Genomic DNA, 288,358 nt, shown 5'->3' on the forward strand with positions numbered 1-288,358 from the left:
AACACACAGAGGTTGTGACTTGTTGCTATGTAAATCAGTATTGGAGCCAAGATTAGAACACTGAATTCTTGGATCCTAGTGTTATGCTTTAGCCACTGGACCATATCTCTTGGTATTTATAATGCATTTTGAAGATGAAAGGCACTAAATGTTATCATAACTTTTTATAACAAATTTGCGGACGATACTAAACTGGGAGGAGTGGTAGATACGCTGGAGGGGAGGGATAGGATACAGAAGGACCTAGACAAATTGGAGGATTGGGCCAAAAGAAATCTGATGAGGTTCAATAAGGATAAGTGCAGGGTCCTGCACTTAGGACGGAAGAATCCAATGCACCGCTACAGACTAGGGACCGAATGGCTAGGCAGCAGTTCTGCGGAAAAGGACCTAGGGGTGACAGTGGACGAGAAGCTGGATATGAGTCGGCAGTGTGCCCTTGTTGCCAAGAAGGCCAATGGCATTTTGGGATGTATACGTAGGGGCATAGCGAGCAGATCGAGGGACGTGATCGTCCCCCTCTATTCGACATTGGTGAGGCCTCATCTGGAGTACTGTGTCCAGTTTTGGGCCCCACACTACAGGAAGGATGTGGATAAATTGGAGAGAGTCCAGCGAAGGGCAACAAAAATGATTAGGGGTCTAGAACACATGACTTATGAGGAGAGGCTGAGGGAGCTGGGATTGTTTAGCCTGCAGAAGAGAAGAATGAGGGGGGATTTGATAGCTGCTTTCAACTACCTGAAAGGGGGTTCCAAAGAGGATGGCTCTAGACTGTTCTCAATGGTAGCAGATGACAGAACGAGGAGTAATGGCTTCAAGTTGCAGTGGGGGAGGTTTAGATTGGATATTAGGAAAAACTTTTTCACTAAGAGGGTGGTGAAACACTGGAATGCGTTGCCTAGGGAGGTGGTGGAATCTCCTTCCTTGGAAGTTTTTAAGGTCAGGCTTGACAAAGCCCTGGCTGGGATGATTTAACTGGGAATTGGTCCTGCTTCGAGCAGGGGGTTGGACTAGATGACCTTCAGGGGTCCCTTCCAACCCTGATATTCTATGATTCTATGATAACTGATTGCCAAAAACTATGTTAAATTTGAGAATTTATTAACCCAAGTTTAAATTATTGTCACAGTACTTATAATTCAGCAGTTGTAATTCTGGTCTCAGATATACAATATCAAGCTCTTACAGCGCTTTTTCATTTGAAGATCTCAAAACAATTTACAAAGGAAGTCCATATCATTATCCCCATTTGATGGGGATGCTGAGGCACAGGGAGTATGTTGTATTACGGTGTCTGGGATTAGTTTTAATGCCTTACTATATATGCACGATATCTGACACAATGACAAAAAACTGTGGGAACCTTAACTAGATTTCCTGACTTGTTTGCTTAAGATTTCAACTTTACTACATTAATGTAATTTTTTTGGATTTAATGACTTTTTGGTATTGCATATTCAAATAAATTCTTACAGTAAAATTGCACATTATTTGAATTTTTAAAAAAATCTGTTGGGTGCATACCCAGATATACACCTGCCTATATCTGACGTTTCATAGTTCAGAGCATGGTTACTGTTAAGGGAAATAATATAGTGTCACAACATATCACCATGCAGTAATGACCACACAGAGCTGGAGACTCTGCAAAGTTCCCTTCAGTTTCTATTTTGTTCTTCCATCCCGGGTGAGGATTGAGAGAAGGTGAGGAGAGTGGAAATGGAAGCATGGTTCATCAGTGGTACACTCCCTGGTATCAGAAATGACCCCATGTATTTTCATTAAACTTTTCTGAAACTACGATTTGCACAGAGAACAAGCATGAGAAATTTAGCCTGAAGAGCTACTTTTTCAGGAAGTTTTAGACATGCTTAACAAGCTTCTGATGCTTTCTCTGTTGAAATTGATGTAGTGGTAACATGGCACTATAATAGAAATTCTTCTGACAATGAGAGTCTGACTGCTGCCTGCACTGAATCTTTCTGGGCTGTGGAACTTGTAAACTAATGTGGTGTTAACCTAGTCAGTTACTTGCTCCACAGCCCATGTGTAGGAAAGGCAGTAAAAATGTGTACCCCTCCAGTGAGTCTACATAAACTCTTAATGGCAGTAAATTGGTGCCATGATGTGTAGCAACCACTAATGTGAAATCACCTGCTGTGTAGTTCAATCAAAAATGTTAAGAACCACCATGATGTTGCAGGTTTAACCCCTTACCAGTGAATGCTGGGGACAGGATGTGTGCCAAGAACTCTTGACTTCCCTTTGTTAAGGGATTAATATGCTTTCGGCTTATTTGACCAAATAGAAAATTTTGGCTACAAGAGTTAGTTATTTTAAAATACAGTGGTTAAGGCACTAACTAATCGGCTTACCCTATTTATGTATGGTAACATTCCATTTTAGCTGGGCCTGAATGCAAATAGAAATATTCCCTAAGGATTATATGTGAGCTGCAGCAACCTTTTTCCCCTCCAGTGCACTCATTTATCGTAATAGCACCGGGACAAAACAGTTTCTGTTTATCTGCTTGTTCCTTATTCATTTCAGAGAACAATTCTTTAAAAATAGAGAATAGCAAAAATTCCTCAAGGTGCGTTCACGTACATTTTTCTTAAGAGGATAAAATACAGTGGAAATTATTAAATAATAAAAATAGTTAGTTGGCAAAGCAAGATAACTGAATTAATTACTGCTGTACAGTGACTCATTAGCTTGGCAAGAAATCCCATTTCCTGTACCCACTTTTTTGCTGGGTGAGCAAAGTTGCACGTAATTTAAACAAAATCTTACAGACCTCATTGGAATTGAAGTGGCTTGCCAGCCCAGAAGGATCCCAATAATTGAAAAGACCTATGCTGCACCTAACTGGGGCACTCTGTGGTAACAGAGCCTGAGAAAAGGAGTTGAGTCTGACTTATCTTGTTGCCATTGCTTCGCTAAGTCCTGAAATATATTAGAACGTTCTCGAACGAATGAAAACGAAAGATCTAAATCAGCTGGCTCTGTGTTTGCCCAATGCTTATTTTTCATAAATCACAAACGACAATGGTATGAGTCCTGAGGAACTGAAAAATCGGAGGGAAGTGCCAGAAAAAACATCTTGGCTCTTTTGAAGGCCTGTATGAAATAGATGTTGATGCACTGGGTGCTGATGGTGATGAAGCGCGTAAAGTCTCTGGTCACTAGATGACATACTATGGCTAAAATCTTAGAAACATCTGTAATGGTAAAATAAATGTTGCAAAAGCAAACCCCTGGGGTAGGGTGATCAACAGTAAAGTAAACATCCCAAAAGACTGCTGATTCTTTCTTTATCCCTATGAGAGAAGGCAAAAGCCCTGTACAGTGTTTTGGGGGTTTTGTGCCAGCCCTTTTACAGATATTTAATACCCGTTCTTATCAGCTTCTGTAAAGCTTTACTGTATCTAAAGGATGGTAACAATTCCTGGTCTCTCTTATCTAATCTTTACTTAGCCTGTTTTTTATACTGCAATGTTTAAATTCTACTGTGATTGTCAATACAATCCTGGACCCTTAAAATTCCAACTCACTTGCAGGGAGTTGTCATTTGTTTAATACATAAACTCAGTACTGTTCAGTAGAATTCACTCTGGAGAGTTCCTGCAGGACAAATGGAATTTTATAAGCTCTAGGATAGTAAACCCAGAAGTCCTGAAGCCTAACAGAGGTGCCAGGTAGAACACTTGAGGCTAAATTGCATATTACAATAAATTGCAAATTGCACATAAATTGCATCCAGTCACATAGTTTGGGAGGGTGAACACACAGTACTGTGAAGTGTGGCCAAAGAATATGCTATGAGGTTGGTGGTTTTCTGAAATTTGGCTACCTAGAATTGATTGGCATGTTTGTTCCTTCTGTCGGTATGGGACTTACTCTAAAAATAAGTCAATTATCCAAAAAATCAGGTTTTCAGAATCTGTATAAAACGTATTGTCTGTTTTTATATCTTTTTAGTTTTTTATCTATCCATATATGGGTAGATTAAAAAGCTATCTTATGGTGAAAAAGAGACACACTGGCTCTGGGACACTTTCAGGGTTTGTTCTCCCTTGCCCTCAGATGGCCACAGTTACTGGAGAAATAAAGTGCTCCTTCTTTCTAAGAAGGGGATAAAATTTATACCTATTAACACTGGCCTGGAGTGTGCTGGTTTTTGAAGACAGGGAAGAGAGTACTTAAAATCAGCTTCCTATCTAAGGGGTTTGTGCTATGAAGGTGATGTCCCCTTGGGGTGAGTGGAGAGACGAAAAGGAGATAGGGATGCTCAGAGCATGATGTAATTGCAGAAAAGAATGCCACTAGAGTAGCCACACAAAAAGGGGGTAAAGTAGGTAATAGAAAAATGGCAACTGAGCAGGAAGAGGAGGGTGAAAACACCAATTCTATCCTTTCAGTAGTCAATATCACCCCTTTATTCAAGGGTTCCCAGGATGCATCTGTTGTAGAGAGTTTGATTTCCATACATTAGGTACCCTGGTTAGTTTTGGAGAAATTTGGATTCTTATTCTAAATGGAATTCTGCTGTCACCTTCACTGTTAAGGGGAACCTGCCCCCCACCTCCAAACCATGTTAATCTGTGAAGAGCACTAAGAGACCCTTCTTTCCAGTCCCCAGGAAATCCCCATACGGCTGAATTGGGCATGGCCAAGAGGGGAAAACAACAGCAAGATGTTTATTTTTGCTAAATGGAAAATTTGGAAGAAAGAGTTCCCATTGGTAATTGTTGATCACTTGTTGATTTCAAGGTGGTACAGAAAGTTCTACTTGGACCAAATTCAAGGACTAAGAAAAATGCTGCTCAAGGGTGGAGTCATAAAGCACAGTGCCACCTTAAAACACTTAAGGTTTTGGAAATAAACAGTTTCTCAGCAGGAAACATTAAGCAACATTCAGTATAAAAGGACAATGTGGATTAAAAAAACCCAGACAATCTTTCCCTTGATTTCAGGCTGGGCTCCAGTCCTCGACAAATGTTTAGGTTCTATAATTGTCTTTCATAATTTGGCAGTAGAAGAAGTGAGACATCAAATACAGCAGCTGGATTAATGTCCCAAAATGCCTTTTACTCAACCATACACAACTGCATATAGTTTTTTGGCTCCCGCAGAGAGCAAGGAATATAAGCTTCCCTATCGCTGGTGTCATGTGGGCGAAAACCAGAACTTCCTAAACTAGAATGAGGCCAGAATTAGATCTGAATTAAATGGTTGTAAGGGTGAAATGTTTAATTACAATATTTTTATTATTTTTACACCCTTTTCATGGATAGAGAGGTAAGCATTTTTTAAAATTGCTAAACAGTCCTTCAGTGAGCTTATCCAGATGCACAAAACATTTAACTGGTCTTAATTTTTATTATAGACCAGACTAACTAGGGACTTAACTCTAGGTTGGACTTTAAAGGTCTGGAATGTATTGCCTCTATTCACAGGCTACATTCTATCAAAGTGTAATAGCTCTTTGATCTGGGATGACTTTGGAAATCAAATGATAAAACTCCCAAACCATGACTAGCTGTCTAAAATATTTGCCTTAAAGCAGAATTTTTCATTTGAAGCAAATTTGAAAAGAGGATGTTCACATAAAAGATATGTGCCTGGCCGGAATTTCCCTGTTTCTTTTTGCTATTGATTATATTTTTCTGTGTGAAAGCTTTCTTCTCTCACAACCAGCTACACTTGCATGATCCTGCACAGGAGTTATACTTCTGTATTTATGCAATCAAACTTCTGTGAAGGCATCTTAATATTTTTGAGAACTAGCGCAAACAACAATCTGGAAAAAAGTCTGAAGGTGTGCGGGGAAGTGGATTTATTTTGGGGACATTCAATTTATCCTGTACTGACGTTTGCAGGGTTAAGATCATATGGTTGCTGCAACCAACACGAGACCTGTATCTCTGTGTGTGTCAAATTGGAGACCAAGAAAATCTTTCAGGCCCCAATCCAGCAGAGGACTTTACCATGTGCTTAACTTTAAGCGTGTGATTTAGGCCCATTTTTGCTGGTTCAAGACCTACATTTTTCCTATATGAAGGTCCTTTAAGACCTAAGGTCCAAATTCTGTGTTCCTCAATGGTTGAAGTCAATGGGTGTTTAACCTGATTAAGAACTGCAGAATGTTGCCCTGAGTGTTTAATGGTGTAAGCTAAGTAGTCCATTTTAAATATAATCTTCTAGACTTTTATTTTCTATTATAACTAGTTTTTATTTAGGTGATACTCCTATTCAACTTTATATGTGCTGCACATTTTTTTTTAAATAAAGCTAGGCAGAAACTCATTTAGAATCTTCCCTTCTAGCTGGCACAGCTTGTGTGTTTTCACAGTTCCCATGGTGTTTAAGTTGGTGGAATTTACTTTCATTTAATCAGCCATTCGCAGCATGTCAATGGAAAATCGGAGACACCTGCCATTAGGTTGGAAAGAATTCATAGGGACATTCGGCTTCTGGTATGTTTTTCATTTGCTGAAAAAGTCACCAAAGGGCTGCAGAAATAATTATGCCACTGAAAGTTATCTCCCGTTTGCTCTGAGAATCTAGACAGAACACTGGCATTTAAAGGGGATGACAAAGGGAACAAAATAACTTTTATTTAAATGTTTTTGTGATTATCCTAGTATTTAAATAGTGTTCAAATGGAACCAATAATTAGATTGCAAAATAGTCGCTTCTCATGCCTTCATGTGACAGTCGTTTGCAGCTTGGCGATTTGCCTGAAGATTTAAAATTTGTAGCTGTTTTCTGAAGGAGCATTTGTGCTGCATACATGGGTAGCTGGGATGAACAAATGAGTCCTTGCTCCAAAGAACAGACAGTTTATAAGCTTGATACAAAACAAACACAAAGGGGAAGATGGGTGCATAACTGCCTCTTGTGCCTTTGAAATTCTCCCTTTGGATGTGTTACAGCTTTATAGCGGAGTCCTTTGTGAACCTGGGGATCCTCAGGGTTTTTTGTTTTGAAAGAGGTCGATATCAAACATTTAGGGGTTGTTCCATTCATAAGTATATTTGAGATACCTGGGTTTTATGTTTTCAAAGCCATTAAATCCATGAAGTTTACTAATCACAGGTTGATTTTTTTTATTGAGCTAGTGTTTTGCCACAGAATGTTTTCCTGCTTCAGAGATAAATAGCAATAGTTCTGCTTCACAAGAGAATGTTAGAGCAAGCACCGGTGATTTTTAAAATACTGATGCACTGTACCTACCATTACAGCTGTTGTCAGAAAAAGAGGGCACTCAGAAGGACTGCTGGGCTAGCTTGTAGGACAACTGCCCAATGAGGACAGAAAAGGTCCTTCAAGTATGTATCAGTGTGGATCCCAGTGGAGGGGCACACGCACCTCCTGTGTGAGAGATTGGATTTTCTTTACATAACTGTGTCATTTGGGGCCATGCATTGCCCCTTGCGCTCCCATGTGAAGGCACAAAGGGTGAAGCAGCTGTGATCCTCCCTCAGCTCCCTCTTACCGCTCATGGCAGTAAGTGATTTGACCCACTACTCTCTTCAGACACCTTTAACCGGTTCTTTCAAATGATTTGGTGAAGGAATTCTACCCTCACATTTTTTCTCTAAAGAGGGTTTCTTTCTTTTTTTTTTTAAAAAAAAAAGGGGGTGGAGGAGTAGGACCATCGATTTCTCTGTGCACTCACTCCTCACTCTTTCCCCTCCACTACAGTAGTGAGGCAATTCATGCTAACTGCCATGCCTCATGGTGGACTTCAGATCCTCAGGTTCAAATCCTGCCCATCCTGTGATGGAGGGACTCATCACTGATCCCAATACTGATGACTGTGATGGAGCCTAGTGAGGACCTCAGATATGCTTTAGAGGCATCTCTATCACACTCAGAGACATTCCCGGTACCAAACAGGATTGCCGTTACTGGCCCTGTACTATCCCCTGGCATCAGCATTCAATGAAGAAAGAAATTCCTTCTCTCCATTGCCAATGTATTCATTCTCAACAGCATCCAACAGTTAATAATGCAAAATGACTAGCCTTTAAAGTACATTTACTCTTAAGGAAAACATTTTGTATCTACTGCCTCACAAATACTAAAATACTAAAACTCCATTGCTGTTTTTATTTTGTTTATTAAATCCAAGTTAAATCATTTTAATAAATCTGCATTCCATATGGGTACCTTAAATTCCGGAAGAGTTACAGATCTGCCTTAAAAAAAACCGAGTGAAAAGAGTTTTGCACAGAATAATTTAAATCAGACCTGCATTTTGCTGCATACATGGGTGTATTAAGCAATTTTACACTCCTTTAAGTGAGGCTTTGTGTGTTTCATATAAAATAATGCTGAGAAACAAGTATGAATGTGTGTGTGGAAGGAGGGGGACTTATCTATAAAATAATATAAAACTTGTTTATTTGTATTCTTAAGGTGGTTTATCTATAGAATAGCATACAATTTTCCTTGAATGAATACTTTATTGTTTTGGGAAGGAGGAGGTGGATGTGGTGCAGACGGGAGGGTAATGTACTCCCTTGCATGTTTACCCTTGCTGCCTGTCCTTCAGAAAGTGATGAATGTTTTTTCTCTCTATTTTACACAAATTATGTAAGTCTGTTGTCTAGAGCCACAGGTGCTGACGCTGCCCTGAGGATTTCAGGGGGAAATACCTTTTTCCTCTTGGCCCTTTTCTTAGGCGTTTGGGACAGTTTAAACAGGGTTTCTCTGCAATTCTGTTTTGATTTGTTAGCAGCCACAACTGAGCGCCTTTGCGTGGGTGAATGTATGCTTAATTGTTTTGGAAAGGAGGAGTGGGTGCTGGTGCTCTGTGTGTCTGGTGGTGTATGTTTTGCTGAGACATTTTTTAATTGCTGTACTTCAAACATGTTACTAAAATTAAGAGGCCTTTCATACAGTTTAAGCTAATAGGAGCTGGCTACCAGTAAATATAAAAGGTTATGAAGAAACACATTACTTTAAATCAATGGAATAAGGGAAATTGCAATACAGGTTTGGCATGTAATGCCATTAGGATGTGTCTACCACTTTTTAAAGACAAATAGTAAAGGAATTGCGTAGAAAGAGGAAATTTTATTCCTAGTCCAGAATTATAAAAAACAAACAAAAAAACAAATAATGCTATTTGCTAAACTAACATTTTGTAAAAAAAAAAAATCTAACATTCATGTTCTTTTTCTCTAAAAATGAGGGAAATATATGATTATATATTAACACTTCTCCTTTATTCCTCTGTCATTAAGATTTAGTACAATTCTAAATAAAATCTTAAATATTTATACAAACTGCATAAAATCATATTTCCCTCTTTAAAAAGGAACAGGCATAAAATCTATTAATTTATTGTTAATGCTTCCAGTAAATAGAGACATTTTTTGAAAAAATCTAATTTTTTAAATCGCAGATGGCACCAAAAATGCAAATGTCCAAAAAAGATTCTGACGGGTGCTGAAAAGGATGGGAAAGTAGGAAAGAATTCCAAAATGCTATGGCCAGCTCACTGGTCAGAAAGGGAGCGAGAAAAAAGGAAGGGCATGTGGAAACCTGTCAAAAGACACTAAGAAAGGTATACAGTTATTACTAACAGAGCTTCCTCTCCCCAGTCATTGGAGAAGGATGCCAAAGAGGATATCAGGGATCCCTCTGTTCAGAGCACAGGCATGAGTGGCACTTGGCCAGCCAGCCCCAACTTGGTCAATACCTGTGCAAAATGCCACCTTGGTTCTCAGTAAGGTCAGTGTGGCCATCCTCCCATATGTTAAGGAGCAGGTTACCCTCAAATGCATTTTTAAAAAGGAGGATATCGCACTTCGAGATGGCTTTGCTGTCTAGGCCACCCTCAGCGGAACTGGATGTGGGCCCATAGGAACAAGAGGTGACAGAGGGACATCAGCAAACCTTGGTATCCCTCTAATAAATACTACCCATTACTGGACAAGGCAGTAACAGTAGCATCCACCCCAGCAACAGATGACTTTAAAACCTTCCAGGACTTCCTGTCCCAAATTACGGAGACCCTGGTCAACAGAGACTACGTTTGTACAAGTAAAGTCTCATAAGCTCTTTGATGTCCTGAGTGTGATGACACAAGTCAGAATCTCTCTCCCTATTAATGAAGGGATCCTAGATCCAGCCAATGGGCTATGACAGACCCATCCTCTCTTCCTCCCACCTCCAAGTGTGTGGAGATAAGGTATCAAAGTGCCGACAAAAAGTTTTGAGCACTTTTACGCCCAGACGAATCCAGGGTCCTTGCTCATTTCTGCTTGCTTGCGCTTATGCCTCTATACTCCATGTGGAAAATAAGACCTTCACCACTGCCTTCCATCTTTGACAGTCACTTGCTGCAGTTTTAACTTCTTGCCATGTAATTTTAATAAGTTTCTTGCTTCTCTTGTGTGTTTCCATGTTGTCCTTGGTCTAACTCATTGCTTCTTGCAACACGAGAAATTGAAGTCTAATGAAGGCACTCCTAAGGACAAGGACCCTCAGAAGTTAGACCTGCTTGGGCAAAAGGCATATTCATCAGCCTCATTGCCGCTCTGGGTGGTGAACTACCAAGCCCTGTTCACCAAATACAATTACCTAATGTGATAGGGAGTCATCCTCTTCCTTTAAAAAAAAAAATCCTGTGGGATGGCAGAGAGGAAATGAAATACATCTTCAAGGAGGGGCAGATAGTCATGAGAACACTGTGGCCATGGATGCCTGTGATAGGCATATACATACATTGCCTCAGATGCAGGATGGCAACATTTGCCCTCCATTATTCCATCTCTCGAAGCTTAAGACTGGTTCATGGATCTCAACCAACAGGATGTGAACTTCCATATGTCCATCCATGTGGCCCACAGGAAGTACCAATGAGTCACAGTGGGACTCAACTAATCTTAATTGTGGGGGATAAACCTCAACATGCGTGCAAAAAATGGACCTCAACATGCGTGCAAAAAATGGATTATGCAAATTGTAATAATTTATCAATGTTAGGTTTGTAAAAACTTTTTCTGCATGTTGGTAAATTTTAAGAAATATTTACAATTATTTTCGTATACATTATGCTTGGTGACTATAATATACATACTTGTGCTCTAATTGTTTGTTTAATTATATGAAAGATTTAAGGTAGCTAAGGTAATTTCTAGGAGGAATTCTGTTTTCTTCAACATGAGAAGCCTCAAGAGTTAATGGAGATAACACCCACTCATTACACAGGCTCCACATGCATTTATAATTTCTATTTTGCTTTAACATTTTATAGTATTTTCTTTTTATATTATGTTTTGAAAGATGGATATAAGTGTTATAATTGTGCTATTAATAGAATATTTGATGGAAGTCTTTTATTGCAAGTTGTGAATGTAATGCAAATGGCAGGTTGCAAATCCAACAATTTGGGCAAAAGGCAAATAAGCCACAAGATTTGTCTCATCAAAGAACAGGACACATCTTGTATAAGATACCAGCTGGTATCGATATGGTCTTAGGAGTTTTTCTAAACCAGATCTTACAAAGTTTGTTTCTGAGCTAACTTCAAAAGAATGGAAGAATGCTCTCTAGTCAGGATACTTCAAAGAGGAGTGGTCCATAAGAGACGTTATCAGAGCTTAGGGCTTCTTCACCCTCTTGAAAGAGGGAGAGAGCTTGATTTCAATTAAACACACACACACACACAGAGAATTATAAAAATATTGACACTCTAAAGTCATCATTTAATTTTAAGGAAAACATGTATAGTAGGACTCTCAAGTGATTAAAAAAAAATAATCACGATTAATTGCGCAATAAAAAAATTGATTGTGATTAATCATGCGATTAATTGCACTGTTAAACAATAATGGAATACCATTTATTTAAATATTTGTGGATGTTTTCTTCATTTTCAAATATACTGATTTAATTACAACACAGAATACCAAATGTACACTGCTCACTTTATATTTATTTTTGATTACAAATATTTGCACTGTAGAAAAACAAAAGAAATAGTATTTTTCCATTCACTCATTACAAGTACTGTATTGCAATCTCTTTATCATGAAAGTTGAATTTACAAATATAGAATTATGTACAAAAAACCTGCATTCAAAGATAGAAGTATTTAAAACTTTAGAGCCTACAATTCCACACAGTCCTACTTCTTGTTCAGCCAATTGCTCAGACAAACAAGTTTGTTTACATTTGCAGGAGATAATGCTGCCCACTTCTTGTGTACAATGTTACCTCAATGTGAGAACAGGTGTTCGCATGGCACTTTTGTAACCGGCATTACAAGGTATTTACGTGCCAGATATGCTAAACATTCATATGCCCCTTCATGCTTTGGCCGCCATTCCAGAAAACATGCTTCCATGCTGATGACACTCGTTAAAAAAAATAATGCAAAAATCAAATTTGAGACTGAACTCCTTAGGGGAGAATTGTATGCCTCCTGCTCTGTTATACCTGCATTCTGCCATATATTTTATGTTATGGCAGTCTTGGATGATGACCCAACACATGTTTATTTTAAGAACACTTTCACTGCAGATTTGACAAAATGCAAAGAAGGTACCAATCTGAGATTTCTAAAGATAGATACAGCACTCGACCCAAGAATCTGAAGTGCCTTCCAAAATCTCAGAGGGACGAGGTGTGGAGCGTGCTTTCAGAAGCCTTAAAAGAGCAACACTCCAGTGCGGAAATTACAGAACCCAAACCACCAAAAAAGAAAATTAATCTTCTGCTGGTGGCATCTGACTCAGATGATGAAAATGAACATGCTTTGGATCATTATTGAGCAGAACCCATCATCAGCATGGACACATGTCCTCTGGAATGGTGGTTGAAGCATGAAGGGACATATGAACCTTTAGCGCATCTGTCACGTAAATATCTTGCGATGACGGCTACGACAGTGCCATGCAAATGCCTGTTCTCACTTTCAGATGACACTGTAAACAAGAAGTGGGCAGCATTATCTCCTGCAAATGTAAACAAACTTGTTTGTCTGAGCGATTGGGTGAACAAGAAGTAGGACTGCGTGGACTTGTAAGCTCTAAAGTTTTACATCTTTTTGAGTGCATTTATGTAACAAAAAAAAATCTAAAATTGATAGTTGCACTTTCACGATAAAGAGATTGCACTACAGTACTTGTATGAGGTGAACTGAAAAATACTATTTCTTTTGTTTATCATTTTTACAGTGCAAATACTTGTAATAAAAAAATAAAGTGAGCACTGTACACTTTATATTCGGTGTTATAACTGAAATCCATATTTTTGAAAATGTAGAAAAACATCCAAAAATATTTAATAAACTTCAATTAGGATTCTATTGTTTAACAGTGCAATTAAAACTGCGATTAATTGCAAGTAATTTTTTTGAGTTAATAGCGTGAGTTAACTATGATTAATCAACAGCCCTAATGTATAGCTGGGAAATGTTTTTGGGTTATGTCTAATTCATGTTTCCTCTCAGTTGTGAAAACCTAGCTATTCCTTATTAAAGATGCCATAAGCTTTTTTTGAGAAGCATATTTGCAAATATTTTGCATGTAAATGCAAGCCTTTATGCTACCACTGTATATGTAGATCGCATATTCATGAGCTAAAGCTGTTACTAAAGACCTGCCCATGAAGGCACTGAACCACTGAAAGGATAACAGCTAATTTTTGAATCTAGCTAAGCCTTGAAATAGGTGTGCCTTCCTCCTCCAGTGAAACTAGGGAAGAAGCATATGAAATCTCCCTAAGAAACCAACAGTGCACACCGCTCCCATTCCTCAACTTTACAGCACTCATCAGTGCTCACTCTGTTCATCTAACCTATACAAGAAAACGGCAGCAACAACCAGACAGTGGAGGAGGAGGAAGAAAAAACCATCAGAACAAAAATAAGCCATAACATAGCATCATAGAGTAGCAACCTTCCAGTTCAGCACTGTTTCTGCAGCATCACTGGTGAGCTGACGTTTGCAAAAGCACTGCCAAAGAATTAGATTTAAATTTTTCTTGTGATAATTTTAATGGAATAGGAAAATGCTACTATTTAGAGTGTGTGTTCCTGGAAAGGTTTCAGAGTAACAGCCGTGTTAGTCTGTATTCACAAAAAGAAAAGGAGGACTTGTGGCACCTTAGAGACTAACCAATTTATTTGAGCATAAGCTTTTGTGAGCTACAGTTCACTTCATCGGATGAAGTGAGCTGTAGCTCACGAAAGCTTATGCTCAAATAAATTGGTTAGTCTCTAAGGTGCCACAAGTCCTCCTTTTCTTTTTGTTCCTGGAAAGGAGACACAAGTTAACCTGGGCAAATAGAGAGAAAGGGTAGGATTTAGTTTGGATTTACGATTCTTAGTAGTTATTAATTGGTTGTCTCAAGACTGCTGCTTGAATGGCTTCTTTTAAGTAATTGATTTTATTATTTTCTTAGGTTTCATGGCACCTAGTTAAGATTGCTCACCTTGTTATTTATAAAATGTTTAACCGTGATAAACTGAACGGGACTCACTACCCTTCAAGGACAAGTCCTTTGCCCATCTATATACTGTTTATTTATGATACACTGAGACAGGACTCATTACTGACTTGGGGAATAATGTACTTTGGTCGAAAACCCTTTTGAGCCCCACACGATACAAGGTTCTGTCATTTGGTCTCTCAGCAATACTGACAATCTTTATGAGATGCATAGTGGTGGTAGCAGTGCATTTCAGAAGAAAAGGCATTCACATCTACCCTCATCTGGACCATTGGCTGATGGGGCAGATCCCAGCAGGAACCTGCAGCATACCTAAAGTACACCCTCTTCCCTGTTCTCTCAGCTGAGTCTCTTATCTCATCACAGATAACTGAGTTCATAGAGGCCCTGTTTATCTGCTTTGCAAATGTAGTGGATGTCTCTGCCAGTCAGTTTGTCCCATTCTGTGACCAGCACTATTATATTGATTATAATGTATACTTTAGTGTAAGGAAAATAGTAGTGTTATTTCAACAAGTTTTTCCCTGTGAACTCTCTGTTTAAGTGGATTACCTTGTATTAGCATTAAGTGTAGAGTAGCTGGGACAATACTTTAATAAACAGAGGGCAGAGGGCATCCTCATTATAAGGTTCTTCCTGCTAAAGCTACTTAATCCTGACTCTCAATCCTGCTGGCTTCTATTCTTAGTGGCCCTTTAGCAAACTCACTAAGCATAGCATGCACAGTGTAAGAAAAGTTTTCAAGCTGTTGGACACACAGCTGGAAAGAGAACCTGAAAAGGACTGAAAATGACAAGGTGAAATACAAAAATAGAAAATGAAAGCACTAACAGGAAAAAAGAGAATGAGTAACAACAGAGCGTGAGTGATCAATCTGGTTTGGTTTTCTGGGCTCAGGAAGACGGTATCTTGGAATCTGTGTTTGAGGGCACCTCCTGGGCGGTCACCAAAGCTCTTTTCAGTGTGTGAAATGAAATGGAAAACAATAGTTCTGCAGCAATTGCTTTTATCTCTTCTGATCAAGTGTTTCCTGAATTTGTCAGCAAGATGCCTGGCTCTAGCAGCGTAAACAGTCTGGCATTTCCTGAAATGACAGCACTATGTGGCATTATTCAAAAGGCAAAGTGAAAGGTTCCACTATGAATAAGGGAGGAAAGGAAAGAGATGGAACTATGTTCCACTTCATGGCCTCCACAAGGAAAGAGAGAACACAAATTTTAATGCAGCTGTAGAGTATTCCTAACCCTGGTGATCCAGTTCCTGGTGATCATCTACTTATTTAAAAGGCAGTGATTATGGGAATTCTGTCTTCAGTCATTTGCATCAACAGCAAAGAGATGAGTATTTGGTTCTAAAAACCCTAGCATAGAAAGACATGAAAATCAGGAACTTATGTACTCAAATGAATACCATGAACAGGTAGATCTTTTCCATTCCATGCTGCACTGTGTCCTTCATAGTCACTACATTTCTGGGTAAAAGACAAAGCCAACATTTTTTCTTCATCTTTTTTCTTCCCTCATTATATTAGCAAAATAGTTAAGGAATTGCTGAGCCATGCACTTCCTGATTAGTCCTTTTTTAGTCACTGAATTTTTTAAATCTCTCTTACTCCTGGCAGATTTTGTATGTTGACTGATCGTGTTTGTCTGATTACTCATCTTTTCCACCCTACCCTAATAACTAGTCTGCTGTTCCTTATTAGCAAGAGTGCCTTGTAGAAATCTCTTGAAAGCTAGCAATGCTTATCTCCAAGAGCATAGCATTGATCTTCTCTCAGAAAACCTGTGTGTCTCATAGCTAAGGAGTGCTGCTCCTCCTTCTCCTCCTCCTCCTTTATTTCAGTGTTTAGGGGAAAAATGTGATGATCTACTCACTTTTTTGTTTTCCAGCACATTTTTGTGGTCCTTTTTTCATTAAATCTTAAACTGTTTTTATTTCCTCCTGCACTCATCATGACTCTTCTGCAGGGAGTATGTAAGGAAAAGCTCTGATTCAAAATGCCGGGCAGATCCATGGCACATTAGTGAATGTTGTGAATTAGCAAGTAGGTGAACAGACCATAAAAACCCAAACTAGAGCATCACAAAATGGACTTGGCTTATTTATTTTTGACAACTGTTTAGTTTTTAATTATATGATACTTATGCTACAGCATTATTAGTATATGTCTAGTAACAAAAATAGAAGTTAAACAATATGAAACTTTAATACAGCTCTGTTGATTTTTCTAATAAGAAGGGTGAGAACACCACTTTTTAATTCATAAAAATAAGAGCCCAGAGTTGTTAGATTCTACTGTATACGTGTATATTTATACAAACATACTGACTTCTGACACGCACATAAATAGGTTAATGTTTATTTCTTGGTTAGATTGAAAGATGTAATTCTTTGTTATGGTCTGTGGAGTTACTGCTATATTTTTTACGAACACTTTTAGGTTACATGTCCTGAACTGTCTTTGAGTTTTTGTCAAACTGCATCACTCTCTTTCCCCCTTTCAGTTTGGTTAACTAAATATCCAGAAAGTCCCTGCTTCACGCTTACGTGTTACTGTAGTTTCCACAGGAGAGTATCTAGCATGGTTTTATAACATAGCTATAAGAAAAAAAGAATTCCTCTCGTCACTGGATGGGAGAAGCTGCTGGATCTCTGCTAGCAACTAATAAGTTTAAACATGTAGCTATCACATTGCTGATCCCAGTGTGGACAGGACTTTACACTTTTAAGTCTTTTTTAGCATGTGAGCTTTTTCTTCTACAACTTTTTTTAAACCCTAAGAATGGAGGAACTGATGAAGTTTTAGGTTAGAGCAGGGGTAGGCAACCTATGGCACGCATGCCAAAGGCAGCACGCGAGCTGATTTTCAGTGGCGCTCACACTGCCCGGGTCCTGGCCACCGGTTTAATTTTAAATGAAGCTTCTTAAACATTTTAAAAACCTTATTTACTTTACATATGGCAATAGTTTAGTTATATATTATAGACTTATAGAAAAAGACCTTCTAAAAACGTTAAAATGTATTACTGGCACGCAAAACCTTATATTAGAGTGAATAAATGAAGACTCGGCACACCACTTCTTAGAGCATTTAGGCCACAATTCTCCAAGACATGTAAGTAGATATGTAATTCCATTGACCTGACTGGAACTTTTGGGGCTAAAAATCAGGCACATACTTAAGTACCTTGCTGAATTAGAACCTCATTATTCATGACAGTCATTGTGTCCTATCCTATTGTTACAGTTCCCAGACACCTCTGAACCCATATCCACACTCAATACTAATTCCAGTACACTGAGAATAGCATACTGTATTATCCTTTTGGGTCTGGAGGTCAAAATTAGGTCTTCAAAGCTGACAGTCCATTCCAGTGGTCCCCAACACGGTGCCCGCGGGCGCCATGGCGCCTGCCGGGGCATTTATGTGCGCCCATCGACTGACAAGGGAGCGCTTCCACCAGACAATCCGCCGCCAAGGAGCTCAGCTGCCGGACAACCCAAGAAGAATCGGTGGCATTTCGGCGGCAGCGATTCTTGGTGGCATTTCGGCAGCTGGTCGTCCGGCACCTGCCACACTCTTCTGGGAACATGAATATGCCTATTGCAACAGAAAGGTTGGGGACCACTGGTCCATTCAGACCACACCTCTGCTGAAGCATGTTCTCTCACTCCAGGAGATGGGCATACTGTTATTTTAATGAATATGCAAGAGAGGTGTGGAAATTTGTAAACTGAGCAATGTCTCTCCTTTCACTCGTGCCTCCAAGGCAAAAAGGGATTTCATCAGTAATTCATTGTTCCGGTATCTGTTTGGAGTTAGTCATAATGTGTGCAAGTACATGGAACAGTTGGCACAGTGAGAGAATATGTAAATATAGCCCTGTGACATTCATTAGTGCTCTAAGTACTGATGGGAGGAAAGGGCCTGCCCATCAGTAACATACTATGTTAGAGATGGATTATAATAGTAAGATGCTGAGTCACTCCCCTCTTGTGAAAATACCTGAGGAAAGGACCTAAGTGGAGGAAAGTCCATGAGAATGTTTTTGCAGAGTTCACTCTCCTGGAGTGATTTTAGGGAAGTTTGTCTCATGACCCCCTCTCTATGTACACAATGAGCTACAGGTATGTTCCTAAACCCAGCAGAACTGTGGGGATCTGCAGGAGTCAGAGACATCTCCACTGAGGCCCTGTGCTTCTATGCTAGTTCTGGGGTCCCCCTATCTCTGGCATTGCTTATGAAAAAGGTGGGAGCTCAGGTGGGAGGGATTAATGAGAGGAACTGGTCTCCTTACCACCTGGATAACGTCATAAAAACAGGACAAAGTTGTGCTGTTGGTAAATGATACTGGGGCTCAAAAATGGATTCCGGACTAGATGTTTAAATTTCACTATTGCATTTAAAAATTAAAAATAAATGTTGTAACAAACAAATGAAGTCATAAACAAACCCAGCAGCATGTACAAGAAAGTATTATGTTGCTTTGAATCTTGGCAGTAGCTTCCATAGAAATAATAGCAGGAAATTATGGAGGGAAAAAATGGTGAAATCACTCAGCATTGCTTATTCATTGTAGTCTTCTGTGCTGAGATAACGATTGGGTTTATTTGTATTATAAAATAAAAGATTGCTCTTATAATTGGAAACCGTTCTAGCTGTGTAGCTAAGGGTAAAGGTTATACTGGTTATTGCAACAGATATCCTAATTCTAACAAAAGATACTCAGCGAAGACAGAACATTTAACAACTGGACCACCTAGCCTAAAAGTATCCATGAAGCAAGAATTTTCAGTGTTGGGTATTTTGTTGGAGCTGACAAGAAATCTCAGATTTTTCCAGTGATTTTTCTTTTCATTCCTTCACATGGGGCAAGGTTATCCTGGGAAGCTGTGTGCAGACAGAGGTGCACCATTTTGAGGTTTCACGTGTGCTCCCACCACGGAGTACTTTATTTTTCTTTCTCAGATGGATTATTTTGTGCCCCAACCTGCACTCATTTGAGACCTATTCTCCCCCGATGTGCGCACACTAGAATGGCCATTAGTGTTAATGAGTTATGCGTGTACACATCAGGGGGAGAATAGGCCTTATTGTTGAGTTTGTTTGAAAGCCGGAGTAGAATCCACAGGTACCTACACAGAGGGAGATTAACTGACACGGTAGTTGGAAAGAGTTCAAGAGAAATACCAGTCAGCGCTCAATCAGCTAACCATTCTGAGTAATGTTGGTTGGCTGAAACTTAAGAAAAATACACTGTTAATACATAAGAACATAAAGAATAAGCAGAGCCCTGCAGGGATACAAAATTCATATCCACGGATGTAAATTGGTATCTGCAGAGCTGCAGGACTCTGCTGGGAACTGCAGTGGGGAAAGCAGCAGCATGTCAGGCCCGCGCCCCATGCCAGCAGCTCCTCTGGCCTGGCTGTTCTGCCCAGCCACACCCCCAGCCCTGCTAACTGCCGTGGCACCATGCCCGCCAGCAGCTGTCCCTGGTTGTGCTAATGTGTGCAAGTGGCTCACACACTTCCAGACAGGATTCCCTTCCACACAGCGGTCTGTGTCTCCTGTCCGGGAGCATGCGAGCCGTTTGCATACATTAGCACAGCCAGGGACAGCTACCGGTGAGCCTGGTGCCTGCCCCGGTGTGCGGGGCTGGGAGAAGTACAGACACGCCGGAGGAGCTGCCCGCGTGGGGCGCTGGCTCCTCAGAGTGGCGGCCCGACATGCTGCTGCTTTCCCTGTGGCAGTTCCCAGCAGAGCCCTGCAGCTTCGCAGATAGCAATTTATATCTGCGGATATAAATTTTGTATCCACCTAGCGCCCTAAGAATAAGGCTCCTGATGTAATCCTGGCACTTATAGGCTATTTAGCCTGATTTCAGTACCAGGCAAATTGATTGAAACTATAATAAAGAACAGAAAGGTCAAACACCTAGATGAACACACAGTGTTGTGGAAGAGTCAACACAACTTTTGTAAAGGGGAATCGTGCCTCATCAATCTATTCTTTGAAGGTGTCAGCAAATACATAGTCAAGGGTGATCTAGTTGATACAGTGTACTTGGACTTTCAGAAAGCCTTTGACCAGGTCCCTCACCAAAGGCTCTTAAGCAAACTAATCAGTCATAGGGAAAGAAGGAAGGTCCACTCATGGATCAGTAACTGGTTGAAAGATAGGAAACAAAGGGTAGGAATAAATGGTCATTTCACAGTGTAGAGAGGTAAATAGCAGGGTCCCCAGGGATCCGTACTGGGACCAGTGCTGTTCAACATATTCATAAATCATCTGGAAAAAGGGGTAAACAGTGAGGTGGCAAAGTCTGTAGACAATACAAAATTACTTAAGATAGTTAAGCACGCTACACAGAGTTACAAAGAGATCTCACAAAATTGGGTGACTGGGCAACAAAATGGCAGATGAAATTCAATATTGATAATTGCAAAGTAATGCACATTGGAAAACATAATCCCACCTACATGCACAAAATAATGGGAGTCTAAATTAGCTGTTACCACTCAAGGAAGAGCTCTTGGAGTCATCATGGATAGTTCTCTGAAAACATCTGCTCAATGTGCAGCAACAGTCAAAAAAGCGAACAGAATGCTGGGAACCATTAGGAGGGGGATAGATAATAAGACAGAAAATATCATAATGCCACTCTATAAATCCATGGAATACCTGCACCTTGAATACTCTGTGCAGTTCCAGTGCCCATCTCAAAAAAGATACGTTAGAATGGGTAAAAGTACAGTGAAGGGCAACGAAAATGAGAAGGGATTGGGAACAGCTTTCATATGAGGAGAGAGCTAGCACTGTTCCATTTAGAAAAGAGATGACTAAGGAGTGATATGAAAGAGGTCTATAAATCATGACTGGTGTGGAGAAAGTGAATAAGGAAGTGTTATTTACCCCTTCACATAACACAAGAACCAAGGGTCAACCAATGAAATTAGTAGGCAGCAAGTTTAAAACAAACATTAGGAAGTACTTCACGTAATGCACAGTCAACCTATGGAACTCATTGTCAGGGGATGTTGTGAAGGTTAAAAGGATAACTGTATTCAAAACAGAGTTAGATAAGTTCATAGAGGATAGGCCCACCAATGGCTATTAGCCAAGATGGTCAGAGATGCAATCCCATGCTCTGGGTTTCTCTATACCTCTGATACCTATACCTTCCCTATACCAGCCAGAAGCTGAGTCTGGATGATAGGAGATGAATCACTTGATAATTGCCCTGTTCTGTTCATTCCCTCTGAAGCACCTGGCACCAGCCACTATTTGAAGCCAGGATGCTGCACTAGATGGACTATTGGTCTGTTCTAGTATGGCCGTTCTTACGTTTTTATATCTAAAAATGCATTTAATGTTACAACCCATTTTTTTTACTGGGTAACATAATGGGGTCCATTTTCCTTGGCCTTTTTAACTGTACCTGCAATATTTATGTTGTCATAAATAGAAAGGGAAGGGTAACCACCTTTCTGTATACAGTGCTATAAAATCCTTCCTGGTCAGAGGCAAAACCCTTTCACCTGTAAAGGGTTAAGAAGCTAAGATAACCTCACTGGCACCTGACCCAAAATGACCAATGAGGGGACAAGATACTTTCAAATCTGGAGTGGGGGGGGAACAAAGGGTTCTATCTGTCTGTGTGATGCTTTTGCCGGGAATAGATCAGCAATGCAAGCCTTCCAACTCCTGTTAAGTTAGTAAGTAATCTACCTAGAAAATGCGTTAGATTTTCTTTTGTTTAATGGCTGGTAAAATAAGCTGTGCTGGAGGGAATGTATATTCCTGTTTTTGTGTCTTTTTGTAACTTAAGGTTTTGCCTAGAGGGATTCTCTATGTTTTGAATCTGATTACCCTGGAAAGTATTTACCATCCTGATTTTACAGAGGTGATTCTTTTACCTTTTCTTTAATTAAAATTCTTCTTTTAAGAGCCTGATTGATTTTTCACTGTTCTTAAGATCGAAGGGTTTGGGTCTGTGTTCACCTGTACCAATTGGTGAGGATTATTATCAAGCCTTCCCCAGGAAAGGGGGTGTAGGGCTTGGGGGATATTTTGAGGGAAGACGTCTCCAAGTGGGCTCTTTCCCTGTTCTTTGTTTGACATGGTTGGTGGTGGCAGCATACTGTTCAAGGACACGGCAAAGTTTGTACCTTGGGGAAGTTTTTAACCTAAATTGGTAAGCTTAAGCTTAGGGGGTCTTTCATGCGGGTCCCCACATCTGTACCCTAGAGTTCAGAGTGGGGAAGGAACCTTGACATATGTTCTTATGAGTTTTGCTCATATAAAAAAGAGACACCTGAAAATTAAGGAGCCCAGCTGAAAATTTGGCCTGTGTTGTTTAAAATCAGCATACATAATTTTATTTAACACAAGCATGCATTCCAAGCCTGATAGCAAACCTGAGAGTGACTGTTACAGTGTCTGCATTTTTTACATTGTATTTATTTTTCTGTAGTATGTTATTTTCACAAGACTCAACAGAGGCCAGATTTTTCATTGCATGTGCGTGGGCAGACCCTTGCACCCATGCAGAACCCCAGCAGAGTTCTTGGCAAGCAAGTTGGAGGATCAAGGCCAAATGCATAACATCCAATTAGGCTATGCAATAAGCAATGTGTGAAAAGTGGACTAGATGTGGTGCAGAACTCAGCAAAAACAAACCCAAAGCATACCTCTACACTATGTAGTATTATTTAGCTACTAACACGCTGCATTTAAATGCTTATAAATTATAGACATTCTTTCTAACGTTTTGTTTGCCCTCAACTACTCCAAGTACTGCGAATAGCAGTAAGAATGTGAAATATGAGCTTGCATTGGATATATTAGATTGCATTTAATATATTTGCAGTATTTTAAATGATACAATAGGGTTACAATTCTGCTTGCCTAAAACCGCAAGTGATTTTCCCATAGCTAAAGGTCCTGATCCTGCAAGGTGCTAAAAGCCTAAAATTCCCATTAATGTCACTTAGCACCTTGCAGGATTGGGCTCAAAATCAGCAATGTGCAGCAGTGTGATAACAGCTGGCACAGAATTCAAAGATTGCTGATGTGATCAAGGCTGGTTTTGAGAGGGTTAACCACTGTTTACATTTAAAAATCAACCATTTTAAACATTTACTTTTGTCCTACAGTGTGAATAAACAAACTGATTTCCATTTAAACGAAATGTATTGCTTTTTGTTGTTACCCACCAACTGAAAGGTGGCCATAAATGTGCATGATGTTTTATTGACCATATATGTAAATTGAGCATACTTGGAAACCCTAAAATCTTTTTCCCTCCCTGCACCTTAAAATCTGTTTAGATCAATATGATAAAGAAATTAATCAGATTATATTGTTCTGCCTTTTAATTATATTAGCCATTCACTAGCAGGTTTATAAATTAATCCTTTAGAAACTTGTCTCTGTTTCATTAAGGCCAGGGCAGCATCTGGCTGCTTCTTGTAATTTGGATCCATTTCATTTTGGACGGGGTCCCCCCATTCCATAAATGCCCTGTATCCACCAGTCTCCCAGCTGTCCAGAAGCAGTTAATGCAGGGTTGACAGGTCTTTGGGACAGTGAGAAATCAGAATTTTTTAGTTCTCTTGTCTTTGTTATTAGATCTTAATGATCTAAGCAAAAGTCTAAAAATACTTGAACACCCTGGACCCACAGGTTCAAATCCCATCAGATTTAGCTCCAGCCATCATCTTTCTGAGGTACGTACACTGAATTCTTGGCAGTTTAAGATAGATGGGTCTTTCAGATAAGACGTTAAACCCAGGTTTTTTCTGCTGTCTATGGACATTAAAGAATAGAGGTTTGCTCCAGTGTCTTTAGTCATTTCCTCTCCCTGAAGTGTTGTGCAGATGGCTGTTTGCTGATTTGCTACCATCCACATTCCCCATACAAGTACTAGCTGTGTTTCAGTAGTGATGTATGTAAATTGAGGCAACATCTGTGCCACACAACCCCTGAGGAAGCTGGTGATGCATGGGGGACACAGTAGGCATTAGAAGGGAGAGATCCTCCCTGACTCCGAACCGTAGGTTGGGTGGAGAATGGCTCCACAACCATTGCTACAGCCGACTGAGGTACTCAGAGCGGACTGTAGTGTTCTCTAAGTGCACACACCCTCACAAGATCCACATAGGCCTCGTCTAAAATAGGGAACCTATTCAAAAAATTCCTATGTTCCCAATACCAGTTCATAGGTAGTCCATACCAATAGTTCCATCAGTGTTCATAACTCTGGGAGCCTTGCTGTAGACAGCATGCCAGCGACTGCCACCATTTGAAGCACCATGTCCATTAGAACCACTCTGAAAAGGGTCCGAAGGCATGATGTATCTATGTCTGCCCAGTGGTCTAGTCAATCTAGATCACTTTATATATTCTGTCCTGGCTGGTGTTTACAACTCCTTTTAGGTTCCTCTACAAATGTTTTGAACATGCAGTTTGTTGTTCATGGTTCTATTACCCTGTAGCTGGTTTGTGGTTTTTTTCCCCTCTCTTCATAATTGTCCCATTATTTGACTGTGGTTTGAAATTAGAATTACTGGATAATTGCAAGGATCTTTCTTCTTTCAATTTATAAAAAGTACCACATTTGCTTTTCTCCAGCCTCTATATCTCTGTAGTTCTCTATCACTGAAAAAAAAAAAAAAATGTCAGTGATTCAGTTCATTTAATTAATTTTTAGACTCCATGTCATCCAGGCCTATGGACAGGGTGTGTGTGTGTGTGTGTGTGTATAATATAAATATTTTAAATATACCTGTAAGCCTGCCTTTTGTTAATAGCGATTTCCCCCCCAGGTCTTTGTGATGTCCTAAACCTAAGAAATGCTGAGGCCTGATTCTCCACTGTCTTGCACCTTGTGTAGTCATTTTACACCTGTGGATGTGAATGTAAAATGTGGCCAATTCAGTTATTTTGAAGAACTGTAAATAATGATACAAGGTGCATAGGAAAGGCAAATCTTTTTTTTATTTTATTTTATTTTTCTGAGATTTTAAAAAGGAATTCAGTATCCAACAACTCCCCCCCCCAAAAATAATCAGTGTATGTACAATATCTCCATTCTTTATGATAGATAGATTGTGTATCTATGTGTACAAGACCATGATACTGAAGCAGGAGAAGCCACGGGTCATATAACCAGATCTGTGGCAATTCCTTTGCAATTTCTAAATCACAAACAGCACACTTTCTTGGCCTGAACTGATGAAGGCAGTTTTGCAGCCTAAAATTTGAATTCAGCTGAGGATACTCTTCAGTGTGGCAAACACAACATCCCATAACAGCCTATGATGGGCTAAGGAAAAGTAGGAAACCCATGTAATGAGAAGATTGGTTAGGAGCCCTGGGTGGAATGCATCAGCATGCCTTTCACATAATATGTATGTTTTCAACCATTTAAGTTAATTCACATCACTTATGACCTTTTCCTGCCATAACTTTGGTTTGAAGCTCTGTAACATGCACGAAGGATTATGGGAGAGAAAAAAGCTCAATGTTGTAAACAAACTTCTAAAATGCCATAGACAAAGCAAGTTGTTAAAGTGATTCATGGCAGACTCTCTCAATCTGTTTAAGAAAAAGAAAAGGTAAAGCAAGGCTTGAGTAGCCAAGCAACCTCAAAGCCTGACCACTGTTGCCATGGGAAGCTTTATCAATGACGCAGTGGCTGAAATTGTCCTTTTCTTGTAATTGAGGGCTACAGTTAGAAGAAAAGGGAGTTTTCCAGACAGGCAGCCCCCTCCTGCAGAGAATCAGCAAGGAACAGATTGGAATTAAGTCTCATTCACACACACACAAAGGTCTGATCAAAATGGGATTGACAAAATCTAGTCACTTTCAAAACATAAATCTGAGTCCTTTTGAGGCTCTGTCTTCGAAAGGATTTGCCTTACCACAACCAGACTACAGGTAAGTTGAATGCAATTCTTGACCTGAAGACAGAATGTACTTGCTGTAGTGTTTCCTGATTTGTTTAATCTGGCAGAAGTATTTGCTACATTTGACCAAGCAGAGTTACAAAAGCAAACCCTGACACCCAAGAGATGTACCTATTAGTGATGATTTGCATACAAAGTTAAAGTAGAGGGCTCTTCATTTCACTTCAGTGATGCATTGTGGGTCCAATCTGAAACTGAATCTTGCATCTTTCAGCATTTCCCAAGTAAAGAGAACAGTCAGGAGACTGATTTCATGTTTAGGATGCTGTAACGGGTCTCAGCTTGTTTAGAGCAAGGTGGGTTTTAAAGACAAATTAGACTGGAGAATAAAGTAGGGTGCACTACTTACTTGCTCTTGGGACTTTAGAGATGGACAAAAAAAACCAAGGACAAACTATGTAACATTCAGTGGTCAGGTTTTAACATGAGAATAGCTGTATAAAGAAAACTGTGGGCATGAACTAATTCCTCCCTTGGAGTGTAAAAGGCTTCAGTACATCCCGAAGAACAGATGCATGACAAATATATCTTTGTGCAGGAAAGGGAAATATTTCTTAAACATCCTATAGCAAACGTGACTGACTGAGTTTCCCTTTCCTCCTGCCTGGTGCATTTCCCCTCTTTGCACAGATGGGTTCTAACTACATTTGCAGGGTATGAACTGTAGCTGACATTCAGATTCATAGCTCTAGTAGTTCATTTAGCACTGTGGTTCTCAAACTGTGGGTCGGGACCCCAAAATGGGTTGTGACACCATTTTAATGAGGTCACCAGGGCTGGCATTAGACTTGCTGGGGCCAAAGCCAAAACCTGGGCCCCATCCCCCAGGGTCAAAACTGGAGCCCCACTGTCCAGGGCTGAAGCCAAAGCCTGAGAGCTTCAGTGCTGGGTCGTGGGGCTCAGGTTACAGGCCCCCCACCTGGGGCTGAAGCCCTTGGGCTTTGGCCTCCCCTGCCTGGGGTAGTAGGGCTGGGCTTTGGCAGGACTTGGGTGGGCTCAGGCTTCGGTCTCCCCCTCCTGGGGTCGTGTAGTAATTTTTGTTGTCAGAAGGGGGCCGTGGTGCAATAAAGTTTGAGAACCCCTGATTTAGCAGACAAAGGCCAAGCAGGGAGACACCTTTTCTCCAGCCCAGCATGTGGAAGGCAATGAGAGGGTGGTGAGGAGTTTTTGTTAATCTCAACATAGCTAGCATGAATGCTGAAAAATGCAGTCTTTGAAGATGTTTTCTTTTGTAAGCAACAGCCTGTCCAAACAATGGGATTATTTGACGAAGTCTGTAAAGTATTGAATGAACTCCCTGACAAGGCTAGAACCTGGGCAAGGTCCCTGCTAGTCACAAGAATGTAGAGTTTAATTGAAAATTCATTTCTTTTGTATGTTTGTGTTGATAGCATTTGCGAAATGTCCTTTTTTCAGCTCAGATACACTTAGTAGAAACTGAGTGGCAAAGAGGATAGGTAATAGTGTCCCACTCTTAAGGTACCAGCTCATCCTGGGCCTGATCCAAAGCTCATGGAAGTCAATGGGAATGTTTCCATAGACTTCATAGGCTTTGGATCAGGTCCACTGAGCCTGGTTTCGAAGTTGTTACAGTGAGTTGAAGTTGTTACAACCTGATGGCTGTTCAGGGGCCTGTGTGAAATGACTTGGCGGCTCTTGATCCATTTCCTAAGGTGCTTCTGTCACAAAACCTACAACGACCACTACTCATTTTGTTAGCAGTTCCAGCAGCGAGGCTAAGAACTGAACAGTCCATAGAGAAGAAACTGCCCACTTTCCACTAGGAGTGATCCATCTGTAATCTGTCTCAGCCATGGAGGTGCAATTTAAACACATCTTGCATTGCTGCTGCCCGTGTCATGCCTGTTCTCTGAGGTCAAATAGCTGAGTGCTTGTCAGAAACACAAATTTAATCGGAATTTTTTTTTCAAAAACAAAGGCCCCAGCCCTAAACTTTGGGAGCTGGAAGTGCTCAGTCAGCCCTTGGCAGGATCAGGCCCAAACCTCATTCTGATTAAAGCAGGACTTTCTAATGTCTTCAGTTATTTCTCCAGTGCTCAGTTATGATTTTTATTTTGTTTGTGACTCTATGTAGAAATAAAAAGCATCCAAACCTCAGGCTTTTATCCTGATTCCAGCTCCAGTGATGTTACTGTTAGTGTTCTTCCAGGTTATTTTATAAAGGCTGGCATAGGAAAGCCCATCAAGGGACGTAGAGCCATGAGATTCAGAATAAAGAAACTTTCAGAAGAAGTGGGCCAATATTTTTTGTTAGTGTAAAAGGGCTCAGCTCCAGTCTTTCAGGAGAATTTTGTCCACTCACATAAGCAGAGCATGTGGCCCATTATTGGCAGAATGATGCTATTTTTAGTGAGAGACATGCACAGAAGTAACGCTTTTTTCATATAAGAGGTCTGGCTACAGTAATTGTTTCAGATGTTGCTTTAAAGTGGATGCAGCCCTATGGTGGTGTACAGCTAGCTATGCTTCTAGAAGGTTGCTCTTTTAAAGTAAGTTTCCCTATAAGGTGTTGATTTTTTATAGAATTGGTTCAAGGGGAAAACACAAGCCATTTGATACTTAACGCCAGTACCAAAAATGGTTGTTCAAAATATTGCTGGTCAGAGTGCAAATCTTGTTTTGTTTATTTAGGCCTCAAGTCCACAAACACTTTCACATGGACACAGCTTTACCCTCATTAGTGGGACTGCTCACATGATAAAGCTAGATACAGGCGTGTTTGCAGGATTGGGGCTTTATTCCTGGCTCAGGGAAAATTCCCATTGGAGTCAATGAGGTTTTGCCTGAGGAAAATGAGTAAGGACTGCAGGTCTGTTAACTCCTTTCGTTACCCACAGGGGATCAACCATAGTTAGATTAATTAGAGTGACAGAGCAGTGCGAGGGGAAATGATAACAACAGGCCCAGATATACCCTCATTGCCTTTTCTGGAGTTAGTATGAGGATTCGTATTCTCATTTTTTGTTTTTTATAAAGGACACAAATAAGACACCACACAAATTACAAGCCAGTGTTGGTAGATTTCTTGCAAAATGTACACATTTAAATACATTTACAGTTTATAAGGTTACAATGTTTACAAACAAAAGTTGCAAAGATGAAACACAGAATATTTCACTCTTGTACCAAAATCACATATTACGTCACAATAACAGTATTGTAGCTCTCATTTAAGACACTGACAGTTTAAGAACTGCACCTTTTTACTGAGGAAACAATTCTACACATATGGAGTTTGCTTAATGATCACATAGGCTCAGATCCTGCAAACATGCTTGTGTTTAAGCATGAAGTTTTATCTCCAGTGGGACTAATCATGTGCTTAACGTTAACCACATACGTAAGTGTTTGCAGGATCAAGGTCCTAGTTTCTCAAGCCTCTGTGTATTGACACCACTACTTTTTTATGTTTACTAAGCAAAGCAAGAACAATATGGATGAAGCCCTATTGCAAAACTACAGATCCAGTTAAATCACAAGTCTCAGCAACAGTGGCAAATATTCAGAGTTGACATACCCATGTATATTATACGTTTGTGATGGAACCATTAGGCTGTAATTAAGGTTTAGTGTTATACTGCAAGGGAGACTAATGTGTAGAGTGTTTCCTTATTAGTTGGAGGCAGAAAGTAGTTCCTTATGGAGTCCATCAGGGTCGGCAGAAGTGTGCTGAGTTGGTATAAGAGTACTGTTACATGGCCTCGAACTTTTGTCATTGTTTTTAGGGTTTGCATTAGGAACTGTCACACTTACTCAGTCCCTAATCCCTTGTTTCACATACATCTAAGTCAGGAAATCCCAAGTTGTGGAGCAAAAATTAGTCATCCTTCCTCCCCTGGTGATAAAAGTTATGGTGGCTATGGGAGCCATAACCTAGCATTTCTTGATTATTGCATGTAAAGTCTCAGCCATAATATCAGGTTAAGAATTTTTTGCATTTCTTTGTTTGCTTTTAAAATAAAGAATGGTGTTAGTAAATTTAACTGCTGTTGCAAAACCAAACAGATGCATTTTCACATTAAATTGTACCCCTGCTGAGCACACAAAATTTGATATTGGCAGCAAGACGGACTCAGTAAGATGGCAATCAAGACCTTGCTGAGTCCTTTACATTACTTGTAAAGTGACATTGGAAGAAGCCTACTTGGCCCAACCATATTCTATTCACCATTAATGCTTCCAATTTCAAATTGTGCATGCAAAGCATGGGCCAGAGCAAGTACACATTGTATGCTATAATGATTTCATATTCAAGTAAACATAGACTAGGAATGGATTAAGGAGGAGGGATGCTTGGCTGGCCTGAGAGTACAGAGCAATCAAGGTTAAAACTCATCTTACATTGTATTTGAATGCACAGTGCTTCAGGTGCAGATGGATCAGTGCCTATATCTGAAGGACTGTCCCAATTAGAGGAAAATCAAAGATCCCAGTCCATGATTGTTCTAAACCAATTTTCTTCAAACATAGCCGGGCAGAGGTTAATTGTCTAAACTGAGGAATTAAGACCAAGGTTAGTTTGAATCTTTAAAAAGAACTTAAATTTTATTTCAAACAAATTGAAAATTTTTTTTAAATAATGAAAAAACAAATAAACCCACCACTGTTACAATAAGCCAGATGCAGGTATTTTCTTTACAAGAAAATAAATAAATAAAAGACATTTCAACCCAAAGGGTCTGGTTTTTTTTAAGAAAATGTGAAAGGACTGAAAATGTTTTATGAGGAAAGTTAGTGTAATAGTGGCACAATTCATTATCATCACACAGATCAGTTGATAAGAGACATAAAAATGTGAAGTCTTGTAAAAGAATCCATTAAAAAAGCCAAATTGCACCCATGACGTTCAATTTGAAGGAGGTGATGACAAAGTCCTACTGGGGGAATGTTCAGGGCACCTGCCCCTAGGCAAAGATGTTTGATAGCACAAGCCATTTGATGCACTAACAGATGCAAACTCCTCTCTTATTTTTGCAGATACATTATACTATAAACTCCTATGCACTAAGGGTTGTTCTCGACCCAAAATGGGTGAACAATTTGTTAGCTGTGCATGATGCCCCAGCATACCCCTTCTCCTTCCAAAGTTTGTCTCAAACAACCAGACACTGGTTGTTAATTACCAAATTCCAGTACTGAGCTGTCACCTATTCCTGCCCCAAATAGTTTGGACATCTTTACAATAACAAAACATGCAGCCAGAATATAAAAATATACATATAAAATATAGACAATCTTGTTTGTTTTTATTTAAAAACCAGGGTTAACAAATAAGGAGTGTTGAGTTCTGAAATAGTTCTGTAAAATCCTGTACCAGAATCCTCCTAACTGCTTAGACTGATGGCCCGCAGAGTTTAGGTTAGTTAATTTCATTAGCCATGTGCTCACTCGGGTCTGTACAGCGGCAAGGCAGCACATTACAACAGCAGAATTAAGCTTTTTAAATTAAAAAAAAAAAAAATACAGGAAGGGAAGGATGATTCCTCCTGCTGCTATGGCTAGGGAGATGAAGTCGCTGCTTAAGAGGTTTTGTTTTAAGGGAGTTCTCATTTCTCCACCATCGGATGGAGACTTTATCTCATTCTCTAATGCTATCTAACCAATCCCGTAGGTCATTTTTGGGGCAGCAATAACAATCAAAATTAAATAAGCAGGTGCGGGTTTGTAACTAGCCACGAACTAGTTTTAAACCCCCCCGAGCCCCTGCTCTGTGGTCCACATTCCTGCAGTAACAGGTTAACTCGCGTTCAGGTTACACAGCATACACCTCAAAACAAACCAGCCACTGGATGACCGGCCGATTTACCGCTCATCCCGGAGGAGGCAGAAGAAGGGCCGGGAAGAGAGACGGAATTCATGCCGGTGGTCCTTTGTGTTTGACGCTTGTCAAAGGCTCAAACAGGGGCGAGCTCCTGGCGCGTTCAGGCGCGCAGCGGGGCTGGTCTTGTCCCAACGAGAGCGGGCCCTGCGCACAGTCCAGTTCGGAGCTCGCCTCCCCGGAGCCATTTCAAGCATCCCCGGGGAGGGAACCGGGCACAGGGCAGGGTCCAGCGGCTGCTCTGGGGCCGGCGGGGAGCTGCAGCCCGGCTCGCTCCCTGGCCCCTCAGACGTAGTTCTTCTTGTCGTACTCCCCGTTGGAGGCGGGCCGCCGGGTGGAGGCCGAGTACTTGACGGGGAAGGCGTTCTCGCCGTCCCCGGAGCAGGAGCAGGAGCAGCAAATCAGGCTGCCCCCGAGGAGCAGCAGAGCCGTGGCCGCCCAGCCGATGTAGAGGGCCGCCCCCATCTCCCGCTTCCTGGACTTGGGCACGTTGGGGTCGTAGAAGCCGCTGATGATGATGTTGGCGAACCAGCAGACGGGGATGAGGACCAGCACCCCGCAGAGGATGTACAGGACCCCGCCGGCCATGGCGATCCAGGACTTGGCCTTGCCGGCTCGGACGCAGGTGGTGCACTGGGCCCCCACCACGGTCACCATCAGCGCCACCAGCCCCAGCAGGGCCACCAGGACGGTGAGCGCCCGGCCCGCCTGCACCTCGGGGTCCAGCGCCAGGATGGAGTCGTAGACTTTGCACTGCATCTGCCCGGTGCTCTGCACCACGCAGTTCATCCACAGCCCTTCCCAGGTGGTCTGCGCCACCACGATGTGGCCGTCGGCGAAGGCGGACACCTGCCACATGGGCAAGCCGCAGGCCAGGATGACCCCCACCCAGCCCAGGATGCCCAGCCCCAGCCCCAGGATCTCCCGCGCTGCCGAGCTCATGCTGCTCCTCCGGGTTCCCCAGCGGCTCCGCGCTCACCGGCCAAGTGGCTTCGCGCTGCCTCGGGAGCGGGCTTGGGTGGCGATTGCCAGCCTGGGGCCGGCTATTTGAAGCCGCTGGGCGGGCCCCTCCCACCTCCGGCCAGTCCCAGGCAGCGAGGGGCTGCGTGGAAGGAAGCCGGAGCGCGTGTGAATGACAAATGCTTGGAAGGAGGTTTTTTTTTTTGGGGGTGGGGGGGTGGGGGCGGCAGGACAAGAGGCTGGAAAGGAGCCAGCTGCAGACGCTGCAGCTTCGTCTTCCCCTTCCAGGGGCTGATCCGCGGCATGGGGGGGTCCCCTGTGTGGTTAAGGGTGGGGCTCCATGGGTGGGTGGGAGCCTACGCCGGCTCTTGCATTGTGACAGTGAGGCAGGATGCGGACAGAATGGGCCCCACATGATGGAGAGGGAAGTGACCGTCACAATGGAAGATGAAGTCACTTCAGTTACCCCTTCCGTGCTTCACTTTTCTGGCACGGCGGGGAAGGGGAACCTGACGTCTCCTTTCCCTTGCCTGCGCGCCTGGACTTCACCCTCGGCTGTTATTAGTGAGTCGCTTTCCCGCACTACTGCAAGGGGTTTGTGTGGAAGAGGCTCCGCAGACATTGGATTAGTTTGGCTGGGCGTCAGCCGTGAACTGTTTGCAAATCGTCCCTTTCACAACTGACTCTTGCTGAAACCGCTGCTGTTATCTCGGCCTGGTCGTCCAGAAAGCACAGAGATGCTGTCGCAGCTGTTACTGATTATGGACAACATGTGGGGTGCTGTGTTGTAGCCCATTTGGTCCCAGGATAGTAGAGGGACAAGGTGGGTGAGGTAATGTCTTTTAATGGACCAACTTCTGTTGGTGAGAGAAGAGAGGAGCTTTCCACTGCACAGAGCTCTTCTTTGGGTCCTTGGACAAAAGGCCATTCTTGGTTGGATCATTCTAATCGCTCCTGAAAACCTTAGATCTTCCTAAATGACTAAAGGGTAGTATTCAGAGTAGCCGCCCAGTTAGTCTGTATTGGCAAAAAGAACAGGAGGACTTGTGGCACCTTAGAGACTAACCAATTTATTGGAGCATCAGCTTTCCTGAGCTACAGCTCACTTCATCCTTGCAAAGAAATTCTCTCATGCATCCCATGAAGCCAGCTGTAGCTCAGGAAAGCTGATGCTCCAATAAATTGGTTAGTCTCTAAGGTGCCACAAGTCCTCCTGTTCTTTTTGCGAAGGGTAGTAGTTGTTCAACACGATGATAACCTTAACAAGCAACAGGAAGGATTTCAAAGAAGGCTGAGAGAAATAATGAGGGGACGGGATGTTTTTTATTGACAAAGCCTATGGTGGCAAGTTCAAAGAGAGGCCGCTGAGCTCTCCCTGGGCAGAAGCACAACAGCCTGTGCTATGTGACTAATAGTGCAGAATTGTTCATTTCCTCAGTCGAAGAACTAAATGCATTTGCCAAAAAAGGCATAACATTGAATACACATTGCGTACAACACAAAAGTCTAAGCAAATTCCATGCCAACATGTAGTTATGAGAAACCTTCTCCAAGAACAATGCACTATACGTTATACATGGAATCTTCTCATCCTGTTTCTTTACCCAGTGATTACTTTAATATTCTAGCTAAAATACTGGTGAAGAGACTTCTGCATTCATGAAGATCAATCTGTTTTATACTGGGGAGGACAACAGGAAAGGAAAGATGCCCATTGTCCAGTGATGACCTACATGTTTGAAGGAGACACATTTGACTGATTACTCACTTGATCATTTTTGTTATGTGAGTGTCAACAGTGAGCTCAGTGCACAAAAAGAGTTTGACTGGGTTAAGTTGGGGGTATTCACAGGAGATTTCACCTGCAATGCAACCATTAATCCAATGGACAAGAACTTTGACGTTTTAGTTCTAATGCATTAATTAAAACCAATGATATGATTTCTGATTTATCCATAGAGCCTTTGGTTTATGTGTTAAGATAACTGATGTTAGCTGATTGGAAGGAAGCCATCTAGGTATATGATTTCATGATTTGCTGTTGCCATTTTGATTTATATGGCTTATTAGATGGAATTAGTGTCAAGACACCTAAATACTTGGGGAAATTTATCTTGTGAATATTCTGGTTTAAGAATTAATTGGGGAAAGCTTGTTGCAGCATAGGGCTCCTTGAATAAGCTTCCACTGACATGGAATATTGATGTGATCAAATTGTTAGGAATATAGAAGTGGAATCAAAGTGGCAGAGATACAGGTGAGAGGCAATGTCTTTAAAGAGTTGGGTTATGTGTTTTTTAACTAGCTGATTCATAAACTATGAGACAAAAATGGAGGTTGGACTCTTTGACTACCAGAACTATTATCCTTGCAAATAAATTCTCTTGTATAATCCCTGCAATCAGTGCGTTTATTGGCTCACACATTCTTTGTAAAGCTGCCTGCAAAATCCCTTGGCGAGGAACTCAGATGCAGTGAGTAGGATATGGCTCGATAGCATTCATCACCATATATTTTTTGACAAGAATCCATGCCCAATTTTGGGCTTATATACCGCCCTCTGTTCTTGTTTCTATTGGTGTCAAGGTTAGGCGCCGTCAGCCATTTTGAATTTTTTTTAAAATTATTTTTTATGTTTGAATACGGGGAATGTTGCATGCTTGTGCCTTGATACAGTTAGTTGATTGTTTAGAGAAAAAGGTTGAAAGAATAGAGTCAGATTTATTAGGCGCATAACTGTAAGTAGCAACAGCTGTCACGGCATTAATGATCATTTGTTAATGAATCATTGAACTGTAAGAACATCATGAGTTTTAACAAAAAGGAACTCAGATGCTTGTTTGCAAAGACATGGTTTATAAATAGTAATTTTATGACTTAACATCCCCCATGAAACATCAAACTGATCTGTGCTTCCTTTTAGGCAATCACAGCCCTTTTCTCCTCTGGTTGTTGAAATTAATTCCGTTCTGCGTGCAGCAGCTTTAGTAGGCGTTCCAAGGTATAGGACAGAGCACAAGAGATCCCCAAACTTTACAGCAACTATGTCCTTTTATTTGCCTAAATCTTCAACTAGACCGGCCAGTGCCCAGCAACTCCCACTCAACTGTATATGCTCAAACCTGCGAGAAAGCTTGTGCAGCTTCTCACAGCCTTGAGGCTGAGGACTGGAGGAACCAAAGATCTCTTGAGGGTTTGAGCACATGCAACATTTGGGAGGTAGGCCACAAGGATACATCAGGGCCCAGCACACAAACTCACCCAGGGACGGAGAGGAAGCCTAATCTGTACCCATCACAAAAGCCTGAAGTAATAGTACTCATATGAAATACCAATGGCTGGAACCAGTATGTAGCACAGCAGCTGTGCTAAACTTGCCACTGATTCTCATCAAATTGTAACCAGTTTGTTTTATACTGTGCTTGCTAAGACCATAAAATCATAGAATATCAGGGTGGGAAGGGACCTCAGGAGGTATCTAGTCAAACCCCCTGCTCAAAGCAGGACCAATCCCCAACTAAATCATCCCAGACAGGGCTTTGTCAAGCCTGACCTTAAAAATCTCTAAGGAAGGAGATTCCACCGCCTCCCTAGGTAACCCATTCCAGTGCTTCATCACCCTCCTAGTGAAAACGTTTTTCCTAATATCCAACCTAAATCTCCCCCACTGCAACTTGAGACCATTACTCCTTGTTCTGTCATCTGCTCCCACTGGGAACAGTCTAGATCCATCCTCTTTGGAACCCCCTTTCAGGTAGTTGAAAGCAGCTACCAAATCCTCCCTCATTCTTCTCTTCTGCAGACTAAATAATCCCAGTTCCCTCAGCCTCTCCTCGTAAGTCATTTACTCTAGTCCCCTAATAATTTTTGTTGCCCTCTGCTGGACTCTTTCCAATTTTTCCACATCCTTCTTGTAGTGTGGGGCCAAAACTGGACACAGTACTCCAGATGAGGCCTCACCAATGCTGAATAGAGGGGAATGATCATGTCCCTTGATCTGCTGGCAATGCTCCTACTTACACAGTCCAAAATGCTTTTAGCCTTTTTGGCAACAAGGGCACACTGTTGACTCATATCCAGCTTCTTGTCCACTGTAACCCCTAGGTCCTTTTCTGCAGAACTGCTGCCTAGCTACTCAGTCCCTAGTCTGTAGCAGTGCATGGGATTTTTCCATCCTAAGTGCAGGACTCTGCACTTGTCCTTGTTGAACCTCATCAGATTTCATTTGGTCCAATCCTCTAATTTGTCTAGATGCCTCTGTATCCTATCTCTACCCTCCAGCGTATTTACCTCTCCTCCCAGTTTAGTGTCATCTGGAAACTTGCTGAGGGTGCAATCCACGCCATCATCCAGATCATTAATAAAGATATTGAACAAAACCGGCCACAGGAGTGATCTTGGGGTACTCTGCTTGATACCGGCTGCCAAATAAGCATAGAGTCATTGACCCCTACCCTTTGAGCCCGATGATCTAGCCAGCTTTCTATCCACCTTATAATCCATTCATCCAGCCCATACTTCTTTAACTTGCTGGCAAGAATACTGTGGGAGACCGTATCAAAAGCTTTGCTAAAGTCAAGGAATAACACGTCCACTGCTTTCCCCTCATCCACAGAGCCAGTTATCTCATCATAGAAGGCAATTAGGTTAGTCAGGCATGACTTGCCCTTGGTGAATCCATGCTGACTGTTCCTGATCACTTTCCTCTCCTTGAAGTGCTTCAAAATTGATTCCTTGAGGACCTCCTCCATGATTTTTTCCAGGGACTGAGGTGAGGCTGACTGTCCTGTAGTTCCCCGGATCCTCCTCCTTCCCTTTTTTAAAAATGGGCACTACATTAGCTTTTTTCCCGTCATCTGGGACCTCCCCTGATCACCATGAGTTTTCAAAGTTTCTGCAAACATATCCACCAACTCCTTTAGCACCCTCAGATGCAGTGCATCCAACCCCATGGACTTGTGCTCATCCAGCTTTTCTAAACAGTCTTGAACCACTTCTTTCTCCACAGAGGGCTGGTCACCTCCTCCCCATACTGTGCTGCCCAGTGCAGTAGTCTGGGAGCTGACCTTGTTTGTGAATACAGAGGCAAAAAAAGCATCGAGTAAATTAGCTTTTTCCACATCCTCTATCACTAGGTTGCCTCCCCCATTCAGTAAGGGACCCACACTTTCCCTGACCTTCTTCTTGTTGCTAACATACCTGCAGAAACCCTTCTTGTTACTCTTAACATCCCTTGCTAGCTGCAACTCCAAGTGTGATTTGGCCTTCCTGATTTCACTCCTGCATGCCTGAGCAATATTTTTATATTCCTCCCTGGTCATTTGTCCAAGCTTCCACTTCTTGTAAGCTTCTTTTTTGTGTTTAAGATCAGCAAGGATTTCACTGTTAAGACAAGCTGGTCGCCTGCCATATTTTCTATTCTTTCTACACATTGGGATGGTTTGTTCCTGCAACCCCAATAAGGTTTCCTTAAAATACAGCCAGCTGTCCTGGACTCCTTTCCCTCTCATGTTATTCTCCCAGGGGATCCTGCCCATCAGTTCCCTGAGGGAGTCAAAATCTGCTTTTCTGAAGTCCAGGGTCCGTATTCTGCTGCTCTCCTTTCTTCCTTTTGTCAGGATCCTGAACTTGACCATCTCATGGTCACTGCTTCCCAGGTTCCCATCCACTTTTGCTTCCCCTACTAATTCTTCCTTGTTTGTGAGTAGCAGGTCAAGAAGAGCTCTGCCCCTAGTTGGTTCCTCCAGCACTTGCACCTGGAAATTGTCCCCTACATTTTCCACTGGATTGTCTGTGCACTGCTGTATTGTTCTCCCAGCAGATATCGGGGTGATTGAAGTCCCCCATGAGAACAAGGGCCTGTGATCTAGTAACTTCTGTTAGTTGCCTGAAGAAAGCCTCGTCCACCTCATCCCCCTGCTCTGGTGGTCTATAGCAGACTCCCACCACGACATCATCGTTGTTGCTCACACTCCTAAATTTAATCCAGAGACTCTCAGGTTTTTCTGCAGTTTCATACTGAAGCTCTGAGCAGTCATACTGCTCTCTTACATACAATACAACTCCCCCATCTTTTCTGCCCTGCCTGTCCTTCCTGAACAGCTTATATCCATCCGTGACAGTACTCCAGTCATGTGAGTTATCCCACCAAGTCTCTGTTATTCCAATCACATCCATAATTCCAAGAGCAGAGATAAGAAGTTTGTTTCTTTCCCCACTTTTTAACAAATACAAGTGAAATTATATTAAGTTTTGTAAAGGAATAAACACTTTAAAAGACAAGCCTATCTGAAGAAACATTCCTTCATTTCAGAGTAGCAGCCGTGTTAGTCTGTATCCGCAAAAAGAAAAGGAGTACTTGTGACACCTTAGAGACTAACAAACAAACAAACAAATAAATAAAATAAATTTGTTAGTCTCTAAGGTGCCACAAGTACTCCATTCCTTCATTTAGCACTTTTGCATATGCGTTTCCATAAAAAATTGGCATGCAGAATCATCCCAGGGTTAAAATCACGGACAAACTGTTTAAAAAAGTAATTTATAGTGATAAAAAAGTTTCCCCCCTATGTTTTAGATTAACATTGGTAATTTTTTAGTGAGGACAATCTGAAGCAGCATGCTTTTGCAGCAAAGCCACTGTTAGCAAAAACAGTGTCTGTGAGGTAGTGGATCAGAGATAAGAAGACTGCTTTCCCCCCCACTTTTTAACAAATTATTAAGTTTTGTCAAGGAATAAACACTTTAAAAGACAAATCTATATGAAGACAGAGCCCTTTATTTAACACTTTTACATGTGTGTTTCAATAATAATAAAAAATGAGTATGCAGAAACACCCCAGAGATCAAACCACAGAACCTTAGTAACCGTAGTAACTTTTTATTTCTGATCCACTGGCTCACAGATGCTGTTTTTGCTGCAGCTTCAAGTTGTCCTCACTAAAAGCATAGGGAAAAGCTTTTAAAAACTTTTTGTTACTAAGGGTTTGTGTGTTTAACCCTGGGGTGCTTCTGAATGCTCATTTTTTATTGGAACACACATGTAAAAGTGTTAAATGGAGGGATGTTTCTTCAGATAGGCATGTCTTTCAAAGTGGTCTTCTTCTTTTCTTATCCACTAACTTAAAAAGGCTGCTTCAAATTGTTATCACTAAAAAATAACCAATGTTAGCAAAAGCATAGGGGAAAACTTTTTTTATTACTATAAATTACTTTGATAAACTGGTTTTGTCTGTGGTTTTAATCCTGGGGTGTTTCTGCATGCTCACTTTTTGTTAAAACACCTGTAAATAAAAGGCTGTTTCTTCAAATAGGCTTGTCTTTTCAAGTAATTATAAAATAGAGCTTTATTCTTTTACAAAACTTAATATAACTTTTAATTGCTTTTGTTTAAAAAGAAACAAACTTCTTATCTCTATGTTCTGGACATCTAACAGCCTTCTTTAGCTCTAATTCACTGGCTAACAAAGCTGCTTTTGCAGCAGCTTCAAATTGTGCTCACCAAAAGCATAGGGAAAAACTTTTAAAAACGGTTTGTTACTAAGGGCTTATGGTTTTAACATTTATTAAAGCACATATATAAAAGTGCTACATGGCGAGAAAGATGCTTGGGGTCTGTTTTTTTAAACAAGAATAAGGCAGTTAAAGGGGAGGAGCGGGGAGGGTAGAAAGGGGAGGGGAGAGGAAGGGAAGGAGATGGCTCTTGTTTAAAAATCTTGGGACTATAGGATTGGTTCAGGAAAATGTATGCTGTGACACACCTGTAGAACAGCACCTGATTGGTCCGATCCAAGGGCATAGATAACTAGCCTGAGGGGTTGTGAGCCTTGGCAGCTCCCTCTTTCCCCAGGGACAGTCACAAGGGTAAGATCTCTCTCTCTGACTTGACCACGTGATGCCTATCTTTGCCCTTTGCAAAGGGGCTTTCTTTTCCCTTTTCCTGCCATGTTCTCTCTTTTAACCTAACTTTATATTTTTCTATTTTATTTAACTCTTTTTAAATGCTCTTTTCTTAACCTGCCTTTATATTTAATAAACTTTTTAAATTTATCTCAACATTTTTTATTCTTTAATAACTTGCCAAACTAGTCCTTTAAAAACACCCCTCCTTACCAAACACCTTTCTTTTCTTTAATAACTTGCCTCTATTCTTTCAAGGTAAGCCTTTAAAAACAAAAATCTTTAATTTCTCTCTTTCTATTCTTTAATAACATGCCAAACTAGGCCTCTAAAATCATCTCTCCTTACTAAACCTAACCAAACAATCTTTCTTCTTTTTAATAACCGTTCTTTCCTTTTTTCCTCTAAGCCTAATCAAAGCTTTCTTTTTTTGAAAAAAACCCTCCTTTCCTTTAAGCTCTCTCTCTATTCTTTCAACCTTTTTCTTTAAACAATCAACCAAATGTATCAAAGCCGAAGCATGCAACATTCCACCTATTCAAACATAAAAAATAATAAAATATTTTTCAAAATGGCTGACGGCACCAAAACTCAACACCAAAGGAAACGGGAATAGAGGGCGGGACATAAACCCAAAATGGGGCATGGAAACCTGTCAAAAAATACATGGTGATGAATGCTATTGAGCCATCTACTGTGAGTGAATGCCAGCAGCTGCTCTAAATACTTGAAGGCAGTTGTAGCGCAGCCAAGTTCCATTGCGCACATGGCAGTGGGCACAAGGCCGTGTGGAGACTTCTGTTTTCATTCAAACCAGGCTTGTTTTGGGTTTCATTTAAACCAATTACAAATTGGATTCAACTAAACCAAAATAAATGTTCACACTGGGGTTTGCACCAGTTTATCTCAGTTGGTTTAAAAATTAATTTAAGTTAAACAAATGCAACTTTCTTGTGTAGAGGAGACCATAGAATTCAGAGTCCCTGGCTATAGTCACTGCCTCTGATCCAGTCAGGTGTCAGCCTGCAACCCAGCATGGTCACTTAGGCCCAGATCCACAAACGTATTAAGGATAAATGCAAAGTAAAGCACACTGGAAAACATAATCCCAACTGTACGTATAAAATGATGGGGTCTATATTAGCTGTTACCACTCAAGAAAGAGATCTTAGAGTCACTGTGGATAGTTCTCTGAAAACATCCACTCAATGTACAGTGGCAGTCAAAAAAAGCAAATAGAATGCTGGGAATCATTAAGAAAGGGATAGATAATAAGACAGAAAATATCATATTGCCTCTATATAAATCCATGGTATGCCCACATCTTGAATACTGCGTGCAGATGTGGTTGCCCCATCTCAAAAAAGATACATTGGAATTGGAAAAGGTTCAGAAAAGGGCAAGAAAAATGATTAGAGGTATGGAGTGTCTGCCATATGAGGAGAGATTAATAAGGCTGGGACTTTTCAGCTTGGAAAAAAGATGACTAAGGGGGGATATGATAGAGGTCTATAAAATCATGACTGGAATGGAGAAAATAAATAAGGAAGTGTTATTTACTCCTTCTCATAACACAAGAACTAGGGGTCACCAAATGAAATTAATAGGCAGCAGGTTTAAAACAAACAAAATAAAGTATTTTTTCACACAATGCACAGTCAACCTGTGGAACTCCTTGCCAGAGGATGTGAAGGCCAAGACTATAACCGGGTTCAAAAAAGAACTAGATAAATTCATGGAGGATAGGTCCATCAATGGCTATTAGCCAGGATGGGCAGCGATGGTGTACCTAGTCTCTGTTTGCCAGAAGCTGGGAATGAATGACAGGAGATGGATCACTTGATGATTACCTGTTTTGTTCATTCCCTCTGGGGCACCTGGCATTGGGCTTGCCCCTTGCCCCCAGTGCAGCAGTACCTGCTGTGTGATTTACATCTTCCTGGTAATCAGCATCTCTGTCCTAACTACCTAGAGGGTACAAATAGATACTTAACAAGCAGGCATGCCAACAAATTATCCCATTACAATTCTAGCAGATGAAACAGTGGCCAGCACACATCTTCACGATATTCTTCCTCCCATCCCCATTGTTTGGAGACTGAGCACGTGGTCTCTGCTACTTTTCCAGGACCGATCCATCCCAGTTTGTAAAAGCCATTATTTCTGTGCCCATTTTCAACACATATAATATAGTTATGCTAACTCAGGGCAGCTGCAGCCTCAAATTGATTTTCTCTCTCTCTCTCAGCAGCCGTAAACATTTCCGGTGTGAGAAGTGTCTTCCTAACAGAGGCTGCCTGGGAGAGCCAGTTGAGAGGACCTATCACTTCTCCCCAGCCATTTTTGAAATATACACAGTTTACTTAAATTATTTTCAGGAGTAAATCCCATTATACAAGTAATGAAATTTGGCCCTGGATATTGCTCCAGACTGTCAAGCTGAGACCACTGTTGTTAAATCAGAAAGATCCCAGGTATCAGGGAGAGAAGTGAGAGAGAACCAAGCAGACAAAGGTAGCGAGCACAGGGTGAACAGGAAAAAAACCAGAACATAGGCTGAAATTGAATATTTGTATTGATTAAAAAATCCCATCACCAGAACAATAATATAAAGGGGGAAGGAAAGCCAGATACCTCCGACTGCAAGCACAGGAAGGCCACCACCCTTGCCACTTGACGGAAAGCACAGAACTCCTAATTTCCCCAGATATATAACTTGGAATGGAAACAGACACATGGGCAACACATGCAACCTCTGAGGTTTCCTTTGCTAAGAAAGCAAGGTCACTGTATGGCTAGAATACCACTGTGCCCTCCTCCCTATCCACCTGTCCCTTACCAACCTATTCTCACTAATTGCCCTATCCCAGACAATCAAAGCTACATAGGAATGTATGCTTAACAAGCACAGTATGAAACAAACTCTCTGGTTATAATTTGATGAGAATTAGTGGCAAGTTTAGCACAGCTGCTGTGCTACATACTGGTTCCCAGCCATTGGTATTTCATATGAGTACTGTTACTTCAGGCTTTTGTGATGGGTACAGATTAGGCTTCCTCTCCGTCCCTGGGTGAGTCTGTGTGCTGGGCCCTGATGTATCCTTGTGGCCTACCTCCCAAACGGTTGCATGTGCTCAAACCCTCAAGAGATCTTTGGTTCCTCCAGTCCTCAGCCTCAAGGCTGTGAGAAGCTGCACAAGCTTTCCCGCAGGTTTGAGCATATACAGTTGAGTGGGAGTTGCTGGGCGCTGGCTGGTCTAGTTGAAGTTTTAGGCAAATAAAAGGGCACAGTTGTTGTAAAGTTTGGGGATCTCTTGTGCTCTGTCCTATACCTTGGAATGCCTACTAAAGCCATTGCATACAGAACGGAATTAATTTCAACAGCCAGAGGAGAAAAGGGCTGTGATTGCCTAAAAGGAAGCACAGATCAATTTGATGTTTCATGGGGGATGTTAAGTCATAAAATTACTATTTATAAACCATGTCTTTGCAGGCAAGCATCTGAGTTCCTTTTTGTTAAAACTCATGATGTTCTTACAGTTCAACGATTCATTAACAAATGATCACTAATGCCGTGACAGCTGTTGCTACTACAGTTATGCACCTAATAAATCATCCTAAAGGGAATGCATAAGGGGCTTTGCAACCCGTGAACAGTGGGCGGATGTAGCATTCAAGCTGAAAACAATGACACAGAAGTCATGCTGGACTGAGAGGAGCTCAGGGATTAGAAATGATTGTGTTCTCACTCTTTTCTTGCAGCAAGCAGGAAGAGCACCTCACTGGCCAGGTTTAGAGGGACTTGCCTTTTTGACAGAGGAAATATGACCTGGGGCTCACACTGCATTTAAAATTTTCTGAGTTTCACGTACCTAACTACATCTGTTCCCTCCCACCCACTGAACTCTTGAGCATTTGAAGGCAGGAATGAAATATCAGAGTCAGTAAAAAGTTTATACTTGAAGCCCCTATAATTCCCTTGAATAACAGACACTGGAGACTAGAGGCCTGATGCAAAGGACATTGAACTCAATGGGAGTTCCTCTGACTTCAATGGGTTTTAGATCAGGTGCTAAAAAAAGCGAGGAGTGATAAGTGATAAGTGATCCAGTTTGGATGGATTGTGTGCAATTTTCTTCTTTTAATTAGCGCCTAAGTGGGAGTGCATTAGGAGCACTGATAAATTAGTGAAGAACGGCTCTTTATTTAAAGATCCTGATGCTTTCCAGTCAGAACCACTTTTTCTGATGCCGCTGTAAAGATGCCATTGTCTTTTCCAAGAGATGAATTTGAATGGGACCCTATTTTGGCTTCAATATAACAGTACAAATGGGATTTGCACCCTATACACAAACCACTGCCCTCGTGAGTCCTGTGTGTAACCAGTGCAGACGCTCGTGTGGTGGTGAAAAAAAGAAGTGGGTAAACTAATCTAAACTCTATATTCTCCACATGGAAGTGGATAAACTGTGTTTACCCTTAACACATGACTGAGTGCAGACATGTCCTCACTCAGTCCAGGGCGACCTTCAGGGAGATTAACGCAAGAGAATGAGCAGGTCATTGCAAAATGGACGGGAAGATATATTTAATCACAGGGTTCAGCCCAGGGTTATCTCTACTTGGAGCTGGGTTGAGTGAGTGTGCACCAAAAGCTTAGTGTCGTTTCCTCCGTCACGTCATCTTTCGGCTTCCCAAAACACATGAAATAGCGTCAAGATTTTGTAATGGTGCCTAACTGGGCCCTAATTACTTCATCTCTTCCCTTTTATAATGTCAGTAACTGACCGACTTCCAGGAGCAGGGAAGGGTCACCAGGTTTGCCTTTTCTGCTCTGTGCTGGTGCTTCCAGGGGGAGGGGATGTCAGAGCAGTTCAGGAGAGTGTGGGGAGGAAAGGGGTCAGAGCTGTGCCAGGGGGATGTAGTAGAGGGACTTCAGCTCTGACCCTCTGCCTTGTCCATATTCATCCTTCTCATTTTTGTCCTCCCCACCTTCAAAACATGTGCACACTGACTCCATGTCAGCCCCTGCACTGTTCTTGCATCCCCTGCTCAGTTCCTCACCTGGGGGCCCTCACCAATGCCTGCCCTTCGTTGGGGAGGAGGGCTGAGGATGGAAGATAGGGTTGTGCTGGATAGGCTGAGAGATGGGAGATAAGGAGATGATGTAGGGGCAGTGAAGGAACTAAGGTTGTCTTGTATGGCTGGTTTAATCATTGCCAAGGAGCCAGAGGCAGTGGAGGCAGAAAGCTGGGTTATGGAACATGTCCCAAAGAGCTTACAATCTGATTTCCATGGGGGCTAATCCTGAAGTGCTTAGTTATGGCCTGATCTCCCACACACCCAGGGTCACTCTGTGTGTGTATCTGGATCCTGCCACATGGCAGGTAGTTCAGCTGTCTCCTGGATGCTGTTTCCCCTTTCTATGAACCCTGAAGAGATCTCACAAAGAAGGTACTGGGTCTGCACACAGGGAGGGAGTGGGCCCTGGGGGATGCACATTGTCTCTCTCAAGCCCTGCAGGGAATATGGACAAAAGGATAATATAGCCCCCGGTTGTATTAGTTTTTGCATGTAGCCTACCATACACCTAGCGGCCAGTTGGTAGATCCCTTACAGTCCTCTTTTCGTTCTGTCCTGTATGAAAGTCAGTCTCCTGCTCCAGATTGCTGTGTATTATTATTATGATTCTCTTTGACTCCTTTCCTACCTCAGATTTGGAAAATCACCTCAAATATCATTTGTAATTAATACTCTTAATGAGAACACATGAGATAGCTTTGTAATGTCCATTGCAGAGGTTTGAACAACTAAGGAAAGAATCTGGCCAAAAAGTTAACTGCAGATCCTGTGGGGGCCAGGGAGGGAGGGACGAGTCACTTACACTAATCATGACTCCTAAAGATGAATTTCTTTACAAAAAACTAGAGGCTTGAAATTCCTGCACTGGCTGTGACACTGACTAATTCTCAGCAATGTTCTCTCTATTGTTAACAGGATCAACACAGTACAAAGAGGTTTATAAAGACTGACAGACATCATCTGTTTGGTTAGTCCTAATTCCACTCCCTAAAAGTGAGGTTGATTGAAAGAGTAGGGAGAGAAAATTTCCCTTTCTACTCAGAATAAAACCAGGGTGCCGCAATGGCTTCTCTTTTGGGTAATTATGAAGGGGAATCATCTCTGTGACTACAAAAAAATATAAATGGGCAAAGGTGAAATTATTTAGCAAGTAACCAATGCCAGTTCCTTAGTGATTTTTATTACAATGCAAAACATTGCTGTTCCTGGAAGAGGAGTGCAAAATAAATCCTATCTCTGAGACATTTTGTAGGTAGAAGGTAAAGGAAATCCGCTGATTCTTCTCCATTGTCATAATCAGTGCTTTCAAGAGATGAGTTTGTGTGTGCTGGTGTATGAAAAGTAACAATCTCATATATTCAAGATTCCTGTGATATACAGTACATCAAATCCATTCATCTGGGAGTTTTGGTGCATCACTGAAAAACATGCAAGTTTCTCCTCTTCTAGCCAGCCAGGGAATGTATTTATTACTTGTAGATTTTCCTATGGGTTGCTAAATAGATGTTGACATTGTAGCTTGTAGCAATAAATCCAAGTACATTCACCGGCGCTGACTTAATGCTCTTATATTAACAGACTTCCAGCAGTCTAAAGGCTTGTGCAATTGACCAACTTCCAGCAGTGCTGGGGTTCTTGGTTTACAATACAGTGGCCTGAGAGGAACGCATCATTACAGTTATTTACCTGTCTGAAACTTTGAGATCTTTGTGTGGCTTTCCTCCATAACAGATTTCACAAATAAATCTTTGCTTGGGAGAGGTACACATTTCACTGTGGTCAAATCATTAACTGTAAATGCTGGGAGAGAACGGATGGAAAGAGAAGTCCCCATGTGAAATATTTATCAATGAAGCACTGACTATCATTTCACTCAAATGTCTAGAAAATGCCCAGTGCATCTAATCTGGTTTGTATGCTTTTCATGTTGTTATTGTCCCATGTAGAGGATTTATCCCCAATCCCTTAATGTCCACAGGATGAAGCTTCTGTCTATTGACTGCTGAAGGACTTGTTCCTGCAGCCTAAGATTCTGATTCAGCAAAGCACTTAAGCACATTCTTAACTTTAAGCACATGTATAAGTCTCATTGAAGTGAATGGGATTCAAGCACATGCTCAAGAGTGGTTTGTTAAATCCAGTACATAGTACAGCCGTAGTGCTCTCCCCTCCCATTGACTTCAGTGGGACTTAATGATGCTCAGCATCTTGCAATATTGGTCCAATATCTCCAGGAGCAGTTCCTGTAACACAAAATAGCTGCGGCTAATTCAGCCATTACAAAAACAATACATTAATCTTTACTTCGTCTCATATCCCGTATATTTGCCCATATCAGGAACAGATTTACAGCCCAATGGGAAAGCAAGTTAAACAGGTTCCCACTAACTGAACAAAAAACAGCTTTATTTCATCTCAAGTGTTTGTCTAACGCAGCTGGTGTTCTGACCATATATTCTGTATTGTGCTAATTTAATGGAAAGGATGCTGTGCAGTGTGAGATTGATTTAGCTACATAATCTCAAATTATGGTTCCATGAATATAGTAGTATTTATTTAAAATCATATTAAATCATTTCTTTAAAATCAGTTTTAACATTGCTTCCCACAAAAAACAACAACAGATACAAAGTGTTTTTCTGGACACAAAAATTGCTTCCAACTTGACAAGATGTGACTCCAGACAGAATGCAAGATCAGAATGAAAGGAAGGGCTCTAATTGTATTGTCAACAATGAAAACTGAGGTCTGTCAGTGACCTTTATAAAAGGCATTAGGAGTACTTTGATGGAAGAACAGAATCAACATTCACTCAAAAATCAACATCATGGTAGTGTGTGGTTCAGAAGTAAGTAAGGCTGCCATTCACCATAGCAAGCTCTCGCTTACACTTGGGATGTCCTGAAATAGAGGACCCAGTTCAAGTCCCCATTCAGGGTGACATTTAAAATATGCTCAAGTCCCACAGGCATCAATGAAACTTAAGCATATGTGCTGAAGTTCTGTCCTGAATAGGTATGGACTTAAGGCCTTGCTTAACAGCATACGTTCCTGAATCAGTGCCTGTAAACAGAATTTGACCCACTCTGACGTTGCACTACAGATTATTCAGACATGTGCGTGATATGTACTGCAATAACTGCATTACATACCATAGACTGCTATAGTATGGCACGGTGGAGCACATTTAAGAGGATACAACAGACTTAACTCTGCATTCCCTTGCTTTTGTCAGTAAAAACTGAACGTGTAACTGAGTTGAATTTTATGTATAATCTTTTACAGTTGACAGTTGATTACCTTAACCAGAAGGCAGTTATAGTTATACGAGATAAATAGTTCACCACTGTTTGCTTCCAAACTGAACCACATAGTTTCCCCATCACCTCGCTCCAGGGCATATTGTGAACGAATGCCTGCTGCCCAAGAAAAAAAGATTATAGTTATGTCCTGAGGGGAAATTTTTTCTGCTTCAGAAGGATTTTCACTTCACAGATGAGAGGGGAAGACTTTATCCTAGACAAAACAAGTTATCTGCTTCAGACTGTTCATAATCTCATGTCAGCTGATTGAGTCATGGACATAATTGACAGACATGCAAATGTAATAAATTTTAGTATAAGGATAGTCTAAAGTACATGTCTGGGGCGGGGGGAAGAGTTTGCAAAAAGGGTCCTCTCCTGCACTCCTTACTCACCCAGGATTTCTATTGAAGTGATGTAAGTAAGACGACGTGGTCTGAGCAGGAGTGCATGATCACGGTAGGATCAGCCTGTTCTAGAAACAACCCTACTATTGCAAATTGCAAAGATACAAACAGACTAATACAGGGCCACTCAAAATTTGTCCTGCTGATTTATAGCTTGTTAGGAGTCCAAGGGCTCCCTTTATTTGCTTAAAATGAAGGAGAAAACTGCCACTGTTATCTTTAACAAGGTGGCGTGACCCATAGAGACTACAGGCTTGATCACCAGGCTTCTGTGGAACTTTTGGGTCCCCCGTCAGCATGACAGGGCTGATAACCCTGGACAGCTGGCAGATTCTTTGGGTAGTATGGAGGCTCCACATCCCACTGATGGTACCAACACATGAATGTGGCCAGGAGAAAATGGAAACTGGACACAGTGTTTCTTTGCAAAGGTTATTACTGGCTGCTGGAATGGCTCCTTGTCAGCAGTGTTGGAAATTATAGCTGTCCTAAGACGACTCTAACTTACACTGGAGGCTGAATTGGTCCCTGGCCCACCTCAGAATTGAGGAGCCACAAAGGTGGTATAAAGTTAATGGTCTCTGTCCAAATATGGTGAACAGACATCGCCATCCCTGTTTGTATTTATTGAAATCCTGGCTGACAGTCCAACACAGAGTCCAAGGAAATGAACTGGCCGTGAAGACTGACCTACCCTTTCATCCCTTCGAGGAAATATATCCATCTCAAATCTGATAACCTGGTGCAGGCACACTGGTAAACAAGGGTGGAGGTAGCTTGCATTACAACGTGCCTCTTGTGTTGCTCTCGCTATGTGGTGGCTAAATGGACTTCATTTTCCATTGCTGTTGATATGGAATCTTTATCATTATAACGGGGTAAATTCTGCCCTGATCTATGTTGATGTCAGGGGGTTGAGACGCATGTTGCCCAGGACTGTGAAAAATATAGCTCTGTGCTTGTTTAGAAATTTAGAAAAAGAAATATACTAAAAAATGAAAAAGCGTTGCTGATAAAAATGGAAACAGACTGTCTAGTGCTAACGGGACCAGTGAGAGCTGCTGCAGAGCATAGGGGTGGATCCCATGGGCAATCTGAAAGCTCAGAGGTATTTGGATGAGAAATATGACTCAGACAATCTGGTGAGGGGATATTTGAAGCAGAATGAGTTTAGCCTGCACTGCATTGTTCAAGATTAACTTGTGTGTGCAGATATACAGGCGACAGCTAGACTGTTTGCACAAGTGAGAACCAAAGTGCCAGGCCTGCAGAATATGAAGTCAGTGGAGCAAAAGAGATTTGCATATTTTCTGAAGAGTTACTTAAGACTGGCTGTCACTTCATTTCAACTGGACCTAGGCAGTGTAGCTCAAAAGCGTGTCTCTCTCAGCAGCAGAAGTTGGTCCAGTAAAGGATATTACCTCACCCACTTTGTCACTGTGAGGGGTGATGTTTTGGGACTTGGGCCCTGTGTGATAGGTGTTTCTTCAAGGTGCTGAGCACACTGTTTCCACTGAACTCAATGGGAGTTGAGGATGCTCTATGTCTCAGAGGGGGCCATTGGCGAAAAGGACCTACTTGTTCACCCATGATGACGATGGTTCAGGATGGAGTTTGAATCAGTTGTTTCAGCATTTTTCAGAATCACAGAATGTCAGGGTTGGAAGGGACCTGAGGAGGTCATCTAGTCCAATCCCCTGCTCAATGCAAGACCAATCCCCAATTTTTGCCCCAGATCCCTAAATGGCCCCCTCAAGGATTGAACTCACAGCCATGGGTTTAGCAGGCCAATGCTCAAACCACTGAGTTATCCCTCCCCCTTTGGAATCTTAGAGAAGGTTTCCCAAGAGTAAGGATTATAGTGCCAAGCCACAAAGACACTATCCCATCTTTGGCCAATGAAGAGTTAATAACATGGGCTCACACAGGTGCTGCATGAACTATAAAGGCAGCTGCCCTAGGAACTAGAGGACAGCCTGGGAGAAGGCAGGCCTCTGAATCAAGAGGTGAATCTGGGTTGGTTCCCCATATTTGGGTTTCTTATTTGTTCCATATCCGATCTTTTAACTGTTGTCCCATGGCTGAGCTATAAAGTTCTCCCACAGAAAACGACACAAGTTCTGTGTTTTGTGTGCTTAGTCACTTTGCCAGCCTGCAGTGTAGATAACAAAACTATGTTTCCTTTTGACAATGCCGTTTTGAAAATAGGCATCAATTCAGCCTTTTCCATAACCAAGATTATGATCCCCACAAAAAATTCTGACCACTCTGCATATAGGGAAAGTTTAAAACAAACAAACAATATAAGACATAGACACCAAAAATATAATGGGGAAAGTTCACATATTAACATGTAAACAAAGAGAAAGCTGTTCTTTGTACAGAAAAGGGGAGGCATGAAAATGGAATAAGAGTTCTATTAATCAGAGCCTGAAAACAGAATCAGCCAGTGGTGGCTCCAGCTATTACACAGTGTCCTGTAGTTGAACAATATTTTTCCTTTTGAATTATGGGGTTTTAGGTTTTTGGAAGTGCTAGAGTTATCCCGACCTTTTTAGCTCATAACACTTCCATTACACTGCAGGAGCACACCCAATTCTCCTCTTATTAGATATGAATAATGATAAAGTTACTGTGAGTTAGTCACATCCTGCTGGGGAGAACTGTGCCTTGGACCTGCAGTTCTGCAGAAAAGGACCTAGGGGTGACAGTGGACTAGAAGCTGGATATGAGTCAACAGTGTGCCCTTGTTGCCAAGAAAGCTAACAGCATTTTGGGCTGTTTAAGTAGGAGCATTGCCAGCAGATCGAGGGACATGATCATTCCCCTCTATTCGGCATTGGTGAGGCCTCATCTGGAATACTGTGTCCAGTTTTGGGCCCCACACTACAAGAAGGATGTGGAAAAATTGGAAGGAGTCCAGCGGAGGGCAACAAAAATGATTAGGGGGTTGGAGCACATGACTTATGAGGAGAGGCTGAGGGAGCTGGGATTGTTTAGTCTGCAGAAAACAAGAATGAGGGGGGATTTGATAGCTGCTTTCAACTACCTTAAAGGGGGTTCCAAAGAGGATGGATCTAGACTATTCTCAGTGGTAGCAGATGACAGAACAAGGAGTAATGGTCTCAAGTTGCAGTGGTGGAAGTTAGGCTGATATTAGGAAAAACTTTTTCACGAGAATGGTGGTGAAGCACTGGAATGGGTTACCTAGGGAGGTGGTGGAATCTCCTTCCTTAGAGATTTTTAAGGTCAGGCTTGACAAAGCCCTGGCTGGGATGATTTAATTGGGGATTGGTCCTGCTTTGAGCAGGGGGTTGGACTAGATGACCTCCTGAGGTCCCTTCCAACCCTGATATTTTATGATTCTATGATGTTGGAAATTACATTTTCCCCATCAAGTTATGGTTGGGAAAGTTGCAAAGTCAGGACAAAATCCTGCCTTTATTGCTTTAAGGTGTGCAAGGGAGGAGCTGATGGGTGCTGACTAGAGGGAGTGTCCCCCAGAGTCATTTTGGCAGCATAGCACATGATGGCACAGAGCAAGTGGGAACACATAACGTTACTGCTTCTCTGAAAAGGAGTAGTCTGTGCTCCAGCTACTCATGCGTATGTCTGTGCAGGATTGGGGAATAGAGAATAAAACTAACATTCCATAGCCACTGAATGTTTTTCTAGTACTAATTAGCAATATAGGACCAGACTGTTCCCATAAAATACACAGGAGAAGACTAAGAAGGAACGAAAATCCCAGGAAGATTTCCTCATGGCGGTCCCCCCACTTCCACTGGAGACGGGATTTACCTCTTCCTAGAACAGCTGTGATTCTGCCATCACGGCCCATGTGTCCACTGCACTGGCTCTATGGATGGGTCTCGGGAATCATCTGGCAAACATGGTTTTAAGATTGCAATATAATTATTTGGACTTTACATTGAGCCTGATCCTGTATAAGTTGTGACCCAAAGTAGGAACATTAAAGCACGTTGTAAGTATTGTATGGTGGAGTACTGGATTTACAAAAGCTCCATTGTAGCAACTCAGATAGGCATATGTATTAGCTGGTGACAACAAAAATCTGTCAGATACTCTTCTTCTGGTCAAAACTTGCGGGCTTATTTGTATTTTCTAATACATTGAATGTCAGCCATACAATATCAGCTCTGAATGTTAGTGTGTAACTGGTAAATTAAATTAGGCTGCAGAGTGAACAGTTCATGAATAGGAGACTTCCATACCTCTTTTAAGGCTATTGTTTCAGTAGTCTGGCCGCATGCAGACACCAAAGGACAATACTGCAGAAGTTTACATTTTGAAGGTTATCTCTGCAACCAGAAAGGCTGGAAACTTCATTGTAAAACATGAAAGCAGCATGTTTTACAATCCCATCTACACTACAAAATAGAGGTGGTAAAAAAAACCAGGAAAAAATCAGACATTTTTGCAGTAATTTTTGTTTCATGTTGCAATGTACTTTTTCAAATCAAAATCTGTAATTTAAATAGTTCATTGATCAATTATAGGTAAGGATATGATTCTGTCATGGAGGTCACAGATTCTGTGATTTTTCTGGGGCTTCTGTGACTTCTTCTGGGCCCCAGACAGCGGTCCCAGGGTGTAAGCAGCGGCAGAGGTTGGGTCAGCATCCCTGGGACTGGAGCAGCAGCAGTCAAACCCTGCTGCAACAGCAGCCGCAGGGCTGGAGCAGCTGCCAGCAGTCAGCCCCGGTGCTGCTGGAGCAACAGCCCCCACCCCAGGCCACCTGAACAGCGGCCGGCGGCCAGCACTGGTGCTGCCAGAGAAGCGGCTGGTGCCCAGCCCTGGAGCTGCTGGAACAGTTGACAGGTGGTAAGCTCCAGGGCTGAGAGAGGAATGGTCCCAGCGTCACAGGAACAGCGTCTGGCAGCCAGTGCTGGGGCTGCCAGAACAGCTGCCCAGCAGTAAGCTCTCGGGCTGCTGGAGCAGTGGCCCCTGGGCTGCTGGAACAGCAGCTGGCAACCAGCACTAGGACCACCAGACCAGTGGCCGGTGGCCAGTCCCGGGGTCACCAGAGCAGCATCCAGTTCTGGGTCCATCTGAACAGCTGACTAGCAGTCAGCCCCAGGGCTGCTGGAACAGCTGACCAGCGGTGAGCCTTGGGGCCAATGGAGCAGCAGTCCTGAGAACAGTGACCAGTGGCCAGCCCTGGGGCCGCCAGAGCAGTGGTCCTCTGGCCTGGCAGAGCAGCGGCTGGGGTTGGGTCAGCCCTCTGGGGCTGGAGCAGTTGTAAGCCCCCAGCATCACTCTATCAGCCCCAGCCCACGGGCATTTTTAGTAAAAGTCAGGGGCAGGTTGTGGGCTTTTGTGAATATTTGTTTATTACCCATGACCTGTTCCTGACTTTTACTTAAAATACCTGTGACAGAATATTAACCTTCATTATAGCTTTCCACTTCTGAAATAAGATTTTCTTTTTAATTAGTTTTTGGGTCAGCTTAATTATGTGAGGGGATTTTAAAAAATGTTTATAAATTAAAACAAAACAATTTTCAGACATTTCTTGTTTTGAAAATAGAAAATAATAAAAAGTTTCCATAGAAATAAAGACATTTTTCAAGAAAAAATATTTTCAATCTGAAAAATGTTGATCAGCTCTACTACAAAGTCAACTGTGCTGAGAGATCTAGTTACAAAGTGGTTAAAGCCTGTTTGCATTTTGTAGTGCAGACATACATGTTGATAATGTGCAACTCTCCTATCCTGATGGCAGTGGTGTAGGTGGCTTCTTCTTGCACACATACAAAATGGGAAATGACTGCCCAGGAAGGAGTACTGCAGAAAGGGATCTGGGGGTCATAGTGGATCACAAGCTAAATATGAGTCAACGGTGTAACGCTGTTCCAAAAAAAGCAAACATCATTCTGAGATGTATTAGCAGGAGTATTGTAAGCAAGACACGAGAAGTAATTCTTCCGCTCTACTCCACGCTGATTAGGCCTCAACTGGAGTATTGTGTCCAGTTCTGGGTGCCACATTTCAGGAAAGATTTGGACAAACTGGAGAAAGTACAGAGAAGAGCAACAAAAATGGTCTAGAAAACATGACCTATGAGGAAAGATTGAAAAAATTGGGTTTGTTTAATCTGGAGAAGAGAAGGGGCCACTGCTCCAGCAGCCCGAGAGCTTACTGCTGAGAGTGGACATGATAACAGTTTTCAAGTACATAAAAGGTTGTTACAAGGAGGAGGGAGAAAAATTGTTCTTCTTAACCTCTGAGGATAGGACAAGAAAGAATGGGCTTAAATTGCAGCAAGGGCGGTTTAGGTTGGAAATTAGGAAAAACTTCCTGTCAGAGTGGTTAAGCACTGGAATAAATTGCCTGTGGAGGTTGTGGAATCTCCATCATTGGGGATTTTTAAGAGAAGGTTGGACAAACACCTGTCAGAGATGGTCTAGATAATACTTAGTCCTGCCTTGAGTGCAGGGGACTGGACTAGATGACCTCTCGAGGTCCCTATGATTCTTCACTTGGGAGGGAAGACATCAAAATCTGTGATGGTGTTTTTCACATATATGATTAGGCCATATTTCAGATAGTAGTGGCAGCTAGTTGTGAGGTTGTAACCATGGATACGGTAGCGGCTAGCCTGTTGGTCATCAGAGATGTGATTTCTTCGAGCATAAGGATGTCATTGTCTTCAACGTGTTTGCAAGATACTTGTACTTTGCCTGGGAAAGTCCCTCAGTGGTTATGTTGGAGGATCCTTGTTCCAGAACCTATCTGGCCTGAAGAGGGCCATTATGGTGGCTTGAGTTGTTGCTCTGAAGACTGGAGATCACTGATTGATGTTTGATCACAGGGTTGAGGGTATTAGATGTGATTTCTCACTTAACAGAGTGGGCCACGTGAAGGCTGCCATCTTCCACTCATGGACAACCCTCAACTGCATCTGCACAAACCACGGCAGATACGGATACTTGCTGCAAAAATGGAAAATTAAGAACTCTCCAGTCTGTCACTGGTCACCCAGAAGACCATGCAACATATAACAACGCAATGTCCAATTCACAAATACGAAAAAGGCATCGGAGCAATACACTCTGCTACTCCAGATGCAATTATCCGGCTTTACCATCTGCACATAAAATTATAGCTGTTGCTCTACAGTTACATCGGCCACATGAAGAAATGCAGACATGAGCTGACTTGTTGCAATCAGGGCCTTAGGTTGTAAACTCTTTGGGGCAGGGATTATCTTTTTGTTCTGTGTTTGTACAGCGCCTAGCACAACGGGGGCCCTGCTCTGTGGCTCCAGCTCCTAGGTGCCAGGGTAACACAAATAACAGAAAAGCGCAATTTAAAAATCTTTTGCAGCAGCCCTAGCGATCGGCGCCCAGAGGGTATTCGTGGGCTCCAAAACCACCTGGGGCTTTGCAGCCCGCCTCCCACGAGGCCATCACAGTGGGGATGTCATGGGGCGACGTCACGTCGCTGCCCTCGCGCCGCAGGATGGTGTGTCACGCTGCCAGCCGTGCCCCCGAGCCCAGCGGCCTGGCCCACAGCTCGGCCCTGCCCCCGGCTGCCGGCTTTCCGGGCGGCAGGAGAGAGAGAGAGACACTCTAGCCTCCTTCTCCACTGTCCCTGACACCGCCCTCCCCTCCCCACCGCGTGAGCGGCACAACCATAGAGACGCGAGGCCTGAAGGAGCGCCACCGCGGTGCCGTGTGGGATGCCGGAGGAGCAGGGAGTGGGCGGTTCCGGTCCGGAGCGCGGCCTGGCAGCTGGGCGAGCGCGGAGGCGGCGAAGGCTCTCGGGGGGTTGGGCCCAGGTAAGCACCGGGCGGAGAGCGGGGCGCCGAGTGCAGCCCGCTGTCGGCGCGGGGGTGTCTCTGCAGCCGGAGCCTCCCCCCGCCGTGAGGGAAAGGGGGTGTCTGCGGCCGGAGCCCTGTGCGCCCGGGCCGGCCCTGCCCTCCCCTTCCCCCTTCGCGTGTAGCCGCTGGGCAGCCCCCCGTGGGGCGCTTGTTACTGGCGTGGGGCTGGCTCTGCATCGGGCCGCCTCTGTCCGCCCCCGCGCCGCTCTGCGCCCTGGCTCCGGCGCCTGGGCGGGGTGTCTGTAATGGGGGTACCTGCCCGGAGCGGGGTGTCCAGGGCTGCCCGAGAAGAGCCCGTGTCAGGCAGCCCGTCCCTCTTTCCCCCTCTGGCTCCCTGGCGGATGTGAGAGCCTGAAGCGCGTAAAAGCCCCTCTCCAGTAGCCATGCCTTTTCTTTCTCTTTCCCTCCCGCTCCCCGCAGCGCCCCTCCAGGCTTTCTGGGGTTTTGGGCCGTGTCTAGGTCGCTAATTGTGTGATTTTAATTAAAGATAACTGTGTGATTTAATAAGGTTTAATTTTTAAGTGTGCAGCACTGATGCCTTTTTAATGTCACAAGCCCAAAGCACGTTGGAGGCTCCAGGGGGAGGGAGTGTGTCTGACTGGAACTCAGAAAATGGCAGGGCTTCTTTTGTAGTCTGTTTATTGAAGACTGTTTTACAAGATATACAAAATACTTTAACAAACAAACAAACAAGGAACGGGTAGATCTTTTTAGAAGGGGACTAAGGCCTGGCTGTTGCTTGTTGGGCTCTGCACTGCATAGTTTAATCAGAAGTGCTGGGTGTGAATGGAGCCAAGAAGTTCCAGATCCATTTGGCATTCCTAAAATGCTTTCAAAATTGCAGTATCAAGCATAATCTGAGGTTAGAAGCAAGGGAAAATGGGGACGTGGAAGTTGAAATGTAGAGCCCACAGCTGGACAATAAGACTTAGTACTTGATTTGGTAGCTGATGACACATGCCTTTTAAAGTTATTTTATAGGTCTTAAATTATTTCTCAGCATGTAGGAGAGAATCTAAACAGCATCATGGCAGTTACATTAATATTTGCAATCCTTTTCAGAACATTTTTATTTTTGTGGATGCAGATTCTCTTGCATGGAACAACATAATGTAGTCTTTTGCCTTTTCCCCCAACCACTTTTAAAGCTGTCTTGCAGAATTGTCACTAACCTTTACCAGCCCATGCACAGTATCTGCTCACCTGCCCTGTATTATGATGACTTATGGTGAATAAAATATAATTAGTTTTTTTTCCATCAAAATTATTTTTCTTTGACAGTGGATGATCAAACTTCTACAAGACCATTTGAAGATATGTTTTCGCAATACAATAACTCTTTGAAAATGTTACCAGTAGTTGCTTGCTTAGGAAGGAAACACATTAATGACTTAATATACATTATGTCTTTGAGTTAGCTAACCAGCTCTATAAGACTTATTTCTCGGTGACCGTATGGTGAAATGATGGCAAGAAAGCGTCTAGAGTACTGTTGGTGCTGTACAAATAATATTAGGAGAAGATAAAGCTGGATTTAAAATGAGTAGGGTCAGAACTTTAGATTTGTTCATACATTATTTATACATGCTGTTCTAAAAATCAGAGCTTTACATTTTTAATATAACGGAATAATTTGTCTTAATACCACATGGAGAAAGTGTTGAATATTAACCGTATAAATAAATGGGTCCTGGCAGTGGAAATGCCTTCGATCAGGTGTAGTACTTATTACTGCAAGTGATATTGTTGGCTTCAGTGAAATGGCTACTTGTATAAGTGGTATGGCTAGTAAGTATTGGTAGGATCAGACCCATTCTGTTCTAGTGTAAGCCACTGTTTTCTGGTATTCATAATCAATGTAAATACTACAGTAACAATATACTCTCTGTTAAAATTTAAATTTTCTGCTAATTTTAAACTTTCTGCTTTTTGATTCAATGTGATTGTAATTTAGAATATTTTTTAGGTGAGTTTAGTGTTCTTAATTGAAATAAAATATTTTAAAAAAATAGCCCTTGGACATAAAACTGCTCAACTTTAATTTCACACTGTGAGTGTGGTATATTTCATTATGTGATACAATGGAATTCATACCTGCAGAAAGGAGAAGAGAGAACTAAGCACTTCTGTGGTACTGTGGAAAGATGCCAAACCCATGACAACTTTTCACCAGTGTTTTGTAATGTAACACCAGAATTGCATTGATGCTGGAGTGTGTGGTGTGATTTATGTGTAAGTAAAGTAAGGCAGATTGTGTGGGGGAGAAGGGAAACTTGTTTCCCAACTGAAAATAACTTGGTGAAAAATGTTGAGGGGTTCCTGAGCAAACATCCACTTTCTAAGATGTATCTATCAATTGAATAGTCAAAAAACATCAAACCTTTCTTCATTAACTTTTCCAAGTCACTAATATTTAAAGACAAAAAACCCTTGTAGTCAATAAATTTGTATTAAAGGTAAATAGAATTGTTGACATTACAAATTTCTTAAGTAATGAGGGTGATAAGTACAAAAGATAAGGGAATAGAGCAACAGTGAAGCATTATATATTGAATTACAGAATGTATACATTGTTTTTATAAGTTATATCAATGAGTATTTAAATCTATTCATCCTATTTGGCCCATCTTTTCTTATTTCCTTATGTTCCAGTAGTTCAAGATCTCAGAGGTACTGTAATTGATACTTTTATTTAAACTGATCTGCATCTAAAATGGGTGTATGTATGTACATAAGCCTTTTTTATAATACAGAAAGGTTTCAGAGTAGCAGCCCTGTTAGTCCGTTTTCGCAAAAAGAAAAGGAGTACTTGTGGCACCTTAGAGACTAACCAATTTATTTGAGCATAAGCTTTCCTGAGCTACAGCTCACTTCATCGGATGCATAAAACCGATGCATCCGATGAAGTGAGCTGTAGCTCAGGAAAGCTTATGCTCAAATAAATTGGTTAGTCTCTAAGGTGCCACAAGTACGCCTTTTCTTTTGATAATACAGAAAGTAAATTAAGGACATTGCATTTCCTCTGTTAAAGAATAGAAGCCATAAAATTATATCAAAAAGGTTGATAACACTGAATACAAGGTATTAAACTATTGGTTTATCTTGACTTGGCCTGTCTGCCAATGCTGTAGCAGTAGCAGGTTTGTTTTTGGAAACAACAGTTAAATCCCTGCATTCTAGGTTGGTGGAAGTGACTTGCTTAGTTTCCTACCAGAAGGAAGTCAGTGTACTTCTGCATTACTCTGAGCCATGGACGTGTAAAATAACATTCTTCAATCAGTGACAGCTATTTCCGTTCTAAATGAATCAGCAGCATAGCCAGCCTTTTGATATGGAGGCAGCTGTTGCCTCCCCTTACTAGGAATGGCCTAGAATTAAAATTTCTCTGTACTTTGATACTCCCCCACCCTACCCATCTTAAGAGTATGTCTGGAGAAGAATGTAATCCTCTTCTCCACCAAACTCCCATATTTCTTGGTATGCAAGAGGTATTCTAAACAGTTTTATGTTAGTCTTCCTTATGACATGCTTGAGTAGTTGCATTGTCACTTCATTTGTCACAGGCCATTATGATAACAAAGAAATCATTCTGCAGTATTTAGTTAAAATGTTCTTGTTGGCTTACTGGTGGTCCACACTCTTGAAGACTGGGAGCATATGTGATCACATAGTGCTGATAAGACCAAGTCCAGCATACACACCCCTACCACAGTTTTCACTTCTCCTGTGGTTCCTTCTTAACTTACCAAAGGATCACATATGCTGTTAAGTATTGATTTCAGAAAAGAGGAATCCTTGCACAGTCTCCTGGATCTGTTTAAAGAATTGGTTATTGCTGTCACTCAAGAATTGTTTAAAATAGTATTTATAATCCTGTATAGAAGACTTCCTTGTACATTTTCCATAGCATTTTTCTTCTTGTTACCATTAGGAAAATCCCATACTGCCTATTGCTAACAGTTTATGTCTTACATCCTGAAAGGAACAAAGGAAATGACCTGGTTTCCTTCCTCTCTGCCTCACTGGATGGTTTTTTTCATGGTAGAAGATGGTGGGGTGACATGCTTGTGGCGTCTGTGTTTGCAGAAGCACAGGCTGTAACTGAAATTGGTATTTGTCTAGTCCTTGGACTCTAGCACAGAGACCTGTTTAAGATGGGATTCCTGTGAGATCGGAAATAGGCATTAGTACAGAACATGCAGTTCAGAAAGCATACTTGCTGAGTGAAAATACACTTATTTATGTAATGTAGCTCAATATACCTATGCACAGAGGAAATTACTTTCAAAAGTCCATCTTGCTTTTGTAAAATGAAACCTTGTAAATAAAATTCAGTTGTATTCAATTTCTGTTGTGCTAGAAGGGTAAAAAATGTAAAAGCAGGAATTAGACTGCTTAATGTGTCTTATTAATTCAAGTGTACTTATCTTTATAATTTCCTTCATTTGTACGTGTTGCTTTGCTTGTCTTCTGACACTTGAGGTGGGTCTTTGAATGCCTTCTGCCATAATATGATATGTTTGCTTTGAATTAAAATTGTTTTCACTAATTTTATTACCAAGTGTTGGTGAAAGTTCATACTGTAGTGTTTCTATACATGGCACGGTTTCCCACCTGATCAAACTGATTTCTTTTAGTCATATTTTATTGTGCGACTCAGGTGAGTGCATGCAGATAATAGTAGTTTGTTAGTCATTATTATCTACTACAGTCTGTCCCATCTTTATTACTAATCTACTCTGACACAGTGCTTCAGTACTACTGTGATTTGGTGCTATAAAGAAACATGAAAGACTTTCTCCTAATCTATTCTTCTCTCTAGTTTTCGTTACTATTAACTTAATGTTCAAACAGTTTTAAACTGGTTTCTTTTTAGTTTTGCTTTGCAGTAATGGGGCAAAGGATCCAATAATATTTCTGAAAGCCTATTGATGTCCAGCTAATTGTCATTGGATTGAATTAATTTCTAGATGACCATACCATTCAGGCAATGTTATGATCCACAAGGTCAAAAGCTGAAATTACTTTAACCATCGTAGAGTAATAATTTCCTAGAAATATGTCTGGAGTGATTTTTTTTTAATATGGTAAAATAGTATTTTAAATGACAATACCTCAGTGGCAATGTGGATAGAATGTTAGGGACCTTTAAAGTTAATTTGTATCATGTGACTAATAAAGTTGTTTGCTTTTGGGTATTTTGTTGGCATATTAAGGGATTCTTTTAAATCACTTGGGTTTGTAAAGTCATTGATTCATTGGTTTATAACTGGAATCCAAATTCTTCCTGAAACATTCTTCATTGCAAAAGTGTTCATCTTATGTTGCATAATATAAACAATTATAAACTATTATTGAAGAATTGTGCATGTGATAAGGAATAGAACTTGTTTAATTATTCCTCCTTTCATATGCTAGGTATAGCAAAATACTAGACAAAGTAACTGACTAGATATTAGTGTTATCAAGACTGTTAAGCAAACTCTTAAGATGTGATCAGCAGTTATTCTTTCACAGACTCGGATATTATGAGCTTTTGATCAGAGTAGGGTGCAAGGCAAATATTAGTTGTATAATAGGATCTAATGGAAAGTACAAACGTATCAGTAATTTGAATAGCTAAGGTAGCTTTGCTTCAAAACTGCACCACTTTTTTTGGGAAATTGTGCTTACCGTGTATTACAAGAATTTTCTTCATTATAAATGGGAACAAAAATTGTAAGCTATAGGAATATTCACTCAGAAGTATACAATGTACTGTTTATGAACTGCAGTGACTGAAATGGGTATCTCCAGATTAAAACTTAAAAAGTAATTAAGGGAATTTTAGTGCGGGTAAAAGGGGCTTGCCTATTCAACAGCCCCAGAGATTGTTTTTAATGTGCAGTAGGTAGAGTATAGTAGGCCTCAGTGTCAGTCATTATCTGGAGAGATCATTTCAAAGAGTGAAGGGATAGAGGGTGTTCTATCTTCATTCCTATTCAACCCAGACTTCTCTACTTAGACTTCTACTTGGCTGGCTTTTGAGACATGCGTGTTTGGCTCCTAAGAAGTGAACTGAGACCACCAACTCAATTCCGATACAGTAGAACCTCAGAGTTATGAATGCCTTGGGAGTAGAGGTTGTTCCTAACTTTGAACAAAACGTTATGGTGGTTCCTTCAAAAGTTTACAACTGAACATTGACTTAATACAGCTTTAAAACTTTACTATGCAGAAGAAAAATGTTGCTTTTAATCATCTTAATTTAAATGAAACAAGTACAGAAACAGTATCCTTGCCTTGTCAAATCTTTTTTTTTAAACCTTCCCTTTTTTTAGTAGTTTACATTTAACTCAGCAGTGTACTGTATGTTGTTTATTTCTTGTCTCTGCTGCTGCCTGATTGTGTACTTCTGGTTCCAAATGAGGTGTGTGGTTGACTGGTCAGTTTGTAACTCTGAGGCTCTACTGTAGAGTCATTCTTCCTGAGCCTTTCAGTCACTATGAAGTTAGGTTGGGTTTGAACTGAAAATCAGGAGGTAATATGCTCACTGTCCTATTACCAATCCCTGGAGACATCCAGCTCCCTGTTGAGAGAGTTAAAATTTCAGAGGACTGGGGAAAGGCAGAAAAAGAAAAACACTGATGTGTTCCCTTTTTCAGGAAAATTATTATTTATTGTAAACCTTGTTCTGTGAGAAGCTAGTTTCTGTGAGCCAGATGTACACGTGCAGGGGAGCTTAATAATTTTAGCTCCTCTGTTTTCCAAACTAGTAATTTTGGCTTGTACTAAAATGTCACTTGTAACAGTGGCGGTGTTCTAGTGCACTTTAATTATGAAGTACGTTGTTAGTTTCAAGGCAAAGATGACAACAGACATTTCCAAATATAGAAACAAAACTTGGGCAAGCAGTTGCATCTGTAGATTAAGTTGTGACTAGGGAACGAAATCTTTATCAATGCCATCTTTGCGGATCCATAGTATTGGCTGGCTGGAAACCCAACTCCTAGTGTGTTGAGTCATAAAAACAAACTCCACTGCTACAAAATCATACTTAAAACAACTTGGGAATCACAATGTGGGGATGCCTAGTTAGAGACACTCAGAAGTGTCATAGAAACAAGACTAATATTTCTTAACCAATGGCTGTGCCAGACAAACAAACTGGATACATAAGGAGGTTGGTGGAGGAGGGAAGTCGCTGAGTTGACCTTGCTTACAGGTTGGCTGTAGTCTATACAGCCAGCAGGAAATTTGAAACTTTTGCTTCTGGGCAAACTAAAAACGACATCGGCTGTGACTACATTTTCCTCTAAACTCCAAGTTGCAATTACTGTTAACTTGTATTTGCAGAGCTAAGTGACCAAGTTTTTATATTAGGATTTGGCTGAGCAGTTGCATCTAAAGTTGTGCCATATCCTGCTGGCTAGAGTAGCTACTACTAAGCATTAGGGAAGCATCTGTTTTCTGAGCGCACAGGTGTCTGCATAGGTCACTTCCCCCCTTTCTCAGCCAAGAGCCGGGTTGTCAACAAGTCAAGCTGTGAAGTATTCCTTCCCCCCTCCATTTCCTTTCAGTGTTATGTAGCTGTTCTGAATAAAATGGACCGTTAGTCTGTATAACACAGCTAGTATTTTTCAAATGTGGAGATGTGTGAGGGCACTGAAAGAGAGGGCTCTTCCAGATAGCTAGCTGGTGTTGAAATGCAGATACTTTTGATATACACATTAACATTGTGGTGAATTTTCATTTCCAGTGGGTATTAACCAAATTCCAGGCTTCTCTCGCATTCAGTGTGGTGTTAGTGTTTAGAAATGACATTTACGTTTAGAATACTATTTTCAGTCACTTCTGTCACCCTCAAAGTCTGTGGGTATTTTGGTTTTCTGGAGAAACTTCTGTGCGCTTTCAGATGAGAAGTTTGGGAATTTTGTAATGAAAATTCACTAAAATCTATTTGGCTATATGTAAATTACTCCTGTGAGGTGAGGAAGGCATTTTTCAGCTGTGAGAAGAAAAAGGGGAGGAAATGATTCATGGCAGGGTAAGGAGGGAAAGTGTATGGGAGCGTCAGGGCATTATTAGAAAACTGGTGAACCAAAACAAACTAAAAATTACGTCTGTACTGTACTGGCACTGTACATCCTCAGATTCAGTAAGATGCATCTGTCCCCTACTTAAAGAAGCAAAAGTAATGTAAGAATACAGAGTTCTAATTAACTAGATTTAAAAAATTTTGTGTGTTTAAAATCTTAATTTACAATTGCTTATGCATAACATTTAAAGTGAAGGATTTTGTTTTGTGATGATTTTAACCCCGTTATTTGAATAGCTTCATTTGCTAAACTGTATTATCCTTATTGCAGCTACTAAGTGACTAAATCTACAGAATCATATACAGAATAATTCATTACTAGACTGCTCCCTATATGTTGAGGAAAACCATGTTAATTTTCCTTTGGCGTATTATAATAAATATGTGATAGGTATCCATTCTTGGTCATGTGCTTAAACTTGTGATGAATCTAATCTATAGTACCGCTAACAAAGGTCTTGTTTTCTAGGTTCTGAAACTTGCAGTGACGGAACATGTCTCAGTCAGGTGAAAAAGTAAAGGTAAACAGAAGCCTGCATAATACAAATGTGGTATATAATTCTTTTGAACCTTTGAAAATACTCATGTTTTCACTGAAGTAGTTAAACATTCCAACTAAATTTATTAGCTCAAATATATTTCTTAAATTTACTGAAAAACAAATTTGTATGTAATCCTAGTAATATAGTTTCAATAGGTTAGCCAGTCTTCCTTTATCTGGTATTCTTGTATTTATGTACAGGGATTGATGTCTGTACTTCATGCAAAATTCTTAATTGGGTATAAGTTACAATTTAAGATTTTTCCCATCTGGGTGAGTTGTAAAAAGCTTGTTTGCAAGTAAAATAACTGCCCTTTGGTGAGTGATTTTAGTTCAGGAGTATTTGCAGTACATCATTTTATTAAAAGTCTATCTTTCATGTTAAACTCCTGTGTCTGTCTTGAATAAATGTTTGTTGCTATCAATAAGCTCAGAGAGCCCAGAATTCAAGTGACTGCAATTCTTGTTTAGGCCTAAAATAGATATTGGGTCAGTTCATAACAGAATGAAGTGGACTGTTATTTTTATGGCCCAAATCTATCAGATACTTTTTCAGGTACATTTCTGTATCTTCCTTTTGTGTCAAAGATTTAGCACTGTGAACTTTGGAGCTTTATGTTCAGCTATATTACTAACTTGTTCACTTATGTGACTGTAGTTGCATCTTGGAAGGTGATGATAAACTCAATATTCTGTGCATTACTACCGAGTGTGCTTGTGTTTCTACATATATTTACAGAAATGTTTTTCCTCTGCATGTGTACACAGGCATTCTTAGGTGCTGAAATTCACTATGTTTAGCCTATATCAGGAGAGCCTATTTCTAATAACTTTTCAATTTGTAAATGTCAGTGATTTTAGGATTGCTTATGATTTAAATCTTTCATTAACTTTTTAACGTACCTCATTGAAAGAGTCACCTTTAACTCTGTCATTACCACATGGGGACTGCCCCTGCAAAAAAAAAAAAAAAAAAAAAAAGGAGCAGAGTCCAATGTACTTGGGCCGATTGCCTGCTGTGAAATTGGGCTTAAGGGCAGGCGCTTGAGCCTTATACAGGGCGAGACAGCTGCTGGTGGGTTTGGCAGACGCTTGTAGGCAATGTGGGGAATTAGAAGGCCCTTGAAGGGCCCTGAGTCCATAGGCCCTCCGCCTTCTGAGAAAACAAAAACCTCCAGGCAAGAGGTGCTGGGAAATCAGGAAGACAGATCCTCAGGTAGGAAGGGCTGTGCCCAGTTTGGGACTGAGGTGAAAGAAATTAACTTGAAAGGAGGACTGACCCTTCAGAAGAAGGGTCTGGGCCCAGCTCAAACTGGGATGAAGATTTTGTAGATTGGAGGTCTATTTTGATTGACTTTGTTCAGGACCTAATACACTGGACTCCAGAAAGGGAATGTTTTGAATATCTGGGTACTGTGGGTTTTTAAAGGGGTCTGAAGTGAAGGGGATAGTGAAGCAGGCCTTAGCAGAGCCATGCTTGGCCAGCAGGGGGTCCCTGAGGGCAGGCAAGCCCATTTACAGTCACAAACAGGGCTACCTGTTGCTTCTTATGGTCTCATGTTAATGGCAGTTTTTTCTTGCGGGCATACGGTCAATGTTGTCCAGGAAGAGCCTTTTGCTCAAGTATGTACCGCAGCACCTGTGGAATCTTTACTTCTCTCAAAGACTTCTTGGGGAAGGAAGGGTTGGGAGGGGTTGTTCCAAGGGCTGTCTTGCTACGCTGCCAGGTAACTGGTTGATTCTCTATCTTTCTTTGTGCAGTTTATTTGTATTTTTTTACTTGTATTCAATTTTGTTTTTCTTTCCAGTTTTCTGACTCAGCAGGCTATGTGGGATTTGCTAATCTGCCCAACCAGGTCCACAGGAAGTCTGTAAAGAAGGGCTTTGAATTCACTCTAATGGTGGTTGGTAGGTGGTTTTCTTTAATTGCTTGAGTGTTAAAATATATTGTCTTGCACATCAGGGGCTTGTCTACAGCAACATCTAGTTTGCTGCAAGCTGAGGTGTAAATCTACCTCACAATAAAGCTAGCCACTCACTCTAGGTAGCCATGTTGACCCTGCTGACATGTACTAACAGTTTCTTGGTGTGCTTTGATTTACTCCTGTTTCAAAGCGGGGTAGATCAAAGCATGCTAAGGAACTGCTAGAACCAGTCAGCAGGGTCCGCACTGACACTTAGCATCTGGCAAGGTAGTGTGGGGGGTAGATTTATACCCCAACTTGCTGCACACTAACTGTTCATTTAGACAAGCCCTAAGTATGCACCTGTTCTTAATTAACTACTGTATTTGGTGTACTGAAGAACAAAGACTTTAACTAGTGTATGCTGTCAAATTAAATTCTGCCTATTTTGTGAAGTTATTTGGGAGGGAGCATGCTGTAGTGGTTAGAGCATGGCTCAGCGCCAAGGATTCAGGTTTCTGTTCCTGCCTCTTCTAGTGTTTCTACCCCCAACTCATTGTTTGACGTTAGTGGTAGTCACTTAACCGGTCTTTGACCCGTTTCCCCATCTGAAAATGGGGATGTGCGTGCACAGTGATGTCTCGCCGTTGAAATGGGGATTCTATTCCTAGCTCTTCTCTTGCTTCCGCCCTGACTCACTGTGTGACGTTAAGGGTAATGTCTCTGATTAAATTTCCCCATATGAAATTGGTGTTGTCTAAGTGGAAGGAACTTTTAAGTGCAAAGTAGTTTAAAAGTGGCTTGTTGAGTTATATTGGTATTTTCAACTTTTAGTTAATAAAAACCCTACAATTGCTTTTATAAAACCCAAATTACTTTCCTTTCGTTAAGAAGCTTTTTGAGATACTTGCCTTAATATTACATATTATTGAGAAATTAGTAGGAGAAAGGAAATCGCATCTTTATCACGAAGTACCATATGTAACGTCTTAAAACAGCCTGTGTGCTGACAGCTGTAGCATTGACCAAAGATTATACAATAAATTAGTTTCAGCAGTTGTCTCCTACTTGTGGTTGTTGATCACTGTAGAACTTCTTATGCCTTGTAGTTCTTGATGACAAATACAAGATTTGCTCATCTAAAACTAGGTTAGCAACATCAACTGAAGCGTAGACAGCTTATGTTAGGGTTTTCTTTTTCTTAAATGTTAAATGTTTATTGGTATATAATATACATGACCATTACAGATCACTTTAGCTTCCTGAAACAATTTATGTAGCAAAGATGAACTTGCAAACTCCACATGCTAGTTTTAGGGAGTTTCAGGTAAATTAAAGTGATCGTAAACTTTTAGAATTATAAAACTTTCCAAGTGAAGATTAAAAGATTCTCAGTGGCTTTCTTTAGTTCTTGCTATGTAGAATAAATATAGTCTGAATGCAAGGATGCTAAACTTGGTTGCCAGTTGTGCTTAACCTGGGCCTGGTCTACACTAAAAAGTTAGGTTGACTTAGCTACATGGCTCAAGGGTTGAAAAATCCTGTTTCCTTCCCTGAGTGGTGTAGTTAAGCCAACCTAATCCTCAGTGTAGACAGTGCTAGGATGATGAAAGAATTCTTAGATCGACCAGCTACCACCTCTTTGGGAGACAGATTATCTATGCTGATGGGAGAACCACTACATTGAAGTGTTACAGCGGTTTTAAAAAATAAAGCTGACTTGCATCTCTAGCTTAAGAAAACCTCAAAACTTACAAAAACGTGAATTCGAATGTCATGGCTTCTGATTTCATAAGTAAAAGAGAAAAGGTTTGAAGACTTTGCCACTGTTTTGATTCAAGACTTGGAAGTGCTGTGGTGTAAAGGGGGTATTTTTATATGTGTGATCATTGCAGTTGTGACATTTTTGCTTGCACTGTTAAATCTAATAGAGTACATTTAGAATTTTCATGCATTCGTATATGTAAGCAAACACCAAAGATTTGTTTTTTCTTTTTTCTTTAGCATTGCTTAGCTGAGTCTCTGATCTTTTTATCTTAAAAGATAGGGTGGACCCTGGCTGAACAAATTATTTTTACTCCACTACATAGGCTTGTAGAGGTTACAGGGAGGCTGATAAGGAAGATGAAGGTATTTAATTACTTGAAATGATCTTGTTTGCAGGAGAATCTGGTTTGGGAAAATCCACCTTAATTAACAGTTTATTCCTGACTGATCTTTATCCAGAACGTTACATTCCTGGAGCTGCAGGTAAATTTGACTGTGTTCTTATTTAAGGCCCTACATCATTCAGTCCAAGCACACACCTCCAACCTTGTTTCCTTTCACATCCTCCCCACCATTATTCCTCCATTCTGACAATGACTTCAGCCATGAAGCCCACTTCGTTTTGCTTCCATGCCATTGATGCATGGAACAGCACTCCCAATCACTGTTGGTTAAGCCACTCTGTTCTCATAATTTAAGGTTTGATGTCTCCCTCCTACAAACTCACTTCTGCTGTTACTACGAGTATAAACAAACCCCCAAACTCCATAAGATGTCTATATGCCTAAACTGACCATGTGATTTTACTGTAATCCCCACTTCCTCCAGCTGATTGTTACCTTGCAGTGGTCATGTCTAAAATCTAGATTATAAACACCTTAGGACAAAGAACTCCCTGTCTATAAAGAACCTAGCACACTTTTTAAAGTTATAAAAATAAAACATTAAAAAATGATCATCACAGCATAATTACATGTGGCATACCACTGTTTCTCCACTCATTATGTTCTGGGTATTTCAGTTAATCATAGATTGTAGTTGCACTTCTATTAGTTTATTTGGCATGTTTTTCTGAAGGATTCTGCATTACATAGCGGTGGAGGTGTAACTGGTTACAGTACACTTTAAATAAATCTGGTACATGGGCATCTGTGGGGTTGAACAAGAGAAATACTAATGTTTAAAACATTATTTTATTATAGAGAAAATAGAGAGAACAGTCCAAATCGAAGCTTCTACAGTAGAGATTGAGGAGCGAGGGGTGAAACTCCGTTTAACAGTAGTTGATACACCAGGATATGGCGATGCCATTAACAGCCAGGACTGGTATGTCTGTTTTAGCCACCGGGATGAATCTTTAAATCCATCTCTGCTTATGGTGTTATATGTATATGTTAATCCTAGTGTTTTGTTCTCTCCTTTTTATATGTGTCTTGGTGATTCAGTGGATGGGAGTGGTCTTTGGAGAACAGTGTGTATTATTCCTGTATTTTGTGACATGCAAAGGGAAGCAACCACTTCATTGTTGTTTTTTTTAATAGCAATATATTGTTATCTAGGGATCACAGTAGAGATTGTCTTCCTACTCCGTCCATATTTATTTGGAAAGAAAACACTTATAAAAATAGTCCGTAAATTTCTCATACTTTGTTCTTTTTCATAGGAATCTTCTTCCAAATAGTTTCTCTGATGTTTGGCAAATACAGAATCTGAAGTGTGGGAATGGAGGGACAGGGGAAAGGTGACAAATGTGGGGGGGTTGTAGAAGGAGAGTCAAGGGCTCCCTACATTGAGAGAGGTGCTAGAAGGGAGCTGTAGCCATGTGGTTGAAACTGGTTTAGTTAATCAGCATTTAGCTTAGTTTTGGATTCTTATTTACCCAAATAACTTCAATAGCACCGGATTCAAGTATAAATCAAGTTTGAGTAGAATGTTTGTCCTTTATTTCCTGCCTCCCCACTGCAAAAACATCCCATAATAGATTAAAAAAAAATCTCTGAATTATGGACCAAATTCTTCCCTGATGTGACTCCAAATGAAGTTGGTTGGAATTATACAGTCAAATTATTCTCTAGGATATAAATACAGTCATTTTGTAGTGATGTAAGTCTTTCTGTACAGCTTGCTAATTTAGACTTATGCATAGGATCCTACAAAATTCACGGTCCATTTTGTTCAATTTCATGACCACAGGATTTTAAAAATTGTAAATTTCATGATTTCAGCTATTTAAATCTGAAATTTCGCTGTGTTGTAATTGTAGGGATCCTGACCCAAAAAGGAATTGTGGGAGGGGTCGCAAGGTTATTGTAGTGGGGGTTGCGGTACTGCTACCCTTACTTCTGCAGCTGCAGCAGCACAGAAGTAAGGGAGGCAATACCATACTATGCCATCCTTAATTCTGCAGCTGCAGCAGCACAGAAGTAAGGGAGGCAATACCATACTATGCCATCCTTACTTCTGCAGCTGCAGCAGCACAGAAGTAAGGGAGGCAATACCATACTATGCCATCCTTACTTCTGCAGCTGCAGGTGGTGGAAGTTCTGCCTTCATAGCTGGGCTTCAAGCCACCAGCCACCACTCTCCTGTGCTGCCTTCAGAGCTGGGCAGCTGAAGTAAGGGTGGCAATATTTCAACCCCCTAAAATACCCTTGTGACCCCCTCCTTCAACTCCCTTTTGGGTCGGGACCCCCAATTTGAGAAATGCTGGTCTCCCCCGTGAAATCTGTATAGTATAACGTAAAAGCACACACAAGACCAGATTTCATGTGGGGAGACCGGATTTCACATCCGTGATGCATTTTTCATGGCTGTGAATTTGGTAGGGCGCTACTTACGCATTTTGATTAAGAAAGGAAGGATAGCTCCATCCTATTTTTAAAGAAGGAAGACTACCCCTGTGGTAGCTGGGTTTTAAATGAAAATGCAATATACTGGCACTGGTGAGCGGCATGCCAACTGGGGACTCTCGATTATTTATACATCCTATACAACTGGAGGCTAAGAATCCCTGGTAAAATTCATTTCTCTGAGCTATTTGTTTTTATTGTAAGGAAGCAGCACTAAACAGAGAAAAGAAACCTTAAATAAGCAGATGACTTATTTACATATTATGCCACTGGAAATAAATAGTCATAAAATCAAGCTTTTGTGCAGGGGATAAACAGCTGATATAACTACAATTAACAAACACCACATTTCAAAATCTTGTGGTGTACATCGGACAAAATTTGAGATAATGGTGAAGAATATTGTTGGCAAACGGGTTTATTTTTTCCTGTCTATGGAGTGCTTTGCAAGAAGACCACTCTGAAATGGGAGTGATTAGCTTCTTTTACCATGTCTGTTACACGTGCTTGAAATTCACTGGATGAAGGGTCAAAAGTGTGGTGGTAACGGTAATTGTATCTTCAGCTTCCTTGTCCTCAGTCTATGTTGTTAAACTAATTAAAACAGAAACTTCTGAATAACTGTAAAATATCTTTTTGGACTGCAGTGCAGTCTTGCTCATTGTCAGTAATGTTGATTTGAGCTTCCTTTTGCTGGAATTAAGAGCTGTTAAGCCAGTGTATTGTGTTACAATGAGACCTTCCTGTTGATTGTGTTCTAATGCCCTTGTTTATTCTATTAAGATGTTTCTTGGAGACCTACATGTTCAGATTCTCCCCCGCCCCTCCTTTTCTCAGTGCAGGCTTTTTAAGCAAGCTAGTTCCATGGGGAGTCAGACACATCTGAATAACTTAGTATAAAATTCTGTACTAGGTTTCCAGTATAAATTCTCAGAACACAAGCAGTGACTTCAGAGTATATGATAGAAACAATTTTCCTGCAAAATAGCACTTGTGTATCTTTTGGAAGATGTACACAGTGAATTCTCATGTCTAATTTTTTTCCCTGTCCCCCATCCCTCCATAGTAAATTTTTAAAAATCTGTCTTGTCCTATCTAGGGAGCAAGTGGCAAGGCAGCAGTTCTGCAGAAAAGGACCTAGGGGTTACAGTGGATGAGAAGCTGGATATGTGTCAACAGTGTGCCCTTGTTGCCAAGAAGGCTAACGGCATTTTGGGCTGTTTAAGTAGGAGCATTGCCAGCAGATCAAGGGACGTGATCATTCCCCTCTATTCGGCATTGGTGAGGCCTCATCTGGAGTACTGTGTCCAGTTTTGGGTCCCACATGCAAGAAGGATGTGGAAAAATTGGAGAGTGTCCAGCAGAGGGCAACAAAAATGATTAGGGGGCTAGAGCACATGATTTATGAGGAGAGGCTGAGGGTACTGGGATTATTTAGACTGCAGAAGAGAAGAATGAGGGGGGATTTGATAACTGCTTTCAACTACCTGAAAGGGGGTTCCAAAGAGAATGGATCTAGACTGTTCTCAGTGGTAGCAGATAACAGAACAAGGAGTAATGGTTTCAAGTTGCAGTGGGGGAGGTTTAGGTTGGATATTAGGAAAACCTTTTCCACTAGGAGGGTGGTGAAGCACTGGAATCGGTTACCTAAGGAGGTGGTGGAATCTCCTTCCTTAGAGATTTTTAAGGTCAGGCTTGACAAAGCCCTGTCTGGGATGATTTAGTTGGGGATTGGTCCTGCTTTGAGTAGGGGGTTGGACTAGATGACCTCCTGAGGTCCCTTCCAACCCTGATATTCTATGATTCTATGATCTAAGTACAGAATCTTTATAAATGGTTGTGCACACACACAAGGAAACAGTATCCTTTGTAGAAATAGCTCACCAACCACTTTGGCCATTAAAACTTGTTTCATTGTGACAGAAGGAATGGTAGTCAGAGCACACAGGCTGTCCTTTGGCCTTTTCAGAAAGTCTTCACTAGGGCAGCTAGTATTGAATGGTTGTATGAGATGCAGTGAAAGTCAGCAAAGTAGCATGAGATTTCTGCCACATGGGTAATATTAACATTCTAGCAATAATACACTGTATCTTCTTGACTAGGTATCCCACCCAACTGCCTCTGCTTTCTGCCCTTGGATTCACTGAAGGGACAAATTCAAGAGTTTGTATTTCAAAGAGCAAGACTGGGACATGTTGTATGTGTTTCCCATCCTAGGAGGAACAATGACAATTAGTGGGAGTTGGGAGGAGGTAGTCAGTAGCAGCCTGTGGACAGGAAAGGGCAGCCCTAGGAGGTGGGGGAAATGAATAAGAAAATAGATATTCTCCCACTTCTATAAATTTATTTCTGAAATGTGCATGTTAGTGTTGTTTGCAAAGCATTTTTAAACAGCTGTAAGAGGAGATTGGATCTCATGTAGGGTGGCATTCTTTTAGTCTAATGTAACCCTGTAGTTGGATGTGAATGACCATTCTGGTTCTGGAGTGTGGCATTGTTGTGGCTGCTGCTGCTACCAGTGGCTTGATTGAGGCATATCTGGATGATAACATGGGTCTTAGCGATGGAAGGTCAGGAATGCACAGCAGATTTGCTATGCCAAAGTGCATGGGAGATGTGGAGGAAACATGTAGCATCCCTCATCATAGAGGACATATGGGATTTTTGTAAGGAATATGAAGAGGATTTGGTGACACTTTATACAAAGGCTACATTTATAAAACGTTAATGTTTTAATAAATGACTAATTGTTACAGATTTAGTCCAATTGGTGCTTATAAAGTTGATTTATAACCATGTGTAGCACCTTCGACTAAAGTCCTTTTAACATCTATAATGCATGCTATTCATGCTTATGACATCTACTGTCACTTTGTAAACTATTGTAGGCGAAGTTGGTAGCACCACCTATACTTAAGGTTGCCTGACACTTCCTATTGTAAGTCCCTGTTTTCAGTTGCTTATAACTTTGCCGAATTGTAACCTTTCAGGCTGAGATTTTTCATTCCAGGTGTATGACTTAGGTTGAAGGCTTTGGAAAGTTTCAGCAAAAAGGGTTCATCCCTTTCCGAGAGCCAGATTAGGAAAAAATACATTGTTTTGCCCATGTTAAAAAAAACAAAGAAACAGCTGTAATAATTATTTTTGTCGTGAATCCATAGTGTCCTCCATACTTTTGAGCAGGGGCTTGAAATTTAGCAAGGGGGGTTGCCTTTTGTTGTTTCTGTGGGGAAAATTGCCCAAATTAGAAGTTACAAGCCTTTGAAAAATCGCAATCTGGGGAGGGAGATGGGTGTTGTAAGACAGAGTCCGGGAGAAGACTGGGTCTTGGATTGGGAGCCAGATATTAAGTGTGTTGGGGAAGAGAAGGGAAATAATGTTGGGTTGAGGAGCTGGAGGAGGAGAAGAGACAAGACTGGGACTGGATTTGCACAGGTTGGAGAGGACAAGACAGAGGTGGTCAGGCTTGGGGGTTACAGAGTATAAGGGTTTGCAACTACTAGAGATCACTTTCCTCCAGAACCTGGGATGGAACCCAAGATTTCTGATTCTGGTGTCGTCAAATGTCTGTGAAGCCCTCTGGCAAAGCATATATCTCACCTTCATCTAGTTACTGGTCTACACAGAGGATGCCACTCTACTACTGCTGCTAGTTACTCCATTAGCTCAAGTGGCAGAGGTCTGTGCTGTGGATCTAAAAGCTCCAACTCTGGTGATGACCCCATGTGATCATATGATGGAGTGTATTTTCTTTAGTTTGCTATTTTAGAAACCTTGGGAGGTACATACAAAAAACTTTGTTGAAAGAACATTAAGATTGGAAAGTCAAGCTCTCAAAAGTTAGGAAGGGCCAGGATTAACACCTGTGGAACCTTAATCTAACTCTGTTGTACAAATTCATTGATAGTCTTTGATCACATTCTGGTTTAATTTATATGAACTTTAATGATATATGCACACACAAATGAGGATAAAACAAACTACTGAACAGCTGTGCATTCAGTGAGCACAATCCATCCTGTGCACTCAATGCAGTAGGCCCCTGGTGGGGAAAAAACTGTGATAATGCATATGCTCTAGGGGAGTGAATGAAGGTTGTAGACAGTCTTAATTCTGGCACTTCCTAACTTTTGAGTGCTTCACTTTGGAACCTTAAGACTCTTTTAACATTGTTTTTTGTGTGTAATTTATAAATATATCCTTAATCTGAAGTGTGACGGAGGATTCTTTATGGCAGTTTCAGAATCCTGACAAGACAAGGGTGCTCTAGTTCCTAAACATAACTAAATGCAGCCTTTGCAGCTTATTGCACTGCATGCAGTCTCCCTCAGTCCTGGCTTTGACTAGACAGTCATCAAAGGGGCTGCTGACAACAATACAGCAACCCAACTCACTTGTTAGATACAGGTATTCAGTATATTTTCTTTGTTTCATCTTTGTCCCAATGTGATAGGTCACTTTTCAGTAGAGCTTACTGGTTTGCTGATAGTTATCAGTTCTGTTGTTCCTGGCTTTTGTGAGGCTGAATTTGTGGTTTTTGGCAGCTCAGGTTTATTTTTCATTTTTCCCGAATGAACTCTTTAATGTAATAATTTCGTTGTTTGCGGTTATGGTACATAGTACAGGATATGCTGTCTTCTAAGTAAAATGATATCATAGTGGTGCAAAGCCAGGTGTTTCCCGGAAATCAGAAGGTGCCATACACTAATGCCACGTTTATAGGAAAAATTACAGCAGTTAGGACTATAAAACTGCACGTAAATGAATTACATTGCCAGAGACACTTGTAACCAGGGGTGTTTTCCCATTGTTTATACTGTACTTGGTTTCTGTTCTAATATTCATGTCTCTTCAATCTCATTATCTTTCACCAGCTAAAGGGAGTTTTGTTTAAAGATCAACAGCAACATAAAATGTATTGTCCTCTTTCAACATGTCTGGGTACTACAAATGCTAGAATTTAAAAATGAGTTTTAGCAAGAAAATACTGAAGTTTCACAAAAGTAATTTTTTAAGACACTCCTCTGCTCTTTTAAGGTCAGGCTTGACAAAGCCCTGGCTGGGATGATTTAGTTGGGGATTGGTCCTGCTTTGAGCAGGGGATTGGGCTAGATGACCTCCTGAGGTGCCTTCCAACCCTGATATTCTATGATTCTGTTCTTTCTTTCGTTCGTTCTTTTCCTACAACAAAATATATAACCAGTGAAGTACAAATGAGAGAGACAATAGAAATATGCATGTTAATTCTGTTACTAATATGACTGACCTAAAGAAGGTATCAGTTTACAGATGGGTTCTCCGTGGATTGTGCAAGAAAGGAGACGCCTACATCTTCCATGTATTTCCAGGTCACTGTAGTTTCAGTTTTGAAGGCGTACCACAGTATATTGGAGGCGTCTCTTCTGCTTGCATTTCAATACAAACCTGAAACTCCTATTGTAACCTAGGTTTTACAGTAACATAAATAATAAGACATTCAAGAAATGCCCATCAAATGCCAGGTAAACAGATATGTATGAGAGTTAACCAGTAAATCAAAAAGCTTAAAACTTGCTGCTAATTCTATTTCTGTGTGTATAAAAATGTGACTGAGCTGGTGTGGGGGAGAATGCTCTCAATGAGAAGTCTGTCTTGGCCCTGGTTACTTCCAGTCCCTCATATCATGTTTTAGGTTGTTATAATGATATTTTCAGGCTTAAGGTTAGATGTCATTCTCCAACAATTCAGTAAACTTTTTCTGTGGATGTTAGTTCTATCCTGGGACGTAAATACCGTTTAAAAATTTAACCATTTAAACAATTACAAATATATCATTTAAATGGTTAATTGATTAAGTGGTTGGGGTCGATCCCACTGGCCGGTGCGGCTGAGGCTGATGGGACTGGGACTGCTCCAGCTGGGCCCACTCCAGCCCGGAGTTAAGGGTTAAGGTGGGTTAATGGATAAGACTGTTGCTTACCAGTTACCCTTTTACATCCCTAATTATATCCCTTATGCTTGTTTGTTATAGCTAAGACATGTAGACAGAGATAATCTTTTCTGCTTCTGTGAGCAAAAGGGAATAAAAATGTTTGGGTGATAGTTGAGGACAGCACCATCTTGACAGTGTCATTCTGTCCCTCTTTCTCCTAAGTCAGAGTTGAAGCTCTATATGAGGGTAAGGCAGACAGTGAAAGAGGATATGCCCTGGGGCTATTCTTCTGGATGACCTGAATGAAGTTAGAATCCCTTTGTACCAACACTTGCACAGCTATAACAGATTTGCCAATGGTAGCAAAATGTCCTTCCAAGAGGTGGAACGGGCTAAGAGGGCTGTGTACAAGGGCTATACCTCACCATAGATTCTGTGCCTTCAGTCTGATCAGATGCTCAGGATCCTTAGGGTTGAAAGCAAGAAAACCTCCCTGTTACAGTCTACATTTGCAACAGGCAATGATTGTCTAACCCCCACTCTTTTGCCCTCCGCCAACTTGCTGTCCACCTTCATTCTCCTTATACTTAACTTCTCCCTCCCTTTGTCTCTCCCTGCTTTCTCACTGTTGTCTTCCTTTCTAACTCCTCGAACCCCACCTCCACTCCCCCTTCAACAACAGAAAAATCACATTTAAAGTTAATCTAAGTGGGGAAAAAGTGAATGGTAAATTGTACCCATGACACAAAGTATCTGCTTAATCTTATGTTTGTATCCTCTGGGCTCCCTTGCCTCTCTCCCCTCTCTTCATTGTTTGTTGCTGTCACACCAAACTTATTTAAATTGTTAACACTTAGGGGCAAGGAATGTGTCTTTTTTTTTTTTTTTTAAATTTTTTGTGGGGCATCTAGTACACATTGGGGTGTTCAAAAACAATAAATCTGCTTGGTAGTACATGCATTTTTTTTTTAAAAAAGCCGTAATTTTATTTTTCACCCACTGTTTGTGGTATCAGTTAACATATCAGACGTAGGTTGACATTCCATTACTTCCTTCCAATGCATATTTTAAATTGCCTTGAGATAAGTATGAATTTGCCAACATAAGGATGGTGGCAAAAATAGCTTAATAAATCACATGATGTTTGAGCACATGTCTTTCAAATATATTCAGACTGAATTCAAGCAGACTAAAATACCAGAATTTTTATAGGTAACTATAGAAACCTGATTCTAAGGTCAGGGTTGTCAAACTGCTAATCAAGAGGATATCCTGGCTATGCCATTTGTCAGCGGGCTTAAAACAAACAAACAAAAAAACCCACCCTATGTTCCTGTCTTTGTCTTGTCTCACCATTGAGTTTGTCTCTGAACTTGCCGTTAACCTTTTCACCCAACAGAAGTGAATTTAAAGTTGCTCCAGAGATAAGTAGTTAGGGGGCAGGCTGTTGTGTATCACACACACTGAACAGTTCTTAAAATTCATCGTCAAAGTGCTCCACAAGAGACAGTATTAGGAAACTTTTTTCAGAATAGCAGCCGTGTTAGTCTGTATTCGCAAAAAGAAAAGGAGTACTTGTGGCACCTTAGAGACTAACCAATTTATTTGAGCATAAGCTTTCGTGAGCTACATGCATCCGATGAAGTGAGCTGTAGCTCACGAAAGCTTATGCTCAAATAAATTGGTTAGTCTCTAAGGTGCCACAAGTCCTCCTTTTCTTATTAGGAAACTGAATCCTTCTATTCAGAAGGGTTAATCAGAGCACACATTCCTTCTTTGCTCCTCCCTTCGCTGTCACAAATTATTAAAAACCAAAAACATAGAGCCTGTATAAGAAGCCTCTGTTTCTTCCTACCACAGCTTCAAAACAATCATCCATTATATTGACAATCAGTTTGAAAGATACCTTCACGACGAGAGTGGTCTGAACAGGCGCCACATTATAGACAACAGAGTCCACTGCTGTTTTTACTTCATATCACCCTTTGGGCATGGGTAAGAAAATAAATACTTATATTTTAGGGTGTTTTATCCTTAGCATGCATTTGGTAACTTCCCTGTCTTGGAGACTAACCTTCATGTTAATGGAGTTACTTCCCAAGTTGTCAGTTAGCCAACTCAATTAAAACAGGCTTTGGGTTTAATGACCTCCTCCTGCTTTGTCTTATTCCGGTAGGAATTTAATACGGAGGAGTAAATATTCTCAGAAACACAAAAGCTGGTAATATGCATATTATTGAGATGGAAACTTAATTACAATTCAACCCTTACATGAGCAGCTCAATAGATAAGTGCGCCAAGTCATTTAAAGTTACAAGACAGATTGTTTACATAGATACCTTGAATTAAGGGCTACTTATATATTGTTAGTACAAGTGCAATAATCCTGATACTTGCCACTTAATATGTATGTTTAATAGTCCTTAGGTTTAATTTGTTTTTGTTGCATTTTTTTCCTTCTTGTAGGCTGAAGCCTTTAGATGTAGAGTTCATGAAAGCTCTTCATGGAAAAGTCAACATTGTCCCTGTGATTGCCAAGGCTGACACTCTGACACTGAAGGAGAGAGAGAGGCTGAAGAGAAGGGTAAATATGACACCCAAGTGTCAGAAAAATGTGGACCAGCACAGGGCTGGAGCCAGATAAAAATAAACCCAGGTTGAACACCATTAGCTGAATCACAGAACATTTCAGACATAGGACCGAACTGTCACCTAGTGTAAATCAGCTCCACTGAAGTCATTGGCACTACACTAAATTACCCCAGATGAGCATCTGGCCCACAGTGTAGAAATGATCAAGGGGAAGTGTGTGTCCCCCAAAAGATTATTGCAGCACTTCCCTGTGATTTTTAAGTGTGTTATCAAGATGTGTTCTCTAACCTCATTGCTATTAAAAGAAGCATGTCTCCCTGCATCAGTTTTTAATAGGACACTTATTTGTTTGCATGAATGTCAGGATGTACTTAGGGCTGTACTGGAGAAGGAAGTTTTCCAGACAGACCTGATAATGTAAATCTTTCAGTGTTCAAAGATTTACCTACCTTATTTAATACTGTTTGCCAAGACTTTCCAAGAGTTGATTTTCCAGCCAGTAGGCTGCTAGGGTCGGTTTTACAGTGCCATAGTTTGAGTAGAAAGCTCCTAAAAACATACAAAAAAATTCAGGAGAATTTTTGCTCCTTGTGTAGTTGGGAACACTGGCATTTTGAGCATCTATGTGAATGTTTTCCAGGACTCCTTCAGAATGGGTTCTGGATCTTTTTTTTCCAGGTGTTTTGGTTTGTCCAGGTGTTTTCTCTGTAAGATGGACCAAGGGTTTGTCTTGACTAGGAAAAGTGGTTAAGTTTAGGTCAGGCTTAACTAGCACATGTTAGCTAAATCCAACCACTATTCCTTGTCACTACAAACCCCAAACCGTTGATGGGGAGAGAGAGAGAGACTCACAAAATGGCCTGTCATAGCACTGTACTCTCCATAAATCTAGGTAGCCAGATTTGCTTTTAATTAAAGTAAAAAGGAAACTTGTGGGGAGAAGTCGTGTCTAAGCCTTTGGACTTTTAAATACTGTAGTTTTGTAGAAAAAAACAAACGAACCCTCTAAGACATATCTGGTTGTACAGCTTACACCAGCGTTAGCCCTGCTTGTGTGCACTAGGGGTGGCTGGTGAGTGAGAGGAGTTTATTATCTGTTTAGTATGTTCCTTTGGGAGCTACCTTTTTATGTAAATGATATTTGATCTTTAAACTAATTTGACTTTTCAGCATGTTTACCCTGGCCCATTAGATGAGCTCTGTGGAGACAATTTTCGGGCATTGTCACCTGAGTTAAAGTTTCCAGTTCTGCATTTGGCAGCAGGCTGAGTGCTTAAGGAGTTAAAATTTGGATGCCCAAATACAGATTTGGGTGTGTAATGTTAAAGTATTCCTTGAAATTACAAGGTAGATTCAATGCTAAAATGATTATTCTGCTCCCATTTATATTTCAACTGAAATTTAAACTGACATAAAAGCAGAGGTTCTGCATGCATGCCCCTTTCTCCAAAAGCAACAACTCTTTTTTTAAACATAGCTGGATGTATGCCAACCAAGTTTCAGTAGTTGCTAGGACTGTCATTCAGTCATTGCTGTCAGTATCCTGGATTGAACATCCTCTCTTTATAGCACTTCTTTCCTCTACTGTTTGGTGATCTCCCTTTAGTGTCGAGCATCACATAGCATGCATGTGATGTGGCATTCATTATGAGGTACTGGCAGAGAGGGTATTACCAGCAGCAGTTGCAGTGAAATACAGACAGCAAGCAAACTTATTTCCTGATCTTCCTTCAATTGGATTGCATGGCTTTCAGCATAACCCCTAAGTGACATTAGATTGAGGTTTCGCGGTAAATATATATTTTATTGCAATACTGGCAAATAGAGGCAAGTCCTAGCACAACTATCCTATAATGAATGGATGTAAATTGATGAAACCTCACTTCATCATATTCCTTTCACATCAATCTAAATTTTAATTCAACCTTCCCAGTTTGTAGCATAACATAGTTTTAATAAACAAATCTTATAAGATACCCTTGATTTATATTGAAGGGCATTGTTATTACAGCAATGTCTGGTCTTACCATAAAAACATAAGAGGCACCTAAACTGTTGCCAGTTATGGTGTGGTTAAGAAGATAAACAACTTTTAATTATTTTTAGTCTACTGGCAAAGGTCAGTACAAATGGTTTAACTAAGTAAAATGTGTAATGTGGTTCCAAAGCTTTGAAAGTCTAGCTAGTGTATATTGTTCTAACTAAAAGCATCTCAGTTACAAAATCTCTTATCAGGAATAAGAATCAAAATTTGCCTTTGCTGGAGCTTTGATATTGTTTTAGATGTCTCTGCCATTTGGCGATTAATCTAAGGTAGTGTTTTTGTTTTGCTTCTTTGAACCAAGCTAAAAGATCAGTTGTGGTCCTTGTGAAGGAAACCCAGCTTGGAGTAATTCCTGTTTTGTCTTGCTGGAATTCAAAGTTGTGTTTTTTTTTTTTTTTTTTTTTTTTTTTTTAAGAAACTCTTGAGTGGGAAGAACTGCAAGGCGGTTTCACAAGCTGTGCCATGCAAAGCCACTAAGGAAACCTGCTCAGAAGAATGATTTCATGAGAGGGGAACTAGTATTTTGACTTTTTAAATTTCCCATGGGAATGCTAATCTGTAGGAACACAGAACCCCCTGAGGCCAATAAAACTGAGATTTCAAGACGCAAAATGCTGTTTCATTGTTGAAACCATAAAATACAGTTTGTTTTTATTGCAATTCTTTTTCCTCCCAGGAAAGCACTAGGTTTAACAGCTGTAATATATTCTAGCACCCCTTGTTGCTGGCTTTCCCTCTATTGTTTCAGCTGCATTTTTATCTCTCAAATCTCACTCAGGCTAAATGTGCTTTCTTTTTCCATGCATCTACGTAGAAGCAACAAACTGCAGTACTGCTTCACCTATACCAGCTGTTCATGTCTCATCGTTAGGGGATACTGTAAACTCCAATAAATTGTTGGGTTGCATTCTGCAAAACAGTACTAACCTCTAGATTGATATGGCTCCAAGCTAGTATCCCTTGCTGTTATATATATATATATATATATATATATATATATATATATATATATTGTCTTCAGTTGAAATGGGGTTAACGTTTCCCCATCAAAATGTTTTTCCTCTTAACTAGTTGCTCTGTTGTTGTGGACTTGAGTTAGTTTTGATTCTTAAAATGAAATTTACTTAAAATCCCTCTTTCTAATAAAAAATTAATAAAATAATTGAAAGCTGTACTTCAATTTTTCTAAACTAACCTTACTTCCAAATTTGAAACCCAAGACAACCCTTTAGATATTCAGATTCTGTTATTAAAATGTGGCATATAGTTTATTTGGCATATTTTTCTCTTCTAAAAGTGTAGAAAGTTGCAGGTATGGGGACCTTCATGTAAGTACTGCAGAGCTGCTGTGACTTCAGGTTCATTATATTTTATATTGAGAATGATGGTTTACACTCTGCACAGGAAGAAAAGATCCTAGGAATAGGGATGGTACATACACAAGGGTCACGCTTGTACGTGTTCCCTTAGCCCCCACCCTGGATTAACAAAAGGCTTAAAAGTCATTTCAACTTGGATTATAAAAACTGTAGAATGGGAGAGTTTCTCCTATAACAGATTTATTGGGTACCATTATAACAGAAACTCATAGGAACAAATGATATTGATGCAGGCTCCATAGCAAGCTCTCTTGTGGACTCAGTAGCTGCATCTATACTAGCTAATTTTGTACCTATTTCAACACTGGTGCAGTTACATCAGTGCTAATTAAAGTGTAAGCACTTATGTGGACAGGACTTCAGTGGCTTTACTACTGTGTTGTGAAAACTTGCTTTCTTGACGTGGAGGCCTTAGCCTGGTCTACACTAGGGCTTTAACCATTGGAGTTGCACTGCTATTTTAAACAGACACTGACTTGCTAGTGTAGCTGCAGCCACTGGAATACCAGAGGGATGGTTTCTACAGTCACAGTTCCTGGGTTGTCTGGAGCATCCAAGATAACTTTGAAGATGGAATGCCGACTTTCCACCGAAGAGCTAAATGTTCTTTCCAGTGATGTTAAGAACAGCCACACTTCCTTTTATCTGAACAGAATCTCCTCAATGTTATAGAAGGAGGAAATTCTCATTTCAGGCTTTTTTTTTTTTTTTTTAATAGTTTATGGGATCACAGTGGAAGTGTTCTCCTCTGTTTTGAAGGGAAAATTAAATAATATCACCTTTTGACACTGCCAGAGGTCTAGAGTTAAACTAGCTGTTTACCCCTGCAGTGATTTCATTAGGAAAAGTATGTATACAGACGTACAGATTAGTGTTTGTTAATCCCAGACATTAGTTACAATAAGGAGAATTGTGTGAGGATATCTTTCACTGTTAAAATGGAGAAAGAAAGTAATTCAAAATCCTCTAAGTGGGACATGGACTTAATTACAGTTACAGATTAGGTGATATAAAACTTAATTTAGCATTTGTTCCATTTTTGAATATATAGCATATAAAATATATAATGGATGCGCACACATGATCTGTGCTTGCTATTTTTTGAAGCTGTAAGTAATGAATATCTCCTCAAAATCCACTTCTGGTCCTTGCTTTTTACCATTGACTGTTGTGTGTTGTCTGCTCCTGCTTCCCAGACAGAGTCAGGGCAGTATGTATACATTCCAACTGTGTTAATGATTTGCTTGTTCTATAGGTAATATTATTTTTAACTTCTTGCTGTCTCTTCAATACCCCTGTTCTTTGTTGGTGTTTAAGACCTATGTTTATCTTTGATTGTAAACTCTCTGGGGCAGGTGCCATGCCTCTCTTAATCTCGGTAAAGATGTGTGCAAGAATATAGTGCTATTTTTTGTTAATAAGGTTAATATCCATAGCAAGTGATGAGTTCCAACTTTAGTATGTTAATAAACTGAATTCTTTGAAGTTAAGTTCAAATCCATTGATTAATCGCCTGGTAACAGCAGGATTTTTTTTTTTTTAATTAAAACTTTGAATTCAGTGAACTGTCACCATATAAACTACTGAATTTAGAAGCTATTTGAATCAGCTTGTTTACATTTAAGCTTAATTATTTTATTTGGGTGCCAGCATGATATAAACATACAGTAAAATGAGTTTGAGAATATCTCACCATGCACTTTGATGTCCCAAATCTAGATCCCCTTGAGTAATAGGGACATAAGTGGCAGAGCTGTCATTCATATTTAACCATTTGTAATTTTGTAGCCCTTGGCTTTTTAAAATTGTAAATAAATCAGTGAAAGTTAATTTCAGAAACTCTTTCTTTCAGTTTATTTCTGACACTCTGCATCAGTGTGTGTTTCCTACCCTGCTCAAAAAGAGAACCTACATTAATTAACAAAGCCCTTCAGTGCTTTCAAGTATGGAGACATAATTTTGTCAGACTAAAATGAAATTTGTGTGAGAAAGTCCTACAAAGCCTAATTTGGATTTCCTCCATCCTTCTCAAGTTTGTGTAATTATTTCCCAATTGTTAGTTTCCTATACCTCAAGCTACTGCTCTCTAAATGGACACTTACCTATTTTTGTGCCGTCCTTCTTAAGCTATTTGTGGACTGAAAGTCCAGGTAGCCTCCATTTAGTGACGGGAGATAAAATGTGAATATATAGTTCTAAGGTAGAGACTAGGTGGGTGAGGATATTACCTCACCCCCCTTGTCTCTCTTAATATCCTGGGACCACGGCTGCAACAACACTGTATCACAATGGAAGTTTTAAGGTAGAAGCAGATTCCCAATGAAGCTAAAACAGTTTCAGGTAATAACCAGGTGGGTAAGTATACAAAACCAAAGACCAAATGTAAATTGTTTTAATGACTTACTTTGTTGCTTGGTCAAGCTATTTAAGAGTAGGAAACATACTCTGGATTTCCTATTCTGGGGATAAGAGAATTTGGATGGCAGACCTGTACATCAAAGATATCTACTTAAAACCTATAGTGGATCTCTATCTGGCTATATTTACCTTTCTCTTTCCAATTTGGGCACCTCCCGTGGGGGCTCCCCCCCTCCCCAATTCTTCAGGTTCTGGATGAGATTGCTGAGCATGGCATTAGGATTTACCAGTTGCCTGATGCAGATTCTGATGAAGATGAGGAGTTCAAAGAACAGACCAGGGTTCTGAAGGTGAGTTCTTCACTTGATATTTGAAAAGACTGATCATTTTATTTTAACTAGTTTTTATAAAGCTACAGGATTCTTACAGATATTCTATTCAGTTATAATGTATTTGTTGAAAATTTGTGACTTTATTCTCTCAGAACTGAATGATAGTCCTCCTTAGAACCAAATATTACATGAACTGCTTCCATGCAGCTGTAGTAAAGCACTTCAGTCTTGACCTTGCAAGTACTCCCTTTGATTCTAGTCTTGGATTCTCTGAAGTCCAATGGTGCTCGATTTTGACTTTTTAAAATGTAGACAGATGTCCACTAGATGCTAGAATGAGATGCCAATCCTCTGACTTAATCCAGAATTTGAAATAAGATCAGAGGAGAGCGAGGCAAAGATATCTGACTGACTGTCATACTTCACTTCTTGCCTCTCACAAAACTAAATCAGTAATGAAGATCTTAATTTATTTCAGTCACTCATGTTTGTGCTACAGGTATCATTGCATAAACACTTTACAGTGTGCCTTAAACTGTGAATGTCTCTAGCTATCTGTTATCCATCATCCTAACTCTCTATTCTGTTTTTCTACTGTAACTGGCAAGTTTCCATGGGCTATTTATGTCAGATGACAGGCCACACGTGACCTGTGCTTCAACAAAAGCAAAAAGCTCCTAAAACAATAAGAGTTCTAACTGAAAACAAAAAAAACAACCTGTAAATAATTTTCCTTTACACAGGTGTGAAGACAAAACTGATCACAACAAGGTTACAGTTATTAATACTGAGGAGTTATGTACAGCATAGGGTATAGGATTAGGCAATGTTCTGTTCTCTGATGCTAACGGGTTTAGTCACATTGGTTTGGTAACTTTTTTTTGCCTTTTCCCTTCAATACTGAAATGTATTTCTATGCTTCTCGAGAACTTACGTTGCTTTTGCTCGGTTGTCTCGTCTAGGCTAGCATTCCCTTTGCTGTTATTGGGTCCAACCAACTTATTGAGGTGAAAGGAAAAAAAATCCGAGGTCGCCTTTACCCTTGGGGAGTGGTTGAGGTTGAGAATCCAGAGCACAATGACTTCCTTAAATTGCGCACAATGCTGGTGTAAGTAAAGGCATGTGTTTAATCTTTGGCATTACGTATCTGTTGAATCAGGAGGTGCCTTTGATGGATTTTTTTTTCATTTATGTACACAGACTTCATTTCATTCTAGCCATATTGCTTTTGCTTTCTCTATTTTTGGATTCATTTGCCCATAGCAAGGAACAATGATGTACAAAATGCAGCCTGTACATTTAACTGTGTGATGATTACAAGTAAGTATATGTGATGACTTCTTTGCCGCTTACTTCCCTGTGATGGGTTTTTAACAAAATGCTGTTTGTATTAACTTTAAGAGTTGATTGGTTATCTGTAGCATCCTTGCTTGGCCTAATTAAGCTATTAGTAAAATTTGGAGCATAAAGAAAATTTTCCACAGGTCAAGACGGCTTATAGTATACCATGGAGTTTAAGTCTACTTAGACTGACGTTTCACTTTTTTTTGCTTCTTTCCATGCAGTGTAGTTTAAGGATGTTTTAAGATGTTCATTGGCATCTTTATAATACCTAAAGATTCCTGTAGCAGACGTAGACCATTGTCCTGCACATGGCTCCTTGGGTGTGCAAGTGTCCACCTGTGCAGAAGAGCTAGTGGGACTGAGGCCTAAGGGCCTCCAGGCTTTATCTCAGTACAAATTACAAATACTAATCATAGCCCATGACAGTGCGTTTGGATTTATCATTGTTAATATTGTCATTTTATAAAGGAATTGTTGCATCTGTTTAATTCAGATAGCATAATAATAGTATAACCACCCCCTCACCTCACTCCATGAATTATATGTCACCAAATGCTTTTTCACAAAGACTCTTGGTGTAAGAGATTCTCTTATTTGATCATATTGTCATCATCTTAGATGGGCACTTGTGGGGCTAAGGTCAATCCAAATTCATATTGGACATAACTAGCACTCTCTGCTCAGTGGAGGTCCAGTAATGGAATAGCGCAGGGCTATTGAAGGTATGGATTAAGTTGCTTTGGCATAGTTGCACATAAGGGGGAGCTTGCACATCACCTGCACTAGACAGGTCTGAAGCCAGTGTTGTTCTTCCCTTGCTTTCAGTGCTAAATTTGGTCAGAAAGCTTTTAAGTGTTTATTATCTTCAGTGAGAGAGTGGTCTACAGTTTGACTCACATTAGGCTGACAGCTATGCTGTTACATCTTTGTGATGAATGATGGCAGTGTGCTTTAAAATTAACCTGTTACAACTTCTTTCTTGTTTGGTAGCACTTACTTAGGAGTGTACTCATGGAGAATCATTCTCTCCTTTCTTCCCGTTCACTGATCTGTACTGCTGTGCTTAGTTTACTTCCACACTCTCAAAAACTCCACCCTTGTTTGCTGTGATTCACATTGTATAGTGTTCACTTGTACCACTCTGTCTTTTTATATCCCTCATGCGCTGATGGGTCAGAGTGTAACTTGTAAGTTTGAGGGTTTCTTTTAAGTAGAGTGTTGCAGCAGGAAGACGAAACTTTTCTCATTGATTTGTATTTTTAAAATATGCTAAAGATAGAGGTCAGCATAGACTAAGTCTTAAGCCCTTACAATCTAGAAAGTGCCACTTAAATACAGTAAACCCGATTTAGGACTATACCTTGTATGTATAATTTAGCTATGTAACTTTTTTAAATGAAAGTTTATTATGGTAACTTTTCTGTTACTGGAAATTCAGTGCAGAGTCTTAGTACAATAAGTAGAGCCTCTGCTGGTCAGAGATCGCCCTCTGGTGGTCAGCTTTGATGTATGTTCTTCTGAGAGCTGAAAGTTCTCGGAGGTTGCTAAGGAGCTCTACCTAGTCTGAAGTTATAAACTGTATTTTAGGACATAGTTTCTAAAATATCTTTTGAATACTAAACATAAGGCAAAAGCAAGGGTTACTACAATTTGGAGATTACTGCAAACAACTCCTCTGAAGTAGTGGACAATGATGGACAGCAGAATTTTTCTTGTTTTTGAAGGTAATTATCAGGAAGAGAGAAATTTAAGCCCCATTTAAAAAAAAAAAAAAACCAAACAAACCATGGTGTGGGTATTAATGTTCCAGTTACTCTGTGGGTGGAGGACTTTGGCCTTTGTTTCTATCTAGGATTTAGTCCCAAATAAATATAGTGATTTATGTAATAGAAACCGTGAATTGAAGAGGGTGATTAACGGTTTGGCAAAAAATGTAAAATATTATTCTTTTACCTGTTCCAGAACACACATGCAGGACCTGCAGGAAGTGACTCAAGATTTGCACTATGAGAACTTCCGATCGGAGAGATTAAAACGCACGGGCAAGTGAGTATGAGCTCCTTTGGGCTTTGCTTCCGTTGATTCTGTCATTTTTCACTTGTGCTATTGGACGGATTCTCTTTCCCTGCCATTCTCTCCCTTTAGATCACCATTCTTTTCTGAGATGCAGCACTGAAATGCACCATTAGAGAATTTCTGGAAATAACTTTAACAGGGATCATTTAATAAAGAATGACAGCTAGGTAAATACCACAGCTACAAATTACTGGCTTGGTTGGTTCCATTTGCATACCCTTTCTCCTTCCTCCTCCCCTCATTTTTAATCTAAAAATGCATAGAGAAATAGTGGATAGTAAATATGGTGGGGGTTTCCCCCCTTTAATAGTCCCTATAAAAATAATAAGCGTAAGGAACGGGGCTATTAAACAGAGACCCAGCCTGTGAAGCTCAGGATGGATGGTGTTTCACTTTTTAAGTGTAAGACTGATACATTGGCCAAGGGTTTGTGGAATATATTTTCTTTAAGCTTTCTATTTTACTTTGCCTTGTTCAGTAATAATTGGATATACAGCTAGATAGACATCCTTTCCACATTTCCTTATTTCAGTTTAGCATGTTTCATTACTGTTCTTTAATTAAATCCATTTGATGTCACTTTCCTTATTTGTCATAAATTTTTGTGCCCTTCACAAGCTTAGTTTCTTTCTAGTATGAGGAACATATCTGTTGGCGTCGCATCTTCCTGATGACAGACAACCTATTCCTCTCCCAGCTTTACTTTGAAATGCTTATTAATTACCAACCATTATTTTCAAAAAGAAAGAAAATTGACATCATTTTGTATCTATGCCATAGCTTTGTTTTATTACTGCAGTGGTACCATGGAGGGATGATAAAGAAAATGTCTCAATTGCAGTAAATGAAAGAACAAGGCATGAGAGTGCAGGAAATATCTTGTATGAAACAGTAGGAGAAAGAGAAGATGGGAGTGAGAAATCTAGTTGGGAAGAAATTTGAAGGAGCTAGACAATATAATGTGCTGCTTAGTATAGCTTCTTAAAGCAACAAGACTTTCTCATCCATTCCCTTGTAAGAAAGCATGCAGTCAATCTTGTTCTCTCTGTATAGCCCAAACTGTGAGCCTTGAATCTGTTCTCAGAGACTGTGTGTACTTTTTCTCTTCCATGTCTGTCTTATGCTTTCCTTTTCCATGCCTACACTGTATGATGTGTAAAAAGGAGAGGACGACTTGTGGCACCTTAGAGACTAACAAATTTATTTGAGCATAAGCCTTTGTGAGCTACAGCTCACTTCAGAATGCATCCGATGAAGTGAGCTGTAGCTCACGAAAGCTTATGCTCAAATAAATTTGTTAGTCTCTAAGGTGCCACAAGTTGTCCTCTCCTTTTTGCGGATACAGACTAACACGGCTGCTACTCTGAAACCTGTATGATGTATGTTTGTGTTTGGTAGGCCTGTTGAAGAAGAAGTTGTAGACAAGGATAGAATCCTCCAGCAGAAAGAGGCTGAGGTAAGGATGCGTTGTAACAAATTTCTCTTTTGATTCATTACAAAACCTGTAATTAAATGATACATATATCCATATCTGTATGATATATCAGTAGAGATCTCCTACTGTAGGAAAAAATAGTATTTGTGCAGTAAAACAGTGAAATTGAATATTTAGACTGGCTGCAGAATAGTTTTCTCTCCTGATTTCTGCACTTCAGGTCATCTAATGGTCATGGGCAAAAGACTTTAAGGGTTTAGTTTTGAAGAATGTGGGGGACCTAAATGCAAATTAATTGCATTTTGCGCATTTACTTGTATATTGTGTGTGCTGTGTACACAATTCCTTGCTTGCAGGTGCATATCTTGCATTTGCAACTGAAGTGTTTGTTTTCTTAAAATATGATCCCTGCTTTTTGGTTAAACAGTCACTCATTTACTTGTGATAGCTCTGTTTGTTTCTTTCAAATAAGACTTCAGGATAGATAGTTCACAGTTAAGATTGCTATTCTAAATGAGATGCATGTTATCGCAGAGTGTGTGGTCTGTACAAAATATTTAAAATAAATGCATCCCTTGTACCTTCTGTAATGCTGACTGCAATGACTTGAGAGCATGAGTACCAACCTCCGGGCAGAATGTTAGGTACCATGGCACAAATCCCAACTTGGCTATGAAATCTATGCGTAGATTTCACTAACCAATTATTAAGGGTAAGCTCCTCAGGCACTATAATAACCTAAACACGGAGTATGCAATGTTGTTGTAGCCATGTTAGTTCCAGGATATGAGAGACAAGGTGGGTGAAGTAATATCTTTTATTGGACCAATTTCTGTTAGTGAGAGAGACAAGCTTTAACAGAGCTCTTCTTCAAACTCGAAAGTTGGTCTCTCTCACCAAGAGAAGCTGGTCCAATAAAAGATATTACCTCATGCACTTCATCTCTCTAAACATGGAGTCTCACAGTCTCCTTGGGTCTGTCTTGCCACCCAGGTGAACATACCTTTGTGATAGTTGGTCCCTTACACCAAGGAACACAGCAATATTCTTGTTACTTTCAGGTTACTCCCAGTCCCAAAGGACTAGTCTCTTGTTCCAGGTCAGTTGCACCTTAGATCTCAGACCAAAGACCACTTCTGTGGCCAATCCTATAATAAACTATATAAAGATTTAATAAATAGGGAAAGGAAATTTGTTATTTGCAAGGGTAAAGCAGGTAAACATTAGTACACAAATGACTTACAATCTTAAATTTCATAAGGTGATATAGAGTTTATGGATAATAAAAGCTTCTATGACCTTTAGGGCTTACCCAAGTAAAGGAGCTGGGGATCTCTTGCTTATGCCTAGAAAAACCTTGCTCCCTGGAGCTCAGACAGCATAGAGATAGCAAATTCCTTTTGTTTGGGGTTTTTATCCCCCTCTTGCCATGTACTCTGACCTGCAAATTCAGCTGTTGGAAAGAATCCACTTTCATGACTTAGCTTCATGGGGGGCAGAGCAACAAATGTCTTTTGTCCCCTTTAACATCCTACAATAGCCTGTCTGGTGCCGATGAACCTTTCCTGCTGGGAAGGACGTAACATCTTCTGTTGAAGATCAGCCCTTCGTACTCATTAATGTCTTTCTCCTGTCTGGTGATTTACACAGTCACAGAGGCTTACAAGACAACCACTCAAATATTACCTTACAATATGGGCTACAGATGTTATAAATGAGATTAATGCATGCAGCAACTCACAAGCATTCAATAAAATCTAAATAGTAAACACAATAATTCTAATTCTAATGCCTATTTTAACAATATTAATGTGTAGGTGAGCCAGACTGATGCCAGCTATGTATTTGTCAGAGTTCAGTTGAGACACAGGGACCTTGGCATAAGCAGACACCTGGTCTGCCAATGTCAGACCTTGTTGCTTCACACAGAATAATTATTATTGATCTTAGATCTTACATTATAATATAAAAATCATTTCTAAAAGAGTGCGGGAGAAAAGACCATCGGTCAAGGCTTAGCAACTCTGAGGAAAGATGGAGATGCCTACTTTACCTGGACACATCTGGATGAGTCAGGGAAAGTGTCATATAGGCTGTACCCATCAGTTTCCATACTCCTACAGTTTGGTCTCTGATCCCTTACTTTTATGTCTTCCATTTTTACTCTTGTTAAGCTTGACCTTAAAAAAATCACATATGCAACTATATTGCTGGTTATTTTCTTTTGTTCCAGTCACTTCAGAGGATGAGAGTGTTGAATCAGTAATTGTTGTTTTGGTGTGAAATTGATGTTTATTTAGGTCTTAAAATTTTCAGCATATAGATGTAGCATTGAATCAGAACTCTTGACACCAGAGACTGTTGGCACAGTATTTCAGTTCAAGTACTACAGCCATATAATTGGTCATTTTATTGGGACATGGAGGTGTTTCACTGTCAATCTTTCATTGAGCAGCATTCATTTACTCAATGCAGTTTGGCCCCAGGTCACAGTGTGTGAATGGAAGAAAGTCGTGATTAAAAGGGAGCAGAGCTAATAGAGACTAGTTTCAGGCCAGATTAAAGATAGCAACTCTATAAATGGTTGGATGCATATTTCTTCGACCAGAGGCAGTCTCAGGACTTCTACATGCAGCCGGAAGTCCATGAAATGCTAATATTTCAGTCTCCATGTTTCCATCTTTATTTATAGCATGCCTGTTAAGACTGAATCCTGTTACCTGCCTTACTGTCTTCTCTGGCTGTTTAAAGACTTCCTTTCGGGGGAAATCTCCCATGGTTCCACTACCAATAGTGGTGGTGGTAGTGGGAACACTGCTGAAGATGGGACTCCAATGTTTTTTCCACAATGTTATTTCAGTATGGTGTTAAAAACATCATTATGAACCTGTGTTCTGTCAGTGCTAGCCCTTTCACTGGTGGAGCTGCACTGGTGATGGTAACATTTCTCCAAGAACAATGTACATAAATTAAATGCATCCTGTTTACTGATTACCAGACTAAGGAACAATAGGCTAACATGGTGACTGCTTTGAAAGTATCAAGAACATCATTTGACAGTGTTTTTCATATTACGTTTAGAGGTTTAGATTTAGAGAGAGGTTAAGTGACTAGTATTTCTACTTGTTTGCCTGTATGTATGTGGCCAAAGAGATGATGAAGACTTTGAAGTTCTTGGAGGACAATCTCTAAAAGTTCTCAGTGGGACTAATAACCTCTACATAACTACTGTTAAGGTTGTGAAGGATTAGGTTGAAACTTGAAAAAACAAATAGATTTAAACGTCTACTGTCTGCTGTCCCTTAAAACAGTGGTTTTCAAACTGTGGGTCGTGACCCAGTAGTGGGTCGCGGAATGTAAGGTGCTGGGTTGCGGCAACTTTGGTCAGTACTGCCGACCGGACTGTTAAAAGTCCTGTTGGTGGTGCTGCCCGGCTAAGGCAGACTAGTCCCTACCTGTTCTGACACTGTGCTGCGCCCTGGAAGCGTCCAGCAGCAAGTCCGGCTCTTAGGCGAGGGGGCCACGGGGCTCTGCGTGCTTCACCCGCCCCGAGCACTGGTTCCACACTCCCATTGTCTGGGGCGGTGCTTGTGGGTGAGAGCCTCGGGGAGCCTCTTGTTGTGCCTCCGCCTAGGAGCCGGACTTATTGCTGGCTGCTTCCGGGGCGCAGCGTGGTCCGCGGTGCAAGGGCAGGCAGGAAGCGTGCCTTAACACCCCTGCTGTGCCGCTGACTGGGAGCCCCTGGGGTAACCCTGCGCCCCAAATCCCCAGCTCTGAACCCCCCCAAACCCAGAGCCCCTTCCTGCATCCCAAATGCCTCATCCCTAGCCCCACCCCAGAGCTCTGACCCCTCCTGCACCCCTGCCCCAGCCCTGAGCCCCCACAAACCCGGAGCCCGCTCCTGTACCCCAAACCCCTCATACCTGGCCCCATCCCGCAGCCCTCACCCCCGGACCCCAACCCTCTGCCCCAGCTCTGAGCCCCTCCCACACCCCAAATCCCTCATCCCCAGCTCCACTGGGTGTGGGCATCAACAATTTTCTTCAACTGGGTCGCCAGAAAAAAAGTTTGAAAACCCCTGCCGTAAAAGATCAAGAGGCTTTGGTGAGTCTTCTGTAGATAAGCTGGTATGAAATCTCTTCATCGCCAAGGCAGTCTGAGATTCAGGTTGGGGAGGACTGTGCGGGGAAAGAGGTGCAGAGGAAATGGGCTTACATTCCTTGGCCTTTTCTGAGAAAACAAACAGTCATTTCCCCTTCTGTTTTGCATTCCGATCAGTAACTGTGCTTGAAGTTCTGTTTACAGTTCTGCAGGGTTTACATAACCCCAGAGGGAATGAAGGTTTGGGGATGTGCCAGGATCATCATTATCAAGGCATGATTTTTGCTAAATAATGATCCTTAATTATATCAGAAGACATGTTCCTCGGCCAATTTGAGTCATTAATCTCTAAAATAGATTCTTCAGCCAAATTACAAGACCATTTTTGACATGTATAGATTTAATTTTGCTTTTCTGCAGACAGTTGAGTTGTTTTTTCTGTCAGTCTCCAAGTGTTAATGAACTGGTTTTATGAGGGAAGGGAGTGGAGAGAAGAAAGTAACGGTGTTTGCTTTCCTTTCTGTAAATTTATTACAGTACAAATTATTTGTTGTGACTTTTTGCTATTAACAGCCCCAATAGCTTTTCCAATAAAAGTGTGGTGGAGACTACTTGGAGCAACTTATCCTGTTATGTCACATTCTGAAATGATTCCCTTGTTAATGAGAATGACAAGCATAAAGGGTAAAACTTTCAAAAATATCTGAGGCACTTTTGAAAATGACACTTAGGCCCTGTTCATTGAGGCATCAGGGGGCATGGATTCTATCTCTAATTCTGCAACTAACTCATCATAAGACTTTAGGCAGTTCACTTTGCTTCTCTCTGCCTTAGTTTTCCCACCTGTCAAATAACACACACTATTATTTCAAAGGCTTTTGAAATCCTTAGGTGAAAGATGGTATGCGAATGTAAATTACTTATTCAAAGTCATGCTGGCCTGCAGTAAATTGAACACCCTGTAATACTTAACACTCACAATTGTTCTTCTTTGTTTTCCCCTATTGGCCTCGCCTAGCTTTCTGATTTGTCTCTGTTCCTTGATCTCCCAGTGTGTCATCAGATAATAGGGGTACAGTGTGAGAAATATACCACAAAGGGGCAGTCTTCTCCATTGTCTTGGCCCCATTCTGACAGACATCCCAGTGCCTGATAACTCTATGTAAACTCATTTTACCATATTTATATATTCAGTAAGATGCAAGTATTTTGGGAAGTATTTAATGTTTGCATGAAAAGGCTAACATGACAGTTGATGAAGGTCTAAAGACCATAGATAAAAGTATCCTTAAAGTGTGATACCTTTTTCTTTGGTAAGCTATAGTCCTTCTGCAGTGGTAAGAGGAAGTAGTACTAAATTCAGTCTTACACTTTCCTCTGTGGAGTGAAATAGCTTTTATCCTTGGAGAACAGGATGAAAATAAAACCATCAGGGGAAAAAAAAAACCTTATTAGCAGTGCCAGTCCTGTGGAGAATAGAATGATGATGTTGACATAATCTTTGAACAATATATTTTGCCTTTTAAAAAGTTACTTGTTGAAACCAATTTAACAGTCATAGTTCCAAATAAGAAATGATACTCGCTGCCCGTAAAGTGCAGTGGCTGTGAACACAGTGACTTGTCTTATTTTATAAATGTAGTATTTATAATTCCAGAGAGTCCCATAAGCAAAACATTTCTCTTGATGGAAATCCTTTTTTGCAATATAAATTATTTGAGTGGAGCATATTTTTCTTGGCCTTACTTAACAGGATTAGTTGCACTCTTTGGTATTGAAGGTATTTTTAACAAACGCAGCGAATATCGTGGGAACATCTTGAAGCTACTGAAGGTCCACAGTCTTAAGTTCTATTTCTTCACATTATTTTCTTCCTACAGCCCCCTTCTCATCTGAATTTTATTGTTAAGAGGGACCTGGCTATTTGTTTGAAAAATGAACTGTCGTACTGGAAAGTGAATGTTGCTGAGTTCTTTCCATTTCTTTTTCTCTTCCATCTGTGGGGCTGTTGCCTAAGCATTACTCAAGCAAGAGTCTGCACTGTGCAAGGCTCTGGCTGGTTTTGTGTTCTAGCCAAAACATGCAGTAATGGGAATAATCAACCATGTAATACAAAGTTGTATCAATGTCTATACTCTCTTAACTCTCATGTGAAATGTCTGATTCCTCTCCATGTTGTTGTTGCACTGCCATCAAGAATAATGTGACACTTTGAGCTAATTTCAGCCATAGTGTGAGGAGCTCTTTCTCAAGTAAAGTAGATGGAGTTTACACAAAGGCTAAGTTTGGTCCTTTGACTTCTGCTTTTTGGGCATTGTCAGGAACTGTGTTTCTAGAGGATTTCCAAACATGTTCCTCCTTTTTGCCTTTTTTTGCCCTTGATTTGCCTCTCCTCTTTGGGGTTTGGTGTTACAGCATCCGTTCTTCTCTTGGGGGTGAATGTGTGCGCCCTGCATAGCATGTCAATGCTGCTTCTGCATCAGCAAGAGATTTGCTGCAACGTCAAATGAGATCAGAGTATGCTGCCTCTCACTCCATGCCAAGATAGGGAGCAACAGACTAGATATGAAGCTTGAACTGTGGTGTCTTGAGTGCTCTCACCTTGGAGCAACAGGAGGAAAAGTGTGTGTGTTATATACACAATACACTGGTTGCTCATTTACTTTCCCTCTCCTCATAAGAATGAAAAGAAGTCCACTTAAAACTGTACCATTCAGGAGTGGTTCTTTCATTCTCGCCTCACTCATAAAGATAAATGGCGTAAGAGACTGAGCATCACTTATTTGTGTATAATATAGGTCAGCTCATTTTCCCTGAATCTTATGTGCTGTGTTACTGCTAAATTAATGGATTGAAATGATCTTGTCAGCTTCCAGACAATGGTGCAAATGGACACCACTCTCTCCAGTGATTGCAACCTACTTGAAAGGGTGTATTAAATGTACCGTAATCCCCTGTCCATAACATAAAAACTGCCTTTATATAATCAATCATTTAAAAAAAATACATTATGCCTGGAAGAAATTATTTGCTACATCTCTGCAATCTTTTTTTCCCTAATGCAGCTATCCTAGAGATGACGAATAGTATGAATTGTTGGTAACCTGGAGTCATTATTGGATTTTGGAAAGTGATCAGTATATGTAAATATGATTCTGTTTTAGTTAATAGAAAAGTCTACTTGAGCTATATTTCCATACTGAAAAATATCCTTATATATGGAACTCCTCATCAGGAGTGTAATATTTAGCAGCATTTTAAGCAACAATTAACTGTTCCCCACACACTAATACCCTTGCTCCTGTCCTTCCACACACTCTCCTCCTTATCCACCCCCCAGTGTAGTTCAGCTATTAGATCTCTTTTCAGTGAGTATTTATACAGCCAGATTTCAGGTCTTGATAGCCATCAGTGCTCCATTAAAATATTGTATGTTCTTCATGTAGAAAGTGCTGTAGTACATCAGATACTTGTCATTTTGGTCAGAGTCTGTAACTTTTGCAGGGAGGAGGAATCTCTTATACCACAGTCTCAGAAAAGGAAGCTAGTCTACAGACCAAGAAGCAGCTCTCCAAGAAGAGCAGAGCTGTGCTTTCTAAATACAGTTGCACTGGCTGCATTTGGTGGTGTCTTACCCTTATTTTTGTGTTTGGCCAGTTTGTTTGAGCAAAAGGAAATTGCCCACTTATCTTCACACTATACTAACTGGTGTAGGACGCACAATTATATAGAATCATAGAATATCAGGGTTGGAAGGGACCTCAGGAGGTCATCTAGTCCAACCCCCTGCTCAAAGCAGGACCAATCCCCAGTTTTTGTCCCAGATCCCTAAATGGCCCCCTCAAGGATTGAACTCACAACCTTGGGTTTAGCAGGCCAATGCTCAAACCACTGAGCTATCCCTCCCCCCATATGGTTAACTTAATGGGCATTGAATGCCAAGGAAGCTCCTAATGTTAAATAACACTAATGTGGCTTTGCAACCTTGCCATTAGTTAATCTGTGCATCTATATAGTATGTGGGGTAGTACCTCATCTCTAGAAAATGCATTACTGTACTTAATCTCTAGATCTCAAAATACTTTATGAAAGTGCGTGAGGAAAATCCTTCTCTTAGGGAAACTGCGGCAAAAGAGGTTAAGCAAAGAGGTTAAGGTTTAAATCTTTGGAAGAACTTTAAAAAACAAAAATCCTTTTCTGTGCTGAGCCTTGGCATGCCAAATCTGTCACCATTGTTATACTGCCTTACTCATGCTGGCAAGGTTCTGGGGTGAATGAGAAGGAATTATCTGCTTTGTGAGGTTTATGAAGTAATATAGAAAGTGTGTCTTCAAAAGCTTTATTTTGAGGCCTTGGGCGGGATAGTTTGGTTCAATCAATCTTTAAGCATTTTGTCTTCCCTTTTCTACCAACTCTTTTGGGTTTTTATTTTGTTATAGTGGCTACTTCTCTCTCATCCATCAGGCTTATCCCAATTTTAATTATTGTCCTTCAGGTTCTATAGCACCCAGGTACCTAATGATAGATGTTATGTATAAAAAAAAACAAACAAACCCAAGCCTGCTGATGCTACTGTAAAGACAGCAGTAAAGATTTAGGACTATTTGTGCTAACTTGCACGTGCCTGTCTCTATTGGTGTTGATGGCTTCAAGCAAACAGCTGGCAAAAACAAAATAAAATTAACTTACTCAATTACATATTTGTTTATTCAAGAAAAAGGTAACTTTTTAAAAAAATCATGTTTTTCACGACAAGTTGGTGGTAACACTGTATTTTTAGCATTTTCTTGACTCATCTGTGTTGAGAATCTCTGATCAAAGGTGTATATACGTGTGAAGTATTATTACAGTTCTAAATGTTTGAGTAGGTAATGTAGGTAGATATGAGATATATTCATCTATTACAGAATTTCATCACTGACTTCACATTTCTTCTCATTTCACACCTGAATGTGCTTTAATGCTGTACAGTTCAGATGGGAAACGCCTTTTCTTAGGTTACCTCAGCTATATTCCTTCATTTTCTTTCCATAGTCCTCTGTCCCCTATCTAAGGTCAGACAAAATAAAGTAATATGTGTCTCTGGAACTGTAACTCTTTTCTGATCTGGTTACCTGCTTTGTGTAGACAAATAGAATCCATTATTGCTCAGCCCCAAATGCTGAGGATCAAGTGGGTATTTATAGAACCTCCCATGTATGATTCACTCATTCGTGTAAAATAACTGTTCTCTAGTTAATGTTTTGCTTTTGTATTCATGCTAGACATTTTTTAATGTTTCATTTTTTCAGACTGCATTACATTATTTTAAATTAAAATATGATTAATAACCAATGAAACTTTTTTTTTTACATTATCCCTTAATATTGTAACTATAACATTCCTACAAAGTAATCAGTAAAGAACAAAAGCATGACTACTTTTTGGGGAGGGAGAGATGGTTAGAACATAACTTTCTTTTCTTTCCCACAAAATAAATTAAACCCATATTCTCAGATTAGCGTTCTTAAATTAAAATAGTATCTGGCGACAGTGCATTATCATTGTTGCCGTTGTTTAATGGAACATTGGTGTTCTGCCTAACATAGCAAAAAAATAAAACTACTGCTCTAAAATCTAATTTGTTTGGTTTATAAGCACTCTGTGGCTTCAAGTTTACAATAAATCTAGGTATAACTTACATGCAAATTGTAAAAGGCCTGATTTTTTTCAAAATTATAAGAGCACAAAATGCATATACAATTGTATGCCCCATTTGTATATGCAATTTTCATGACTGCATATACAAATGTGCAACTGGCCATTTGTGAGTTCAGATGTAATTGTATGCAATTTTTGAAAATCGGGCTCATAAGGTCTGTTCCTTTGTATTAAAATTAATGTTAAAAAGAAAAATAAACAGGATTTAAAAAGAAATGATCTTACATAATAGATTGCCAACTTGCTTTTTCATGGGATAGAAACTACAAATCAGTGTCTCTAAAAAGATGAAAACATTCAAAACAAACTAGTTATTTCCAAGAAAATGTTGAATACATAAAATTAAAACATTGGTGGCTAATATGTCTAGGCTTTCCTTTTCTTTCTCTATAGATTTCATTGAGCATCTTTTTATTTTGCACTTGAAACAATTTTTTCAGCAGGGTTGGCTAATGCTCCTCAAATTTTGGGGCGTTATCCAATTAATCAAACCAAACAGCAACTTCAAAATCACCACTGCCTTTCTGGCATTATGGGCTAAGTACTTGTATTGGAACAAACAAAGCTGATTTACCAGAAATGCACCTCTATACACAAAAAGGAAAGGAGGGTGTTTTCCTCTATTTTGTTATATCTGTGTGCTAATTTGCAAGTCTGCGAATGTGCTTCTGAAAGATCTTGGTTTCCACGCTCTCATGGTCAAGATTCTCATGTAGCTTGCTGACCTGAAATGTGTCTCTGATATGATCTTGACTTCACACTCTGGGCCAAAAGGATCTTTGACTGGGATACATCAGTAAGAAATGGACCATGTAATTAAACACTAAATTGTAATATAGGGTGGGAAAGAAACTGGGTCCCTTTCTCCACCAAGGAAGGAAAGGATTCACAACTTTCTGTATATCTGGGTATTTTCCCCATTAGTTTCAGGGAAAGAATGAGCCTGAGCTGTCCAAAGTCCGCGAGTAAAAGGTGGTGTTTTCTTTTTTTTTTTTCTTCACAGCTGCGTCGCATGCAGGAAATGATTGCACAGATGCAGGCCCAGATGAGGATGAAGCCTGGGGATGAGTGAGATGCTGAACATGTGGCTAACAAGGTACATTTTTTGTTTTGTTTTATGTAGCTATTATTCTCTTCATTAAAATCCTGTGCCATGCTTCATTGATTTGCTAGAAAGTGAAATCTTTGGTAACTTCCTCAAATTGACTTTAGTAAACACGGGGCTTTGTATTTGCCTTTACAAGGAGTCTGTTTCTACAACTCCTGGCACATTGTGGATGTTGTCAGAAACAAATTAATAACCAGCAAAGAGCTTCAGTTACCGAACTGAAGAGGAGGTGTAATGAACGGTTTGGGCTGATATAACTGATTTGCATACTGGTTGTCCAGCTACTATAATGCGCCATCCTGATAATCACTACAAAAGGTTTTTTTTCTCCTGCTGATAATAGCCCACCTTAACTGATTACTCTCGTTATAGTGGGTATGGCAACACCCATTTTTCATGTTCTCTCTATGTGTGTGTGTGTGTATATATATATATCTCTTCCTACTGTATTTTCTACTGCATGCATCCGATGAAGTGGGTTTTAGCCCACGAAAGCTTATGCTCAAATAAATTTGTTAGTCTCTAAGCTGCCACAAATACTCCTCATTCTTTTTGCTGATACAGACTAACATGGCTACCCCTCTGAAACCTGCCTCTATAGTTAGTCTAGATCATTTAACTTCCTGTTTTGGGCTATTATCTATAAGAAACTAAATTGCATACAGCCCTTTTTTCATTTTCACTGTAAAGAGTGAATGGTGTCTGTCAGATTGGTCCACTGAACTGAGTAAGTCATTTAGTGGAATCCAGTCACGTGAATTTTTCTGGGATCTCCCTCCTCTCAGACGGTGGTTTCTGATTCTGATAATATCGCCTCTGAAACTCCAGGGCTCCTTTCAACAGTCTGTATATATATTGTGCTGTCTTTGCCTTCAAATCAAAACTAAATCTTTTCAAGGTGTGTCAGTAAATGAAGAAAAGTATGTATATCAATGTGAGATTCACTTCTAGATTTGCTAAATATTATACGGAAACCACCCATTAATCACAGCAGAGAATACACAAATTATCCAGCAGCTCATTTTATCTGAGACACTTTGCTGCTTGCTCTAGAAGGCTAGTCTGTGAATTAGATTTACCTCTTGGCTGACATGATCTCTTCACCCGTTACATCTCTTCACTGCAATGCCTGCTGGTGTGCACAATAGCCAGTAGGGAGGCTTTTTCCCACCATACAGCAGTAGCATGAAGTGTTTCAGTCCTGTTCTCTTCAAACGATAAAACCTCAGAGGGCCATAGCTTGTTTCCAGCCCTCTGCTCTATTCTGGTTGCATATATCCGTCTTCAGCAGGAGTAGCTGATTTGGCTTCAGTTTGCCCTCCGTTCAGGTGTCTGTAGTTTCCTGTGGCATTTCCCCCGCTTGTCTCTCTCAAATATTATAATTGTTTGAAGTGTTGTAGCCATGTTGGTCCCAGGATATGAGAGAGAGACAAGGTAGGTGAAGTAATATCTTTTATTGGACCAGAAGTTGGTTCAATAAAAGATATTACCTCACCTACCTTGTCTCTCAAGTATTATAATGCAAGACTTTACTGAGGTAAGTCAAGATTGCAGACACTTACCAGTATGAGTGCATATTTCCTTTCAAGAATGTTACTGGCTGATACTTTAACATCACTTTCAGGAGTAAGTAGAGTTAATAACTGTGGTAACTTGCTTATATGGAAAAGTAAGTATAGCCATCATCCTGTATAAGCAGTCTGCTTAATAAACTGACAGTGTTTGCAAAGTGTTAAAGGAAAAAGTAGTGGACAAATCAAACTTGTTTATTGGATGTGTACTTTCTTGATGTCAGAGTCTACATATGGTATATTAGTCCCTGGGGCCAGCATTCAAAACTTGCAAGCGCTCAAGGGGAATCACTTTTTATTGTAAATCCCTGTGTTTTCTTCAGGATGCAGAAGGCATAGTTCTTATATTTTCTTAAATACAAGAATAAAAAATAGAAACACATGAGGAGCCTTGTTCCTGTTGTTTGATACTTCAGTTTAATGCTCCAGTTTTGATTTGCTGGAATGTAAAGCCTGAATAAAATGGATTATATTATCCCTTCTGACCTTGTGACAGCTGCCAACATTCCAGGCCTAAAATAAGGAGATTTTTGTTGCCTTTACTTGAACCTTCACTTTTCCTGTTTACATTTAAAAAAACCCAACAACCCTAGAACTTTTTAAAGTTAAGCCTCGAAAAGGAGTAAACTTGTCCACTGGGCCCCTATTAAAGAAGACAAAGTTCTACTGGTATATACACCATGTTCCCTGATGAAAGCCATATTAAAAAAAAAAAAAGGTAAATTAAAAAAAAAAATCAAACTCAGGTCTTTTTCACCCTGTCACAATTCCAAATTCCCAGCAAATGGATAAGCCTTCACAACTGAGACCAGACTGACCGTGTCTCCTCACCTCTATAGTAAAATACATAGTCCCAGAATTGAAAGACCAAACACTAAGGACATTTCTTGTGGTTGACCATACTGTGTACACAGTAGCAATGACTCACTATTAGTCTTCTGCATACATAGACAGTAGCTGGTAACTTTATGGGGTTTTTTAAATGCTGTAGTTTGAATCAAAGGTGGTTCTGAGGTCCTGGGAAATTAATGGTAGCCCTTTTTTTGGTATGTCCAAACCCTTTGATTTTTTATTTTTTTAAATGAGACAGCTATTTTCATAGGAAATATTTTGAAAGTACTACTACTCACCTTGCCAAAGAACCCAATCCTTGTTGATAATTGCAGATTACATATTTACACAGTCACCTATAGAAATCACTATATAAAATCACACTCAGAATCTAGCAAAATTCTTTCCTAATTGTTGCCTGCAAAGCACACTTGAACACTGTGTGCACACAAGAATATCCAAACATTTTACTTTGATCCCAGTGCTCAGACACTGGCCCAGCTATGAAATTCAGTAGCTGAGAGCTGGCAGAATGCAATACTCTGAACACTGGTTGTCTAATAACGGGACTAAGTTCTCTCTGGTTCAGAAATCCCATATCCAGCTCTGCCGTAAGTAGCTTTTTAAAAATTGGAGCAGGGTTTATCCCAGGTCAAGTTTGCAACCATGGACACATGGGCAAACAAAGGTCTGGATATGATAGTATGTGTCTGGGTACAAAGTGTTTTTGTGGGTGCTTTGCATTACTCACTGAAATACAGCCTCCCCTAAGTATCTGAATTACTCACAGACCAAAGGACTAATGCTGTGAACTCTCATATCTCTCATCATTTTCATTTTGATGCAGAATAAAAACCTGAGAACTAGACCATTTCAGTTTCCTCCTATAAATGTCATCCCAGCAATACCTGTAAAATAGATTAGTTGTAGGAAAGGATAGTTTCTAATGAAATATTTGTATAAACATGCTAAATCTATCCTAAAATATTTGAAAACCACATGTAGGCTGGAAATACTGGGATTGAACACATTTTGAGAAATGGATTTGGCTGAGAAATGCTGTGGCTGTGAGGTGCATGTTATCTATAGGTCTCACCATTTCTTAAGCCTCTGTCTAGACAGGGGACTTGTCAAAACCAGATCAGCAGTCATACCATGTTCTGAATAGAATTTTGACGATTCCTCAGTTTTTCCCTTCAAGATGCTCATACTATTCTTCCATATGGAACAGATCCTCAGCTAGTGTAAATTGTCATAGCTCTGTTGACTAAACCAGACCACTGACATGGGATCCTGTTGTCACTTTGGAGAGGGCACAAGAGCTTGGGCCCGTCCCTCTCCTCAGAGGTTGAACATTCATTTACTCCTCAGGAGTACTTGCACCAATAACTCCCAGAACGGCCCCCAGTGTACCTTTAAATGGAACAAAGCATATTCAAAATTGATAGAGAATAATTGAAAACAAAGGTGGAGCTTCAAAGCTGTGTAACTAGGTCTAAGGTTTCTTATCAGTTGAACAGAATTTCTTGTATTATAGGTGAAGATCTTGCATCCTGAGCTTAGCCACGTGTTTTTCTTTGGTTTTGCTGAGGTAATGAATCTCTACAAAGCCAGGCTTTATTGCAGAGGTCGGGAGGGCACTTAACAAACACTAACTGGAAGACTTTTGAAAATATATGGAATGAAGGGGACACGGAATAGGTGGAGATTATAGACAGGAAGGAATGAACTGTGTAGAGCCTTGAAAGAGGATGGGTAGATCAAGTTTGATATGGAAGAGTGGAAATCTGTGAAGAGATTGGAAAGGAGGTGATGGTGGAGGAGACATAATCAGCAATGAAAGAGGAAGACGTTCTTGAAAGCAGTGATAACCAATACGTGCACATTTCATGATCTGTTCCAGATCTGTGGGAACTGTTGTTTTTTCTGCTCTCCTCTGATGATTAAAGGGTCTTAGAGAGAGCAGCCCACCAAATGTGCGTGGGCTGCTTTGTGCACATGCCGGGCTGCTGCCTTTTCACTCTCAGCTTTGCTGTTGCAGCTATAGTAAATGCCTTCTTGCAGGTTCAGGCGAAGTATGTGTATGTGAGCACCTTCCTACTCACAGAACTGTGCCTAAGTGGTGGTGACAGGCTAATGGATGAGTCCAGTGCAACTGGCCATGAACAAAACAGTTACCCTCATGAGTGTAGTCAAATATACAAAGTATATAAACTGGAAACGTATTTTCTCTTAATTTCTGTTACAGTTGGTGTTTGTATGTGAAGTACGTACAAAATTTTCAAGCAAAAATAATTTTCCTTCTAAAATACAGGAAAATATGGTGTCACTTTAAATACAAAAGCTGTCTTCATTCTTGTGTTTTGAGGATTTAAGCAAGAGATTTGGAGTGTGAGAATAATTAACCAAAAAACTAAACCAGACTTAGCTTTCTTTGGCAGGTTAGCAGGCACAATGTATGTATTTGCAAAGTTTCTTCTAACCTGTTAGATTAGAAGGTATACTATCAGAGTTAGTGCCAGGCTCTAAATCTGCCTTTCTCAGATGAATAACTTGTACAAGATGATGAGGTTTTTTTTTAGCTGAAAATGATTGCGGGTAGGTGGTGGAATTTTTTTCTCCTTAAAGCAGAGAACTCAGCTCTCTGTCTGTTTTCCCCCTTCTCATTCCTGCAGATCTGGATTGCCATTATCTTTCACTACATTGTCCTGGATAGCTTCAGGGTGGTGTTGGGACAAAGGCAGTATAAAATAAATATAGAGAGATGGAAATATATTCAGTAAGACCGACATCTTGTTCCTATAACATCTGTAGAAAATGTTGAAAAGTTTTTAACGTAGCTGGCCATTTCCATGATTGCATAGAGAGTTGTTAACAAAGTTGCATGTTTTGTGTTTACACTGTTCATGTTCCTGACAAGCGTAATACAAAAGAAAGGAAGTAAGTAGCTAGTTCCTAATGGATAACATGATGATTAAAAAAAAAAAAAAAAGCTCTGTACTGTCATAGCAACCAGCCTTATAAAGTGGTATTGTCAGATGCCAAATTGATGTGATGAGAAATGTCATCTGAGGAAGAATGTAGCATGCTGTAGTTTTTGGCAGATGAAATGTGAACCTCAGGGAATGTAAAGCTTAGGCAAATTTTTAGTTTTTGGAACAACCACCTGGCACAGCTTGTGGATGTGTTTTTTAGCTAGAATAGATAGGCTGCACCATTCTCCCATTTCTTTGGCTTTTCTAGATTCTGAGTGTCAAGTCAGTCTGTCAGCACCACAGCTTCTGTTCAGCGTGTTGCACTTTTTCTTGCAGAGGGGAGGCTGCAGCTTAAAACTTTCATTCTCCCCTTACCAGTGAGAGAAAAGCTGTCACTCTGAAACACTGAACTCTATGCTGGTGTTCATATTAGTCTCTAAGGTGCCACAAGTACTCGCTTTCCTTAGAGGCACTGTAGATGGTGGATGGACCTTGCCGCTAGCTTGCATAGAAAGGTCTTGTCAGTGATCTTAAAAACTTTAGCCAAGGGTATGGAGGCTGGTGTGCTTTCACTAGTTTATAATGCGCAGTAACTCACGGTGTTCAAATGAGACAGTGTGATCAAGTGATTAGAGCGGGGTTGGGGTAGGGGACTTCTGTCATTGCCTTACTCTGACGTTGGGCAAATCATTTACTCTCTCTGCCTTATTTTACCCACTGTGTTTACCTGGCCAAGGCTGTTAAGGCTAGTGTTTGTAAAATGGTAAACTTCTTGTATGAAAAGGCAGTCTATGCATGGAAAGTGCTATAATTCTTGAAATAGTGCTCTGTTCAGCCAAAATATGAATAGTGCCCCATAGCCCCTTATCCATCCAGAATGCCCTGGATTGATAGATTGTCTCTTGAATGTTGTTAGGAATATAGTCTAAGCACCACTTATCCTTTTTATTCTAATCCTGGTTCTTCCACAGTCTCCTTTATGGTATGTCAACCCAGCAAAGAAAAACCTGCAGCTGGCCTGTGCCAGCCTGCTTGGGGATGTTTTATTGCAGTGTAGACTTCTGGGACCTCCAGAGTGCGAGAGTCTGGTTCAGCCCAAGCCCAGAAATCTACACAGCAATAAAACAGCCCCACAGGCCAAGATCTGCAAGCCCAAGTTGGTTGGCACGGGCCAGCCATGGTCTTTTTTTGCTGTGTAGACATGCCCTTAGTGGCCTTGAGTGAATCACTTAGCTTCTGTCAGTTTTCCCCTGGGAGTAATGCAACACCTTGTAAAGGTGGTGGTTTTCAAAGCACTGTATATAAAAATTATTCTTCACTAAGTGCTAAGAAAGTCATTTTTGACTGGTGTCTTTCCTCTTGTTCTGTAGAACTTTATTTGGCTTTTAATCCACTCCTTCTGTATGCTGAGTTCCCAGGAATTCAGTGCTTCTTCAGGGCCTGCTTCTGTGGGGAATTCTGCAACAGCAAAGGGCATTCTACAGTTCCCTACGCTATATTGTGTACCAGGAGTTATACGACTCCAAGATCCCTCGCTCTTCAAAATTCCATTCCTGTCAAATCTTATCTGTCAGTGCTGTTATGGCTAAACAGTAGGGGTAGAAATGGAAAAACACAGTACGTGACAACTCTAAATGTTATCTGTCTAATGTAGTGTTTCATTTGTATTTTTTAAAAAGTAGAGGATTCAGTTAACCATTTGGAAAACTTCTGTAGGCTGACCGAAAAAGTTTCATACTGGTTGGTGGTATAAAACAAAATGCCTAAGACACAACTCTGCAAGACAGGAGGTTTTGAAGTGCTGGACTTATTTCTTTGAGTGAAAATAAGCTCAGCATGATGAGTGAAATGTCTGGAATGATGATGAAAAATGATGGGATAAATTCCCAACAGTGCAGATGCATTCCTATGTAATCATTTCATATGACACACCCTGTACCTAAGCATCAGCTGTTCTGTCAGTTAACACATAAATGAAAGTTGGCTTGGTTCGCTAAGTGATCCCACAGCAGAAAGACTATCCATTGTATCAGATAATTTTTGTGTGTTACAAAGGCAGATTATTTTATCTTAAACATTGGGTTGTGTTTTTCATTAGTTCCTTTTGAGAAATCTTGACAGATTTTGTGTATGTGCATGATATTATAAATTTGAATTAAAATAACTAGGGCTGTCAAGCGATTGGGGAAAAAAAATCGTGATCAATTGCACTGCTAAACAATAATAGAATACCATTTATTTAAATATTTTGGATGTTTTCTACATTTTCAGATATATTGATTTTCAGTTATAACACAGAATGCAAAGTGTACAGTGCTTACTTTATATTTATTTTTGATTACAAGTATTTGCACTGTAAAAAAACAAAAGTAATAGTATTTTTCAATTAATCTAATACAAGTACTGTAGTGCAATCTCTTTATCATGAAAGTTGAACTTACAAATGTAGAATTATGTAAAAAACAACAACCTGCATTCAGAAATAAAACAATGTAAAACTTTAGAGCCTACAAGTCCACTCAATCCTATTTCTTGTTGAGCCAGTCGCTTAGACAAACAAGTTTTTTTGCATTTGCAGGATTCTGCCTCCCGCTTCTTGTTTACAATGTCACCTGAAAGTGAGAACAGGTGTTCACATGGTACTATTTTAGCCGACGTTGCAAGATATTTACATGCCAGATGCGCTAAAGATTCATATGTCCCTTCATGCTTCAGCCACCATTCCAGAGGACAGCTGATGATGGGTTCTGCTCGATAACAGTCCAAAGCAGTGCGGACCAACGCATGTTTGTTTTCATCGTCTGAGTCAAATGCCACCAGCAGAAGGTTGATTTTCTTTTTTTGGTGGTTCGGGTTCTGTAGTTTCTGCATTGGAGTGTTGCTCTTTTAAGACTTCTGAAAGCATGCTCCACACCTCGTCCCTCTCAGATTTTGGAAGGCACTTCAGATTCTTAAACCTTGGGTTGAGTGCTGTATCTGTCTTTAGAAATCTCAGATTGGTACCTTCTTTGCGCTTTGTCAAATCTGCAGTGAAAGTGTTCTTAAAATGAACAACATGTGCTCAGTCATCATCTGAGACTACTATAGCATGAAATATATGGCAGCATGTGAGTAAAATAGAGCCGGAGACCTACAATTCTCTCCCAAGGAGTTCAGCCACAAATTTAATTGACTCATTATTTTTTTAACAAGCGTCATCAGCCTGGAAGCATGCCCTCTGGAATGGGTAACTGAAGCATGAAGGTGCATACGAATGTTTGGCATATCTGTCATGTAGATACCTTGCAATGCTGGCTACAGAAGTCCCACGTGAATGTCTGTTCCCACTTTCTGATGACGTAAATAAGAAGTTGGCAGCATTATCTCCCGTAAATGTAAACAAACTTGTTTGTCTTAGCAGTTGGCTGAAAGAGAAGTAGAACTGAGTGGACCTGTAGGCACTAAAGTTTTGCATTGTTTTGTTTGAGTGCAGTCCTGTAACAAAAAAAAATCTAAATTTGTAAATTGCACTTTCACAATAAAGAGATTGCACTACAGTACTTGTATGAGATGAATTGAAAAATACTGTTTTTTATCATTTTTACAGTGCAAATATTTGTAATAAAAATAATATAAAGTGAGCAGTGTACACTTTATATTATGTGTTGTAATTGAAATCAATATATTTGAAAATGTAGAAAAACATCCAAAATATTTAATAAATTCATTAACAGTGCGATTAAAACTGCGATTAATCGTGATTAATGTTTTTGAGTTAATCATGTGAGTTAACTGCGATTAATCAACAGCCCTAAAAAAACCCCTTATGACAATTATTAAGCTGTATCTAAATTGCGTGTTTTGAAATGTTAAGAGTTCCTAATAGCTGTCTGCAATACTCCCATTTAACAGGAATGATGTTAGGAGCATCGGGAAATACATTATTTGTATTTTTGTAACTTTCAGTGCCCTCCATTGTGATCAGAGTTCCATTGTCCTAGTCACTGTATGTACACCTAGAAAGAGCCCTCTAAAAGGAGTAGTCACATTCTTTCCTAAGTCAGGCAAGGGGAATGGTGCCTCCTGTTGACCCTATTTACTGCCTCTGAAATAAGAGGCTCAACTATCCTGTGATGAAACATTGTAAGCATCTTCCAGTATTACTTTTTCCTCCAGTAGACGGCGCTGCTTTTAATACAGCTGGTTAAATACATGGGGTGTGGCAGGATAGAGAGAGGACAATTACTACTTCAATTCCATGAGTATCAAGCAAGCCTATGGTGTAATTTGTGAAAGCCTGTCAAGTTTTTAAAATGACAACTAGGAGTTAGAGCAAAATTGTGGGTTGTTAAATGCTTTTAACTAGTTTTTTGTTAAATAAAACAAAAATCTTTTTTGGATTGTAGTTCCAGAGCTCATTGCTCTCCATACGTGACTTCAATGGGTAAACCAGCTATAAGCAAATGAACTGAAAAAACAAAAGAATTTCAAAGCTATCTGAACCGGCTTCGTAACTTGACGTACACCTGGCAAATGAAATTTTAAAAGGAGAAGGAAAAAAATGCTGCTGATCAACAGAAGGGAAGATGAAATGAAACTAATTTGAAGCAGAGAAGTCAACTATAAGAGTGTCTGAAATAACAGGAACGTCTCTAAAAATATTTGTGGGGGGGGGAGGAAGGAGGAGAGGAGCAGGAATGAGTCAAAACTGGCTAGTAAAATGCCAAGTATGGAAGAAAGTACTTTTTCAGAATTGCAGCAAAGTTTTCCTAATACAGTGCATCCTAATACGAGTCACTGTATGATTAAATTTGAATTCACAAGCTTTGCAAAAAAAGATGCATCTGTCTGTACCACTGCGAATGGCTCAATGATACGAATGCTGTATTTATACCATAAAATGTATGGCATTTGAAGAAAAGCCAGTTTGGGTGTTGAGAGGAAAGGGCTTTGATTATAAAAGCACACTTCTCACCTTTAGGAGTAAAAAGGGGGAAAAAAACTCCGCAAAAAACAGAAACTTGAACTGTATCTGGGGAAGAATGCCGTCTTAGCTGTCACACCCTCTGGTTGTCCCTGAACGGAATTGTGGGCGGAAATTCTTGATGAACCACATACTAGCTCCTTACTTTGCCATCAGTGAAATATTTCAGGTGAGGCTGCTCCCAATCCTGATACAGCGCAAGGACCGAGCCTGCCCCAGAAACACCCAGGACCCTGCCTCTCCATGTGGGCAGGCAGGCTCAGCAAGGCGGGATCCAGGTGTGGGTTGAGAGGGTTCTGTGCGGGGCAGTCTAGGTGCGAGGGGGATCTGAATGCTCAGTGGATTGTTGCGGGGGGTTCTGGGTGCAATGGTAATGGGACTCTTCGGGGGTCCAGGTGAAGGTGGTTGAGGTTCAGCGGGGGTGGGGTCTTGGTATGGGGGGAATAGAGCTGGCAGGGAAGTCTGAGTATAGGGTGCTCAGTGGGGGCTCCAGATGCTGGGAGAGTGGGGCTCAGTTGGGTGGGGATCCAGGTGCAGCTGGTTGGGGCTCAGTGGGGTGGGAATCCGGGTGTGGGTGGCTCGTCGTGGTGGTCCAGGTGAAGTGGGAGTGGGGCTCATTGGGGGGAGGGGTTCCGAGTGTGTGTGGGGGTGAGTCTCAGCGGGAGGTTATGAGTATGAGGGGGACTGAATCTACGGGGGTTGGGCGGATGGGGGAGCAGCTCCTTATACAAGGATCCCTCCCCCTGCAGCTGAGGAGCAATGGGTGCAGGAAGCAGGGGTGGGGTGGGGGGTGAGGGGGTGGAGTTTGCAGAGCTTCCTGCAGCTGGGGGAGAAATCTGGGGGTGGGTCTGACCTGGCCCTGGATGCGGTGCAGGGAAAGAGGAAGTCCCGTCATCCCCAGCCGGGACTAGCAGCTGAGCCTAGCTCAGGGTAGGAGCCACCAGCCGGGTCTTCCAAGTCCCACCGTGATTTACCTCTCTGCTGGTTGCTCTGTGGACCCAGAACATACTGCTGGGGCGGGGGTCGCATGACTCTTGTGACTTCCTTTTGCTTCCCTGTCAGAAAGTTATTTTTCTGCGGGGAAGCAAAGAAAATTTGGAGGGGACATAAATTCTGTGCATGTGCAGTGTTGCAGAATTCTCCCAGGAGTAAATGGATTAACTACCAAAAAAGATAAGCAGTTCTTTGCTGAATTCCCAAATGCCTTCTGCCTAAAGTGGCCTCTACACTCGAGAAGCATTTAGTCAGTGTCCCACTGTGGTGCTAGGAGGCATTGTGTTGCTGGGTGTGTGCTGTATTTCAGATCAAACTTAAAACCTGGTAATTACAAATTCCATGGAACTTTTATGAAAAATTTAGGGGTGTTAACTTGTGTATGGTGGCTAAATTCCAGTCATGGAATGGTAAGGTAATCAGAACATAAGTGTCTGTATGGGTGTGCACTAGAGGTTACCAAGCAATCTTCTAGCTAAAATTTGCTAGGAAGCTTTGTTTTAATGGCATAACACTGGAAAAATATAGGTTTCAGAGTAGCAGCCATGTTAGTCTGTATTCGCAAAAAGAAAAGGAGTACTTGTGGCACCTTAGAGACTAAATAAATTTTAGTCTCTAAGGTGCCACAAGTACTCCTTTTCTTTTTGGAAAAATATAGTGTAACTATATTTAAGTAATGATATGAACTTGTGTTGCAGATACAGGTATACAAGTTATCTGTGAGCTATTGGATCAAATTCAGGGAAATATGGGTGACACTATTACTTTTAATAAGTATAGCAAAACTAGGAAGATAAATTCATAAAAGTGAGGATATAGTGGATCCCAAGAAGAAAATGTTTTTTCTCCCTGGGAGAAAGAAGGAAACGCTAGTTAAGGGAATTCATATCAAGAGAGCATGGTGATTTCTGACTCTCTCTAAATAAGGCTTGTACTTGTAAAATGAACAATGAAAATTAGGTTGTTATAAATATTAGCAATTTTAGTGCACATAATTGTGCAAAATAAACAGATCTATTTTTTTATTTGAAACTCCAGCTTTTTTCCTGAATTTGCAATCCCAAAGGCTTTTGGGATTGTTGATGGACACATTTCTCTTGCACCTGCCAGACAGCTGTGCAGCTGCAGAAGTTTACAAATTTATTTCCTAGTTGGAACAGAAATGTAGCATAATAGCCTGTGTTTACAGTCAGCTGCCCTTGGACTCAGACTTATTTAGAGCTTCAGTGATGGCTTGCTTATTCTGTTTGGTTGTTTTTTATTATGTGAAATGAATTTAATATATTAGATGATTGGCATGCTGCACAAAATCTGCATTGTGAGAACCACAAGGAGCATAGGACCTTGCCTAAATCGGCTTTGTTAAAGCTTTTTTCCTACAGTGTAATCGTCACTGGGAATCCTAATCTGGATAAATGAAGTTATACCATATTCTGTGTGTTTTTACTTGAGATGGTAACTTCAGTGTTTCCTAGAATTTCCTTATTATATGCTCAGATAAGTGATAAGAGAAAACAAACTTATATCTTGCTATGGACCAGCGGCCTGCTGAATCTGAGTGCTTCAGTTTTTGAGTGTCCAGCTTGAGAGATCTTTTAAAGGAGCCTGATTTTCAGAAAGTGCTGAGCATCCACCCTCTGAAAATCAGGCCCTTTAAATGTATTACGTGTTGGGTCATCCAAAACTGAAGGCACCCAAAATCACTAGTTATTTTTGAAATTGTAGGTCAGTATCTCTTGATTTAACTGTGAGTGCCTCTGGACGAATTCTCAGAACAATCTAGCCATTTTCTTGCTAAGCTTAGGCAGTATTATAAGAGACAGCTTTGATAACACAAAGCTCATTTCTGATTAGCCTTAATTAGATGGAATCATTGCATTTATTTTCCTTGATAGAAATAAAATTGTACATTTCTGCTTAACAGACTGATTGGCCTTCAGGATGAGACAAGCTTCTTACATTCAGCACTAATCAGCTGAGCCACACCATGGCCTTTGCCTTCTCTCAGACTGAAGAGAATATGGGCATGTGAGAAAATACATGTAACAACTAAAAATAGTCTCCTTCCTCTGCTCTTATTAGAGATTTGAATCCATTAAACATTTGGGGCCAAACTCACCCCAGGACATGATACCCACTGACTTCAGTGAGTTACTCTTGTTCACTCCAGTGCTGACTTAGGTCCGTGTTGCGTGGAAACATAAGGGTTTTGTTCCCAGGGTCTATGTTTATCAATGATTTGGATAATGGCATAGAGAGTACACTTATAAAGTTTGTGGACGATACCAAGCTGGGAGGGGTTGCAAGTGCTTTGGAGGATAGGATTAAAATTCAAAATGATCGGGACAAACTGGAGAAATGCTCTGAAGTAAACAGAATGAAATTCAATAAGGACAAATGTGAAGTACTCCATTTAGGAAGGAGCAATCAGTTGCACACATACAAAACGGGAAATGACTGCCTAGGAAGGAGTATTGTGGAAAGGGATCTGGGGGGTCATAGTGGATCACAAGCCAAATATGGGTCAACAGTGTAATGCTGTTGCAAAAAAAAGCGAACATCATTCTGGGATGTGTTAGCAGGAGTGTTGTAAGCAAATCACAAGAAGTAATTCTTCTGCTCTACTCTGTGCTGATTAGGCCTCAACTGGAGTATTGTGTCCAAGTTCTGCGTGCCAAATTTCAGGAAGGATGTAGACAAATTGGAGAGAGTCCAGAAAAGAGCAACAAAAATGATCAGAGGTCTAGAAAACATGACCTATGAGGGAAGGTTGAAAACATTGGATTTGTTTAGTCTGGAAAAGAAAAGACTGAGGGGGACATAAGTTTTCAAGGATGTAAAAGGTTTGTTACAAGCAGGAGGGAGAAGATTGTTTTTCTTAACCTCTGAGGATCGGACAAGAAGCAACAGGCTTAAATTGCAGCAAGGGAGGTTTAGGTTGGACATTAGCAAAAATTTCCTAACTGTCAGGGTGGTTAAGCACTGGAATAAATTGCGTAGGGAGATTTTGGAATCTCGATCACTGGAGATTTTTAAGAGCAGGTAAGAAACACCTGTCAGGAATGGTCTAGATAATACTTAGTCCTGCTATGAGTGCAGGGGACTGGACTAGATGACCGCTCAAGGTCCCTTCCAGTTTTGATTCTGTGATTTTATGTTATACTCTTTGCTGTGATGAGTGATTCAAGAGTAAAACAGCTTTGTCATTTTGAGTTATTCTGTTGTTGTTTTCCATAATAAACTGTTTTCTTTTTCATTCATAGTGATACACGGTTCTCTTAAAAATGGATCAGTGCTTTATTCTGTTTGATGATGCTATTGAACACCAGTAACAACACTCAGATACGATGCTGGATGCAGCAAGACCTTGGGGAAAAAAGCAAGACCTTGGGGGGGAAAAGTCTTGAAGATCGTGTTGTGAAACCATATTTTTTTTTTATATATCCAACCTTAATCGTGTTATATGTATCTCTTTTTGATCCTCTTGGTAATTATGTCTTCATGCTTATAATGTAGGTTTCTTATCCTTTCTATATCTTTTTATACAAAAACTAGTACACCACGCTGTTTGTTCTAGTCATTGTGAGTGGGTTTAACATGATGTATCACATTTCAGCTAGCTTATTCTTGACAATTTTGTGATAAAATACTAAAAAAAAAAAAATCTTGTGAACCGTTTATGGTAAATGTGTATGTGTGCACAGCATTCTAGCTTTCATTTGCTTTGTCTTAGTGGAAGCATTATATAACTTGTTACTAGTTTAGTCAACTTTTCTCATATATAATATTAAAAAAAAAAAGACACTCTTTGTAGGTTGTGCTTTTGTTTACTGTGGCAGGTGTATTTGCATAATGAAAAACAAAGGGTACAAAATGCTAATGCTACACCAGAGGTGACAGAGAAGCTGAGTTTCCTAAACCATTGTGCCTTAAGCCATGTGTTCACCCTGCATGCCAAATATCTTTCATGGATGCCTATGAAGACTTGTCTTCAGTTCTCAAATATTGCTTGCAAAAATTTCTTTCAAAGGCATTTTTATCCTTCAGCCAACTGAGTGATGGCATGTACTGAGCTTTTTATATATCATGACACTAACTTCCCTTGGAGTTTTTTAATAAATTGAATGAACATGGAAAAAAAGTTGCGTGTGTTATCCTTTAATTTTAAATCACCTGGGCAGGTTAATAACCAAATCCATGTACAGCACTCTTTATTTTTTTTTAGGGGCTCGAGTGTTTATCATGAAGATGGAGCCTTTTTCTTAGGGTTTGTCTAAACACACAAGTTACACCAAGTTAGCTGAAATTAGTTTTGGTACCTGATTTCAATGGGAGTTCAGCGCCCCCCCCCCCCACTTCGGTGCCTTTGAATATCCTGCTTATCTGCGTCTTTACAGGCCTAAATACTTTTGAAAATCTGCCCCCCAGACCTTGTTATGAACAAGTGAGTGTTGTGATGTTTGTGTTTATCGAATGTGTGGGCTTCACTTGCACTTCTTGTTATCCTGTGTGCACACACAGGAGCGTGTTTAGTAAATGTGGCATGTAGACCATTTAATACAGGAAAGCGTTCTGTGCTTAACTGGGACATCTCTTGGGAATTGATTTACTCTAATGCGAGTGAATGGTAATGACTACTGCTTTATCAGGACAGTGTTGACAAACAATTTGCTTCATGGGGATCTGTATTTTGGCTGTATTAAGCAATGTTAAACTGGGAAATGGTAAGCTCCAGTGTTAATAGAGAAGCTGCCAAAGTGAAGTTAAAGGGAGAAATGCCATGAATGACTTTGTTCCTGTATTTAAACCTCTCTAATTGGAATTCTAGACCTGTCTACTGAGATCCCAAGTGATGGGGGTTTTACTGTAAGCTTGTCTCTGACAAGTTGAGGGGATGAACATTCAACTAGGTGAACCTATGGATTCTTCCTATGTCATATTTCTAAAGTGCTATTGCAGTACTGCATGTTCTACAACTATCCTAAATTTCTACACCACCTATTTGTGCTCATGGAAATCAGGAGACTACTAAGGCCTTCACCTCTAATCTAAGGATAGCTGCATGCCATGGGAGGTAATATGAAAGGTGTCTCTGTCAGAGCAAATGGAGGCCAGACTTCCAAAAGTATCTAGTGATTTTTGGGTGCCCAAATAGATACATTTTTAAAAGGCCTGATTTTCCAGAAAGCGGCGAGCATCCTCCTTCTGAAAAATCAGGCCTCTTTCATGTTTTAATTTGGGCAACCAAAAATTGAGGCATCCAAAATAATCAGTCACAACTGTGCTTTTTGGGTGGGAACTCCAATTGAACGAGCTTCATAAGCAAATAACTAGTGGCTGATGCTTCTGACTGTATCATTTTTGGAGTCTCATCAGGGATACTCCAGATTAAGAAATTGGAATTGAATAAGGGTCCAGTGATACTCCGTCCCATGCCTGATGACCTTTAGTTGAATCCCTTCAGTGTTCAAATTCATAATATTTTGAAGTATTGTTTCATTTTAGTATGATATCTTTCTTCCCTGGCAACATCTACAATGATTCTTCAACTACATTTAGAAGTTTGCCTTTATTCAAACCCTCACAGTTTATCAAGAGGAACATATATTCATTAAACCAATTTTTGTTGTTGCAAGATGCCTGTTAGAGTAACTCTCTTGAGCTGCAGATTTTGATCCTGTTTTTCCACTATGCTGTCACTCCTGGCAGGGCAGTGTTAGTGTCAAGTACTGAATAAAGTCCATTTTCCTTTGTGCACTCCACACAGGTTTTATCGGAGCAGATGTGAAGCTTTCTAGTATTGTGGGACAAAAAGCCTGCATATGTCTGTTTTAAAGGCTGTCTTTAGCAGGATCTGAGAAAGCATGATTACAATCTGTTCAATCTGCATTGCATTTAAAATTCTGTGGCAGACTAACAATTTATGAAGCTGATTATTGGATTGTTGGTGCCTTTTGCTGTGTGGTGAAGACTAATGGCTTGTGGTTGTCTAGCATCCTTAAAGGAGCAAATATGGAAACAATTACTGTACTTTGAAAGATTTTTTTCTGATGGTTGAATCAATGAATGAAAATGAATTTGGGATGATTTCATAGGGGTTTTTAAAACATGTGTATGAGATGGCCAACCTCCAACTTTACAAGTCTTTCTGTGTTTTGATATGGGGTGGGTTGAGATGACAGAATAGCTGAAGTAATGGCCACAACAAGAACTTGAAGCCAGTGCTATAGTATGTGTGCCAGGTTTGGTCCAACATATGGAACATCTATGTAATTATTAGTGCAAGTACATCTATCACTATACAAAATGCTTGTGTATTGTGCCCAAGAATCATGTATTATAGTACACACAGAGGAAGGCCACATACCTAAAGTCAGGCTTCAACAATGGGAAAACTGATTGAACTGTACGTAAACCTATCCTGCTCTTATATACAGTCTGTTTATCAATAGCTGGTATGAACTCATGGTGTATTCTTTTGTGAAGGAGTTAGTAATCTTAAAGGTTTCAGAGTAACAGCTGTGTTAGTCTGTATTCGCAAAAAGAAAAGGAGTACTTGTGGCACCTTAGAGACTAACCAATTTATTTGAGCATAAGCTTTCGTGAGCTACAGCTCACTTCATTGGATACATCCGGTGAAGTGAGCTGTAGCTCACGAAAGCTTATGCTCAAATAAATTGGTTAGTCTCTAAGGTGCCACAAGTACTCCTTTTCTTTTAGTAATCTTAAAGTACCCCATAGGTAATAGCCCTTGTCTGCTATAAGATTTTTGGGGACTGATGTTTTTTCTTCACAGGTACTGTGGCTTGGAAGTCAATGAGAACTGCTTCTTTAGAAATCAGGTCTCTGGAGACTCCCATGTGTGTCCCTTACCATTAATATGCTGTATATTTACTCTCTAGTACTGTCCCTAAATTACAGTCTAGTTCTGCTTGCCTGTAGAGGGTTTTGAATTCATCTAGGCTCATGATATGACAGTCCTGTCTCCCTATAAAACACTGCACTTCAATTGGCAGAGTTTTCAATCACAATACCACCTCTTAAAGTTGAGTAATGGAAACATGGCAAATTGCTACTCTGTACAGTGTTTTTGTAGGGGGGGAAAGCTTGACTCATATTGTATCTCGAGGTAATATGTTAAATCGCAGAGCATGTATTTTCTAATTGATCCAGTTAAAAAGAGAGCCATCTCAATGGGGTTTCCTCTCTCTAATTTCTGTGGTTCTGCTCATTATTAACAACTGTTTCTTGCAATGGGTTATTGACAACTGTACTGCATGTCATAGACTCTGATCCTGCAAATACTTACACCTGTACATAACTTTATGCAGATGTGTCCCAGTGACTTTAGTGAGAGTAGTCATGTACATAAAGTTAAGCATGAGTGTAAGTATTTGCAGGATCAATGATATTGAACACAATTTTCATGTTGGTACTAACACTTCCTTTTCCAGTCATTAACATTACACTTCAAAGGCTGCATTACTGTAATGGTAAGGTAGCACAGTTAAAATCACAGTCAGGAAATGCAAAAGTTAAGGTTCCAGCAACAAGATAATTAATCTGTGATTACACATGTGCTTTCTACTCACCTTGCTAAATGAATGAATTTACAAGACTGTAGGTTCTTTGGAGTAGGTTCTTTGTCTTTACTTACGTCTCTACTGTGTGTAGCACAATAGGGCTTTGACCTGACTGGGTCTCTGCATAATATAAAAGTTTTACAAAATGAATGGGTCAATTAAAAACTTTAAATGTGAAAAAATCCTCATGAAGGCAATACTTTCATAGATCCATAGGTTCTAAGGCCAGAAGCACCCATTGTGATCATCTAGTCCAGTGGTTCTCAACATATTTACCATTGTGGGCTGCATATGCAGCTCTCTGTGTTATCTGGGCTGCATCCACATAATGTATATACAGATGCTCCACGGGTTACGCAAGACCCGACTTACGCAAATTCGCACTTACGGAAAAAGTTCCGTAAGCTAGAAATAGGAGGTGGGTGTTTTTTTGTGCAATGTTTGGGTATACATTTCTGACTTGTGCAAAATTTGAGTTACGCAAGGCTTTCCCGAAGGGAACGACTGTGTAAGTCGGAGAGTGTCTGTACTACCTGTATGGCCTGGAAGTTGTCACATGGGCCACAGCTGTGTGCTGACTGGGCTGCAAGCAGCCCTCGGGCTGCAGGTTCGGAACCACTGATCAAGTCTGTAATACGAGCCATAGAATTTACCCAAAATAATTCTTAGAGCATGTCTTTCAGAAAAACATCCACTCTAGATTTAAAAATTTGGCAGTGATAGAGAATCCACCCTTACCCTTGGTAAGTTGTTTCAATAGTTAATTATTCTCGCGGTTAAAAAGTTATGCTTCATTTATGGTCTGAATTTGTCTAGCTTTCACTTCCAGCCATTGGATTGTGTTAGCCCTTTCTCTAAGGTTGCACAGCTGTAGAATCTGTGGGAAAAGTTAAGCTATGTTAAAGGTATATCATAAAGCAACCAGGAAACCCTTGTGTGGTAAAAGAATAGTCTTTCTTTTCTAAATTGGTTCTTATACTGTGACCATTACCATAGTTTGCCTTAAAGAGGTTACTGTCTTGTAAATTAATGGGTCTACTTTTCTTCCTTACCCAATGTGTTTTTCCATGTGCATCCCTTGCACAGTAAAACACTGTTAAATTGTAACATCTGAAAGGGTAGTAGAGGTCTCAAATGACCTAACTGTATTAACTGTTAGCAATTGAAGAAACCTAGTAACGGTCCTTAGTGAGGATAACTTACGGTGGAGACTTGATGTTCCAAAGGCAGTCTTTGGATGCTTTTTAAACCAGCCTGGGAAAACTCACAGAAGTTGGAAATAGTCGGCTCCCTTTTATGTTAATTCACCAACGATTCCACTGACCCTTAAATTTTAGTAGTTCCACTGTAGGGAGCAGTCACACATCTATCATTTCAGCTAACAATCTTTTTATTTTAAAGTAATGAGTAACTCAAGCAGTGCACTCAACTAAAATAACCTTCCCTGTGCTAAGAAGCAAATGTCCTGTGTCCAGGAAAAGGTGGGGGTAGGGGTGGGGCTGGTTGCATGAAAGTGGGGTGTAACTCCTCCACCCTTCCCCTGTGATATTTAACAGGCCTAGCAGAAGTAGGGTGCCCAGAGCGCAAGTATGAAAAATCAGGACACAGTTTTGGGGGGGGGGGGGAAGGAGAGGGTAGAGTTGCATATAGAATAATATTGGGATAGTCCCACTAATAGTAGAGGTCAGGTCCAAGTTTAAAAATCCCTTTGCATCTCCCCCTTGCTAGGGTGGGTGATGATTTAAATCTTATTTGCAACGAGCATCCATTGTGCACCTTGGAGAAACCCACCCCCAGGGGCTGCTGCGGCGGCTTGTGCGGGCGGGGGTGGGGCGGGTAGGGGGATGCCTCTCTGCTGGAGGGAGAGGGTTGGCTGCGGGATGGGTTTTTAACGCGTGGGTGGGGGCAGCCGCCGCCCAGGCCCTGCAGGCTGCGGAGGGGGGGGGGCGGCGGAAGGGCCGAGCGCGGGCGCTGATTGGCTGCGGGCTGGGCCGGGCCGGGCGGCACGAGCGCTCCCGGGGGCCAGCCCAGCTCAGCCATGCAGCGGCGCGAGCTGACACGCGCACGCGGAGAGCGCTCTTGGCTGCGGGGCGCCCGGCGAGCCGCTGTCTCTGCAAAGCCGGCGCCGTGAGCACCCGCCGCCGCCGCCCCCCGCGCAGGATGAGCACCGGCCTGAGGTACAAGAGCAAGCTGGTCAACCCAGGTGAGCGGGGTCTTGGGGGGCTGCGTGGGGACGGGGGGCGCCGGGGCTGGGCTCTGGGCTCTGCCTCCCTGGCTCACGCCGTGTCTTCTCGCTTTCTCCCCCTCTGCCGGGTTCCCTGATGGGCGCCGCCGCCGCCTCCTCCTGCGGCGCGAACACGGATCGCCTTGCAGAAGAAAAACAGGTAGGTGGGGCTTGGTCCTCCCCTGCCTCCCGCCCCCAGACACCCTGCCCCGGGGCTGGCAGGAGCGACCCCGGCCCGGCCGCATTGCTGCGGTGGGGGGTGGGCGATCTGCCGTGGGGTCCCCCTGGCCCGCCCATGCAGCGAGCGGGGGGCGGGGGCGCTACCTGTCTAGCCCGGGATCGCTGGGTTTGTTTCTTCTTTGGCTGCATCCCGTGCAATAGACCGTTAGCCCCCGTCCCCCTGGGCGTGCGGAGCGGGCTGGGATGCAGCGGGGAGCTCGGGATCCGAAGCAGACATTGCAGTATTCGGAGCACGTCCCCCTGTCAAACCCCTTCCCCACACCCCGTCTATGCACAACCCTTCCCCCCCCCCCCTTGTTATTCCGCTTGATCCTCGCCTCCAGCCGCAGAAATGGGCACGCTGGGGACATCAGCTTCGATTCGCTCTTGGGAGACGTGCGGGGATCGGGAGGGTGATGTAATCAGATGACATCAGCAGGTTTTTGGTTCTCTATTTGGTCTTTGGGAGGATTTAGGGTGGTTTTATAGGAAGAGGCATTTGGTCTCCAGTAAGCATGACTTCTTGGGTAGGGAGCGAGCAGCAGGGTCCTCCGGTGTGTGCTTGAACACCCACCATCATGGACAACCTTTGATGGGAGATAGAGGCAGGGCCTGCCTGTCTGCAGTGGATGGAGCTAAACTGTATTCCATGAGGACCCAGGTAGGCAGTAGGAGGAGACAGTTAACACATGAGGATGCTACTAAAGATTCTGTCAGCATTAATGCCCCTATTCCCACCCTTCATCCTCCTGCCAGTTGCATTTTGGATGTTCCCTCTTGATTAGTCCTTCCTGTTCCAACGGGATTCTAATTCACTAGACAGACCCGCACACCCTATAGCTTTCTGCCTGTTGAGGGATCCTGTAACACTGTACAGCCTTGTGCTCCATAAAAGTGCAACTTGTTGGACGGCAACCCAGGAGTTACCTAGTCCTTGCATAAAAAAACAATTTTTATGTAGCACAGTCAAACACTGTTAAAAAGCTCTTGTGCATTTCTTGTAGCTGATGATCGTTTGAAAGGGTGGGGAAATAAAATAAATCCAGTGATAGTGTGGTGATGGAAGCTTGGTAAATGTGTTTTTTCCAAACCTGAAGTGTATCACCAACATTTTCCCCTTCCGTTTTATTTTGAGGCTTGTTCTCCCCCTCTCCCTCGCCCTTATCTTGAAACATACAAGTTCTGCAATTGTAGTAAAGCCGGATCAAGCTGAAAATCAGCAAGAGAATTGCGAATCTTAGCTTGGAGAGATCAATTATAAAAATGTGTGTAGATTTCTGTTTTTTTGTTTTTTTTAAAGGGAACATTTCTGTGTAAGCCTCTTTTCTGCTCATTCCCAGTGAAAAAAGTAAGGCAGGGATGATGATTATTAATTAGTTATGATTATAGTGTGTAGAAGCCCCTATCATGCTGCATAAAAATAGTTCGATATAGTCCATGCTCCAGAGAGCTTACAGTCTAAATAGGTAAGTCAGACAAAGGGTGGGAAGGCAAATAGGTATGGGGAAGTGAAGTGACTTGCCCAGCATTACACAGGAGGTGAGTAGTAGAACACAGGTTCCCTGACTCCCAGGCTAATGTTCTATCTACTAGACCACATTTTATATTTCAACATGTCACTCTGCAGCAGAGAGTGGTTTTCCGCTGTAGAAAAGCTGGCCTGGCCTCATATATACACAGATACTTGCATATATATCCCTGTGTTTATATGGAGAATATATCATGGGCCTTGGGTGGAAGAGCACGCTTAATTATGAGTTTGTGCCAGTTGCATTACTCATGAGTGGTGGAGTGAAACCAAGCTGTGAAAACAAAGCAATCTGCTGAAATGAGGGTAAACATCTAAATATGTATCAGTCAGTTAATATCCTTATTTAACCAGGTTAAATCCTTCCAGAACAGGTTTTCATTTACAGTGCTGACCCGTTTAAGATAGAATCACACATGCCGGCAGATAACAAAAAAATGTACCCAGGCTGTACTTTATGCCACTATACTCGCTCCTCAAATTTAATACAAAAGCCAATTCTATAAATACCCTCATAGAATAACAGTCTTCAGAGAAGGTAATAAGAAATCACATTACAAGTATGGTATCATTCAATAAAAATCTTATATAAAATGTTATCTTAATGCCAATGTCAGGTGCATCATACAACTGATCTAATCTAGGTCTGAGAAATCAAACAGAATGATTTCAGAGGATATTGTCCTATATTTGGTTTAGACCCGTGCTATCTTAGGACACTGGTCAGAGAAGTAGTTGGTGGTTATACAGTGCCTAGCATAATGGGGCCTAGATCCATGAATGGAGTCCCTAGGTGCTACCATAATACTGCTAATAAATCACAGTAGACTTCCTTTCTTGGAGAGGATATGAGTGCTTTCCAAGGAACCTCCTGTTAATTGCTAAGTTTGGGCCTGAGCCTATGCCACTGAAGCCATTAACTTCAATGGGCGTGGGATCAAGTCGTTTGAGAGGAAGGATGGTGGGTCAAGGCAGTGAACTGGGGACTCAGGAGATCAGAGTTCAATTTGCAGCCTCGCTGCACTTTCCTACGTTACCTTGATTTAAGTCATTTAATCTCCCTCATTTTGCCAACTGTGAAATGGAGGTACCACTACTTTCCTGCAGCGGGGTGTTATGAAGGTAAATCCATAAGTACTTGTGGGGGGGGCAATCTTGGATGATGAGCTATCCTGTAAGTATTTAGATAGCAGGTATTGCCTTCTCACCGGGAGGGAGATCAGGTAGAGGTGGTGACACGGGTAATGAGACACAAGCCCTTGTGCAGAAGGGAAGATCTCTGGTGTAAACATTCCTACACGAGAAATGAAGCAATTTGTATAAAGAATGTGTTGAGCAGTGAGCCAAGAAGGACAAGTGCAGCTGATGGAGACTCTCTGCCAAAGCCTGAGGGCTCACTGTGGGTGGAATGCAGGTGACACTGAGCACCTGGCTGAGTGGAGCAGATGGGCAGGCTCCCTCTGAACCTGCCTCTCTGACTTTGTTTGGGGTGGTTCCTTGTTGTGTCCCTGGAGGATGGCTTCTGATGACTCAAGGCTGTTGTGTAGCCCAGTGCTCTTTGAAGTGATGGTGGTGTGTTTAAAAGTCTGTTAATGTGGGCAATGTCCTTTTTAAACTGGGAGGGTGAGAACCTGTTCTTACAGTTTCTCTCTCACCCACATGAAATTGCTGAGTTGTTTGGGAGTGGAAGTATGGATTAGCTAGTGGATCCAGTTCTCTTAACGTGGTTGAAAGTACAGTTTGTGCCTTCACATCCAGCTCTGTCCCTTTCCTTCCACTGCCACAATCAAAGGGTGACTCTTGGAAATGGGTCTGTACTGATCATTAAAAGTATATATTTGGGTAAAGTGTGTATGAAGGATGCTGTACAAAAGACAGCACCTGAATGTGTGTAGAGGGGTGGTGAACATAAGTCTTGGCATCAGGAATTGTTATATTCAGTGTAATGAATCAGTTCTCCCCAGAGTAATGATTGGCCTGAAAATCATGAGATTTGAAATGCTTTTGAAAATAATGCATTGTTGGGTTGGGTTTTCATTTACTTTCTGGTTCTTGAATCTTTAGGTTTCACGTTTTCAAGCTATTATCTGAAATCAGGATGGCTGGAAACTTAAAATGGAAATAAGGTGTAAAGAAAACCCTCAGAGATCAGAAGTGTAGGTGACATTGTCACTGACTCCCTCACAATCAAGCGCGAATAAGTGTCCCTGTCTGTAAAATGGGGATAAAACTATTCACTTCACTCTGGTGTTGTGAACATGGATTAGCTGATGTTTGTGAAAAGGGCAGTATAAATGCTAAGGCCTCCAATCGTGCAAGCAGCTTCTCGTGGGCAGATTCTTGCCTGTGCAGAGTCTTGTTGAAACCCATGTCCGAACAGCTTGCAGGACTGGGACCTGTTCATATGCATCTTTCAGTGTCGCCAACTCTCATGATGAATTGGTGTTTTTCTGAGAGCTCCAGCTCCTAGTGGGGTCACATGATTTTGTGAGACTGTGAGCTTTCATTAAGAAAAAAAGAGTTTCTAGCCCTAATGTTAGTGGAGGAAAGCTTCAAAATGTGGCCCGAGTCCCAGGTGCAGAAACCACAAGACAGGTAAACAGAACCCTACATCTCTTTGGCTTAAAAAATCAGGAGAGATTTAAAAAAATAATCTCATGATTATGTAGGGCCCCACTCATAATTTCTTGAATGGTTGGCAATACAGGGTTGTATTCAGACACACGGTGTGTTAGTTTTTCATTTCAAATATGTTGGAAAATTTTTAATTGCTGAAGATGGGGTTTTATTTGCAGTTTGGTAAATGGTGGTTTTTTTTTTTTTTTTTTTTTTTGGCCAGAGTTTTACAGTTTTTCATCGGTGTGTGGGTTAGTTTGTCCCTGATACACGGTTGCTTAACTTAGACTCCGACTCTATTGACATCTGTTCCAACCTATTAATTCTCACACTTGGCTTCACTTCCTTGGCTTCCAAGAACAAGCTGCTGGAACGGGAGCAATGAATTGATCAGAGTCCTGAGGTAAATGCTGGAAATGGTCTGAAAGCAGCACCTCTTTGCTTATTGGTTTTCTACTGTCTGTGTAGCTTGGCCGGAGGTAGCAGAGGGGTGGAAGATTTGCACCTCACGTCTCTGTCAGCTGTGGTGTGTATGCTGTGATTTTCTTTGGTTCAACTAAAAAGGCAGCTTGCCGCATAGCCTCCCAAAGCAGACAACAGTTCAGTGCTAAGCACGGCTGTGTCAGGGGCTGGAATAGGGTGGGGGCTACAGTGTGTCAAGAGGTTCAGCCCTTGCCTGGATCGCCTTCTGTCATGCATCTGTCCATACAGTTTTATTGCGGGGGCCCCCTGCCATGCACAGATGGTCTATTCTGGGCAGGGAAAGCCTGGCCCATGCAAGACTTACTGTAGTGGCATCTGATGTTTTCTTGCATGACTTCTGAAGCAGGGGTAGCAAAATGAGGTCCGTGTACAGGTGGCTTGATCATACTGGTCCAAGCTGCTTGAAATCTGGGCACAGATCCTGTCGAATGGAATGATGCTGCCGTTCTTATTTTAACTCGTCAGTTATTCATGCTACAAATGGATAAAGTGGCCTGCAGGGAGGGCAGAGAAGGGGTTGAGCCATTGGGGCACGTGCTGAGTCGTACAAGTACAGCCCAGCAGTTTATGAAAAGGAGAAGTAAGAATTTTCTGACTGGATTTTCTCCTGCCAACTTCCACAAACCACTCAGCCACTTGTGCACGTGTCAGATATGTAGTGGAAGGCTTCCAGGGCATGCTGCTGGGGCTTGTAGATGCTGTGGAGGAGAATTACAGGGACATTGTCCAGACTTTTAGATGCTGAAGAGCATGTTTAGGGCCTGATCCTGCCCTCACCGAAGTCAATAAAGCAGGATCCAAGCCTTGTTTAGGTCCTGTAGGTGGTCTAGAGCAGCGTTTCTGAACGGGTGGGTCACAAGAGGCAGTGTGGGGTTGCGAGACATTGGAAGTGTTGTTACAATCTAAAGCAAAGCAAATCTCGCTCTCCCCGCTTTTCACACCGCGTTGTCCTTCCAAGTCAAGTGTTCTCTGTCAACCTCTCGAAATGCATGCACAAATACATTAGCTGGGGTTAGCACGGATCCTGTTAGTTACAGTAGAACCTCTGAGTTCTGAACACCAGAGTTACAGACTGACCAGTTAACTACACACCTCATTTGGAACTGGATGTACACCATCAGCCAGGAGCAGAGACTCAACAACAACAACAACGTGAACAAAGTACAGTGCTGTGTTAAACGTAAACTGCTAAAAAAAAAAAAAGGGAAAGTAGCATTTTTCTTCTGCCTGGTAAAGTTTCAAAGCTGTAGTAAGTCAATTTTCAGTTGTAAACTTTTGAAAGAACAACCAGAATATTTTGTTCAGAGTTACAAACGTTGGAGTTACGAACAACCTCCATTTCCGAGTTGCTTGTAACTCTGACGTTCTGCTGTACTCTTATGGTAAATGTAAAGGGATCACACAATTTTTTGATCTTGAATAAGGAATTGCCAAGCTGAAAAGGCTGAGAAAATGTTCCAGAGAGAAAAGCAAATGTATCAATTCACTATGTTCTGGATAGTTTTTGTCGTCCAACTTCTTCTTTAGTCGCCTAATGGATTGTATTTTTAAATATTTGGAAATCCTATAAATCAGACAAAAGGCATATTCAGCCAGCTAATCTCCCTGCCGCCCCCCGACAGTGCATGATTGTACCCTACCATATATTTCTTTCTGCTTTGCCCAGTTTCATTTTAAATATTCCAAGCAGCGGGGCTTCCGCTGCTTTCCTGGGGACATGCTCACAATTTTCATTAGACTAAATTCTCCTTTACTTACCTTCATTCTGTTGCACCTAGTGATTCCACGAGTACCATGCCAGTTCAGCAACGCATTTAAGCATGTGCTTAGTGCTTTGCTGACTCAAAGCCTAGATAATTCCTCTCTGTCCTTAATGTTTCTACATTTTGTAGGCAGTTTTCATGTCTCCCAGTGTAGATCCCACTTAGCCAAGTCATGGTATCAGGGGAATCTTGTCTTTCCTCATATGTCAGTCCCTCCAGTTAATGCATTTGTGTTGCTCTTATCTGAGCTCCAGTATGCAAGTAGCGGGGATGCTCACATGGTCAACACCTGTACTTTGCAAACATTCTGCCCCAGGAGCTGAGATTTCTGTAGCATCATGTTATCTCAAGCCCTTTGAGAAAAGGAAATCCTAGGTCTTGGTGCTAAAGGGTTAACGAGCAGAAGCCAGTGTCCTCTTGAACTGTATTGCTTCACTAGGCCTGGTGATTGAGTTATTGTAGCAGCAAAAGGTGGTGTACAGGAAAACCACAACGAATAATTATTCAATACTTACAGACCAAATACAAGAGGTGTTTTGAATACATACTAAATGGAGAAAATCTGCTAAGTATTGTGTGCGTGTTGGCAGGAAGTTTCTTGGTACATGGAATAATTCTCATGTGAGTAGGTTTGTGTGTATCTGTGTCTGCAGTGTGGTTAGCCTTGAAGCGTAGGAAAAAAGACGTCTGTTTTCTGTCACACATTCCTCTTGTATGGTGAGTTGTGCAATGTCTCTGGGCTGTAGAGCGGTTCACACCGTTTGTCTTCATGGAGAATGTGCTGCATATCTGTGATGGAGCATGATGTGCTGCATGGCTGCAGTGGGGAATAGGGTCCCAAAATGTACGTACCCACCCTGTTAGTACATGGATTACTGTTATTCCAAGGCTGCTCTACCCCACACATTTAAATTAAACAAAAAATAAAATAGTGGATGGTATCGTATACTGACAAGTTGCATTTGTGTGTCATGTCACCCTCTAGTAGCTAGGCTATAGACAGACTAAAGGACATACTATTACCACTGCTCAAGTGGGGAAGATCTGTACTTTTGGGGTGCAAAGTCCAGGTTGCTAGGTTCCAGCTTGTTAGGAATGTGTGAGAGATTGTGTCTGCAGCCTCTGAATTGCTTCTAGTTTGACTTTCTGTCATTCAAAACTAGATCCCATCTTGCCCCTTCTCAGGGATAGTCAGGGCCTCTCACTCCCAAAGCTAACCTGTGAGACTCTGTTCATTTCTGGATACCTCCATGCCAGAACGATGTCAACAAATTGGAGGGAGTTCAGAGAAGAGCAATGACAATGATTAAGGGAGAGGAGGAACTGGCTGACTGAGGAAAGCATGGCCAAATGCTAGCCAGGAGATACGGAGAGGAAGTGAAACTGTGCACAAGTAACTGAAAGGGAGTGACCCCTTCCACCAAGGAGGGAGGAGAATAGTTGTGGGGTGAACGGGTTTGGTAGAACTTGCCAGGCATGAAATTAAACAAAGAGAAATTGTGGCTGATGTATCAGATGTTTTCCAAAGGTGGAATCACAGATTGTGGAGCAGCATCCATAGGGACATAGGTGGGAGCTGGGATGTTTAAAACTCAGCTGGCCTGGACGCTGTAGGGAACAATCCCACACTGGCAGAGGGAAAGGCTATGGGAACCTCCAAGATCTTTCCATCTCTAATTTCTGATTCAGCGAGCTTGGGGCTTTCACTCCCCTTTTCATTATGAGCTGTTCTTTTGTCCCTATGCAGTAATCTCTTTCCTCCTTCCACCCGCAAAGCATCATCTACGTACAGCTGGTGCTGCTGTCTGAGCTTGAGCGGCTTCCTCTGACACTGTAGTGTTGACCCTATGCTAGCCACAAGGGGGTGCAAAAGCGCGTTGATGGTCGCACCCTTCCCTTCCTGCCTGGCTGCTGAGCACTTGGCTGCACCAAACTGAGAAGCCCGAGGACCTGGGTCCCTCCTGGCTCCAGCTGTACTGCTTAGCTGCTTTTTGTGCCGTTTCCTGAAATGTTGGGAATGACTTATTATGCTTTTGCTTTTATCGACTACATGTGGTTGTGTGGGTGTGGAGTTGGAATGCCCTGCCTGAGCTGGTGGAGTTTGTGCTGCTCTCCCAGAGTGATTGCTGGCAGGGGTTTCAGAAAATAAACCACAGAATCCCATGTGGGAGCTGTGGGAGACTAGACACAAACAGTGAACCCGTCCCACTGGCCTCTGGACATTCTTGGTTTGTAAATAAGAGCGAAAAAATGATCCACTAAAGCAGGACTATGGGACAAGAGGCTCTGTGATTTAATCTCTCCCTCCTGCTTTCTGCAACGGGAAAGCCATGTTCGCACAGGAATGGTTTAGGCACCAGAATCTTTTGGTTGCTGCATTTCATTTGTTTGTTGCACTAGCAATCCGAGGTCCCAGTCAGGAGCAGTGTGTTGTGCAAACACAAGAATACAATCTGATAGTTTGACTATTGAATGGTGCCTCACAGGTCTTTTTAAAATCAGCTCCCATGTAAGTCACTTTGCTTTCAACTGTTCAAATGTTTGTGTAGCCTATTAGCTATTTTCTCAGTGTGGGAACTTTTCTGCTCATGCTTCTCACCCCATGTGCTATACATACACATGGAGAGTATATTTTCCCATTCAACTCCAACTGCAGCCTTTGATGATGATCTCTTATTTTAGGATTAATTAGATAGCCAGGTGCAACCCAGGACACTGCTCAGTTGGGTTCCTCTACATACCGTCCACTGTGACAAATTGCTGGCACTACTATGATGGGTCTCGTGCTTTCTCTTCTTGGGGGAGTTGGGGGTTCAGGGCATGGTTTCTTGTCCCTGAACTGGGTGCCTCACTAGTGCCCTAGAGGATGGGAGTGGAGAGGGAGGGACCCGGACCTGCGCTCTACTCCGGGTTCCGGGTCCCAGCCCAGGGGCCCTAGGGATAGCAGCAAACCACTAGAACTAGCGGTTCCTTCTCCTGCCCTTCAGCTTGTGGGACTTCCTGCCCTCCCTCTGCACAAACCAGGTGTCCCTTTACCTAGGGTCTTGGTCTTCTTAGCCCACTGCAGCACTTCTCAAACTCTCCTCTGCTTCCCTCCAAACTGCTCTCTGCTCCAACACCAATCCACTCTGCTTCAACTCCTCCAAACTGCTCTCTGCTCCAACACCAATCCACTCTGCTTCAACTCCTTCTCTTGTCTGATTGAAGCAGGGGGTTTTTATCATGTGACTGGCTTCAGGTGCTTTAATTAATTGATAGCGAACTTTCTTCCCTCTACAGGGAATAAGGCTCCCTTCTAACACTCTCCTGCTGCCCTCTGGTCATGCTGTATCACATCATCTATATGGTATTTACGTGGGCCGCATCCCAGTAGTAGTCAAGTGCTTACAGCATCTAATGTCTCCTAACCCCCCTGTGAGGTAGGGCAGTGCTATTCTCTCCTTTCACAGCTGGGGAACCGAGGCACAGAGAGACTAGGTGACTTGCTCAGGCTCACATGGGAAGTCTTGGTTGCAGCAGGGAATTGTACCTGGATCTCCCAAGTCCCACTGGACCATCCTTCCTTTCTCATAAATACTCTTCTTAGTCCCTAGCTAGTCACAGTTTGGCGCTCCGTTACAGTTTCAAAGGGTCTACTGCCTGTTCCTTTTGGGGGGTGTTAGCAGGTACTGGAAGTGCCAGTGAGCAGTTCTGGAAATAGCCCATCTGTTCCAATAATAATATTCCTCTAACTCCTTCCACTGGAAGATCTCAGAGCTCTTTGCACATGTTAAGAGTTCAATCCTACAAAGGGCTGAGAGCCTCCAGCTCCTACCGAAGCCGATGGGAATGGAGGATGCTCAGCACCCTGTAGGATCAGGCACTAATGACCTAAGCCTCACAGTGCTGGTGGAGGGAAGTGTTTGCACCATTTTACAGGCAATGGGGCAACTTGAGGTCCAGCGCAGTTAAGCTCCAATTCACATGGCAAGTTAAGCTCATTCCACAGGCTGATGAGGACCTGATAGGCTCATTGTTCATTTGAAGAGGTTCCCCCGCCCTCCAAGGAAGCTCCTGGCAGTGTGTGTATTTATTACGAGAGAGGCAGGTTTTCAGGGAAAACAGTAATTAAACGCGTGGTGCTTGTTCACCTGCTATGTTCTGGGAGGTAAAATCAGGCATGTGCTTGGGAACAGATCCAGCTCGATGCCTGGCGCTCTGTATCCACTGGTTCATACACTACTTTACTAGCAGGGCCGGGGTTCACAGGGACGCCCTGTTCTGTCAAAGCCAAGTCACAGCCGGGCTCAGAACATCCTCAGTTACTGAGCTGTTTGTTCTGGTACCAATGGCTGCGTTTGAGACGCACCTAACTTCACCTCAATCATTCTTCAGACCAGCGTAAGTAACCCAGCCTGTCGCAGCTCAAGCTAAGCGCTCTCCGGCTCTCTCTGCACTTGCAAGGTTCACAGGATCTGAAGTGACATCTCACAATGATTTTAATAAACAAAACTGGGAAAGGATCCCAAGGTTTCCTCTGTCTCTCCTCTGTTCTGTGGCTCTATCTCTGGCACTTGAATAGAAAGGCCGCATGCCATCTGATTGCTCTGTGACTGTATTATTTTTAGAAGCCCCTTATACGACTTGTGAAAAGCCTTCCTGTTTGTTGTGGTAGGACCAGCCTTTGGCAGCTGCTCCTAGGCTCCAGCCAGTGCCAGGACCTTTGCTGTCTAGTTTGAATTGCTGCTCGCATCTGAGCATCTCTCTGGTTCCCCGTGGTTATGCTGTCATGGGCAGATGTCAGTCAATAGCGGGATTGTTTTCTTGGTAAACAAACATTAGTGTGTGTGGAAGGCACAGAGAGCTGTATGGACCGGTGGGACTGATAACTTGTATGTGGAGCGCATAGTCCCTGTCACGGCATGGTACACGAGGCTGGCTGGCCTGAAATTGGATCTGATCTAGTTTTTCTGTTTACAAAGTGCGTGTGACTTTTTGTAGTCGTATTTCATATGTGGAACTTTTCAAGCCAAAGAGCTTCTCAAGCATATGCCATGTCCATCCAGGGGTGCTGGAGTGCAGCAACCTATGGGCTGGAGGGTAACACACATCCTGTGCACAGCAGTGATGGGGGAGGAAATTTCGGCCAAGAACACCAAACCTGTGTGCTTATAACTGGTATCAAAGAAATGTCAATGTCCGGGTGGAACTGGCAGGCGGGATCTCTGTTTTCAGTTCCTAATGCGAAAGAGAGACACCCAGTGCATTTCATGGCGCTTGGTTTGTCAGCCTCAGAAGGGTGAAGGGTAGTGCTGACCTTGTGGGGATTGGATCTGGTAGAATCTATTGGTATTTTAAACCTGATGCTTACAGCTTAGAACCCTGTCCTTTGGGATTTCATTCCCCCCCCCCTTCGCCCCCCTTTAAAATAAATCCTTCAGTCTTTTTTCTTTTTCTTTATTTTCTTTAAGAAACCATAGCAGCAGCCCAGCCTTCATCAGCAACCCTACAATAATAAGCCAGTGTTTGTTCGCCTTGAAGAAAAACAGATCTCAGCTTTGCGCTCCCAAGGCGGTCGTTGTTTCTCCCTTCGTGCTCGTTTGAGTTTTATAATTATGGCAAAAATACCTTGATGGAGTATCCTGCAAAAAAGTTCCCTAAATGCAGGCCATGAAGTCAGCCTGGACCTGTTGATTAGATAATGTACCATGGGAACACCCAGTGCCAAAGAAAAGAGTGCAAGAGAGACGTGTTACGTGGTTGGACCACCTGAAATACTAGTCAGGAGCAGATTGTGTGTGTGTGTATGTATGTATGTATCTATATTCTCTCTCTCCCCATTTTGTGTCTATACAGAACAAGACACTTGTCATTGTTAGATACATGTGGGCATGCATTCAGTAACAAGTGACTTGGGCTGGGCCCTCCCCCACCCCAGTTCTCTCTGCTCTGTTTGTCAGAAATACCAACGTTACAACTCAGAAGCCATATTCTAACCCAGTCTTCCTGCCTGACATCTCCCTGGACTGTAGAATTTTCTCAGTCCCTACATGGTGGGGAATGTCCCAGGCTACAGGGACCCTTGTAGCCAATTCCTAGATTCCAAGGCCTGAAGGGACCGTTGTGATCGTCTAGTCTGACCTCCTGCATTACAGAGGCCAGGGAACTTTACCATGCGCATCAACTCTGCGCTGGAACTGGGGAAGTGTTCTGATTAAACCTTCCTTGGCCACCAGGGTGTGTCTGTGATGCGGGTCATTCAGGGTGTACCTGTGTGGGAGATTTGAATCTGTGACAGGGCCGGGGGTGACAGTGGGGCAAAATGGAAGATTAAAGGGAAATACTCTTTTAGAAGAATTTTCGTGGTGTAAAAATACATCCAAATGTAGACAAAAGTGTGGCTAGAATGCTGGACTTGGACTCGGGAGATCTGGCTTCGAGACTGAGCTGCGTGACCTTGAGCAGGTCCCTTCTCAGCTCTCTGCCACAGTTTCCCCTTCCACGCTTTTGTGTATCTTGTCTATTTAGGCTGTTTGTACAATGCCTCACAACATGGGGCTCTCCTCTTGGTTGGGGCCTTGAGGTGCTGCTGTCTAGGGCTTGTACACACTATCACTTGTGTCAGTAAAACTTACTTTGCTCAGGGGAGTGAATAAGCTTTAACCAGAGTGACGTTACACTGACCTAAGCGCCAGTGTGGACAGCGCTATGTCGGTGCGTCTCACAGAGATGTGTTTGTTATGCTGATGGGAGAGCCATCGTGCATCTAGTGTAGACTAGCCCTTATAAATGAAATAATACAATTTCCATCCTCTTTCGTAGGAGTCATATATCAAGGACAAAACAAGCTCTGACATGCACCAAGTTCTGGGCACGTTATATACCATACCTGCGCCTGGGGTTCACTTGGAGACATTTAGCCCTAAATTCCTTCAAAACATTCTGGTTTGACTTAGGTCTGCATCACAGGCTCCAAAAGTTATTGGAGGGGATCTAATCTGCTGTTGTACCTCATTCTGATTCAAGAGGCTATGCGTGGTGGGTTAGCCTCTTGTGGTTACCAGTGGTTACCAGTGGTCTGTTGTTGTTGTCACTTGCATGTACCATCTCTGGGCAGGGTGTGTGCGTGGGGGTGTGTGCATTTCCCTCTCTGTGAGGTATGTTTGGAGCTTGTTCTCAGTTAACCCATCCTACAAGCATCATAAGGCTGTCCTTTTAGCAGTGTGGCCGTTTCCATTTATTTTTGGGTTGCCGCTTAGCAAAACAGTTTAGTGAACACAATTTTTCCACTACATTTCTTCCAAATTCTCCGTAACAATAGGTACTGTTGTGCCTTGAGCTTCAAACAGCCACAGCGTTTACACTCAGATGATTTCCTGTCTTGTTTAATATCTTTTTTTTTTTATTATTACTCCATTTCTTTTGACTTTTGAAAATCCTCTGTAGTCATTTCAGAGGTGGCACTTGCATGAACTCTGTTGTGCTGGTGTCTGCTTCCTTAGAATCTAATGCCGTTCACTTTTTGTAAATTTTCAGGAGCGTTCATTTTGGAGGCAACACAAAAAGTCAGTGAAATCAACAATGATGCAGAAAGATATGCACAGTGGTGGGAAGGATTTGCAATTCCTCCAAAGCAATGTTTTATCAATGGGCCGTCATTAACAATTTTGCCACAGGGCAAATGGGGATTATACAATGATTTTGATTGAATCAGCTTTAAATTATCATGGAAAAGAAGTCGGAAACAGCAGCAAGACCAAAGACAAAAATATCAGCAAAGAACAGAGACTGTACCAAGAGCCTGAGCCATTATCTCATACCATGCAGTGATGCTGTCTGGTGTTTTATCACTACTTCAGGGGGGAATCTGACCCTCCGGATACTTCGACAGTGGAAAAAACAAAACCGAACCTGCGGCAGCCAGTTTCAAAGCCTGGATCAGCTGAGTTTGGCTCGCACTGAAGGGCTAAAAATAGCAGTGTAGACTTGAGACTCGGGCTGGAGCCCAGGCTCCGAGACCTGTCCTTGTCACTGGGTTTTGGAGCCCAGGCTCCAGCCTGAGTATGAAGGTCTACACTACTATTTTGATCCCCTTGCGCCTGACTGACTTGACGCGAGCTCTGAGTTGTTTCGGTGGGTCTTTTGTTGCAGCGTAGATGTACCCTGGATGATCTTTCTTGACTCGGTTTTAGTTTTAATCATTGGCTCCAAATACTGTTATGGTATCAGTGATGAATTTACCAATGTTACAGGACTAGGTTTTGAACGCTCTGTTTTTATGTTAAGATCATAATGCCTCTACTGATCCCATTCCTAAACACAAGCATAATGGGACCTCTGGGCATTCCAGCAACAATATGATGATTTCTATTATTATTTATCTATCTTGAGGCAGTATCCCAGTTGTGGACCCAGAACCACATTGCGCTAGGCGCGGCCCAAACAGAATGAAAAGACAGTTCCTGCCCTGGAAAGTTTATAATCTACATCATGTTACCAAATAATAATGAGAACCAACTTCTTCCATACTGCCCAGAGAGCTGACACTGGGCAGGGGAAGTCGGGACCTAGAGATGAAAAGCACCACTCTGAGAGTTCAGTGCTTCTGGAAATGCTCACTGCAGAGTGTGGCCATTTTCTAGGCCAGTTCATTTATTCAAGCCCTGCCACTGGCCTGAGCTAATACTGGGTCCACGTGCCGTATTGCAATATTGCATCTTCCCTATCTCCCCCCACCATGTAACTCAGCTACGTTCTAGTCAGCGTAAAAGGGTCTGTTGCAAAACTTCTGACATCTCCCATGAATGGGCCTCTGCTGAGTAGTTTACACACCTAGTGCCATGAGCATAGTTGGCTTTTATGTGCTGTGGCCCATGGATTAGGCCTGGCTGCATCTAAGAAGGGGAAGAGAATTTAAGTTAGGAAAATACTGTGGGCGGGAGGTCCAGAGCTGCTCTGAATGGCCTTTTCATCTCAAGGCTGTAAAATTCCGTAAGAGACGTCGATCTGTGAGCGGCTTCAAAGGGCTCTGGCTCCCCCAGTAGTTTTTATACCTCTGGAGCCGGGAAAAACCCGTTTATTTGGCATGGCTCTGTTGGACTGTTTGCAGGAAACTTTCCAAGCCTGTTCATGTTTGCACAGGAAGTTTCCTTGCTGAAGCAGGGGTGTGCGAGCAGAGCTTCTGTGGGAGCTAGCACCAGGCCAGCCATACATCTTGGGGAGATGGTGCTTAGCCGGTCTAAGCAGAAGTAATAGCACCGTTGTAAGGATCTTATTCATCTCCTTTACGTTTAAACCAATAATTGTATCTGGGGCTGGTGGGAGATTCTGGACTGAGCACTGAGGGTATCCGGGTATTCTCTCACACCACCAATGCCGTAGCTGTGACCTGGAGGGGCCGTCTTCCGAGACTGGGGTCTCCCTGTGTGTCCACTTCTTGGACACTCCACTGAGAGTCCTGCTTGTACCGGCAGTTTGTGTGAGCTGGGCTTCTCTTCCCTGGGAGCTTGGTGGAAAGTGGTTTCCTGTTGCGTGCCAGACAAGCGCCTTTGTGTGACTTCTCCTGCAGCCCCTTATGTGTAGACGAGGCTGTCGGTAAAAATCCCCAGGGCCGCATCATTGTCCTCCTTAAAACTGCCCTCTGCAGTGGCACCTACAAAGCCTTGACAGCGGTTTAGACCACTGGGGTGCTGACGCGTATCCCCGCTGTCTCATCGTTGCCACACATGTTCCTCCCTTGCTTTTGTCTTACACTTAGATTATGAGCTTCTTGGGACAGGAATTGTCTGTGCCTAACACAGTGGGGCCTTGATCTCTGACTGGGGCCCCTAGGAGCTACCGCAATACCAACAGTGGTCAGACTGGAATGCTTTGGGGTCGTTGCTGACCTAGGCTGGGTTTGAACCTGGGAACTCCGAGGCTAACTGGTTCTGTGTCCTTGTACCTGTCTCCTGAGGCATTCAACAGGCTTCAAAGCCAGCACAAACCTCTTTATTTAAACCCCTCTCCCCACTTGCCTTTTGCTGCGTGGATAATCTGAAGGTGGTGTTGCATTGTTTGCTGCGGGGTAGCTGGATGTAGGATTGAAATACAAAGAATAATGAGGCAAAGGTTCAGCAGGAAATACAACTACTCTACAGAGCTTAACTGCTGTTTGTAATGGTGAGGATGCTGAGTGCAGGATGGCTTCCCCTGCATTTCTGTGCTGCAGATGCTTCACCTTTAAGCATGGCTCCCGGGCTTCTGGGTAAATGGTGAAATATGATTTGTCACAAGACACATTTGTAATAGTCAGTCCTGACTAGCTCTGGGAAAGGAAAATGAATCCCTCGCCATCCCTATCTCTGCCAGGGGGCTAATATCGTCATTCCTCAAGTGTCTGTGGAGTTTGCAAGCCCATTTGTACCTGGAAAGAGACAAAGATTTTCTGGAAATAGGTTGATGACTTTCTGCTGCGTTCAGAACAGTTTGAGTTCACAGCATCTATGCTAGGTCGTTGTTTCGTGTTGTCGTGTCGGCTACCCCCGCGAGGCTGCTGTTCAGAAAATGCAGTGGACATAGCTGGTTGGACCTTGCTGCCTTTAGCCTTGGTTGAGATGGGTTGCAAATTTGAGCATGTCTTTACATACATCTTTACTGTGTGTTCATGTAACACGACACAGTCTGATTCGTGGTAAGTTTCCATAGGCAACGAGCTAAACACATAATTCCAGGCTGAGTGACTTTTTCTTTTAAGGAAAACCACGAAAAGGAACCTAAGTAAAGTCTTCATCAACAAACTGTGTGTTTCTCCTTGGTTGCGTGCTGCAGCGGGTCTGAGAACAAAATGGCTGTTGATTCCTACACTCGGAGAGAATGCTGAGAAAGCTGAAGGTGGGAAGGTCACGCGAAGCAAGAGGTCTGGCTGCCTTTCAGCTGCACACACAATATTTCCACTGGGCCGGTCATGGCATGTTGGGAGAACGTGGTAGCTATACCTGGTTCCCCAGGTTAGAACCTCCACAGAGCGGAGAACATTTCTCTCTCTCATCAAAAACCCTGTGCTTTTAGAGCCCCTTCCATCCAAGGATCTCCAAACACTCCGCAAACAAGGATAAATTAAGCCACACTTATTATTACCACTTTATAGATGGAGAAACTGAGGCATGGAACACACACACATTTGTGTGCCCAACTCGCGCTCCCCTGGGCCATGATTTTTAGAAGTGTTGAGCAGCTGCAGTCCCCTTGGAAGGTGCTCAGCACCTCTGACTGTCAGTCCCCAAGGCTCTCAAGTTTAGCACCCCAAAACGGGAGCGCTCAACACTAGTGTTGAGATGCTAGACCAACAACGTGGGTCTATGCGCCTCCCCGTGCTCAGCTCTAGCCAGCAGGCCTGTGCGCACATTCTCTCGTGGCCATGCTAAGATGCGAGGCACCGTGTGTAAAATTCATCCCTGCTGTAACTCTCCTGAGTGACCGATGAGCAGCAGCCGTGGGTGGGTGAGTTTGGGCCTAATCTCTGCCACCAAAGTCTTCAGTAAGTTGGGTGTTTGCTGCCTCACAGAGATGTCTCTGTCGATGGGTTCTCCTGGCACTGTTGTACTGTGTGGCTGAAGGGGCCATGCCACAGTGGACAGGAAGAGGATGCCAGGAATTAACCAGGTGGAAAGAGCCCGCTGCCGCCTCCACAGAAATGTGTCACCCACAGAGTGTGTGTGTTCCTAGGCTGTCAGGAAGAGAAACCTCTTGTACAGACCTGCTCCCTCTGACTGGAGCAGAGGGGGTGGAGAGGAGAGGACTCTGGGGCTTATTCGCTGTAGGGGGGAGTTGGACTCAGGGCAGTTCTAATGCTCCTGGCTGGGTTACTCATTTGCTTCTCTGTGTGGCTGGCAGCGTCCACCGCCCCTGTCTCAGGCATTGAAATGAGGCTACAGAACGAAATGCTCCCGAGGAGAAGCTGGCAGCAGGGTGCAGCTTCTCTTTAATCCTCCCACTGTTAATCTTCCTGTGCCAGGGAGGCTGCGTGGCATGGAAAGCTGAATGCCGGCTGGGAGCCAGACAGCCCTGAGGGTCTGACCTTGCATGGGCCTGAAATGAGTTCTAGGTAAATAAGGACCCGTTTCATCCTTCTGCACTGCTTGCATGCACAGACACACCTCTTTCTGCATGGGGCATCTCGTTTCTCTGATCTCAGGCTTTTGCACCGCACCCATCGCTGTGCTGTCCACTTATCCACTGTCCCTGGAGCTGCCTTGGCTGGTCAAAGCTCTGGTGCATGCCTGACATACAGAGAGGCTTTCACCCTTTGACAGCATTGCAGGCTGCAGCCATTTTCTCAGTCAGCTTAGTGCTGCTTCTGATGCCACCGTGGGGGTAGGTGCTCAGGCGTAGGTAGGGGGCTTTACGCTCCAGCCTGGCCAGCCCAGCGCTTGCTCTGATTTTCTGTGTGTGTATTCAGTGGCAAGAGAGAAAAGGTGACTCTGTGCAGTGCCTGTAGGGCCATCCGTACCAGCTGGGCAAGGGCTGCATGCATCAAACCCTCGTGGTAGCCCGATGTAGGGTCTGTGTGTCTGGCTCCCTGCTCTGCCTTGGGAGTTAGGGAGAGGAGGGTCAAGCAGGGTCCACGCTACTCGCATCCATGGTGCCAGTTCTACTCTGTTAGCTCAAAGCAGCTCCTGCTGGACTGGTCCTCGGAGATTGCCCGAGGGTGGGAGTCCTGGGCTGAGGCTGGCGGCCTGGGGGGTGAGCCAGGATTAATGAAGTGTTGAGCTTTTAATGGGGAACATCCTCTGTTGGCTTTGGGTCATTTTCCCTCCTCTCTTTTTGCTCCGAGGCAAAGTCTCTGAGCAGTTTGAGAAAGGAAGTGAGTTCAGACGAGGGGTGACTTCATCTGTCTGCAGCTCCAAGGTGGGGCCGTGTCTGGAGGTATGGTCGCTCCAAGCTCTGCTCTTCCAACTCAGCAGGCTACGGCTGTGAATGCAGAGCTGTCCGTTCCCTGCTGCAGCAGGCCCTGTCTGCCAGAGCCATGTCCGGGGCGGTGTCTATCCCTGAGTTCTGGGTGTCTCCCATACACTGCAAGGCACCTCTTCCTCAGCCATGGGGACTGGGATATTAGTGTGTGCCCAGCCTTTGGTGCCATGCGCTGCCTGGCATTACTACCTCTCCCTAGCTGCCCGGCTCCTGGGGCCACCTGCCGCCTCTCCCTGGCTGCCTGGCTCCTGGGGCCGCCTGCCCGGTGTCTCTCCCTGGGCTCTGGCTATCCACTTCCCAGCAGAGCAAATGCAAAATGTTCTGACTTGGGTTGAGCTCCTTGTGTTTCATGTGGTTATGGTGAAGGGTCCGTCCTTCCATCTCCCTCAGCATCTTTTCCTAGGAAAGTCAGCGACTTTGCTCCTGCGGTGTCAGCCTGCACTGCATTGAATGTGCTGGTGCCCCACAGGGCCCAGGCTCCACTCTGTCCGTGGGACTGTGCCTGCCGTGTGCTCACGGCTCTGTCCTTTTACAAAACAAACCCCTCGCTCCAATCTGAGCAGCATCCTAGCGCTGTCTCGCAGACCCCGGGCGCCTGACACCAGCTGCTTTTCTGCCCATGCCACCTGGAGCCTTGAGAGGGATGCAGCCTTGGAAGGCATCAGGCTGTGCTGGGCCATTGCGTTTAAAATACCTCTTCAAACCTGAGTCCTTTCTAAAGCAGCCAGTCCCGGTCGCTGCGCTGCTGCTCTGGGAGCTACTGTCCCCAGCAGGTGGTCAAATAGGTACTGAGATAGCAGCTTCTGTGGTATGTCTTCCTCTTTGGCCTCCATCCCCTGTGGTATCTGGTTTCCTCTTTGGAAATAAACACCCAGCAGCAGTGGGGGTGGCAATCGTCCTTTGTGGGATTCAGCAAGAAAACCTTCTTCTGTCCAGCAGCCTGTCCACACCACCTCCCCTGGGACTAAGCGCTCTTGGCATTGGGAGGATGCACCTGGGAGATGGAGCACTCCCTGTTCTGCATGGGGAGGCCTTGTCCGTGGCTGAGGAGACCTCGATACAAGGATTGACAGACAGGGAAACCCTGCTCAGATCTACTCTCCCCTCCCCGCCCCCATCTCATCCACAGCTCTGCCCAAACTCAGTGCAATGGCATCGAAGGCAGCAGAGCGGGAAGGCGGAGATGCACCTGCCCGCAGGAGAAAGAGGAGGGTTGGGCCAGCGAGGACCTGGGGGAAGTTGGGTTCCTGTCTGTGCTGAAGGGAGTTTGGAGCTGCCAGGCCTGTAGGGATCGGCCTCTGAGCAGTGCTGTGCCATCCGTGGCCACGTGTCTTGTAGCTCCACCAGGGTCCCAGAAAGGTGCCATTGAGCCCACAGCCCTGCGTGTCGCTGGTGTCAGTCAGGCCCAACAAAGGACGTGTGTTCGGGTTGTAGCCTGGGACGATCTCATGTGTCGGGAACAAACCAGCCTTTCTGTCACTAGGTCTGTCAGCGTGAAGCTTCTCAGTGAGGCTTCTGCAGAGTGCTCAGACCAACCTCACCCCGCTGGCTTAGGGCCTGATTCCCAGTCCACTGAAATCAGTGGCCACTTCTCAGGGCACGTAGGCCCCTAGTGCCCAAGCACCTGGGCTCCAGTGGTGGTAGGCAGAGCGCTCCTGAGCCACATGTGTCCTGCAGGACCTCTGCCATGCTCCGTAGGCCTTCCTTTCTCATGGACTCCCACCAAACCATCCCCCAAGGACCAGTGTTTGGAGCTGGCTGTGTATAGCATGTGGCTGCTCCCCAGTGCCCATCACGCTGGGCCCCCCCGTGATTCAGAAAAATCTGGAACTGGGCAAAGCAGACAAAGCCATACGGTTCTAGATGTCGGGTGGGACGAGGACCTGAAGAGCATGGAAATGGATCTGTTGGGCTGTTCTCATCAGCTCCCTGTGGAGCTGCAGCCCTGGAGATGCCCCCGAAGCCAAGTGCAAAAACTGCTGCTGCTAAGGGTTGTCTTTACAAAGTAGAGGTGTGAAATTTGGTGCTCTGTACAACCCCAAAGTGTGACACAGCCCTCCCAATGCACCGTCCTGCTGACCTGCAGCATCCAGGGCCTTCCTGGAGCAGAGATTGTCAATCATGCGGTCGTTGCTAATCGGGTGTCCCCTTGGCAGAAGCATGACCTCCCCATACTCCCCTTCACTCATGACCTATGTCAGGACTTTAACACAGGTCTCTGAAAGCTGGTAGATGGCACCGTTCTGGCCCAGGCGCTCATGGCTGTTTCTCCAGCTCCTCTTCCCACCAGCTTACTGCTCACTCAAGCCCTTGTTGTGGCTGGTTTGGGCAGCACAGCACAAGTTTTCAAGGCCACTTGGGAGGGACTCCCAACCTAAACCCAAGTTAATGAGGGAGGCTACACGGCTCAGCATTAATCCTGAGCACACATCTGTGGTGCTGCCCGTTTTGCTAGCTTTGCCAAAGCTTCCCTAGGGGAAGAGAGACCTGGATCTTCCCCAGCAGGAGCAGAAAGAATCAAAGAGATAAATTGGGAATAGCTTGGCTAAGCGACGGTGAAGCGGGGATGGAGCCATCTGTGTGTGTCACCGGGGGTGAAGAGGTTTTATGGGGTGAGGCGTTAAGGGGGTATAACTAGGAGGAATGAGGTGCATTCAAGAACAAATATTAGGAAACTTCCTTACATTGTGAAGAAATGCTGGATAGTGGAATAGTGCCCTGAGGGTAATGGTGGAAGCTCCTGTGTGAGACATTTTGCATTACACCGAGCAGAAAGCAGGCAGTTGTACAGCAGGGAACAGTCCTGCATGGCTCTCAAGAATGGATGAGACAGACTGCTTTTTAGGGCATTTCTGTGTCTCGTTGCTATGTTGGAGCAGAGAACTAAGCATTCTTGTCCACTCGTAGCTAGCGTCAGGGCTTCGTTTGCTACAGGGCAAGAGGGGGCTGTTGCCCTCTTCCTACATTGGTCCCCCCCCCCCAGCTCTCCATAGTTCTGTATGCTCCCCTTTTTGCTGCTCCCCCAGACTTCGCAGGGTATAATAAAATCACACATCCTGTTTTATATGTTGACAAAATTCCCCAGCCCATGTCAGAATTTCTCTGAACTGTTGCCCCTGGCTAGCATGACTGTAGTCTGCAGATGGGACTTATCTAGTGACCAGTGGATGAGCAGTGCTGGTCAGGAGCACTGCATTTGATTACAGGGTCGGCTGGGCGACTTGCCTGTTGAGAAGGTGAGCAGGGAGTTGGTACATGAAGGCCAGGGTCCTTGCTGTGGATTGCACGGCGGTGGGAGCTGCCCCTCCTTGGCGTGGGGTGGGATGTTCCAGAGCGTTTGGTTTCAGGACTGGTGTCTTGAGCTGCCCACTGCCCACCCGGTTTCATGGCGTGCTGTTGCCACATTTCCCAGTTCCTTGAACCGTACTGTGGTTTTCTCTGGGAAGATTGGGTTCAGCGGAGAACAACCCCCCTGCGCTGGCTCAGAGCGAAACTGGGGGGCTTCTAGGGAAGACGCAGTATGCAGTTCTGCCTCCCTCTACCATCCATCCCAGCTCACCTCGGACCATGCTCTGTGGCACACATCATTGTTTCCTCCTGTTGTTTTTCAGACAGTAGTTTGTTTTTAATGAGAGAGCTGTCCCCTGAGGGACTTCCCTGCCTGAGCAACTCCGAAGGCCTTCAGCACCTCCTTGAATTAGATTCCCCTCTCTCTGCAGCTGGAAATTTCCCAAGTGACCCTGTTCCCTTTGGGTTAAGCTGCCTTTAATGATTTCCACTTGTCTAGACCCGGGCCATCTATCTATTTTTAAATATTTATCATTAAATTGAGATCTTTCTCAACCATCTAGCACTTCCTTATTCACTGTAGCTCACCCTTGAGTAGCCCATGGTGCTGCCGAAGCTGAGTGGAAGAGGGAAGGGCAGATTGGCAGACAAAGGGAGGGAAGAATAGATCCACAGGCCTTGTCCTCATAGAACTCCTGGCCTTGAAGGCTTCAGGCCGTGAAGGATAATTTCCCCCACTGGCAGCAGTCCCTGGGGGAAATGTGAGGGTCCAGGAGTTCAGGCTTAGATGCTCATAACGATCACTTCAGGTCTCAGAAATCTAAGATTGTGCTGAAAGAGGAACAGGCAACCACAGGAAGAGGGTAGGTGTTGAAACTCCGCTGCAGAGAGTTGAGCAACTCATTTCGACTTATGAGAGCCGTTTTTGAGCAAGATTGGCTTCCCTTTAGAAGGTGCAGCAAGTGAAACGGGGAGGTGAAGTCGCCCCCCAGTTCTTTTGGCAAACACAGCTAGTCTTCCTCTCTCCACACGACGCGTTTTCCACTTCTTCCATTCTTCCTGCGGTTCTTGCTGCGATTGCAGAAGCAGCATGTCCCAGATTGCACAACTGTAGATGTGCCCAAGCTGCCAGCTTTGTTCGTTCATTTTGGGTAATGTGCTGCATTGGCACCGTTTGCACGTGCACCATCACGCCGTTGGGCATGCAAAGACTGCAGTGCCCCAAGCTGCCTGTGCAAACAAAGGTGGATGAGCAAATTCAGAGTCTTGTTTGTGAGCACTCTCCAAAACATTGCCCTTAAAGTGAGTGGTAGCGGGGGGTAGGGAAAGGAGGAGTGGTTCTCAAAGGTGTTGGTGGGATGTCCTAGCTCTGCAAGGGAAGATCTTTCCGCTTTGTGGTGGGGACTGGACTCTCTTGCTTCCCCTTCTTAGCTCCAGAGGACATGGGAGTGTTGAGCGCAGTGTGTAGTCTGGCTGTAGCGTCATCCCATACAACATAGTGCTAGGCAGAACTGTTGTTGATTCACTTCGCAGTCCAGCGTGGAGTTGCGACCTTTGTTGGGAGCTCACCTTCTCCCCACCAGCGATCCCAGCCGTGGGGAAGGGTGGCGTGTGCTCTGCAGTGTGCTGTCAGAAGAGAAATCCAAGAGTCCTGGTCCGAGTACATCATGCCTTCTATGTCTTTCTCCTGTGTGTAGCAGATGGTCCTGGCGGGCCACACCTTTGGGCAGAGTGACTTCAAATGTCACCTGCTCAGCCGGGGGGGCTGTGTGTTCAGCCCCCGCTTGCTGAGAGAGTGGCTCTCCAGAATCAGTTGTTCAATAGTGGCTCCTGTGAGCCGGCGGGTCAGTGGGAACCGATGGCGTCATCTCTGAAGTGGTTTGTGTGAGTCCTTCGCTATCTTGAAACCATTAATTAAGTTTTGTGGCAGGACAGAAACATGCTGAGGTTCCCTGGGCTGGTGGGGCACATTTGCTCCTGACTCTTACCGTGTTGCAGTGGCAGATTAACCCCTGCGCACCCCACTCCTCTTCCTCTCCCGACTCTGAGACGCTTCCCATCTCCCTCATCTCCCATGGCAATCCCTGCTGAGTGACGGGGTACCCCTGCTTCCCGCAAGGGTTGATGACCTCAGATTCTCTGCCTGTTACTTCCCCCTGCCCCTGGCCTCAGCCCTTGGAACGACCGACCTCCTCGCTGCTGGCTCCTGCGCTGGGAGGAGTCGAGAACAGGATGTAGGGGAGGTGGATTGTGCAGGCTGGGTGAGGAGCAGGGGGTCAGAACTTGCTCCACCCTTTGAGTCCCAAACTAGCCCTGCCTTCCAGAAGACCTTTCTCCTCCTTGGCACAGGCTGTGTCCTAGTGGCCACCCATCCCCCTGCTCTTGTTGGGGAACTATTGAATTCCTTGGCCACATCAGCGTGGGGATTAGCAGTTCCCTTAGAGTAGTGGTGCACAAACTTTTCCAGCAATGGAATCCGTCTGCACCCTCCCGCCACCCCCCCATTACTACACAGTCATGGCTTCCTCAGCCATGGAGCTTGGACTGAAGGAGAAGATGGGGGCAGAACTGGGGATGGGGGAGGAGCTGAGGCTAGCAGCAGAGCTGGGCTGGGGGTATAGAGGGAATGGGGGCAGAGTGGAGTTGGGGTGGGGGTGGAGCAGGACTGGGGGCTGAATGGGCCTGGGGGCAGAACTGAGCTGGGGGTGGAGCAGGGCTGGAAGCATGGCACTCCCTCCCCATCCCCCATGGGGGCTGGCCCAGGCCTGCTTGTATGTCTTCCCCCCTCCACCTGAAACATTCCTCTGCATCACCCCTGGGGGGGGGGATAGTTTGTGGGACCACTGCCTTAGATGTTAAACCATGACAATGCTAGGGGTTGTCTAGTCTGGGGAGTCCATGCTTGAATGGAGCCCCAGAATAATTCCTCCTCCTCCTCTGTGAAGAGTTGAGTTGTGGGCCTGAGTTTGTTTGTTTGATCGAGACCTGAGCCCCTAAACATCTGGGGTTTGTGCACCTTCTCCCCAGTCTTCCTGCTCTTCTCCCAGCCCTGAGGTCATCCCCTGCAGCTACTGAGAGAGACAACGCCATTCTCCTACCCTGGAGCGGGGCTGGTAGACACTCCTGGCCATGGTTTCCAGCCCAATTCTCCACACAAGGAGCAACTACAGAATATGACCTTTATCTCTATTAGGCTTTGTCTACTAAAAATTCCTGCCATTCCTGCCGCCGGCTCAGCTCCATTGGTGGAGGAACCGTGGGAGCCCTGGTCTAGATAGGGCACAGATGGCCACCCAGGCCCTTAACTATATTAGTCATCTCTGTTGCTCCCATCAGTGGAGCTGAACTGGTCTCGGCAGTGGTGGGAAACGTTAGGGAGGAAAGCAGAGTGTGCCAGCAATGGAGTGTGAAGAAGGGGGGGATGGCAATGGAGCTAGTGATGACGAATGCTTTGTGTTCTTTGTATGGCCTCTGGGCCAGAGGGGCTACTAAAGATCTGGGTCTTGGGTCTGCTGGCTGATAAGACTGACGGCCAGAGTCAGGCTAGGTGTACGTTCCCAGTAGCTGAAATGCTAAGGGAAGCGCCGTGCGTATGGAAGGCACAATACGTCTAACAGCTGTGGTGGTTAGTGTCCCTTGTAAAGAAAGAACATACGGGGGGGTGTGAGGCACAAACCAGAGGGGGATCTTTGCAGCCATGATGTCGAGTGCAGGGCAGTTTGTCAGGGGTGAGTGAATTCAGAAGGGAGCGAGGGTTGGTAAACTGGGGGTGCGAAGAGCCTGGCCCGTCCAGCAGGCTGTAGGCTGGGAGATTGTCACACATCAAATTAGGAGGAGGGAGGGGGTAATCTGAGCTGGCTTGACCTTGAGTGGCTTAGTAGTGTCCTCTGTACAGATCAGTCTCAGGCTGACGAGACGACCTCTTGCTCCATGCAGTGGAGCGCTCTGGCAGTTGAACTTGCTGTGTCTCCCAAAGGCTGGCCCATGAAGTGTGCTCAGTCTGTTCCATGGCTGCCTATCACCTTGGGGCTATACTATGTGGTGGCGATAGGCAGTACTGGTTGTGTTACTTGGGGAGCTGGAGAGCCAGTGAAAACCACAGGGTCGGTCGGTCTGTCCATTAGCCTTGCTAAAGAATTCCCATGACATCTGAGTCCTGTCCCTTCTGTACCACAGGAGAGGCTGTGGGTTGGTGATTGCCTGATGCGATCATTGCTCACGAATGCCCACTCCTTGGCAGATGTGCTGCCTGGCACAGTTGTATTAAGCTGTAGCAACAACACAGCATCCTTTCCTTACAGAATTATTATTGTAGCTGTGTGACTGGGGCCAGGCCAAATAAGAATGCTTGGCTGCTGGCAATCTGAATTGGCTGCCACTGATTTCCTTGGAGAGAGGGGTGGTCTGAGCACAGCACTGGGAGCCAGGAACTTCCATATTCTTACTCTGTGACCTTGAGCAAGTTACCACCTTAGGTCCTACTCTGCCTCGGTTTCCCCATTCACAAAATGGTAATGAGACTCCTTAACTCCCCCCTGAGGATGAATTGGTAATTTTAGTAGATGGCTTTGACGATGAGGAGCAGTAGGTAAGTGCTGCGTATCGTTGTTGGTCCCACTCAGGCTTGGAAGGGTTTGGTTTTTTTTAATGAACCTTGATAGATAATTTAGCATTTAAAAAGCCAACAGCCCTGGCAGGGTGTTGAGAAGGGGGGTTTCCTGCATGAATGATCATTTTCGGTAATTGTATGTGTGGGAAAGGAGGCACCAGTTAACCAGAATTGCAGCATCTCTGGTCATCTTCTTCAGTTCCCCATTTCACTTTGATTATTACAATGGAATCCCAGTCGCATACAGTCAGTCTCCACACATGCAGAGATACTGAGGTAGGTATGTCTGGCGCGTACACCAAGGAGTCCAGCTAAGAAACAGGAAGCCTAATGTTATGGATCTTGGCTGCTCTCCAGCCTGTGTGTGTCAGGGTGTGACAGCCGTGCCGCCATATGAAATCAGTGGGAGATAAATGTGCAATGGTTTTTGGTCTTTAAAGTGTGTGACTAGCTCAGCGTTAGTGCTGTTTGCTGGCCTAGAGGGGAGGGTGCTGGGGGGGTGAGGGGGGTCTCTTGTTTGTGTCTGCCACGCGATGTATTAGCCGGGCCAGACCAAAAGTCACATAGTGGCACTGCGGGGCTGCCATGTTTATGTCTCCAGGCTTCACCCCTGAGATGCTATTGCATCCTCGCAGCATGACGCTGCAGGGTTGTCACGTTGCAGTCCTGCATTGTGATGCCACATAAGGCCTGATGCAAAGTCAGCCTTGCCAGATGTGGGCTGGACCCTGGAAAATCCAGCCAGTGCCGTGAGTTTTGGAATGGGCAGCAGCTCCCGCACCAGCCCGTCAATAGCTGCAGTGTCTGAACCCTTCTCGTTTGCGTGTTGCCAGCCGCACGGCTGTGCAGTAGCTGTTGTCAGATCCAGCACCCAGGAGGATGGCCAGCAACTCTGGCACTGAACACTGGGGAGGAAGCTGGCACCAGCATCCCCCTGACTTCAAAAGACCTCTCAGTCCAGCTTTCCGCAGGGAGCCAGCAATGTTTTTGTAGCAAGAGGAGATACAGCCATGACCCAGTGAGTAACGCAGAGCTGCTAAAAGTCTCTCTGCATGAAAGCTTCCAGTGGGGTAGGATCTGCAGCCCTGCCTGGGGCTCTGGGAAGCAGGACACCACCAGCCCTCTCCTGGCCAGAGATGACTTGGTATCTGTACTGGAGAACCCAGTACGTGAGAGCAAGTGGCAGGGTGAAAGGGTCAGCATGCTGGAGGTGGGAGCGCCTGTCTTTTAAAGACTCGGACTCAGGAATGCGTAGAGGCCTACGCTTGAGCGGATGAATCAGTGAGCTGGGGTGTGTGGAATGGGGGAGCAGTAACTCCCCAGCTCGCTCCTTCCTCCACTGAGCCCCCAGGGAGCCCCACTGGCCCTAGGCCAGGGTCGGGGGAGGCATGTTTGGGGTCCTCTGCAGTGTGCTTCCCTCCAGACCCTGCGGGTGTCCTTGCAGGGTTAAGGCTGCTCGCATCAGCACTGAGCGGGTGGAGGCTCCCAAGGGAGCTGCTTGTGCTAGCATGGGGGAAGGCCAGGCCCCACTGCAGAAGCCCCTGCATCCGGAGGGCTGGGATCAGAGTTCTTTGCGGATACCTGTGCTGTGTGGATTTCAAGGCTCCCATCTCAAGACACCGCCCCCCAAGCCCCTTCCCTCCTCAGAGAGGAGCATTAGGAGGAAACTGTACAGTGATCCTCAGAGTTTCCTGACCCCTATGCCCCCGTCTCAGAAGTTTTTCTATGGGAGAGTGTGATGTCGCCCCACTCTGGTCTTGGGGAGACCTATCGCTCCATTGCTGATAAGAGGTTCTGTTTTTGTAGGCCCTACATAAACAGACTCTTGCTTCAGCAGTTACCTAAGAAGTGTGTACCTACCATAGCTGTGGTTCTGCTACATCCACACAGGTCTGGGCCTGGTGAGCTGTTAGCCCCCTTGCTGCTGCTAAACCCGAATACAGGCCTGTTCCTGGCACCACCGCTCAGAAGAGAGGGAGGGGGAATGGCCGTGTGCCAGACTGAAAAGGACAAACGTGTCTGCTGCAGCAACCCCAAACTGCTGAAATGCTCTGAAAAGTGTCTCTGCTCAGCCAGCCTCCTCTGGTCACCTTGAACCGAGAGCAGCATCCCGGAGATGGAGAGAAGTGAACGCTCCTGCTGACGGATGCCGTCAGATTTCCTGGGGCTACCAGCAAATTGCCAGGCCTAGAAACCACCAGGAGGAAACATTACATGGAAAGGGAATCTAATTACCTTTCTGGAGAGGGCGGCGTTCGTCCTCTCTTAGGGCCAGTCTGGGAGGTTTCATGTGATGGGCCACCTGGACTCCTGCTGAAAGCTGGTAGATTTGGGGTAAATCAGGGGGTGTGCCCTGTTGGGAAAGTTAGCAAGAGTCTCAGGCCTGGAGGGTAAGAAGAACAGACGCCCCCTGCCCCAAGCATAGATTGCCTGGCTCAGGCAGGAGGCAGTGGGCTGCTCACGTGCATGAGGGCTATTTATGTGCAGGGAGGGGCCTGGCCTGGAGTGTTTGAACTGAGAAGTGCAAACCTGTTGTCTGTAGATTGCTGGTGGATGATGGAAACAGCATGCTTTGCCCTAAGGAGAGAGTCTTGCATTGTCCAACTGTGACCTCTTTTTGGCCCATTGATGGATGCAACTGACGGGCTCAGGAGAGAGCCTGGGGGAGACGTCTTCAGCAGCAGGCTGGTAGCTGGGCAGGGAGTGGAAAGGGAGCTGCCGTGGGGAGGGGAAGAACTAGTTACCGCCAAGGGGGATTGCCTTGTAAAATGTCGGTTGTGAGAGGTACTCCGGTGGGAATGCCTCTGTGCTGTCACACCTGGGCTGCAGCAACGAGATGGGCTTGGCACAGACCTGCCCTGCCAGCTCCCCGTGGGTGATTCGGCTGCCGCCTTCAGTGCCGTGTCGTTTTTCTGAGCTAATGGCATTTAAATACTGTGGGGCAAGCCAAGAGAGGACTTGTTTTCCTCTCTTGTGGACATCAGATACTCCCAAAGTTCTGCTAATTATAGCTCTGGGCACCAGACGGCGGCTTGGAAGGGTCCCAGCGCAGTCGGCATTGATTCTTCCAGAGTTGTTTTCTGGAGTCTGGCGGCAGCGCAGCCTGGATGGAAAATGCCTCTTTGCGGGACGGAAGCATCCTAGCGGTGGGAGGAGTGGAAATAAACAGGGGGCCCCTGGGGTTAGGCTCGTGCTTCTCTCAATAGGCAGAAATGTCTTCCCCCGCCTGCTCTTCGTTGGGCCTGGGCCACTTTCCGTGGTCACCGGTTTGTGCGCCTTTTGCAAGCGTATCCTCCTGCAGCTTGACTCCACTGACTTTCACTGAGTTACCCTGGCATGAGGACGTCTTGACAGTGATGCCATCTCCAGCTTGGAACAAGCCCTCTTTGGTGTATGGGCCCAATCTTGGCATCTTTTACTCCTGTGAGCTGCCTTGCCCACTTCAATGGGGCTCTTCTGTGAGCAGGGATTGCAGGATCGGGCCCTCTGACTGTAACTTGGAAACTGCCCTTTGTTAGGATTCTTTCCCAGGGCTGCGGTGTTCCTTTGGGTTATTCTGTACCAGTAGTGTGCTGCCTTGATGCCGACTGCCGGTGCTGTCGTTTATTTGGAGAAATCCCCTGGGTTTGGATGGAAAACTTGACATTTAGGAGGAGCCGGGCTTGTTTCCTTTTTTAATGAAGCAAAATCCTCACTGTTTTCCACCTTCTCTTTCCAAACAGCCCTCAGCCCAATGTATTTCAGTGCAGTGGAAAGATACGTCCCTAACTTTCTCCCGAGCTTCCCTATTTACATGCCAACTTTGGAGAGCTATATGTGCTCTGTCCCTCTCCATTTTCCAGCTGTGGCTTTGAGATTAGAGGAAAGGAATCCTCACTGTGGAGCAGATAGGAACATGCTCAGGGAAAGGCAAGTAATACGGGCAGAGGTTTGGCAGTGCATACTGCAGTGGTTGCTAACCGTTCCCACTCTGTCTCCTCTCCATGCATCAGCCTCTCTGTGTCTCTACCCTCCGGAGGGTGATGTGCACTATTCAATCACATCCGGAACCTCTCCCTTCGCGATGAGCCCAACGCTCGAGCCTGTCACTCATGCAAGGAGTCTTATTGACCTCAGTGGGAGTGCTAACGTCAGTGAGGGCTCCAGGATCCAGCTCTTCAGCTGCGTCTGCAGGTTCTACTGCCAGTCCAGCTAGAGAAAAGCCAGCTTTCAGAGTGACTGGCTCTGAGGGATCAAGTGACTTGCCCACAGTCACTCAGGAAATCTCCTGAGTCCAGTCCCAAGACCATCCTTTCTCTCTCTCTCTCTCTCTCTACTTATTGCTCTTTGTAACTTACTCTAGACCTGAGACTGTTCCTGCTGTCTGAGTGCCTCTGTGTGGATTATAGGGTGTGTCGGAAACAGCTCTGAGCCGACCAGACTGTGCCTACTAGCTGGCAAGCTGTGAATGAGACACTGGGTAGTATCTAACCTGCAGGGAGGTGCCCTGTGGCCAGCATGCACATCCATTGTAAAGCATGGAAATGGGAAAGAGATTGAAGGGACTTTAATTAATGAAGCATATTCCTTTGATGCACCTGGAACGTGTGATTTGTTACTCTATTGCTGTTCTGTGAATGACTTTGACATACTTTACATGGTAAAATAAGGCTGGCTCCTGTTCCCATGGAAGTCAGTGGAGCAGGATCAAACCCATGCCATCATTCTTCGCTTATTATAAGCACGTGTATCACTCTTTGCATCGGGATGTCTCAAAGTGCTTTACAAAGGAGCTCAGTATCATTATGGGGAAGCAAGAGATTGCAGTATTGCAAATAGGGAAGCAAGAGAGGCGAACGGATTTGTCCAAGGTCACCCAGCAGGCTTGTGGCTGAGTCAGGAATAGAACCCAGGTCTTCTGAGAACCAGCCCAGTACTCTATGCATTAGGCCTCACGATCACTCCTGTACATAAAGCATAGCACTTTACCTTTTCAAAGCACTTTACAGATAACAATTATTGAGTCCTCCCAACACCCACGTACGCTGGGTAAGATAGTATTAGCCCCATTACACAAATGGGGAAACTGAGGCAGAGAAATAAATTTGCCCACGGCTACACAGCACACCAGTGTCAGATGCAATTAGGAATTGTGACCACCTGATTCTCCACCCCGATGCACGTTCCTTCAGATCATCCTGAAGCAGAGACAAAAAGCCCTTGAATAATGATGTAAAGTATCAGCAGTAATATTTAATGCAAACCTGTCCTTTGGGGACTTTTCTTTTTTCTCATGAAGAAACGTCAGGTCACTATTTTATATATAAAATAGGGGCATTAAAAGGTGGATTTGACTCTGGTCTCTCCTGAGTGAGCATAAAGTCTTTATGCGGCATGGGCCATAATGGTTGGGCCAGGATTTTTCAGTCTAATTGAGCCAAGTTTGGAAAGATCTATCCTTGGTTAAGATTTTGAATATGGTACAAATCCTGCAGTCCTTACTGAGCAAACACTCCCATTGAGGTCCAAGGAATGAGTAGAGCAAGATTTGGCTCGATATCTGTGGATTGCTCTTTCCTCTGCAGTCACACTTGGCGTCAACCATGAAAAATGGTCTATAGCCCTTCACAACATCCGGGAGTTAATCTCTGTGGTCAAGGTAGCAACTGGAGTTGCCCATTCAATAGTCTAGTGTCTCCCTCTTGTGGAGGAATATAAAACTGCATTAAGGATGATGGCGTAGGGTTGGCAGAATTCAATTTATTTTTTTTTATAATGTCGATGGGGAATATTGATTATTTTTGAGCATTTTTTTTCACTTAATTTTCTGCAACTGTGAAATATGGGAGGGTCAGACAATAGTTATTTGACAGTAGACACTGAGATTCAACATCACACGTCAAAATATACAAAGTAAATATCCTTAAATTAAACTCTGGTAAGTTTTCAAGCAGCATTTTTCTTACTTTCCCTATTGGTGGAAGTATATTTTTAATGGATTTGTGTGTGTGCCATGAAATCGACATTTACCGATAAAAATTCAGTCCTCCCAAGCCAGTCTCTGACCGTCAGTCAAAGCCTGCCTGTTACCGTGCTCCATCAAGAGCTGGTTGGAAAAAGGCACATTTGGTATGAAAATGTGCATGAGAAATGTCTAGTTTCCTTCTGTGTTTTGCTGAAAAATTTCAAAATCGTAATCTGTTCCGACCAGCTCTGCTTCCATCCATTTCGGCGTACGTACAAACTATGCCATAGTCATGAATACGCTGGCCGCGTGTTCTCATCTGATTTGCATGTGAGTAATGGCACACAGCCCAGCGAGCAAGAAGAGCTGGTGGTGCTGGGAGCTCTTAGTTTACATTTTATTCAGATTCGTGGTTGATTTCTCCCCTCTGGGGCCTAGCAGCTGCACAGTTCCGGACTAGGTTTGAATTATGATAATTCTCAGCAGTCCCAGTTGTGCTCAGGGCTGTCCCTCTAGTGAGAGAGCGTCTCTGTCCCAGAGAGATCACAGGTATAAGACAGACAAGGGTGTGAGAGAGGCTATAATAGCATCCAGTTTCACAGAGAGAAAATGGAGGCATACAGGGGAGTCTATGGCCGAGTTCCAGAACCCAGCTTTCCTGAGCCTAGGGCTATGTCTGCAGTGTAGTGGACAGAAGAAAAGAGACCCCAGCCAACTTTGGAAGAGCTAGACCGAATCGCCAGAGCTGCGGCGGAATGGGCTGCTGCTCCAGGTCCATACCCAGAGCGCTGGGTGGGCGTGTACTGCTGCCTCTTTGGTGCTATGGTTGTTCAAGCTTGTTAGATTAGAGCTCCCTCGGACGTGTTTACATGTGCTGCAGCTACGCCTTTCATCGCAGTGTGGACCTGCCCTCAGGCCAGGGCTTTCGCCACAAGACCATCCCTCCTCTTTGCCTCTTGTTCGCCCAAGGGCACGTTTTCAGCACAGCAGGCCGAGAGCTGGCCTTCTGCTTCTCATGCTCTCTGCTGAGGCTTGTACAGCACAGTACTCAGGAGATTTACAAGCGTGGCAGAACTCGGCACTCCCAAACGAGGCGAGAGTGGAGTTCCCACCAGCCCTGAGAGAGAGGAAGGGCAGGAGGGGTGCCAGGTTGAAGGAGAAAGGGTAAAAGAACCCAAGCATGTTGGTTGCTAACTGTTTGCCTGACGGGAAGGTGCCGATGAAAATCTGCAAGGATGGGGCTTCCTCATCCTCGGTTGGCAGCTTGTTCCATTGCCCAAATTCTTCTAGTTAGAAATGTTTTTATTTTCTGCTGAACCTCGAGCTTGTTACTTTATTCTGCCCTGACTGACGCTGAATAACTAGACCTGCTCTTCCTGGTAACGTCCCTTTGCTGCTTTGTGGACAGTGGTAATCTCCTCCCTTTGCTGTAGGCTGAACAGTCGCACTTCCTTGAAATTCGCCTTCCGAACCTGTCATCCTTTGGGTTCTTCCCTTCTGGTCTCTCTCCAGTTTGTCTACACCCTTCTCCGAGCGTGGCGCCCAAAACTGAGTGAAGTCCGTGCCCCAGCTGAGGCTTAACTTGTGCCAACCAGAGTAAAACAACCTCCCCGCTTGGCTTCCATGTGATACACGAGGTTGAGTTGCCTAGACAGGGCGCAGCATTTACCTTCTTTACCTGAGAGGTGAACAAGGCTGCCATTTTCAGAACTGCTCTATGCAACCAAGACCTTGCATGCTCCTTGTTTCTGGTCCCCAGAAATGCATTAGGTGATGTGCAGCTTTCTGTGCTCTTCATCAAGTTGCTCTGTGTGATGTGCCTCGATCAAGCCTCACTGGGGATTGTAAGGAAGAGGGAACCAGCTGGTGCAGCCAGTGGGATGGAGCTATTGTATTGCTTGGCTCTCTTGTTCTTCAGTTGCCAGCACTTCTCTGTCTTGTTGTTTGCATCTAATGCTAAGTCCTTCTTATCAACAGCACGCTAATGATCCTCTGGCGACACGTGAAAGTTCCTTATTCTGCAGCATTAATTATATCCAGGTCCATCCTGCGAACAAGGGTAAAGAAGCTGAGCTGCAAGGCTCTGACCAGTGCCTTTCTGCACACTGGGCATGAGGATTTGGACTCTTCCCCCTGCTTGAGAACATGGTTTGAGCCCACCTCTCTCGTCTCACCACATATGGAAGTGAAGCCTCTACCCACTTCAAAGCCTGTTGTGAGCCTGTCCCACTAGCCATTCCCTTAGCTTCTCTTTCCACTTGGCACTCTGGTCAAAGTGGGGTGAGGGCGCAGATACCAAGTGCTCTAGCTTCAGCTCTCTTGATGCTTGGACGGTGTTTTTGGCATCAAAGCGAGGGGTTTGAGCGGCCCAGCCCTGCAGCCAGCCGAGCATCATGGGCTCTTTCAAACAACGCTTTTGGTGTTGCTCGCCTGTTGCTGACAAGAGGCCTGTGGTCGGGGCTGAATGCCCACATTTTATTGCCTTCAGAATGGCATCCAGGCAGTGACAGCACTGGCAGCCCATCTGTGTTTCCACTAGGCAGATCAGGGAGGCTTGATCTCATTAGCTAAGGCTCAGGCGAGAAGCCTAGTTCAAGGAGTTGGCAAAGGGTGGCACTTGCCTGCAGAAGAGCCGTGGTGCTGAAGAAAGCCATGCTGTTTGGTTCTCTCTCCGTCTTGTGGCACTTGGTCACCAGCAAACTTGGCTGACATCACGACTTACTTTGGTTTGGCTGTGGGTAGAGACTTGGCTGCAATATCAGGCTCACGCCCAAAGGGGCTTTTACAGGGGTCCATAAGTTGTGCTCAGTTGTACGCCCTGGAGAGAGGACCCTCTGCCCTACACTGGCCGTGATGGAGAAGGTTGTCTGTTGCCTCTGCTCCATGCTTTGGTGTGCGGTGAGGGAGATACGCTGGGTTCTTCCCATGGCTACTGACACCAGGCCTGGATTGCGCAGTCTTAGCCAAGGACAGAGTCTATCCCACCACAATTTGTGAGCTGATCTATGTAATTTTGTCTTCGTTCGTTCCTGCTGCAGTTTCCTTTCCCCATTTGTCCTGTTAACCCTTGCTGTTCACTGGAGCACTCGTGTTCTGCTTGTCTGAGCTGTGGTTTTCAGTTTTGCCAGCGAACCCAAGTCAAAGCTGTGCATCCTTTTTCTCCAGGGTATAATTTTAGGTTGGGCGGCTGTGTGACGGCATAGCCCATTTCTGCTTTTAATTAAAGGGACCTCATCATGGTCCATACGGCCAAATCGGAGTCTCCTCTTTGTCCTATGTATGCTTGCAAAGTGCACAGACAAGGAAATTCACCTTTGTCCAGGAAGCCCTCACTAGACATATATGCCACTTACAGCCTATTTAGGGGGGTTACGTAGTGCAAGGCCCTTGTACTCTGGCCTGCTGCCCAGCGGGGAATTTCACCCATCGTTCTTTATGTTTATACCTAAAACAAATTCTTTCAGTGGTTTATCTCCCCTAAGGTAGTCCAGTATTCGCTCTGCAGCCTGGCATTTACCTTCCTAAGGAAAAAACAATATATTACCAATAACCCAGCTCCTTGCACACACGCACACAGCGTGCCCTGCCCCGCCCCAAGCAGCTTGCAATCTAAATAAGACAGGCCAAGAGCGAGAGATGCAGTGCAGGAGAGGGCGGTGGTAGGGATCACTGATTACGGGGAGCTGGGAGGACGCTGGCTTGATATTATTCCTTTATTAATGGGTACACACGTGGAAGAAAACTGGAGTTCAGGAAGACCAGACTGTGCCAGGCGATGCTGCTGCTAGTTTCTGTGACCATGGCAAAGGGCTTTATTACAAGAAGAAGAACTGACCCATGAGATGGAATCCGCTTGGTACCGGAGTTCATACCATGCAGTGTAATGTCATGTTCTGTTCCGAGAACATTTGACAAGAAGCTGCGTGGCCCTGTGGGTAGAGCCCTGGGCTGGGACTGGAGTCCTGGGGTCCAGTCCCAGCTTTGCCGCTGGCCTGACCTTGGCCCAGTCACTTCCCTTCCTGTTCTTTGTCTGTTTTATCTATTCAGATTGTAAGCTCTTCAGGGCAGGGGTTGTCTCTCCCTTCGTGTTTGTACAGCATCTGTCAAACTCAGTTGTATTCTGTGCCCTCGTCCAGCTCAATCCCAGTGATAAAGAGTTAAATTGGAGTGAGAGATCATGAAGTGGAGAGGCGCAGGCAAGGTGAGAGGACAGAGAGGGGAGGAGAGAGAGAGACCAAGTCCAGGAACTGTTGGAAGAAAAGAGGGCCCTGGATCCTGAAATGACCCTATGTCCCTGCTGAGCTCCTGTCTAAAAGCTAATGACCTCAGAGAGCTGAGATAGAATGTGTTGGTCCTCCCCTTGTCAGAGTTGTCATGCATTTGACTTCTAATTTTTGGGGCAGGGTGAGCTTTACCACGGTGACGGAGTGAGGTGTTTCGAAGGGCACCAGCAGGGTAAGGCTGGACTTAGATGGGCCTCTGCAAGTTTCCACCTGGAGCCCTGGGAATTGCAGTCAGTGTGGCTGAACCCAGCTCTGCGACCATCTTGAGCTGATGGGGTGGGTCTGTAGACGGGTGTGTTTGAAAAGCACAGAACGTGCTTCTCTCTTTGCCCTGTAATTTCTGGTTTGGTGGCTGTGCCGGGTCAGGAGCCAGGATGACTTCCCCTAAAATTGCAGAAAAAGGCTGGGTTTGTGACCGGTAGCCACTCTTCCTAAAGCATTTTTCAATACTGTAGCTCAAACCCTGTAGCTTTAAGATGCACATTGTAGCCAATACCTGCCCCTCTGCATTTCCCTTTTTTTCCTTTTTCCTCTGTTCTCTTTTGCATTCCTCCTGTGTCCCAGGCCATTGCCTCAGAGGCTCAGCATACGGGTTTCTTGTGCAGAAAGCCGTGGGAACGTTCTTGCTCTTCACCCGCAAATGAGCCCCAGGTTCTAGCTGTGGGATCCTCCATTCAGTGGTGGGTGGGGGCAGAAATCTTGCCTTCAGGAGAAGGCCGCAGCAATGTGAGCACTGTCCAACTATCCACTGAGCAGGAAGGACGCCCCTGGGCTATTCACACCTGGCACCAGGCCTTTTGATTAGCAAGGAGTATGGAGCGGTGGCATCCTGTGAGTGAATTACAGTCGGTGGGCTTGATTCTGAGAGGGGCCGAGCCCCCACAGCAGCACATGGCAGTTGCAGTGGCTTAACATATCTCAGGATCTGGCCTTGATGTCTGGTGGCCTGAGCTCAGCACTGGTAGGGAGCGAAACACAGCGGCTGCAATTGGAACAAGCTGGGAGGCTCAGGGGAGGGTTACTCATGTGTGAGGACAGCTGCTATACGGAGGGAGTTTTCCTGCTCTGGGAATGTTTCCCAGCTCTCCTCCCCTCCCCCTTTTGAACCATCATAACGTCTATTTGTAACTCCCTTAATGACATGTTTGCTGTGCTTCTGTATCCTCCTCCTCCTCCCCCCCATTGTCCATCCCTCCGTCTCTCCCTGTCGTTACAATAAAGATCCAGTGAATTTAGTTTCTTCTCTGGGGGGTTCCATCAGCTGAAGCCATCCTCGGACCTGCTGTGCCCATGGGCCAGTCGCTTCCCTGCTCTGTGTCTCAGTTGCTCAATCTGTGAAATGGGAATAAGGATGTTCACTTTTGTGCTTTGAGATCCATGGGTGGGAAGTGCCATGCACGTGCTAGGTAGTATTCCTTGTGCCTAGGAGAGCCAGCTGAGGCTGTTTCCGCAGGGGAAGGGCTGGAATACCAGTTAGGACTGAGAGAGAGAGACTGGCACTGGGTTACAGCTTCAGGGGCAGGGGAACATGGGGGAGAGAGCAAGATCAGATGACCTTTGACGACGACTCCTTAATGCCTCTGCTAAAGCACTTCAGCTATGGAAAGTTACTGCCAAATATTCCAGAGGAGAGGTCGGAAATGAAAACATGAGGAAAACACCCTAGAGAGATGGAGCTGAGCAGAGGAGGAGTGGAGCTGATAACACATTCTTTTCCCCGGCAGCTGGAATGGAGTTCTGTTCCTCCTTGTTCATTACAATGGCTCCTTTGCAGCTGGAGGCTGAAATCTCCTGCCTTCCTACACCCACCTACTTTGCTAGGATAGAATGACCAGGGGGAGAGTTTTTTAAAACAACAGCACTGGGCATTTAATTGGAAAGATAATGATCATCTTTGGAAAAAGGAATAAGAAGCAAAACTTAGGGAATTTGCTACAGACCGAATCCTCCCACTGTGTCTTCAAATAACAGTCAGAGCCTGGTCTCAAGCTGCAGCAAAGGGTCAAAAATCTAAACTCAGCCTTAACTCACGTCTTGGTAAACTCCCTTTTCCCTCTCACCCGAGCCTGAAGAACAAACAAGCGAAGCAGATTGGGGCCTTTTTTAGCACCAGTGTGTGGGCTCAGGCTGAGATGAAGCCCTGGACTCTTGGCCCTCGCTCTGAACTTCAGGGACTGTAACATACATGCCTGTGGCAGATTCAGCTGTGTTTAGTTTGAATGCAGCTGTTGTTGTTAGGGGCCTGTTGCGTGTGGTGGGAGTGTCCGCATCACTGACGGGGGCTGTCACAGCTCAATGGTTAGAGGGGCTGCGTTTCACCAGGTTGCAAATCCATCCAGCCAGCCTTCCCGATTCCTGCCCATCACAAGAGGCCTCAGGGGTGGGTCTGTAGTTGAAGGAGGCATTGTACGTATATGTAACATCGTTCCCCAGTGTTGGGAACCAATCCTAGTGCTCCTTAACAATCCTGCCTTGGCTTACTTTGTAAATATCTCTATTTGCTGAGTATTTTTCATACCACTAGTCACTCAGTAGGCTGTGAACATAGCAAGGCTTTGCACCCGTACAGCCCTGTCCATTTGAGGGGCTTGGAGCAGTTTACAGAGTGGCCAGGTGGAAACTTTAGGGCACTGGCAGCCAATAGGGAACTGTCTGGGAAATGGGTCCTCCAGGAATCAGTCCTGGGTGAGGATGAGATGTAAGCAGCATCCATCCACCCACCACCCTGTAGATGTTTTGTTTGAGCCAGCTCTAGGCCACCTGGGCACTCGGTGTTTTGAATAAAAAGAACGAGGAGTACTTGGGGCACCTTAGAGACTAAAAGAAAAGGAGTACTTGTGACACCTTAGAGACTAACCAATTTATTTGAGCATAAGTTTTCGTGAGCTACAGCTCACTTCATCGGATGCATACTGTGGAAAGTGTAGAAGATCTTTTTATATACAGACAAAGCATGAAAAAATACCTCCTCCCACCCCACTCTCCTGCTGGTAATAGCTTATCTAAAGTGATCACTCTCCTTACAATGTGTATGATAATCAAGTTGGGCCATTTCCAGCACAAATCCAGGGTTTAACAGGAACGTCGGGGTGGGGGGGGGGTAGGAAAAAACAAAGGGGAAATAGGTTACCTTGCATAATGACTTAGCCACTCTCAGTCTCTATTCAAGCCTAAGTTAATTGTATCCAATTTGCAAATGAATTCCAATTCAACAGTTTCTCGCTGGAGTCTGGATTTGAAGTTTTTTGTTTTAATATTGCGACCTTTAGGTCTGAGATCGAGTGACCAGAGAGATTGAAGTGTTCTCCGACTGGTTTATGAATGTTATAATTCTTGACATCTGATTTGTGTCCATTTATTCTTTTATGTAGAGACTGTCCAGTTTGACCAATGTACATGGCAGAGGGGCATTGCTGGCACATGATGGCATATATCACATTGGTGGACGTGCAGGTGAACGAGCCTCTGATAGTGTGGCTGATGTGATTAGGCCCTATGATGGTGTTAGCCCCTGAATAGATATGTGGGCACAGTTGGCAACGGGCTTTGTTGCAAGGATAGGTTCCTGGGTTAGTGGTTCTGTTGTGTGGTATGTGGTTGCTGGTGAGTATTTGCTTCAGGTTGGGGGGCTGTCTGTAGGCAAGGACTGGCCTGTCTCCCAAGATTTGTGAGAGTGTTGGGTCATCCTTCAGGATAGGTTGTAGATCCCTAATAATGCGTTGGAGTGGTTTTAGTTGGGGCCTGAAGGTGATGGCTAGTGGCGTTCTGTTATTTTCTTTGTTAGGCCTGTCCTGTAGTAGGTGACTTCTGGGAACTCTTCTGACTCTATCAATCTGTTTCTTCACTTCCGCAGGTGGGTATTGTAGTTGTAAGAATGTTTGATAGAGCTCTTGTAGGTGTTTGTCTCTGTCTGAGGGGTTGGAGCAAATGCGGTTGTATCGCAGAGCTTGGCTGTAGACGATGGATCGTGTGGTGTGGTCAGGGTGAAAGCTGGAGGCATGTAGGTAGGAATAGCGGTCAGTAGATTTCCGGTATAGGGTGGTGTTTATGTGACCATCGTTTATTAGCACTGTAGTGTCCAGGAAGTGGATCTCTTGTGTGGACTGGACCAGGCTGAGGTAGATGGTAGGATGGAAATTGTTGAAATCATGGTGGAATTCCTCAAGGGCTTCTTTTCCATGGGTCCAGATGATGAAGATGTCATCAATATAGCACAAGCAGAGTAGGGGCGTTAGGGGACGAGAGCTGAGGAAGCGTTCTTCTAAGTCAGTCATAAAAATGTTGGCATACTGTGGGGCCATGCGGGTACCCATAGCAGTGCCGCAGATCTGAAGGTATACATTGTCCCCAAATGTAAAATAGTTATGGGTAAGGACAAAGTCACAAAGTTCAGCCACCAGGTTAGCCGTGACATTATCGGGGATAGCGTTCTTGACGGCTTGTAGTCCATCTTTGTGTGGAATGTTGGTGTAGAGGGCTTCTACATCCATAGTGGCCAGGATGGTGTTATCAGGAAGATCACCAATGGATTGTAGTTTCCTCAGGAAGTCAGTGGTGTCTCGAAGGTAGCTGGGAGTGCTGGTAGCATAGGGAATTCATTTGCAAATTGGATACAATTAACTTAGGCTTGAATAGAGACTGAGAGTGGCTAAGTCATTATGCAAGGTAACCTATTTCCCCTTTGTTTTTTCCAACCCCCCCCCGACCCCGACGTTCCTGTTAAACCCTGGATTTGTGCTGGAAATGGCCCAACTTGATTATCATACACATTGTAAGGAGAGTGATCACTTGAGATAAGCTATTACCAGCAGGAGAGTGGGGTGGGAGGAGGTATTTTTTCATGCTTTGTGTGTATATAAAAAGATCTTCTACACTTTTTCCACAGTATGCATCCGATGAAGTGAGCTGTAGCTCACGAAAGCTTATGCTCAAATAAATTGGTTAGTCTCTAAGGTGTCACAAGTACTCCTTTTCGTTTTGCGAATACAGACTGACACAGTGTTACTCTGAAACCTTAGAGACTAACCGATTTATTTGGGCATAAGCTTTCGTGGGCTAAAACCCACTTCATCAGATGTATGGAGTAGAAAATACAGTAGGAAGATGTATTGTACAGTACATGAAAAGATGGGAGTCGCCTCACCAATTCATCTTCAGAAATAAGGCTCCATCAGAGGGAAGGATGGGAAACCAGGCATGAAATATTTGGGCTGTTTCAGATCAATGTTGCCTGGACACATTTTTCCCTCCTTTTCCAGGTTCATCCATCTGGGTCAGGTTGATAGGACTCGCAATCACTTTCCCAGGGCTTGCAGGGTGTCCAGCCTGATTCCTCTTGCTTCCTCCTATGCCTGTGTTTCTGTATGATATGAGCCCTCTGAGAGCATGTTCTCCAATTCCTCCCTGCTCTGATATTTACCGCCGAGGCGTAAAGCCATTGGCTGCTCTGTGGAGGACCCTCAGAGACACAACGCAGTAGAATTTAGAGCAACCAGGACTCCCACTAATAGCGGTGTACAGAGCACACAGGCGGGGCCCGGGATTGCAAGTGCTTATGTGACAGTTGCCATCTGGGCTGATGTGCTGGGGTTTGAACTGGGGACCTCCACAGCTAAAAGCATGAGCTGAAACAAGCTTGAGCTAAAGAGTCAAGGCCCTGGAGCCAGTTGTATCCCTCTGTGTATTGGCATCGAGGGGGACTTGAAACATGCAGTCCCCAGTGGGGTACACAGAGAATATTCAGAGTGAGCCTTACCGATCAATGATCCACAGCACGAGAACTGGGGCGTAACAGGCCCAACTAGAGAGTGTGACCTGGGAGAAGGGGGACTGACAAGGAACTTTCTTCTGAGTGCCCAGCCTGGAACACACTCAGAGCCAATGGCGTTGAGCGTGGTACAAAAAGTTAGATGTGTCGTCCCCCCCCCGCACCACCAGTGTTGTCATCTCTTGCGATTGTATCTCAACTCTCGTGATGGTTGATGTATTTCTTAATGTCCCAGCTCCTGGAGTCATGTGATTCCACGGGAATCTCAGCATTCGTTTTTTTAAAAAGTAAGTTTCTACCCGTTGTGGTTGCAGAGGAGAGCCTGAAAACATGGCCCAGTTGCCCTTGAAAGGTTTCCAACCCAGACCATAAATAAAAACACCCCCCATGTGGATTATTTTAAAAAAAACAAGCAAAAACCCTGCATTGTTGTTAAGCCAATTTCTTGGTTTTTAAACTAATCTGATGTTGGGGGAGGGGACTAACACACACGATTTTGGAATGATTGGGTTTGGCAATACTGTTTCCTGTGTGTGTCCCCTGTCCCGTCCCCCCTCCCCCCCCACTTTTTTGTACCTCCATCCAAACTTAAGTGACCTCCCTAGGGTCCAGCAAAGGTCATTTGCCCAATAGAGGTGGGTCTGTAACTAAAGGTCAAACAAACCTGTGCTCGTGCCCGGAGATGGGCCTGCACTGCATCTAGGCAAATCCGGAGGCGTTTGGATCTGGGGTGTGGTCTGAACCCATGTCTCCTGGAAGCTTTGTGGACCCTTGAAACGTTCAGCCACAGGATTGCCTCTCGTCGGGGGTGCTCAGGGCCCGTTGCACCTTTGCTCAGCTCCACCAGTCAGCGTATGTAAGGAAAACACCAAATTTAAGAGTCCGGTTGAAAAACTGGATTCGGTTTCTGGGCTGGGGCTGTGTCCTGTTTGCTTAAAGTGCCCTGCGGGGCCATCCTCCCGTGAACGAAATTGGCCTGGGCTAGTGTGAGCTCCCCCCCCCGCCCCCCCCAGTCGCTGTCACTTTGGTCCTATTCTTGTTCGCACGCCCCTCCCGCAGGCCAGGGAACCTCAGCACCACAGGAAATGGCTGTCGTGGGAGCGCTCGCCCCGGCAGAGGGGCTGAGCTGTGCGCGTGCGTTTGTGTGCACAGGCAGGGGGTGGCTGCCTTATGGATTTAGTCAAGGCTGGGAGTGAACACATGGGTGGCTGTTGTTGGGTTTCTTTGGCCCGGGGCAGCTTTCAGACTTGCCTGCCGGGGTTATGGATTCAATCGTTATTCAGGAGCGATTAGTGGAGCGGCTGCTTTCTCCCCGGACGCAGGCCCAGAGAAGCCACCTGGTCAAGCTGAAGGTACGGGGTGTATTTATAGCTTGGGGCGGGGGGGGGGGGGAATGCTGCCCGAGGAAAAGGGTTTAACCGCAGACGGGACCTCTGAAGGCGGAGGAGCGGAAAGACGCTGGGAAGGGGAAGAGCCAGGAAGCAGACAGCGGGACTGGGTTGGGTGTGAGGGGCTGCAGGGAGGTGTCAGACAGCTGGGAGACACATGGCAGAGCAGTGTTGTTTCACACAGTGACTCCCCTCCGCTCCCATCTGAGTAGGGCAAGGGAGGGACACTGGGTGGGTGTGTACATGTACACACTGCCTGATTTGTGTTACCATGTTAACGCTGCATTTCACTAACCAGGCTTTTTTTTTTTTTTTTTTTTTGCTGCTGTTCTGGGCTGGTGACCATGTCTCAAGTTCACCCACACACTGTCCTGCTAGGCTTGGCCTGGGAAGGGGGTGTGAGGGGAGCAGGCCGTGGGAGCTGTGGTTTTTGATCCAGGCAGTTGCTTTTGCCTCTTGTCTGCTCAGGTTTTTGAAAAGGGAAGGGGAGTACAGGTCCGTCGCTGTACGCTCGCTGCCCTGGCAAAGATGCGGTGTCACATATGCCCTATACAGAGCAGAGTGGCTGCCCTGCGTTTATCTGGCCATCAGGAGGGGCACTGAGGAGCTGGCTGGGAACTGAGCACTGACCATCGTGGTTGGAGCACTCTCTGCACCAGTCAGGGGCCAGGACAAAGTGTACGGGGCAGCATCCGCTGCAAGCTGGGGTGCAGGCAGGGGGGCCGTCAACATCCTGGCTTGGGATGGATCATTTCCTGCCGTCTGCCGTTCTCGTGGCATCTGGCTGGTTTTCACCATCACACAGCCTTTAACTAGTCCCTAAGTCTAACTAAACCCACTGGGTCAAATTGATCCCTCGGGTAATCACTGGGTTAGTGATGCAGTTGTGTGAAATGGCAGGTCGGCCTATGTGAGGGGGGGTCAGTTGTAAAGGAGATGGGGAGAAGCCAGTGTGTGTGTGCATATCAAACTGCTCATGCAGCCCCTGTGGAGGCAACGTGCATTGTGCCACACACCTTAAATTCCAGTGTATATATGTAGACAGCCCCTGGCCGAGTGGCACAGCAGTACGAGGGATTTCTTCCCTTTGCCAGACACCCAAATGACAGTGCTCCTAACAGAGGGGTAGGGTGTGAATTTAATAGATCTCCGCCTACAGGCTGCTGTTACCGTCTGTACCCTTTGTTCACCATAAGCGCTCGATAGGGCTGACTGCGGAATATGCTGGGATCTCCCCAAGATACAATGTATCGCCGTGACCTTCGGCGAACCAGGCAGTGTGTCCCAAACTGGAGATTAGACCCCTTTGGTTTATAAACAGGGCCCCGAATGTCGGTGACGCCTCCGCTTTCACTCTGGCTGGCTTTAGCCGTTGCCTGTGGGGCATAGAATCATAGAATATCAGGGTTGGAAGGGACCTCAGGAGGTCATCTAGTCCAACCCCCTGCTCAAAGCAGGACCAGTCCCCAACTAAATCATCCCAGCCAGGGCTTCGTCAAGCCGGGTCTTTAAAACCTCTAAGGATGGAGACTCCACCACCTCCCTAGGTAACCCATTCTAGTGCTTCACCACCTTCCTAGCGAAATAGTGTTTCCTAATATCCAACCTAAACCTCCCCCACTGCAACTTGAGACCATTGCTCCTTGTTCTGTCATCTGCCACCACTGAGAACAGCCTAGCTCCATCCTCTTTGGAACCCCCCTTCAGGTAGTTGAAGGCTGCTATCAAATCCCCCCTCACTCTTCTCTTGTACAGACTAAATTAGCCCTGTTCCCTCAGCCCCTCCTCATAAATCATGTGATCATTTTCTTTGTCCTCCTCTGGACTCTCTGTAATTTGTCCATGTTCTTTCTGTAATGGGGGGGCCCGAAACTGGACGCAGTACTCCAGATGTGGCTTCACCAGTGCCAAATAGAGGGGAATAATCACTTCCCTCAGTCTGCTGGCAACGCTCCTACTAATGCAGCCCAATATGCCGTTAGCCTTCTTGGCAACAAGGGCACACTGTTGACTCATATCCAGCTTCTCATCCACTGTGTAATCCCCAGGTCATTTTCTGCAGAACTGCTGCTTAGCCAGTGGATCCCCAGCCTGTAGCAGTGCGTGGGATTCTTTTGTTCTAAGTGCAGGACTCTGCACTCGTCCTTGTTGAACCTCATCAGATTTCTTTTGGCCCCATCCTCCAATTTGTCTAGGCCACGCTGGACCTTATCCCTATCCTCCAGCATATCTACCTCTCCCCCAAGCATAGTGTCATCCACGAACTTGCTGAGGTTGCAATCCATCCCATCATCCAGCTCATTAGTGAAGATGTTGAACAAAACCGGCCACAGGACCGATCCCTGGGGCACGCCGCTTGATACCAGCTGCCAACTAGACATCGAGCTGTTGATCGTTACCCGCTGAGCCTGACGATCTAGCCAGCTTTCTATTGACCGTGTAGTCCATTAATCCAATCCATACTTTTTAAACTTGCTGGCAAGAATACTGTGGGAGAGCGTATCAAAAGCTTCACTAAAGTCAAGATATATCATGTCCACTGCTTTCCCCTCATCCACAGAGCCCGTTATCTCATCATAGAAGGCAATCAGGTTGGTCAGGCATGACTTGCCCTTGGTGAATCCATGTTGACTCGTCCTGATCACTTTCCTCTCCTCCAAGTGTCAGGGTCACTCCTCCAGGGTTGTGTGACATCCCGAGGCCTTCGTGTGGGTGTGAGGCTGACCCAAAAGGACACGCACTCAAAGGAGACAGCAGGGCTCTGCCTGGAAGGATGTGGCTGTGGCTGACCTATCTCTATGCAAGCCTGGCTTCCTGCCCGCTGCTGCTGTTTTATTTGGGTCCAGTGGGGCTCCTTTAGGTATCTGGGTGTTGTGGGCTGTGTTAGGTGAGGCTTGGCCAAGCCCCATATTAGGACTGTGCAGGGGGAGAGAAAGCTTTTGCAGTGTTACCCATCCCTGAGGTCCAAGCCCCCAACCTGCTGGACGGCGGGATTTTACTTCTACTCCCGATCAGCAGGTGGGAAAGACACCCGCTCTCCTTCACCAGCTGTGCTCAGACGTCATGGAGCCCACCATTCCCCCAACACGGAGTCCCCTGCTCTCCCCAGGCGGATGACCCCAGAGTGTCAGTGTTGGAATATGTCTATTACCGCAGCATCCCTTCGAGCGTAAAAGGCACCAACAAACAATCAAACCTAATGACCATGTTGGATTTATCGTATGACTAGGGCACCACCCACCTCTAGGCCTCGTGAGCTTTCTTGATTGACTACATCATCCCCTCTTTGCGGTGCGGATGTAGGACTCGGGTAGCTGACTTAGAAGCCATATTTGCCCTCCGTTGAGCCCAATGCGCCACAGGAGTGTTACAGCTAGCAGGAATCTGACCTGTTGTTCAGTGCCTGTAACACGGCATCGGGTGGGCCCGTGTGCAGCTAGTCGGTCCATGCTGAGATAGATATTTTGGGCTAAATTCTGCCCTCAGACATGCATACACAGCCCCCACTGAAGTGGGTGGGAAATGTGCACACATGTTTCTGGGCAGCCGCTGATCCATGGTATGCATCCCATGATAGACTGCTTCGACCTGGCCTTGTTCGCGCTGAACTTCTCTGTCTGGGACCACAGTGGGGCGGGTTAGGCAAGCTACGTTAATATGAAAACACTAAATAGATTAAAGTATTTAAAAGACCAAAGTGCCTTCCTCAAGGGAAGGGAGGAAGCCCCATTAGAGCAATGAGGATCTCTTCCCCCCCCTTTTCCTCTGGGGGAAACTGCTTCTGCACCCCACCTCCCCACACGTACACTTTGGAGCGTGTGCACTCAGCCAGGCTCCCAGTGCAAGAGGGCCAGCTGGGATTCCCTTCGGCACTTGACAAAGCTATCCCTGAATTGGTCAGAGGAGTCGCTGGGGAGCAATGGGAGGGTTTCCCCTTCCCGGAGACTGAGCTGCCTTTGCATTAGCTATTCTAGACCAGGGTTAAAATACAACGAAACTGGAAGGGGAGCTCTCCTATCCATCAAGCAGCCCCAGCCGTGGGGAGGGGACCTCTCACCCTAGCCCTTGACTAGGGATGAAACGATCATTTTCAAAACGCTGAAGGGAAGGCATTGTGTCGGTGAGTGAGCTATTGATTAAAGGCAGCAGTCTGGGCCCAGTAGGATCTGTCCATATGAAATGGAGCAGCCAGTCTCCTCTGAGGTGTACATAGAAGGAAGTAACTAGCATTACAATAGGTCTAATCTCTCCAGCTTGGCCTGAGTAGCTACCGGAGAGGCAATAGGCCAAACTCACCCAGTTTTGATTTCATTGAAGTTAGCGGAGTGACTCCAGGGCTCGGTTTGGCCCATCTCTCCATTGTCAGAGGCGGAGTTACCTCATCTGGTGGGTTTTTTTTAAAAGAATAAACGATATGGGACGGGAGTTGTTATTGCACGGTTCCTGTTCCTAAGGTCCCCCAAGATAGGAGCTGGTGATCAACTGCTTCCAAAGACCATTCAGAATGACTCACATCTCCCTCCTAGACCAAACTCAAAGCGCGTCTGTGTGAAAAGGGACTAGCAAAGGGTGCTGGCTGTTTAAGTCCATCTTAATTTACCACTGAACAAAACCTAGGGCCTCCTGGGTTATTGACCGTTGTATTTTTGATTGCAAGCCAAGCAGCCAGAAAGCAGAAGAGCTCTGGCACATAACACACACCCAATAGAGGGGATCCTTTTTCTTAGTCTCCCGATTCCCTCTTGCAAACTGACACTGACCTTTTCTTACCCTTCTTAGCATGCGTCTCATCTGCCCTTTGCAAAGCACGCCGGGGCGTAGCTGCGGCGTGTTCCCCAGGCAGCTCTCCCGGCAAGATCCAAGGGAGTTGGGTGCATGGAGAGGTTAAAATTCCCCTCGTAGTAATGAAGCCTGACATTGCCCGGGAAGCCTGAGATCCGTGCCCTCCTTTCCAGTCAGAGGAATCCAGTGACAGACCTGGAGCCTCTGTCACTTTTTATCAAGAGAGTTTCCTCCTTCGCTGCTGCTGCTTCCTGGGCCTGTGGTTTGGGATGTCAAAACCTTTTAGCTCAGTCAGCTAAACGCTTGCCTGGGAGGAACACTAGGGGTGCCAGTTCTAATCCCACTCCTGACTTCACTCTGTGATTTCATGTGTTCATTGCCCCCCCGTGTCTATATTAACTAAGGTTGGGAAGGAAGCAGAGGGGATCAATGCTGAAATGTAGTGTAGAGTCAAGCCCAGGAGACTGGGATTGGAGCCTCTGGCCACGCCACTTGTCAGGGTTAGAGTGATAAAAATGTCACGGGTCTGGCAACCCCATTGGGAGATTCGCCCCAGTGGCACAATGCACATGATTTGGGGGGGTTTGCCCCAAATATTTGCTTTGGTGCAAGTAGCTTCTCCAGGCACTGTGCAGCTGGGGCCAAAGAAGAGAGAAGATGAGGATCAGGGTACATCTTCAGCTGGGGTGAACTGGCCTAACTTTGCAGGCAGTAGGCAACCAGGGAGGGGGCAGTGTCCAAACCCATGGATGGAAGCACTGATGCCAGTGCTGGGTGGGAGCTGCGAAAGGCTCTTGGCTGTGCTGGTCTGTGTGGGCGGCGTGAATCCTGGTGGCGGGTTTGTTTTTAAGCCAGCCGCGGCGGGTTTGAAACACAGAATTTGGGCTGCATCCAGCCCGGGTGGTCGACGAATTGCCACGTGGCTCAGATTTGGATGGGAGCATGTTTGCCAGGTCCTTGCTCACCTGCCTCACTTGCCTGCCCCTCCTCTCTAGGGGTTGTGGGGGACAGGAATATGCATGCAGCGTTGCAGCGAGCGGGGGGACAGATTTTGCAGCTGGGCTGTAGGGATCCGGGACTGGTGACTGAGCAGACTTGGCTGAGAGAAGGACTCCTCTGTGTAGCAACTGCGGTGTGCAGCCAACAGTTCTTCCCAAGATACATGAGCTATGACTGCTGGATTCATGGGCTTTTGCTGAGCTGAGCTAGAATTTGTGGCATGATAGATACCCGAATTGGCTCTTCCCGCAGGCCCCAGAAAGCTGCCTGTCACATCTTGAAGCCAGCATTAACCCCTCGGGTGGGGATGGGAGCGCTGGAGTTAGCTCTTCTTGGGTCGTGCATGCTGTGAGAGCTCTGGGAAATAATCGGCCTGTGCTAAAGGAGAGCTGCCTGCCTCACTTGATGAGATCCCACAAACTTTCCTTTAATCCGCCCTGGGTTTTATCCCTTTATGGGGCTGTGTGTGTGCAGAGGCATGTGGCGTGTGTCTGTAGGGTCTCATGCATGCAGCATGTCACATGCAGGACTGTCTTGCATGTAGTGTGTATTTACTTCGCCCATGCAGCGTTTGTAGCATTTTGTTCCAGCAGGCGTTGATGAAGTGTGCCTGACTGCAGTATGCGTGTGGGCGTATGTAACGTACAGCTGTGTATTTTCGTGCGGTGCGTGTGTAGGTACACAGCAGGTGTTGCGTGCATGCAGGGTGGTGTCCCCTATGCTTGCAGTATGATCGCCCAGGTTACATGCGGTTACAAGAGTGCCCTGTAAAAGAGAGAGGTCCGTACCAATGTAACTAGTTGGTGAATAGGTGAGGTGCTCACAAATGGTTCTGGGTTTTGTAGGACCAATAAAACTTCTTGCTGTGCACTGCCAATGGCCGCTTTTGTGCTGCTCTTAGATGCAGCGAGAATGACCTGCCTGCAGTATCGTCCAGCGCGTGCACTTCCGACAAGGTGTAAGAGAGGCCCGATGCGAGTTGCACACTTGTATTCCTGCGTGGGAGAGGTCAACGCAGGTTTGCGCTGAGCTCCAGTGATGGAAAGGAACGGGGAGGCCCAAAGCGCTTTATTATCCCTTGGATGAAAGCGCCTGAACCAGGGCAGCACCGGAGATGTTCTCTGCTATTTTGCCTTCTCCATTTCACTCTGCAGCCTCCTGAAACTTGACTCTCTTTTAAAATAAGCAGCTCGAGATAGCCCGAATGCAAGAGAGGAAACCCCGAGAGAGCCAGCCAAAGGCAGTCTCTCATGCCCTTGTTGTTACACAGCACTAGAGTCTTGGCAGCATAGATTACACAGGCTTGTCCATCGCAAAATGTACGTTTTCCCCTTTCTTTGGAGAGACAAAGGAATATCAGCCCTGCAGCCTGGGCTGCAGGGGACCTGGAGAAAAACCCACACTTGGTATCTATGCTGGCAGGTTTGTCTGTTGCTGTGCCGGTCAGGAGGAGGAGAAGGGCTTGGGAAGCTTATGGAAAGATAGAACGCCCGCCTCTGCTCTTGCAGTTGGGGATGGGGGAGGCTGTCTCTCTGGAGGTCTCCCACATGCTGATGGGAGCCTGCCAGGGCCCCAGTCCTTCCACAGTCATGTGAGAATGGCCTGGTTGGCTGGCAAAGCGGCCCGTGAGCTGTCCCTGTCTGCCTCCTTCCTCAGGACCACGAGAAGCAGTATGTGGGATTCGCCACCCTGCCTAACCAGGTGCACCGGAAATCCGTGAAGAAGGGCTTCGACTTCACCTTGATGGTCGCCGGTGAGATTTCCCTGCCACCCCAGTGGGTTCCCTGGGAGCCTTCCTGCCTACCTCCCTGGATAAGGCCCAGTTGCTGCTGGGCATAGTGTTGGGAGGACATCCATTGTGTCCCAAGGAGCTGGTGCTCTCCCAGTACAGAGCCGTACGGGGCAAGCACCCACTGAAATGACCGCGGCTGCTGGGGGAGTGGGGAGCTGCTCAGTGTGAACAAGGAGGTGGCTCAAGCCCCAAGCTGGTGCCCTGCCCTGGAGATACTGAAGCCATTTCCAGGCCTGCCAAACCACTGGGTGAAGCCCAAGTGGCACTGATGTCCATGAGAGCGTTGCTAATGATTTTAGTGGGTCAGGGTTTCGTCTTCTCTGTTGAGCCCAAATGTCTCCTTTCACCCTCTGCTGAATCAGAACCGATCCGCAGGCTCCCACTAAAGAAACCCAGGAGCACAGCCATGAGCTGGCTGAGCCAGGTGCTCTCTGGTGATTGCCTGATCAGGTCCTGGGGCTATGGGGCAGAGGCCTGTGCCCACACCTGCCCACCAGCCCTCTTTCCCAGAGACTCCAGCATCAGCTGGATCTTTCCCAGGTTCTGCTTTCTAGTTTCCCAGACAAGCATTCTTTGACTCCTCAGCCCTGCCCCACCCTAGTCTGCCAGTCGGACACTTACTCTGGAGGAAGGGCTCTTCCGGCTCCTCCTTTAGCCCCCCTGAGCTGAGTGTGCTTGTCCCTCCAGCAGCCGAAGGCGTGACTGCAGGTAGCAGAAACAGGGCTGGCTAGGAGCCTAGGCAGAGAACAGGAAGGAGCTGGGCTCTCCCATTTATACAGAGTCAGAGGGATCTCGCTGGGGATGTGCGAAAGGGTCGTCTCTCGCTTGCTTTGGCTCGGGAGGCAGCATGGAAAGCCTTGCTCCAGGATTTCTTTGTAATCTGGGTGCTGGGTTGTGTTGCTTTTCTTTGTGTCCATTAGGAGAGTCGGGCCTGGGGAAATCCACCTTGGTGAATAGCCTGTTCCTGACCGATCTTTACAAAGACAGGAAGCTTCTCAATGCCGAGGGTAAGTGCAGCACAAGGGGGATGTGTGGGGCAGGTTGTTTCCAGAGGGGCTAAACTGGTTCTCTTTTCAAATACAGCACTTGGAGTCCTCACATTAGCCACAGCACAAAGCACCCCACATTCCTCACTGCCCCTTAGCTGCCCCTTTCTCCCCAGCAAACCATACAGCCTCTAGTACTAGAGCAAGAAAAGTTTGGGGCGGGGATTTCCAAGCACTAGGGTTTTCTCTCCAAAGAAAAGATGCCGAGTGGCCTGCTACATGGGGCCTGTTTGTTTAGATCTTCAGCTTGGTCTCTCCTTCCTGGACAGTTGGACAGAAGCAGGGATGCAGCCTTAGTCCCTGGCACATAGGAGGGCCTGCTTCTTTCATTAACAAGGATCTCTTTCCCAGAGGATTTGTGTCAGAGGCTGGCCATTTAGATCAGTTGGTCTAGTGCCGTATTGGGGTTTCTCCTAAGGTATCAGGTGTTGGTCACTGCCTGTGGCAGGATGCTGGCCTATGATATGATGTTACGTGGCAGTTCCTATGATGTCATCTAGAACAACACAGACTGTGTATGAAAAAGGTTTCTAGGAACATCCTGTAATGTTGGGAGGCGGTGTTCCTGGTAGTTAGATCAGGGGCTAGGAGTTGGGACAATGCCACTAGCTCACTGTGTGGCCTTGGGCAAGTCACATAATCGCTCTGTGTTCCGTATTATGCTCATTTTACCTGATCTTCCTCATGGGTTCAAATTTCCTCTGATCCACTCTCCTTTCTGGCCTGTTCGTAGTCCTGTGGACTTCAGCGAAGCCAGCAGGGCAATCGAGGCAAATGTGCACAAAGGCTGTCTGCTTAAAGTGAAAGTTTTCCATTAACACTGGTTTTGGATGGAAAATTAGATTTTCAATTCAATGAAATTTCCCCCCAAAAGTGTCTGCTTTGGGCAGGAAAATTCACTGGAAAAGTGAATAGCTGAAAACCAAAATATTTAAATTCTGAAATGTTGCCATGGTGCCTCATGGGAGTTTCGGTTCAGGTGCCTCATGCTCCTGTTTTCTTTTATGGACCAGGCTCCCTGGCTGCACTTGATTACCCATGATGCACCACCTCCCCATACCAAGCCCTTGATGCATGATGGGAAATGTTGCCCAAGGTGGGCACTGGGCCTCTGTAGGCGAATGAAAGCAGGAAGCACCCAAACTACAACTCCCATGAGGCACTGCGTTTCCCATTTCAGAATCAGATATTTTGGTTTTCTTACATTTTTGCCCAAAAAAATACACTTTTCAGTGAAACGCTCCCCTGCCCGTAGCAGTTCTGCCTGGGACGGTGCAGGGTAGTATTGTGGGAGTTGGCCTGATGCCGAAGACCTGTCCGTGTGCAGACCCAGCCTGGGGAGGGGGTCTCTCAGCGCTGTCCACTGGTTTGAGTTCATTTATTTCTGTTTGAAGAGCGAATCAGCCAAACGGTGGAGATCCTGAAACACACTGTGGACATTGAGGAGAAGGGCGTCAAGCTGAAGCTGACGATAGTCGACACCCCAGGCTTTGGAGATGCTGTGAACAACACTGAGTGGTGAGGGCAGCTGGGCAGGGGCGCTGGAACGGAGGGGCCTGGGGTCCATGGCCCCGTCACTTTTTACTGGCTGTAAGGGCGAGCAACTGAGGGGGAAGAGATGGAGAGGAGTGAGCAGGGGGCGGGGTCTTGGGGGGAAGAGGCGGGGCGGGGCCTGGGAAAAAGGGGCAGGGCCATGGTTCGGGCATTGGTGGCTCCCCCACACTTTTAGGGAACTTGCTCTGCTCTTGACCTTAAGGCTCTGTCAGCTGCCATTTCCTTCCCTGCTGGGCGATGGGAGCAGGGTGGGGGGGTGCCGCTCTCACGCGTTACAGAGAAATGGCCAAACTCAGCCCTTAGCACTGCCCAGGACAGGGACTTAGGCTAGGGAAGGGGACAGGAAGCTGATGCCTCCTGTGCTGTGTATCTCCGAGGCTGCCTCCTGTTAAAGGCAGGGTTCGGTGTATGTTTTCATTGCTTCCCCCAGCTGGAAGCCCATCACCGATTACATCGACCAGCAGTTCGAACAGTATTTCCGCGACGAGAGCGGCCTGAACCGGAAGAACATCCAGGACAACCGAGTACACTGCTGCCTCTACTTCGTCTCGCCCTTCGGACACGGGTGAGGTGCTGCGCTCGCTGGGAGCCAGGCCTCTGCCCGGGGCCACGCCTCAGAGTGGCGCATGCAAGGGTCTCGCGCGCGGGCTCCTGCCGCTGTTAGCAGGAGTCATGAGAGCAAAACCCTGCCTCTTCTGCTTTCCTCCCCCCTCCACTATGGGGGCTTGTAGCAGTTAGCACCTACATAGCAGCACTGCCCAGAAGGTGCTGTGTCCTTGTTAAACTGTTCATCCCCTTACGCTGGTGGGAGGAGCCTGTGCCCAAATGTCGCCCTCTTGTGGCAATGTGGGGGATTGAAGGTAATGCGCCCGAGTGGGATTTGGGGCTAGAGGCACTAACCGAGGGATATCTGCTCTTGCCCAGGCTAGCCCTCCGTCACCCCCATCTTGGGAGTTTACTCATTGACGTGACACACTCTGATCACATGAACTTGGCTCCACGGTGCTCAGAGCGAGGCCTGTTCTCTAGGCACTGATCCCCTGCAGGCCCAAAGCCCAGTTCTCTCTGCTGCTCTCCTGGGGGTGCAGAAGGAGAAAACCAACATGCAGCCCCTGATCGTCAGTCTGGTGGATCTGTGCCCGGTGCCGGACAGGGTGGGGGCAGAGAGAGCTTTAAGCTGCCTTTCCACCTCCCAGTCCTGGTGCCAGCCTGTTCCCTGGCGTACATTAAGGGAGCTTGCCCAGTGGGGATACCAAGGGAGCCGGATCTGATAGCTTCATGCAAGGTAGCTGAAGTGGGCCCAGGGTGGGGCCCCAGGCAGGGTTTATGCTGTAGGGGAGTATATACCCGTCTGGTGTCTTTCTGATTCGATAGGCTGAGCTGTTACGTTCAAGCCACCCCCCATGCCCTAACTGCACCAGCTGAGAACTCTCCTTGTGGCTTGTAAAGTTGGCAGTGCCATTGCCCCAGGACCCGAGGCTGAGTTTCTCTAGCCCCCCAACTTACTGCTAAGAGGGCGTCTGGCCCGGTGCGTGAACTGGACTGTCCCCTCCAGAGGAAAAGCAGGAGGGTGAGGTAACCCCGGCCACTCGCCCTCCCTGCTGCAGGCTCAGGCCGGTGGACGTCGAGTTCATGAAGGCTCTGCACGAGAAGGTGAACATCGTGCCCCTGATCGCCAAGGCCGACTGCCTGATCCCCAGTGAGATCCGGAAGCTAAAGGAGAGGGTGAGAGACGCTGCTGTCCGGCCAGAACATGTTGGCAGGGCTCGGGGCCGCATGGCTCCCCCAGTCCCAGGTTCTGCCTGAGCCCTGCTCGAAGGAGGCCGACAAAGCCCCTCCTGCTGGAGAGGTGATCAGTGGGGACAGCCAGCCAGGAGCGAGCAGACCCTGCATCCCCATTTTGTGTCAGGGATGGAGCGGAATGGCCCAACCCATGGCCCTGTCCCATTGCTCCCCATGTTTCATGGGGCCCATGCAAAATAACCCCTGTGGGGACCCATCCAGCTCCGTCCCAGCCTGTGGCTGGGTCCCCCATCCGGCCTGGTGCCCTGCCTACCAGAGATCCCTGCTCCTGCTGCAGAGTCACCGCTCGCCTCTGCGTGACGCTCTGTCGCCTCTGGTGTCTCTGGCATAGGGCCCGGGGAGCCAAGCTGCTGTAACTGGTAGCTCCTGCTCCTGCCAGTGGGCGTCACCTGCTTCAGGGCCCCCCTTATTCCTCTCCCACACACAAGTGTGCCTAGGGCTAAGCTGGTCTCGTTTAGAAGACCGTTCCTCTCCTTCGTTCCTTCCCATGTGTCACCGGGCAGAGGTGTCCCTGCCCTTGAATTCAACACAGACAACAACAAACTAGGGAGGTTTAGGTGGGTCATTTATCCAATCCCACAGCAGCTGCTGGCGATAGGGCAAATGGGTCCACACCCTTCCCTCCCTGCCCATCTCCAGATGCCCCAGTCAGGAGCCAGCCCTGATGGGGCCTGGTTGGTTGGCTTCGCTGCTTTCATCACTTCTCCTCCTTGCCTTGGCCTTCCCGGGAGCATGGCAATCTCAGGAGAGAGTCTGTTCCCCGGAGAGTGCTCTGCAGGGTTTGGAGAAGAGTCCACAATGCTGTGTGCTTTCCCCGCTGGTATTCCCAGCCCGGGGAGGCCCCTCCCTTGCCAGCGACCAGAGCAGAGAGGCTGCAGTGAGGGCAGCCGGGTGCAGGGGGTTGCACTCTCTGGTCCTGCTGACGGGCTCTCTGGTGCTGTCATTCCTTTTGCCCCGCCCTGCGGGGGAGCAGATCCGGGAAGAGATCGACAAGTTTGGGATTAAAGTTTACCAGTTCCCAGACTGCGACTCTGATGAAGATGAGGAATTCAAACAGCAAGACCGAGAGCTGAAGGTGAGGAAGGCCCTGGACCTCTTCTTCCAGTTCAGTGGTCTCATCAAATAGTTGTTCCAGCAGTGGTTGCAGAGTCCCCAAGGCTTGTGTTTCCTGGGGGGCCAGGTGCCCTTCCCCCATCCCACCAGGAAGGATCCCCCAGTGTCAGCCAATCTGCATGTGTGATCAAGCTTCTCGCATCCCACTTGGCGGTGCGGCTCCTTCCGTGTCCCAGTGCTGAGCGTTGGTTTCTGAGTGACGCTCGTCGCCACGGAGCAGTGATTCTCGCCCGACGAGCTGTCGGGAATGCATCGCGGGGCAGGGCATGCGGGTGAAACGATGCGACTGTGCACAACTGGCTGGGGGCAGACAATGGCCCTCGAGACACCTGGGAGGGCCAGGCCCCTTTCTGTTCCTGAGCTGGCTCGGGGCTGGCCTAGCAGAGAGTCCCTGAGTGTGGCATGCGCAGGGCAGCCTGGCCTGGTTAGGGGCAGTGTGAGCTGGTGTCCCGCTGACGGCCGCTCCGGAAAGGGGCAGCGTGTGCCCCTCCCTGGACGAGCTACGTGTTTGATGTCTGGAACAGGATGAGGTTCCTGCACGACTTTCCTGCCTGCACCCCCACCACTGGGCCAGAGAACACAGTCACCCTGTGTGGGCATCATAACCCGAGCCCTCGGGGCTCCCATCTGGGCCATGCGTGACTCCCGCCAGCCCTGCCCGGGCTTCCTCATTCCTCGGCGGCTCTCGTTTCAGGAGAGTGCTCCCTTTGCCGTCATCGGCAGCAACACGGTGGTAGAGGCCAAAGGCCAGAGAGTGCGTGGGCGGCTGTACCCGTGGGGCATTGTGGAAGGTAGGCCGTGTTCCTGGGCGCCTGGCAGGGAAGCCAGGAGGAGGGGTGAGGGCTGGCAGCTCTCAGGCAGAATTATGGCCGGTGGAGAGTCCGGCTCAGTGCTACGCTGGGGCTGCTGGGAGCTTCAGTGAAGGCCTGTGGCTTTGGAGCCCCGTGGTGGTAAGCAGGGCCGTCCCTACCCGTACGCAAAGTACGCGGCTGCATAGGGCACCAAGAAATGTGGGGCACCCAGCTGCAGCTGCATCCAGCCCCAGTGGCTAGCCTGATGCCCTGCTGCCTTCCTGCCCTGGCTGCTCCTGCCTCCCAAAGCCCCTGCAGTGGGGCTGCGTAGGGCACCACAGTCTCTAGGGAGGGCCCTGGTGGTAAGTGCGTGTTGGCAGCAGGGCACGCTGAGGGCCCGTCTGTGCTGTATTCACCGGCTGTGACTGCAGCCCGTGTACGCGTACCCGAGCTAGCGTTAATCTTGCCGGCTCAGGTCCTGGTAGCAGCGAAGCTGCAGCAGCACGGGCTTCAGCGGTGATTAGACGGTGTCCTCTCATGTTCTCTCCCCACTGGTCTGCTTTTGGCCAGGCCGATGTTGGTGGCAGTGGCCTGTGAGCTGCTGTGTAGCCACGGGTTTCAGAAGTAGCAGCCGCGTTAGTCTGTATTCGCAAAAAGAAAAGGAGGACTTGTGGCACCCTAGAGACTAACCAATTTATTTGAGCATGAGCTTTCGTGAGCTACAGCCCACTGCATCCGATGAAGCGAGCTGTAGCTCACGAAAGCTTATACTCAGATAAATTGGTTAGTCTCTAAGATGCCACAAGTCCTCCTTTCCTTTTTGTGTAGCCACAGTACACCCACAATGGGGCGGGTTTGTTGCTTCGATGGGAAGAAACCGCGGTTTTAAATGAGAGCGATGCCGGCATTCTGCAAAGGCAGCTCCCAACCCCTAAGCCTCATTGGCTCCAGCCGGGGGAGTCGGTGGTGCTCAGAGAGCCCTACCAGCAGCGATACGTTCCAGTGGAGAAGAGTGCTATGCAGTGAACATTTCTTTCAAGGGCTGGGCTGCCTCACTTTGCCTGTAACTTTCTGTTCTCCTGGATTATAAAATCTCCTGGGCCCAGTGCCCTGGAAATGGGGGTGGTGACTGATCTGACTCTCCTCTGGCTTGTCGCGGCAGGGTGCATGCGGGTATTGGGTCGTACAGGCACTAGTGTGTTGTGCTAGGGTTGCTCAGGATACCCTGACGGCTCGGACGGGGCGGATGCATTGCAGCGTTTGTGTCTGGGAGGAAAAGCAGCTTGCAAAATCCGTGGTGTGACGTGGCCTGGCTGCTCTTGACTTTGCAAGCTAAAAAATAAAGGAAAGGAGGCAGGTCAGACGGGGGACCTGACCTCCCTTGGAACTGGCCCTTTTAACTGTGCAGGTATGCAGGGGAACAATTAACTGGAAAATCCTGAGCCAAGCCCACTGATGGCTGTTTCAGAAGAGGAGTAAATCTGCTGTCTGCATGGCTATACAGGGGTGACACTTGTTAGATACACACAGACTGTGCCCATGCCTCAGTGCAGCCCTGGTGTGCCTGGCTCCCTGTGATTTCACCTCCCTGTTGTGTGATCCTCCTCTTCAAAAGCAAGTGAGTCTGGGCCTAATCCAAAATCCATTGGGATCAATGGAAAGAAGTCCATTGACTTCAGTGGACTTTGGATCAGGCTCTAGATTTAGGATGAAGATAGACCCAGAGACCAGGCTCATAAAGCCCTTTGATTTGATTCTGATTAGTTTCCATTGCTAGCTGCAGTCCCAGAGACTGTGCCCGGTTTGATGAATATGATCCATACCCCTTGGAACCAGTGTCCCCAGTCAAAACCCGCCTGGCCCCAAGCCTCTGCCCACGCAGTCTTCTTTCCCAAAGCCCTGGGAGCCAGGTGAGCTTAGCAGCCTGGCCTACAGGTCAGCAAATTCAGACTCTTGTGACCAAGGGGAGAAGCAAGCTCTAGAGCAGAGGACCCTGTTGTTGGAAATATTCTACCTCCAGCCCCTTCCCATTGAAACCAGGGTGGTGTTAGCTTGAGCCCAAGTGCCCTGATATCACGCCAGCAGAGAGGCAGCCCCATGGGCATGTGTACCCAAGCAGCATGAAAGTGGGGTGCCGGGCAGGGTAGGAGATGGGCTAGTGGGGTGGTCTGGAGGGACCTTGCAGGGACGGGGTTGGATGTGGCGAGGCTCTGAAGGGGCCATTGCTCATCCTTGCCCCCGGTCAGGTGTTGGGGTGAAAGCCAAGTGCTGTTTGTTGCTGCTCCCCCAGTGGAAAACCAGGCGCATTGTGATTTCGTGAAGCTGCGGAACATGCTGATCCGGACACACATGCACGACCTGAAGGACGTCACCTGTGATGTTCACTATGAGAACTATAGAGCTCAGTGCATCCAGCAGATGACAAGGTGGGTGCCCGTGGGCGGTGCTCTTCTCCTGTGCGTCCGGTGCCTCGAGCGGGGGAGCTCTCATCTGCTTCCAGGTGCTGGCGGGGGGTACTCTCTGCAGAGAGAAGTTGCAGATGGCAGCCAGGTGTACTGAAAGGAGAAACAACTAGCCACCGTACCCCAATCGCAGTGTCTCTGAGAACCACCACGGGGAGACCTCTGCGAAGCCTGGTCGCTGCCTGGACGCTCCCACCCTCAGCCCTGCGGTGTTGTGGGCACCGAGAGAGATGGTCCTAGCTCAGGAGCTCTTTTCAGTGGTAGGAAAAAATGGAGCTGGCCTAGTGACATTGACAGGGAATCAACTGTCCCCCTGGGGATTTGTCTGTGAACGGCTCGTGTTGCCAGAGCAGCAGCCTGGAACGGGGTGGGGGTGGGGAGTTGGCAGCTCCCACGTCCTCGGCAGCTGTGGCCTGTCTTAGGCATGACATCACCCCTGAGATGCTGCTGTTTCTCTGGCAATGCGTCTGTTGGAGCAATTAGCGATTACTGAGTCTTAACGAGTCACCAACGATTGCCCTGCCCTCTCATGGGTCACTGTACTCTGCTTCCCTGCAGTTTCAGCTGGAAGGGAGAGCTGGTCACAGAAATCTCTTAAAAACCCCCCCAACGCTGCAAATTTGAAATGTCGAATTTTAAAAATCTCTAGCACACTTCTGTTGTAGATTGTGACCTTCCCTTCCTATGCTCAGCTGTTGCCTAGTGTTGCTGTGTGCTCTCACGTTCCACCCCAGAAGTGGCTGTATTACACTGATGGGCAAGTTAACGCTTGTACACTGGGTGTAAATATCTGTAAGTGTGCATGTGGATATATACATGTGATGTGTATGTGCGCACGCAACTGCAGAGAATTAAATTTCTGTGACAGACAAACCTTTTCATTTTCATTGGAGGGAATTCAGAATCCCAAGAGAGCAAGGTATGGAACGATTAACTCTAGAGAGCTGAGAGAAGTGGCTTGTTTGCCTAAATACTGTTTAGGTACAGAATTTAGTAACCATTTAAAAGAAGATGATGAATAAATTACTTAACTAAACTAGGTGTCAGGGTAGCAGTTGTGTTTAGTCTGTATCCGCAAAAAGGAAAGGAGGACTTGTGGCACCTTAGAGACTAGCAAATTTATTTGAGCATAAGCTTTCGTGAGCTACAGCTCACTTCATCGGATGCATGTCAGACTAACAAATTTATTTGAGCATAAGCTTTCGTGAGCTACAGCTCACTTCATCGGATGCATGTCAGACTAACAAATTTATTTGAGCATAAGCTTTCGTGGGCTACAGCTCACTTCATCGGATGCATGCATCCGATGAAGTGAGCTGTAGCCCACGAAAGCTTATGCTCAAATAAATTTGTTAGTCTCTAAGGTGCCACAAGTCCTCCTTTTCTTTTAACTAAAATAGTTACCTCCCTCCCTACATTTTTTTTGGTTCTAAATCCAACACCCCTGTGGTTTGCCTCCAATTCTCATGTCTTTGCTGATTCTCTACACTTCAAGTCCGAGGGAACTGGGATGTAATAGTTTCCTATGGAGCTGAACTCTAAGATAAATGTGCATTGAGTCAACAGGGCCACCAAGTGGTGAGAGGATGCAGTGACACCTTGGAATTCTCTAAGGGCTGCCTGTTGTTCCCCGAGGGTTCTTCACCACTTGAATGTAGTGCCCCGACTCTTGCTAGGATTTGTATAATTGAACTGGCTCCATGTTTTGGTCCTTCTGAAAAAGGTCTGTGAACATGGTACGGTTGCTTGACAAATGTTGATATTCGTGCCGACCTCTGTCTATGCGTGGGTGTATGTGTGTGTATATTTATCTCAAACAGCGAGAGAGACCTCAAGACCATGATTGGTAAATGTCTCTCATAAATTTGTCATCCGCACAGTTCGTGGCTTATTGGTTTGCTGATGTGGCCTTAGGGTAAGGTGGTCAGAGATGCCAGCTCTTTAAGGGATTGGGTTTACTCTCCGCAGCTGGTTTGTGGCTTTCCCCTAGAATAGCTGCCGCAGCCCGCTCTTCTGAAATCTCAAGTGTGATACGTACCTGTGTGTGAATGGATCCCACACATCCTTGCCATGCTCCCCCAAACTGCATCCAAGCGGCCTGGTTTCTGTGACACTCCCCAGCTGGCCGGCCAGGCGCTTGGGGCTGTGATTGTGCCCTGCGGTGTTTGTGACAGGGCCTCGTTCCCCGCTGCGCAAAGCCCAGCTTGCCTGGAACAGGAACAGACTCAATTTCTCCACTCTCTCCCCCCCACAGTAAGCTGACTCAGGACAACAGGATAGAAAGCCCCATCCCTATCCTGCCCCTTCCGACGCCTGATGCTGAAACGGAGAAGCTGATCAAAATGAAGGATGAAGAGGTGGGTACCCACTGCACGTTGCCCTCCTCAGCGATGAGCAGAGGGGCTGCCCCAGGCGAGGCTGTCCTGGGGTTCCCTGGTGCCCCCGTCCCTGCTCTACTTTTCCTTCTGCTGCCCTCTGCACTCCCGAGCTCCCAGTCAGGAGGGCAGGGCCCGGAGGCTGTGTCCGTTTCGGTCAGTGGCGATGCCATCCCGTGAACTGCAGAGCAAGGCCCTGTTCAATGCCAGCAGCCATCAAGTTCGGAGAGGAGTTAGAGGGTGTCTCTCTGAAAGCCCCTTCATCCCTCCCAAGGCTGAGCAAAGCACCAGTCAGCTCTGCCACGGTGGGCACCATTAGGTTCCAGAGTCAGAGGGTTTAAAGCTGGCAGGGACCACCCCTGCCATGGTCGCCCTGTGACCTGAAGCACCCAGAGTCAGTCGAGTGGGTGCGAGGACCAGGAGTGCACCAAGTGCAGGCTGGGACCACACACGGTTCCCTTGTACAGCCCGGCCAGGCCACGCTGTGCAGCTGCCAGGCCAGGGTGTAGCACAAGCTCCTCCCTGTGCCAGCCGCTGTGCTGAGTTACTGGGGAAAGGGGCAGGAGCAGGACGTGGGGCAAAGGTGAGATCATGAGAAAGGGGGTGATAGAGGGCAGAGCCTCGGGCAGCGCAGTGCGTCAGGGTGAGCGCCATCCCGCCCGCCCTCTCCACCTCGCGGGGGTGAGCACCATCTCCCATCCTGCCCTTGACGGTGGGGGCTCCTCCAAACCCCGGCTGCATGATCCTGAGCACCCTGTGAGCCGTCGCTAGCTAGCCCATGCAGACAGCGGAGTGACACGCACCGAGTGGGGCAGATGGGGGCCTAGAGCCCCACTCGCAAACGTGCCGTCCCAGTAACGGGGCAAGCCCACCACCCCCTTAGAGCATCCCACTGGCCGGGGCGGAGCCGCGCTCTGTCTGACCTTCCCACTGGCCGGGGCGGAGCCGCGCTCTGTCTGACCTTCCCACTGGCCGGGGCGGAGCCGCGCTCTGTCTGACCTTCCCACTGGCCGGGGCGGAGCCGCGCTCTGTCTGACCTTCCCTCTCCCTCTCCTGCAGTTGCGGAGGATGCAGGAGATGCTGCAGAAGATGCAGCAGCAGATGCAGGACCAGTGAGAGCCAGGAGGATGGAGAGCAAAGGGAATCCCTGGCGACCTTCTGGGGCCCAGCTTGAGAAGTGGCCGTTGTAGGAAGAAGTTCCCCGTTGTGTAGAGACTTGTGGGCGAGAGCTGTGCCCCCCCACCCCCTAATTTATTAGCAGTGACACTGGCTTTCCTGTCAGCTGGAGTGTGGAAGAGGCTCTTCACTTAGCAATTTACTGGTGTGTTTTTCTTTTGTTCCTTTTAAGCCTGGGAAGTGTCTAAGGCATTTTTAGAACCGTTCCAGCTTCCAGATGTACTCAGCCCTGGCCAGGGAACGCGCCTCTGTTCAAAGTCACGGTTTCGATGGCGCATTAGCTTTGAAGACTCTGTGTAAATGCACATAAATGTTTACTCCCAACCAAGGTGCTGGGACCCTCTCCCCCCACCCCCCTGGGCCAGGGTGGGCACCTAGAAGGACAAATGTTCCCTCTGCACCAAGAGCTCATGACTTGGACCCAGCCAGCCACCCCTCCCCCATTGGGGATTCCAGGCCACCCCCCTGCTCTGCATGGGAGAGCAGTGGGCTGGGGGCGGGGGGGGGGCGGGGTGGAGTTGATCAGGGGACACTGGCCTGCGGGGATATTTTTAAGGTGCCTGAACATTCCTGTCTAATTTTCCTGTTGAGAAACTCCAGGATCTTTTGCACTGAGAGGGGAGAGATCAGCCCCACCCACTAGGTTAGAAGATACCAGCTTCCCCTGCCCTCATTTGGAGCAGTGTTTCTTGACGGCCGGTCCCTGGCCTGGCACCGGTCCCTCAGATCTCCTTGACACAGCTTAGGAAGGCAGGGAGCTGGTCCCTGGAATCAAAAACGTTGAGAAACTCTGGTTTGGAGCATAGGGGTGAGGATGCGGCACTCGGTGCTGGGAGATCCCGGTTTGCAGACACAAGGAATACAGGAGCAGCCCATGAGGTGCCAGCATCTTCCCAGCCAGCCCTGCCTCTGCTGTGGCCAAACCATACTGTGGATCTGAGTCCCTGGCAGAACTAGGGAGCAGTTAGCAGGAAGCTTGGTGGCTTTTCCTTTGCTTCCTGCTCTCTCTGGGGTGAGGGAAGGGGTATCCCTGGTGTAGCCCCCGCCATCCAGCCTGTGCATAGCCCTTGGGCTCACTGGGAAAGGTGACACGCAAGCCAGAGGGACCAAAGAGCTGAGGGCAGTGTCCCAGTTTGTACCTGACCAGGGGAAGTCTCGGGGCAGGAGACAAACTCTAAATACGGAGCTTTCCTCATCCCTGAGCATTAGCAGCCTTGCTGGCCCCTGAGTCCGTCTTGCTGGGGAGGGAGGACATTTTCCTTTGCACCGTTCTCGCTGTGCACACGGGGGAGCTGAAAGACTTCTATTGGGGCAGAGGAGGCAAGACAAGCTATGTACACGGCTGGCCTTATGGAAAATGGCACCCTTGGCTGCCCTTCCCCACCCCACTCATGGCTGCACAGGGAGGAGTTTCTGAGCCTGGGGGCTCCCCTGACCGCCTAGCAGGAGGACGGGAAGGGGAGACCCAGGGGCTGGCCCGCTGGCTCCGCAGGGGCAAGCCTGGCTGCCTGCACCTCCCCGCCTGGCTGGCAGCTCCAGGCGGTATCATCCGCCCCCGGCCCAGCTGGCCAAGGGCTTCAGCCCTGGGCCTCACCTGCATTCACTCCCATTCTGGCAGCCCAGGCCTGCCATCTTGTGGCACTTGGATGGCGCCTCCCTGGGCAGTCGCCCATGTCTCCCACCCGTAAGGCTGGCCCTGGCTGTGTAGGGAGCAGGTTGGTGCTGAATGGGTTGTGGGCAGCAAGGGAGCGTTTGAGTCCCTGGGAGGAGGCTTAGTACAGCCCAGCTCCGCTGGCTATGCACTGCCCCCTCTCTTCCCTGTCACCCAGGACTCCACCCAGCAGCCTTTCTGGGCAGTAGCGTTAGGCATCCCCCGTTTCCCGCCCCTGGTCCTAGCCATGGGGACCTGCGTGGTTGAGTCCCAGCGCAGGGCAAGCTGGCAGGATCTGGTGGCAGAGATACGAGGGCTGTGTCTGCAGCAGCCGCTGTCCTGCTGTCATTTGCTGGGTTATTTTTAACCAAGCACAGTAAAGGAGCAACCAGAAGTGTGGTCTGTCTGATAGTAATGCCACTGGCCGGCCAGGGAAAATGGGCCCGGAGGCTAACTGGGTCTTCCCTTAGACTCCTTGGAGTGCTGGCAAGGAGCTGATTGCCTGATGCACATGGGGGTGGGTCCTTCTTGCCCAGCCCCTGGTTCCCGCTCTGAGTCCTGTGGGTGCCCATTTACCTGTGGCTTTGTGTTGTCCAGCTCTGACTCCTTGATGGCCGGCTCTTGGTGTGATACGGGGCGTTGGCTGGGTCTGGTTAAGTGCCAGGGCTGCTTCTGCTAGCAGTGTGTCATGCTGGCTTCTCTCAGCAGGGCCCTGGGGCCTGATCTCTTGTCCTGTTGGTGAGTAGCTGGGGCGGTGTCTGTTACTCACAGGCAACCCTCTTTTGTCTCGGGTAGGTATAGGAGAGACGGGACAGACCTCAGAAATAATGAGGAGAGGCTAAGCTAATGAAGGGCAGCAATGCCTCTTGGACAGATGTCTAAGCTAGGCCAGGGCAAACTGAACCTCTCAGCTTAGAGGCTGGCTCGTTTAAGAGGCCCCTTTTGCTGCCCCAATGAAGTGCAGAGCGGTACAGTGTGTCTGGGGCCCAAACTCAGGCCAGAAGAGCAATGTCACTATCTCCCCAGTTCCTTTGTCCTGTCCCGTCCCCTCTGTGCGAAGCACGTAAGAGATGGGCAATGCCATGCCAGGGTAGACTGAGGGGCCATTTACTCCTGTCTCCAGCACTGTCCAATGCCAGACGCTTAAAGGGAAAGTGTGAGCTGCCTCGCCATAATGCACTTGCTTGTGTGGTACTGTAGCCCGAGGGGGTAGCTTCTTCCAGGCCTGGGCTGGTGATCAGCTACTATCCTGACGCATGAGGATTGCTAACTTGTATCAGTTTTGTTCATGCTAGTGTAACTGCAAATGCTGTTCCTGTTCATTGGAGGGTGTGTTCTCTTTTTGTAAAGCTTGATAAGTTCCTTGCTTCTGCATTATCCTGAGGCAGTGAATTCCACAAGTTAACAATCTGTTGCAGGTAAGGTGGTAACATTTCCAGACCAGCTAAGGGGGCCTCTGTGTCCAGCATGTTTTGGCCCAAGAAGGGGTAGAGGAGATCATCTTCCCTTTAGCATTAGATGACGGTTTGGTTGAGTGCAGCCTGCAGCTGTACTGGTGGTTGACTCCACAAGCAAGGCATTGAAGCAGGGCACTGCTGTGGGTCTGAGGCATTTGGCAGGACAGGGCACCGCAGCCAGAATTGCTGACTAAGACATCTGCCCCCTTTCCCGGCGGGGACATCTCCATCAACTCAATGCAAACTTCTGCTAAATCAGGTAACGTTTCCCAGACCCATTCTACACAGAGCTGAACTCCTCAGCCATGGGCAGGGGTAGCATGGCATCAGAGAGGGAAAAGCACCTTCTGCCAAGGCAGCTAGAGCTGCAACTTCTCCAGAGTGGGAAGTAGGACCACAGAGACCCACCAGCAAAGACAACACAGCAGGTTTTCTTCCTCTCGGGAGGCTGTGGGGAGGGTTGGCTGCCTGGAAAGACATTGGAAATGGAGGTGAGCCCCTGGAATGCTCTGGAGATCTGCCCTCTGTCTGCGTGTTCTCAGAGTGGAGTCTCCCCCTGTTGAATTGAGCTGCCCTGTGACTGGTAGAGGCGTTCCTGGGTAAGCATGGCTGGCGGTTCCTCCCCTCGCAGCGAACAAAGTAGAGAGTATGGCTAGGATGCTCCTTCCCCCCTAACACCCCCCCCCCCCCCCTGCATCCTAAGCCTTTGCCAGTTTTTTGCGCTTCTGAGCAACTCCAGGCTCTGAGTCTGGCTCCACCGAGTTCTCGTGAGCTGTCGCTGGGCTGGGGGTTGTGGGTGCCACGTCTCAAACCGTGTGCCTGATTTGGGAGGTGGTTGTGGGATGAACCCATTTGTGTGCCACTGGTCCTGGCTCTGCCAGCACTCACTGACCACCTGCATGCCTTGTCCTGCATCCTGTTCCTTTGGGGGCTGGGAATTCCATTCTTCACGCTGTGCGGCGGCTTTCCCCGCTCCTTCATTGCACACGCAGTAACCCTGGCTTGCTCGTGACCATGTGATTTCTGCATCCCCTTGCTCTGTTCTTAGGCGCTTCCTTTCCCCATTGTCGTTTTGGTTGGGTTTTTTTGTACATTACTGTTGAGTACTTTGTCATTGTGAACGAAGAGAAACAAACCCTTTGGAAGCGTATCCATTTTATTAAAATGATGATGATGGCTATTATTATTATTAATAATGTTTACTACCTGAACTGGTCAGTGAAATAAATACATGAAAAAAACCCACAAGATGACCTTTTCCTGATTTTGTTTTCTGTCTGCGGAAGGGGGACTTGTTAGGAGCGGGGACAGAAATGCAAGATGCCTGGAAAATTCCCCTGGGTGTGATCTGTCCAGTTCTCTAGTTCAATCAGATTAGGCTGGATGTAGGCATAGGCCGGGTCAGACCTGAGTGGCCCAGAGATCCTGTGCACCAGGACACAATGGCACTCACTCAGATCCGGAGGGGAACATGGGCCGGAGGAGTCAGAAAGGTGGGGTAGAGGGGATTGAGAAGGGGAGAGGAGAGGGTCAGGATTGGCGGGGCAAATCTGTGCCCCCTCCCACTTTAGATGGCACTCCTCAGTCCCTGGATGAAATGCTCTGGCCTGGCTTACGCAGGAGGTCAGGTGGTCATAATGGTCCTTTCTGGCCTATGGAAAAATCTACCTGGGTGATCCCCGTTGTCTTGAGGCACCACCCAAATGAAAGAAAAACACTCCAACAAAAGCTGAGCAGTTTGTGGGCCCAGATTCCCTGCCTGCCTTCTGCACTGCTGTAATAGTCGGAATGAGCCACTCCGATTTATTAAAAAGAACAGGAGGACTTGTGGCACCTCAGAGACGAACCAATTTATTTGAGCATCCGATGAAGTGAGCTGTAGCCCACGAAAGCTGATGCTCCAATAAATGGGTGGGTCTCTAAGGTGCCACAAGTCCTCCTGTTCTTTTTGCGGATACCGACTAACACGGCTGCTACTCTGAAACCTGATTTATTAGAAACTTAAAGCGTAATGGTTTTAAAGCGTATGAGATGAGATTTTATCCCCAGTCCTGCCTTCAGCTACAGCCCCACTGAATCAATGGGCCCAATTTTCCCTGGCCCTGTTCCTTAGGTCATCTTGGACCCCAGTGCAGCTGGGTGTCAATCCTTCCTGGTCTGGTCTGGTAGCATTTTACACCCCTGTGTAAATGGGTGCAGAGAGAATCTGGCCCAATGGGCTTACACGAGAGGTACTGTACGGGGAAACCGGGGGCAGGGTTTGTGGTCCTTAATGCATGCAATGGGGATGTGATCTCAGCATCCCCAGAGCTGTCTATTTTTATCCCTTTGGGTCTGCTGCTCAGGCTGGAGCGTCTCCCAGTGCCACAAATTCCGACGGCAGGATGTGGTAAACCTGCCTTGCTAACTGTGAGCTGCACATGCTTCGAGCTGCTGAGTCATCTGACTCTATCGAGACAAGCCCGCTAGAGCACGATGTTCCCATGAGCATTATCTTTCCCAGCCCTTGCTAGCCGAGCCAGCCTGCAGCTTTCTCCTTTCCCCTGGATCTTGCCTTTTTGTGTCTGCAAGAATCGGGCTCTCCCGGGCTTCAGGCATGTGAGAGAACGCAAGTTTTCAGAAGAGCAGCTCGCCAGCTCCCTCCCTACTCAGCTAGCGGCCCAGGCCACAGCTGAAAGCCAGAGCACCTCATCAGAAGTCACCAGCTGCTCAGAAGGGCGGGGATGGGGTCAGTGCTTTAATGAAGGTCCTCCAAGGCGTGCTGATACTGTACATAGCGTGAACAGGATGTTCGGGGACACCGTACTGCCAGGAGCGCTCTTTCAGATGAGATGTGAAACCAGTTTAACAGACGTGCTTTTCACAATGGTATTTGTGTGAGCCTGAATTTTCTGGTCCAATTGAATCTTGAGTAATTGCCTAAATCCACCTGCAGCTTCGGTTGGATACAGTATTCCCCCTCGCTTCCTGCTCCAACATATTTGGTCCCCATTTACTGGACAGATTCACTAAAGGGAGATCTGTCCACAACCAGTGAAGATCCCATTCCCCAGGGTCAACTGATTACAGGCACTTCCTGTCCCAGACTGAGACTCCTTATCCTGTTTCCTTCACTTCCTGTCCCAGTGCTACACGCTCTTAAAACAGCTGCAGGCAGCTGTGAAGCGACTCATAGTTTTGTGCATATGTAGTTCATAAAGAGCTTGAGGATGAAAGGCGTAACAGGGTATTATGGGAATTACCTGGAGCATTGTCATATTGAAGCTGACACTGATCAATGTTAGGTTCCCCAAGCTTTCTTACAAACCTCTCAGCTGACAAGTGAGATCTCCGCCTGATCCTGCCTGGTTGCCATTGCTAAGTCTTTTCCAGCCTCGAGAGGGCCGGAGCTGCATGCTACACAGAGGTCTGGGGAGCCGGGGAACAATCTGAGAGGTATTTGCCATTGCCAAGACAGAGCCAGACAGGCAAAGTGGAACTGAGTATGGGAAATTATGGGCCCTTCCCCAGGCGCTGATGGGGTTTTGAGGACTCTCCAATGGATTTCACATGAGGTTCCTTGCATATTTTCTTGCTGCTGCTAAGCAGAGCAATACAGAAAACAAAGCAAATACTTTGGGCTGCTTATCCTCTAAGAGGATGGCTTCCTTTCCAAAGGGTGCCAGGGTAAAACAGGGCACTGTTTTGAAAAGGGCAGGGCTGGACCACTCACAGATAACAGCAAAATGCTTTTGCCCTCTCTTTCCTCTGGGCCAAGACCCTCTGCCGTCCACCCGTCGTCATCAGGCCTGCCACATTTGAAGCGTTACCACAACCAGTGTCATCTTGCATCCCTCGGAACAGTTGCTTGGTGAAACCTCAGCTGTTCCGGCGAGACTGTGGCAGGGAGGAGTCCTGGGACTAGCTTTCCCCTTATCTTGCAGAGCCAAGTGGGGAACTAGCAGAGAGCTCAGCTGTGTACTTGCAAATGCTCCTGCACCACTTGCCCTCTTACTATAATCTTCCCTTGTGCCAGAGGCCAGCAATCTGCAAAGGTGAGTCTAGACACTGCGCTTCCTGCTAACTTTACCTTCTTCCTCGGTCACTTCACTGCACAGCATTGCTTTATGGTGAGGCACCAAGCTGCTCTCTTCTTACCCCCTGTACAAGTCAGAGTCCATGATGACCCTTAGGATTTTTTGCAAGAATTGCAATACTAGGACGGTCCAATGGCTTGTCTCTTGTCTACAGCAGTAACCAACGCTTAGATCCTTCAGAACAAGGGTAGCCCCCTACTTCTGCAATACAATCTCAGAGTGGGGAATTTCTACCTGAGCCCACCTGATCTTTATATGTCCTGATGCATGAGAACTGCTTGTCTCTGTCACTTTTATTCTAGCCGTGGAAACTGCATTGGCTGTTCTTAGTCATGCAACTGTCTAATCCTTTTTTGAATCTTCTGTAGCTTTTTGCCTCTGTAATAACCTGAAGCTTCTGTTAATGAAAGGTCATTCGGAGCCTGTGACTGCATGAGCAGTTTTGCACACTAACGTGACTGCTGCTGAATTTCCTTAGCTATTATAGTGCATCAGGAATGCAATCATGCAAATACCAGCTTCTCTTCACCGCCCTGGGCACCAATGGAAATGAGATTTGATGGCCTCAGCCAGTTCCTACTGGATGTCTGGTCACACCATAAGCCATCTGCCCTCCACAAACCCCGGGCTAAAATAGCAGGAGCACTCGCCTGTCTAGTATTACGAGAGAGCGAGCTCTTGCCCAACACATGCTGAAATTATGCCCTTGTCAGAGCTGGGGGTCTCTCATCTTCCTGGGTACCAAATTCACCCAAAACTTAAATCCTCAAAGGAAATAAAAGCCCTGGGTTTGTTCTGTTCAGTTTGACAGTGTCAGGTGTCTGCGTCTGCTGCTCTTCTTATGCTGAGTGCCTGAGGTTTGCGCACAATGTCCCAAGGAGTTCAGGGTCAGAGGTGGCTTGTGTGTGTGTTTCAGAGCTGAAGATGATCTGCTGGATCCTCTTCCTTTCCCTGCTGGGCTCTCTGCCCCTTGTGACGCCCACCTGCCCCTCGTCCTGCCAGTGCAGCTCCAACATCGTCAACTGCATGTCGGGAGAGCTGACCAAAAGCAGCCTCCCCGCATCCTTCAGCCCCTCAACTCAGACCCTCTTCCTCAACAACAACCTGCTCACCAGCATCCCCAGCGGGCTCCTGGACAACCTGCAGAGCCTCCAAGTGGCCTACCTGTGGGGGAACCCCTGGGAATGCGACTGCGACATCCTCTACCTGCGCTCGTGGCTCCAGTGGCAGCCGAATCGGACCCTGTATAGGAACGTGGTGTGTGCTTCCCCGGAACACCTGCAGGGCAGGATCATCGCGTACCTGTCAGAGGATGAGCTCATCTCTACCTGCCAGTACTGGTACTGCAGCATCGCGCTCATCTCCCAGATCTGCCTCTTCCTCTTCATCCTCCTCCAGGCTGTCCTGCTCCTCTTCATCATCTTGTTCCTGCATAGATTCCAGAGGATCGCCAATGTAGTCAGGCAGACCACCAAGGAGATACACCAGCACGTAGATACATGGGCTCCCCTGTCAGAGAATGCCCATGACATTGATTAATGTCACCAGGGCTTTCAGTCCTCATGCTTCAGGGCATAAGCTGATCAGCGGGGCCAGGAAGGACATCCATCCTCCTGGGATTGTAGCGTTGCGTGGGCCATTTGGTGCATTATGCTGAGAACCAGCCTTTCTCTGAAGCATCAGGAATAGGCCACTGTCTAAAGCAGGACAAAGGCTGGGCCTATTGCTCTGTTGCAGTGCAGCTAATCCTGGGATGTTATAATTCTGCACTCTTCCAAAGGGATAGAAACAGGATTGGGACAAACTGTTATTTTATCAGACCTGTGCAAACTTGGTTGCTTTGCTGAAGTGAAAACTGTTACTGGTCTGGTCTTATTAGAGATTTAGTGATGCTCTGTGCAGAATCACGTGCTCCAAGAACCATAAGGAACTAACTTATAGCTGGCAAGAGCCAGGGCAGTCTGAGCTAATGCTGCTGCTATGTGATTCATGCTCATTTGGTCCCCAGGGCTCCATACACTAAAAGACTGGGGGCTGAGCTTAGAAAGTCCCTGATTCTGCTGGTTTGTTACAATGTGGGCAGAATCCAGCAGGCTGGCCCCAGGGTTAAGTAACTGGAGTAGGACACAGGAGAGATGGATTCAATTTCCCAGCTCTGCCTCGGATTTCCTGTCACCCTGGGCAAGTCAATCAGTCTCACTGTGCCACAGTAAAATTGGGATAATGTTCCTCCCTGCTGGCCACACTTTGCCTTCTCTGTTTAGGGTGGGGCTGTTCAAAAGCCCACAGTGTTGGCTCAATTCTGTTCCCCGCTAAATGAAGGCGTGAGCCCAGTTAGGCCAATGCTGAGTGCTTCTGAAAGCCTCACCTCTTTATCTTCCTATGTGTCTGTATGCTGCCCAGCAGGATGGGGGCCTCTAGGGGCTAGTGAGATAGCAAGAAATACATAATGCAGCTTTAGCTATTTATAACAGTCCTTTCATTTCTGTAACAAAACCGTATTAAAAAAATGATGATGCAAATGGTTCTTCCCAGGTTGAAAAATGTATCTGGTTTAAACTCCTCGCAAACCATGCAAACAGGGGAACCACCCAGGAAAGGGTCTGGGGTGGGACCTTATTTTAAAAAGGATGTTCCTTGGAAATGGAATTGGGGGGAAAAGATTCACCCCGGACTCTGCAGCTGCTGGTTGTTAATGTGGAGTTTCTTTGAATTCAGGTTTTACACGGACGATTTGGGTTGTTTCTGGTTTTTATTTATGGTGAGGCCTGTGTTTGGTAATTTGCCAGCGGAGGGGCGAAGAGGAAGGTAGGTGAACTGGCAAGATGGAACGAGCATTTAAAATGAAGCAATGGCCCCGCAGGCCCATAATAACTCAGGGGATTGGGACTGGAGGCTTAGGTGACTGGTTTCCATCACAAGAGACCCCTGTGGCGGGGGCTGAGGGCACTGGCTGTTCCTCAACACACAAGGGGTTTACCTCAGCTCACCGATCCTGCTCCCTTAACAGAGGCACTGAGGACAAGGCCTGTAAATTGTTTTGGAGGCTGGATGGCAAAGAGTGGTTCTGGGGATCGTTGGGCTCCACATTCAGGGGCATCCTAGACCTGGGCTGGTTCCCAAGCTGGGGAGTTCAGCCGTTTCCTTTTCTGTTTAGATCAGCATCATTTGCTTTCTAGTTACAACTTCAAACGGGGACAGGCCTCTTGGGCCTTCCGTGGTTTTTCCTGCTGACTCAATCCACCAGCTGGGCCTTCAGGGCACACGCCAAAGTCTTGGGCCTTGTGGGGACAGGGCGCTGATCCAAAACCCACTTTGCAGTCAGTGGGAAGAACCGGTGGATTCCAGTGGGCCCTGGATTAGGCCCTGGCAGAGGGTCGAGTGCATAGGAGGGGTGTTGTATTAATCTGGATGGAAGAAATGGGCCCAAAGAGTCAAACTTGTGAACATGAGCATGTCACTGTCCAACATTAAACAAGCTTCGGGGTTTGATTTACAGAGACCTCAGCCTGCTTAGCCCCATGGCCAAAAACCAAACCAAACCAAAAACAGCAACAAAACCCCCTCTTCAATCTTTTTAAGACACGGAACAGAAAGAAAGACCGCTAAAGCATTGGAAATGTAAAGTATTACATAAGGCTTTTATTTGAATAATGTCCCTTGTTCTCTTTCCCTGTAGCTGGAGAGTCTTTAGAAGGAACCCCTCCTGTTTCAGGATGTTGTAGATGGTGTTAAAGATGTAAAGTAGTAACTGCTCCTGTGGGGAGGGAGAAGAGAAAAGGTCCCATGGGAGAGGCTGCCGTTGTTGTTACTGTTGTAGTTAAAGTCCAGGCCTGTTTCCTAAAAGACAGAACAAGAAAAACACACACGAGGGAAAGAAGACAAGAGTAAAGACAGACAATGCAATTTCTGTCTCTGGTGCTGACTCTCACTTGCAACCTCCCTGCTGGAAAAAAACAGGCCCAGCACGCCGTCTTCTTAACTCTGAAGCCAGGTAAACTTGTAACAGGGTTGGTCTGATTGGGGCACGGCTCTTAGCTGCCCTTTTGTGTTTACAGGCTTACAGCAGTGTTACAAACTATAGTCTTGGGCTGGCAAAGCCAGACACTTGTACTAGGCAGAAGGCAAAAGGAGAGGGCTGGGAAAGAGAAGAAATAAGGTAGGGCAGGAAAAAGACACATGGAGCGACAAAGTCTCTCAGGCCTGGTGGTGTTTGGGATTCAGCTGGAGGTGGTGGTGTCATCTGGGTGCAGCTCTCTGGCCCAGGCTCTCAGGGCAGCTCACGGGAGTAGGATGAAGCAGGCCCAACGGTGTGACAGTGGGCGTCTCAGGAGACAGCCATGATGGCGAACCTCGCTGCTTCCCATTCTCCTGGCTCTCAGTCAGCCAGCGTCTGCCTTTGCCAAGTTTCTTCCCAAAGTTGCTTTTTTTTTTTTTTAAGGTTCCCGAAAGGGCGGATCCCATCCCCTCATTATTTTGTCCATGGATAGTCCTAATTCTCAACACACCTGGTTTGGTTTGTTGCTTTCTAGGCCCACATTTCTCTTGTTTCCCAGGCACGATCTTAACCCAGTCCTGGAATTAGGTCAGGAGGCCTTTTGGTTTGTACTAAGTCTGTCTGTCTGTCTCCATTTCGCACCTTTCCCTATTATTGCTAGGGATTATTGTGACACTTTATAAATTTGAACCCACTTTCCCTGAGTTCGGCTCCCAAGTGGAGTGGGCCTGCTAGGCCCCAGTTCTCACTACCAGGGAGGGTTTCTTTGGGGGCGGGGCAGGAGGAGAGTTTTATTTGTAAGTGTAGGCTGGTTGTGTGTGTGTGGAGGCGGGAGGATTGGCTGGGTTGCAGGGTGGTAATACGTATAAATAAATTGCAACCCCCTTGCTGGCTGTATCAGCAGAGCAGCCAGGGACTGCCTGACGGCCTTGGCAGCTCTCCAGCCTAGAAGTGGTCCATCCCGCACACCGGAGGCACCTTGGCATTGGGCAGAGGGTGGGGATAGCTGGCTTTGCTGCAGCTTGTGCCCGGTTCGAGAATGTCCCTCTCCCTCACTCGGCTGAGGTTTTTAAAAGCCTGGCCAAACTGGGGTGCTGGAGAAGGGGTGTACCCTTGTCATCTCAGGCCAAGCCACTGCCACGCCTGATGTCAGCTGCGAGCGGAGGTCACGCTGTCTCTCTCAAGCCCTTGGATCCATGCAAAATGGAGTTAACTGTGGAAATGCCACCCCACTCCTCCGCCCTTCTTGACAGACATTACCAAGTGCTGCTAGGTCCCGAACAGTGATGGGCCTGTTGGCGCCTGCATTCAGCCTGCCGGTGTAAAATTCAGCCCGGCACAATGCAGCTCTTGTGAAAGGCAGGCCTGCCTGGGGCCGCCAGCCACACCTCGAGGAAGCACAGAGCTGTGCGGCACGGGCTGGTGAGTGAGATGAACTCACTAGCAGAATCAACATTAGCCAGAGAAGGCTTCTCTCCTCGGTGCCGTCTGCTGCTCCACACCCATCATTTGTATTTCATGCTTCCCCAGTGCAGACGGCCCGGGAAGCTACTAAAAATAGGCGCTCGTGAATAAGGGAGAGTGGGTTACAGGCTCTGGGGTAGTCTTGAGGCAGCTGCATGTCACTGCTGCCACCAGAACACCCTGTCGTAGTGTCTCAGATGGGCCCTGGCCCAAAGCAGGCAGCAGAGAGGCTGTGGAGAAGGGTGGAACAGGAAATAACAGCCGTCACAGAGGAAGTGGTGAGAGCACAGGGCTGGGAGTCAGGAATCCGAGGTGCTGTTCTTAGCTGTGCCAGTGACTCAGGATGTGGGGAAGGAGGCGGAGAAGTCCAATGTTTTCCACTTCATTCTGGCTGGTGGTTCCCCCCTTTTCTATTCCCCCCAACAGCTGTGGCTGCATGTGCCCTGTATGAAGCCTGCACTGAACTGGGGCAGATGGTCTCCTGGGAGCCTGGTGTGATGCTGCCCCAGGCTGCTAGATGGCAGCAAATGTTCCAGAGACTGAAAGCAGCTGGCTTCATGCAGCTGCAATAGGGAGAGCTGGTGAAAGTGGGTCTCACCCACCCAGACTTCACCCAACCCAGACTGCAAGGGGCAGGGAGAGATAGGGAAGCGGGAGAGGCCTGTGGTCAGCCTGGATCTTTACACACATGAATTCTAGGGTGAGGCCAGATAGTCAAAGAGTCTGAGTCACAACTAGGTTAGTGAAGAATAGGCTTGAATTCTGTTTGCTGGCCCATAGGGGGGTTTCTGTTGTCTCTGGACAGCCTCAGTGAGATTCAGCCAATGGTTTGCAAATCCCAACATTTCCCCTCATTTTGTTACAAATGTTTGTCTGAAAATTCAAACTGGAATTTCATGATCTGTTCTCCTGTTTTAACTAGCTTCAGCCAGCCAGTCAGAGAGCAGCAACACAACTAGGGACAGCGAGACGTTAAATTACAAAGCTATTAGTAAGGGAAATTATTTGAAGAATATTGTAACAAAGACATTCTCAGCAACTGAGGTCAGATTGCAAATGGGTCTTCAGCCAAGGAAGGGGCTAAATTCATGATGAATTGTACTGGAAATAATATTTTGATTAGCTCTAAGTAATTCTCCGAACCCCTGGTCTTCCACCTGCAAGGAGCATGCTCACAACTGTAGTTGTTTTACAGATAGTGGCACTAAAGACATGGAGCTAGACTGCTTTGTTCAACGCACAGGGAGAGAGGAGAGAAATGAACCCAGGAAAAGGGCTGGTTGAAAAATTTCCCTCAAAACTGTTTTTTTGAGCTGTGTGAAACCTAGTTATTGGTCGTATTAAAAAGCTTGTGTGAATGCACCCTTCAGTTAACATAATGTAGGGCTAAATTAATCACAAGCCTTCGTCTAAAGCCAAAGGGTAACGTGAACCCGCCCAGGGGTTTTGGATTGTGTGGGTGGAAATGCTTTGCTGAATATTGTTTTGGATGAGAGAGAGAGAGAGAGAGCAAGGGAGAAAAAGGGTGAACTCCGAGGACCAGCGAGCCACAGACAGCCTGAAGGAGTAGCTGAAATCATGGTCTCTGACCCTGGAAGAAGCCTGGGGAGAGGGTTTTGGGGCGAAGGTGCAGGCTGCAAAGCGTGCCCCTGGAGCTGTGAGCAAAAGAAGCTGCTTCCTACTATTGATTCCTTCTGCGTTCAGAGGCACAGGACTTCGTATGTTCTTTGTAAATAAACAAAACTGCATCCAAGAAATACTTGACCAATTCCTCTGCCTAACTGGAACAACCTACTACCCCTCATGTTTTTGGCTAGCCACATGGCTCAAAAAGGGTAACATTGTGTTTTAATAGGAATTGGATTGTCAACTAAATGGCATTTTGCATGAAAAGTGCCGGCTTTCGATGCAAAATTTGATTATAATTTTTTTTGGTCAAAAAACCAAATACCTGAAACGTGAAATATTTCGATTTGGATATTCCACCATGGTGCCTCATATACCTCATGACCCCATTCTCCTCTCTGGGTCGGGCTCCTACATCCCATGACCCGGGACTTCCATGATACAACTGCCTTGCTCCACCATGAGGAGACATGGGGCATCATGGGAGATGTAGTCTTACTAGGGACTACAACCTTATTAGGAGCAGGAGACACCCAAACTACAACTCCTGTGAGGCACCAGGCAGCATTTCCAAATCAGAATATTTGAATTTTGATTTTGTTGCTGAAAAGTTGAAATTTGCCATGGAAGAAAGTCCTTATTCCCCCTATTTCAGCCTAACCTTGAGGAACCAGGGTGCCTAAGACCCAGGGAACAGGAGCAGGCAGCCCATTCTCTGCTAATTTCTATGCTTCTCCTTAACCTTCCCTGCTTTTTTCTTAAGGCTGGTTAATTTTTGTTAGTTGTCTCCCTTCTATTGTGCCCTGCTGGTCTGTGCCTTGCAGATGTCTCTGTGCGCTGCAGACCCAGGGTAAGTATGCAGAGACTCCCCCTTCTCCTAACGACCATCGCAGAGCGCGCTATACTGCAGCAAAATTAACAAAACTTTGTCAGCTGGAGACTTTTACTTTTCCTCACTTTGCAAGGCACCAGCAAGCCACCTTGAGGGAGCTCAAGGGATCCTCAGGATATCACTGATCCATCCAAACATACACAAATAGGGCAGAAGGCACAGGGTCACTCACGGGCAGAGGCTGGCCAGGAAGCAGCCAAGTGGCTCTGAAGGCATGATCCCGGGTCCATGATCACATGCTCGGCTGCCTGCCTGTCAGCACTGCCCTGGTGTGCCAAGAAAGCTTGTGGATTTAGCATGCCCAGGTAGACAGAGGGCAACTGCTGACTTTAGGTTTCAGTTCTCTGGGGAGGCAGGAGGGATCTCCGCTCTGCATCGTTAAGACTTGGCACATTCGCGGTAAAAAAAAAAAACCTTCTTGGCATCTTTTGATCCTGTGACGCGCGTAACCAGCCCTAGTGACATGATGCTGAATTGTGCTGAGCCCATAATAATGTGGAGGCCGTGACAGCACGTCTCATCTGTAAATCTAGAGCCTGCACTCCCTGGCTTCCTATCACAGAGGCTTTTCTGCTGGGTTCTGGCTTGCTTGGCCTGTGTCGGGGGCTGCCGTGATGAAAATGGGCCTTCAGTCTGGTGGGAGGGATTTAGCCTGGGCTGTATGGTGAACGGGGAGAGGGAAGGCTGGCGGTTGGGGCTTGGGAAGCAGGGAGGCTGTGAAAAGAGGCATAGGCAAGTGGTCAGGGCTCCTTTGCAAATCAGTTCCCAGTGTCTAGGCCATAAGAGGATAAACACCTGCACCCGTAATGGCCAGACAGCTGGGTCTGCTTGATGGACACCCCCAACCAGCGGTTCACAGTGCTCCTGAGTCGCACTTTCTCGCCAGACTCTGTCACTGAACGTGGGGGCTGGCTGGCTGGGTTTAGAAACCCCATGAAACCAAGCCCCAGTTAGGGTGCCCAGATGTCTTGATTTTTATAGGGACAATCTCAGTACTTGGGGCTTTGTCTTATATAGGCACCTATTACCTCCCACACCTGTCCTGGTTTTTCACACTGGCTAGCTGGTCACCCTAACCCCAATGTGGCTGCAGTGACGTGAACCGATTGGCCAGGTGCACAAGCAAAACAGTTGGCCACGTGGGGGGCCCCGCCGCATCCCATGCAAATGCCCAGTCATGAAGCAGACCTCTTTCCCTTGCTGGAAGCAGGGCACAGTGTATGTGGGGCAGGGGGGTGGAATCCCTGGCTCGATGCTTCTCCACACCACACGCTCCTCCCCGGCTCGCAGCTCAGGGGGTGTCTACACTGCAGCTGGAGTGTCCTTCCCAGCGTGGGGTGGAGATGGACACACGCTAGCTCTGCCTGAGCTCGTACGCTAAAAATAGCCGTGCGGCTGCGGCAGCACATGCGGCAGCTCGGGCTGCTTGGCCAAGTCCGCACCGGAGGCGGGTTTGTTCTCGGGTGACTAGCCTGAGCCGCCGCCTGGGTGCTGCAGCCGCACTGCCATGTTTAGTGCACTAGCTCCAGCAGAGCCGACGGGTCTGTCTACCCACTCCGGGAAGCACCCCTCCAGCTGCAATGTAGACACACCATTACAGCCCCACTGACCATAGGACTGGCTCTGAGAGGCCTGTGGAAACCATTCTGATCTGCAGATCCTATTTATTCTCTCCTCTCTGCCCCTGCTGGGCTTGGGAAGGTCAGGGCTGTCCCGGCGCCTCAGTTTCCCCATCTGTAAAATGGGGATACTGATACTGAGCTCCTCTGTAAAGTGCTTGGAGAGCGACTGATGAAAAGCACTACGTACGGGCCAGGTATTATTAATGTAGTGCAGTGGTTTTCAACCTGTGGTCTGTGGCCCTCTGGGGGTTTGCAGACTACGTCTAAGCTTTCCAAAAGGGTCCACACCGCCATTCAAAAATTTTTAGGGGTCCACAAATGAAAACAGGTTGAAAACCACTGTTGTAGTGTAATGGCTTTGTTGGCCTAACATTGGGCTTGCCGCATTGCTTGTGAACAGCAAAGTCATGACTGAGCTATGCAGGGCATCCTACATGAGTGCCAGGAAAAACAAAGCCTTTAGCCTACGCCATAAGGTATTCTCTTTGTCACAGCAGAACTATTTTAGAAATGTTTTAGCATGGCTTAAAATCATTGCCTGGTCCCATTTTCTGTCTGCACCTGCAAAGCCAGGATCCTTGGAGGCTGTGAGCCCAATTGTACACGGCTCAGAACTACTTTTATTCTAATTGTTTCCAGAAACCTGTTATATTATCTGCCATAACTCTTCTGGAATGCATCATGTTGCAGTGTTAAGGTTTGCGTGTATCACAGGGTGTGTGTGTGTGTGTATATATATATATAATATACACACACACACCCACACACAAACTCACGTTGACTTCAATGAAAGTTAGGCTCCTAAATACCCTTGAGGATCTAGGCTTACAATCCCTGCAAAGGCAGGATACTGCCGCTGTTAAAGGACATCACAGATTTAAACTGGTATTAGCCAAATTACATAAACACACTGAGCCAATTTTTCTTCCCTTACTCTTTTATGATGTGAGGCTGCTCAGATATATACACGGGTTTAGTTAGGACACTGAAAATGGAATGTGCTTAAATATTTATTTGTAAATGGAAGAAAAGTCAAATGCAGGGTTATGAAGCGGAAGGCCTAGAATGTCATTGGCAGACAGCTAATAATTTGTATTGTATAGCAGTGATTCCACCCGCGTATCTGGTTATTGTTTCTGTCACACTCTTTAACAGCTGTAAGGTGCTCTATAAGCACCGACTTGCCGTGGTAGTGGGGCCCTGGTCCTTCAATAAACAATAATCGTGTTTCAAAAAGTAGTTTTTGTCCCTACTTGAAATGTAATCTGCGCTCAGCAGAGAGCCAAAGCTCCTGGATACTTCTCTTCCCTAGCTTACTGGTGAACCGCTCATCTAAACAGATAGAGCTTGGTGTGGACACAGGAAAAGAGGCCTGACAGCTAGCCAGGCTGATCTGGGCAGACGCGATGACACCAACTCTCGAAACTTACTTGCTACATGGAAGTCTTTTTTTTCCTGATTACAAAAATATATAGCACCTTGTCTGTATCTCAGAGCACTGGACCAAACTGAGCCAGGATTCCTCTCCATTAGTTCTATGTAGATATGGAGCCTAATTCAGCTAAGCTGCTAGTTCTCTATATATGTGTCGATTCTGGCTGGATTTCAAAGGGCTAAAATCTGCCCCATGGCAGCTGCTGAACGAATTGCCAGGCCTTTTCCCCTGGCACTTGTGGAGGACTGTTGGGGAAAGTGCAGATCCCCTTGAAACGAACCTAGCGCTAAGGCCTCAGACCATCTCATTTCGCGGCTGAGAACCCTGTGACCCCTTTTCATAGCCGCAAGAATCCCTGCCCTTTGTTAGAGGCTGTCTCTCTGCCCATCTGATGCCACAACAGTAGAGATCACCTGAGCCTGATATTTTGCCACCTTCATGGCCAAGCCAAAGGACCAAGCCTGCGTAGAGGAAACTGATGTTATTAAAATTGGCCCTGTTCAATTATCAAGCCGATAAGGGATGGGTGCAATAGGATGCTGTAGGGTCAGTGCTGGGAGGAGTCAATGGCAAAAATCAAGACTGGCTTTCTGGGTACAACCCTGCATCTTCCTGGCTGTTCCGGGGGGAGCCAAACACTGCAGTGACTAGCAGCCAAGCAGGGAGATGCTGTGTTCACACCTACTAGAGGCAACAGGCTCCTCGTTTGGCACTGTACCAACAACAGGGGCTGCCAGTTTAACTAAGGAGGTGGACAGGCTGGTGTTGCCCACTTTAGAGTGGTTTGTCTGTTCTCTTTTCCATCCAGAGCGGTGAAGGAGCTGAGCCAGGCTGGTCACTTGGCCCGCAGCACCCACCAGAGCTTGCACTAGGCATCACTTTGCACTTCGCAGCGCACACGTACCCCTGTCCCACGCATGTCGGGCTTGCTCTCACTTTGATTACTGGGCTTTAGTTTTACCAGGCTGCAGGATCGGGGGCAAAAGCTAAAGGCAAGGGGTTACATTCATCTCTGGTGGGACTGCGCTGAAGCCAAAGGATTTACATTGAGGGTGAGTTTGCGCCCCCCCGCCTCCCCCCCGCCCACTGTTTGCCTGAAAGAAATTACTCCAGCCTCCTGGGACGGTGCCTGTCCTTAGCTCCCTTCTGTGCAGCATGCTGGGCTTGTCTGCCATGCTGTGCTCTCCATCTGAACTTCGGCAGGGTGATCTGGGTTAGTCAGAGGCTTTATATGTGCAGCTCCTTGCGCTGTTCAAGAGATGGCGCCAGCAACCCAGTCTTAGCTCTGCTTCTCCATTACCTGATCTTTCAACACTGTGTTAGCAAACTAATTTTTTTCCCAGTATGGGACTTTAATTTCCTCCTATTGATCATGGCCAGAGAAGAAAGCTGAAATGGAGATTTTATTCCAAAGACAATGGCCCCCTTATGTGCCATGTCATGATCCCTTTGTACGAACCCGCCAGTGAAATGAGGGCACTTCCCTAGGCTGTTTTGTACCTTTCTCATGACAATCTTTATATTTTATCAGCTGTCTGGATTCCTGCGGCGTGCGTGAGAGAGAGGAGATAAATTACAAAATCTTTACATTCCACTGATGCATGAGATAATATGACAGTCAGAGGGATCGGGGCATTAGGTACAGTTATATGGTTTTTTTAAAAACCCATGCATTTCAGTGAAATGCTGACAGCCCTGATTAAAATCGGGCCTAATGTGGACAACTCCTCCACACAGCTTTGCATGCTTCTCCTGACCTGCAACAGCCCTCCTGCTGTTCCCATCCTAGACCCTCCAAACAGGTCTGCCAGTGTACTTCAACCCTGACTCCGCGCTATTCTGATCTCTCCTCCCACCTCCAGCCCTGCTGATAGACCTCACTCCTTCCTGGCACCACCCAGGCTGCAACCTTCTGTCCCTGCTCCCATAAGTTCTTCCAGTGTTCTTCAATTCTTACCTAAAACATACCCTGTTATTGCATCCCTGGGCGTCTCCTGAACTGAGACCTGTAGCAAGCCAGCTAGACTGAGACCTTCAAATTCATTACCCTTGGACCAAAAATCCAACTTTGAAGGCAGGCCTTCAAAGGCGAAACGCTGATGCCCCTGTTTGCTTTCTCGGTCCCCATTTGTCAAACACACCCTTCATTAATCTTCAGTTCCCCCTTTGCACAGAGCATGCAAAAGGCATCATTCTGTTAGCTGTGCACTGCACCTTTAAATGCAGGGGAATCTCTCTACCAGCTGGAGGGGTAGCTGCCATTTGGTATTTCAGCTCAGGTGCAGAGGGAGTCCCTGTGCTCTCTTGTTCTCTCTGGTGGAGGCTTCGTATCTGGGCTGTCGGCATTAGTTGATCTGAACTAAAAAGCCACCTTGATGGCAATGGCCATGCTTTGGGTGCTATTTCTTGCTCCGGCTGAAGAGCTTGGAGCTCTCAATGCTAGTGACTAGCGAGTGGCCTGGGCTGGGTCAGAGAGGAGGGTCAGATTCGGAGAGGGGTTCAAACATCATGGCCTTGGGGGGGAGAAATGCTTCTGCTTGTCATCGTGCGCTGAGCAAATTGGTGTGTGTGTGGGGGGAGAGGGGGGCGGGAAGCAGCCTCTGATATACTCCACCCGAAAACCTGGATGAAAAGAATAATGCAAAGTCCAGTGTTCAAAAGTTTGAAAATGCTGGAGTTAGGGTTTCCTGTATGTCCTTAACGTGGCCCCCTTGTGCAGTGCGTTATGATACAGGCTTCAATTCCATGAGCACAGACTGGTTTTTCCACAGGAGGGACTGAGGTTTGATGCCTGGCCGGGGGTGGGGGGGGGGGGGAAATGTGGATATGGGAGTGTGAGCAGGTTATGCAGGTGGCATGAGGAGCCCACCCCTGCAGTCCTGCTTAATGCCCCTTCACTTTGCCTACATAGGGATTGCAGGACTGGGCCTCAGGAGGGGAAGCCAGCCCAGGCAGGTGCAGATTTTATTATCTGGAGCTGCAAACAATGCCCCCCACCCCGACACCCCAACAGCAGGGGCCTGCACTTTGCTCCAGTCCCAAAGGGAAGGGTGGGGGTTTTAATAACTCCACAAGGATCTTCGTTCTAGGTAGAGATGTGAAACATGCCCTGACTGAAGGTGACAGACCAAGCTTCACCGAGGCCTGCGCTCTGCCTGGGGCCTGTGCCGGGAAGAGGAGCACAGAGAGGGGTGAGTGTGTGTCATGCGCTGGGGGGATGTTCTGACTCAATGTCTGCACCTGTCTCAGCCCATGGGGTGGGCATTGCCAGTCTGGGGGCTGATATCTATTCTGGGAGTGGGACAAGAGTTGTCACTCCCCCCTCCTACGCTCACGGATGACTTTTCTTAATGACTCCAAAGAAACCTGGAGACAACCCAAGAGACCATTTCAATGTGCACAGCCTGTCTAGCCCTTGGGCCGGTTTGCTGAGACCACCAGCTATATCCTGGTTTGTGAGGATGGTGGGTTTTTTTATATCTGTCTTTGTCCATTACAGACTGAACTGAGACCACTGAATTCATTCCACTCAACAGCTGTAATCTCCTAGTAAGACTTTCTGGATGCCACCAACTTGGGCTGGATTCAAATAACTAGTCTAGAGCTATCCAAGCCCTTGAGCCATCCAGTCCCTTCAGTTCAAACAGCATCAAAACCCATTCAGTAGCAATGGGCCTGAATCAAAACCCAAGGACCCAAACTGTGAGGAGACAAGGATGCAGATCCAGACTCTGCCAGTCTCTATGGTTTTGTCAGAAATCGCACTTGTGTATGTTACCACTTATTGTTCTTAGCCTTTATTATTTGTGCCCCAGAAGTACCTACGAGGACCATTGTGGTCATCTTATCTGATTTCCAGAGCAACGCGGGCTTTAGAATTTCACCCATGATTCCTTCATCAAACCCATAACTTCTGGTTGAGCTAGAGCATTTCTTCTAGAAAGGCATCCTGTCTTGATGTAAAGGCTTCAAGTGACGGAGAGTCCACCACATCCGTAGGTAAGTTGTTCCAGTGTTCATTACCTTCCCTGCGGGGAAAACCCTCTGCCTTATTTCTAGTCCAAACTTGTGTTGCTTCAGTGGCCAGCAATTAGATCTTGTTATGCCTTTGTCGGCTGCATTAAAGAACCGTCTGCAATCAGATATCTTCAGGGACTCAGTGTGCTAGGCACTGTACGCTCATACAGGTGGAGCTGGGTGGGAAATGGTTTTCCTGTCTCATGAGAGTTTTCAAGACTCAGAACGAGTTTCCCAGGATGAGAAGCAGAAATCTTGAATATTTCCGCAAACCAGAAATCCGTTCATTTTTTGGGGGGATCAGATCAATTGCAGTGGTTTTGGTTTTGATGATTTTTAAACTTTTCATTTTGATTTTGACCTTTTAAAAACATTTTTAGAACGATCAATTAACTTAAAGCAACTTTTCGTTTCAAAATCTGACTGGAAAAATGAAGCTTTTTAGTTTGGCAAATGTGAAAGTAGGACCCCCTCCCCCCCCGCAAAAAAAAAAAAATTTCCAAAATGGGAAATTTGTCAACACCGACCTCTTCCCATAAGCAGGCTTGGTTTTGATGAACTGGTATTTTCTGATGAATAAATGTTTTGTCGAAAAACTTCCAAGCAGCTCTACATGCCGTATAATAAAAAGTCAGTCCTTGCTCCAATGAGCAGGGAACCCGCGGGACGCCAGTGGGTAGCTGGAACAAACAGGGGGAAGGAGAAGGCAAACAGTGAAATAACCCTGATTAGCTGAATCAGCAGAAGTACTAGCATCCCGCAGCCTGGCCATGTGTAGGCCTCATGGCAGGGGGGAGTTACAGTCCCACGTGGGAGCTATGTCCCTGCTGCATATAGATCCCCCAGAGGGGCTTTGTCTGGCCTAAGTCAGGGCTATATTTTTGTCTTCCCCTTCTCCTTTGGAAGAGTGGCATTAAGTGCATCTGGGCCACAGCAGGACCAGCGGCAGCCTGGGCTGCTCCCCTGGAAAGCAGAGGCCTTGTGTCACTCAGCCACTGGGGACTTGTTCACCGTAGGGGTATGCGAAGGGGTGCTCTGGGAGGTGTTGAGTTCCACGTGTCGACACGGGTGTCCGCAGCCCAGCTGCGTCTCTCTCCTTTCAAAGGAAACGTCTGCTGGGGAGGGGGCATCTCCCTAGCCAGGAAACAGCTTGAGTGCACATCAAACAGGAGCGTCCCTCTGGGACTGGGGTGGGGGAGGGCACGAAGAATCCCCTCCTTTCCCCCCACTGGGGAGGACAGTCTGGGATAGGAAGAGCCAAACCCAGTGTATAAAGAGGAGAGCCCTGTCAGGCGGCAGAGCTAAAGGCCCAGTTCCGCCAACCCTGGGGAGAGCCCTGCAGGGTCAGTCTGAGGGTGGGAAGATGAATTCTCATTGAACCCCCACCTTGCGGGGGTGTTAGTGGGATTGAGCTGAGCCCCGCTGGGGGTAATGTGCTCTCTCTCATGGTGTAAAAGTGCCTGGGGACGTTTGTTACTGACACCGAATGGGAATCGGCTCCAAGCGGGAACATCACTGCTCAGACTAACACGTACGTCAAGTGGAATGGTCGCCGGGGATCAGCCTCACCCTTGCTGCTGTTCTGGGGGCCTGCTTTGGAGAAGAGATGCCAGGAGACTTGCCTGAGCTAACAGCCATGCAGCGGGTGCCATTAAAAGCTGGGCACTGCCCACCCGGAGTGGGTCCATTTCCCAGGGCATTTGCATTATTTCCTCCTCTTAGCAAGTACCAGGAAGAACGGGGAATCCCATGATCCTCACTGTCCACTCTCATCAACTGTTTCTCCTTGCTGCTGCCCTTGTGCTGAATCTCTGGGTGCCAGACTTCGTTCACCAAAGTCCCCCTTATTGACCAGTACGCAAGGACTCCATTTGCCCTGCCCTGGGCTATTGCCGGGTTTGGGCTGCTGCTGTAGCATAATGGTTGTATGTGGCCAACAAAGGGGGGTGCAATGGCAGGGAAACCCAAGTTCATTAAACCCACCGGCTGTTCTAAAGCGGGGAAGCGGTTCAGTCATTCTGTGCCCTTTCCCTCCTCCTCTCCTGGTGGGTGGGAAGGGTTTGGATGCAGCCGGAGCCAGCAGAATGCTGCAAATATGATGGTCACAGATGCTGATTCGAGTTCTGCACTGTGACTGGGTTCGATCATGTTCGTTCCTGTGTGGTGTTCTCGGACAGGAGTTTTGAGTTGGCAGGAATGTTTGCAGGGCGACAATGCACAGAGACCTAGAGTCACGTGGTTCTGGAACAAGAGCATTCACTGTTTGCTGTCCAGCAATTGTTACTAATTGTTCTGCTGTTTGGAAAAGGTTCCAACACCCAATTAAGGAGTGGAAACAATACCATGGAGGTGGGGAATTGAGCACCCCAGTCACAATAGTCAAAGCACATAGTGTGCAACACCCCTTAGGTTGACATGTGTTCACGTGGGCTTTTGGGCAAACCTTTATGGTTTTGCAGGTATTGGCATCAGTGGGGAGCCCAAAAGAGGGCCAAATGTGATGGGTGATGTATTGGCAATGAGTAATTTGACCAGCTCCATACTGAACATTGTTCACATGAGGAAGGGTTTGCTATTCACCGAGCAATAACCATAGGGGGAAAAAAGAAAAGGAGTACTAGTGGCACCTTAGAGACTAACCAATTTATTTGAGCATCAGCTTTCGTGAGCTACAGCTCACTTCATCGATGCATCCGATGAAGTGAGCTGTAGCTCACGAAAGCTTATGCTCAGATAAATTGGTTAGTCTCTAAGGTGCCACTAGTACTCCTTTTCTTTTTGCGAATACAGACTAACACGGCTGCTCCTCTGAAACCCATCATAGACGGAAAGCGAGTGGCCAGACTGATAAGGGTAAGGGTAAAAGGATGTAGCTTGGCTTGAAGGGGGAATGCCAGGATGTTCCTCTCTCCGCTGGAGCTCATTCACCTCTCTGGATAAAGCTAAACCAGGGCTGATTCTTGGCCTTGTGAGGCAGGTTGGGAACCCGGCACAGCAACGCAGGGCTCCTTTGTATAGTCACGCTGCCCCTAGATGCTGGAAGCCCATGTAAAGATGTGGGAGAATTACAGTTGACAGGTGGATCTTGTTAGCTCCAATCAGAACCTAAGCAGGGCGCCCTGGGCTTGGTGACAAACGGGACCAAAGTTCTGAGGCAAGGGCCCTGGATTCTGGTGCAGCAGGCTGGAAATTCAGAGGCAACTTAATTTCAATTTTAAAATGATGGTTTTCAATTAAATCAGAAAACAGCTAATGAAATCAGATCATTAGCCCCATTTTGTTGCAGCTGATAGTAAACTCCATTTCTTTTACGTTGTCCCCAGATTATGGAGCTTTGGTATGCTAGGGAGTTTTGTGCTGACAACACACATGAAGTTGTCAGTGGCTCAGCTGGAGGTTTAGGAAAGTAGGTGGGAGCATCTGCTGAAGTATGGATGGCTGCTAAGGATTGTGAGATAAGCACATGAGCTAAGATGTTGCTGCTTACATGACCAGAAGTGACACAGCTAACAATGTTGACATGTATACTGTCATCATTAGGTTTCAGAATTAACAACCCCATTGTTGGGACAATGGAGGCAATTCAGATTTCTCAGAGCTGTTTCAGGCTGTTTGCGGACTCAAGAAGGCCAACACTTTTGGTTTACACTTGTCACATTTTCCAGGTTATCTTCACACCCATTAGGGATAGAAGCATAATCTTTTAAAATAAAAACGTAGTTCCTGAAACAAAATTTGCAGCAATGAAAGATAGGGAGAGAAAGGGTCAAATTCCGTGGCAGTAGGATACCAGTACAGCCTTGGTTATAAGAGACATCAGGGTATCTAGAGGCAGAGGGAATTATGGGCGGGGACAGAGCAGATCCTGCGGGAAAGGCCTAGGAATGACTAAACTTGAGGAGAAAGCTGAGGCTGAAGTTTGTTTGTTGTTGTTAGCCGAGTTGCCAGCAAAGCCAGCCTCGGGCATAGGCCAAGTTTGGACTCAGTGCTGTGAGATCTATGGCTGAAATGCACTGTGGAAGAACTCAGTGTGGTGACAATTGTGTTTAGACTGTTCAAAGCCGGGGGGAGATGCCACCTGCTTACATCTTGGCTCTTGAGGATACGGCTGTAGAGCGATTTCTTGGCTTTTGAAAGGTATCTGGTTGCTTTGAATGGCAGGGTTTTCTCAAAATGTGTTCCTGGGGCCCAGCTGCAGACGCCTGGCCTTTATTCCTTCCCCCTCGCCCTCCCTACTCCATTCAGCCTATTCCATTTGAACCCCGCGCAGGGTGTTTAAATTGTTTAACTCTAGTATCTCCCTCACATATTTAATAGACTGTGATATTTATTGTAATTTACGAGACAAGGAATAATTGACAAGTTCCATTCGTTACCGTCTCCCCTTCCTTTCATTACACAAAGGGGTCACATATCAGAGTCACACACCTTCATCTGCCAGCTTTTTTTAATCATTTCCTAAGATGAGCTTGATGTATTTTTGCCCAATTTACCTCTTGAGTGGTCCCCTACTTTGCAGCTTACTACAGGCACCTGGGGCATCGGTTATGAGGAAGGTGCTGTCGGCTGAGCTGATACTGTGAGCATGCATATTGTCTTCCAAGCCTGTGATGACCCTGCTGTTTAAGGGAACCAGGCAGGGCATAGGATAATATAACACCGAGGATATAGATCTTACAGTGCTTTACAAAGGAAGTCAGGATTGTTAACCTCATTTTACAATTGGGGAAACTGAGGCACAGAGAGGGGGCGTGACTTGCCCCCGGTCAGCCAGCTGCTTAGCCAGGAATAGCACCCAGGTCTCCCGAGTCCCAATGCAGTGCTCTGACCATTGGTCCACCCTCCCTGCAATACAAGGAAATAATGGAAGACCACTGCACTATAGAACTTTCCTTCTCTCTGCTGCCTTTACAGAGCTGGCTTATGAAGGGGATGCCAGGCTCTGCGCTTCACCACGTCTCTGGTGACTGGGCATTAGAGGTTCAGCCTTTGTTTTTCCCCAGGAGTGGGCGGGACAGTGCCTGCGATCACCCCCAGTTTGTGTGGCAGTGGTGGGCTGGCTGGAGGGGTCAACGTCACCTGACACGTTGCTGAGCTGTCATCATGGGGCGACACCATGACCTCGGTGGCTGTGTGATAAGGCTGCAGCATGCTGGGTCACCCAGACGTGTAGCAACTTTGCAGCGTGGCGGAGTTTGTCTCACTGATGCGTTGGGGACTCAGGATTCTGCTGTAGGTCACTTTCCATCAGTCACCCCACCCGCAAACATTCAAGTGTTGTCTAAAGGCGGGGGGGACTGGGCTTTCTCTCTGCACGCTGTGTGGTGCAGTGCTGAGATGGCCCTTGGACCCGGGAGGGACCTTTCTAGCTGTGGTGTCATTGAGCATGAAGTGGCTTGTGGATTGTTCAGGGGTGTGGATGTCTGTAACTCTTCGCCTGGTCTCCTCCGCCCACAACGAACCTGCAAAGGGCGTCAGGGCCTTGACTCTGTTGAAATGCTGCCCCCAGAATGGTCACTACGCAGCGGTAGTTGCAGTAAGTACAGGTGCAACGGGCACTGGGACTAGGACCCGAACATTGCCCCGGTCCCAAAGCAGCGCTGGAGCAAGGACTGGAAGCTGGCAGTCCCAGCGGGCAGCAGAACTAGAGTGGGGTAAATCTGTCCCAAGTTCTCCAAGCTGAGGTGTGCTACGTTCATGCCATCGAAGAGCAAAGAGCCCATCCTCCTGCTCAGCATTCTGCCTCTGGGGCCCCAGTGCGGCGTAACCCAACGCTCTCTGTTCCACCTCGCAACCCGCTAGGAGCGCTGCCTTCGGGGCTCCAGGCCTGGCCCCTCAGCCGTCTTTCCTCCTCTGGTTCCTTCCTGCTGTCCCTGGCTCCCTTCTGCTCTCGAACCCTGTGCCCTTCTCTGCTCGTTCCTTGGCCCTCCCTTTCTTTGTGCCTCTTGCCTCTCCCTGCCCTCTCCCCACTCTGGAGGCTGGACAGGAAGGGCTCTCCCAGTGCTGGCAGGAGAGCAGGCTTTATCAGGGCGCCCCTTTGCCTAGCGGCACCATTCTGCTGTGGGACGTGCTGCGGCTGCATTTTTCTAGCTTCTCTGTGTCTGTGTTGTTCTCTCCCTGAGGGACGCCGTGCCGCTGACTCGGTCTCACGTTCCTCCCGCGGGACCGTGACACAAGCCCAGCCAAGCTTTTCACATGTGTTTGCAGAAGGACCTTTGCTCCTGCGGTTTGCCCACCCCCCTCCCCAACCATGGCCAGGTGGTCCAATGGCTGAAGCTGAGATTTCTCCTGCCCTCAGCTGCCAGACTTAATTAACCTCCTGCTAGGGCTGGGCCATTCGTTATGGGAAACTAGATCCATTCCATAGGCCACTTTTTGTTTTTCTGGCACCTCATGTATCTATACAGGACAAACCCAGCTCTTCCTCCATGTCTTTGTATGATGGGGTCGGAGAGGATGGGGAGGATTGAGTTCCACCAATGCCCTCGCCTCTGCACAGCCAAGGAGGCTGAGAGTTGGAGGGCTGGCCAGCCTGACGCTGCCAAGAAGGGAGCCCCCTTGCGAGAACCTGCACAATCTGTTCCACAGGAGCCTGGCTTCCTGCCCTCAGACTTGATGGTCCCGGGGAGATGAACACGCCATAATTATCTCGGCATATTGACCATTTTTGAGGGTCACGTCTCACGTTCCAACAGGGGAGAGGCCCCGATGTCCTCTAGCGAGGGCATTTATCACCTGCAAGGTTCATGCTGCTGGCTGACTTGCTTGATCCTTCTTGACTCCCTCTCTGGCTCCTGGCCTGCCACCCTGACTCACTGAGCCTGCTTTGTATTGTAAGGGGCAGGTGCTCCTGGGGGCTTAGCGCCTTGCTCCTTGCAGTTGGGGTCTTCTGGGACAAATAGAGACACTGCCCCAACGTGAATCCTGGCAGTGGAAGGCTTTGCCACGTGTCTTTGTGAAGGCAGCAGTCCCCTCCCTCCCGTAGCCATTTAGGGAATAGGCGTACGTGACCAGTCAGAGCATTGGCTTTCCAGCTGAGACAATGGCCTTCAGTGAGAGACTGAGGAGCAGGAGGTTTTCCTCTGGCTCAGTTAGGTTTTCACAGCACTGCTGGCCAGAAGCACAGATACAATGTTCTCCATGGCGTTACCCTTCTTCAAGAGCAGAGGCCCAAATCCGTTCCTATCCCTGCAGGTTTCAGAGGTCTCCTCACAAACCACACCTGGACTCCCCGTCTGGGGAACGGCTGAGGGATGTCGTGTTCTAGATTCTCACTCAGTATCTCGTACAGTGTGGCTATGGCCAAGTTCTCAGCCTGGCCCAGATATCCCCACTCATGGAGAGACGGGGACTGATTCCTCCCCTCACCGTGTCTAGTCTAAAGTCTTTAAAAAATGATCTCTTAAGTTGCTCCCAGCCTGGTGCATGCCCATATTCTCAGGTTAGTAAAACTGGAGCCCCCACGCTTGGGTCATGGCCACAGACTTTTGCTGGCTGTTCGGGGCTGGAGCACTGAAGTCTGGGAGGGAACAAGTACTGGATTGTTCCAGCCCAGACCTGTACATCCCCGATTCCTTTCAGTGCCATGCAGATCTCTTCATCTGTACAGGGCCATTTATCTCCTGCATGGGGCAGGTCACTCCTCTCCAAAAGACTCTTGCGAGACAGGGGCAGTACCCTGAGCTGAGTATCTCTCTTCATGCAAAGAAAGAATCCAGTAGCTCTAGTTACCCACATTAATAATTAAAAAGTGTGGGCCTGCATGAAAATGCAAAATGCTCCGGAGAAATAGACAGGGACCTTTTTGATTGCAGCCCTCCACCTCCCTGCCCCAGGGTTTGCTTGACATGAGAAAAGCCAGAGTTTACCTGGATGGCCAAAGCTGGGGGGAGGGCGAGATTCAGCAGCCTCGATCTATCCAGTGGTGTGACTGAGTTGCAATAAATCAGGACAAGTTGAGCTTTTTTTTCCCTTGGTTATCCAGCCGTTTTTCTCCCCTGGTGCCGCTTCACGCTACTTCTGACTTTGATTAATAGGCCTTGGAATAAAATGTTAATCTAAACGGGGCTCCTTGGCCCAGCTGCCCCTACCCTCCTTGCCTTGCTCCAGGAATATTGGAGAAAACACACCAAGGTTTTGTCTCCCTGCAGAGTGCTGGTAGCTTTTGATTAATAGGTGGAAGGGCCCAGCTCCAGCTTCGTGGCATCTCTCCCGACTGCAGAAAAATAAGCAAAAAGGTCACCAAACAGGACGCAGAGAAGGAAAGTCCCAGGCGCTGTAAAGAGAAGAATGAAGAGAGAGCTCTTTATAACTTGAGATGGGCCCCAAGGAGAGCCCTGGATCCAAATGTCCTGGAGATCTGGGGGATTCACAAATTTGGATTTGAATCTGCATTCCCATTCTGTGAACGGCCGCTTCCTTCATAATGCGCCTAGGCAAGAAACCCCAGATCCAGCCAGTTCCAAAATGATGATGGGGTGTAGAAAATCCTGATCCAAAATTTTGCACCTTGAGCCCCTGTCTCCATGTAACATAATGCATGCAGCCTTTTTGCATGCAGGGATGGGTGAGATGGAGTGTCAACTCTTGTTTGACTTGAGCCAGACTTCAAACAGGACATGCACAGCCCCCCCCACCCCTCCCCGAACTGTCATCCTTCCTCACAACCGAGCAGCTCTTGGAGATTTCGAAATGCTCAGGTATGTGGGTTTTCACGTCTGCTTTCTGGCCAGTATTCGAATCAGAAAGATGTTTCCTGCAGCATTTTCATCCAGAAGCCACCAGAAAGGCTCCTGCTCCTGCAAGATTGACTTCCATGGGGCTACACCTGTGAGTAAAGACTACTCATGTGAGTAAGGGTTTGTAGGGTGATCGCACTGCGGATAAAGGGGAAGATTCTGGCAAGCCAGGGAGGGGTAAAGATTGGCCCATGTGTCTGACCAAATTTCCAGTTGCTCCCCCTGCTTTGAAGTAGTTCTGTGGAATGAAGTACCCCCTTGCTCTCATTTATTCATGGAACAGAGTGCAATCAGTGGCTGGTCCACTTCTTCCAGGTGCCATGATCAGAGTGTGGGAACTGAAGCTATGGAGAGGCAGGTTGCCTACAGATGCTTGTTGTCCGAACATGCACAGCCATAAAGCTACAGCTATGCGAAAGGATAACTCCTTTTAAAACTAAGAGAAACAAATCCAGCTTTGCTCTTCCTCAAATTTTCAGATCCTGAATTTTTAGTCCAACTCTGCCAAGTATTTGAATGGCAATTCACAAGGATTGGAAGACTCTTGGGCTAAACCAAACTCCTGCCTACCTCCTAGGCCAAGGCAGAAAGTCATAGAATCATAGAATATCAGGGTTGGAAGGGACCTCAGGAGGTCATCTAGTCCAACCCCCTGCTCAAAGCAGGACCGATCCCCGACTAAATCATCCCAGCCAGGGCTTTGTCAAGCCTGACCTTAAAAACTTCTAGGGAAGGAGATTCCACCACCTCCCTAGGTAACGCATTCCAGTGTTTCACCACCCTCCTAGTGAAAAAGTTTTTCCTAATATCCAACCTAAATCTCCCCCACTGCAACTTGAGACCATTACTCCTTGTTCTGTCATCTACTACCACTGAGAATAGTTTAGAGCCATCCTCTTTGGAACCCCCTTTCAGGTAGTTGAAAGCAGCTATCAAATCCCCCCTCATTCTTCTCTTCTGAAGACTAAACTAAAAGTCATTAAATCCCACCCCATATTAAGAGTCATTTAAGTTTCCTTCACCTGAAAGACATTTGAGAGGCAGGTTGGCTCTTCGGGGAGGGGGGGGGGGAGGAGGGAGGGAAGGGGGAGGATTTGCAGCGCTCCCTCCGCTGTGGCTTTTCCTTTCTTCTTCTCTTGAAAGTGCATCTTCCTTGAGGCTTCCTTAGCCCTTGACTGGCTTGTCATCAAATTCGCTCCCTGGCTGACATGCCTGGAGGATGCAGCCGTCCCAGCTGACAACTGCTTTGTTCCCACATGATGAATGGCTTTGTGGCCTAAGCCCTGCCATTGTCCACTTGGCCTGTGGCCCTCACTTCTGGCGATCCTTATCTTCCCGCTGGAGATGCCCTCCCTTTAGCAAAGGTGACCACTGGCTGAGAGTCCATTACCTCCAGCCTATTGTACCTGCTCCAGAGAAGAACCCCCAACATGCAGGCGGGAGGGGGAAGAAGGCCTGGCATCCACTCAAGAGGCTGAGCTGCCTTGTTTACCCAGGACTGTGTGGCATTCTGCTCTTATCTAGTAGGGGAAGGCAGATACGAAGGCTTCTTTTCCTTCGCCAAACAGTTGGCTGTATAGGCAGCGTGGAAGCACTCATGTAATTACTATTCTTTGGCTATCACACGCCTATCTTGTAAATCAACAATCCATCACAGTCAGCTGGGCCTTGCATTGTTCCGTAATTAACTGGACAAACACAAGAGCATTGTTACAGTGCCCCTTCTATACAGGGCAGACAAAGGCTCAGAGGAAGATCCCCCCCCCAACACACACACAACCTTTTTCTATATTTTTCAATGCCTCCAGTGAGCCTGAGCCTCTGAAATGAGCATTCATTTGCAAACCCGCAATCAACACAGAAGGAGAGTCACCAGGGGAGAGCTGCTGAAAAGGGTTTTAACCCCTCTCTCCCTCACCCCCACTTGCTGGAAGGCATATGCTTAAAATGTTTTCTCATGGGGATTTTTGTAAGTGTCAGATCCTCGGTTGATGTAAATGGATGCAACTCCAGTGGCCGCAGCGGTGTGATGCTGATTTACACCAGCTGAGGATCTTGGGGAGAGCTGAGATTTTTGGGGGAGTAGGAGGGCAACATTTTTTTCACCCTCTAAGATTTTGATCCCCTTGGCCCAGGGCCTTTCTGTAACCCACATTGACTCAGTGTTGCACTCTGTCTCCCTTTATTAGTTGCTGGGCCATGAAGAGAGATTGGTGAGCCTGCTCTAGCCTGGGTTAGCAGATCTGCACCCTTTAGTTTGGAATAGACATTCACAACGTGAGACCTAAAGGTTATACCTGCTGCTGACAGCCAAGCCAGGAACACAGTATTGTACTTCCAGGGTCTGTTCAGGCTCCAGGTGGAAATACTTTATTTCCTCAGAACCTAAGGGGTATTTAGTAACCAGCAGATCTAAGAGAACACTCTCTGTATTTTTTTAACATTGTCCTTTGTTATCACAAAATAACTTCCAGCCCTCAGAGTGGTCAGTATTTGGTATCATACGTACTGTGTCTGGAGTTATGGTAGGAGTTAGGACCAAAAAGGCAGGATTGCCGTATCACCTAGTTGGCAGAACCTGGAGGAAAGATCTATTCCCCCAGTGTGGAGAGAGAGAGAGAAGGAAAAGTGCATCTGCCATTCCAGGAGTGTAGGGAGTGGGCTGAACAGTAGGAAGAGACAATGTCAGAAATGTAAGGGGAGGTTAATAGTGCCCTTAAAGACTGAGGATTTGTACTGTTTTCAGGGAGCCAGCAGTGATTTCTGAGAATGAAGATGGTGTCTCCCTGCCTCTGGGTGTGCTGAGAGAAGATCCGTTACCAGAATCTGAAGTGTGGAGAGATGGGATTTAAGGAGAAGGTAGCGGGAAAAGAACAGGTTCCTTTATGAGTGGAGATAGAAGTGAACCAACGAAGGGCCTACAGATTTGAATACCACCTGCACAGAAGTAAAACTCTGAGTTCACAAATGTGACTGAGATGTAAAGAAAAGCGGGCCACAGATGGCACCTTGGGAGTCACCATAGTGATGATGGGGGCTAGTGACAGAAGTGTCACTATTTCTAGTCAACAAAACTGAGGCATTTTGCTTTTCCAGTTTCACTACATCCAAGCTGAGACTCCTCACAGCTGTGCTGGGCAACCCAGGAGGATGTCAGGGTGGATAGGAGCAAATACGCAGTACTGAGGTCAAAGATGAGGAGACCCAAAAGGAGGCCTGATCAGATGAAAGGAGATCTATGGCCATATGGAGATGGGAAGTGTTCTGAAAGGGGACCGAAGCTACACTAGAAATGATCAGAGGTGATTTTGAGAGTGAGATAAGAAACCCCCTTTTCCAAGTTTTTTCTAGGAGAAGAAAAATTTGGAGATGAGGCAGTGGATAGTGAGACTGTGATGTTGGGGGTAAAGAATGAGGCAAGGCAAGAGGGGAATAGGACTGAGGCATAAAATGTTGTCCTTTGCGGAAAGGATGAAATCAGTGAGGACACCAGAAGTGACTAGAGGAAAGGAATAAGATTAACCCCGTCATAATGACAAGAGGTGATAGATTGGCATGAAGTAAAATACATTGGAGATGTTGTTGCAGACAGCATTCACTGTATTATGAAAGAAACCAGTGAATTCCTAGCACTTCGAGGTAGGGAACCTGCATGTGATAGCAGAGTAAGAAAACCCTTGGCGTTTCGAACAAATGGAGAGAGGCTGAGAAGCACCATCTGCCAGGGCTGGGTTGAGATGGACTCAAGACACCAGTGACAATGCTTTCAGTCACGCTGGCTTCATTTCGTGGCCAACACCAATGCATCAACAGGGCTGCCACGTGTGATGAGGCAGCGAGAAGACAAGTGTCCACCTGCCAGGGCTGCAGCTGAGATTCGGTGTGAGCGTTTCACTGTTGGTGCCCTTCCATCGTATCCCGGGAGTCTCACGGAGTCTGATTGTCCTCTCGCTTGCCCAGGTGTCAGGTGGGGGTAAGTCAGTGGAAAGACATAAATGCAAAGCCAGCAAAGCCAGGGAGGACTTTGTTTAACACGCCCTCGGATAAATGACAGCAACTTCCTTCAGGGACACCATGCCAGAGGCACTGGGTAGTTCTAATGTCCCTTCCCTATACCTACCTCATGTTTTTTCACTTGTCTGACGACATGCTGTGCCATATGTCTAAGCACCCAGGCAGCAGACAAGCAAAAATTGGTCACCTGGTAAGAAAGATCTTTACCAGTGCAGTTTGGGTTGACTGATAATTCAAGTGGTTGTTAACGCAGGGGTGCATGCAGAAGGCATGGGAGTACTGTGTACGTTTCACTGTGTGTGACTTTATTTTAGGGGGAGATGAAACTGGATGGATATTGCCTGCTAGGTAGGTGGATCCAGCTGGCAACCCTGTAGCCTACTGCGTGGCCAAGTGGATAAGGCTCTGGGCCAGGAGACCTGCATTTGAAAGCTGCCTTTGCCACAAGCCTTGGATGGGTCACGTCAATGCTCTGTGCCTCTGTTTTCTCTTCCACCCTTTGTCTCACCTATGTAGATCAAGGGTTTTCAACCTTTTGTCATTTGCAGACCCCTAAAAATTTCAAATGGAGGTGAAGACCCCTTTGGAAATCTTAGACATAGTCTGCAGACCTCCAAGAGTTCAGGGACCACTGGTTGAAAACCCCTGGTTTAGACTGTGACTCGCTCACTAGGTGCTTATACAGCACCTGGCACAATGGAGCCCTCATCCCCATTGGAGTCTCTAGCCACTACTGTAATACAAATAATAATGCTGGGTGTAGACCTGCCATTCTCCTCCCCAGGTCTGAAAAAGAATCACAACTCTCCTGGTTTCATTTAATATTAAGTGCAAAGGCCCAGACTGAGCTGTAACCTCCGTGGCTCTGAAGAGCAGAATTTGTCTCGGAAGCTACAGAGCTGCTGTCCTCACTCTGTTAATATGAGAAGCGATGTGGTGACGCTTGGGTCGTTCGGATGAAATTTATGTCTTATATTTTGGTAGGCCAGGCCACGAAATACAAAAATAACATTGCTTCTATAACCCCTCTTCAAGCCTCTTTGTGGCTCAGGCCTGGAGTTTCCTGAGCCATGTCATGAGCTGGAAACGCGACCTGCCTGCACCATGCAAACTCCAGAAGTGACCTTGCAATGACCTCTGAGCCACTGCATGCTCCCCTGAATGCCACCAGCATCCCGGTGACCTGGTCACCGGTATTAATATCGGAGCACCTTGGAGCTCCTCTCCGGAGGCCAGTGAAGCACGAGGGCTCTACGCTGTGCAGAGAAGAAGGGACTTTGCCACTTCACTACATCTGAATGGAAAGGGGAAGGCCCGTTTGTGTTTATTTTACAGACCCTTTTATTGACTTGATTTATAGCCTGAGGCCAAGAGTTAATTGTGGTCCAGTCAAGAAGAGGGCACCTGGGGAGAGGCGCTGCTCATAATGCCACCAGAGAGAAAACACATCTCTGCAGCGTGCTTTCAGGAAGGGCCATTAGTTACAAACACCAGCCCCTGCTTAGCAGCGTCAGTGACAGCAAAGCGAGAGCTCAGGGTGACTCTGGGCATGGACGGCTTGGGGCAGCTGTTCTACCTACAGGACTGGCCGCAGCTCACTCGGTGCGGGGGAATGAGCAGAGATCAGAGGTTAATAAAGAGAAGGTGCTTTTCCTTGGCATACCCTACATTAAAGCATCCCCTTTGCCCCCCCTTACAGGTGAAACCTAGTCACCTGTATAACTGCTACTGTCATCACCCTCTCTAATGCAGGTCTGCTAAAGTCACTCCCAGAGCCTAAAAACAACTCACCTGTCAGCACGGGTATGGGCCCGCTCTCCAAAGCAAAAAACCCAGCTCCAGTGCTTGGGAGTCCTGGGAAACATCGGACATCTGCATCCAGAGGGGCTTTGTTTGGAGGCAGGCAGGGTAGCAGGTCTCTTTCCCCAGCCCTGCCCTGCAGCAGCAGTGCCTCCCAGTTATGGGGCAGTTATGGGGCAGGGGTGCAAGAGCCTGTGGCCTGACCCAGCTGATGGGGTGGGGCAGAACTACTTTAGTTCGCTGCTGCGGGGGATGCTCTTGCCCAGGTGGTCAAGGTGGCCAGGTGGAGTAAGCCCTCCCCTTCTCCCCACTGGCACTCCGGCCTCGCTGGCAGCCAAAGGCCTACACTTTGTGTCCCCAGAGCGCAGCTGAGGTGTGGGGGAAGTGTGCATGCTTCTAGCAGCTCTAGGGGACCCAAGGAGGGGGCGCAGGGCCATGGCCACTCCTCCTCCTGCAGTGCCAGGCCTGCAGGGAGCACGCGCTGCTCCCAGTCATTAGGGTTCACAGCGCCCCTTGTACGTGAGCTCCTCAGCTCCTGGCCTCTGGGAAGGATCAGTAACTCATGCACACCTGGCTGTAGGTTACTGTGGCTCCAGCAGGGAAATGTCATGTAGAGTGACTGTTCCGTGACTCTTCCCCATCCTCTGGCAGGCCCTGCCTCCTCCTGGTCCCCCACAGATCTTCACTACGTGGCCACTGCTCCCCTCCGCCAGGCTTCTGGAGACCCTCTGGCCTTTGAGCTTGCTGGCAGAGTGGGGGAAGGGAGCATATAAACCTTTGATAAATAAACCCAAAGACTCTTTCTCCCCCCCCCCCCGCCCTCCCAACTTCCCAATCTTGCAAAGTGTGACTGGCAGGTTTCATTTGTTCACCGCATGGGGTTACTCCTGGGGTGCCCCTGGCCAGTACAACTGAAAATAAATTGGAAGGAGTAGATAAAAGAAAGAGAATGATCAGGTGGTTGAAGGGGCTGAACGAAGTGGGGCATGGGAAGAGCTAAAACAGGCTAAATTTCCAGCTGGTGTCGACTGGCACAGCACTATGGGAGCTGCACCAGCTCACACCAGGGGAGAATTTGCTGTAGTACGTTTAGCCTGGACTAACGAGCAATGCGGTAGCCACGATGAAGCCGGCTGGGATGGACTGGCATTCTGTGTGGCTTCCAAAAAATGGGGCAACAGCAGCTGTGTGCTTTGCAGAAAGGGGGCAGTGGTGGGAAGAGGGAATTGGTTGGTGATCTGTGGCTGTCATGGCTTTCACTTATGCATCAGTCTCGTAAAGTCCCAGACATGGCAGTCTGAGGAGGGAGAGGAATTGTGGCGGGGGAGCGGGGGTTCAGAACAGACTTGCTTGCAATAAGATGGAAGTGAGGAAGAGAAGGCTAGGCAGCCGAGCAACTTTCCTAGCACTAAGGTCACTAACTGGGGAAGAGCCTACCAAAGGGAGCCAAGGATCTCGCTGAGGTAGTTCAGTCTTGGCAGGATGAAGCACTGGACTTGTTCTGTAGGGAGCAATCGTCCCCCTGCAGGGGAAGGAATGGAGGCGTTAACAATTGTCTTCCCTCTCTTAACTCTGCGTAGTTTGAGGAAAGAGAGATCCTGTGCCACAAGCCAAGAAAAATACAGAAGACACGAGACTTGGGCCAGATTGTTTCCTTGTGAGAATGTGCTCCAGCAGGCATGGAAGGATGCAACGCTGAGCGTCCTTCACTCCCACTGAACACGACGTGGACTGAGGACGCTAAAAACCTTGCAGGGTCTGGCTGAATCTGGCAATGGCCCCAACACCTTCTAGGAAGGGAAGGCCGGAGGAGGTGAGCCGTCTGAATGGTGGCCCTTTTGCACTGAGGAAAGCTGAGACACTTGTGCAGTCCTGCCTTTTTCTATTAGATTTGCCCTCCCAGTGGGTTAGGTAAACCCATCTCTGTCCCTCTGTGTCCTGTTCTCCAAAGATAAGTAGCTGGGAGATTATTAAGCCTGTAGGATGTGTTACAGCGGATCTTCATAAGGAGTAACGGCTGTATTACTTTCCTTGTCCTGTCTGGGCTCTGTATTAAGCTGTTCAGACAGAGTCCCTTTCGGCGCCGGTAGAATCGGTCTTGATTTCAGGCAGCCAGCCTGACTTCGTATTCCTAGGGCCGCCGTCTCCTTTACACTAACTGGCAGCATTCACTGACTGGCTCTGGCAGCGGAAAGGGGCTGTAACTTACCTTCCTACCACCCAGGCCGCTGCGAGAGTCATGCAAAGGGGCCTTAATACAAACGAGAATCGGGCTCTAGAGACAGAACGCAGTGGTGACCCTGCGAATTCAGATCAGTCAGAGAGCAACAAGTGCAAAGCACTGAGCTTGGCAGTTGCCCCTCTCCCCACCCCAGCCCTCTCCCCGCCTCCATGGAAAGGCCCGTTAGTGGCAAGCTGAATTTATCTTTTGCAAAGAGCTTTCTTCCACTTCCTCCCCATTCAGTTTGTCAGCGGGCAGGGAAGCAGCTGTGCCAGTTCGGGTGACATTTCCCACCCTGTCTGGCGGCTGATGGCACCAGCCCCACGGCTTCCTCTTCCACCCGAGAGCTAAAAATAGAACGAGGTCAGCGATGGCGGCTTCGTGAGGGCTCCCGGTGGAGCTGAGCCCTACCAAATTCTCGCCCCACTGACGGACTCCTTGGAAAGACGTGATTTATTTATTTATTTATTTATTTGTATTACTGTCCCCCCGGAGATGCTTTCTGGCTGTTGCCCTTCGGCTGGGAGACGTATTCCTTGCTGGGGCTGCCCTAATTCATCACCAGCTGACACCAGCAGGAAATAAAAGAGCAATTTGCCCTTCATTTCTCTTGCCCAATGAGCCTTTTTCTTTAATCAGCCCAGGGCCCTTATCTCCCCCACATCACCGTGGCCACTGTGCGGCTTGTTTTCACCTGGGCCTGAACATTGCTTGAACTTTTTGGACATTTACGTTGGCCCCTAATCAGATAATCCCTTCTCTTCCCTGTCTGAACAAATCAAAGGTGGTGCTGCTTTCCCCCTCAGGCCCCAGTCCATTGTAGAGCACGAATAAAGGGAGGTGGATGCACTTCAGCATGCGCTGACCGGGCCTGTTCACTGACCACAAAGCCACAGATGCTGATTGCTGGCTAGGAGCCTCGGGCTCGCAGTGTGCCTTCGCTGTCACTAGAGGGAGCTGTGGTGGCAGGGGGGTTCTGCCTTGAGATACAGAATGGGAAGTATCAAGGGCTTCCAAGCATTTTCAGTCTGTCTGGGCTACATCCGAGTGTGAAGGATGAGAGGCTGTGGGGCCCTGTGATGTCCTCCCCAGCCCCTTGCAACAGGCAGAGCCAGGGAGGGACAGCGCTGCGAGGACCCACATTTGGTTCAGGTGCAGTATGTGGTGGTGCTGAGTATGGTCCTCCTGAGTACGAGGCACTGGACCAGGGGCTCTCAACCTTTCTAGACCACTGTACCCCTTTCAGGAGTCCGATTTGTCTTGCATACCCCCAAACTTCACCTCACTTAAAACAACTTGCTTACAAAATTAGACATGAAAATACAAAAGTGTTTCAGCATATTACTGAAAAATGGCTTACTTTCTCCTTTTTACCCTGTACAGTGGAGTTGCATCTTACGTGGGGGTTAGGTTCTAAAGTCAGTGCATAAGGCAAAAATCGTGTATAGTCAAAATTACCCTTGAAAATCCCTTAAATCGCCCATAAAGTATAGTGTACTGTACATGGTTTTGTGTATACAACCCTGTACAGTAATATGTATAATGTATACAGTAATGTACAGTATATAATAGAGTACATATGCCAAATATAATTTTGCGGTACTGTATTTTTAATTACAGGGGGTAATTACAGGGGGTTGTCGGGGCTTGATGTCGATCCAGGAGACAGAGGTGACGGAGAGCGTGGGTGACAGAGAGCGAGTCATAGACGAAGTGGTTGGCTCTGGCTCAGCTTGAGAAGTTGATTGCATAGGCTCATCTGCTGCTGGTTGTTTTCCCTTGAAAAACATGGTGATCGGCAGCTGTTGCTATTGTCTCTTGAGCTGCTCAAACATTTCTTGACACGGTCTCAAATCATCGGTAATACTACGTGTGATTTTGAGGCTTCGTTCCATAGAGGGAGCGTATCCAGAAATTAAATCATTCAAGTGTTTCGCTGCTTGGAACACTTCAGCAAACTTGCTGGCTCTTCCTGTTCATCGTCATCATCTTCGTCTTCTGTAGATGATTTTATCAGTTCCTCTCACTCTTCGTTAGTCAATGTTTCTCTGTGGCGCTCAGTTAATTCTTCAGTTTCTTCCTCGAGGATGTGGACGAAGCCATCACCACCCACTTGCCTGGCCACCTGAACAATGTGTTTCACTTCTTTGTCAATGGTCGGGAAACTCTTAAAATCATTCACACATTCTTTCCATAGGTTTCGCCAACATGCATTGACTGTTTCAGGCTTGATTGCATTCATTGCCTGTTTAATATAGGTGATGCAATTGGCAATGTTGAAGGCCTTCCAAGACTCCATCACATTAAGATTGGGATCAGCCTCCACAGCTCTACGTATCCGTGAGAACATAAGCCTCGTGTACGTGGCCTTGAAACAGCGAATCACACCTTGGTCGAGAGGTTGGAGGATGGAGGTGGTATTGGGAGGGAGAAAGACGACTTCAACATCGTTATGCGCAAACCGGAGTGCCGCAGGGTGGCCAGGAGCATTGTCTACGATCAGCAACACTTTAAAGTCAAGTCCTTTCTCTCTGAGGTACCGCTTGACCTCCAGAATGAAACACTTGGGGAACCAATCCAGAAATAATAAAGCCATCACCCAAACCTTTTTATCTGATTTCCAGAACAGGCAGGAGATCTTTGTTCTTGCCTTTTAGGGCACAGGGATTTGCAGCCCTGCAGAGCAAGCCTGGCTTTATTAAATGCCCAGCCGCGTTGCCACAAAACAACATAGTCACACAGTCTTTAGCTGCTTTGAAGCCAGGGGCTTGTCTTTCTGATTTTGAAGTGTAAGTGCGGTTGGGCATTTTTCCCTAGAAGCGCCCAGTCTCGTCAGCATTAAAAACTTGTTCCGGAAGATAGCCCTTTTCTTCTACGATTTTCTTTAATTGTTCGGGGTAGGCTTTTGCTTTTGCTCTTCATTGGCAGATGCAGCTTCACCGGTAGTCTGCACGTTTTTGAGGTTGAAGCGGTTCCTAAAACTGTTACGCCAACCTTGGCTGGCTTTGAATTCCTTCTCATCAGAAGGCTGTTCCTCTTCAGCGGGAGGTTTGAACAGCGCGTAGAGGCTAAGAGCCTTTTCTCACAACGTGTTGCCATCGATAGGCACACGTTTACAGTTCATGTCTTCCAGCCATAAGTTTAATGTCTTTTCAGTCTTCACTAAAGTCTTATCACGCACCTGGTTCGTCACTTTAGCAGTTACTGGAGCACTTGATGCTGCGACTTGGCGAATTTCTCTCTCTCGAATCTTGATGGCACGGATGCTAGATTCGGTGCGGCCATATTTACGCGCTGCGTTGGAGACTGACATACCGTCTCTCAATAAATCCAACACAGTCAGTTTTTCCTCCAGCGTTGGAACAGATCGCTGTTTCTTCAGTTGCGCACCAGATGAAGTAGTTGGCTTGTGTTTAGGGGCCATGTTCTACAAAAAATACATACAGTATCTGTAAACACTAGAATCACACTCAGCATGGCGAGATGCTCACACTATGATAGGCACATGGGACCGAGACCGACTGCGGGAACAGCAGATTCACGTCTCCCATCTCACGCTCACTCCGAGGCATATGCTTATTGAGCGGAATGGTGGGCGGAATCGCCCACACTATTTACAGGTGTCTTGTTAGCTTTCTTTGCTAAGTGCATATACATGAATTTGTGTAAGTTAAATGCATGTATGATGCGACTCACCTGTAATTATAACATAAATCAATTGAAATATAAATATTTGTACTTGTTTTTTCAGTGTATAGTATAGAGAGCAGTATAAACAAGTCATTTGTATGAAATTTTAGTTTGCACTGACTTCGCTAGTGCTTTTTATGTAGCCTGTTAAGCTAGGCAAATATCTAGATCAGTTGACGTACCCCATGGAAGACCTCTGTGTACCCCCAGGGGTATATAACCCTGATTTAGAATCACTGCACTAGACAGACATTGTATCTTTTTCCAGCACTCTCTGGGCCTTTCCCCCTGCAGCCTGCCGCCAGCTCGCAGAGTCCTCTATGAAGCATGGGGTCCCAGATCCACACAACTTGGGAATTCAATGTCATGTCCTGATAAACAATGACTCCCAGACACCAGTGTCAAATCCCCACAGGTCCCAGTGAGGTAAGTGCCTTGGAAATGCCCAAGAGAGACTGGATGAAAGTGGATCCAGTTCCCCATGGCTTACTAAAATAATGGCCATGTCTAACATGTGAGGCATTGATGTTGTGTACCGGCAAAACTGGCAAGGCCCTGCCTGGATCTACCCTACCTACCCCCAAGAGATGGGACTGAGCCATAAGCCTGGATCTGAAACCCTGGGAAGTTGCAGGCATTTTGGACCCAGACTCTGACTATATTGAATGAACAGCTGGGACCCAAATACCCTTGAACTTTGGGACGAGTAGCTTGTGCCCTCCCATCTCTGTCAGAGAGCTCAGTAATTCTCACAGCTGGGAATTTCACTTTGGTTAAGCCTCCTCCTACTAGTCAGCAGAGGGCACCATCAGCCTAAAAAGAATTAGTTTGAAAAACATTTCTCCTCTTTGCTATTTTCATGGGAGGGGAATGTTCTACTCTGACTACCTCCTTCCTCACCACCTGAAACCAGATCTTCTCCATGCTGCTGAAGCTTTCCCTTCAAGGTCACCCACCTGAGTCCAGTCAAAGTTTTGGTGACCAAATCCAGTGGCTGTTCAGTAACTCCTGTGTGAAATAAGTTTGGGAATCTCAGTCTGTTGCCCAGTGGACAGATGCCTGTATAAACTCCTCCACTACAGATGGTTGTTGGCAATCTCTGTGCAGGCCACAGAAAGTACATGCACAGAGACTGAATGATCCACTTAAGCAGGTGGTCCCGCTGAGTCCTGGTTGAGTTGCATGGGAGGAGCGTTACTGGGGATGCTTATGTAACCCTTCTGCCCATCAGAGTTGGCAGCAACAAGGGCCGGGTTCAATATCTAGGGGATCCATTCCAATAACACAATGCAAACCAGCTCGAGCCCCCACCCACTGACCTGGGACAAATATATACCACCCCCGCTGGGCGCCTCCAAGAGGCAATACTTCCCCTCTCGCAAGCACATAGTCTGAGTGTAGCAAAAAGCCTTTTAATAACAGAGAGAAACAATGTGGCGTTATGTTGGGGAAACACCACCAACAGGATTCATAACACAACCCATGAGCAAAAAACCCACCCCAAGCAAATTGGGGCATGCCCCTTTCCCTTTGGTTCTTGAGTCCAGCAACCCCAAATCACCCAAAGTCCCAAAAGTCCAATGACCCAAAAGTCTCTGTCCCTGGTCAGGGCAGCCCCAGAGTTCAGAAGTTTATCTGCAGAGCTTTACCTCCCAACCTGGGTGGAGATGGGGGCGTGGGGTAAGAGGCACCTTACATGATCTGAAGCTGACTACCCCACAGCTCCATAGGCCTTCGCTCTGCCAGCCGCCCCACGAACTCCTTCGATGAGCTCCACTTTGCTCTGCAGCCCACAAGCAGCTCCCGCCACCCCACTCCACCAGCCAGTCCACAAACTGGTCTGCGTCCCACCAGCAGCTACCACCGTCCTATGAACTGCTCCACCAGCCTATCCACAAGGCACTCTAGCCCTCCTGCAAACTGCTCCACAATATATCTTCAGGATCCCCCACTACTTAACACAAGGCTCAGTGAGTTCAGCTCTTTAGTGAATTCAGCTTGTAGTAGGGGAGCCCCAGTGCTGGTGCACCATTAGCCCAAAGTGAGCTCAGCAGCCTGTAACTAGGCTTCTAATGGAATCAAAATTAGCTCTGATATTCCACAGGGGAGAGAGGAGGAAGTGCAATTAGCATGTAAGGCCCTCACCAAGGGGCCCATGCCACCAAGTATTAATACTTGTCCCCAGCCTCTCTCAATTCACAGAGTTTTGGAACCCGTGACCCTTGCCTAGCGAGTGCTACTTAGTTGATGGTGAGTCCCTCCATCATAACAAAAGGCCAAGTACAGTTCCAAGCACAGTTCCCATAATCAGGGTAATAACAATTTATTCTTCCTGCCCCAATACAGAGACACTGGGGATCCCACAGCAGCCAAAGTGACCATTTGGGCAGCTATGGCCTCATTCTAGGCGGGGTGGGTGTGCCTATGCAAATGAGATTGGCCCCTGAAGTTCTTTTCCACAACTTGCCACACCTCACCACCAGATGTCAGGGTGGAGCTCATCCTGACTCTGCTTACACTTACATAGCTGCTGGCTGTGATGTGCTTGTGCTGTAGATAGAGAGAATTTATCTCTACAAAGGATCAGTTAGTTATGTTGTCTAACTCTAAGTATCCAGTCTTCATATTAATGTTTCCTACCTAACACTGCATGCATCTTCACTCACCTCCTCCAATTTCCAACCATCAAACTCACCTACTGCAGCTGGTTTCCCACCACTCTTCTCTGCCTCAGCGCTATCTTCTGCTGCTTTATATAAAAACAGGTGGCAAAACAAAGAGTGTGCTACGCTTTCTCTGAAAACTTGTGTTGTCTAAGAGGACTCTTTCTGTTGTATCTCCAGCCCTACTTTCCCCTGCATCATGACCTGTTGTCCCTACTTGTTGGGTAAGCGGTTTGGTTTCATTGAGATAACCTCCTGGGGAAAGGAACTTGCCTTCTTTTTTGTCTGTGAAACACCAAGCACACCAATGATGTGGTATAAATAACGTGGTTCTGAACTATTAGCAGCATTAGCGATGAGTCCAAAACAGCCTTAAATTTGTGGTTCTGGACCCTTTTATCCCTTGGGCCCATTTCTGATGAGCGTGTTTGGATATACCAGCTTGAATACAACTAGTGACTATATCAAGCACCTAGTGATGTACTGTCTGGGCCAGATTCCCATCTCCGTTTCATCAGTGTAAATCTGGAGTAACTCCACTGATTTCACCAGTTATTCCAGGTGCACACTGGATAACTGAGCTCAGGATCAGGCCTAATGGGTGTCTTCTCTTTTGTTCCTTTGTGTTTTAGCTCTCATTTTTAACTCCACCTATTGTTTTTCTAACTCCAGTTGGTCAGGGATGAGCAAAGTAAGTCCGATATAAGAATCTCTTCCTTCCTAGCGTATGCACACATGGCCCTTTCACCCACAACCTGAACCAAAGCTGCTGGGTTCATTTTTAGTTTTCTTTTTTTCAGTTCTGTCCACAATGGCATTTCCTAATTGCAAAAACAGAGGTAGTGGGAAAAGAGGCATGTTGTGTGTCTCTGTGGTCCAACCTGGAAGTGTAGAGAAGTGAGGTCTGTTTAGGTGCTAAATTTTGCCATCTCTCTTCAGTCCTCTACACCATCCAGATATTTGGGACCTCCCAAAGTGGTACTAATGCAATATAGTTGGCTTTAATGAGACCACTTGGCTGAATCAGATGAGCAGGAAGTAGCTTGATCTGGGAAAGAGAAGACAAATTTGAACCTGTATTTAAGATGTTACAATATTGTTCAGTTTTCCAATGTAAATGAGTTGTGTGATACAATCTATTATCAATGTATGGTATCTCAGTATCTGCATAATGCTTTGCACAAGACAGTATGGTAGCACTGTTTTGAATTCATAGTTTTCCAAATGTACCCTAAATATATGTCCTGGACATTTTAAGTCATTTCTGGAAAGATCATCTCCAGCAAGTGTTTTTTCTATCTCCAAAAGCAGCAGTGTTTCTGGAAATACTAAAGAGCCAGTGAGTTGGGATTTGTAGTTTTATAATGCCATTATTAATACTGTAGTACTATCTTCCTAGAAGCCGATCAAACCAGGAGTGAGGTTGGGAACCAACCCTGGGTGATCTAGGTTCTGGTAAGATGTACCCAACCATGGGTAAATTCAAAGCATGTTACTCAAAATACTTTTGTTTGGGTCAGGAAAGGCTGGCAGAGATACTCAGATCTTCAACAGGGCACCCGAGACGACTCTGGGCGCACCTTTCTTTATTTAGCAGGTTGTCCTTTTTCTTCATTTCTGGGATCCACTGTTCCAGATAAACCTTGATCCTTGATTGTTACTGTTTGTTACTCTGTTACTCCACAAAAGTGTACTTAAAAGCATCCTGTGTATGGTGGGAAAGTAACAAATGACATGGCATCAAGTTCTGTGCTTTGGATTTAGCTATGAGAAGAGCAGGTGAGCTCAGAGCTGATTTCTTTTCTTAGCGCCTGGTGTTCATCTGCATCTGGTCTGTTGCTAGAACTGTTACAGAGAGAAACTGTTTCCATCTCCTGTGCAGGAATCAATGCTCAGATCTTGCTATTTCTTCTTCTTCGAGGAAAATCTTTGTGTAAGAAAAGAGTCCTAAGAAACTGCATTTTCTCAAGTGGATCCCATTCCCCAGAGAAGCCAATGACATGAACATCAATAACCCATCTCAATGGGGTTCCTGAATTATTTAAATGATGTTAAAATGGGTCTCTACAAGACTCGGGGATATCTCCTGGGACAGAAATATCTCCCTAAAGACATGGAGCTGTCAAAGACAATTGTCTTTTGAACACCTATCATAGAACAGCAGATGTACCTTAAAGCTCTGAGCCTTCCCCTACATCAGGATCAAGCCAAATGATCTTTACCTTCTGTGGAAACACACTTTGACTCAAGGTCATAGGGAAAGGCCAAAGGGCGCTCTGATTTGACCTCCATCATTTTAAATGCCAAAAGGTTATCTTGAGCTCATTACAGTTGCAAAAACTTGGAGTGTGGTTACCACTTTAACCTGGGGAGCTCAGAGGAATGCCAAGGGAATGCAGTTAGAATACTCTTGTAGGTGCCCCAATTCTGTACTGTTTTCACAACTGAACATGCTGCTAGGCCAATTCACTGCAAGGGAGAGAAGGCAAGAATTTGGCTGTTGAGTGGTTTGCAGAAACTACGAGTCAAGAAGGGCAAATTCCAAGCCACTATGCGCCCAATGGTTTTCCCAGGAGAGCTCCAGAATTCCATGGACAGCCCCATCTTACAGTGGATGTTGGAATCTTTATGCTCCTGTAATGGAGATGAGGATCTTTAGCAGGACTCGCCATATCTTCTTGTCTGAGTGGATTCCCTGCCTGGTACCATCTCCCAGGTTTTTCAAGTCATAGGCACCAAGGAGGTTCAGCTTCAGATATGAACATTTTCACTGGTTTCCCTACTCACATGGTTTTGCATTCCTTACATTGAGGCAGAGAGCTATGTACATTCATATCTGTAATATGCACACTCCTTGTCTTACACACATGCACACATGTTAGGACAGTTTAATTAGATTTTCTGTTGGAAGGTGTAAATGTACAGAGGTGGCTGGTTTGGCTTCAGTCATGTGATCTCTAGGTGTTTGGCTGGTTGGTTGGATGTGCTCACTAAACTGTATTATTAATTTTTGTTTAAAATCCTTTCAGAGAAATGAGCCTGAAACTATACCTGGCATCCAAACACCCTTCAATTTTGAGGGATTCAGAGTCCAGATTCTAGATCCAAATTTTATATGAGGCCCCCTCCCCCTCTAATGGTTTGAACACTTTGGAACTTGTGGGTCAGGCCCATCTCTAGTTTTTAGGGGAGGCAGGGACAATATGGCGAGAGCAATGCCTACCCTTTGGTCTACACTGCTCCCCAGAGCTGGTAAAGCTACTGGACATAGGGCACTCTGTGTCTGATAGTCACTGTCCCCTGCATCCAGTCCTGCTGGGGATTCACTGAGGGCACCGCACCTCTGTCTCACCCATGGAATCTTGTTAGCAATGCCAGGGGAGTGGGGGCGGGGGCATGTAGGCTGGTGCCATCAGCTTGGTGCATCTGGTTCCTAGCTGCAGCAGGGCCAGGAACTGGAGGCAGAGGGAGCCCAGCTGCTGGAGGGGATAGCAGTGGCAAAAGCATGAGAATAGCACACAGGAACCAGTGAGGATGGGGAGAGCGCTGTGGCTGAAAGGTGATGGAGGCTTAGGCTGAGCTGAGAGAGAGTGGTGCAGGGAGTTGGCCCTGGCTCCTAGGCAGCACTAATGCTTCCTGTCTCAGTCGAGGGTCAAAGGGTTTGATGTTGTGATTCAATTTGGGTGCTTATCTGCATGTTAGCGGAGCCTCTGGAGGCTGCTCACTTGGGCAGACGTCTCAGGCTTTCGCCTGGCATTGCCATTGCTTCCTGCGTCTGGTCAAGGTGGAAACACCACAAGCCGAGGCCTTGCCTGTGCTCTTTGACACTCCGGTTTTTGGCTGGAATCAGGAATTCCAGCAGAGGAAAAGGATGAAGAAGAGTGGGCTGGGAAATGGCGGAAACATTATAATTAGACTAGGGGCTTTAAATGGGCCAATAGCTGGGAGCTAAGCAACATCGGTCCCAGAGTCATAAACCTATTTAGGGGCCTAATTCCCATTGATTTCAATCTGGGCCTTAGAGATGAGGGAGGGGGAGCGTGTCTGATATGGGCCTGTGCCACAAAGCTTGGGGATGGCCAGGCCCATCTCCCATGTAGGAAGGATGGCAGCTTTCATGAGAAGACTCTTAAGTAACTGGGCTCTTATGGGACCTTTACAAATCTCCCCCCCCGCAATGCTCCTGCTAGTGTCTGCAGTTTTGGGTAGTGCTGTGGGTCCTTAAGTCTGTCTGTCTGTCTGTCTGTCTGTCTGTAAAGGCTTTCTCAGCGCTACATCCCTGCTGAGGGAGCTGTGTGCTGAGCCTTGCACTGCTGAGCGTAAGCCATGTTTGCTGTTAAAGGCGCCCGCTAATCTAATAACAGCGAGGGGCCCCGCGTTACCTGGATGAGATCTCTGTGCTAGCATGTGCCCTGGCTCAGTGGGAGGAGCTGGAGATGGCGGCATCCTTGGGGCCAGGATAAAGAGACAGAGAGCATCCTCCTGTCAGTCCTGGGCTTGCCCATCAGTGATTGTGGCAGCTACAGGATCTGGCCTCCACAGGGAATTAAATAAACTCCCTCTCTTTAGGGACCTGCTGATGGAAGCTGGTGGGAGGGCGGGAAGGAGGAAAACAACCGTAGTGCCCCCCTGGGCTCAGTCTGTGCCCTGCCCCTTTCTCACCCAGTGGGGCCTAACACCAGCATTGCATGTTCAAGGGCTTTCTGTCTCAGTGAGCGCCCCCAGCCGCTGAGCTCGCAGCTCGCTCCTAGGAAAAGCCGCTGCAAGACTGACTGAAAGAAGCCGCGACAACAGCCTCCTCCGGCCGCAGCTCCTAGTGCTTCAGTAATGCTCTGGTGAGCCGAAGGGCCATGTGTCCCTCTCGGATACCCTTCAGCATGAGGAGGGTCACACTGATGTAACTAACAGAGGGGAATTTGGCCTGTTGTGTTTTGGGCCGTTACCGCAGGATACTGGTCAGAGATATCTTCTAGTGATTGGAGCAGGACTCCTGGGTTCCAGTCCAGCTTGAGCTGCTCTCTAAAATAAGGATGGAGCCTGCTTGGCTGGACTAGAGGAAATCAGGTGGATAAATAGATCCCCCTATCTTCCTGGCAGTGTTAGCACCACGAGTGCTTGGAGCGCAGTGACCAGCTGGCATCCTTTCTGAACTCTGACAAGTCCCTGCATGGCCTTCTGCTGATATGGAGTGGCTTTGCTTTCAGGGGAGCCCAAGGGAGCCTGTTGCTAATTAGACACGCAGCTAATGAAGCAGAAGGAAACAAAGAGCAGGAGTGGGTCTTTTGGGAAAGCTCAACTTTGGTCGCCCAGGATGACTGCTCCTCCCTCGCTAACCATTTGGAAAACAAACAAAAGGGGGAACCTTACATTTCAAAGCAATCCAAACACAGCCAAGCCCCAGAAAGACACCGGGGACAGCTCCAGCAGTGGGATTTAGCGCTGAAAGGAAAAAAGGATCTCCAGGTTTAATGAGACCTTCCCCCTGCACGCCAGGATCTCTCTCAATCCCCAGTGTGTGTCTGCTTATCCATTAGCTTTTCATTTTTCTTTGTTCAAATAAACATTCTAGTTAAACTTTTCTGTAGGGGGCAGCAGGTGTAGAAATCGGAGCTGCCATCTTCTGCTCCTGTCCCCCCTGGGACTTACAAAGATGTTTATTTCACTTTAAAGGACATGGCCAATGGAATCTTCATCTTTTGAAAAAAAAATTTTTTTGGGGGGGTGTGGGGAGGGGTTAAAAACGGGACGTTTGTAACTGAAATCTCATTCCTTTCGATGTTTTGGTTTGATCTCTGTCACACCCCGCTTTGTTAGTGTAGGGTTGCTCACAAGGGTTGGGCAGCAAAAAAATAAACACACATGAACAAAATTACATGACCTTTGCAAACAGATAGTTCTGGTGGACAGGTCCATTGTTTGGGCCAGTCCCTTTAACAAGAGACAGGTGATCTGAGTACAGGACCAGGAACTCCTTCTAATTCCAGCCCTGACTCCCTTTGTGACCTTGACCCATCTCACTTAGGCCCTGATCCTGCAATGACTCTGCATGCACAGAGTTCCCCCTGGACAGAGCTCATTGCAGGACAGGGGCCTTAATCTCTTTCCTTGTCTATAAAGTAAAGTGTATTCTTGCTTGCCTTATTGAAGTGTTTGGAGGAAAGGCTGAAAGAATTGGGCCTGTTTAGAATGGAGAAGAGAAGGCTGAGGGGGGACATAACAGTCTTCAAATATGTAAAAGGTTATTATAAAGAGGACGGTGGTCAGCTGTTCTCCATGTCCACTGAGGGTAGGACAATAAGTAACTGGCTTAGGTTGCAGCAACAGAGATTTAGGTTAGCTATTAGAAAAACTTTCTGACTCGGGGGTGGTTAAGCCCTGGAACAGGTTACCTAAGGAGGTGGTGGAATCCCCATCACTGGAGGTTTTTAAGAGCAGGTTAGACAAACACCTGTCAGGGATGATTCTTAATCCTGCCTCAGCATAGGGGCATGGCCCACATAAGCACTCAAGGTCTCTTCCAGCCTGACATTTCTATGATTAGTTAAAGTATGCAAAGTGCTTAGGATACGAAACATGGTGATGCCAAGTTTCGCAACAGTTGGTGTTTTTCTTAATGTCCCAACTCCTATAATCATGTACGTAAAGAGGTGAGAATCCCAGCTTTCATTTAAAAACAGAACATTTCTGGCCCTCATGGTTGCAGAGAAAAGCTGGAAAACTAAGACCTTCCAGGGGCTTCAAAGCCCAAAGGCAAATGAAAAAAGACCCCAACTGTTATTTTTAAGCCAATCTCATGCTTTTGGGGCCTGACATGTGATGTTGGATGCTTGGGGTTGGCAATAATGCCTATATGCAGGAAATATTTTTAGTAGTGCCTGATGGGAATCTTTGCAAGCTATTTCGTCTGGGCTGTTTTTGAAATCTGCTGGTGTTATCTATTTTCTGCCTTTCTTTTGGAAGGAGAACAGTCTGGAGATTAAGGCATGAGCTGGAAATTGGCTTCTATTCTTGCTCTGCCAAAGACTTCCTGAAAGATCTTGCTACGCTGCAGTGATCAGAGTCTACAGCAAAACTCCAACTGAATTGCCAGGGAGCAGGAACAGGCCCTGAACCGCTACATGCCAGCTGTAAAATGAGATGAAAGATACTTTCCTGTTTTCCCGGGACCACAGGTGCTGACTTTTGTTTTTGCCGGTGGGTGCTCCTCTCCAACTGTGTGCAAGTGGTGGGTGGGACCTCAGGGGGAAGAGAGAGAGCATGGTAGAGCTTCTGGGTGTGGCATGGGCAGGGCCTCGGTGGGCGGGGGGGAAAGACGCTGAGTGGGGCAGGGCCTCGGGATGGAGTGGGTGAAGTGTGGGAGTGACTCGGGGAAGATGCTGAGTAGGGGTGGGGCCTCACAATGGAGCACAGGCAGGACCTGTGGGGGGTGGGGTGGGGGGAAGAGGTTGAGCGGGGGTGGGGCTTTGGGGGTGGAGTGGCAGGCCGGGCCACAGTTTAGGTCCCAGGACTCACAAAAGATTAATCCAGCCCTGCGGGTGCTGAGCACCCACAGAATTGATGCCTATGCTTGGGACATTGTGAGGCTTAGTTCATGCAGGTTTTGAAAGTGTTTTGGAACTCCTCGGATAGAAAGGCCTGTCAAAGCACAAGGTGTTCATGATCCGCCCACTTGCCCTCAGATGGGATCTTAGTTTCTCAAGAGTTCATCTGGTTTTGCTGCTTTTATCCCTGTCTGAAGCCACCTAATGCCTTGCTTTTGTCACTGGAGTTTGTTGTTGTCAAAGGGCCTGTTCCGAGGCTGTAGCCAAAGAGGGACTCCCACTGATTTCAGCGAGCTTTGAGGCAGGCCTTGAATACTTATCAGGATGTAAAAAGCCAAAATGAAACCCGGGGTTACAATGACCTCAGGCAAGGGACAAGCGGCAGGAGCAGATCAGCTCTTCAAGACGCTAATACCATCAGTGCCTTTGAGAGGAGAGGCAACTACATGATCTATGGCAGAAGCAGCATACGTCCCACGAAGCTTCAGTTGCAGTTTATGAGCTTTTTGCTGATGAGTTACTGCAGAAAACCCAGCATCCCACACAGCTGTACTTCAGGCTGACCGCTAATGAAAATGTTTAGTCCAGTTGGCACACTTGGGCTGAGGGCCACTGCAGATGGCATCGAGTTTCTTTAACCTACTCAGAGCTTGAAAAATGTGTCCTTGATTTCAGTCCCCGGGAACGTGGGCCTGGACTTCTTTGCCGTCTAATGGATCTTTTATTTGATCTGCTCGTCCAAACACGCTGGGCATGTGCTTGGGTCACTTAGGGAAAGCTCAACCCCGCTCATGTTCTCACAGTGTAATCCCTTCATGCTGATGTCTATATTGCAGCAGGTAACAAAATCCATGCAGATTCATGCCAGCAGCTGACCGTCCCACACAAGCCCGGTTCAACTGGTGAGCTCTTTGCAGCGTTAGGGCTGCTTTGCCTAATCGCTTACTGCAGAAGTATGAAATGCATAAATATGTCAGAATATAAATACTGCCTTGGAGCAGTTGTTCGTACATTGTGAACAGATGCAGCAGGAGACAGCAGTGTGGTTGTATCTCTGTAGGTTTAACTTGTGAATCAAATCTGCAGGGACATCTTTGCTGACTCAGGTCAGACAGTGTGCAGGGTACTTTTCAAGCCAGTCACTGGGCAACGGTATTTAGGAAAATAAAGGTAGGTAAATCATTGCTAATCTAGATTATGGTTGGACTGTTGCAAACCAGTAATTGTTTACAAAATGCAAGGGCCCTAATCAAGCTCCCACTGAAATCAATGAGGGAGTCTTTCCACTGATCAAAATGGAACTTGGATTGGGCCCTGACTGCAGTTTAGTCCAATTCACAGGTTACTTTGTGTTTGCCAAAGCTCTCTGGGGCACGCAGCACGATGGAGAACCAGTCTTCACTGGAGCTGTTGGGCATTAACTTATGTGTATATTTATTAATAAATATAATTAATGATTGAAGACATTGGTGGGGTATAGACTGGAGGTCGGAGAGGACTATTCATCCCGGAAGTTGGTGCTGTTTGAGGCAGATTTCTAAATGTGAAACATCCCGAGATGATTTTAAATGATTGTTGTGTTTTTGATTAGTGGCAGCCCGTGGGCCAAGCTTCTGCCTAATGGGAACTGAAGTGGTGGAGATATTAATCCCAGGAAAAAAGGACTTTCTAGCGAAAACCCTTGGGGACCCTTCAATCAAGGTGAGTGATTGGGAGGTGGTACATTCTAGTAAATGGTGCTTGCTGGATTGTAAACAGCTGCAGTTTCTAGGGAGTAATTTTCGATTGACCTGCTAACCATGCCCACAAATTTAGCAAGCACAGATGTTTGCCCTGCCAAAATGGTTTCAGTTGCACACGCACTCTGCACACACAATAGATGTGCAACAAAGTATGAAGGTGCATCTGATCCGAGGACATTCATGAAAATGTGTCTTCTGAGGTCACTGCATCTTGTTACCCCTATAAAGAGTGTGGCGAGACATTGTCAGGTTCATCTTACTTGAATCCTGAATCAGGCAGTTCTTCTAATTATCCACAGCATGTGTCTGATAATCACGGGGCATCTCTGACTCAAGGCCTCTTAGGCATCCTTGTGCCAAGGCCTGAGATTTCTAAAGACAGAGCTCCCACCTAATTGCTTGCCAGAGGATTTTGGTAACATCCCTTTCCATTCTATGCCATCAGATGGGATTCTAAATGGGATTTTGATCCAGAGTTGCTGTGACCTGGACTGCAAACCTGAATACATCTGTGTCCCCCCAGGATATCTCAGAGATCTGATCCCAGAGGCATCTTCACACCTCCCCCTAAATGAAGGGGGAATATCTGTGCTGTTTGCTCAGTTAAAACACAGAGGTTTGGGGTGTGCTTGCAGCAGTAGGTGACAACATATCATTTACCAGATACTGAATGAACTGTTTCAGAGTAGCAGCCATGTTAGTCTGTATCTGCAAAAAGAAAGGGAGGACTTGTGGCACCTTAGAGACTAACAAATTTATTTGAGCATAAGCTTTCGTGAGCTACAGCTCAGCTGCTGTCCAGAACCATTACCTGTTGCAGTGTTCCATACACTCACTTTTGAATTGTGGCTTCTGTTGGGACAAGATGGACTGAGAGGTGAGTTATGTGTCAAGCCAAAATGATGGTGCATCAAAATCCAGCATGTGCTGGAAAGGCCTCTGTATGTGGTATCTATGGCTGGCTATCAGAGCACTCTATTTTATGATGATGTATTGTGATTTAGGTATTGGTAGGTTAATTTACTAAATTTTTATCATAATCCTATGGGAGCCATTTGCAAAATATGGGTCCTGGTTCTGATTTTATACTCTCCGAAGTTTGGGGGTGCTGGAATCTGTGTTCTGATTTGGCCCAGCTCTGGGTATCATTCAACTCAAATTCTTCCTTTTCAAAGAGCCTGGGGAGAGAATTCATGGCTTTCGAGGCCAGATGATCATGTAGTCTGACCTTCTGTATAACACAGGCCATAGAATTTCACCCAGTGATTCCTCCATTGAGCCCATAACATCTGGCTGACCTAGAGCATATCTAGAGACATCCAGTCTTGATCTACAGACTCTGGGTGACAGAGAACCCACCACATCCCTTGGCAAAAGGAGATTATTCCAGTTTGATAGATGATTGGTTGTGCCACTTCTTACTACTACCTGCTTAATAATAGAAGATAGAAAACCTGGAGCAGCCCATTGGTTTTTTTTGGTCCACTTGAAACAACAGTGACTTTGTATGTGCAGATTTTGCACACTGCTCTCTCCAGCTGAAGTTGTGTTGAACAAATTGGGGGGAAGTTAGAGGCCTTACGCTCTAAGCAATGATCTGGTTTATGTGTGCACAGCCAAGTCTTTGCAGATTTGAAGACTCTCACTCATAAAATCACAGACATAATTTAGAAGCTGCTTTTCAACATTTAACTGGCCTGCCCCCTGCTATTTTCCCCCCAGTGTATTCTAGTATCAATAGTGGGTGTCACAGATGGCTGCGCTTTAAACGGCCGCTGTATGAAATGGTCTAAATGTCTTACTGGGGTGGAGTGAGTCAGAGCTGACTGGAAACAAAATTCACTTGGTGGATTTTCTCCCAGAGGGGAGCTAGTTATTCCTGGTAAAGATCAAAACCAAGTACAGTTGGGTTGGTTTTGGCTGGCACATTGCTTTGCACTAAAAATCTCCCCTGGGGACAGTTGTAAGCTTAAACTCCAGAAGACCTTTGCTTTGCATTGGTGGGGCCCCCTTTCACGTGGTGTTTGCACTCTTGAGAATTAATTATGGCAGATGCTCTGTGCATGACATGCCACCTGGGCACAGAGGGAATTGAAGGGCGCCACCATGTGAGAAAGACTTTGGTTGGAATCCGAGACTTGGTCTCTTAACTCCCCAAGGCAGATGCAGATTAGAAATTCCAGGGAGAAGATGGCTCCGACCACTCCAGGGGAGTTTTGTGAGCGGCTCTCAAAAGCAGTAGGTGCCTGACAGCACTGAGTGTGAGTGGCCTTCTTGTGTGACGGTATAACTCCTCCTTCAGCAACCCAGGCACTTCCTGATGGTGATCACAATCCAGATGTCCTTCGTATGGGACCAGCCAGACAGCGATCAAGCAAAGTACACATTACCAGGACAACTGGGGTAGAAAGAATAGCAAAGACTCCCGAGTCTGGAGCTCACTGGGAGGGTGACCAAAACCGAGGAACAGCTTTGAGGTGTTCTGGGGTGGGGTGGGGTGAGGAAGGTGGTGGGATGTGAGAGTTTGGCATCTATGGGATATAGACTAATTCTGCTCGTTTACCTCTGCAATTTCTTCCTTGTATGAGGCATTCCTTCTCCTTGCTCCAGGGGGAAACTCGGCAGGTTCTTAAATGGTTGGTCTTTGCATCTGTGTCCTGCTGGATGTATCTTCTCAGGTGCTCAACCCCTTGGTGTGGGGCTGGCCTTGCACTTCCACAACTCCTGCCTGCCTGAGGAGAAGGGAATGGGGCATGAACACTGATTGCCTGCATGCTTGTGCTGTTGCTGGCCCACTGGGCAGCCAAGGAGCAGTTCTCTCTGCAATTCTTGTGGGACTCCTTAAAGCAAGCTAATTGGACATCCTCCCTAAGAGACTCAAAGGCCTGCTGCTGTCATGTCTTCCTTAGCAATTGAAAATTATCTAAAGAGCAGTTGTAACCACTAAGCGCCACCAACCGAAAAGGGAGCTTCACAGAAGGACAGGCTCTTTCACCACTGCCAACATGTTGAGAGTCAATAACATCAGGTCGCACTGTGTTGAAGTAACGACAATTGACAAGTCAATGAAACAGGAAGGGTGCCGTGAGCTATAGAAGGAGCTGGTGTCTGTGTTCCAAGGAGTTAAGGCTTTCCTGCCAGTGGCTGGTGCTGACATGTTGTTAATTAGGCTCTCAGGCATGTCTAAGATAAACTCAGTAATTTAGATAGAGAGTAGGTTTGGTGTAAAATTCAGGCATAGCCTGTTTGGATCTCACTGTCTCCCGAGGAGCACCTGGGGTGACACAAACTGATTCCCTAATGGAGACTGACAGCTGCAAGATGCTTCTCAGTGTCTTTTTAACAAGCCCTACAATGGCTATTGGGGATCAGTATGGACAACATGTAAAATGAGTTGCTGTAGGAGGATAAAAGGAGATTGGCTGACTTCTTAAATGAAAGTTTCTTTTATAAATGAACAGAATATCCTGTATGAACCTGGTGTTGGTCCTGTTGATTTTATTTTACTAATTGGTCCCAGTGACTTTTTTTTTTTTTTTACTTTAGAGTATCAGAGAAAGAGGGAAGAAGGGAGGTATTACCTAGAGGTTAGAGCAGAGAACTGGGCAGTAGAAGATCCTGGTTCTCATCTTGCTTCTTCCACTCACCTTCTATATGACAGTGAAGTCAATGGGAGATGCAGGTGGCTCAGCTCCTCTGAAAGTCAGGCCTGAGCTGCCCCAAACTCGGCACCTAAAAAGAGAGAGACAAAATCAGAGGCCGCTTTTGAAAAATGTGTGCCTCATCTTCCAATCTACGAGATCCTGCTACTGTGGGCTGGTGGACAGGGCATTAGCGGAGCATCCCTCTTCCCTCCCCGCCCGTGGAGTCCTGGCAGTCAGGACAGAGCTAATGGATCTGGGTCCCAAGTGCCCGGTGCCTTGGCAGAGGGAATAGGAGTTTGATAAGTGGCAATCAGGGCCTGACCCAAAGCCTTGTCTTTGCAGCCGTCTACTCCTATTCAGCACTGCACGTGAGTGTGTGCTTAGCTTGTATATTGACTTCAGTGGGGGGCATAGCTGTGTATTTAAATGCTTTGCTGAACCGGGGCCTAATGTGGAATCTCTTATGATGATCTGTGTGGTTCTAAAGCACATGATATAAACCCACCCAGCTGTGGGGGACCAGGAAGCATGTTATAACATGCTTAGATTCTAATCAACCGTGAAGGGGGAAAGAGGATTTAAAATGTTGTTTTTACTTATTTGCAACATTGGCTGGCAATCCAATTGGACTGACTCCCTTGTAATGTCATCACAGCTGGGCTCTCTCCTGGGTCTCTAACATCTGCCCAAGCTGCCCCTGCGGAGGGGATGTCAGGTTTAAGTGTTAATATACACGGAATAAAGGAACCTTGGTACTGAGCATTTACTAAATAAACATTCCCAGCAAATGACGCTGATGTGCCGGCGAGACCAAAGTACCTGGGATTCAAGCCTTTTTACATTGCTATGGGGACTTTCTTATGAAGAGAAGACAAGAATGAAGATGTCCGATATCTTCTTGCTATCCAATTGCTTCCTACTATGCATTAAACGTGAATAACTCCCCCAATTGTAACTCATTTATCTTTATGGCCAAGGACATGGTCTTTTCTCACAACGCGAGTAACCCAAGCTGTCCGAGGGGGGAAGACTATTGTGCCTGTCCTCCCATGGGTGTGCTAAGGCGGGAGGGCACAAGGAGCCATTTCTCCATATCCGTGTGACTTTGTGGCGTCCTATAGGGGTCAGGCACAATTGCAGTCTCGCCTCTTGCCTGAGTACAGGCATGCCTTCCAGCCATCTGCCTCACTCCTGGTGTCATGCCCGTGTTCCCCACACAGGGCAATGCATGCTGTACATACCCAAGGGGTGCTGTAGCGGCTGCATTTGCTGTGCAAGCTGGGCAGCTCCAGGAGGCTCTGTCCTCCCTTAAATACACAGTCTGGCCATATCACTGTACTTCCTGTGTACTCAACGCTCCTGCTGACCTGGTGTGCAACCCTGGGCGAGTCCCTTCAAATTTCTGTGCCTCTGCTTCCATGCCAACCCCTTGAGGCCTCTAGGTGCTACTGTAACACAAGTCGTCTCCAGGTCCATTCCAAATTACAAGGTATCCTTCACTTCCTGTCTTAAACTGTTGCATAATGTTCCTGTGCATTGTTAAAGAGCTGCCACATTCCACCCCAGAAGTGGCTGTGTTTTAGTGGTGAAAAGCATCCCATAAAAAGTGTGAAATGTCGCTGCCTTTTTCTCAATGCTATAATTTGCAAATGACCAGGAAAACACTCTTCCAATTAAAAAACACACAAATTAACCTTCTGAAACCCCACTGAGGATGGGAGTGCCAGTCAATGCATGGCCAATACGAGCCACGTGAGACAGAGACTGAACATTGGGGTATTGGAGTGTCCTTGTTAATGACAGCCCTTCAGAATGGTGGGTTGTTATTTGTATTGTTTTACCTCCCGGGCCTAGACCTGGATTAGAAGCCATTCTGGGAGGTGCTGTACAAACACAGAACAAAAAGAGAGTCCCTGCCTCAAAGAGCTTCATTCTTCTTCCAGCTGATGGAAGAATCCAGCTGTCTAATCGATGGCATTTCTAAAGCACCTGTCACCTTGCTATTCACTAGCTAGCTACTTAGGGATCCTTCTGATTTCTTATGCCTCTGAGAAGTTATCTTTTCTAAGGGCTTAAGGGAGATTTGCCATTTGCCTTTACTGAGAGGAAGATCAAGCCCCGAGGAAGGTTCTTTAAGGATATGTCTACACAGCCTGTGGCAGCGAGCCTCCCAACCTGGGTTGACAGCATCGGGCCAGCGCTCTCAAAAATAGCTGTGCAGACAGCCCTTTGAAGGTGTGACTCAGGCTGGAACTCAGGGGCCGAACGCACCTCCCTGCCTAGGTGTCAGAGCCACATCCCAAAGCGCTCTTTACACAGCTAGTCTTTAAAGCCCTTAAGAGAAATTTTTTGCAGGGGTTGGGTGATAAAGGTCCTTGATCGTTTCAGTATGTCCCGGGACCAATAGCAATGGGTCCTGAGGCGAGGCAGTATTAAGAATCAAATTAGTGCTCTTCGTTATGGTATTCCAAGAAGGCATTGGTGACATTGACGTTGACTGAGTGTAGCGATCAGTGTCGGCTATGTGTCTCCTGTCATAACGGGTGTTGCACTATTCAGCTGATTGAGAATGTGATTAGCTTTTCCTTAGCTGCATTCCCTTCAGTCGTGGCATGAGACTGAATACATCAGCCAACCCTGATATTTATTCTGTTGAGTGTATTTTACAGGCATGGATTCGGGGTTGCTGATTGACGGGCAAATGGTCACCTCTCATTCCTCCTGCTCTCAGGAGCAAGCACTAAGCCTCTGGCCTAGCCAGCCCAGCCTCCAGTCAAATTAATGAGCTCAGCTGAGTTGCAGTAGGACAAGAGGATTGACCAGCCTGTCTGATTGGCTGAGAGGAGCCACCAGGCCTGCTTTTAAGCTCAGCAGCAGGTCACTGCCTGATCAGTGCTTTAGCCCACAGCTGGGATTGCTCTTGCTCCAGTCCTGCGCCAGCCCTGTTCCTGATTCCAGCTCTGACCCTTGGCTCTGGTTCTTGACTCTGGCCTGACCAGTGGCTCCAGTTTCTGGCCCCCTGGACAAGGCAAACAGGAAGGAGTGTTGCTCCCATTAACAGAGGTGGGACTGAGGCTCAAAGAAATTAGGTGACTTGCCCAACATCACACAGGAAGTCTGTGACAGTGCTGAGAATCGAACCCAGGAGGCACCTTAACAACTGGACCATGCTGCCTCAAACAGCTTAGGTAGACAAGGGGCAGGAGAGGTGAAATGACTTGCCCAAAGTCACACGGCAGGTCAGTGGCAGAGCCTAGAATCCAATGCACGTCTCCTGAGTCTGTCTAGTCCCCTACCCATTGAGCATATAGGCTCTCAATAAACAGTACTGGCTCACACAGTGAAGCAGCCAGAGTACTAATATGTATCAGCCCGGCTGGCCTTCACTATCCTGCCAGTCAGTAAGCCTGGGTTAATATATGGCAATGTGAGTGTGAACCTGGCAGTCCTCTGACAGCATGAAGCAATGGGGGACCCTTGGTCCTTATGAGGAAAAGGGCACCGCATGGGAGAGGAAAACCCACAGGGATCTGGGGATGTAAAGACTCTATCCTAGGGGAGCAGGCCAGCTAGTGCTGAATGCAGGAACAGGGGCTGGGAACCTGCCAGGAGACAGCTCGGGACTTGCTAACATCTGACACTTCCCCCACAGCGCCAAGTATCCATGTAGCAGGATGTGCCCGTTGAAGGTGCTGCTAACAGACATGGCTCTTGGCTCTATGCACCTGTAACACACGGATGTGTCTTTGTAAACTGGATCAGAGAATCAGGAAGTTTTGTTCCTTCTCCGTTGCCAAGGCCCAACCTTCTCCTCCCTTGCCTAGAGGGGGAAACTGCTCAGTGGGGATACAGCAAGATGGAACTGGAGGCTGGCTGGCCTGCTTGCGTTGCTGAATCCAGACCCAGCAGATGGCACTGAACTGGAAGAGCATAGAGGCAGTGGAAGGGAGATGAGGGTGCGCTTCCTCCGGGTAGATGTAACGCTTTGAATGGGTTTGGGGGTTCGTACATTTATGGCGTTAAACATCATTGGAGATGAATAAAGATGTCCCACGTGGGAATCCCCATCTCTTCCAGCCCAGCCCTGACTGGGCCATAGATGTGTATTGACTAGCTGGCATTTGGCAGTGGATGTTGACAAGGGAGGTACGCTGGGCCAGATTCTTTGATGAACTAGAGCGTGTGCATTGATAGGGTGACCAGATAGCAAGTGTAAAAAATCAGGACGGGGTGGGGGGTAATAGGTGCCTAAATACAAAAAAGCCCCCAAAATCAGGACTGTCCCTATAAAATTGGGACATCTGGTCACACAATACATTGGCATCAGCATGGAGAGTGGCCCCATGAGAACTCCCCAACCTCACCCTTGTGATCCTCCTTCCTTCTAAGCACCCGTGCCCAACTGGCCCCTGCTCCAGTTCCTCCTGGCTGAGCCCCCTGCGGAGAGGGTCAACACAGAGGGTGCCTCCCCTGTTCATGCAGAGCATTCTGGACCCAGATTGTCAAGGGCAGTTTGGCACCTAAATACCACTGAGTACCTGGACTCTAGCCTTCTCCTCTCCACACATTGCACAGGGCCTGCATACCCCATCACAACTCTATCATCCTGGTCCCTCGCAGCTCTTTTCCAGCCTCGGTAACGGACCACCACAACGGCAGGTGTTCTTAGCCACTATCATGCTTTATTCTATCCCTTCAGCAGGCCACAGCCTGGAGGGTTAGTTACGTGTGATTTACAGTCACTAGCCAGTTTCCCTTATTGCGTCTGGGCCAAGGGGCACAGAATTAGCAACAGCTACTTCTACCTTCTGTCAGGCTCCCTACCACGTCCTCCCTGTCTGCTTATGTTGTGTCAGTTGCTGTGTGTTTGTGTGTGTGGGATTACTTTCACCTAACTGGCGCCTCAGCTGTATTTCTCCTCAGCCAACTGTCTGCCTTTCAGTCAGCTCCCAGTTGAAGTATACTGGTGAGACCTGGAATGACTGGGTGCTGAGTCAGCCCCAACTCAGCACACCCTCTTACACCACTAATCAGCCTTTTGAGAGGAGCTACCATCACTCCCTTCTCCGCTGGGCTGGCAAATCACTGCCTGTCTCCAGTAGCTGCACCTGGCTGAGCTGTTGTACCCATCTACACTCAAACCAGGAGTAATAAAACAGCAGGAGGCTCAATCCAGCATGATCAGTCACGCTACCCATCAGTACTGACGGCAAACAGCTTAGTCAATAAAAACCCTTGCACACTGCTTGCCCCTTTGGCAGGTGGAGAACGGATTGGTTGCTGTGGGTGAAGGTTCAAACCTTTTGCATTCTGCTGGCTGAGAAGTGGCCCTGAGGGCATTATCTTTTTGCTGGTTGACTCTTTTATTTTCTTTAAGGGTTTATCTATTGCTGTCTCATCCAGGAATAGTTCGTCAAGCGCATGGTGGCACCAGAGGTGTCGTGCCCCGCTGGCGGAGATATACCCGCGTGCGTTCGGCTCGAGCTCACGTGCTAACCATAGAAGGGTAGCTGCAGTGGTACTCGTGGCAAGAGGGGCTAGCTGCCCAAGCGCCAGCTGAGATGCTGGGCACGTCCTCCACTCGTGTTGCAGGGGCTGTGCTCTGTGTTTAGCTAGTGCAGTGATGTCTCCTCCTCAAGCTGGGAATTACACCCTGCAGCTCAACATGTAGGTGTACCCTGTGATAGAAGACAGGGAAGCCCATTAGAGGGCTCCAAAGATACTTAAAGGGACAATACCCAATTCCTGTATGTTACAGCCACGTTCTGTGATCCTGATCAAACCAAATTCCCATTGAAGTCAGGGGGAGTTTTGGTCTGTTAAGGGTACAGTCCAAGTGGCTAGCACAGTCCTGAGTTGGGGCAGAATGCCTTCCTGTTTACTACTTTGCAGTATTCAGAGTAGCAGCCGTGTTAGTCTGTATCGGCAAAAAGAAAGGGAATACTTGTAGGATCTGATCTAAACCCCACTGAAGTCAACGTGTGTCTTTCAATGGTGTTTGGATCAGACCCTAAGTCCTTATCAGAAGATCAGCTGACTTTCCTCATCTTCTTTCTCCTTTTCTCTCTTGTGATATTCTATAGACCTGAAGATGACAACAGTTGCTCAGAAAAAAAAAATTGCAGTTTCTCACTGTGAAGTGCAGAGGAATCAGCTAGGGCTGGGCAGTGGTTTCTGGATTTTTTTTTTTAAAGGTAAAATATGTGTTAATTAACAAAGAAAAAAGCCCAGATAAACCTGGGCATGAATTATAGCCCAGTTCAGATTTCAGTGTGTAGCATTTTGCATTCAGTCTGGACAACCTGTGGCTTTCTTTAAATTGCATTTGAACAAGAGTAAATACAAAAAGAAAGAAACCAGGAGAGCAAGAGCCTGCAGGAAATTCCTCTACTGTAAACAAAATGGCCTTATGATTGATGCTAATGTACAGCCCCTTGTAAACACGTCTGTTTACTTGCAGGAAGCCAGAAAGAAACAACACTGGGCCCTGCAGATTTTATCTAGCTTTGCTTAAACACTTCTGGCTTCCAGTAGTCACTCTAGATAGAGCACAGGATTGACGACGGTTCATTGGAAATCTCCCGTTTACTGTACTTAATATCTATGCCAAATACTGTAGACGGGCAAAGCTGCATGGGAGTAATTGCTAATAGTGTTTTGTGGCAAGCCTGAACCTCAGCGGTAACAGCTTATTAATGATGGCTGTGAGGCATTAATGCTTTGCAAAGGGGCTCTAGTTCTCAACACATCTAATGAGGGAATGTTATGCCTATAAAAAAATGCAGTAATAACACTGATCCAACACTGCTAAGTTCCAATAGGCTTCCACTGAGAATTCACGGCTGTACCAAACACGGCTGCTGTTGCTGATGTTGATGGATATTGCGTTGATGGAAAATGGGATAATCGCTGTGGAGCTCTCAAAGAAAAATCAATCCAAATCCTGGAGTTTGAGGGTGAAATCCTAGCCCTGGTGAAGTCCAGGGGAGTTTTGCCTTTGACTTTAGTGGGGCCAGAATTTCACCATGAGTAACTCTGAGGTGTCTGGATTTTTTAAATTAGATATTAAAGAGAAACGACAAGGGATGCATCACCTCTCTCCTGCAGAAGTGTACATGCTTATAGGAGGACTAAATGCTAGGCTAGGAATGAATAGGGTGGTATTAGAGATGGGCAAAACTTGGGGATGTTTTTGGTTTTAGATGTACACAGTCTTGTGAGTTTGCATTTATTTTGCTGGTTGTTTATCACTCGTCTCCCAGGAAGTGAAGGCATTCAGCACTTGACTGTATGTGTTTAGAGCCATTCCTGAGGACCTTATTCTTTCCTTACAAGGCAGTCAGACAGAGCGATCTGGACAATTTGATCATCTGAGCTCATTCAAAAGGTGCTTTAATGAAGCCAAATGCAAAATTTATACCTCCAGGAACATGAAACCACAGGCCATGGCTACAGACTAGGGGACTGTATCCTGGAAAGCAGTGACTTGGAAAAGGAGTTAGGGGAGCATAGTGAACAAGGAATTGAAATGAGCTCCCAGTGTGATGCTGTGGCAAAAAAAGCTAATGTGATCCTTGTGTGTATTAATAGGGGAGTAACAAGTAGCAGTAGGGTGGTGATTTTACCTCTGTATGTGGCATTGGGGACACTGATACCAGGATACTGCAAATAGTTCTGGTGTCCATGTTTTATAAAGGATGGTGAAAAATTGGAGAGGGTGCAGAAAAGAGCTATGAAAACGATTCAGGGGCTGGAGGAAATACCTGTTTACCAGTGAGAGACTTAAAGAGCTCAATCCGGTTAGCTTGTTGGAAAGGAAAACTCAGAGGTGAATTGAGTACAGTGTCTAAGAACCTTCCTGGGGAGAAAATATCAAATTTTTAATCTAGTGAAGAAAGGGTTGACAAGAACTGACGGCTGGAAGCTGAAGACAGGCAAATTCAAACTGGAAATAGGGCAGACATTTTTTAAAAGCGAGGGTGATTCATCGTTGGAACAAACGATCTAAGGAAGAGGTGGATTGTCTTCAGATCAAGATTGGATGCCTTTCTGGAAAATAAGCTTCAGCCAAACACAAGTTTTTGGGCTCAACACAGGAATAATGGTGAAATGTAATGGTCTGTGTTATACAGGAGGTCAAACTAGATGATCTAATGGTCCCTTCTGGCCTTAAACACTATGAATCTATGAAAAGTATCATTGACTATAAGGGAGTTTTGCCTGAATAAGAATTGCAGGACTGGTTTCTCTGGGGACCAATCCTGCAAACAATTAGTACTGGATGTAGTGCACTGAAATCAATGGGTCTGCTTATAGTAGAAAGTGCTATGCCCAGCATTGTTGGCAGGGTCAGGCCAATATTTGGTAAACTGCTTTGGCATGTAATGAATGATACAGAAAAAAATCTTCTACTCCTATTTTCTATTTGGATGCGCACACAGATGCAGGGTATTAAAGGGATATTGTTAGGTGGTTTAGGTCAAAAACTGAGTTTTAAAATAGGTGGTTTTACAAAATATTAGAATATAAACGTTTTCATGGCTTCGGTTGACATGAAAACTGTTTACACGGATGGAAACTTTCTCAGATAGTGTTTGCAGCATTGTGCTAACCAGAATATACAACAATCATTTGTTTCCCTTGTCCAAGCTGAGTGAAATGGGAGGAAGGGGAAAGGCTCAATCCTGCAAGGTGCTGAGCACTCTGACCCCGATCAAGCAAAGCACTCAAGCACATGTGTAACTTTCAGCACACGAGTAATCTGATTGACTTCAGTGGGATTACTCACGTGCGTAATGTTAAGCATGCACATCGGAGTTTGCAGATTCAGTGCCCAGGATATTTATATTCTACTGACAGCTCATGTGGTGCCATAATCCTGATATAATAATGTCTGCTTGAGAGAGAGAGAGAGAGAGAGAGGTCATTACCTTTGCTTTAATTCTTTTTTTTCACTCTTGCCTCTCTTTAGTGTTCTGTAAGACACCCTGATACTCTACACAAATAAAAGGCTTTGGTGATGTTCGTCTGAGAGGCCACTTCTCCCCTTCTGTGCTGTTCTGGTAGCTGAGTCATGCATTTATTATCGCAGCTGCTCAAAACCGTTCCAATTTTTGAAAAACTGATGAAAATGTTGCTGCTTTTTGACCAGCTGGTCAAATTATTTCAAAATGGCAAGAGTTCCGTGAGAACCATTCAGCAGTTTTTAGCCAGCGTTCTGTATTTATTATGCATGTGTATTGCAATATTGCCTAAATGCCTCAATCAGGGATCGAGGCCCCGTTGTGCTAGGAGCTGTACACATGTAACAAAAAGATAGTTCTTGTTCCCAAAAACATTTCAGTCTAAGGGGTAGATTGTGCAAAGCTGGAGAGCTGAGCCCTCTAGGCCTGATCCAGCAACGCACCTAAGCACACGTTTAATGTTAAACGCTCAAGTAGTCCCCATTGACTCCAGTAGGCCTAATGAGTGAAGTTAAGCGCATGTTTAATTTATTTGCCAGATGGAGGCCAGAGTGCCCCGCACCTTGAAGGATCAAGCTAAAAGCAATGTCTTGCTACCAGACAGAATTGAACTTCTGGGTGCTCAATGTGATGCTTTTTATCGAGCAAAGCAGGGCAAGGAGGCGATAGGCCATAGCTCTGGTTTGGCCGCGCTTGGAATAGCATATCCAGTTCTGGACACATGTATAGTGTTCTATAAAGAATAACCTAACTGCAGGCTGAAGGGAGTCCAGAGAAGAGAAACAAAACAGGTTAGAGGGTTGGAGGCATTGGCTGATAAGAAAAGACTGAGAGCTAAATATGTACAGCTTGGCTAAAGAGCAGGGGCCATAGCAGTCCTCTCCAGTTATCCACAGGGTAACACCATGGATGAAAGCCTGACCCAGCTGAAATCAATGGGAGTTTTGCCAGTGACTTCAGTGGGGCCAGGATTTAATTTGAAGGAGGGGAGAAGAAATCAGCACAATAAAGAGGGATAATGGGATGAAATGGGATAATGTAGGCTGACTATAAGGGAAAACATTGGGTTGCACTCCTCTACCACAGTGATGGGCAAGGTTTAAAAGTACCTACGTATACCTACCTAGCTGGGGATTGGTCCTGCTTTGAGAAGAGGGTTGGACTAGATGACCACCTGAGGTCCCTTCCAACCCTGATATTATATGATACATGGATAGCTCTGTTAGCTGGTGGAATAATTATCCAGAGGCCGAGGGAGAAGACCCGTTGCTTGCCATAGTTAAATTTAGACGGAAGGAAACATTGATAAATGTACTGAAGAGAAGCATCCTGCCTGGCAGGGGGCTGGACTAGATGCACTAATAATAACCCTTAACTTTTATGCAGTGCTTTTCATCTGTTGATCTCAAAACGCTTTACAGAGGAGGTGTCACCCCTTTTTAGATTCAAAGTCAACTGCACCCTGTCTGGTGCAAAATGCAGTGTTTTCTGGTTCCTGAGTCAGTCAATGTAGCCTTCTTTCTTATTTGATCCCACATCCTTGTGGTGTGTTGGGATGCAGAGGTAGGACCAGGCACAGAATTTATACCAGACTGAGAACAAACATTGCCTCCTGTGGGTGGTTTTATGCCTGGGGGGCCAATATCTCAACTCAGTGACTTGCTTGCCACCCTCTTTTTGTTTTTGATGGGAAAACAACTCAAAGAGCTATAAATCATGCTATGGTTCTCCCTTCCACTTCTAGGAGCTAGAAGCCAGGGCATATGTGTGCAAAGAGAGAGAGAGAGGGAGACAACAGAATTATTTTCTCCTTAATAAATTTGACACAGAGCCTGGGAGTGTGTTTATAAAGCCCTAACAGAAAGTAGAGGAGGGTTTGTATCTTTGTTTTTTTAAAGTGCAAAATCAGGGCTGGTTTATTGGACCTTGGGGACTGAACGCTGCGTAGAAGGCCACCCATCTGGAAAGCAGCTGATCATTGCTGAAACTTTCTTCCCAGGCTCCGGCCCTTTTTTGACAGGGTGCTGGGGTTTTATGAGAGGCTGACAGCAGGCCTTTTACAGACCATAACTCCTTGTCTCAACAAATGTTGCTATAAATTAGCAGGAGAAAGGACCAGAGGGGATTGTCCCAAACTGGCTTGTGGTCCCAAGCCCAAAGTCAGCAATTTTAACAGAATAATCCACAGTTTCTCAAACCAGTTGTGCCTGAAAACAGCTTTTTTGGGGAGCATGAGAGAGTGGGAGGGAGTGGAAAGAAATATAAAAGGAGGGGATTATTTCTAGATGGCAAAAATGTAGACTCTGCAAGTCTCCCTGTGGAATATGCAGGGTTTATGAAGAAAGGTAGCAAGCTCACGGTTCTTCCAGTTTTCTCCTTTACAATATTGCCAACATTTTGGATGGACCTGGAATCAAATCCTGGATCTGAGCACTCACAGCCCCTGGGAGTGTCCAAGATCTGGATCTGCATTTTGCAACAGGCCTGTGTATTTATAAACCAAAAATCAAATGAACCAAAATCAATGAATGTTAGTGTTCAAATCAAATCGGAAATGTATGGCTTGAGTCTATCTAATTAGCTAATAACCAGTCTGATACCGGCTTGTATCTCAGAGGGTTACAGCAGATAAGTGGGTGAAAAGTGTCCAGGACAAAAGAGGTCCTTCCCGATGAACTGTTTGACCAACACATTAGAGAATTTGGGTCTGACGCAGCTCTCGTTTACATAGGGGAAAATCAGGAGTAAATCTATTGAAGTCAATGAAATTACACTGATGTAAGCATGAAGGCCTTTTGGTCCCAGGAAGCTGGACACTAGGTAAAGCATTTTGTTCGTTTGTTTATAGATTTTCTTTTTGACACATACTGTTAAACAGCTGGATGAAAAACTGGGGAAACAATTTTTGTGGATTTTCTCCACTCCTTTTTGTTGTTGAAATGTTAACAAAAAATTTCGTTGGGATTTTTGATCTCTTTCAGCCAGCTCTGTTTTTTAAGAATCATGAGCTGAAGTAGAGAGGAAGGGTGGCCCAGTGGTTAGAGCATGAGCCTGGGACTCAGGAGACCCTGGTTCAATTTCCTGCTCTGACACATACATCCTGTGTGAACTCGGGCAAACACTTTCTCTCCCTGCTCCACTTCCCAGCCTGTCAAATAGGGATAATAGCATTGCCCTATTGCACAGGGGTGTTGGGAGGGTAAATACATTAACGATTGTGAGATGCTCAGAAACTATAATATGGGGGCTGAAGAATTAGACCCACAGACTTTTAAGGCCAGAAGGGACCATCATGATCATCTAGTCCAACTTCCTGCACATTGCAGGCCACAGAACCTCTCTCCTGCAATAGGCCTGTTACCTCTGACTGAGTTACTGAAGTCCTCAAATCTTGATTGAAAGACTTCACCATATAGAGACTCCACCGTTTACTTTAGTTCAGATTCATGCCCCACGCTGCAGTGGAAGGTGAAAATCCATCAGGGTCTCTGCCGCTCTGACCTGGGGGAAAATTCCTTCCTGACCACAAATCTGACCTAAGATAGCTAGAAGTAGAGCATAACAAAGTGATCCTGGTTAATGAGGTCTGACTGTGGAGAGGGAGGCTAAAAGCGTTCCTCTGTCTCATTTGCACAATTGGGGTACAGAGCCCTGGCTGCGTTCTAGTTTGCATTAGGGATGTTTGTACTGGTCTGACAACACTCGTGCAAATCCTCAGCATAGATGCTCTGCACTGATGCAAAGCCAGGCTTTTTCCAGGGTGACTCTCCCTAGTTTGAAAGTGGGTAAATCATCCTGCTACAAACCTCACAGTGACGCCTCCACACGGCCTCTACACTGGGCCGTTGCTCTGGTGGAGATGCACCACTTCAAAAATCCCTGAGGTGGACAAGCCCCGGGTCCTGAGACGACGACTGCAGATGGAGGTGCTTACAGATTAGAAGTTGTAACGTCCTTCTAGATAGACCCAGGGTTCCCAAACAACTGTGCTGCATATTAAAGGGATGTTGGCATAGTTGGCAGGCCACACATTTTGTGTTTGTAAAAATTTTTTTTTCAAAGTAAATACCTCAGAACACCCGTTTTTACTGAAAATTCAAATATACAACCAATAGCCCAGCACTGATCAAACCGGCGTGGATGTGTATGAGTGAGGGATGATTAAAAACTTAGGGAAGAAAGATATTTAAGTTTCAAATTTCTGAGGGGTTATTGTAGCTGGTGGAGGGGTACGAAAGGATTTTAAAATACCCTTTAAACTGGTCTTTAATAGTAAATGGACCTTCAGGAACTGCAATTAGGGTTTTTTTTGTTAGCTTTGATTTAAGAGCAGGCCTACATTTTATTGAAATAATATAGATGTGGCCCTGCAAAGGGAGTCAATATTGTTGTTCTGTCTTGTAGGCCAGAGTTGCAGCCCCACTAAATACCCTGGCAGTGTTTTGAGGAGAGGTGGGTGACTAATTTTCAGTGAAAACTGTTTTTGTCAAAGTTTGCTTGTTTTGCGACCCCTAAAAATGCTCGTGAAACAGAAACAATTGTATTCATTTTTTTTTTAGCCTTTTCTCAGCAGAAGGGTGGATGTAAAATGTTGGCCTGCGGCAACTGAAAATTGGCGCTAGTACATTTTGGTGGTCAGCTTTCATATTTCCGAAAAGGTTGATTGGCTGTGACCGGTCACAATCACATGGTATTGATTCTGCTTTCCTGGTTGGCTGAGGCTACTTCATGGGGTCAGGAGGGTTAACAGCCATTTTGACTTCTCCTCCTGGAGGGAGTGGCTGCGTTTTAGGTGTGGTCTCTGAGCCAGCTGGATAAACTACCGGTGGCAGCCTCAGGAGCAGTTCTATGCTGGAGCATGGAAGAGGGCTTAGCTCCCATTCCCCATTGGCTCTACTTGGAAACTCCCCACGAGGCACCAGAGGAGAGAGAACCCGGCCTCCGAAGATGCCAGAAGTGGATAAGAGGCAACTGGTCCTTCCCTGCAAGAAGACAACACCAGGTAGGGCGGGGGAAGTGGTGGTGGGGAGATTCGTGGGGGTGAGCAAAGGGTGGCATGGCCTGGTGGGATCCTGCGCAGCTCTGATAAGCATCTGAACTCTGAACCTTTGGAGACTTCCCAGTCTTTAGCTATTGTCCTTGGCTGTACTGAGACGGGTTTAGAATGTACTTTTTCCACTTAATCTGTCTACTGTATGGTGAGACTGGTTTGTTGCTTCCTTTCAGTGTCGTTTGGACATGCCAATGGGCTGTGAGTGTTTTTATTCTGTTCCCCTTGGAGCCATAGTGTATAAATCAGGCAGGCTTTGGGCACGCCATGGGATCCTGGTGGGAAACATGCTGGTTTCTCTGCTGCCCAGCTATAACAAAAGCCAGTATATCCTTACCCCAGACTTACTCTGGAGGCCTTACATTCTGGTGTAATAGCAACACATAGCCCTTACCAAGGTTTAAAGCCAGCGCTCTGCTTTGGTTGGCATGTGCAGGACGCAGGACAGAGCTCCATGGTTCATCTGGGGATGGTACCAGAGTGATTATATCCCTGGCTCCTTCTGTCCTCCCCTGCGTCTCTGGATGTCTGTTCTTCATGTATTATAAGGTGTGTGACTCAGTGCGTTGTGCTATAACGCTCGTGCGCTCCACTCCACAAGCTGTGGTCAACAGAGGGGGCGGGCATAGTAACTTGGCGCAAACATGGAGTGTATGGAAATTGCAGTATTTTGGATGCGAAGTCAATTGCTCAAGTTATGCATGGGAATGCTTTGGGCCCTCAGAACGTCACAGAAAATGGAAAGATGGAGCAGGTGAAAAACGTAGCACCAAATTCCAGAAAAAAAAAAAAATCTTTCTCCTGCGTTCCCCGGCCTTCGCATTTACAGTAGCTGCCAATCCCCCCGGCAGCAGAAGTTGCCTACTTCTCTCTGCCTTGTGAGGCTGAAAGGTAGAGTGAAAAGGAAGGGAGCTGTCTGAGATCCCTAATCGTACTATATGGAAACATTACAAAAATGTATTTAAAAACAAAATAGTCGAGAGAATCATTTCCTCTGCTCATTACCATACGTGCCAAGAACTCTGCTTTTCTCCGACAATCATTAATCACACCTCTAATATGACTGGGCCTGATCCATCTCTTATTAAAAGCAAAGGAAAGATTGTCTATTAAAAACTGCCATTCAGAGTTGAACTGGGCTCGTTGAAATCGGTGGTGATCCTCCCACATAGCACAACTTGCAGGATCAGGGCTGTAGACTGTAAACTCCTTGGGGCAGGGACTGTTTATGTGCAGTGTAGAGCATTGAATACATTTGTCAGCACTTCACAAATAATGAATAAGACCAGTGTAAGGAGAAATCTCTCCACTCAGCCTTGAGTGTTTCTGATCTCAAGTGCTGAAAGAAACACAGAGCCCTGAGCTCTCAGGACTTGGCAGGTGAGTAGAAGGAAAAATCATTTCACTTCCCCTTTAAATTCAGGCATAATCTGCATTTGTTGGGCTGGGTGAAGTATTTGAGCTCTTGATTTTACTTTATTATTTTTGGGAAACCTTCTTGGGATGTGTGGTGTGAAAACGCTTTTGATATGTGCTAAGGATTTGGTTGAATTTCTCCTTTCATCTGTTCTCCATTGAAAACCAGACTAATTGAATGAGATTCTCTATGGCAAAAGTAATAATAATAATAATAAATATTGCAGGAGAAAAATAATAGTTTGGGAAGTAAGACTTTGGAATTTTGCTCTTTTTACAGTAACTGTAAAAACAGGCAGTGAACAGGTTTTAAAACGATATATTATGGGAGGTAGTGAAGATCAGAAATCATCATGGTAACAGGATTTAACTCAGGGGTGGGCAAAGTTTTTGGCCCGAGGGCCACAATCGGGTTGCAAAACTGTATAGAGGGCCAGGTAGGGAAGGCTGTGCCTCCGCAAACAGCCTGGCCCCCTCCCACTTCCTGCCCCCTGACTGCCCCGCTCAGAACGCCAACCCATCCAACCCCCCTCCTTGTCCCCTGACCGCCCCCTCCCGGGACCCCTGCCCCTAACTGCCTGCCCGGGACCCCATCCCCTATCCAACTCCCCTGTCCCCTGACTGCCCAGACCCCTATCCACACCCCGCCCCCTAACAGGCCCCCTGGGACTCCCACACCTGTCCAACCCCCCGTCCCCTGACCGCCCCCCCAGAACCTCTGCTCCATCCAACCGACCCCTGTCCCCTGACTGCTCCCCGGGAATTTCTGCCCCTTACCCAACCCCCCACGCCCCCGACCATGCCCCTCAGAGTGGCAGGACTTGCAGCCGTGCCCCCCCGGCCGGAACCAGCCACTCTACCTGCGTGGTGGCGTGGCTGCGGGGAAGGGGGGGACAGTGAGGGGAGGGGCTGGGGGCTAGCCTCCCTGGCCAGGAGCTCAAGGGCCAGGCAGGATGGTCCCGCTGGTCAGACGTGGCCTGTGGGCCATAGTTTTCCACCTCTGATTTAACTGATACTATCAAATTTTTGAAGCTCTCAGATTTATAAGTATGGGATGTATAAGTAGGGGCATAGCGAGCAGATCGAGGGACGTGATCGTTCCCCCTCTATTCAACATTGGTGAGGCCTCATCTGGAGTACTGTGTCCAGTTTTGGGCCCCACACTACAAGAAGGATGTGGATAAATTGGAGAGAGTCCAGCGAAGGGCAACAAAAATGATTAGGGGTCTGGAACCCATGACTTATGAGGAGAGGCTGAGGGAACTGGGATTGTTTAGTCTGCAGAAGAGAAGAATGAGGGGGGATTTGATAGCTGCTTTCAACTACCTGAGAGGTGGTTCCAGAGAGGATGGTTCTAGACTATTCTCAGTGGTAGAAGAGGACAGGACAAGGAGTAATGGTCTCAAGTTGCAGTGGGGGAGGTTTAGGTTGGATATTAGGAAAATCTTTTTCACTAGGAGGGTGGTGAAACACTGGAATGCGTTACCTAGGGAGGTGGTAGAATCTCCTTCCTTAGGAGTTTTTAAGGTCAGGCTTGACAAAGCCCTGGCTGGGATGATTTAATTGGGGATTGGTCCTGCTTTGAGCAGGGGGTTGGACTAGATGACCTCCTGAGGTCCCTTCCAACCCTGATATTCTATGATTCTATGATTTGACCTGTTTTTGGGGCCTGATTTTCATTGACATAAAGGCTCCTTTAAACCACTCAGGTATTACATAGACACCTGCTTTATGGCCCCCTTTAACTTCCAGAGTGGTGCAAAGTGGGTTTGGAGAGCCCTTGTAAGTCTTTGCGTGTGATTTTATAAACAATTCAAACAATTTAAAGAAAAATTATGGAGTGCTGCGCTACTGGGAGTACTTCCCAGTCATCCCAAACACGATCAGGTCCAAAGAACACTGTGCAGAGAATTAATGACCAATTGATGTCCGTACTCAGTAAAGGAAAATCTGTAGTTAAGAAGAAAGATTTAATTTTCAAATGTTCAAGGGGCTTATAGCAGTCTTTGGGTAGAAGGAAGCTATACCAGTTTAGTACCAGATCCAGCAAAGCACTTATGCATGTTCTTAACTTTAAGCAAGGGAGCAGTCCCACTGAAGTCCAGGGGACTATTGAAAGCTTAATGTTTAACATGTGTGCAAGGTTTTGCAGGGCTGGGACCTGAGGGAAAAAATCCCTTGCTGGGATTTTTACTGTGTAGGCCCAGTAAGTGTTTTCTTCCTTCTTCGTCAGCCTTGCTTCTTCTCTCCCTCTCTGTCATTTTTAGGATGGGGTTGGCGGTGCCATGTTTCCATGTACACAGGCTTGTCATGAGTTAGGCCATGTCTCTCATACAGCGCTGCAGCGGTGGAGCTGTGGCTTTGCCGTGCGTCTGATGAAGATGTTCTGTGTTGATGGGAGAGAGCTCTCCCGTCGGCATAAAAAACCCAACCTCCGTAAGCGGCAGAAGCTCCGTTGGTGGGAAAAGCTCTGCCGTTGACAAAATGCTGTGCACACGAGAGCTTATGCTGGTGTAACTTACATTACTAGGAAAGTGGAATAGTCACACTCCTGAGCGACATAAGTTTTGTCGGCATAGGCTGTCGTGTAGACGTAGCCTTATTCTTTTATTTAAACTAGTCAGCCGGTTATCTTACTCTTGGGACTTGGATTCAAGTGCTCGATCAACCAGAACATAAAAGAAACATGTTGTTTCTCTCCAGGTGATTGTACCAACAACAACAAAGGGACTTGGGTTAAAAAAAATTAATTTTGATTCGATCCAGGAGTTTCTTTTTCCGTTATCTACAGAGATAAAGATGAAGGAAGTAAAAGACAAGCCCTTTTAGGAACATGATATTTTGCTATGATCTACCCCATGATTAATGAGTTGGAAAATGCTTGTAACATAGAGATAAGCTATCATAATGCACAGCTTGTGTAGTATACGCATGTGTGAAATGTGGGCATGGAATGTAAACACCACATTCTGTGTATGTTTGTATCAATGACATGAAACAGGCATTGATCCTGGTTCCGCTGCTCACAGAGCTCCTGCTTCATGCTGATGTCTGAAATTCCCATTTATTTTGGTGGGAGTGGAGTAGGACCAGAGTTTTGGGTTTTTTGCTTATTTTTCCAGAGAGATCCAGTCAGCCTACAGTATTTGGGCTTTCTTTGTTATAAGATCTAGCTGAGCTGCTTCTAAGGCACCTATCACAGAAGTATCTAAGAGCTGTACAGCAACTGAAAATAGCATTGACCATGCCCCAAATGGCAGTATTCTAACTGTGTCTCCCTTGTTCCCAGTGTAAATATGTGAGTATTCTTGGTTTTGTTTCCTCTTTTTCTTAGTAGTTGCCTGTGGATGTAGGTTCTTCAGCATTTTGTGCTCATCTGTGACTGACACGTTGTTCTCATACATGCGTTGACATCAGTGGTCTAGCTGTTGAGCGAAGCAGGAAGGAAATTGAAATGGCGTGTTAATTTCGAAGCCCTTTCTCAGCATGCAGGAAGGCGACAAAGTTTGCTAAATAAAAAGTGACAGAATTAGCAGGGACGAATCTCATAGTGTAGAACTTCCAAGATTCCAAATAAGAAACAAACCAGCAGTTTTTCAAAAGTCTAAGAGGTCCTTAAATAGTGTCTCTCGAATACAGATGTCTACCCTGTATTTTCTATTGTATGAGAAATGTAATGTTACAACTGCTCTCCTTCAACCAAATTAAGAATCCAGTGGCCCATTCTTTCCCTTATGTGGTGTTAATGCATTTTTTATCCTTTTCACATTGTATGTCTCAAACATGCCTCTCCTCTTACTGGTCCGTCCTTTTCAAACCCTCAAGTTACAAAAACAATCCCTGCTCCACACACCGCAGAGAGATGGGCCTGAACTGCAACGGCTGTATCCAGACGCGAATGCTCCCAATGCTCAGGGTGCTTTAGATCTGTGGTTCTGGTTTGGGCTGGCCTCTGGCTTTATCAGAACCACAAAACTCCCTGCTATAAAATTCCATTCCAACTTTCACACAAATATAAAAGTTCTACAAGTGGACCTACAAAAACGTCCTAGTGAGCTGAACCATCAACATTATGGCTACATCAGTGTTTTTATGTTTGGACTCCAACCCTCTTTGTAGAGACCTCTATAAGGTCCTGTGTCCTAATAGGCGGGTGTTCTCCTCCTGCTGGAAGTTGCACTTTTCCTTTAATATAAGTACTAATCAGTAGATGATAGGAAATAATCCTTCATTGGCAGGGAGCTGGACTAGATGATCTAACAGGTCCTTTCTGTCCCTCATTGTTCTGAAGCTGTGATATTGCTAGATTGGAATGTATGGAAAGAGCCCAGAACCGGTTACGGGAGAATAAAATTGCTTTGTTTGTTCTGGAGGTAAGCTGAGGTACGAAACATTTACAAAATCGTCAGTGATGTATGTACTGTAAAACAAAGTCATTTGGTGACAGGATACATGTAACTACATTCAAAATCCTTTCTGACCTATTCCCTTTCCCACCCTCATTGTTGACCTTGGCTGCTTTTTTAGCTCAGTGGATTAAAATAAATTTAGGAATGGGTTGTTTGGTTCTCATCCTTTCTTCAGAAAAGAGCTGACTAATTGACAGCCTTTTGCACAGCACTCTGAAAACAGCAGATAGTATCTTCTTGGACACGTGTGAAATCAGAGGGATTCCAGAGATGCATTAGTGCCCCATGAGGTGCAGTTGCACACAACCTTCCGTGTTCTGGGAAAGGGAACTTCCACTGAGCTCCAGGGTCTCCCTGTTCTGAAAGAGAGATGATCAAGAAGAAATGTAATTGCACTGTGCACACACAGCTGTGGGAAGGATAGTCCGTTCATGTGAACTTCCAGCGTCCACTGTTTGTGGCTTTTTGCCTTGATTCCCAGGAAGAAACTGTATGTCAAACTCATTAGCCTGAAAATATGGCAAGTGACCCAGACACGCAGGTTTCACCTTCACAAAACTATTTTAAATATAGCTGTTGAATACTGGTTCAGTCAAACCTAGCTGATCCATACTTAGATATATCCAGAGCTATAGATAAACCATCTGCAAGATTTAAGTGGATGACAGCAGCATGTGTGGTAGGGATGGGTACTTGAGAGAAAAGGTTCATTAGGATACAGTCGTTGGGAGTCATGACTTGGCAAGGACTATAGGATTGGGTCCATGGTTTCCGAGGACCCCATGCTCCCCTCTGCATCTGAGCCTGCAGGTGTGTTACATTATTTCATCCTCCTATGCCCCAGATACACCAGCCCATAAAGTACTCAATGCCTTCCAGAGGTTAAACCCATGCGAGCAGCAAGTGCATCAACCTGGCAAATTGCAGCATATGCCAATAAAAAGCTAATTGCTAAGGATCTCAGGCAGGCTAGGAAGTGAGCTTCTGAAACACATTGTTGAATTGTAAGCTGTATGACATCAGGCATTCAAATAAAAGCAGGAAAATCATCCACTGCCCCAGTGGCCTGAATAAACATCTCAGGCATTGGACAATGGCTGGCCCGCTCTGACTTAGGTTAAGTCATTTGCAAGGTGTCAGTTCCCCATTTTTGACTCTGATGGGTGTCCCAGCTTTCAGCTGCTGAAAATGCCCAAAGGCCCTCTGCCTAAGACAGCTGTGATCATGAGAACGTCCGCTATGAGAAGTGTTAGCTCTCAGGTGGTGTGCCGGCAAAGGTTAGAGAAAATAGCCTGAGCCCTGCAGCAGGCTGGGATTTCAGCCACTGGAGTAGCCTGCACAAGTGCAAAACCTGTGTGTAGTTTGTAGTGGTACAGTTTGCCTGGGTTTCAAGCAGGGCAAAGTGCCCTGGTGCAGATTGCACTTCCCCGGGGTAAATCGTGTTTGCGCTAATGCAGGCTCCCTTGGTGTCTGAGATCCCTGTGGCCACAAGGCCTGGATTCTAAAAGAGCCTCCATGTGGGACGGCAGGCTGTGACTCCTTCTGTCGGAAATGCAAGGGAGAAGCCAGACTGACTTAACACTCTCCTTGTTTATCTTAATGGCCGTCTGGTAGGTGAAGTGCAATTACAGAGGGCACTTCTCTCTGCGGGGCTCTCCCAGTGGCTGGAAGAGCATCAGTCTTCAGCAGCAGAGCCTGAATCCTCCCCATCCTGCTGGCAGATTGATAAGGAGGGAATTTCTTCCTCTGCAGCTAAGTGCTGCCCTGATTTACTACAGCTCCTCCTTAAGCACTTCCGGAGGTCAAAAGGCTGCAGACATTAGTCCATAATGGCAGACCTGAGGTCATTTATAACCGATATGAATAGGTGTAATGCCTTGCTGCAAAGCCATAAGTAAATAAACCTGCCCCCCTCTCCCCCCCGACTTGCTTTGTAAAAATCTCTAAATGTGATGCAGAGCCGAGTAGAAGATGGAAGAATTACTGATGGTTCCCATTGAAAGGAATATATTACCCAATAGCTTGTGAGACAAGTGTGTTTATCTATTATTCTTATTGTATAGGACCGTGTAATTCAAGGCCTGAATTCCCTGGAGTGTGACGAGTGTGGAGACTGAGTGTTGCAACGCAATAGTACCCAGATGGATTTCCTTGGGTCTCATTGTTAAGGATTTGCTACTATTTATAATAGAAGATTAGAATTTTCCTAGCTACATATTTTGATTTTAATCCACATTCTTAAAAGGGCAGATTTACAAAAGCAGCATGTTGTGATGACACGAATGTGGCTGTATGGTGTCACAGTAGTTGTGATCGAGCTTTTTGGGTTGGCTCTGGTCACTTTCAGAAACAGTAAATTATACCAGCTCATCGCGATTGCAGTGAGAACAGGCCCACCACACCTGCAGAGCTCGGACAGGCAAAACTCCCCCTGGAGTTGAATGAAGGACTGCAACACTGAGCCCCATCAGCAGTGAAGCAAAGTGGTACCTCATACATTACCATGGGTACGTATGAAGGGGCTAACCCTGGTCCCACCGAAATCAACAGCAGAACTCCCAAGCAAAAGCGGTCACTCCTAGCTTCAGCAGCTACACACCAGCATTCAAATATGGCACACAGACCCAAAATGAGCGCTGGGCAAACGAAAACAAACTTTATAGAAATTACACTAAGCTCATCAAAGAGTGTCAGGAGAATGACAGCCATTATGATGATTTATTATTGGTATTATCTCTGTTGTTTGAACCACCAAGGGAAAGGCGACCCAGGTGGCCGCCTGGGGTGCTGGGCGTGGGGGGGGGGTGCTGGGTTTGGGGTGCTGTAAGGTATTCAACAGTTTAACAAATGGAGGGGGGGGTGTGCCGAAGACGCTCCTTGCCTGGGGCACCATTTGGTCTAGGGCTGTCCCTGGTACTACCCTATAGAATTCTGTAGCGGGGTGTGTGTGTAATTTTCTATTGAATTCTGTATAATGGTCCAAACAGCCTATAGAAAAGTATCTTCTATTCAATTCAATAGGACTTTTCCATCCAAAACCAGGGAGCTGGGGGACAGTCTTGTTGCAACCTATGTTTGAAAACTGTATCTGTGCTTAGGATCCATATTTGCCTAATAATCCCACAACAGGAGCTGTCATCGTATGATACACAGGGCCAGGCTTATTTCTCTTACGGCTTAATTATTGGAAATTCGGTCTATTTGTCCTTGGCGCAATTCAAGTCCTACAGAGACAGGCAAGGTCAATAGCGTGAATGGTGTTTATTTGCCTGGTTTTATTGTGATCAAAAGTGGAAACAATTTCAACAAACATTGGGGGAAATAAAGCCCCGTCCACCACCAGGGTTTTTAATAAGGTGCCATGGCTGAATCTCCAGAGTCCCATTGGCTGCTTTGCACCTGAAGCCTGCCTGAGAAGCACTGAGGTGATGACAACAGGCCTTTAAGATAAATAAAATAACTGAATAAAAAGTGCTGAAAGACAGCAGCAGGTGAACTGTTAATAATAAAACCTGAGTTCAGCCATCCCTGGTTGTACAGCCAGGGCTGAATAGCGGCTGGGGTGAGCTTATCATTGAGTTGGGTTAATACACACAGTCCTTTCCTCCAACTTTTCAACAATTGTTTGATTTCTCCTGTGATGTAGCTGGAAGGGTAAAAATGAATCCCCCTCTCCTTTAAAAAAAAAAAAAAAAACAACAAAACTCTGCCTAGCCTTTGTAAAGCTGCTGCTATGGCCAGGTGCTGTTGGGGTGATAGCCACCGGTTGTTTAAGGAAAGTAAATATTGTGCTAGAAATGATTACAGTTTCTATACAGAGGAGTACCCTATGAAGTGCGGTCTTTCATCAAGGATTGTTTGTCAAAGAAACTCAACACTTCAGCATGTGTGTTTGTGTGTGTCGGAGCCAGCTCTTGTCGAGTCAATGGAAAGGCTCCCATTGACATCGGTGAGAATCGCATCGAGCCCCGAGTGCGTGTGCGGCTCCCTTGGTTAGAGGTGATGCATTTCTGCGGCTCTCGGTGGAATGACCTGGTGATGGTTTCTCCCTCGGTCCTGGTTGGAGGGGGCAGTATGAGGAACGGAGGGTCGAATATCCAATTGAGATGGAGGATCTGATCCAGTGTCCGTTGTTGTCAGTGGGAATCTCTCCACTGACTTTAACAGGCTTAGGATCTGGTCTATTTGTCAGTTGCTTTCTTGACTCCACTTAGAAACTCGAGGAAGGGAAGTGGAAGCAGAGCAAAGGTGGAGGAGTTCCCACTAGTAATTCAGTTGTGTCTAGTGGAGGAGTCTGGCCTGTCCTTACAGCCCTAGGACAATATCTGAAAAACTCTTCCCCTTTCCTTGAAGCAAAAGGGTCTTTTTCTTATATAGGCTCCTATTACCCCCCAACCCTGTCCCGATTTTTTCACGTTTGCTGTCTGGTCACCCTAGTTATGAGTCCCAATTCACTTCTCACTATTTTTCCCTGCAAAGGTGAAAAATGTCTAGTTTAGTGAGATCAGAACGCAGGAGGCCACAATATCTATGGGAGGCTATTTTTATCTGAATAGGCACAATGTAGACATACGGGCCAACGTCTTCATGCTTGGGTACCTACAGCTAAGCAATTAAATCTGTATAAATGTGGCCTGATTTTCAAGGATGCTGAGCACCGGCAGCTCCCATTGACTTGTGCGGTATTAGTGGATGCTCAGAGCCGCTGAAAATCAGGATGCTTTTATTTATGGGCCTTAAACATGAATTGAGGAGCCTAAATTTAGGCACCCAGGTTTGTAAAGCTTGATCTCTAGTAGAGAAATTAACCTTCTGTCCTCCAAGAGGTCCTTTAGGTTTTTGTTCTTTTATCCCCCCCAGTTATGTTTCTGATCCCACATTTCAAAGGGCTTGTGTTTTGCCTTCATACTGGACACATTGTTTGAATTAACCCTACATGTTCTAGGTCTCTAACCCTGCAACGGGACAGATATTTTAAAGAGGATTATAGTGCTGTACTGATGTGGGGTTTTTTTGGCCGGGGTTGGGGGGAGAACTCACAACTCTCCAACCCCTTTTTACTGAATATTTTGTGTACGGTTGTGAGAAGCAAACTAACAAAACCTAATTTCAATTAGTAATGCTACTGCTGATTCTCTCTGCTCACTCAGGATGTGACTTTCCAAGACCTGTATTTGGTTTTTGAACGACCTCATCTCTCAGACCCCAGGGGCGGGGGCTGGGACAACTCTGTGGGAGGCCATGGTGTTGAATCCATTTGGCTGGTATGCCCAAGGGGCCTTCCATCATCACTGGCTTCGCATGGAGTGAAGGCTTCTCCATTCATTGCACCTGGTGGCACTGAGGAATTTTACCAGGCATGAGTTACTCAGAAACGCCCCCCCTCTTTCTGCTCTGTCCGAGACATTGTAGGGTATGATTTTTCCCACTCCCCTTTGCTCAAGGAGGGCCTCAGGGCCAGAAATTCAAGTACGTCCATAATTATGTTTGAAAGGCAAAGAACTTGAGAGAAATGTCACATCTGCATCCAACATACCCTTAATTACTCGCAATGGACACTTTGGCTTCAAAGGCCACCCAGTTATTGCGTGTGTTTACTATAAACACAGCAGCTGTTATGGGTTATGGGGGTGGCCATTTAGCTGGATGTTGATGAAGTCAAACGCTGACATCCTTACCTGAGACCAGATCGCACTCTGTGGGAAAATCCGCTCAAGGGGTTGAGCAGAAAACTCAGTGTAGGAACCTCATGGAGTCCTCCCCGGATCCCTTCCAGAGGAGAAGAGGAGGGGGGTTGCCCCTCCATCCCCAGAGGCTGCAAATTCCCCAAGTTGTGCATGAATCCTGAGGGATCTGTAGGAGGCCTGGGCTATGCACACAGAGGGCCTGGAGCCATTCAGAAGGGCCCTTCCTGCCGTCACTAGAGAGGGGTTGAGCCCCTGTATGCAGGTGAATACAAGGCTGTGGAGGAATCCTGCACATCAGGACTGGGGCATTCTGGGGGGCAAGCAATTGGGGGGAGTAGAGTCAGTAGATTCAGTTTCTCAGCTACACTGGCCAACTGCTCATCACTGCAGGGAGGAGGGGAGGGGCAGCAGCCATGGGAGTTTCTGCAGAGCTGGGCCTTCAGATGCAGTAGCCATGGAGCAGCTCCTCAGCACAGAGGTGCCACAGGCCTCCTTAGCGTGCCATCTATTTAGCAGGCTGTGTGCTGGGTCCAGGGTTTGGGGCTCAGCCAAAGTCCCCAGAGATCAAATTCCTTCCTTCCCCCACGTACGCACAGGTAGAAAGTACCAAGCTGTGGTCCTAGGGGGGTGAGTAGGCTGTAGCCCCTCCTAAATGTAAGGGTGTGGGTGAAATCCTGGCCTCATGGATCGAGTGGGAAGTCTGCCATTGACTTCAGTGTAGCCAGGGCTTCCCCCCTTGGAGTTTTCCAGAGCAGTTCAGTCTTCATGTAGCGACACACATCTCTGAATGGGGCTGTGATAAACAAAACGAGCCACTGCAGGGCAGGAGGAGCGACGGAGAGAGATTATCTGGGGAACCAAGAGGAAAGTATGGGAAGACCTTTTAACTGCATTAAATGTCTGGTAGGTGGGTGAGCCTTTGCATATACCATGTTTTCCTGTGAAGGCAGGCAACAAGGCTTAACTTAGAGCAGGAGACTGTGGGACCCAGCCCCATCTTTGTGGAAATCGCCCGAGTCACATGATTCGTCCCATTGACTACTCAAGGTAAGGGGTTGCAGGATCAGGCCCAAATCATTGAGATGCTCTGCTATTTTTTCTGATGACTTTTTGCCCTTAATTAGCAAAATAACCCATCCTGATAACTGTGGCAGAGTCAATGTGTCATATAGCGAATGGGCCCCAGTGTGTCTCAGAGTGGAAGAGAAAGGATGGCCCAGTAGTTAAGGTGCTAGCCTGGGATGTAGGAGACCTGCCGTTGATTTTCTGCTTCCACGAGCTTCCTATGTCACCTCGGGGAAGTTGCTTCGTGTCTGTGCCCCTGTAGGGCTAATAGTGCGAGGATAAACACATTACAGACAGTGAGAGATTTAGGTACTACAGTCAGGGGGGCCATAGAAGTACCACAGTTAGATCAGAGGCAGCATAGGGCAGGCCTCTCTCAGCCCTGCCTACCTGGTGGTGACAGATGCCCTATTACATTGAAGCAGCAGCCTTGGTTCAGTTTAGCCCTCTTGTCCCAACATTTCCCTTTTGTCCCAGCAGGGTTAGCATACAAGGCTGTGGGGGATCCCTGACTCTGATCCCAAAGCCCTCCAGTGTTTGGCATGGCGCTCAGAATGACAGCGTGCGGGTGGCGCTGCTTATACCTGAATTGTAAGAGCCAAGCTGCATTTTCATAGAGAAGGGGGAACGTGCTGGTGCTTCTCTCTGCCACTGGGAATTGTGGATTGCTTTGTAAGTCAGCATGCCTGCAGTCCAAGAAAAACTCCAATGTGCTGTCACAGTGATTTGAAGCAGAAGGGACGGGCTGGGTGCAAAAATCGTGATAGCGAAAAGAGGTGAGTGGAAAAATGTATAGACACGAGACAGGGAGGCGAAGGAGAGCTATGGGGATGAGAGAATTCAGGACAAGCCAACTTTTGCAATGGCTTTGGCAAGTACTGTACAAAATCCGGAATTGGTATGCGGCAGCAGCAGAGTGTAATTTATGAATTGGCTTTAGCTACAGGATTGGAGGGACAGAATGTGCAACAATTCACAATTATTCAGCCAAAATAGGTGATGGGCGATTTCTAAGTTTTTCCTCCGTTTCGTGCAAACTCTTCACGCTGGCAACATTTATTTGAAATAACATCACAGTGTGTCTGTGGGAAGGGGAGGAGGGGAGTTAATTTATGGTAGTGGTGTGTAATCTTTTCTGATTTCGTTCTTGGTTCATCCTGGGGGGGGAGTGCCAATCCAAGGGATGGGATGGACTTGTGAAGCTGGAAAAGGGTTGAGAAGAAAAGAGAAGGCAAAGGAGATTTTGGTGTTTGGAGCTCCATTCAATGAGAAGAGATGCCATGCCACCTATTGGACCGATGGAACCATTGCAAAGCCTTAGTTTTCAGGCCAAGCAGAAGATCCTTCTTTAGGAGAACAGAAAGCACATAAGAAGTCATCGCTGCTGCAAGGTTTTGGCCTTCAAAGGATTGGTGTCCTGAAACTTTTCAGCCCAAACACCTCCAACGAAGTGTGTTCATTTGAAAGGGTTTAGGGTTGACTGAGTGGGTAGGGGACACATCTACAGAAGTAATCTGGGTTGAGGTGCACTTGCAAACTGACTTTATGTGCCATGACTTGGATTTTTTTCAATACCTCGATGACCAGGACGCTGGATTCAGAAAGGAAGCCCCGTCCTCTCACTAGAAGAAGGACCAAACAGGCCAGTATTTACACAAGTCATCCCACATCAGAGTGGCACCCGGAAAGAGGGAGAAACAACAACAAAACCTGATGCATATTTATGTATTATGTCCTGAATGAAAAAAAGAGACCAGGCACTCCCTTACCTCAGAGGGAAAGAAATTCCCAATGTCTATTTCTTGTGAAGTTATCCTTCCCATAACGTACAATCCATTAAATTGAGCATTCCAGTGATGAACAGAGAGACTCACCAGAGCATCACAAAGTAAGAAATAGTCATTGAGAAACCTGACAGCCAAACATTTAGAGTACTAGCCTTTTGCTAAGTTGTTTTTTTCAAAGATCTACTAAGTGACATTGTGTCGACACAAGCTGTATTAATTCTATAGCATGTAAATGTTCATATACTGCCAATATCTGTGAGTGTAGGTATAATGTGTATTGATATAGAAGTATTGTACATACAGAACACTGGATCAGTTCTTCTGATCTGTAGGGTACGTCTACACTTCAAGCTAGCTAGGTATCCATCTGAGACACTCGGTACGTACTCAGGACAGATAGCCCTCTTGCCGCTCGCTCCACTATGGCTACACTTCTGATTTTAGTGTGCTAGCTAAATCAGAGTTAGTGCAGGTATGTCTCCTAGAGCTAGAAACTACACCTTCCAGCTTGAAGTGTAGACATACCCTATGTTACACATTAGAACCAATGACAATTATTCTGAAAAGTCATAGAGATCTGGACATGGTTCTGGAGGGGAGAAAGGAGCAAGTGTTGTAATGGTCGTCAAAGAAGATAAAATACAAAAAGTGTCTGTGTAATAATTAAGGGGCTGGAGGGACTGATTTGCAGGGGTGGAAATATTTGAAAACCTATGCCTAGCAACAAAGAAAATCTAAAGAAACAAATCATTAGTCTGTACATAGATCAGGAGGGTGCGAATACCAAGGAGGAAGAGGAATTATTTAGGGTGATTCTGTGGGCTATGAAGAGGAATAAGGAGATTACAAGGAAGATGTAGGCTGAACAGAGGGAGAATCTCAGAACAGTGAGATATGACAGAGGGTGGAATTGTTTCCCAATGAAAGTGACATTTATTCTAAAAGTAATGGGGAGGATGCTAGCAAACATTGCTCGGGCATGTAGGAATGAAATCAGGAAGGCCAAATCGCACCTGGAGCTGCAGCTAGCGAGAGATGTCAAGAGTAACAAGAAGGGTTTCTTCAGGTATGTTGGCAACAAGAAGAAAGCCAAGGAAAGTGTGGGCCCCTTAATGAATGAGGGAGGCAACCTAGTGACAGAGGATGTGGAAAAAGCTAATGTACTCAATGCTTTTTTTGCCTCTGTCTTCACAAACAAGGTCAGCTCCCAGACTGCTGTGCTGGGCATCACAACATGGGGAATAGATGGCCAGCCCTCTGTGGAGAAAGAGGTGGTTAGGGACTATTTAGAAAAGCTGGACATGCACAAGTCCATGGGGCCGGACGAGTTGCATCCGAGAGTGCTAAAGGAGTTGGCGGCTGTGATTGCGGAGCCATTGGCCATTATCTTTGAAAACTCTTGGCGAACGGGGGAAGTCCCGGATGACTGGAAAAAGGCTAATGTAGTGCCTTAAAAAAGGGAAGAAGGAGGATCCTGGGAACTACAGGCCAGTCAGCCTCACCTCAGTCCCCGGAAAAATCATGGAGCAAGTCCTCAAAGAATCAATCCTGAAGCACTTACATGAGAGGAAAGTGATCAGGAACAGTCAGCATGGATTCACCAAGGGAAGGTCATGCCTGACTAATCTAATCGCCTTCTATGATGAGATTACTGGTTCTGTGGATGAAGGGAAAGCAGTGGATGTATTGTTTCTTGACTTTAGCAAAGCTTTTGACACGGTCTCCCACAGTATTCTTGTCAGCAAGTTAAAGAAGTATGGGCTGGATGAATGCACTATAAGGTGGGTAGAAAGTTGGCTAGATTGTCGGGCTCAACGGGTAGTGATCAATGGCTCCATGTCTAGTTGGCAGCTGGTGTCAAGTGGAGTGCCCCAGCGGTCGGTCCTGGAGTCGGTTTTGTTCAATATCTTCATAAATGATCTGGAGGATGGTGTGGATTGCACTCTCAGCAAATTTGCAGATGATAATAAACTGGGAGGAGTGGTAGATAAGCTGGAGGGCAGGGATAGGATACAGAGGGACCTAGACAAATTGGAGGATTGGGCCAAAAGAAATCTGATGAGGTTCAATAAGGATAAGTGCAGGGTCCTGCACTTAGGACGGAAGAACCCAATGCACAGCTACAGACTAGGGACCGAATGGCTAGGCAGCAGTTCTGCGGAAAAGGACCTAGGGGTGACAGTGGACGAGAAGCTGGATATGAGTCAGCAGTGTGCCCTTGTTGCCAAGAAGGCCAATGGCATTTTGGGATGTATAAGTAGGGGCATAGCGAGCAGATCGAGGGACGTGATCGTCCCCTTCTATTCGACATTGGTGAGGCCTCATCTGGAGTACTGTGCCCAGTTTTGGGCCCCACACTACAAGAAGGATGTGGATAAATTGGAGAGAGTCCAGCAAAGGGCAACAAAAATGATTAGGGGTCTGGAACACATGACTTATGAGGAGAGGCTGAGGGAACTGGGATTGTTTAGTCTGCAGAAGAGAAGAATGAGGGGGGATTTGATAGCTGCTTTCAACTACCTGAGAGGTGGTTCCAGAGAGGATGGTTCTAGACTATTCTCAGTGGTAGAAGAGGACAGGACAAGGAGTAATGGTCTCAAGTTGCAGTGGGGGAGGTTTAGGTTGGATATTAGGAAAAACTTTTTCACTAGGAGGGTGGTGAAACACTGGAATGCATTACCTAGGGAGGTGGTAGAATCTCCTTCCTTAGAAGTTTTTAAGGTCAGGCTTGACAAAGCCCTGGCTGGGATGATTTAATTGGGGATTGGTCCTGCTTTGAGCAGGGGGTTGGACTAGATGACCTCCTGAGGTCCCTTCCAACCCTGATATTCTATGATTCTATGAAATTTGTGGGAGGGCAGGAACTGTCCTTGGCAGTAGGAGGCAGTCAGTACCTGACTAGTTCTTTTCTTTTTCCAGCTTCTACAGCAACCACAAGAAAGGTCGGATTAGACAAGTTAAATGTTGCTGCTCCCTCATAATATAACCCATCTCCTGCGTGGCCAGTGGTCCCGCTGTCCTGTCAAATTGCAATGGACCAGCTGGAGCAGCAATGGATCAGTGCAGATTTCCTTGAGCAAGCAGGAGAGCCTCTTTAATCACTGAGCCTTCTCCTGTCAGCAAACTGGCCAGATGAAGTTTCCTCCTCTGGAGACCTCCGATCTGCTTCTGTGTGTCCAAAGGATTCTGGAAGCCACGTTACTGACTTTGTTCTTATCGGCTTTAAATTATTTTATAGGCCTTCACAAAAACACAAACTACTTTACAAGATAGAACTCCAAACTTGCCATAAACTTAGACGTCACTGAGGATCTTAGTCTTTGACATGTTTGAAGATTTTTGGTGATATGAACTCAGTTTCTAAGCATTTAGCAACAGCCTGCTGTACTGAGGCATTTTCTGTTGATTTTTTTTTTTTTAAATATGTGAAACATCTGGTTCTGCTGACCCTGTCTCAGCTATTGACATTGGGTCACTCTCAGCAGAGTGTATTTGCTTAGACTCTTAGGAGAAAAGGGATTCATTTCTCACTAGAGATGTGCTTAATCTGCAAAATTTTGATCCAGGTCTGGATTTTGAACACTCCAGAGTTTGGCATGTTGGCAACCAAGCTTTCCATCCAGCCCCCTATAGAGAGTCAGGCCATTTGCAAAATTCTGATCCAGATTTGGGTTCTGATTTTGAACACCTTCAAAGTTCGGGGGCTTTGGACCCAAGATCTGGGTCTGGGTTCATCTTCAGTGATCAGATCTCATCACGTGTCATAGACTTACAGAATTTAAGGACACTGTGATCAGCTAGTCAAACTTTCTCCATTACATAGACTAGGGAATTTTAAGATGTGTTTCCAGCAGCCAGACCAATATCTCTGATCCCACTTTCCTTTTCTCTAACCTAGTTACATCCTTACTTCCTCTTCATTTTATCATCTACTTCTGTACTTTAGCAGCTTGGCGTCATCCATTCTCAACCCAGTACTGCACAGAGGTTAGTTATGCTGCTACTGAAATGCTGCATGAGCCGGTTAAGACCGGACAAGTCCAGCAACTTGGACAGAGATCTCATACAAAAGAGAGCCCCCACACCTCAACAATCCCCTTTAAAGATAAGATGCCTTCAAATTGGAATTACAAGGGGCCCCACATATCTGATATCCTTTCTGCTTGGCCACAGCCCCACCAGTTCAAAACAGAGCATGTTCCCAGAGTTCATGGGACTGGAAGAGGACGCGATCTCTAATAACATAACACATTCATGTTAAATATATAACTGCACTGACAGTGTTTTAAAAATTTTAATGTCCCCCTCAAAAGGAAAATAACAGCAAAAGAGCTACCCTCATGCAATGTGAGAGTTGAGATTTTCCATGCATGATCATCATGAAATTCAAAGTTATGATTCTCACAGCAATTGTAACTTGGCCACATGGCACATAATGGTTGTGGGGCCAGATTCTACTGAGCGCCTGCAAAGACGCAGAATGTCTATCCAAATTGGTACACATATGTTCCGTAAAATCAGTGCTGATGTCCACCTGTACTTTGGCCTGTAAAACCAGCCCTCTCTTGGCTCTGTCCTACTGAAAGGATGACTGATCTGCTAGGAGTCAGTATGGAGAGACTGGGAGATTACATAAATATTTGGAGCATGCCTGTGAATCCTAGGCCACACCCTGTAATGCTCTTCCTTCTGCCTTTGTTACAGAAGGTCCATAGAGCAACCTTCTCTGCAGAAATGGGAAGACGCCAGAGCTGGGGAACAGAGCTCCTACTGCTGGTTTTTGACGTGCACCTGCATGTGTCGTTAGCTGGAATTGGGCCCATACTAACTTTAACTAGCAATTGTCTTTCAAAAATACAAATCTAGGAATTGTTAAAAGGTGTAAATAAGTCATGTCCTCCTCGCCCTCCTTCAGGGGGGTTCCCATGGTGAGAAGGTCCTTCTGGGAAGAGGACATCAGAACATTTGTTGGCCAACCAAACATTCTGAGGCCTTTTCATAGATTCATAGTTTAAGGCCAGAAGGGACCAGTGGATCATCTAGTCTGGCTTCCTGAATAGCACAGGGCATTACATTTCACCCATTAAGCCTATGCTGAGCCCAATAACTGGTGTTTGACTTACGCAAGATCTCCTAGAAGGGTGTCTCACCTTGATTTGAAGACATAAACAGAGGGAGAATCCACCGCTTCTGTTGCTTGTTTGTTCCAATTGTTAATCATCTTCACTGTCAAAAATGTGTGCCTCATTTCTCACTTGAATTTGTCTGGCTTCAGCGTCTAGACACTGGTTCTTGTTATGCCTTTCTCCACTAGATTAAAAAGCTCTTCAATATTGGTATTCTCTCCCTGTGAAGATATTTATAGAGTCACCTTTCAGTCTTCTTGTGGATACACTAAACAGATTGAGCTCTTTGTCTCCTGCTGTTAAGGCATTTTCTAAAGCCCTTGAGTCATTTCTGTGGCTTTTTTCTGCACCCTCTCCAAGTTTTTAACATCCTTTTAAAAATCCTTTAAAAAATGTGGACACCAGAACTGGACACAATATTCTAGTATCAGTCTCACCAGTGTCATATACAGAGGGGAAAATCACTTCCCTACCCTACTCATGATTCCCCTGTTATACATTCAAGGACCGCATCAGCCCTTTTGTCACAGCATCACACTGGGAGCTCATGTTCAGTTGCGTGTCCACTGATTCCTAAATCCTGCTTTCCAGGGTACAGTTCTCCATTCAGTAGCCATAGCCTGTGTTCCTTGTTCCTTGAGTAGTGAGTATCCTTGAGGTATAACTTTGCATTTGGCTGTATAAAAATGCCCTTTGTTTGAGTGGGCCCAGATTGCCAAGTGATGCATTTCGCTCTATATGACTGCCCTGCGCTAGTCATTAATTACTACTCCACCAATCTTTGTTTCAGCCACAAATTTTATCAGCCGTGATGTTTTATTTACAGTCACCTCATTCATGCAAACGTTGAATGGTATCAGGCCTGGTACCAGTACCCCACTAGAAACACCCCCCTTCGATGATGGTTCCCCAGTGATGACTACTTTTTGAGATCTGTCAGTTAGCTAGTTCTCAATCCACTGAATGTGTGCTACACTGATATTTTATACTGCTTAGTTTTTAATCAGAATGCTGTGTGGTACTATGTGAAATGCCTTATAAAAGTCTAAGTATATTACATCTACACAGTTATCTTTATCAACCAAACTCATTATCTCAACAAACAATGAAATCAGGTTTGTCTGACCGGACCTATTTTCCCAGAGCACCATGTTGACTGGCATTTAATTTATATTTTCTAGCCTTTAATTCTTTATCTGTTGAAATCTGCATCGGTTTTCCCATTATGCTGCCTGGATTGATGTCAGGTTAACCAGCCCATCGTCAACTGGGTCATCCTGCTGGCCACTTTTGAAAATTGGCACAACACGTCTTCTGGAACTTCACTGGTATTCCAAGATTTATAAAAAATTAAGATCAGCAGTCCAGAATCCTCCTCAACCAACTCCTTTAGGGCTCTTAGTTGCAAATTATCCAGGCCTGATGATTTAAAAATGTTTATCCCTACTAGATGTTGTATAACAGCCTCCTCAGTTACTAGTGAATTGGAACATGCTTCCTCCTCCTCCTGTGATGAGTATGTCATCCTACTTCTTTCCAAATACCAAACAGAAATGTTTATTGAACACGTCTGCCTTTTCTGCATCATTATTACCAATTTCAGATTACATCTGAGAAATTGAGGGAGGGGGATGGGAGGCAAAGTGCACCATGAAATAAGTTAAAATGAAGCATTGGTCTGAGCATGTTTATTGGACTGCACGATACCCATCCAGCTGTGATCGGCATCAGTGAGCACATAGACGAGTGCTGTCCAGCTGATGTCTCTATTCATGTGGGATTAGACGGCTGTCTGGCTGCTGGCTGAAAAATCATTATTCTGAACGCTCTGTCTTGCTGGTTGGTTTTTGTTCTTTTTCTTACAATGTGCAGTTGGGTTATGTTTTGCCTTCCCCCTCTCCCAGCCCCTTTTTGGGGAAGAAATAGAATTTTTTCTCCTTGTTAAGCAATTCTCTCTCGCCCTTTTTTCTTCATTTCCTCAGGGAGAATGATAGATTTGGTCACATCTAAGGACCTTACCAGCTGTTTTGGACATGAAGACAAAATGAGCTCGGAGACAAAGTCATTGATAATGTGGGAGGTTAGTCTGGGGACTTCTTTTAAAACAAACCAATACAATTGGCTCTTCATTCGTGTGCATGACTAAAACACCCATAATACAGAACCAACTGGCCATCCTTTGACTTGGAATCAATGGAAGCACTGCGAGGGCAGATCCCCAGCGGGTTTAAACCAGCATCACTCCATTAACTTCAGTGGGAGCTGTGCTGATTTACACCTGCTGAGAGTATGGCCCCGGGTCTTGATATTTAATATAATCTATATATCTGGTGTCTGAAAAGGTCTCGCGTGATAAGAGCAAAATAAAGTTACACGGATGATTTAGTGTCTCACATTTAATTTCTTTAAAGAGCTGAGATTCAGTAACAAAAACAACACTACCCCCTGCTGCCACTTTGCTCTTTGAGAGATCTGAGCTCCCAGCTAGGCTGCTAATTGGTTGCATTTGTTTTGCTTTCCTCTCTCCCCCCTTCCAAATTCCCCCCAAGCAAACCAGCGAAAACTCTCCCAGCAGCACTCAGTCTATGGTTTTAGGGCATAGCTGTCATTCCATTAGGCTTGGCTGGGCCTGCGTTAAAGCGTGTCATACAAATTGAGGGGATCCAGCCTATTGACAGACAGATATTTAGCATGTAATTGCACTGAAAGTGCAGTACAAAAGCTCTGGAAGGTAGAGAGTGGTGGGTTTTGATTGCATGAGATCTAATTGGAGTGAGCTTTGGACTCTTTTTCTAAAGCGCATTTGAGCTTCATAACAACAGGTGTCACGGAAAGGCACAAATACGTCATCTTGCAGCCACTGGCCTGGTTCATTGTTCCTCCTCCATACCCCAGCTTATGCCCCCTGCAGAAACATTGTGTATCTATTACAGAGCGAGCGACAGCGCTCCATGGGCTGGTACACAGCTCTCACACACTCCTCCTATTGTAGAGACCTTCCTCAGAGGAACCAAAACTAGAAGGGTTCGGCCCTGTTCAAACATGGACCTCCTGCCTCTTTACTTAGCCATGCCCATGCAGAGAGACAGCCCAGTTTCGCCACATGGGCTATGCGTTTTATCCTGTAAGGGATGGAATGTAAATGTAAAGTAGAATTAATTGGCAGTAGAGAAAATAATGGATCAGATCAATTGCTGGTGTATCCGCCCGGCAGTCAGTCACTAAGGAGGAATTGCATCTCTGTGGGGAAACTCCAGCCACCTCCTCCAAGTGCAAAGGAGCCATTTGATACTGAGGCCAGTTCTCTTCCCCTCTCCCAGCCCTGGCAGAGTTTGCAGCTGCCTCACAAACACTGAATTGTTCTCCTAGTGTCTCTGTGAGGGAGGGGAAGAACACCGAGCCCCCTTCACAGATGGGTAGACAGAGGCAACAAGAAGCTGTGGCTGAAATTTCCCCCAGTGGCCTCTGCTTACGGGAGCTTCAGTTTTTTTGTGCCCAAGGTGCGAGACATTGTGCTGGATTTTCAGAGGTGTTGAGCTTGGCTGCTCTGATGGGTTTCAAATGGCCTCGAACTCCGTGGCAACGAGGCACCTAGGCACTTCTGAAGGTCCCTCTTGGTGCCTACGTGCATCTTTAGGTGGCTAAACACCTCTGAAAACCTGCCGTTTAGGAGCCTACGGGCTTCTTCACGTGGGAAGCTAGTGTGGAGTAGCTACTGTGCTTGTAGCTATTCTGCACTAGCTACTCCAGGCCTTTCCCCTATATAGACCCACCCCCACAAGCCTCATGGAAAGTCAATGGGACTTAGATTCCTAAGGCCCAGATCCTCTAAGGCAGTGTTTCTCAATGACTAGTCCGTGGACCTGCGCCAGTCCCTGAGATCTCCCTGACATGGTTTGGGAAGGCAGCAAGCCAGTCCTTGGTATCAAAAAGGGTGGGAAACACTGCTCTAAGGTATATAGGTACCTAACTCCCATTGGTTTCAGTGGAAGTTGGGCCCAGATCCTCAAAGGTATTTAGGGAGCTATATGCCTAAATCACTTTTAAAAATGGGATTTAGGTTCCTAAGTCACTTATTCTTTGAAAATTTTGCCCTAAGTAACTTGCTTAAGGTAGCACTGTGAGTTCGTGGCAGAGCTGCAAAATAGAACTCCAGAGTCCTAACAGCCCGTGCCTTGCTGTAACCACTAGATGACACTCCCGAAAGGAATGCTACTGAATGTCTGTGTCTGAGGCCACTTTTAATTACCTTAGGCTGTAACAGAGTCAGTTATGTGAAAGGCACAGAGGGACTGCAGAAAAACCATCTGTACTGGAACCAACCCAAGTAATCCCCTTAAACACATAACCCTTCAAGAATGAGAGCGCTGTTCAAAAGATGTTTGCTGAGCTTGGTCACGTGATGTGCCCGAAAGAAGAAGGAATCATTACAAGTGAAAAACTTTTAAATAGATGAAGTTGCAGGTCAACCTCCCACCCTCCCCCCACCATAGAAATTAATGGGAAAGAGGTTACATATGAGACATGGTGGAAATGTGATAGAGGAGCGGCATAATGAAAAGAAGAACTAGTGCTAGGAGAATTTTTAAGGGACTTTGGAATTCTGGGGGTTTCTTTGAGCTGGATTTGATTTTTAGATGCTTATCTCCACTTTATATTAATCTCCCTGAGTCTGCACAATCTGCCTGGAGACTGCATGAGAACAGGTTTTCTGGAGAGATTGCTGAGCAATCATGCTCCCAGCCAATGGGATTTACCTCAGAGACATTCTTTCTTGTGGGAGTTTAGCTCCTCCAGTTTTCATCCTGGCCAGAATGCTGCAAAGAAGGGTTGGGGGAGAGACACACAGAAACAGGGAAAATTGGAAGGACAAAGTTATCTTAGCATTTGAGAAAGGAAGAATAGTCTTGTGGTTAAGGCACTGGGCTGGGAGTCAGGAGATCTGGGTTCAGTTTCTGGCTTTGCTCTACACTTTATGACATTGGGCCAGTCTCAGTTTCTTGTTCATGAAATGGGGTTAACGTGTCCCTAGTTCACAGGGGTGTTGTGTTAACTAATGCTTGTGAGGCCTCAGATGCAACGATGGGAGACTGTACCAGTCCTTAGGTAGATTTCAAGCTTGCCAAAAGTTTCCTTTTGGATTTGTTTCTAGAAAAGGGCCAATCTGTTCTGCCCAACCCGGAGAGGCAGTGTGGTCTTGTGGTTAGAGCACAGGACTGGGTGTCAGGAGACCTACACTTCATCCCTCACTCCCCAGTGTCTTGTTGTGTAATCTTGGGCAAGTCATTTAATCTCTCTGCCCCGGCATTGTCAAATGTGCTACCAAATACAAATACCAGCATGGTGTCAGGTGTTTTACAGACAGGCAGGAAGAGGTGTTAATATTTTACAATCTCAGTAAACATCAGATTAGCGTAAGGAAGCAGGTGGGAGTGTGACCAAAAGCAGCTTGATTGACAAGAGCTTATTATCACTGGTCATGTCCCTTCAGTGATTGAAATTGTTTCAAAGGTATTGTTCACCTATCTCCCCAGCTCTGGGGGCAGGAGGGACTCAATGCCACATCCAAGGTTTTAAAAAGTGCCCCGTAATTCGGGGTGCCTCAGTTAGTGGGTGTCCAACTTGAGAAGACCTTCAAGAGACCTGATTTATAGGGTCCTTTTGAACATCTTGGCCCACGGCCCTCCCAGAAGAAGTGTGGTCTAAGGAGGAAAGGGTACTGGGGAAGGAGGGAGTGTCAGGTGGTCAGCGGTGTAGCTTAGTCACTTGGGGGACACATTCTGATCTCTGTTTAAAGCATGTAAAATCAGAGTAACTCCATTGGCTGGGTTGGGGAGACTCTGGATTGATGCTGATTTAACTGGAACCTGACCTGGAAAGATTTCTAAGGTGCTGAGAAAGAAAAAATAAAGGTACCAAGTAAATATTAGTGCTAGCCAAGAGACTGTGTCTTCACTGTGCCTAGCCCTCCCTGCAGGCGGCTGGCTCCTCGATGGACAGTGAACGTGATAAAGGAAGAAAGCTGCAAATGGGATCACATTTCCCTCCATTGCATCTGTGTGTGTGTGTGGGGGGGGGGGGGCTTGATTATTTCTGCACTGCAGCTCAGGAGGGCTCGTAAATCAAGGAGCTGACTGCACTTTTTTTCTTTCCCCTCCCATGTGACTGATGGTGTGAATTTATATGTGGTACTTCCCCCCTCTCAGTTACAGTGAGACAGAAGGCTGGCAAATTTCCACTGGCGGTTGTGCAGAGCTGTGGATATTTCCCACTCCTCACCCAGCCCCAGGGAAGGCTGCTTGTAGAAGATGACAACTTTGAGTCTTCAGTTGGGAGCAGGACGCCACCTGATGCTCTGTGTGCATATTGTTACTTGCTTAGTTTCGCTGCGTGAACAGCCATTCGGTGACTATGCTTTGACACCCCTCCTTTGTGAGCTCCAGCACCTGTGGCCCAGATACCAGCAGAGCATGCTAAAAAGAGAGATGCTTCCAGAGAAAGGGCATCTTCCCTCCAGAATAGTATCCTGGCCTGGAGAAGGGGAGAACCTTGACGTGGTGGGTTAAAACGACAGAAGGGCTTGTATCGGAACCTTAGATCCCTCCCACTGAACTTTGGGAGAGTTCTGATTCAGATCTGGATCCAAACGGTGCACTCAGACCCAATTTGTAAAAAAGGCTTCAGAGGCAATCCTAGGAATTACAGGCTGGTAAATCTAACTTCAGTACCAGGCATGTTGGTTGAAACTATAGTGAAGAACAGAATTATCAGATACATAGATGAACAATTTTGTTGGGGAAGAGTCAACGTGGCTTTTGTAAAGGGAAATCATGCTTCACCAATCTATTAGAATTCTCTGAGGAGGTCAACAAATAAGTGGACAAGACTGATCTAGTGGTTATAGTGTACTTGGACTTTCAGAAAGCCTTTGACAAGGTCCCACACCAAAGGCTCTTAAGCAAAGTAAACAGTCATGGGATAAGTGGGAATGCCCTCTCATGGATTAGTAACTGGTTAAAAGACAGGAAACAAAGGGTAGGAATAAATGGTTAGTTTTCAGAATGGAGAGAGGTAAATAGCAATCTCCCCCAGGGATCTTTACTGGGACTGGTGCTGTTCAACATATTCATAAATGATCTGGAAAAAAGGGTAAACAGTGAGGTGGCAAAGTTTGCAGATGATACAAAATTACTCAAGATAGATAAGTCCAAAGCAAAGAGTTACAGAGGGATCTCACAAAACTGGGTGACTGGGCAAGAAAATGGCAGATGAAATTCAATCTTGATACATTTAAAGTAATGTAAAACATATTCGCAACTACCATACAAAATGATGGGGTCTAAATTAGCTGTCTCTATTCAAAAGAGAGATCTTGTGGTCATTGTGGCTAGTTCTCTGAAAATATCT

General features: G+C 45.6%; 4 protein-coding genes across 6 annotated transcripts; 3 read left to right on the forward strand and 1 right to left on the reverse strand.

Annotated features, from left to right (window-relative positions):
- Window positions 1-29,489: 29,489 nt before the first annotated feature.
- Window positions 29,490-33,235, reverse strand: CLDN5 (claudin 5). Its single transcript, XM_077835259.1, has one exon. It carries the CDS (start codon window positions 33,233-33,235, stop codon window positions 32,579-32,581), a length of 657 nt encoding a protein of 218 aa, XP_077691385.1. The 3' UTR covers window positions 29,490-32,578.
- Window positions 33,236-57,648: 24,413 nt separating this feature from the next.
- On the forward strand, window positions 57,649-118,781 carry LOC144275430 (septin-2). Its single transcript, XM_077834619.1, has 13 exons — window positions 57,649-57,747; window positions 66,336-66,387; window positions 68,216-68,315; window positions 70,475-70,561; window positions 71,281-71,404; window positions 80,699-80,833; window positions 81,305-81,422; window positions 87,460-87,561; window positions 88,506-88,651; window positions 90,850-90,933; window positions 92,362-92,419; window positions 103,203-103,295; window positions 117,904-118,781. The coding sequence occupies exons 2-12, from the start codon at window positions 66,361-66,363 to the stop codon at window positions 103,269-103,271; spliced, it is 1,050 nt and encodes a 349-aa protein (XP_077690745.1). The 5' UTR covers window positions 57,649-57,747; window positions 66,336-66,360; the 3' UTR covers window positions 103,272-103,295; window positions 117,904-118,781.
- A 5,792-nt stretch (window positions 118,782-124,573) lies between these two features.
- On the forward strand, window positions 124,574-193,502 carry SEPTIN5 (septin 5). 3 transcript variants are annotated; one of them, XM_077834867.1, is made up of 11 exons: window positions 124,574-124,607; window positions 176,703-176,799; window positions 177,759-177,845; window positions 179,279-179,402; window positions 179,869-180,003; window positions 181,046-181,163; window positions 182,215-182,316; window positions 183,049-183,145; window positions 185,436-185,571; window positions 187,862-187,964; window positions 189,042-193,502. In XM_077834867.1, the coding sequence occupies exons 2-11, from the start codon at window positions 176,790-176,792 to the stop codon at window positions 189,096-189,098; spliced, it is 969 nt and encodes a 322-aa protein (XP_077690993.1). In that variant the 5' UTR covers window positions 124,574-124,607; window positions 176,703-176,789; the 3' UTR covers window positions 189,099-193,502. The 3 variants fall into 3 exon arrangements, 2 of the variants coding, with proteins under 2 accessions (XP_077690993.1, XP_077690992.1); XM_077834866.1 differs by lacking the exon at window positions 124,574-124,607 and adding an exon at window positions 169,104-169,229; XR_013348043.1 differs by lacking the exons at window positions 124,574-124,607; window positions 189,042-193,502 and adding an exon at window positions 169,104-169,229 and having other exon boundaries at window positions 185,392-185,571; window positions 187,862-187,962.
- A 2,612-nt stretch (window positions 193,503-196,114) lies between these two features.
- GP1BB (glycoprotein Ib platelet subunit beta) lies at window positions 196,115-198,869 on the forward strand. The gene is made up of 2 exons (XM_077835234.1): window positions 196,115-196,300; window positions 197,259-198,869. The coding sequence occupies exons 1-2, from the start codon at window positions 196,234-196,236 to the stop codon at window positions 197,879-197,881; spliced, it is 690 nt and encodes a 229-aa protein (XP_077691360.1). The 5' UTR covers window positions 196,115-196,233; the 3' UTR covers window positions 197,882-198,869.
- The last annotated feature ends 89,489 nt before the right edge of the window (window positions 198,870-288,358 follow it).

This window comes from Eretmochelys imbricata, chromosome 15 (genome assembly GCF_965152235.1).
Source record: "Eretmochelys imbricata isolate rEreImb1 chromosome 15, rEreImb1.hap1, whole genome shotgun sequence".
Taxonomy (NCBI): domain Eukaryota; kingdom Metazoa; phylum Chordata; order Testudines; family Cheloniidae; genus Eretmochelys; species Eretmochelys imbricata.

Coding starts and splice junctions, on each gene's coding strand:
- GP1BB (XM_077835234.1), top strand. CDS start 196,234: ATGCTCCTGCACCACTTGCCCTCTTACTATAATCTTCCCTTGTGCCAG. Junction 196,301..197,258: donor GAGGCCAGCAATCTGCAAAG/GTGAGTCTAGAC, acceptor TGTGTGTTTCAG/AGCTGAAGATGATCTGCTGG.
- LOC144275430 (XM_077834619.1), top strand. CDS start 66,361: ATGTCTCAGTCAGGTGAAAAAGTAAAG. Junction 71,405..80,698: donor GCCATTAACAGCCAGGACTG/GTATGTCTGTTT, acceptor TTCCTACCACAG/CTTCAAAACAATCATCCATT. Junction 90,934..92,361: donor AGATTAAAACGCACGGGCAA/GTGAGTATGAGC, acceptor TGTGTTTGGTAG/GCCTGTTGAAGAAGAAGTTG.
- SEPTIN5 (XM_077834866.1), top strand. CDS start 169,140: ATGGATTCAATCGTTATTCAGGAGCGATTAGTGGAGCGGCTGCTTTCT. Junction 181,164..182,214: donor TCCGGAAGCTAAAGGAGAGG/GTGAGAGACGCT, acceptor GCGGGGGAGCAG/ATCCGGGAAGAGATCGACAA. Junction 185,572..187,861: donor TGCATCCAGCAGATGACAAG/GTGGGTGCCCGT, acceptor TCCCCCCCACAG/TAAGCTGACTCAGGACAACA.
- CLDN5 (XM_077835259.1), bottom strand. CDS start 33,235: ATGAGCTCGGCAGCGCGGGAGATCCTGGGGCTGGGGCTGGGCATCCTG.